The following is a 288,358-nucleotide window of genomic DNA, read 5'->3' as shown; positions in this document are numbered from 1 at the left end:
TCAAATCACGTCAAACTGTATTACAATCTTTCAGTTCACACAGGATCTTCAGTTTCATAGTGCTTGGATCAGTATCCTCTCCTCACAAAAAGAGCAGGAGACCAAATAGACAAACATTTCCTTTTCCTATGATGACATTATTACTTGCAGTCTGGTGTCTCTAATCAAAGGGCAACAATAGCATCTGGGTCAGAGGAACATAATACATACAAACCTTAAAAACAGAGACGTATTTGGTTTAACCCTGGCCAACCCTGGTTCTGGAGAGCTACAGGGTGAGCAAGCGTTTGTAAGTTTATCACTATACGCACCTATCAAAGCACTGTCAGAATTATGCATACAACCAATGCCCTTAGTATTCCATAAGTTATCTTGTAGAAAATACAAAATACAGTCGGCACAAAACGCTGATAACAGTGTACAATTTAATCTACCCTGAATAAAAATATAAACGCAACATGCAACAATTTCAAAGATTTTACAGAGTTACAGTTCGTATAAGGAAATCAGTCAAATTCATTAGGCCCTAATCTATGGATTTCACATGACTGGGAATACGGATATGCATCTGTTGGTCACAGTTAACTTTAAAAAAAAGTTGTCTTGGCCATTGTGGAGAGGTTGGAGTCTGTTTGATTGAGTGTGTGGACAGGTATCTTTTATACATTTACATTTACATTTAAGTCATTTAGCAGACGCTCTTATCCAGAGCGACTTACAAATTGGTGCATTCACCTTATGATATCCAGTGGAACAACCACTTTACAATAGTGCATCTAAATCTTTTAAGGGGGGGGGGGGGGGGGGGTTAGAAGGATTACTTTATCCTATCCTAGGTATTCCTTAAAGAGGTGGGGTTTCAGGTGTCTCCGGAAGGTGGTGATATATTATATTATACAGGTAACGAGTTCAAACAGGTGCAGTTAATACAGGTAATGAGTGGAGAACAGGAGGGCTTCTTAAAGAAAAAACTAACAGGTCTGTGAGAGCCAGAATTCTTACTGGTTGGTAGGTGATCAAATACTTATGTCATGCAAATTAATTACTTAAAAATCATACAATGTGATTTTCTGGATTTTTGTTTTAGCGTCCGTCTCTCACAGTTGAAGTGTACCTATGATAAAAATTACAGACCTCTACATGCTTTTTGTAAGTAGGAAAACCTGCAAAATCGGCAGTGTATCAAATACTTGTTCTCCCCACTGTATATACTAGGCGTGTCAGAGGAAGGCCCTACCGCATGGCAAGCGGTACCAGAGCGCCAAGTCTAGGACCAAAAGGCTCCTTAACAGCTTCTACCCCCAAGCCATAAGACTGCTGAACAATTAAATAAAATGGCCACCTGGACAATTTACATTGACCCCTCCCTTTGTTTTTACACTGCTGCTACTCACTGTTTATTATCTATGCATAGTCACTTTACAAATTACCTCGACTAACCTGTATCCCCGCATATTGACTCGGTACCCCCTGTATATAGCCTCGTTATTGTTATACAATTTTAGTATGTTACTTTTTGATATACACTGCTCAAAAAAATAAAGGGAACACTAAAATAACACATCCTAGATCTGATTGAATGAAATATTCGTATTAAATACTTTTTTCTTTACATAGTTGAATGTGCTGACAACAAAATCACACAAAAATTATCAATGGAAATCAAATTTATCAACCCATGGAGGTCTGGATTTGGAGTCACACTCAAAATTAAAGTGGAAAACCACACTACAGGCTGATTCAACTTTGATGTAATGTCCTTAAAACAAGTCAAAATGAGGCTCAGTAGTGTGTGTGGCCTCCACGTGCCTGTATGACCTCCCTACAACACCTGGGCATGCTCCTGCAACGTGGCGTTGGTGGATGGAGCAAGACATGATGTCCCAGATGTGCTCAATTGGAATCAGGTCTGGGGAACGGGCGGGCCAGTCCATAGCATCAATGCCTTCCTCTTGCAGGAACTGCTGACACACTCCAGCCACATGAGGTCTAGCATTGTCTTGCATTAGGAGGAACCCAGGGCCAACCGCACCAGCATATGGTCTCACAAGGGGTCTGAGGATCTCATCTCGGTACCTAATGGCAGTCAGGCTACCTCTGGCGAGCACATGGAGGGCTGTGCGGCCCCCCAAAGAAATGCCACCCCACACCATGACTGACCCACCACCAAACCGGTCATGCTGGAGGATGTTGCAGGCAGCAGAACGTTCTCCACGGCGTCTCTAGACTCTGTCACGTCTGTCACGTGCTCAGTGTAAACCTGCTTTCATCTGTGAAGAGCACAGGGCGCCAGTGGCAAATTTGCCAATCTTGGTGTTCTCTGGCAAATGCCAAACGTCCTGCACGGTGTTGGGCTGTAAGCACAACCCCCACCTGTGGACGTCGGGCCCTCATACCACCCTCATGGAGTCTGTTAATGACCGTTTGAGCAGACACATGCACATTTGTGGCCTGCTGGATGTCATTTTGCAGGGCTCTGGCAGTGCTCCTCCTTGCACAAAGGCGGAGGTAGCGGTCCTGCTGCTGGGTTGTTGCCCTCCTACGGCCTCCTCCACGTCTCCTGATGTACTGGCCTGTCTCCTGGTAGCGCCTCCATGCTCTGGACACTACGCTGACAGACACAGCAAACCTTCTTGCCACAGCTCACATTGATGTGCCATCCTGGATGAGCTGCACTACCTGAGCCACTTGTGTGGGTTGTAGACTCCGTCTCATGCTACCACTAGAGTGAAAGCACCGCCAGCATTCAAAAGTGACCAAAACATCAGCCAGGAAGCATAAGAACTGAGAAGTGGTTTGTGGTCACCACCTGCAGAACCACTCCTTTATTGGGGGTGTCTTGCTAATTGCCTATAATTTCCACCTGTTGTCTATTCCATTTGCACAACAGCATGTGAAATTTATTGTCAATCAGTGTTGCTTCCTAAGTGGACAGTTTGATTTCACAGAAGTGTGATTGACTTGTAGTTACATTGTGTTGTTTAAGTGTTCCCTTTATTTTTTTGAGCAGTGTATATACACAGTATATATTTTTTTCACCTTAGTTTATTTAGTAAATATTTTCTCAACTCTATTTCTTGAACTGCATGGTTGGTTAAGGGCTTGTAAAGTAAGCATTTCACGGTAAGGTCTGCACCTGTTGTATTCGGTGCATGTGACAAATCAAATTTGATTTGTTCAAGTAGGCTATCCCATCCCCATTTTTAAAGATCGCCCTACGTCCGACTACCAAAGACACGCTCCAGGCCTGCGTATGCACACAGTGCAATGGAACGGGATAAATGATTTACATCATCATGCTTCTGACCTGATCCCATTTAGAAATATTGTTGGTTTAAAAAAAAGATTGCTTTTTAATCAAGTTAAATGAAATAAAAACAAACCTATTAGAAAGATTCTCCAATCCATGGGTTTATGGTGAGAACGTACTGTACATGGCTATTTCTTGAGAAGTGCAAATATTACCTGTAAGATGGTTCCATGACGTTTATAAAACATTACATTTCCGAGCAGTAAAATGGTGAGTGGACATTCCCCCTTTCTCTTTATATTGGATCTTAATCCAGCCCCTGTGAAAAGTTTGTATGTGCGTAAAACCCTCCATAGTCCAAGTTGCCTTTTCTGTATTATACGCCCACAGCTAGAAATGATGGTGCCTGTAACTATATTTAAACATAGCCTATTTAAAACAAGTTGTTTCATTTTTATTAGAATTATATGATATATTTTTTAGGCCTTGATTATTGACTATGTTTGGCATGTCCATGTCCAGACTGCAATTTACAGCAGGCCTAGCCGCTATATCAGTGTGAATGCTATAGCCTATGTTTAATAATGTATTTCTGTATTGAAGCAATGCAGTTAGAACAAATGTGAACTGCAAACATGTTCAACATATTTAGCAAATTTGGGGCAGACTATATATTACTATGCCCTTTCACGCCACTGCCAGCTACTGCACCCATAATTCCCAGTTGTGAAAATAGCAACAATATTTGACACCCCGAATCTCTAACGCTACTGCCAGCGCAATCAATTCAACACTCAAAAAGCTCACTTCAATGAAGTGAGGAGAAAAATGGTCCAATGTAGCAGAACGGATTATTTCCCCGATGTTCCCGACTGAGCTTCTGACTGTCATATTTAATGCCTGATTAGAAATACAGTACCAGTCAAAAGTTTGGACACACCTACTCATTCCAGGGTTTTTCTTAATTTGTTTTACATTGTAGAATAATAGTTAAGACATCAAAACTATGAAATAACACATGGAATTATGTAGTAACCAAAAAAGTGTTAAACAAATACAAATATATTTATATTTGAGATTCTTCAAAGTAGCTACCCTTTGCCTTGATGACAGCTTTGCACACCCTTGGCATTCTCTCAAGCAGCTTCATGAGGTAGTCACCTGGAATGCATTTCAATTAACAGGTGTGCCTTGTTAAAAGTTAATTTGTGGAATGCCTTTCCTTCTTAATGCGTTTGAGCCAATCAGTTGTGTTGTGACAAGGTAAGGGTGGTATATAGAAAATAGCCCTATTTGGTAAAATACCAAGTCCATATTATGGCAAGAACAGCTCAAAAAAGCTAAGAGAAACGACAGTCCATCAGTACTCTCCTTGGACAAATAGCCCTGACACAGCCCGGAGGTGTGTTGGGTTAATGTCCTGTTGAAAAACAAAATGATGGTCTCACTAAGTGCAACCCAGATGGGATGGCGTATCCCTGCAGAATGCTGTGGTAGCCATGCTGGTTAATTAAGAAGACATGAAGGTCAGTCAATCGGGACAATTTCAAGAACCTTTAAAGTTTCTTCAAGTGCAGTCGCAAAAACCATCAAGCGCTATGATGAAACTGGCTCTCTCATAAGGACCGCCACAGGAAAGGAAGACCCAGAGTTAACTCTGCTGTAGAGGATAAGTTCATTAGTTAACTGCACTTCAGATTGCAGCCCAAATAAATGCTTCACAGAGTTCAAGTAACAGACACATCTCAACACCATCTGTTCAGAGGAGACTACGTGAATCAGGCCGTCATGGTTGAATTTCTGCAAAGACACCACTACTAAAGGACACCAATAAGAAGAAGACTTGCTTGGGCCAAGAAACACGAGCAAATGGACATATCGGTGGAAGTCCAAATTTGAGATGTTTGGTTCCAACCGCTGTCTTGTGAGATGCAGAGTAGTTGAATGGATGATCTCCGCATGCGTGGTTCCCACCGTGAAGAATGGAGGTGTGATGGTGCTTTGCTGGTGACACGTCTGTGATTTATTTAGAATTTACGGCATTTTTAACCAGCATGGCTACCACAGCATTCTGCAGGGATACGCCATCCCATCTGGTTTGCGCTTAGTGGGACTATCATTTTGTTTTTCAACAGGACATTGACCCAACACACCTCTAGGCTGTGTCAGGGCTATTTGACCAAGAAGGAGAGTGATGGAGTGCTGCATCATATGACCTGGCCTCCACAATCCCCTGTCCTCAACCCAATTGAGATGGTTTGGGATGAGTTGGACCGTAGAGTGAAGGAAAAGCAGCCAAGACTGTTGGAAAAGCATTCCTGATGAAGCTGGTTGAGAGAATGCCAAGTGTGTGCAAAGCTGTCATTAAGGCAAAGGGTGGCTACTTTGAATAATCTCAAATATATATATTTTGATTTGTTTAACACTTTTTTGGTTACTACATGATTCTATATGTGTTATTTCATAGTTTTGACGTCTTCACTATTATTCTACAATGTAGAAAATAGTCAAATAAAGAAAGACTCTTGACTGGGACTGTATGTTTTATTCATAAGGAAAACCTCCATTGACCCTCCATTCATTCTATGCTTACTTGATAACACGCAAGTGCAGACTGCATGGTATGACTATGGCGGGGAGAAGGAATAATGCCAACAGCTCATGAAGAAATACTGCAGGTTTTATTTATTTGCACAGGGATCTGTGTGGTCTGGTAGGGTTGATTACGTCAAGGGATAATGGTGCTAATGTGCCATCTTGTATTTGCGATATACACTGAAGAAAAATATAAAACGCAACATGAAACAATTTCAAAGATTTTACGGAGTTACAGTTCAAATAAGGAAAGCAGACAATAGGCCTTAATCTACGGATTTCACGACTGGGAATACAGATATGCATCTGTTGGTCTCAGATACCTTAACAAAATAGGTAGGGGCGTTGGATCAGAAAACCAGTCAATACTTGGTGTGCAGCGAGGCACATCTCCTTTGCATAGAGTTGATCAGGCTGTTGCTTGTGGAATGTTGTCCCACTCAATTGTTGTGCCAAGTTACTGGATATTGTCGGGAACTGGAAAACGCTGTCATACACTGATCCAGAGCATCTCAAACGTGCTCAATGGGTGACATATCTATTGAGTATACAGGCCATGGAAGAACTGGGACATTTTCAGCTTCCAGGAATTGTGTACAGATCCTTGCGACATGTGGCCGTGCATGATGTTGAAACATGAGGTGATGGCGGCGGATGAAAGGCACGACAATGGGCCTCAGGGTCTTGTCACGGTATCTCTATGCATTGAAATTGCCATTGATAAAATGCAATTGTGTTCATTATCCGTAGCTTATACCTGCCCATACCATAACCCCACCACCAACATGGGGCACTCTGTTCACAATGTTGACATCAGCAAACCGCTCGCCCACACGCCGCCATCTGCCCGGTACAGTTGAAACCGGGATGCATCCATGAAGAGCACACTTCTCCAGCATGCTAGTGGCCATTGAAGGTGAGCATTTGTCTACTGAAATTGGTTATGACGCCAATCTGCAGTCAGGACAAGACTCTGGTGAGGATGACAAGCACACAGATGAGCTTCCCTGAGACGGTTTATGGTTGTGCAAACCCACAGTTTCATCAGCTGTCCACTGGTTGGTCTCAGATGATCCCGCAGGTGAAGAAGCTGGATGTGGAGGTCCTGGGCTAACGTGGTTACACATGGTCTGCGGTTGTGAGTCCGGTTGGAAGTACTGCCAAATTCTCTAAAACAACATTGGAGGCGGCTTGTGGTAGATAAATTAATATTAAATTATATGGCAACAGCTCTGGTGGACATTCCTGCAGTCAGCATGCCAATTTCACGCTCCCTCAATCTTGAACCATCTGTGGTAACAAAACTGTACATTTTAGAGTGGCCTTTTATTGTCCCTAGCACAAGGTACACCTGTGTAATGATCATGCTGTTTAATCAGCTTCTTGATTTACCACACATATCAGGTAGATGGATCATATTGGCAAAGGAGAAATGCTCACTAAAAGGGATGTAAACAAATGTGTGCACAACATTTGAGAGAAATAAGCTTTTTGTGCATATGGAAAATTTCTGGGATCTTTTATTTCAGCTCATGAAACCAACACTTTACATGTTGCGTTTATATTTTTGTTCTGTATAAAAGGCCTTCATTCACCATCCAGATTAAACAGTAGAGGGATGGCGACCAGGTCCACTTCTGATTGCTGTAATGTTTCTAATGTTCACTGCTATGTACAGCTCCCATGACACATACATCACATCACTTTTTTGTTCATTTGATTTTTAAGTGCAAGTACAGTGGGGTCTGGAATTATTGGATCCCTTGATAAAGATATGAAAAAAAAGACTGTAAAAATGCAAAAATAAATATTATTTTATACTAATACAATTTTTCAGAGAAAGAGATTGTTTAAAATAAATAAAATAAATAAAAAAAGGGTAAAATGTATTGGATCCCGTTTTCAATTCTCCAGCAACCCTCCCCTAGCCAGGATAACGACAAAGCATTTTTCTAAAATGTTTTATGAGATTGGAGAACACATTCGGGGGGCTTAGATTATTCCTCCATACAGAATGCTTCAAACCACAGGTTTTCAATGAGGTCAAAATGTTGATTTTGTGGTCAATTAACCATTTATTTTGGGATTATTTTTAACATGTGCTTGGGATTATTGTTTTGCTGGAAGATTCGCTTGTGGAAAAGTTTCAGCCTTCTGGCAGAGGCAACCAGGTTTTTGGCTAAAATGTACTGGTACTTGTTAAGGTCAACGGCGTATTTAACTTTACCAAGGGCGTCAGGACTAGAGGGGGCAAAATAGCCCCATATCATTTAAAAAACCACCACCATATCTTACAGTAGGAATGAGTTTTTTTCTGCATATGCATTGCTCTTTTGAAAGCCAAACCCAAGGAGCTCTATTTTCATGTCATATGACCATAGCACTGGCTCCAATCCAAGTGCCAATGCCGTTTAGCAAACTCCAGGCGCTGCTATGGTCAGATGACATGAAAACAGAGCTCATTGGCCATGCACATCAATGGTGGGTTTGGCTTTCGAAAGAAAAATGCATAGGCAGAAAATACCTCATTCCTACTGTAAAATATGGTGGTAGATCTTTGATGTTATGGGGCTATTTTGCTTCCACTGGTCCTGGAGCCCTTGTTAAGGTCAATGGCATCATGAACTTTACCAAGCACCAGAACAATTTATACACAATATATTTATATACAATATAGTTCAGCATTTGTATTGTTCATTTTATACAGTCTTCTTTGCTCATCTTTATCAAGGGATCCAATAATTCCGGGCCCCACTGTATATGAACTTCATGTATCACTTCTCCGCATTTCGGAAGTATAATTTTCACATCCTTTTAAAGAACAAAACAAAAACTGCATTGCATCAGTCAGACAGTATCATACATACAACACTTCCTTGAAAAAAACATGATTTTTAATGACAAAATGATGTCTTATGTGCACCAGTAATATATATTTTTCCACCAGTCTAGAAGCAGACCCAGGTGACGAGTGTCTTTGCTCAAAGTTCTGCACCACCCATAGCAGTTCTCTGCCATGTCAGGCGATACAGCGTCACAGTTTGTGGCAGCAAAAAAAGGGTCTGGAGTCCCGTATAAAAAAAGTCTAAACTGAGTGACATTGGGCAGTGTTTCCCATGGCCCACATCAGTATGATAAGGTTTTAGTCAGGGCAATGTCTTCGGTTGTGAGAGGACAACCCCTAGCGTATCCTGTAATGCTTGGACCATACCCATAATATGGCATCGGGTGGATGAGGTTGGTGACAAAGGTGAACACACAATGCAGTGTCTCTCTCACTGGCTTTACTCACACACAGACTGAGCGCAATCCCAAACAGAGAATCCCAAGTCTGAGATGTCCAAAAAAAAATAAAAAAATCATCCACAGTCTTTTAGCTGCCTTCACAGTTCTACTTGTTTGTAGTCTCTTGTAATTCCGTGATTTTGTAAAATGACCAAAGATCCAATACAGCGGGACACGTTCCTATGTCTTCTCTTCGCGCTCCGTTTTGCGCCGCGTAATGTTCCGAGGTTTGATCTTTAGAGACAGCTCCCACAGAGCCTCCTCTGCCAGGTGGTCGCTGAAGTCATTGAAAAAGGAGACGATGTCGTCGTTGTGTTTCAGATCATAATGCCTGGGAGAGAGGGAAAACACCATCTAAACATTGCAAAGGTGGGAAAAGTCCAAGGAAAATATCATAAAATTCCAAAACATTTTTCGGGGGAGAAAGAAAAGTGCATTGAACATAAAGCTGTATGACAGCAACGGACAGATTGGCCACCAGACCTGGGCAGAAAATAGTTATATTTTGTAGTTTATTTGAAAATACCAACTTTTCAAATACTTAAGGTAGTCAAATATAGTTTATATAGAGTTTCAACTAAAAGGCAACTACTTTCTTGGATTTTCAAATAAATATTTGAATATATATATATATATTTATTCGATGGCTGCCAAATATTTGATGAACAACAAAAAACTACAAGTTAGTTGAATTAGTCTAAATATATGATTATAAGCACATTGTTTGAGGGCTCTTAGATATGAATCTTAATATAGCCTATAGCCTAGAATTAAAATAATCTCAACAATAGAGTAGATCACCTTTGCAGCTTCAAAATTACTAACAAATATATTTTCATAGTGAGTGATACATAAGTAGCACTTGTTATCAAGTTATAATACATGTGTAGTAACTTTGTGATTATTACAATAGCAACATTGTTATCACATAGGACTTTGGAAATTGCTTTATAATTGCATAATAACGGAGTGGAATAAGTGGAATAAAGGAACAGTTACTTTTCCTGTGTACAGAAGAAACAAAAACTCAGCTCATTGCTATGCAATTAAAATGCAATTACCAAAGTATCATGTAACATGCTAATAAAATGTTGCTCCAAAAGTAATGACAGTTTTATTACACAGGCACAAGAACAGTTTAAATGTTAAGTGTTACTGAGAACGCGAACTGTAACAAAATATGGTTATTAAGTGTCGAAAGAAAACAAAATATCCCCAAACTGCCTTATTGAATCAACTACAGTCAAGGTAGATGGAACATCCCTTTAAAGATGGTGTGGTGTGTGTGTGTGTTTGAAACAAGAACACTTACCCTCAGATGGACAAAAAGGTTCAAACTTGTTTTTGCTAAGCATCCAACTTGCTGTTTGCAAATGGCTTTTAATTATAAAATGAATTGCTGCTTTCATCCTTTTCAGTGGCATGTTCAAAGAGTCATGCAGTAGTTGAGCGTCACAACTTATTTATACTTATCTGTATAAAATATAATTGGTTTGACTTGATTATGTACACGTTGGGCAATGGACATTCAGAAAATGTATTGTGTAGATTAAATATGACTGTCAGATAAACTGGAATAGTATAGGAGATTGTGTCCTCTATTAATTATATTTCTTTCTTTAGCATGCAGTTCCAGATACAGCCCTGTCATTAGTTGAAAGTAGCCAATCCAACAGTTTCAGAAAAGTAGTCACTTCCTGAGATCTGTATTCAAATAGTTTTGAAAAGTAGTCACTTCCTGAGATCTGTATTCAAATAGTTTTGAAAAGTAGTCACTTCCTGAGATCTGTATTCAAATAGTTTGAAAATGTAGTACTTTTTTGGGATCTTTATTCAAATAGTTGTAGTCACCTCCAAAGTAAATATTTGTTCCCCTGGAAAAATAGTTACTTTCCACAAGGAATAGTTCAAAATAGAGTTCTCCCAGATCTGTTGGCCACTATATACGTACACTTGCTGGAAGCGCCTCATGCTGTCCAGGATATTGAACTGCTGCCAGCGCTTTGAGAAGTTGACCTTCCCGTTGATGAGGTCAGGGTTGCCCAGATGGACAAAGGTTAAGTCCTGGAGGATAAGTCCCCTATGCATCGTGTGGGAAATAAACAAAACAAGAAACAGTCAGTACAATAAAGACGAGAAATATACAGTAAGCAATACATATTGGAGACGTGCAAATACATTTGTATCACTTGTGACAAAGTGCATATACACTTTCCAACCCAGCAGTTTGACTTACAGATATGGTATACATGGGGGCTCCACGTCTGCCAGTGCCGCTCGGTAGGCCCGGAACGACGAGGAACTGTCTATCAACGTGCAGTATTCCTCTAGGCCCTGTAAACAGAACAGAACAGTGACAGCCATGTTAACCTCAAACACAACACATAGACACATAGAGATTTAATCTTAGAGTAAAGTGCTGCGAAGGAAAGATTAACAATAAACCAAGTGTTCCAGAGCAATCTTTGGACATCTATTAGACAACACAGTCCAACTCACCTCTGAGGTTGTTTTCTGCCATTCCAGTCTTCGGATGGGAGCCGAATCCAAGGCAGATAATATTGCCAAATACGAGTTGAAATTATTTAGCTTCCGTAAGTGCTGCAAGACAGTGAAGGGAAACCATCTTAAAATGCACTTGAGAATTTGTTGCTTTTTTAACAAACCCTCCCAATACCACTGTTTTGCACATTCTTAAGTATCCACATTTCAAACAGGTATACCTTCATTATTTTGATGAATTTAAGGAGGAGCTTTTCTCGGTCCTGGGCTTTCTCCTGCAGAATGATTATGGAGCGTACCCTGAGGGAGACACGAAGGAGGAGAGATGCATCAGTTTGTCATCACGTTCTCCAGACCTGGCTGCTTTCCTATCGGAGAGGGCAGTGAAGTGCTGCAGGGACGAAGAGAAGCACTGTGGTGACTAAGTTAAGATTTGGGGCTCAGGCTTACCAGTATGACATGTTGTTAAAGTGCTCTGTGAATTGTGTGAGGTTGGGACTCTTTTCCTCGTTCTGCTCCTTAGCCCAAAGCAACACCTCAGGGATCTGTGTAGAGGGAGACAGAGTCACACGAATAAGGACTTTTTAGAGAGGGGCAGCATATGCAGGAGGAGAAGGACATGCTTGGATGCGTTACCTCAATTTTGTAGAAGAGCTCCGCGTCCAGGAGAGTTAGCTGGTCTGCAATCTCGTGACTGCGGAAATCATGCAGGGTCCCCGGTCTAAAGACAACGGAAAAAGTAAATATGGCCAGAGTTAGAACTAGACACTGTGATACATTGATGTTCAGAAAACAACAAAGAATTCTGTTACTGTTGCAGAGCTGAACATTTCTAAAATGGTAGCTTTCTTTGAAACAATACAAAATGCAAGGTTTGAGCTGTCGCAGTATTCTCCTTCACTAATTGTGGGTGGGCGGGCCTACCTGGCAGCGACACCTCGCGCGGCCAGTGGTTTAAGGGAGTTGGTGTAGCGCAGCAACTTCCTCTGCTCCACCTTGTCCAGGATGTTCTTGCGGAGCACACGGGCCAGGCTCAGCTCACCGTTACACACCAGCCTGAACACCAGGTCCATCAGCTGCTTCAGGATGTCCTCCGTCATCTCCACCAGACTGACACACGCACACACACACACACACACACACACACACACACACACACACACACACACACACACACACACACACACACAGTTCCAAAGCCGATGGAACGGAGGGATATGAGAATGGTGGTGGAGAAAAAAAGACAGGAAAAAGACACGAGGCGTTTAATTGAAAATGAATCATAACCAGTTAAGCCCTCCCCCCTTTCGCAAAAGGAAATGCGAATAAGAATCAGGACATGAAAAATGGTCTTTGCAGAGTGTAGGTTTTTGATAAGACAGTTTTCTAGTCAAATGACAGCCTAGGGAACTCACCACAGCTCGTCCACCACACGGACCAGAACGAAGAAGGTGTTTTTGCTGACTCTCTTCTTGAAGGTGTCTGGGCTGTGACTAAATCTGGTGTATGTGTGGAGGGGTTAAGCGAAACAGTCTCCAATCTTATAGTATTCAGTGTTTACGTCTATCGTAAGGATTTTGCTTCCCATTCCCTATCGTCTCAACCAAGCAGGCGTTGTTGAAGGAAGCTCTCTGTCCACATTAATCAAGGGCAAGCTACCAAAAATCTGTTTCTTCTCTACGTAGATAATGTTATGAATATGAACGCTGTGGTTCAAAACTTGTCAAAGTTGCACATTCATTTATGTGTTCATCCTTGCATAAGGTCAAGCAACACGTTACCGGTCCATCGCTGATCCAGGTGAACCCCCGAAATGAGGAAATATGTTTTAAGCATGTACAGTGGTTCTTAGTTAATATAAGATGCTTTAGCAGCTGTATTTAGCATAACAAGGGCCATCGTTGCGTTTGACTGCTCGCTAAACTAAAGACCGCACAACGTTTGCTCGGTAACATAGCCCTCGAAACATTTGAACAGCTTCTTATCTCGTATTATTTCGGAATTTCTCCAGTCCAGTACATAAGCTGCTTTCTGCAAGCATGTACAACGGAACATGTGTAACAATTGTAACCAAGGTCTAACAACCTCAACTAGGGGAAATGACCCAAAATGCACTATGATTTCAAAACTGTACATTTTATTTATAATATGTAATTAATGTGCAACTTTTACACGTTTTAACCCACACAGTGTTCATATTCATAAAATGATCTACGTAAAGATGTTGAAACTAGGCAGTTTCGTTTCCTGGGTCACAGAATAGTTTTTCTGAAGCCTTTTTTTGGTGGGTGGCCCTTGGACGACATGTGAGATGTGAAGCATGGAAAGGATATCTGTAGTGCAGCTTTTTGATGAGGTCCTCGGGGGTTATAAATGTTCTGTACGTCGTCAGGAAAGCCTCACAGTACAAGACAAGATCTGGAAAAGAAGACCCCACAGGAGATCACTAAATATCCTCTCGTTTGTCAAGAGCTCCCATCTGAGGGAAGGAAAGTCTGGGTCTATTACGGAAAAAAGACGTATTATTGACAGTAACACATTCAACTTCGGTAGGTCACCACAAAATAAACATCAAAACATCAAAAAACCTACTTGGTTTTATATGCAAAACATTGGCATACAAAAGCATGACATACAGTGCAGTTGATTCCAGTAATTATGAGGTATAGAAGTAGGAGGGTGGGGAGAGACCCGCCCTACTGAGTGGACACAGACCACATGTACTAGTCTCCTCTGGGGGATGTGTGTGTCTGTGTGTGTGTGTGTGTGCGTTTGTGCGTTTACGCTACGGAGGTCATACATACCTTTGCGGTCTGTTTCTGTGGCGTGGACTAATAAAATATCCCCCGATCCGGCTCGGACATCTGGACCGTCGTCGCTCTGGTATCACACGGACAGATGAAAAAGTTGTACGGGGAGAGAGGATTAGCCTAAGCGTTGACTTCGTGATGAGTCCCAGTGTAGCCCTACGAGTGACTATCCTGATTAAACCGTACCGACAATATAGAAAAATATGTTTTGAAAAGCCAGACTTGTTAGCCGTGAGAGGGTTATCTATAAGGAGATATGCACTACTAAAGCCGGTCTGACCTTGCCATGCCAACTCTAGCTTTTCGCCGATAATAACATACTTATCATCTACTGTGAGATTGTAACATTGAGTTACAGAGGCATGGGGTAGCAAAGGACAGGCTCTCTGTAAGCAGCTTTGGGGTGGAGGCTTATTTAGTATTATGAGTATCCTTCTTGTAGATTCCTATGAAGTATCTCATAGAAAGAGGCCTTTCCTGTGATTATAAACGGATTGAGCTGCAAGAGCCTCGAGGTAAAATGGACTGACCCGCAATAGTAGAAACTAAGAAGCACATTTACCTTCTGCTTTAGTGTTATCCGGGACATGATCTCCATGTGATCGATGAGGGAAAGTTCATCTGTCTCCTCGCTACTCGGCCCTTCTTCTGAGGACTTTTGCCTTCGGCTGAGAGAGAGAAAAAAGATTATAACAAAAAGGGGGAGGGGGGTGATTTAAGATGCAATATCAAAATCATTATAGGTTCACTTGTCGGAACCCTTCCTATTGTCAATCGAGAGTAGGAACAATGGAGAATGATGAACTAACAGAAGGGACAGTCCGCCATGGCATGGGCACTTACCTGTCATTGCACGTGTCCGTGCACAGTGGGTTCTCTGAGGCAGTGTCCTCCAGTGAGTCATCTATGGCGGATGAGTCCTGACAATGACACACAACGTAGTTAGGACAGGGACAGGTCTCGCACCGAATCCAGCAGCCTGAGTTCATGTTCATTAGGGCACGCAATGGAAAACAATTGGAAATGTTTTGAAGTGGAATACTAAAATGTGAGATTCTCATTGGACATTTTTATCCCTGTTTCAGTACATGTTCTTCTGTTTGGTGCCTAATGAACATGACCCCGAGGTCATGTTAAAAGGTGAAAATGCTTTCTTAGTTAAGGTAGATGTGATCGTATGTTACGCTGTTTAAGCAACTTAGTATTCAGTGAGTTGTTCAGTCAGGTTTGAGTAAAACAGGCAATGGTAGTTCACACACACTTTCATTATCAAATGCTGTTGGCATACATGCATAACTCCAGCCTTACTTCTCTAGTGCAAGTGTAACAGTAAATATACAGCTAAGAGAAATGGTTCGAAATGGTTCACCTTTTATTTTTCTGACAGGGGATTTTAGAAACACTTCAAATATATTTTTTTGTGTACTGTAGGCTTACCCTGGCATGACGTTTTGATAACTGTGTAAATCTCTCTAGGACAAGGTGACTTTTATCAATATATTCACCTGTATTTACCCCCCCAAAATGAAACGCTAAGAGAGATTGACATGGTTATCAGAACGTCACGCCAGGGTAAGCCTACATGAAACACAGCCCTTAAGTGTTTCTTAAATTCCCTGAGAGAAAAATTAATGGTGGAAAAAGAATTGGAACCATTTCCTAGTTTGACTGCTAGGTTTTATGGGTATTATGACACCTCCACTGTGGGGCTCTATATAGTGCCTTCAGAAACCATTCACAGCCTTAGACTTTTTCCAAATTTTGTTGTGTTACAAAGTGGGATTAAAATGGATTTAAATTGCATTTGTTTGTCAATGATCTACACAAAATACTCTGTAATGTCAAAGTGGAAGAAACATTTTTTACAAATGTTAGAATTTATGAAAAATAAAAACACTAATATATCTTTGTTGGATAAGTATTCAACCCCGAGTCAATACGTTGGAATAGCTCCATTCCGTTTCTTTTTATCCTGAAAAACTCCCCAGTCCTTAACAATTACAAGCACACCCATAACATGATGCAGCCACCTCTATGCTTGAAAATATGGAGAGTGGTATTCAGTAATGTGTTGTATTGGATTTGCCCAAAACATAACACTTTGTATTCAGGACAAAAAGTGAATTACTTTGCCACATTTTTGCAGTATTACTTTAGTGTCTTGTTGTAAACTTGTTGAAATATTTTTTATTCTGTACAGGCTTCCTTCTTTTCACTCTGTCAATTAGGTTAATATTGTGGAGTAACTACAATGTTGTTGATCCATCCTCAGTTCTCCTATTACAGACATTAAACTCTAACTGTTTTAAAGTCACAATTGGCCTCATGGTGAAATCCCTGAATGGTTTCCTTCCTCTCTGGCAACTGAGTTAGGAAGGCCTCCTGTATCTTTGGAGTGACGGTCTATTGATACACCATCCAAAGTGTAACTTAACCATGATCAAACAAATATTCAATATATGTTTTTGTTTTGTTTAGTTTTTTTTACCCCTCTAACAATAGGTGCTCTTCTTTGCGAGGAATTGGAAAACCTCCCTGGTCTTTGTGCTTGAATCTGTGTTTGAAATTCACTGCTCGACTGAAGGGCATTACAGATAATTGTGTATGTGGGGTACAGAGATTCAAAATCATGTTAAACACTATTATTGCACAGTGAGTCCATGCAACTTACATTATATATACACAAGTATGTGGACACCCCTCAAATTAGTGGATTCGGATATTTCAGCCACACTCGTTGCTGACAGGAGTTTATTATCCAGCCCACAGCCATGGAATCTCCATAGACAAACAGTTGCAGTAGAATGGCCTTACTGAAAAGCTCACTGATAGGATGCCCCCTTTACAACAATGTTCATTCTGCCTTGCTAGAGCTAGCTGTCCCGGTCAACTGTAAGTGCGGTTATTGTAAAGTGGAAACGTCAACAACAGCTCAGCCGCAAAATGATAGGCCACACAAGCTCACAGAACGGGACCGCTGAGTGCTGAAGCCCGTAGCGGGGTAAAAATCATCTGTCCTCGGTTGCAACACTCACTACCGAGTTCCAAACTGCCTCTGGAAGCAACGTCAGCACAATAACTGCTGTGTGGGAGGTTCAAGAAATGGGTTTCCATGGCCGAGCAGCAGCACACAAGCCTAAAATCACCATGCATAATGTCAAGCGTCGGCTGGAGTGGTGTAAAGCTCGTCGCCAATGGACTCTGTAGCAGTGGAAATGCGTTCTCTGGAGGGATGAATCATGCTTCACCATCTGGCAGTCCAAAGGACGACTCTGGGTTTGGCGGATGCCAGGAGAATGCTACCTGCCCGAATGCATAGTGCCAACTGTAAAGTTTGTTGGAAAAGTTTGATGGTCTGGGGCTGTTCTTCATGGCTCAGGCCCCTTAGTTCTAGTGAAGGGAAATCTTAACGCTACAGCATACAGTGACATTCTAGACAATTCTGTGCTTCCAACTTTGTGGCACCAGTTTGGGGAAGGCCCTTTCCTGTTTCAGCATGATAATTCCCCCGTGCACAGAGGTCCATACATAAATGGTTTGTCGAGATTGGTGTGGAACTTGACTGACCTGCACAAAGTCCTGACCTCAACCCCATCGAACACCTGTGGGATGAATTGGAACGCAGACTGCGAGCCAGGCCTAATCGCCAAACATGAATGCTCTTGTGGCTGAATGGAAGCAAGCCAGGCCCGACCTCATGAATGCTCTTGTGGCTGAATGGAAGCAAGTCCCCACAGCAATGTTCCAACATCTAGTGGAACGCCTTCCCAGAAGAGTGGAGGCTGTTGTAGGGGGACCAACTCCGTATTAATGGCCATGATTTTTGGAATGAGATGTTCAATGAGCAGATGTCCACATACTTTTGGTCATGTTGTGTATTATGAGAACATTTTTACTCCGGAATTTATTTAGTCTTGCCATAACAATAAGGGGTTGAATACTTACTAACTCAAGACATTTCAGCTTTTCTTTTTTTAATGACTTTGTAAACATTTGGAAAAAACATGATTCCACTCTGACATTATGGGGAATTGTGTTTAGGCCAGTGACAAAATCTGAATTTAATCCATTTTGAATTCAGGCTGTAACACAACAAAATGTGGAAAAAGTCGAGGGGTGTGAATCATTTCTGAAGGCACTGTACGTACACCCATCTCCACCCCAAAAGGATATGCACTAAGGGGCCAGTATTTCTTTTTATGTGGGGAGAACTGAGTGAGAATGACTTAAACTGGGCGATTAGTCATTTTATTGGATTATATCATCCCTGATAAAAGGCCTGATGGAAGAAGTGAAGTACAGGGACGAAACACAAAAGCCATTAATGCTTCCAGTTGAAATTAGTTACTACGATCTGGACCTGACCCAACGGTCGGAGACAACCACCGGTGGCTTTAACGGCCAAATGTCAAGTATGTGAACGTGATAAAATGTCTCACTGTGACTTGGAGACAAACCCTCATTCAGACAATGACAGGAGGTGACTTTGGTGTCCTTTGAGGTTATAGTAGGACATGGGGACAGTCCAGTGGCAGGGGGGTTTGGAAAAGGAGGACAACCCATGGTAATGTACAGACAGTCAGCGAAGCAGGGCATGCCAAGCGGTCGAAGAGACGGTGAACCCTGAGAAGTCAGGTCGAGTTCAAAATGGGGTTAGATTGTGAGGTCCGTTGTCAGTCATGGTGCACTGTGTTTGTGAAAGCACCCCTCTCTCTCCGCTCTCTTCTTTTTCTCATGCCGCCTCTCTCTGCTAAGGCTACGCTACTTACTCGGCGGGAGAGCGGCCTGTCTCCTTTGGCTTGGCTGGATGAGTACAGATTGACGTACTCTCCCTCCCCGACTTCCTCATTAGCGCTTTCACTCTACGGAGGAAAAAGGAGGACAGCAAAGAGAATGACAGAAATGCCAGGAAAAAGCAAATGTGAAAAAAAAGAAAAAAAGAAAGTATACTGCGAATGCGAAAGCTGCTCGCAGTAAGCCGGACAAAACAAACAAGTAGCTATATCATCTCAAGTGAAACCACTAAGAACCAATTGTTCCAATCACCACAGCATACATAGGCTACAGCCTGTTTTTTTTTTTTACTTAAGGCTTGGCCTATTTTCAAGGATAAGAACACCACGTTCCTGACATTGAAACAATGTTTAGAACCTACTCCAGATCCGCACCCCCCCCCCCCCCCCCCCCCCCCCCCCCCCCCAAATCGAACGCTTCACAGACAATCCCATTGTCAAACACTTGTCACAACATACAGCTAGGGCTCACCAAAGAGGTTTGACGAGTGTCAGAGAAAGAAGAGTCAGTGGGAAGGCAGACTGCAAGAGAGCCACCAGAGCTGTCCAGTGAGCCGTTGGCCACCAGCACAGGGTCAGGGCTGCCAGTGCCCGGGGCAGCTAGGTCCATGCTCTGCGATTGGTGGACAATGGGAGAGTGGGAAGAGACAGATGAGAGGAGGTATGGAATGGAAGACTGGCAGAGAGGCGCAAAGTCCTGAGAATAGGACCGGAGAATTGTCTTATGCTGAGTGAGCGAGGGCGAGAAAAGAGGGAAAGAGAAAGAGAGATTAAGGTCAAACCTACTCGAGAGATGTAAAAGGTTAAAGAGTAAAAATGTGAAGAAAAAAATAAATAATTGAAGAAAGAAGGCCATCAGAAAACAATATGACTGTAGGCTATATTGTGTATATGACTGGTTAGTCAGTGGCTAGAATTCCTATTCCAACTCAGTCTCTTCAAAATGACATTTTCACAAAATGTGCTTGTTGTAAGTCTGTTGTAATATCTGTTGAATATCCCATGCATATGGGTTTAATTGCAACAAGGATAAACCGTTCTTCAGCAAGAACATTCATCCTCATCATTGCTCCAAAATGACATCATTGGGCAGAAAAGAATAGTGAACATGCATTTTGATAGGCTTGTATACTTTACTAATCACGGATGGGGTTCAGGAGCCAGTTTTAAAAGGAATGATATCGGTTGATTCAGATAACTGTAATACTCATACTGGTCTGAATCATCTTTGATCTGTATGCATTGCATGTGCCACATTTCACAAACGATGGATGAAAAAACACATGTTAAGTGCATCCTTTCTCTCTGACAACGATTGTCATTAGGAGTGTGTAAACATTGAGAGGTCTGGCAGAGAGTGAAGAATGAAAGTTGGTTTGTCAGTGTGTGCGTATTCTTTTGCCTCAGATACTCCCTTATTAGCAGCCGAACACGTTGTGTACAACGGCTAATAAATTAACTCGCTGGATTATTAGTTCTAAAAGCAGGAGCGGAGCAGACCAGGGTTCAACTAGTATTGGTTTTTCTGCACTTGATCCAGGTTGCCTGGCGCAGTGGGACGAGTGGAGTACACCACAACCTGCATAAAACGCCCATCTGGCTCTCCAGGCAGCATAGAGCCAGATCATGTAGAGAGATAGTCCCATCTCTACACTAGACAAGTTCAATGAAACTCCCCCTTTCTTTTTATTTAGCACCGCACTTTAGCCCTGACTTGCCTGGCTAAATAAAGTTCAAACATAGAAAGTTATAGAAAGAAAAATACTATTTGAAGTCAAGTCTGTTGTATAGAGTGAGCAGAGAAGCAGATATAGGGAGACAGACAGGCAGACAGGCCCATTGAGTGTCACTCACCATGGGAATGGTCAGGGAGGCCTGGTGGCTCAGGAAGGAGTTAGAGACGGACATGCTGAGCGCAGACCCCACCTCCTCCACCACCGCAGCCTGCGACTGCTGGAGGTGGCAGGAGAGAGAGGATGAGGACGAGGAAGAGGGAGACGCAGAGTGGGAGGCCTGGAAGAGGGGGGGGGGGGGGGGGGTTGTGGGGGAAGAAAGTAGAGACAGAGAGAGAGAGAGAAAGAGAGAGAGAAAGAAGCAGAGATAAAGTGCAGTGGGAGATGTTAGTTAGCGGAAGAAGACGTAGGTTTACGCAGATAGTTAAGCACACAATAGAAGCAGCAGGAAAGAAGAGGATTGATGGACTAAAATACTGTTACAGCAGACAAAGCGTTAAAGTAGAGTCACACTAGTCCTAAGCGTTCTCTAATATTCTACGGTTACCTCAGTATTACGAATCGCTCTGATGGAGAGTGGGCTTTCCAGAAAGAAAAAAAGGAATGAGATTTGATGAGTGCAATGGAAAATAAGCAACAACAAAAATTGGAAGAGATTGGACAGTAAATCAAATGCAAAATTTGAACACAACGTCATGGCAAAAGGGAAAACGTAGAAACGTTCTCCATCTCATACATGACAATTGCAGTGAGTTAGGGAGGGAATGGACATTTCAGACCCGAGACCACATATAGCCGACAGTGAGCAACACCACATGCTTTACCAGAGAGAGCTAGGCCTGAATGAGATTCATCGACCATACAATTTTCACACTCGGCTGGGTACTCGACAGCAATTTAAAATACTTTAGCTCAGATTCCATATCCTATATATTGTATATAATTTACAAACTAATTACTGTTGCAGTTCAAGCTATGCCTACATACTGTGCAAAGCAGGTGACTGGCCTAAACGTACAGAACTAGCTACTTTCTCAGCTTTGGACCAGTTGTAGGTGGACTTTCTGCTCAGGGAGAAGTCTATTCATTCCGGCAATCAGAAAGTACACCCAGTGGACATGACTTATCAACAGCCAGCCCAGAAACAACTTTTTGATTACATGAAACACAAAACACCCTTTCCTTGCCCTCCCTACATCTATAGCTTCAAATCAATCCTTGTTTTCTTTCCCTGCTCCAGAGAGATTTTTGTGATGTAAATAGTCTTAATCTACACCCAATATGTACTCGGATTCAGTAATCCCGAAGACCAAACAACAGAACGTGTAGAAATGTTTCTCACATTTTGATCTGCTTTAGATACAGTGTGTAAAAAAATATTTGTAAATCGTGGATAAACCTTGAGCACGGATTTCCTCATTTATATCAATTACTTTTTCGAACCATGAATGTCTGGTACGGAGATAATGGCGTTAAATTGAACATGGGAAGTGAACTACTACAGCCCTGCAGAGGTCTCAAACGATCACAACAAGAGCAAAAATGATGAAATCAAAGACAAGCCTTGTGGTGGGATGTAAGATGGGACGTCATGGAGGGTGATGAACTAGTCTGTACAAAAGTCTTATGCCATCCGGTACTTTTTTGTCCTGTGACAGAAATCGTAGCAATTTCAATTCTACCATAGAACTGATTGTAAATCTGATGCTGAAAAAGCATTTAAATGGATTTTTATGTATAGAAGTAGTGTTGGGAGATGTGTTACCACTACCAAGGGCTCTGCAGCATCGCTTGCCATTTGGATGTTCAGGACTTTCAATTCACCCTGCTTTTCTTCCTCCATTATATATGCATGGGATAAAACATTATGGACTCACTCGCCACTCAATCTTACAGACTTGGAACAATATATCATGAGAAAATGAGTTACTTTAAATGTATATGCATTGGGCATAGTAAGCGGTGGATGTGCATGTACAGGGTGGGCTGGTGTACTGTATGCTGTGCTACTGATGGGTGTGAGGCCTCGGTGTGGCTTCAGTGTGTGAGGTGAGCTGTTGGGCTGTAGCTCACCAGCTGCCTCTGTTTGGGTGGCAGTGCCGGGGGTGGGAGGGGCTCGTGAACAGAGTCATTGCTGCTATACGAGTCATTGAAGCTGTAGACTTCCTGGAAGCGTTTGTTGCGTTGCTCGTAGATGCTCTCGCTCTGCGGTGTCTGGTAGAAGAGTGAGGGCTGGGGCTCCGAGTAGTCCTCCACAAACTGCATGTACTTCAGTACTGTGGAAGCGAGATGTGCACACACACACACACACACACACGACAATACGTTAGCAGATGACAATAACAGTGTCCTTCTGAGCATCTCAAACCGTATAACAATGTTTTTTTAATCTACATGTCAAACGTTGGTTTAAAACTGAGAACTTCTCTCTACCCCGTAAATTCTAACATTGGAAAATGAAAGTTGAATGAAGAATATTCATTAAGTGAATTCAATTCAAATCCGCTCCACTTAAAAACAAGAAAAGCATATTTTGGGGTAAATGAGGGCAGTCCCCGACCCCCAAAAAATCTTGGTCGACCGAGAGTCGTCCTGTTCTTTCGACCAATAGATTGGTCAAAATGTTGAAACTTATTTTTCCATACACAGACAAACAAACCCTGTGTTTGAATAAAATAAATAAAATGCATTGAGCTTGTCTGATGCTTTAAGCACACTGTTTAATTAAATAATTAAGACACAAAAAATTACCCAATAAAGACCACGTTGGTCACACTGTGTTAAAAAAAATGACAGCAAGGGCCTGTGTGACTGGCGCATGTTGTCTCACTCACCTGCCTACTGAAAAGGCACCACAGCACAGCAAGTGTTTATTGCACTGTCCATGCTGAAGCTGCAACATCATGTCAGCCATTTAGTTTCTTACTTGTTTCTGACTGGAAAGTTCTGTTACCAAAATCCCTCATTTGTTTAGGAAAAAACTTTCCCTATTCCCTCAACCCTTGCTCTCTTTATGTGTGACCAATAGGGCCTGACATATAGCCTATCATAATCACATCAATAAATTGGTTCTAACAAATTTTGAACACAGTAACACCTGACAGCAAAATGGATGGGGAGGATCTGAAAAAGAAACTTGAAATGGGCGAATGTTTACTGGTTGCTCAGGAGGGAAAGGGAAGTCAAATATGTGGAAGACATTTGACTTAGTTGTGGAAACTACTGAAGATCCAGAAAAAGGAGGGTATAGGAGCGAGAGCTGCGTGCATATTACGTGTGACAAACAGGTGCTGTTAGATTACAATATCATTTTTCTGCCTGTTTGGAACAGTGTAAACACTAATTAAAAGTAATAACAGACTAACAAAAATATTTTTGTAAAGCCTTTATTACAGCAGACAAATCTGTGAAATTGCTTTATCCGACATTTTGCCGTTGCATGCGGCTCGATGCTAACGGAATCAGTAGGCTATTAAACACTCAAACAGGCAACAGAAGCAAGATCTGCCTAATTTCTGTAGATATACAGTGCCTTTCGGAAAGTATACAGCCCTTTACTTTTTCCACATTTTGTTACGTTACAGCCTTATTCTAAAATGGATTAAATACAACAACAAAAAATCCTCAGCAATCTACACACAATACCCCATAATGACAAAGCGAAAACGTTTTTTTTTTTTTTTTTTTTTTTAAAACGTTTGCACATTTATTAAAAATAAAAAAACAGAAAAACCTAATTTACATAAGTATTCAGACCCTCCTGTTCCCATTGATCATCCTTGAGATGATCTACAACTTGATTGGAGTCAACCTGTGGTAAATTCAATTGATTGGACATGATTTGGAAAGGTACACACCTGTCTACTTATTTATATTTTACCTTTGACTAGGCAAGTCTATTTAAGGTCCCACAGTTGACTGTGCATGCCAGAGCAAAAACCAAGCCATGAGGTCGAAGGAATTGTCTGTAGAGCTTCCAGACAGCATTGTGTCGAGGCACATATCTGGGGAAGGGTACCAAAAAATGTCTGCATCATTGAAGGTCAAGAACACAGTGGCATACATCCTTCTTAAATGGAAGAAGTTTGGAACCACAAAGACTTTTCCTAGAGCTGGCGCTTGGCCAAACTGAGCAATCATGGGAGAAGGGCCTTGGTCAGGGAGGTGACCAAGAACCTGATGGTCAGTCTGACAGAGTTCTGGAGTTCCTCTGTGGAGATGGGAGAACCTTCTAGAAGGAAAACCATCTCTGCAGCACTCCATCAATCAGGCCTTTATGGTAGAGTGGCCAGACGGAAGCCACTCCTCAGTAAAAGGCACATGACAGCCCGCTTGGAGACCCAGAGACTCTCAGACCATGAGAAACAATATTCTCTGGTCTGATGAAACCAAGATTGAACTATTTGGCCTGAATGCCAAGCATAACATCTGGAAGAAACCTGGCACCATCCCTACGATGAAGCATGCAGGGACTGGGAGACTAGTCAGGATCGAGGCAAAGATGAACAGAGCAAAGTACAGAGAGATCCTTGGTGAAAACCTGCTCCAGAGTGCTCTCAGACCAGGAGAAACAATATTCTCTGGTCTGAATGAACTCTTTGGCCTGAGTGGAAAGTGTCACTTCTGGAGGTAACCTGGCACCATCCCTACGGTGAAGCATGGTGGTGGTGGCAGCATCATGCTGTGGGGATGTTTTTCAGCGGCAGGGACTAGTCCAGATTGAGGGAAAGATGAACAGAGCAAAGTACAGAGAGATCCTTGGTGAAAACCTGCTCCAGAGCACTCAGGACCTCAGACTGGGGTGAAGGTTCACCTTCCAACAGGACAACAACCCTAAGCACACAGCCAAGACAACGCAGAAGTGGCTTCGGGACAAGTCTCTGAATGTCCTTGAGTGGCCCAGCCAGAGCCCAGACATCTCTGGAGAAACCTGAAAATAGCTGTGCAGCAACACTCCGCATCCAACCTGGCAGAGCTTGAGAGGATGTGCAGAGAAGAATGGGAGACACTCCCCAAATACAGAGGTGCCATACCGAATCGATGCTGTAATCGCTGCAAAAGGTGCCTCAACAAAGTACTGAGTAAAAGCTCTGAATAGTTATGTACATTTTATATTTCAGCTTTTTTGTATAAATTAGCAACAATTTCTAAAAACCTGTTTTTGCTTTGTCATTACGCGGTAATGTCTATAAATCGATGAGGGAAAAAAAACAATCTAATCAATTTTAGAATACGGCTGTAACGTAACAATGTGGAAAAAGTCAAGGGGTCTGAATACTTTCCGAAGGCACTGTATGTGGATGATGTATAAAGCCAGGCACATTTAACAGTTAGGCTATTGATTAAAGACCAAATTAGGTTGGGGTTTCCTCTCTCCTCAATTTTCTTAGACATTTAGGCAAGGGCTGTTTCCTCGTCTCTGCTGCTGCTGCCTCCGCCACGTTGTTCTCAATCCCAATATGCTGGTTAACTTTGCTATTATGCACACAGCAGCATGGGGAAAGGTGGCAATTCTACAGCGCATTTAAGATTACGTTTCAGAACCACAGACAGCGACCGTATCCAACGCGGGAGAAAGCCCATTTGTTATAAAACATTAGATTTATTAGTGTTGCACCATTATTTTGTACATAATATAACCATATACAATTTCAGTATCAGGTCTTAAGAGCGATGGACTGTGCCATCCCCGTGGCTGCCGCAATGGATCAATCCACCGAGAGGCGCGAATCAGACTGGTGTCTTGTGCACCATGACAAAAGTAAAATAAGTTGCAACTGCCCAACTAAAGATATCTTGGTCGACCAACAGCCAATCGACCAGTCGACTAGATGGCGTTAGCCCTGGCAGAAACCCTGACCATTTAGTTATTAGAATAGTGCTCAGCTGTTGGAAATCTAAATGAACAGGGGAGGCACAAGTGCAGCACAATCATGCTGGTCCTGGCTGTAAGCTCTTTATATTGTGGCTCCATATGGGGAACGGGCTGATTATCATAATGGCCACCCCTCAACACCTCCGCTGAGAGGGTCAATCAGCACATGCTCATTTTCTGCACTGCCCGGGAGAGTCCACTCCTCTATTCACCCACACAATCCATCAACAAATGTATTATTCCATGTGAGCTCACAGGGCTGACATCAGTGTTTCCCTCCAGGCCTGTGTGTGTGTGTGTGTGTGTGTGTGTGTGTACACACTGATGACAGAGCCCGAGGGCCAGCCTGCAGCACAAACATGAAGAGCATAGTACTGCCAACTGATCTCTATTCAGCAGCATGTCCAACATGGCTGACCCATTGTGATGGTCTAGCTAGCTAGCAGCAGCATGTCCTGTCCAACATGGCTGACCCATTGTGATGGTCTAGCTAGCTAGCAGCATCATGTCCTGTCCAACATGGCTGACCCATTGTGATGGTCTAGCTAGCTAGCAGCATCATGTCCTGTCCAACATGGCTGACCCATTGTGATGGTCTAGCTAGCTAGCAGCATCATGTCCTGTCCAACATGGCTGACCCATTGTGATGGTCTAGCTAGCTAGCAGCATCATGTCCTGTCCAACATGGCTGACCCATTGTGATGGTCTAGCTAGCAGCATGTCCCGTCCAACATGGCTGACCCATTGTGATGGTCTAGCTAACAGCATGTCCTGTCCAACATGGCTGACCCATTGTGATGGTCTAGCTAGCAGCAGACAGAGGGTTGAGAGCAAGGTGGAACAACCAAATCCTACTGGAACATAAGTATGGCAGACCTGCCAGGGATTACGAGCATGTATCAGACAGACACACCAGGCGAATAAGGTCCCTAGTCTGAACCCAGCCACACCTTATATGATACAGAGAGAGAGAAAATATAAGTTTTGTTTAATACTATGGTTTTATCATTCCATTACAGCAGGAGGCACGCATGTGTATTTCAGACATAACTAAGGGACCTAGTCCGGTGTAATTGGGGCTATACCCTGGGCTTCTGAACTCTGGTATCAGCAGAGTTTGTGTAATACCTGCTATGTCCTCTCTACCTCCCCTTGGCGTCAGATACTCACTGTGGCGGCTCTTCTTCTCGGGGAGTGGGGGTGGACTCTGGGGGACGTCTGCCATCTCGCTGGCACAGAACTCAGACACAAACCCATCGCCGGCGTGGCACAGGGTCATGGGCGAGACGCCAGGCGTGAACAGGGGGAAGGGGGGCACAGGCGGCATGTCCTCCTCCATGAGGTTGTCATACTGGGACGGGTGACGCTCGAAGGAGACACGCCAGGAGGAGCCAGAGTAGGAGCCGTCGGAGAAGCCCGAGCTGACCCCGCTGCGGCGCTTCTTTTCTGGCAGGGCGGGGGGCGGCAATGCGGGAGTCATGCGGGAGTAGAGGGGGGACGTGGAGGAGCCCTGGAGGGACGGCTGGGGGGAGGGGTGGGCAGGGGTGAAGTGGGGTTGAGCCAGTGGTGGGCCGGGGCACGGGGAAGGGGAGGAGGACTCGCTGTGGGACTCGGGCAGGGGGCTGAGGCATCCCCCCACCGGCAGGGGAGGCATCTGTTCCAGGCTGGACAGGTCCTGGTGCAGGAAGTCGTAGTCCGGGTCGTAGTGGTCTGTGGTGTCTGTGGTGGGAGAGAAAAGACAGGGAGGGACAGGTGAGTCACCGGTTAGAGCACTGAAAACAAACCTCACTGTCACTTCGGCATAAAAAGCACTTTTCTCTACAAACCCCACTCTAAACAACAAAAACACAACTAAGACATTGGTGAAAACCAATTTCATTGGAGGGAGAGTTATGATTTCACAAAAGGTTTTGAGGTGCGAGCACCGTGTGTGAAATTGATCCGTGGCACGTGTCAGTTGATCACAATTGAGAAGGCACAACACGGCTTGCTTCTCCTTCGTCTGAGAAAAGTGCCACCGGATGACTTGGCACAACGTTGGTATCCCCAACCCTCACTGCTTGTCCCTGGTTCCACAATGTGACAGCCATGGTTTTACAGCTTAAGACTTTTTGAGGCTGCGCCACCTCTCATCGTCTCTGGACGGCTAAAACTAGGCAAATTCTCAGAGGGCATCCATCATATTGCTTTCCCCTCTGCTATCCTATGTTTTCAGACCAGTGCAGATGAAGGAGAGGAGGCTGCTTAAAGACTATTGAGATGCAACCTCTGTCTTGTCTCTGCTCACATCTCGTGAGCCTCGCTCTGTGCTGCTGGAGGCGGCAGGAACAGGAAGCCCCCTGCCTGCATGTGTCGATTTGGTTCACGCATCCGCAGCAGCTTGTTTCCACTGTTGTAGTGGTCTGTGAGCCACATTAAGACAACCTGTGGTGACCCTGTGGCGACCGAGGTGCACACACACCTTATCAAAAGAGACAGGCCTCTCATGCTGGGCTCATGGTGGCTCCTCTCTAACCATCTGTGAAGTCAGTGCTGAAACATGTACTGTAACTTTTGTGTGTTTGTGTCGTGTGTGTTTGTTGTTTCGTGTGTCCGTGTATGGGTTTCGTGTGTGTGTGTGTGTGTCAGGCTCTCACCCAGAGTCTCACAGCTGGTGTTGCGTGAGCACTGTCCACTGTCCACTGTCCAGGACAGCTGCTCGTCCGACTTGCTCAGCTTGCCCATGCTGTTGCAGGGCGACAGGCGCGGCGACTCCCCTCCGTACGAATGGCTGCCCCCTGAGAAGCGCCGCTGCAACGCGTCCACCTCGTACTCCTGCCGAACAGAGAGCGGGACCAGACCGCTTATTAGCCACGGCGTTTGTCAACACGTTTGTCAGAGCATTTGATGAAAAGACACAATGGCACAAAAGAAGTTAACAGTGCAACAAAGCTACTCTACCTGTTTGTGGAGGCCGGTGCCCATGGGAAGACCGGCGCCACTGGTGGCGTGGCTCATGGGGGCCACCACTGCCACCCGGGTGGGGGAGGGCGCCGACTGGCGCTTCTTTGGAGGGAGAGCTGGAGGACTGGAGGGGGAGGAGAAGGGGGCATCATTTCAATATGAGGCAGTGTGCAACGTTCCCACTGTCCAGTATTCCAAAAGCCAAGCATGCAGCTCTAGCCACAGTACAATGACTGATCCACTTCTTCTGTGTGTATGTACTGCATGTATGGTGAAGGGAGGTGGGGAAAAGACTGCACTGACACTGACCTGGGGTGGGGGGGGGGGGGGGGTTGAGAGATAGGAGGACAATAGCTGACACACTCCGAGAGCCTTCTGTAGTAGCAGCACAATGGAAAAGTGTGTAGTGCATGTGTCACTGCCTGGTTGCTTTTCCCCTTTGCAAACAGATAGCGGTGGGGAGAGCAGCAGCTACTGAACTGTTTCCACACCGCAGTGCACACAGATGGCCCAATGACAAGAGGGCATGTGGAGAATGCAGGCAGGCAGCTGTGGTGGTGAGGAGGTGGAAAAGGAGGAGGATATCCTATCTGCCAGTAAGGCAAGGGTCAATGACAGCCCCCAGGAAAGAGGACAAAAATAAATTATGACACAAAAAAAATAAAAAATAAAATCTGCAGTGTGGCGCTGCGTAAGACACAGAGACTGGTGCAGAGTACCTTCTGCTGGCAAGGTGAAATTCAGAGAATTAGTGTTTGTATGATCGGAGCACCAGGAAAGGCAGAGAGCCTTTTGTATTTTGGGAAAGGGGGATACCTAGTCAGTTGTACAACAAAGCATTCAACTGAAATGTGTCTTCCGCATTTAACCCAACCCCAAATTTATAAGCGTCTGGATGTGCTGCTGTGTGTGGTGGGCTCTAGAATCTAATGTGGTCCATTTCCATCCGTTGTCGTGTCTCTCTGGCTGTGAGCTCACCAGCCTCTGCCGAGCCCAGTTTCTCAGAAAATAAATTTGCCTCAGAGACAGTGCTGCACAAACGGAAGTTTAATCTCTGACACATCTCTTTACTACACCCTTCAAAGACCATAAAGCCTTCTAAAGAATTAAGACTATTTATAGCCCAGTTACCCAGCTACCACTCTTGCCTTCTTGTAAAGACATGAGCGACAAGCATGTTGGCCTGTAATCAAAGCGCATTCAAAGTTATGAGCGGTAAACAGTGCCTTCAGAAAGTATTCACACCCCTTGACTTTTTCCACATTTTGTTGTGTTACAGCCTGAATTTAAAATTGATTACATTGAGATTTTGTGTCACTGATCTACACACAATACCCTATCATGTAAAAGTGGAATTATGTTTTTAGAATTTTTTTACAAATAAAAAATGAAAAGCTGAAATATCTTGAGTCAATAAGTATTCAACCCCTTTGTTATGGTAAGCCTAAATTACTTCAGGATTAAAAATGTGCCTAACAAGTCAACATAATAAGTTGTGTGGACTAACTGTGTGCAATAATAGTGTTTAATATGATTTTTTTTATGACTACACCACATATGTACCCCCCCCCCCACACACAATTATCTGGAAAGTCCCTCAGTCAAACAGTGAATTTCAAAAACAGATTCCAACCACAAAGACCAGGGATGTTTTCAGATGCCTCACAAATTAGGGCACTTAATGGATGATAAAAAAAAGGAAAAAAGAAGCAGACATTAAATATAATTTTGAGCATGGTAAAGTTATTATTTACACTTTCGGATGGTGTATCAATAGACCCAGTCATTACAAAGATACAGGCGTCCTTCCTAATTCAGTTGCTGGAGAGGAAGGAAACCGCTCAGGGATTTCACCATGAGGCCAATGGTGACTTTAAAACAGTTACAAAGTTTAATGGCTGTGACAGGAGAAAACTGAGGATGGATCAACAACATTGTAGTTACTCCACAACACTAACCTAAATGACAGAGTGAAAAGAAGAAAGCCTGTACAGAATAAATATATTCCAAAACATGCAACCTGTTTGCAATAAGGAACTAAAGTAATACTGGACAAGCATTATGTTAATCCAACACATTACTGAATACCACTCTTCATATATTCAAACATGGCGGTGGCTGCATCATGTTATGGGTATGCTTGTCATCGGCAAGAACTAGGGAGTTTTTTAGGATAAAAAGAAAAGGCATAGAGCTAAGCACAGGCTAGGTCCTGAAGGAAAACCTGGTTCAGTCTGCTTTCCAACAGACACTGGGAGACAAATCCCTCTTTCAGCAGGACAATAACCTAAAACACAAGGCCAATAATAACCTGGAGTTACTTATTAAGATGACATTGAATGTTCCCTGACTGGCCTAGTTACAATTAACTTAAATCGGCTTGAACATTTTTATTTAACTAGGCAAGTCAGTTAAGAACAAATTCTTATTTACAATGACGGCCTACCCCGGCCAAATTGTGCGCCGCCCTATGGTACTCCCAATCATGGCCGGATGTGATATAGCCTGGATTGGAACAAGGGACTGTATTGACGCCTCTTGCACTGAGAAGCAGTGCCTTAGACCACTGCTCCACTCGGGAGCCCATTTATGGCAAGACTAGAAAATGGCTGTCTAACAATGATCAACAACCAACTACACAGAGCTTGAAGAATAAAAAAAATAAAAAAATGGGCAAATATTGTACAATCCAAGTTCGCAAACCTCTTAGAGCAGGGCTCTCCAACCCTGTTCCTGTTGGTTTTCACTCCAACCTAATCTAGCACACCTGACTAATAATTAGCTGATTGATAAGCTGAACCAGGTTAGTTACAACTGGGGTGGGAGTGAAAACCTACAGGAAGGTAGCTCTCCAGGAACAGGGTTGGAGACCCCTGTCTTAGAGACGTACCCAAAATAGACTCACAGCTGTAATTGCTGCCTAAAGGGAATCCAACATGACTCCGGGGGTTGAATACTTATCTAAATATATCAGTGTTCTATTTCACATTTTAAAAAGTTAGCATTTTTCTTCATATTTGACGGAGTATTTTGTGTAGATCGTTGACCAAAAATAACAAACCAATTTTAAATCACTTTGTAACACAACAACATTTGGAAAAGGTCAAGGGGTGTGAATACTTCCTGAAGGCACTGAACATTCTTTTGTGATGTTGGCGGAGACTACAAGAGAGCTGTGTGCTCAGCTCTCTGCAGGCCTAACGAGTATACAGATGGGGACTTGAGTCAGTGGCTAAACAGTGAATTGTGACGTGGCTAGAACTCTGCATTTACTTCAGTTCAGACTTGACTCTGACTTGTGCTGTGACATCAAATGTTCTGAGTTATCAATGACTGAACAAAAAAGGTAGTTATTATCACACACTGATCTTAGGAAGGGTTAACCCCCCCCCCCCCAACACAAATTTCCTTGGTGGCAAAGGTCTGGATGAATAGTAATTTATCGGCGTAGTAACGACCCCCACCTCACGACCCGTGTAACCTCATGCTGATGCACCACCCAATTTCAAAATTGCACCTTATGCATTCTATTACAGTAAGTTGTAAGGCCAACGGAGTTCATAAAAATACAAAATAAAGGGCTTTCAACTTACTCGCCCCACCGACCCAGGCGCACCCCACAGTTTGGGATCCACTGAACCACTGTTTGTTAGAGCTATGAAAGGTACACCATCTCTATGAAATGAGCTCTTACTTGTGTTCAGCCATCTTTACGCCAGGGAGAGGGGGTTTCGGAGGGGCCACCTCCTCTGCTTCATCCTCAGTGGGTTCAGTCAAGACTTCCGTAGATTGGGTTGTGGCTGAACTCTTGTCCAGACTCTCCTTCTCTTTGGCAGGTGGCTCTGCAGCGCTGTGGGTATACGAGTTGTATACAGGTGTTGTTTACATTGTGTACAATTTCCTCAGAGTGTAAGACGTGTTCAGTACGGGTTAAAGTGGAGGAGTGTGACTGACATCCTCTGTGGCTCACTCACCTCTCAGTCAGGGCGGCCGGTGGCACTGGTTTGACAGGAGATGTAGGGGAGGGATGCTCCTGTTTCTCGATGGTCAGTTTCACCAGCTCCTGTGGACAATCACCGTGTGCAGTTATTAAATGCGAGCCAACTTCAACATCTCTTCCCCACAGAGTAACAGGTACTCGACTAGCTACTGTTTCCCAAAAAACGTAACATGCATTAATTGTTACAAATCCTTTGTGACGTCGCATATTTCATGTTCGTTTGTTTTTTGGTATGCCAACTTTACCTTAACACCGTCGAGCACTGCCTTGATCACAGTGGTGACGGTAACGATGGTTTCTTTATCTTCCAGGTTGACCCCCTCCAGCATGACTTGGTCGGACCAGCGAATGAGATTGCCCAGACTCTGGTACACACGGTTAAGACAAGATGACACCGCTGAACTGGGAACAAGCAAGAGGAAAGATTAGGCTAACAGACGTACAAAAACTGATTCTGTATTAGGCTTTGAAGGATTCTTACGATTGCAACCCTATAAAACAAATAAATCGTCAACCTTAAATGTCATTTGGCTGGAAACCTCGTCTCATGTCAATTGAAGCGTTGTCTTAAAACACACAATGGGCGAGCTCCAGATATACATCCCCGTGGGCCAGACTCACCTGTGCTGGATCCTTGGTTCCACTTGGACTAAAGGCAGGATGGCCTCCAGGACCTTACTGGCAGACCCTGGTAACATCTCCAGCACCTTCTTGTCCACCACCATCTTGTCAATGATGGTCTTGAAGTAACGCAAGGCACTGACCACGTCTTTCTCATGCTCCTCTAACCGACTCAGACCCTGCAAAAGGAAGCCAACATGAGCGCAATCCTGAACATGATGGTGCATCTTGGTTACGCGATTATTGCATAATGTGAGGCTTTATCACTCTGCCGTCAGTCTCATTCTCTGGTTTCTTGTAGGATATAAATGAACAACTAATTGCACTTATGAGATGGACACAGCAAAAGCTTGAGGCCTATGTAGAGGGAGAAACAGACATTTAACAAACCTTGTTAGCAGGTTTCTCCGCAGTCTTGACGCTATGTTCTAAAGGTGGCTTACTGACTTTCTTTGAGGGTGTCCTTTTGATTTTGGGAGAGTGGAACTTGTCCATAAGCTTCATGGTGAAGGAAGACAAATGGGAGCGTTGGGAGTCTGAGGAGGAGAGGGAAAGCGAGAGGGAGAATTAAGAGAATAGCCTAACTTTCATTATCTACAGAGTGTGAATTGAGAGAACCCTTGTTAGAAATTCACTTTCGGATACATCACACATACGGAAGTTTCATCTAAATGTTACATGATTTCAGACTTAAGCACAACCTCTCACAATGCTCAGATATAAGAAATAAGCCAGTAAAAATGTGTTGTCAGAGTGAGATAATAGAAAACTCATGAACACTAATTAGTCAAAACTGCATTATACGAATGAGAGCATTGTAGATCTGTCTTCATTTCAAAAACCATGTACTGTTCTTCAGCTGTATGAAAATAATGGTTACCCACAAAACCTGAAATTAATTTTAGGCTAAATTGACCGTTTTTCTAAGTCAACTGCATCAAAAGGCCCAAATGAACACCTTTAGCAACTCGTACAGACACAGGCGCTGGGACACACTAGGCAGGTTTCCATTGACCCAGGTTTATTCAACAAAAAGCAATGTTGCAACAACATTGCGACATGGGTAAATGCAAACAGCAACTTCAGGAGAAATGTTATCTGTTCAACAGGGGTGCATTTTTCTTTTGTCGAACTTTCTATATTATGACAAATGATGAACAACGTTTTTTGAATAAATTAGGATCGGCCCAAAAATTGTGAAGGAACGCGGTCATGTGATGTCATCACGTAACTATTAGGGCCAGGACAATACCAGTATCACTGTACCCGTTAGTATCATGGCAAGGAAACAAAACAAAGAGGATTTCACTTTTTTTGGGGAAAACAGCTCTGGAAACAAATATCATGATGGTGTCATCCAGAGTTACATTTATTTTCCAAGCATTAGCACTGAATATTTTACATCCAGCAGGTTTTTAAAAGGACCAAAGTGTTTGGACTGTGTCGTATTTCCATTTTTGCCATTGAAAAAAATACTGCTGTACTGGTATCGTCACAGACTTAGTAAATATAAAGCTCCACATTAATATTTCAAAACCTTTTTGATTTAGCTTATTTTTAGACATTGACAGTAACAATATACTCTTCAAACATGTCACATTCCCAGAATAGGCTCTCTGGTAGTTTTGATAATATTTCCCTTTAAAACCAGACTATTTAAGCAGAAGTAAAATCTTGTTTGACTACAGACTAAATTGAACAGAGGGACTTAAGTTTCAAGTTAATGTCACATGCACAAGTACAGTGAAATGCCTTTCTTGCAAGCTCTAACCAACAATGCAGTAATCAATAACCATGTAATACTAAAAATAACAAGGTAGATCAAAAACACACGAGATATAAAAAGAAGAACACGATAACGTAAGTAAGGAAACTATATTCAGGGTCAGTTCCAGCACCATATTTACAAAGTGCAGGAGGGATACTGGATCGATAGAGGTAGATATGCATAGGGGTAAGGTAACTAGGCATCAGGATATATGATAAACAGAGTAGCAGAAGCACATATGATGATTGTATGTGAGTGTGTGTGTGTATATAGAGTTAGTATAAAATGTATGTGAATATTATGCGTGTGTGAGCAAATGGTGGAGTGAGTGTATGTGTGTTGGAGAATCAGTGTGCATACTGTGTAGGGCCCTGTGAGTATAGACAGAAATATGAATAAAATACGAAGGTCAACTCTGATAGTCCGTGTAGCCATTTAGTTAGCTATTTAGTTAGCTATTTAGCAGTCTTATGGCATGGGGATAGAAGCTGTTCAGGAGCCTGTTGGTGTCAGACTTGATGCAGCGGTAACCGCTTAGCGTGCGGAAGCAGAGAGAACAGTCTATGGCTTGGGTGGCTGGAGTTGAACTATTTTCCGGGCCTTCATTTAACACCGCCTGACATAAAGGTCCTGGATGGCAGGGAGCTCGGCCTCAGTGATGTACTGGGATGTCTGCACCACCCTCTGTAGTGCCATTCGATAAAGGGCGGTGCTATTGCAATACCAAGCAGTGATGCAACCAGTCAAGATGCTCTCAACGGTACAGCTGATGCGCCTTCACGACTGTGTCTGTGTGTGTGGAACATTTTAAGTTCTTAGTGATTTGAATTTCTTGCAAGCTCTAACCCCAACAATGCAGTAATCAATAACAATGTAATACTAAAAATAACAAGGTAGAACAAAAACACACAAGATATAAAAAGAAGAACAAAGCCAAGGAACTTGAAGCTCTCGACCCTCTCCACTGCAGCCCCATCAAAGTGGATTGGGGTATGCTCGCCCCCCCCTCCCCCATTTCCTGTAGTCCAAAATCCGTTCCTTGGTCTTAGTTACATTGAGGTTGTTGTTCCAGCCCCACACTGCCAGGTCACTGACCTCCGCCCTGTAGGCTGTCTCATCGTCACAGGTGATCAGGCCAACCACCATTGTGTCGTCAGCAAACTTGATGATGGTGTTGGGGTCGTGCATGGCCACGCAGTCGTTGGTGAACAGGGAGTACAGGAGGTGACTTAGCACACACCCCTGTGGGGCCCCCATGTTGAGGGTCAGCGTAGCGGAGGTGATGTTGCCTACCCTCACCACCTGGGGTTGGTCCGTCAGGAAGTCCAGGATCCAGTTGCAGAGGGAGGTGTTTAGTCCCAGGGTCCAAAGCTTGGTGATGCGCTTGGAGGGGACAATGGTGTTGAACGCTGAGCTGTAGTCAATGAAACCACATACTCACATAGATATTCCTCTTATCTAGGTAGGTGAGGGCAGTGTGGAGTGCAATTGAGGTGGTGTCATCTATGGTTCTGTTGGGGGGAATGCAAATTGAGGTGTCTGGGATGAGAGTTGCTGTGTGCCATAACCAGCCTCTCAAAGCACTTCATGATTACAGATGTGAGTGCTACAGGGCGGTAGTCATTGGAGCATGAAGCCTTAGAATTATTGGGAACAAGAATGACGGTGGCCATCTTAAACCATGTGGGGATTACAGACTGGGACAAGGAGAGGTTGATTGTCATTGGGTGTGTTGTCTCCGGCTAATTTCATAGACACTTGTCACGTAGCAATATAAAAACTAGGCATATGCATTTTATGATTCCCTTTCCCTGTGCAGTGCTTCCCAATGTGCGGTGGTTTCCACTAAAGCTCTATTAGTTCCACCTCAGTGCAGACCTGAGGGCAGATTGTGTGGAGAGCTGCACACCACACACCGCAACAGTCTGCCCCTGGAGACGCCCGTGGCAACAGCTTGTCTGCTCAACTCAGTCTTGCCTGAGCAGCAGTGGCCTTACATACACCGGAGTACGGACACGTGTCCAATGGTAGCCAGGCATCATGCGCTAAGGACGACACATAGTGAACCTTGCAAATGGACACTGGGACACCAAAACAAATCAATGAAATACATTGGTGTCATGATTTCTGAATCTAGCACTGCATTCAGTGATAAAGAGTATTCATCCTCAGTATTCAGGACACAAGAGTGGGTGTGAATATAGTCCCACTAAAATAACTTTACCAGTGCTGAGTGATTTCAGTTTTTAAAATAACTAATTGACCACATCGGTTCAAGTAGTATATTTGAATTCCATTTAGTTCAGCGGTTTTGCTGTCCGTCAGCATGCTGTTTGTGCCATTTCTCTAGAGAGATCTCTTCTGTGACATGTTGTCCAACTCATAATAGTTAAGTGCAGAAAACGTGATAATTAACTACAATGACCAGAATCCATTGTGCCTACAGCTGCCTGTTCAGCCAGAGCCCGGACTTGAACCCGATCTAACATCTCTGGAGTGACAAAATAAACTGAAAGATTATGCTTTGCAATCATCTATTCATCAAAAATCAACAGAAATGTAATTCCATAGTGCACGAAAAAAAAGCACAGCCCTAGCTTCAATAGCTGATGTTGCCCCCTTTGGCTGAAATAACTTAATGTAGCCTTTCTTGTAACTGTCTATCAGTCTCTTATATCGAGTGGGAGGACTTTCCCCCCCACTCTTATTTACAGTACTGCTTCAACTGTGTCATGTTCGAGGGATTTCTTGCATGTACGGCCCACTTCAATTCCCCCCCACAGCATTGACAGGATTGAGATCTTGGCTTTGACTCTGCCATTCCATAACCCTCCATTTCTTATTTTTGAGCCATTCTGTTGTGGCTTTGCTTGTGTGTTTTGGATCATTGTCCTGCTGCAAGATCCATGTTCTGCTCAGCTTCAGCTTTTTGACAGATGGCCTTACATTCTCCTCAAGAATTCTCTGGTACAATATGGAATTCATGGTTGACTAAATGATGGCAAGTTGGCCAGGCCCTCAGGCAGCAAAGCAGCCCCAAACCATAATGCCACCGCCTCCGTGCTTTACGGTTGGTATGAGGTTCTTCTGTTCAAAGGCAGTGTTTCATTCTTGCCAAAATGGCATCTAGCATTGCGGCCAAACAACTCCACCTTTGACTCATCTTCCCAGAGCACATTGTTCCAGTAGTTTTGGTCTTTAGCCAGGTGTTGTCTGGTAAACGTCAGTCTTCTCTTGATATTCTTTTCTGAGAGCAGAGGCTTCCCGACCTACCATGTAGGCCAAGTTTGTGCAGTCTCTTTCTGACAGTTGACTCATGCACTTCGATATTGATTGTGGTAAGAGAGGCCTGTAGATCCCTTGATGTTACCCTGGGGTTCTTAGAGGCTTCTACGTAGGGTTGCAAAGGGTCAGAAACTTCCGGTAAATTTCCAGAACTTTTCCATGGGAAGTTAAGCCTTGGAATTTGGGGAATTTTGCTTAAATTCAACAATAAAAGTTTCAACCTTTTTTGTGGGATACACATAAGGCAATTCTAGATCTTGTGGCAACTATCCCCAGTTCAATGGAATTGCAACACTCTGCATGCACAGTGCATTCTTCCATCACATGTACAGCTGATTCTCAAGATCTTGCACACTAATGAGATGTTATTGAGCCCACACAACTACACTGTCTGAGCCAAGGACTACATGCTTTCTGGTAAGTTTTGATTACAATACTGGGTGGGGTGAATATATTTTATATGACACATGAATAACTAGTAAATAGCCTATAGTAAGTAGCCTACAGCAAAGTATGTTTAAATAATTTCTAACAATTTCTGCTAGTTAGATTTTGCTACCATGTGGGTTTTAGCTTGCTTGAGCCTGCTAACTGAGGAGTGTTAATTCACCTGTTTCCATACATGTTTCGTTTTAAAACATGTATCTTACAAAGGAGTTGTTTAATCTAACTGCTTAACTAATTATCTGTACATGAGATTGTATTTGGGTTTTGTTTACTCATTGTTTTCTAATCTTTACTGGAAAATGCCACGGGCACTATCTGATGTGTGGAGACATTTCACTGCAGCTAATGTAGAAGGAAAAGCTGTGTACATTTGCAAATTCTGTGCCAAATCATATGTGAAGAATGCAACAAAGATGCAGAATCATCTGGCCAAGTACATAAATTTCCCTCAGCGCTCACAACAAGCAACCTCTGACAAAAGTCCCTACTTCTATTTGAGGTGAAAATGATGAATCAGACACCTTATCGATAGCATCATGGTCTTCCTGGAATCAGAAGTTTTTGACTCAGAGGCACGTAGTCAGAGAAATGCTGATGAATTTCTTGCTCGAGCGGTGTATGCAACTGGTTCACCTCTGATGCTCACAGGCTACGTGTATTGGAAGAGATTTCTGAATGTTCTTTGCCCAGCATACACCCCTCCAACTAGACATGCTTTATCTACTCATTTGCTGGATGCAGAGTTCAACAGAGTTCAAGTGAAGGTCAAGCAAATCAGAGAGAAAGCAGACTATTGCAATCAACTCTGATGGGTGGTCGAATGTTCGTGGGCAAGGAATGATTAACTACATCTCCACCCCTCAACCATTATTCTAAAAGAGCACAGACACAAGGGACAACAGACACATCGGTCTCTACATTACAGATGAGCTGAAGGCAATCAATGACCTTGGACCACAGAAGGTATTTGCATTGGTGACAGACAATGTTGTGAACATGAAGGCTGCTTGGTCTAAAGTGGAGGAGTCCTACCCTCACATCACACCCATTGGCTGTGCTGCTCATGCATTGAATCTGCTTCAAGGACATCATGGCACTGAAAACAATGGTTACACTCTACAAGAGAGCCAAGGAAATGGTCAGGTATGTGAATGGTCATCAAGTTGTAGCAGCAATCAACCTCACCAAGCAAAGTAAGAAGAATAAGAGCACCACATTGAAGCTGCCCAGCAACACCCATTGGGGTGGTGTTGTCATCATGTTTGACAGTCTCCTAGAGGGAAAGGAGTCTCTCCAAGAAATGGCCATATCACAGTCTGCCGATATAGACAGCCCCATCAAGATGATCCTCCTGGATTATATATTTTGGGAGAGTGGTAAGCAGCCTGGAACATATAGCAGTAGCCATTGCACGGATTGAGGGAGACAATGCCATCCTGTCTGATGTTCAGACTCTGCTTGCAGATGTAAGAGAAGAAATCCATACTGCCCTGCCCACTTCATTGTTGCTCCAAGCAGAGGAAACTGCAGTTCTGAAATACATCAAAAAGCGTGAAGACTTCTGCCTGAAGCCCATACATGCCGCAGCGTACATGTTGGACCCCAAGTATGCTGGCAAGAGCATCCTGTCTGGTGCAGAGATCAACAAGGCCTATGGTGTCATCACGACCGTGTCTCGCCACCTTGGCCTGGATGAGGGCAAGGTTCTTGGCAGTCTGGCGAAGTACACTTCCAAGCAAGGGCTTTGGGGTGGAGATGCAATATGGCAACATATCTTAACAGCCACATGGTGGAAGGGACTTAGTGGATCTGAGGCTCTTTCCCCTGTTACCTCCATCATCCTCCAAATCCCACCAACATCAGCCGCCTCAGAGCGCAACTGGTCCTTGTTTGGGAACACACACCAAAGCATGCAACAGGCTGACCAATACAAGGGTTGGAAAATTGGTGGCCATCCGGGCAAATTTGAGGCGTTTTGAGCCTGACAACGAGCCATCCTCAACAAGGTTGGAAAGTGACGGTAAAGACGAGGCCTCAGAGTCTGATGTTCAAGAGGTGGACATTGAGGAGGTCCAGGGAGAAGGCATGGAAGCCTGAGAGGAAGACAACCAAAGCTTTAGTTTCTGGACTATCACTTTACAGATGTATGTTGAAAATGTTTTTGGGAGATGCGATGGATCATTGGGGATTATTCAATATTCCCTTTCTTTTGTTGTTCAGTGAAATCATCCCATGTGGAGAGTCAACTCATTTAATTAAAGTTCAATTCTTAACTAAATTGTTTAAAAATAATAATTTGCAATTATGTCTACTTATGATAAGGTAAAAGGTTTATGTTTCTGTCTCCATATGAAAAATATATATAGTATTAATATGAATGTACATATATTCCCGTTAATTCCCACGGAAAGTTTCCACCTCTGAATATTTTCCTCAAAATGTGCAACCCTACTTCTATGAGCATCTTTCCGTCAGCTCTTGGGCTGAATTTGGTGGGACGACCTGTCCTAGGTAGATTGCCAGTGGTCTGGAATTTTCTGCATTTGTAGATGATCCGTCGAGCAGCGGAACGCTGTGCTTGGAATTGGATTTGTAACCCCTCCCAGACATCAATAATCTTTCTTCTGAGGGCCTCGGATAGGTATTTCAATCTTTGCATGATGTGTTACCACACACCCATATGGTGAAGACCAAACCATACCAAGTTTCTAATCTTTATGGAAGGCTGGACCCTCCCAAGGCACTCTCTAACGATTTCCTAATCATTTGCACCTGTTTTGGTGAACGTGATACTAAGTTTAGGTGATGGTAAAAAGGTAGGGGTGAACAAATGTTTTCTGCATAAGGAAATAGCATTTTTGTTCATTTGAATTGCATAACATTTTCCAATATTTTTTTCTGGTGTTTGATTTGTTAAATTGGGTTACCTTTATCAATGAATGTGCTGGGATTTAGCTCAAATATACATCAAGGGGTCTAAATACCTTCCGAATGCACTGGTGTGTGTGTAAAACTTGTTTCTCTCAAGTGTAGCATAGGTTGTGCACTTTGAAAACAACATGTCCACTCCGACAATGAGAACGGTAAAAGACAGGAATAATATATTAACATTAACAGAAATTACCGAGCAACAAACATTGTAGATTAGAAATGATGGTTATTAACAATAAATGTACTACTGGTGATATATGTAATGGGGAATTGATAGACATTAACGATCAACTGCAAACAATTCACAAAATGAAGTTGTAAAACAATGAATGTGCACAAATTGGCAGCATTCTGGAGAGAGAAGTGCATTGTGCATCTTAGACATACTCCCTTTCTTCTTGGATTGTGCAATACCTACGGCCTCCGCAAAGGATTAGTCTCAGCCTCCGCAATGGATAGTTCACTGAGATGGGCACAAATAAGACAGGTGTCTCGTGTGCCATAAACTCATGTATATATATATATATATATATACACACACTGCTCATAAAAATAAAGGGAACACTAAAATAACACATCCTAGATCTGAATTAAATATTCTTATTAAATACTTTTTTCTTTACATAGTTGAATGTGCTGACAACAAAATCACACAAAAATTATCAATGTAAATCAAATTTATCAACCCATGGAGGTCTGGATTTGGAGTCACACTCAAAATTAAAGTGGAAAACCACACTACAGGCTGATTCAACTTTGATGTAATGTCCTTAAAACAAGTCAAAATGAGGCTCAGTAGTGTGTGTGGCCTCCACGTGCCTGTATGACCTCCCTACAACGCCTGAGCATGCTCCTGATGAGGTAGCGGATGGTCTCCTGAGGGATCTCCTCCCAGACCTGGACTAAAGCATCCGCCAACTCCTGGACAGTCTGTGGTGCAACGTGGCGTTGGTGGATGGAGCAAGACATGATGTCCCAGATGTGCTCAATTGGATTCAGGTCTGGGGAACGGGCGGGCCAGTCCATAGCATCAATGCCTTCCTCTTGCAGGAACTGCTGACACACTCCAGCCACATGAGATCTAGCATTGTCTTGCATTAGGAGGAACCCAGGGCCAACCGCACCAGCATATGGTCTCACAAGGGGTCTGAGGATCTCATCTCGGTACCTAATGGCAGTCAGGCTACCTCTGGCGAGCACATGGAGGGCTGTGCGGCCCCCCAAAGAAATGCCACCCCATGGCGAATTTGCCAATCTTGGTGTTCTCTGGCAAATGCCAAACGTCCTGCACGGTGTTGGGCTGTAAGCACAACCTCCACCTGTGGACGTCGGGCCCTCATACCACCCTCATGGAGTCTGTTTCTGACCGTTTGAGCAGACACATGCACATTTGTGGCCTGCTAGAGGTCATTTTGCAGGGCTCTGGCAGTGCTCCACCTGCTCCTCCTTGCACAAAGGCAGAGGTAGCGGTCCTGCTGCTGGGTTGTTGACCTCCTACGGCCTCCTCCACGTCTCCTGATGTACTGGCCTGTCTCCTGGTAGCTTCTCCATGCTCTGGACACTACGCTGACAGACACGGCAAACCTTCTTGCCACAGCTAGCATTGATGTGCCATCCTGGATGAGCTGCACTACCTGAGCCACTTGTGTGGGTTGTAGACTCCGTCTCATGCTACCACTAGAGTGAAAGCACCGCCAGCATTCAAAAGTGACCAAAACATCAGCCAGGAAGCATAGGAACTGAGAAGTGGTCTGTGGTCACCACCTGCAGAACCACTCCTTTATTGGGGGTGTCTTGCTAATTGCCTATAATTTCCACCTTTTGTCTATTCCATTTGCACAACAGCATGTGAAATTTATTGTCAATCAGTGTTGCTTCCTAAGTGGACAGTTTGATTTCACAGAAGTGTGATTGACTTGTAGTTACATTGTGTTGTTTAAGTGTTCCCTTTATTTTTTTGAGCAGTGTATATACATACACACACACACACACAGTACCAGTCAAAAGTGTGGACATACCTACTCATCCAAGGGTTTATCTTGAACTATTTTCTACATTGTAGAATAGTGAAGACATCAAAACTATGAAATAACACATATGGAATCCTGTAGTAACCAAAAAAGTGCAAAACAAATATTTTTGAAAAATCTAAGTAGCCACCCTTTGCTTGGACAGCTTTGCACACTCTTGGCATTCTCTCAACCAGCTTCACCTGGAATGCTTTTCCAAAAGTCTTGAAGGAGTTCCCACATATGCTGAGCACTTGTTGGCTGCTTTTCCTTCACTCTGCAGTCTAACTCATCCCAAACCATCTCAATTGGGTTGAGATCAGGTAATTGTAGAGGCCAGGTCATCTGATGCAGCAATCCATCACTCTCCTTCTTGGTCAAATAGCCCTTACACAACCTAGAGGTGTGTTGGGTCAATGTCCTGTTGAAAAACAAATGATAGTCCCACTAAGCCCAAACCAGATAGGATGGCGTATCCCTGCAGAATGCTGTGGTAGCCATGCTGGTTAAGTGTGCCTTGAATTCTAAATAAAATCACAGATAGTGTCACCAACAAAGCACCCCCCAAACCATCAGACCTCCACCTCCATGCTTCACGGTGGGAACCACACATGCAGAGGTCATCCATTCACCTACGTCTCAAAAACATGCCGGTTTGAACCAAAAATCACACATTTGGACTGAGACCAAAAGGACAGATTTCCACCGGTCTAATTATCCATTGCTTGTGTTTCTTGGCCCAAGCAAGTCTTCTTCTTATTGGTGTCCTTCAGTAGTGGCTTCTTGGCAGCAATTCAACCATGACGGCCTGATTCACGCAGTCTCTTCTGAACAGTTGATGTTGAGATGTGTCTGTTACTTGAACTCTGTGAAGCATTTAATTGGGCTGCAATCTGAGGTGCAGTTAACTTCTTATGGCTGCAAGCCCTAAGTCGGGATCAATATGACAACAGCCACTTCAAGTGTAGGGCGCGAAATTCAAAATATATTTTTTAGAAATATTTAACTTTCACACATTAACAAGTCCAATACAGCAAATGAAAGGTACACATCTTGTGAATCCAGCCAACATGTCCGATTTTTAAAATGTTTTACAGCGAAAACAGCACGTATATTTATGTTAGCTCACCACCAAATACAAAAAAGGACAGACATTTTTCACAGCACAGGTAGCATGCACAAAGCCAACCTAACTAACCAAGAACCAACCAAACTAACCAACAAACAACTTCATCAGATGACAGTCTTATAACATGTTATTCAATAAATCTATGTTTTGTTTGAAAAATTTGCATATTTCAGGTATAAATCATAGTTTACATTGCAGCTACAATCAGAAATTGCACCGAAAGCAGCCATAATAATTACAGACACCAACGTCAAATACCTAAATACTCATCATAAAACATTTCTGAAAAATACATAGTGTACAGCAAATGAAAGACAGGCATCTTGTGATTCCAGCCAATATTTCCGATTTCTTAAGTGTTTTACAGCGAAAACACAATATAGCGTTATATTAGCTTACCACAATAGCCAGAAACACAAGCCATTCCCCAGAAGCAAAAGTTAGCGATCGTAACAAACCAGCAAAAGATATATAATTTTTGACTAACCTTGATAAGCTTCATAAGATGACAGTCCTATAACATCAGGTTATACATACACTTATGTTTTGTTCGAAAATGTGCATATTTAGAGCTGAAATCAGTGGTTATACATTGTGCTAACGTAGCATCTTTTTCCCACAACGTCCGGATATTTTTCTGACACTTTTTCTGACACACATATTCTGACCAAATGACTATTCATAAACACAACTAAAAAATACATGTTGTATAGGAAATGATAGATACACTAGTTCTTAATGCAATCGCCGTGTTAGAATTCTAAAAATAACTTCATTACGACATCCAGCTTAGGTATAGCGAGAGAGTACCCAAAAGCTGGGCGCAAACGACTAGCACAACATGTTCGACAGATATATGAAATAGCATCATAAAATGGGTCCTACTTTTGCTGATCTTTCATCAGAATGTTGTACAAGGGGTCCTTTGTCGGGAACAATCGTTGTTTGGATTTAGAACGGCCTTTTTCCCTCTCGATTTAGCAAGCACACTTGCCAAGTGGCGCGAATCTCTCCATGTCAACAAACGGAACACGGCAAAACTCCCGAAAAAATTTCAATAATCTGATTAAACTATATTGAAAAAACATACTTTACGATGATATTGTCACGTATCAAATAAAATCAAAGCCGGAGATATTAGTCGTCCATAACGACAGCTTATCAGAAGGCAAATCCAGGTCCCTTGACGCGCTCTCCAGAAAACAGGAAACTGGTGACACGTCATACAAAGAGCATTTATACGAGCCCAGATCAAGTTACACACTCCATTTCTTCTCACTCCTTGTCGACATCTAGTGGAAGACGTATGAAGTGCATCTAAACGAATAAATATCAAGGACTTTAATAGGCAGCCCCTAGAAGAGAGCATCGATTTCAGATTTTCCACTTCCTGTCAGGAAGTTTGCTGCAAAATGAGTTCTGTTTTACTCACAGATATAATTCAAATGGTTTTAGAAACTAGAGAGTGTTTTCTATCCAATAGTACTAATAATATGCATATTGTACGAGCAAGAATTGAGTACGAGGCCGTTTGAAATGGGCACCTTTTATCAGGCTACTCAATACTGCCCCTGCAGCCCAAACAGGTTAACTCTAATGAACTTATCCCCTGCAGCAGAGGTAACTCTGGGTCTTCCTTTCCTGTAGTGGTCCTCATGAGAGGCAGTTTTATCATAGCGCTTGATGGTTTTTGCGACTGCACTTGAAGAAACTTTCAAAGTTCTTAACATTTTCCAGATTGACTGACCTCCATGTCTTCAAGTAATGATGGACTGTCATTTCTCTTTGATTATTTGAGCTGTTCTTGTCATAAAATGGACTTGGTCTTTTAGCAAATAGGGCTATCTTCTATATACACCTCCTACCTTGTAGGACTAATTGGCTCAAACGCATTAAGGAGGAAAGAAATTCCACAAATTAACTTTTAACAAGGCATACCTGTTAATTGAAATGCATTCCGGGTGACTACCTGATAAAGCTGGTTGAGAGAATGCCAAGTGTGCAAAGCTGTAATCAAGGCAAAGGGTGGCTACTTTGAAGAATCTCAAATATAAAAAATATTTTAAACACATTTTTGGTTACTATATGATTCCATATGTGTTATTTCATATGTTGATGTCTACACTATTATTCTACAACGTAGAAAATTGTAAAAATAAAGAAAAACCCTGGAATGAGTAGGTGTCCAAACTTTTCACAGGTACTGTGTGTGCCTAAATATTTAATTTAGGTAATATGAATAAATGATGGTTAGAGCCTAATAAGTGATAGTAATGGGCAGTCACTACAATCAAATGTTTCATTCTGTGTTGTTACCGCATTGAACCTACATAATGTATTCATAACATCTTTGAAAATATTAACCAACCTGAAACCGAACCAACCTCAAAAAGCTCAAATCACTCAGCACTATAGTGTACACTATTATTTCAGTAAAGACTTTCAATAGATTTTTTACATTTTTTAAAGGCTTATACACCTAGCCTAAACACTGACTTGCTCAGTGAATTAAGCGGTGTAGACAGGTTGAAGCAAAACAAAAAAGCCTTCGTTTGGAGCTCGTATCTAGGCTACTGCCAGCATTGGTGACGGCACGGCACACCCAGTGATCAAATAATACAGACAGGCCATTACAAAGAGTTGTAAGAAACACTTCAAATGGACCAAGTCATTAAACGGCAAGCAGGGCACAAAAACAATGGCGAACGTGCATAAAGATGGCACAATTCAGATATGACGTCCTTGTTTTAACACTGTATACACAGTTTTTATACTTTGGCACGCGATATGGTTCAATGTGCCAATAAATCAGTACAATCTACTTTTTAGGTTTTTCACATTTCTGGTGTCTTGAAGCTAAAATTGGGATAGTGTATACTTTGCTAATGACCATACAAGAAAATAGTAAATGGAGAGCAATGTACAATACGGTGAACTTAGCAAAACAAGGAATTAGCACCTCCGCTATTGAGCAGTGCTCAAGTTGAGAAAAACGTATAGTCTACATCGATCATGTGCGACAGAATTAATCCATCTAGGCCTAGACATTGAACAATAAATGAGGCTGTGTGTGTGTGTGTGTGTGTGTGTGTTCTGACTGCTCTCCTTGCCGGAAGCTGGCTGTTGCCGTTGAATAGGATGTTAACAGCTGGCTACTGCTATGAAGGGTCACTTTGCTCTCAGGTCAACATGCACACTATTAAACCAAAAGATAAACTAAATGGCTGAGGCATCGGTCTCCAACATTGTGTTAGGGCTGAACCATTTCCCTTCCTGTAATAGATACATTCAGACAACAGCCTACATAGCCTGTTTTAGAAAGTCAGGGGTCTCCTCACTACTTCCTATTCCATTTCAAAACGAATTGAACTGAAACGCAGTACTACTGGGAGTTAACTCTTTTGACAATAAGGCATGATTGCTATGCATCCATTTGCAACAGCCAGTCCAGCTAGCTTGAGAAGAAAAGTAACATAAGCAAGAGGGTAGTCAACTCGCCTGTTTACTCAGTCTCTGTGTGAGGGTGGAAATCACTTCACCGAGAGGGAGGTTCTCCACAATGGTTGTAAACAAAGGAGAGGCCAGAACAGCCATGACTGAGGCAGTGTTCTCACCATGTTAGTAGGTCTCAGCCCCTCCGCATTTAAATAAACCCCGAAACAACCACAGAAGTAGGTCACACATAAAAACGTATCTGGTCTCTCAACCAAGAGAAACTGCAGAGAACTAGTGGGAGGACTACTGAAGATGAAGGTTCATTTTAGAGATGCAGCCACAACAAAAAGACATAGCCTCTAGAGCTCTCTCCCCGTGGGAGGAACTGTCTGCCTAAAATACACCTACTGCTAGTATTAAGCAACATCACTTCAAGAGAGAGCAATACAATGATATGTAGGGCCTCAGACTGTGTTCAATACTGATCTGTCGGCTCTGGTAAGATTTTGTCTGCAAAACATAAACATACTTAAAGTAACTGAGTGAAAACCTCACATATGCTGTGAACTCACACCCAAATAATGTTGCTGACTTCCTATACTCGTTTTTGTGGCCAAAGCATAAATTGGGTGGGGGAAACACTTTAAAAAAAAACACTTCAGACGTGTATCTCAAAACAGACGGTTTTAAAAATGCTTGTCATTTCCTCATGGAGTATGATATGAGCTGGCCAATCAGCGTTCTACCTCGCATGCATATTTTTAATGACCGGTATACACTCACACCATTCTGTTGTTGGTGTACGCCCAACACCATTACAAAACAGAAAACCTGCTTTTTAACATACTTAATTACCATTTTTTGGAAGGAAAACTATTTAACTCATATTGTAAGTAATTATAGGTCATATTTAATAGAAATCTGGAAACAATGAACCGTTACTTTAAAATAAAACACAGTAAAGTGTAGGGCTGGGCGATATGGCCAAAATATCATTACGATATTTTTAACGGTCTGTCTGTATATTATGTTTATGTTTTTGAATAATAAAAGTTCTAAATTTGCTTTATGAGTAGTGCATGACCCTAGGGTGGCAACACACATTTTAAGTGATTTCAATAAGTCTTTCTCCATTCTGATCGTTTCATACTGTTCAATTAAAACGTCAACCCCCCAAAAAAGAAATACATTTTCATTAATTTCTGCCTTTCCTGCACTCATTTCCACACTGCCACGTAGGGCTGCACAATATGGGCAAAAAAATGTAGGCCTTATTTGAATACAGCGTTTGACATGACAATTAAAGAAATGCCAGGGAGGAGTTATTTTCAAACAAAGTGTTTCCTAGGGGACCCTATAATCTTTGAATAGATTAAATGCTCTCTTAGTTACTTCATGTACCTAACATATTCATGTTTTGCCTATTCCTCTTTGATTTAGAAGATAATGTTGCACAAACAACATGATAATTTAGGCCTATACCATCACTGGTATCTGGCTGTACAGCTAGCTACGTTAGCTCCGACTCAGTACATTTATTAGCTAGCTAGCCAGCTAATTAGCATTAGCGGATAACGAACTAGCGATTAGTATTAATGCGAACACGATTTAAAAGACAAACTAGATGTTCGCAGATGTAAGAAACAAACCAATAGTGTAATTATAGAGCGCTTATGGATTTAAATTAAGCAAAGTGGAAATAGCATTGTTGTCATCAACATTGTTGCATGACCATGCAGACTGAACTCTTATGTCTCGTGGTCAAGCAACAACAAATGCGTTCCTTCAGTGACAGGGGGCAGGGTTAGGTCTGTGTGGAAAGCGGCATGGACAGAGACGAATCAAGTAGTGGAGTAAACTATAAAAATGGACGTTACACACAGTGTATCACACTTAACAAACCAAACATTGAAATACCATTATAGAAGGTAAAAACCCAAACCGGTCCGTGCATCAATACCGGTACATAGTAAAATACTGTATACCGCCCAGCCCTACAGTAAATCTAATTCCCCCCAACTTTGTAGCCTAGCTGATGTGGAATCGCTAGCTAGTTAGCAGTGCACTAGTAGCATCCCTTGTGCAAGTGACACCACTCCCCCTGAGACTTGAAGTAGGCTAGTTGTTCCCCTTGCTCCACAAAGGGATATGGCTTTTGTGGAGTGATAGTTAATGCTGCTTCATGACTGCAAAGTGTTGCTGTGCAGAAGATCACTGGTCCCTGGAAGCTCCTAACGGGCACTGCTAGATAGCCAACACTCATTTTTCCTGAAACACTAGTAGTAGAGCATTTCCATCTAAAAGGACCCGTGAGCATCAAAATGTGAAGTTCATAAGAACATATCAAATTGGAGGGTTAAATGATAGCTAAGAATCTTTATTTTGGGGAAATGAAGGCAGACACATTTCCGCTTCCTACTTCGCAACAAAGCATCCTTCACTCATGCTGCCAAACATAACGTCGTAAAACTGACTATCCTACCTATCCTTGACTTCGGCGATGTCATTTATAAAATAGCCTCCAACACTCTACTCAGCAAATTGGATGCAGTCTATCACAGCGCCATCCGTTTTGTCACCAAAGCCCCATATACTACCCACCACTGCGACCTGTATGCTCTCGTTGGCTGGCCCTCGCTTCATATTTGTCGTCAAACCCACTGGCTCCAGGTCATCTATAAGTCTTTGCTAGGTAAAGCCCCGCCTTATCTCAGCTCACTGGTCACCATAGCAGCACCCATTCGTAGCACGCGCTCCAGCACGTATATTTCACTGGTCACCCCTAAAACCTATTCCTCGTTTGGCCGCCTTTCCTTCTAGTTCTCTGCTGCCAATGACTGGAACAAATTGCAAAAATGCTTTCTATTGTGTTATTGACTGTACGTTTGTTTATTCCATGTGTAACTCTGCGTTGTTGTTTGTGTCGCACTGCTTTGCTTTATCTTGGCCAGGTCGCAGTTGTAAATGAGAACTTGGGTCAGAAGTTTACATACACTCAATTAGTATTTGGTAGCATTGCCTTTAAATTGTTTAACTTGGGTCAAACGTTTCGGGTAGCCTTCCACAAGCTTGGGTAAGTTGGGTGAATTTTGGCCCATTCCTCCTGACAGAGCTGGTGTAACTGAATCAGGTTTGTAGGCCTCCTTGCTCGCACACGCCTTTTCAGTTCTGCCCAAAAATGTTCTATAGGATTGAGGTCAGGACTTTGAGATGGCCACTCCAATAACTTAACTTTGTTGTCCTTAGGCCATTTTGCCACAACTTTGGAAGTATGCTTGGGGTCATTGTCCATTTGAAAGACCCATTTGCGACCAAGCTTTAACTTCCTGACTGATGTCTTGAGATGTTGCTTCAATATATCCACATACTTTTCCATTCCTCATGATGCCATCTATTTTGTGAAGTGCACCAGTCCCTCCTGCAGCAAAGCACCCCCACAACATGGTGCTGCCACCCCCGTGCTTCACTGTTGGGATGGTGTTCTATGGCTTGCAAGCATCCCCCTTATTCCTCCAAACATAACGATGGTCATTATGGCCAAACAGTTCTATTTTTGTTTCATCAGACCAGAGGACATTTCTCCAAAAAGTACCGTCTTTGTCCCCATGTGCAGTTGCAAACCGTAGTCTGGCTTTTTATGGCGGTTTTGTAGCAGTAGCTTCTTCCTTGCTGAGCGGCCTTTCAGGTTATGTCGATATAGAACTTGTTTTACTGTGAATATAGATACTTTTGTACCTGTTTCCTCCAGCATCTTCACACGGTCCTTTGCTGTTGTTCTGGGATTGATTTGCACTTTTTGCACCAAAGCACGTTTACCTCTAGGAGACAGAACGCGTCTCCTTCCTGAACGGTATGATGGCTGCGTGGTCCCATGGTGTTTGCACTTGCATACTACTGTTGGTACAGATGAACGTGGTACCTTCAGGCGTTTGGAAATTGCTCCCAAAGATGAACCAGACCTGTGGAGGGCTACAACTTTTTTTCTGAGGTCTTGGCTGATTTCTTTTGATTTTCCCATGATTTCAAGCAAAGAGGCACTGAGTTTGAAGGTAGGCCAATTGACTCAAATGATGTCAACTAGCCTATCAGAAGCTTCTAAAGCCATGACATAATTTTATGGAATTTCCCAAGCAGTTTAAAGGCGCAGTCAACTTAGTGTATGTAAACTTCTGACCCACTGGAATTGTGATACAGTGAATTATAAGTGAAATAATCTGTCTGTAAACAATTGTTTGAAAAATTACTTGTGTCGTGCACAAAGTAGACGTCCTAACCGACTTGCCAAAACTATAGTTTGTTAACAAGAAATATGTGGAGTGGTTGAAAAACAAATTTTAATGACTCTTCTAAAGCCATGACATCAGTTTCTGGTGTCCGACTTCAACTGTAGGTATTCCTCTTGTCCAGATGGGATAGGGCAGTGCGATGCGATTGCTTCGTCTGTGGATCTATTGGGGCAGTAAGCAAATTAAAGTGGGTCTAGGGTGACAGGTGAGGTGATATGATCCTTGACTAGTCTCTCAAAGCCTTTCATGATGACCGAAATGAGTGCTACGGGGCAATAGTCATTTAGTTCAGTTACCTTCGCTTTCTTTGGATACAGGAACAATGGTGGCCATCTTGATCTGAGGACACGGCTAGGGATGCCATCTGGGCCGGCAGCCTTGCGAGGGTAAACACCCTTAAAAATGTCTTACTCACGTCGGCCACGGATAAGGAGAGCCCACAGTCCTTGGTAGCGGTGCCGCGTCGGTGGCACTGTGTTCTCCTCAAAGCGTGCGAAGGTGTTTAGCTTGTCCGGAAGCAAGGCGGTGCCTGCGACGTGGCTGGTTTTCCCTTCGTAGTCCGTGATTGTCTGTAGACCTTGCCACATACGTTGTGTCTGAGCCGTTGAATTGCGACTACTGTCTCTATACTGACGTTTTGCCTGTTTGATTGCTTATTCCCAGTCACCTTGCCATGGTTAAATGCAGAGGTTCGCACTTTCAGTTTTGCGCGAATGCTGCCATCTATCCACAGTTTCTGGATAGGGTAGGTTTTAAGTCACAGTGGGTACAACATCTGCTATACACTTCCTAATAAACTCAGTCACCGTATCAGTATATTCGTCAATGTTATTCTCGGAAGCTACCCGGAACATATCCCAGTCCGCGTGATCAAAACAATAATGAAGCATGGATTCCGATTGATTAGACCAGCGTTGAATAGTCCTTAGAATGGGTACTTCCTGTTAGAGTTTCTGCCTATAGGAAGGGAGGAGCAAAATGGAGTCATGGTCAGATTTGCCGAAAGGAGGGCGGGAGAGTGCCTTGTAGGCATCCCGGAAGTTGGAGTAGCAGTGGTCGAGTGTTTTAGCAGCGTAAGTACTACAGTGGATGTGTTGATAGAACTTCGGCAGCCTTTTTCTCAAATTTGCTTCGTTAAAATCCCCAGCTACAATAAATACGGCCTCAGGATGTGGTTTCCAGTTTGCATATAGTCCAGTGAAGTTCTTTGAGGGCCATTGTGGTATCGGCTTTGGGGGGGGGGCTATACACGGCAGTGACTATAACCGAAGAGAATTCTCTAGTTAGCTAATACGACCAGCATTTGATTGTGGGGTATTCTAGGTTGGGTGAACAAAAGGACTTGAGTTCCTTTATGTTATCACAATCACACCATGAGTCGTTAATCATGAAACATACACCCTCGCCCTTCTTCTTCCCGGAGAGATATTTATTCTTGTCTGCACAATGAACTGAGAACCCAGATGGCTGGATCGACACAGACAGTATATCCCGAGAGAGCCATGTGTCCGTGAAACAGAGTATGTTACAATCCCTGATGTCTCTGTGGAAAGAAATCCTTGCCCTGTGCTCGTCCACTTTATCATCAAGAGACTGAACATTAGCGAGTAATATACTCGGAAGCCGTGGGTGGTGCACGCTTCCTATGTCAGAAGACCACTCCGAGTACCTCTCCTCCAACGCCGGTGTTTTGGGTCGTCCTCTGAATCAGTTCAGTTGCCCTGGGGGGTTCGAACAAAGGATCCGCTTCGGGAAAGTCATATTCCTGGTTGTAATGCTGGTAGTGCTGGTGAGGTACCACCGCTCTGATACCCAAAAGTTCTTCCCGGCTGTATGTAATTGCACAAAACTATTTCTGGGCTAATAAAAGTAAGAAATAATACATAAAGAAAACAAAATACTGCAAAGTTTCCTAAGAGCTAGAAGCACAGCAGCCCTATCCGTCAGCACCATTGTCACCCACGTTCAGTGTATAATAAATCAGCTGCCAAGTTCTGCTTGAAAGCAGAGGATGATGTCTTGATTCTTTGCGTTTACGTCTTGCTCCAGTATGCTGGGGTGATGTTGGTGTAAATGTGTCAACATATTTGAGGTGTTGGCGGCTGCATAGGCTATTCTCGTTGAGCATGGTGACATGCGGTTAACATTTTGTCCACAACTCTCTGTCCATCGCCGTTGTAATCTACTGGGAAGCCAAAATGTTCCCAAATGATGGAGGATACTCTAATTCTGGTTTATCGACCCCATCACACAGAACTAGTTCCCGGCTGTGCCTCACAAAAGGACGGTTTGAAACCCACCAATTAAGATCTTAATTTTGATTACAATGTGCACTCTAATTGTTTTCACGGAATAGCCTAAAAATAGATTTACTCAAGGGGCGTAGGCATAACCTATAGCCTAGTGTTTTTATTATGTAAATATTTATTTTTTATGTATTCATTCGGGTTCACAGTGCGGACCAAACCGGTACGAATATGTTACACGGTCCTCCCTTCCACGGGAATTCTTTTGTTTAGCTCATAACTGTTTTCTTTGTCTTTCTGTTGTCTGGTTGTCAAACCAAGAGTGTTAAAACAGTCTGAGTGTTGGAGAAGTAAAAGTGCAATATGTGCCATGTAAGAAAGCTAACGTTTAAGTTCCTTGCTCAGAACATATGAAAGCTGGTGGTTCCTTTTAACATGAGTCTTCAATATTCCCAGGTAAGAAGTTTTAGGTTGTAGTTATTATAGGAATTATAGGATTATTTCTCTCTATACGATTTGTATTTCATACACCTTTGACTATTGGATGTTCTTATAGGCACTTTAGTATTGCCAGTGTAACAGTATAGCTTCCGTCCCTCTCCTCGCCCCTACCTGGGCTCGAACCAGGAACACATCGACAACAGCCACCCTCGAAGCAGCGTTACCCATGCAGAGCAAGGGGAACAACTACTCCAAGTCTCAGAGCGAGTGACGTTTGAAACGCTATTAGCGCGCACCCCGCTAACTAGCTAGCCATTTCACATCAGTTACACCAGCCTAATCTCGGGAGGCTTGAAGTCATAAACAGCGCAATGCTTGAAGCATTGCGAAGAGCTGCTGGCAAAAATGCACGAAATTGCTGTTTGAATGAATGCTTACGAGCCTGCTGGTGCCTACCATCGCTCAGTCAGACTGCTCTATCAAATCATAGACTTAATTATAACATAATAACACACAGAAACACGAGCCGTAGGTCATTAATATGGTCGAATCCGGAAACTATCATCTCGAAAACAAAACGTTTATTCTTTCAGTGAAATACGGAACCGTTCCGTATTTTATCTAACGGGTGGCATCCATAAGTCTAAATATTCCTGTTACATTGCACAACCTTCAATGTTACGTCATAATTACGTAAAATTCTGGCAAATTAGTTCGCAATGAGCCAGGCGGCCCTAACTGTTGCATATACCCTGACTCTGCGTGCAATGAACGCAAGAGAAGTGACACAATTTCACCTGGTTAATATTGCCTGCTAATCTGGATTTCTTTTAGCTAAATATGCAGGTTTAAAAAATATATACTTCTGTGTATTGATTTTAAGAAAGGCATTGATGTTTATGGTTAGGTACAGTCGTGCAACGATTGTGCTTTTTTCGCAAATGCGCTTTTGTTAAATCATCCCCCGTTTGGCGAAGTTGGCTGTCTTTGTTAGGAAGAAATAGTCTTCCCACAGTTTGCAATGAGCTAGGCAGCCCAAACTGCTGCATATACCCTGACTGTTGCAAGAGAAGTGACACCATTTTTCCTAGTTAAAAGAAATTCATGTTAGCAGGCAATATTAACTAAATACGCAGGTATAAAAATATATACTTGTGTATTGATTTTAAGAAAAACATCAATGCCTATGGTTAGGTACACGTTGGAGCAACGACAGTCCTTTTTCGCGAATGCCACCGCATCGGATATATGCAGCGCAGGACACGCTAGATAAACTAGTAATATCATCAACCATGTGTAGTTAACTAGTGATTATGATTGATTGATTGATTGTTTTTTATAAGATAAGTTTAATGCTAGCTAGCAACTTACCTTGGCTTCTTACTGCATTCGCGTAACAGGCAGGCTCCTCGTGGAGTGCAATGTAAAGCAGGTGGTTAGAGCGTTGGACTAGTTAACTGTAAGGTTGCAAGATTGAATCCCCGAGCTGACAAGGTAAAAATCTGTCATTCTGCCCCTGAACAAGGCAGTTAACCCACTGTTCCTAGGCCGTCATTGAAAATAAGAATGTGTTCTTAACTGACTTGCCTAGTTAAATAAAGGTGTAAAAAAATACATAAACATTATTTTTTTTTGTGTCCAAAAATACTGATTACCGATTGTTATGAAAACTTGAAATCGGCCCTAATTAAATCGGCCATTACCGATTAATCGGTCGACCTCTACTGACAGGTGTATAAAAATCGAGCACACAGCCACGCAATCTCCATATAAAAACATTGGCAGTAGAATGGCCTTACTGAAGAGCTCAGTGACTTTCAACATGGCACAGCATACAATGACATTCTAGACGATTCTGTGCTTCCAACTTTGTGGCTACAGTTTGGGGAAGACCCTTTCGTACTTCAGCATGACAATGCCCCTGTGCACAAAGCGAGGTTCATAGAGAAATTATTTGTCAAGATTGGTGTGGAACTTGACTGGCCTGCACAGTTCCCTGACCTCAACCCCATTGAACACCTTTGGGATTAATTGGAACGCCGACTGCGAGCCAGGCCTAATCCCCCAACATCAGTGCCCGACCTCACTAATGCTCGTCGCTGAATGGAAGCCTTCCCAGAAGAGTGGAGGGTGTTGTGGCAGCAAACAAGGGACCAACTCCATATTGCCCATGATTTTGGAATTAGATTATTTCTTTCGACGAGCAGGTGTCCACATACTTCTCGTAAGTAGTGTATTTAACTTCTTATGGCTGGGGGCAGTATTGAGTAGCTTGGATGAATGCCCAGAGTAAACTGCCTACTACGCAGGCCCAGAAGCTAAGATATGCATATAATTAGTAGATTTGGATAGAAAACACTCTGAAGTTTCTAAAACTGTTTGAATGATGTCTGTGAGTATAACAGAACTCATATGGCAGGCAAAAACCGGAGAAAAAATCCAACCAGGAAGTGGGAAATCTGAGGTTTGTAGGTTTTCAAATCTTTGCCTACCCAATATAGTGTCTATGGGGTCATATTGCATTTCCTACGGCTTCCACTAGATGTCAACAGTCTTTAGAACCTTGTTTCAGGCTTCTACGGTGAAGGAGGAGAGGAGAGCTGTTTGACTAAGGGGTCTGGCAGAAGGCCATGAGCTCAGTCAGGCGTGTGTCCGTGAGAGGTAGCTGCGTTCCTTTTCATTTCTAAAGACAAAGGAATTGTCCGGTTGGAATATTATTGAAGATTTATGATAAAAACATCCTAAAGATTGATTCTATACATCGTTTGACATGTTTCTACGAACTGTAATGGAACTTGACTTTTCGTCTGGCCTGCGCCTCGTGAATTTGGATTTGTGAACTAAACGTGCGAACAAAAGGAGGTATTTGGACATAAATGACGGACATTATCGAACAAAACAAACATTTATTGTGGAACTGGGATTCCTGGGAGTGCATTCTGATGAAGATCATCAAAGGTAAGGGAATATTTATAATGCTATTTCTGACTTCTGTTGACTCCACAACATGGCGGGTATCTGTATGGCTTGTTTTGGTCTCTGAGCGCTGTACTCAGATTATTGCATGGTGTGCTTTTTCCGTAAAGCTTTTTTGAAATCTGACACAGCAGTTGCATTAAGGATAAGTGTATCTATAATTCCATGCATAACACTTGTATCTTTTATCAATGTTTATTATTATAGAGTTTTCTGTAAATTGATGTGGCTCTCTGCAAAATCACCGGATGTTTTGGAAGCAAAACATTACTGAACATAACGCGCCAATGTAAACTGAGATTTTTGGATATAAATATGAGCTTTATCGAACAAAACATACATGTATTGTGTAACATGAAGTCCTATGAGTGTCATCTGATGAAGATCATCAAAGGTTAGTGATTCATTTTATCTCCATTTCTGATTTTTGTGACTCCTCTCTTTGGCTGGAAAAATGGCTGTGTTTTTCTGTGACTAGGTGCTGACCTAACATAATCGCATGGTATGCTTTCGTCGTAAAGCCTTATTGAATTCGGACACTGTGGTGGGATTAACAACAAGTTTATCTTTAAAATGGTGTATAATACTTGTATGTTTGAGGAATTTTCATTATGAGATTTCTGTTGTTTGAATTTGGCGCCCTGCACTTTCACTGGCTGTTGTCATATCGATCCCGTTAACGGGATTTCAGCCGTAAGAAGTTTACAGAGTTATTGGAAAACGTGGCCACATAAAAATCTGTGGGAGATTTTACAGTAATTCTGTTACCAAAGTATGCATCTGCACAGTTCTTTCACCAACTTAGTTTTTGTACATTTTTCAGCAGAAATTGTTAAAAGTAATCCTTGTGCATAGAGTTGTATGGTTTGTTAAACTTTGAAATCATGGTTTTTGTTTGGTATACATTTTAGAGTGGAAAAAAACTAGCAAAGCGTAATTCCGTTACTGTGAAATTTTCCAGTAGTACACACAGTAGCAAATACAATAGCATCTTGTAGGGTAGCCAGCAGATCCGACCCACTTGCTTACAGCTGCACTGGGGTCGGACAGGCTTCTTGGGTAGATTACGACAACGCGGAGCCAGCGCAATATATGGCTCGGAAAAAACATACATCAATCCAGGGATGAGAAATACGCTGTACTCTGAATTGTCCCATTATCCCAACTGTTACACCGAGAAGATTGAACTCCTGCTAGTTTCAGTAAACAACCTTTTTCATCCTCATGCTAGCTAGCAGTAGCCACAGCAGCCATTATGGAATGTCACGTTGAACAACAAAGAAACTGATTGGCCCATTAATGGCCATTTCTCATCCTGGATACAGGTATGTTTCCCGAACCATATCTCGGGCCGCTTACGGGGGGTGGTCTTAAACAGGAAGCATGTCCGACCCTAGTGGAGCTGTAAGCAAGCGGGTCGGATCTGCTGGCCACTTGTAGGGGAGAAAGGACACTTGCTGCTCCACTTGCTTACACTAGCCTAAACCTTTTCCCATGGCTCATGAGTTACAACCTCCATTGGACAAACACCCAGCTCTTTAAAATCAGACCCCATCTGTAGGCTACTACACCACAGAGTTTGTTTTAATTAGGCTGCAACACCTTTGAAACTCGTATTGGGACAACATCTCTAGAATTCCATGATGCTACTTGCTTGTTTCCACAAAACCACAAATTATAGCATAGTGTGGAATCCGAGCTTCCAATGAGAGTAGTAGCAGAATCTCTTTTGATTGGGAGGCAATGGCTCGACTTGGGCATATTGCTGCATGAAGGCTTCTCAGTCTCACTACTAAACCATTACGGAAAAGATACACCAGGAGCATATTTTCAATCCATTCATAACCAGAGACAGATATTTTAGTGCAAAAACAAACCAGGGAAATAGACTGAGTAGGGCATACTGTAAGTTGGACATACTTAGGGGTGGGACATACAGTGCATTCGGAAAGTATTCAGACCCCTTGACTTTTTCCACATTGTTACGTTAGGCCTTATTCTAAAGTTTTCCCCCATCAATCAACACACAATACCCCATAATGACAAAGCGAAAACAGGTTTTTAGAAATGTTTGCAAAACAGAAATACCTTATTTGCATAAGTATTCAGACCCTTTGCTATGAGAATCGAAATTGAGCTCAGGTGCATCCTGTTTCCATTGATCATCCCTGAGATGTTTCTACAACTTGACTGGATTCCACCGGTGGTAAATTCAATGGATTGGACATGATTTGGAAAGGCACACACATGTCTATATAAGGTCCCACAGTTGACTGTGCAAGTCAAAGCAAAAACCAAGCCATGAGGTCAAAGGAATTGTCTGTAGAGCTCCTAGACAGGATTGTGTCTAGGCACAGCTCTGGGAAAGGGTACAAAAAAATGTCTACAGCATTGAAGGTCCCCAAGAATACAGTGGCCTCCATCATTCTTAAACGGAAGAAGTTTGGAACCACCTAGAGCTGACCACCTGGACAAACTGAGCAATCAGGGGAGAAGAGCCTTGGTCAGGGAGGTGACCAAGAACCTGATGCTTACTCTGCCAGAGCTCCAGAGTTCCTCTGTGGAGATGGGAGAACCTTCCAGATGGACAACCATCTCTGCAGCACTCCACTAATCAGAGTAGCCAGATGGAAGCAGTAAAAGAAGGCACATAACAGTCCGCTTGAAGTTTGCCAAAAGGCACCTAAAGAACTCTGACCATGAGAAACAAGATTCTCTGGTCTGATGAAACCAAGGTTGAACTCTTTGGCCTGAATGCCAAACTTGACGTCTGGAGGAAACCTGGCATCATCCCTACTGTGAAGCATTGTGGTGGCAGCATCATGCAGTGGCGGTGTTTTTCAGCAGCAGGGACTGGGAGACTAGTCAGGATAGAGGAAAAAAATGAACAGAGTAAAGTACAGAGAGATCCTTGATGAAAACATGCTCCAAAGCTGGGGCCAATGTTCGCCTAACAGGACAACAACCCTAAGCACACAGCCAAGACAATGCAGGAGTGACTACGGGACAAGTCTCTGAATGCCCTTGAGTGACCTAGCCAAAGCCCGGACTTGAACACGATCGAACAACTCTGGAAAAACCTGAAAATAGCTGTCCTATCAAACCTGACAGTGCATGAGAGGATCTGCAGAGAAGAATGTGAGAAACTCCCCAAATACAGGTGTGCCAAGCTTATATCATCATACCCAAGAAGACTCAAGGCTGTAATCACTGGCAAAGGTGCTTCAACAAAGTACTGAGTAAAGGGTCTGAATACTTATGTGAATGTGATATTTACATTAAATTTTTATAAAAGTGCAAAAATGTCTGTTTTTTCTTTGTCATTATGGGGTATTGAGTGTAGATTTTCATCAATTTTAGAATAAGGCTATAACGTAACAAATATGGGGAAAAGTCAAGGGGTCTGAATACTTTTCGAATACACTGTACTTGGACAAATCAGGTATGAGTAACAAACATACCAAATTCATTCCAAGGTTGCAAAAAAAGATGGATTGGCTTGACTCCCGTCCATAGCAGTCTCAACTAGCTCTCTAGTGACAACTCACAAAATACATAGCTAGAAAACATACATGGTACAAGTGGCAACAGATGGGGACACTTGACTGAGGAAGAGACTCTCCAGTCAAAGGAGGTTTTCAGTGTTCCGTGATATAGAGAACTAGCCATGACTCACAATAGTTCGAGAACCCAAGCTAAGGGGGAAACTCAAACACAGTGAATTAGACAAAGTACTTGTCATTCTCCTCGAATAGCTAGTGCCTGATTAGTAAAGTCAGTGCAGGTGGTGCATGAGGTACTGTAATATTACCAACCCAGATTAGTACGTTACCATTATTGCCTATAAAAATCATAGGGATGGAAAAAACACTAAGGTTACTGTACTAACGTTAGCCTACTAATTTACAGTACCTAGCTAGACCCCACCACGTATCCTAGAATGAATGACGACAACTGTCACTGTGCATTTTAAAAGTAACGTGGATTAGCAAACTACGTTAGGATGTAGCTAAAGTAGTTAGCTACTTAACGAAAGTTTAGTACTGTTACGGTCAAGACAACATTCTATTCGGGCTACAGCTGACTGTACTATAGTTACCTACAGTAGCTAGTCATATTCTATAACGTTAAATTCGTCACCATCTTTTCAGAAAAAAAGGCAGCTAGCGTTAGCTAGCTAACTTGACTAATATAACCCGAATATAGCTAGCTATATTGCAACATTGTAGCTAGCTATAACACAAGTTATGAAAATCGCTAGCTAACATTAGTTAGCTACCTAAATGTTTTCCATTTCAATAACGTTAGCTAGTTAGCCTAGCATGTAGATAGCAAATCTATCAAATTCTAGCGCACTCTAGCTAGAAATCAAATATTATCTGGCTCGCTAACTAACAACAACAATAACAACTCACTAGGTAGTTAAACACTGATTGAATGTTTAGCAAATATTGACTATGTAGTAGATAGCCAGCTAGCTACTGTTACCGCAACAATGTGGAAGTTTGGTGTTAGAATCGGCCTTTGATCCACAACTAGACCAAACCACACTGGCTGGCCGCATTTCTGGCTACAAGAGGGGGCAGACAAACCCCAGACTAACAGCTAGCTAACGTTAGCTATTTATCTAGCTAGTCCAGTCTAGACGAGCTTACCTTGCTTACTCTCTATTTTTCCCGACATTTCGAAGCAGAGACGGTAACGTTAAACAAATGAAATCCAGGGAGGTATGTTGTCCGTTTACTCTCTTTTAATCTCACATCCTTTAGCCAAAGCACTTTAGCTCGGACCGTTCCGACGCAAATACAACAGCCAGCCAGACCCCGATGATGATGATGATGATGATGGGTAGACTAGCAGCAGACAACTCGGTGCTGTATCACAATCAACACCTCCCTCTTGCGGCTGGAATTAAGAAATGTGGGCGCACGGGACGGAAAGGTGTGCCCTCAGGTGATGGATTTAGCTAGACTAATCAGATTCAAGAGAGAGAGGGAGAGACGTTATTGACTCTCTTTTTTAATTATACATGGTTCAGTATAGGAAATACGAGAGAAAATAAAAATAGTACATATTATGGTTTTAGTGGAGTATGCAGCCCATATTATTCAAAAACAGTAGCTAATTGCAGTGGCATGTATTCATGGATGCCAAGGGATGCCAGGCCTCCCCCAAAAACAAATAAAACATATTTATAAAATAATTTATCTTTGGTCTCTGTGTTTTCAAAAGATTCCTTCAATTTGCATGAGGCTGAATGTATCTCACTGGAAAAAGTATCAAACTGAGCGAAACAGCGCTCCTCTGTTTCTGTATGTGTAGGCCATCTATCTGATGCTGTCTGGTCATAAACAGTATGACATTGTTGCCGCCAATAGCATTGAATGCAAGGGAAGCCAGCGAGCATTTGGCCTCGCTTGAGAAAAAAAGTAGAAAGTAATAGCCAATCAGCATTGAGCTAAAAAGATTCAGCTCAACTGTGTAAAGGAACGCCAGTTTGGATTAGGCTTCACTCCATCACATCGCATCAAGAGCAATATGTCATTGACAGAAACAACTTGAATTGTTGCATCTTGTTGTGTTGTTGTCCTACGGTGGCTAACTAGCTAGCTAAAATGGTCTGTTTCCTAAATTAGCCATGAATGGAGATAGGGATTTGGACTTAGTGTGTGGTTTTACTTATCTCCGTACTGGCCAATGATTATAATGACGATTCTGATCCAACCATACATTCATACTTTGTGCCCCTGGACTGAGAGGATGTAGAAGTCTAATGTTAACTAGCTAACGTTGTCCATGAAATGAAGTTAGGCTTGCGAGCGAGCATTTTAGCCAGGTAGCCTAGGACAACAAAAAATAAAAGTGTGTACTGTATGACAGTCATAGACCATTTAATCAACATAATATATGTCACTTAGCAGATGCTTTTATCCAAAGCAATTTACAGTCATATGGGCATACATTTTACGTATGGGTGGCTCCGGGAATCAGACCTGCTACCCTGGCATTCATTACAAACACCATGCTCTACCAACTGAGCTACACAGGATGGAAGAGAGGAGGATGGCATTGGCATTTCTCTACAAGTAGAGTCAGTCAACATGTTTTTTCTACTTGCACAACACACACACACACACACACACACACACACACACACACACACACACACACACACACACACACACACACACACACACACACACACACACACACACACAAATCAGAACCATGGACAGCCGCATCATATTTAGCTTACGTTGATTGGACTAAATTGTTTTTGGTATCTTTTAGTTGTAACTGTATTAGACTAAGCTAATTTGATGCTGTTGAAATGTTGAAGTTGAAATTGTGTTGGAATATTGGAGGCAGCTCCTGTTTTCTTTGCGACTTGCTGTAACTCTTTAGTAGTCTGAAAATGTCGGAACCATGAACTTGCATGACTGTTGGTCATGTAACTGTTTGTTACATGCAATATGCTTCGTGGACTTCATCAAATTCCTACAGGCCCTACAGAAGAGGTGACTAATAAGTCTAGAAATCATGGTTACACAACTTTGGATTTTGGTATATGAAAAGGTAACACATTCCTAATACATTTTGGTGATCAAATAAAAAATCACAGGGCATATTATTAACAGAAATGGGCTGACCAACTGGCAAGTGTCTTCACTGACATTTTCAACCTCTCCCTGTCTGAGTTTGTAATACCAACATGTTTCAAGCAGACCAACCATAGTCACTGTGCTCAAGGACACGAAGGTAACCTGCCTAAATTACTACCAACCTGTAGCACTCACGTCTGTAGCCAGGAAATGCTTTGAAAGGCTGGTCATGGCTCACATCAACACCATTAGCCCAGAAACCCTAGACCCACTCCAGTTTGCATACCACACCAACAGATCCACAGATCATGCAATCTGTATTGCACTCCACACTGCTCTTTCACACCTGGACAAAAGGAACACCTATGTGAGAATGCTATTCATTGACTACAGCTCAGCGTTCAACACCATAGTGCCCTCAAAGCTCATTACTAAGCTAAGGACCTTGGGACTAAAGACCTCCCTCTGCAACTGGATCCTGGACTTCCTGACGGGCCTCCACCAGGTGATACGGGTAGGTAGCAACACATCTGCCACGCTGATCCTCAACACGGGGGCCCCTCAGGGGTGCGTGCTCAGTCCCCTCCTGTACTCCCCGTTCACTTATGACTGCACGGCCAGGCACGACTCCAACACCATCATTAAGATTGCTGATGACAACAGTGGAAGGCCTGATCACAGACAAAGATGAGACAGCCTATAGGGAGACCTGACCGTGTGGTGCAAGGACAACAACCTCTCCCTCAACGCAATCAAGACAAAGGAGATGATTGTGGACTACAGGAAAAGCAGAACCGAGCATGCCCCCATTCTCATTGATGGGGCTGTAGTGGAGCAGGTTGAGAGCTTCAAGTTCTTTGGCGTCCACATCACCAACAAACTAACATGGTCAAAGCACACCAAGACAGTAGTGAAGAGGGCACAACCGAACATATTCCCCCTCAGGAGACTGAAAAGTTTTGGCAGGGGTCCTCAGATTCTCAAAAGCTTTTACAGCTGCCCCATCTAGAGCATCCTGACCGGTTGCATCACTGCCTGGTATGGCAACTGCTCGGCATCCAACCTCAAAGCACTACAGATGGTAGTGCGTACGGCCCAGTACATCACCGGGGCCAAGCTTCCTGCCATCCAGGAGCTCCATATATCAGGTGGTGTCATAGGAAGGCCCTAAAAATGATCAAAGACTCCAGCCACCCTAGTCATAGACTGTTCTCTCTGCTACCGCACGGCAAGCGGTACCGGAGTGCCAAGTCTAGGTCCAAGAGGCTCCTAAATAGCTTGTACCCCCAAGCCATAAGACTCCTGAACAGCTAATCAAATGGCTACCCAGACTATTTGCATTGCCCCCCCCCTCTACCTACATAACTCTACCAACATGTACATATTACTATCAAGAATCAAGGTAAGACCCAGATGCAGACTGTCGAAGTAACACTGTTTATTGTGGCAACAGGGGCAGGCAAAGACAGGTCAAGGCAAGCAGGGGTCGAAAAGCCAGGGTAAGGCAAAGGTACAGGACGGCAGGTGGACTCAGGGTCAGGGACAGGCAGAGTTCAGTAATCCAGAGGTGGTGCAAAGATACAGGACGGCAGGCAGGCTCAGGGTCAGGCGGGCGGGTACAGGGTCAAGACAGGCAAAGGTCAAAAAACAGGAGGACGAGGAAAGAGAAGCTGGGAAACGATAGGAGCTGACAGGATACAACACTGGTTAGCTTGAACGAACAAGGCGAACTGGCAACAAACAGACAGAGAACACAGGTATAAAAACACAGCGGAATAATAGGGAAGATGGGCGAAACCTGGAGGGGGTGGAGACAAGCACAAGGACAGGTGAAACAGATCAAGCCGTTACCTCAATTACCTCGACACCGGTGCCCCCTGTATATAGCCCAGCTATTGTTATTTACTGCTGCTCTTTAATTATTTGTTCTTCTGATCTCTTCATTTTATTTTTGTTTTACATTTTCATAGATATTTTCTTAAAACTGCATTGCTGGTTAAGGGCTTGTAAGTAAGCATTTCACTGTAGGGTCTATAGCTGTTGTATTCGGCGCATGTGACAAATAAAATTTGTTTTTATTTGATTTAAATAGAAGTCAGCAGGAAATCTGACAGATTGTGCCTTTCAATAAAGTTAATAATTGAAGAGACTTCAGGATGGTTGGGCAGGGATGCACTAGCATGGCTGACGCGACCCAAGTGCCTCACAGCGCAGGGAGAGCTGTGACCACACTGGTCCGGAAAGGAGGCTGTTTTTAATATAATATTCGCTGAGAAATTGTGCGACGCGTTTGATTGGTTTCTCAAATGTTTTTTTTTTTCCTTCGGGGGTTGAGACCTCGCATTGTTTGGATTTGAAAATACGACCATTGTAATGGAAGGGAGTGGCGTTCGGGGGCTGAGTGTGGCTATGTATGTGGGTGTTTGAGTGAGAAAGATACAGATGAGAATCATCTAGTAAAAGCACAGCCTCGTCATTATCAACGCATTGTGCCAACATTAAAGAGCCATTCCAGACTCTGAAGTCAGGAGGCCTTCAAGAGTTAGGTGTTAGCCAGACTAGGGGTGCACTACCTCGGCTCAGGGAAACATACAGTTGAAGTCGGAAGTTTACATACACCTTAGCCAAATACATTTAAACTCAGTTTTTCACATTTCCTGACATTTAATCCCAGTAAAAATTCCCTGTTTCAGGTCAGTTAGGATCACCACTTTATTTTAAGAATGTGAAATGTCAGAATAATAGTAGAGAGAATGATTTATTTCAGCTTTTGTTTCTTTCATCGCATTCCCAGTGGGTCAGAAGTTTACATACACTCAATTAGTATTTGGTAGCATTGCCTTTAAATTGTTTAACTTGGGTCAAACGTTTCGGGTAGCCTTCCACAAGCTTCCCACAATAAGTTGGGTGAATTTTGGCCCATTCCTCCTAACAGAGCTGGTGTAACTGAATCAGGTTTGTAGGCCTCCTTGCTTGCACACGCTTTTCAGTTCTGCCCACACATTTTCTATAGGATTGAGGTCAGGGCTTTGTGATTGCCACTCCAATACCTTGACATTATTGTCCTTAAGCCATTTTGCCACAAATTTAGAAGTATGCTTGGGGTCATTGTCCATTTGGAAGACCCATTTGCGACCAAGCTTTAACTTCCTGACTGATGTCTTGAGATGTTGCTTCAATATATCCACATCATTTTCCATTCCTCATGATGTCATCTATTTTGTGAAGTGCACCAGTCCCTCCTGCAGGAAAGCACCCCACAACATGATGCTGCCACCCCCGTGCTTCACGGTTGGGATGGTGTTCTTCGACTTGCAAGCATCCCCCTTTTTCCTCCAAAAATAACGATGGTCATTATGGCAAACAGTTATATTTTTGTTTCATCAGACCAGAGGACATTTCTCCAAATGGTTCGATCTTTGTCCCCATGTGCAGTTGCAAACCGTAGTCTGGCTTTTTTTATGGCGGTTTTGGAGTAGTGGCTTCTTCCTTGCTGAGCAGCCTTTCAGGTTATTTCCTCTGATTTTCCCATGATGTCAAGCAAAGAGGCACTGAGTTTGAAGGTAGGCCTTGAAATACATCCACAGGTACACCTCCAATTGACTCAAATTATGTCAATTAGTCTATCAGAAGCTTCTAAAGCCATGACATAATTTTCTGGAATTTTCCAAGCTGTTTAAAGGCACAGTCAACTTAGTGTATGTAAACTTCTGACTTCAACTGTATGTACTGTATCTATTATGCCCATTTGAAGTTATCTCCAAAAGCAACTCTACCACAACCTATTAATATTCCTTTTGTTATATCCACTTGGTTTATTGGTGGCCACTAGATGGCCATCTATCTCTATCATCTTTCATCAACTAGTTGCTCAACAAGGTGATTGATTTGATGCTTAGGAGCAGGTGAGTTTTCTTCTGCAACCTAATTAAATGTATGTATCTTTTATTGAACAAGGAAAGTTACTTCAAGATTGACATTCTCTTTAAGTGAACCCTTGTCAAGAAAAGCAGCATATAAATACACAATAACTTTAAAGCCCTTAGATTGTACTCCATTATGTACATCTTAAAATGTGACCAATAATGACTTATTGGTCATTTATCATGCATTGACTTGACAAAATATTTTCTCTTTTAATTATGTGACTCTTACTGTACATTATTGTAGTAAATATACACCCCCCACAGTAGGCTTGAAAGGCTAAGGGTGACACAGCAATTTTAATTGATTGATGAGGACTTTCCTTTTTCAATCATTAATATTACAATAGTTATGAAAACTCTGCTGCTTCTGGTTATGAGTAATCTAGCCTTCCCATTGGTTTATCTTATATTTCTGTTGTAACGATTACAACTATACTGAACAAAAATATAAACGCAACTAGGCCATAATTAGGCCATAATCTATGGATTTCACCAGAATGGGCAGGGGTGTAGCCATGGGTGGGCCTTGGAGGGCATAGGTCCACCCACTGGAGAGCCAGGCACAGCCAATCAGAATGAGTTTTCCCCCACAAAAGGGCTTTATTACAGACATAAATACTTCTCAGAACCACCCTCCCCTCCTCAGACGATCCCACAGGTGAAGAAGCTGGATGTGGAGGTCCTGAGCTGGCATGGTAACACGTGTCTGCGGTTGTGAGGCCGGTTGGACGTACTGCCAATATTCTCTAAAACAACATTGGCCGTGGCTTATGGTAGAGAAAAGACATTCAATTCTCTGGCAACAACTCTGTTGGACATTCCTGCACTCAGCATGCCAATTGCACGCTCCTTCAAAACTTTAGACATCTGTTGCATTGTGTTGTGTGACAAAACTGCACATTTTAGAGTGGCATTTTATTGTCCCCAGCACAAGGTGCTGTAATGATCATGCTGTTTAAACAGCTACTTGATATGTCACACCTGTCCAGTGGATTAATTATCTTGGCAAAAGAGAAATGCTCACTAAAAGGGATGTAAACAAATTTGTGCACAACATTTGAGAGAAAAAAGCTTTTTGTGCGTATGGAACATTTCTGGGTTCTTTTATACCAGCACATGAAACATGGGACCAAAACTTTACATGTTGCGTTTATATTTTTGTTCACTATACATTTTGGTAGATGGTTTGTGAACAGCGTTCCTACATACGGCAGAGAAGGCTTGTTTAAATGTATTGATCTGTTTTAGAGGGAGGTACTGTATCTGCCATAGGGTGTAGTTGCTAATTAGGCCCAACCGCTGGCAATGAGTTACTGGACGGGGTAAAACACAAAACCTAAAGACCCACACATCAAAGTGGGTTTGCCGTGGCTCCATATCCATCTCATCAATAAAAATGTTGACATTTTAGCACACTGGTATCACAATTTGTTTTTGGAGCCCAGGAGGTTGCCTAAGATATCAGTAATTCATTATTCATCTCAATTATTTTGTTTCAGTTGCAGTTTTGTCTGCTGTTCTCCTTTTTTCTTTCCCATATTTTTTATGAAAAGTCCCCTGGTTACCATTAAGTCTATGGGCAATTAGTTAACAGCAAAAGAGCCACACAAAAAGCTACACCCAGCGTTAAGCGAGTGGTCTAATTCATTAACAGTTTCTCTATTAGCTCTGTAAATAATAAACACGATCGTACCCTCTCCATCATCCCCTGTGAACAAATACAGTCAGCATCAGGGACTCAGTATCTGTTGTATGTGTTCAGCTGAAAATCAAATAGTAGTATACTCAGTCTACGCACTTCTCACTGCCTCAGTCTATTTATTATCGAAGACCAAATTTACATTCCTGAGAGAGAGGGGTGGGAGGGAGGGATTGGAGGGGGGGGGGGGGGGGGGGGTTAAAATGTGACATGCAGAACTTTCTGTCCAGAATGACTTTCTCAGTAAACACATTCTGACAGGCCATGTTTAATGTAAACCCAACCCGCTACACCGTTGTGTTTGCAACAACAGTGTCTTTGCGGCTCGACACAAACACAACTTATTTTGTGCTATCTGAAAGTTTGCACACTCATTTCACCCTCAAGACATAATAACAGAAACGCTGTCAGCCATTCCCATATAAATGACATGATGATAAGGTAATGCATCTTCATGTTACCTGTACATTGACACATTACCCGCCAATATCCTCTGTCATACCACATGAATAATCTCAGTTGGATCATTTAGGCTGGGGTTACTTTATTCAAGTTGTTTCAGTAGTACACTCTTAGGGTGTTTTCACATATAGTCCTCTTTAAAATAACTGATCTCAGTCCTCTTTAAAGAGAACTCTGGGGTAAAAAAAAGGCGAAATAACCCAGTTCTCTTTGTTTTCACGCCGCCCTTGCCTTTGAACGAGGACTCAACTCTTTTGCCAGTTTACGTCATCTATTTTTGTGATCCGAGTCCTCCTTGAATTCACATTGCTATGTTTAGAAAAGAAACAAGATCTTTTTACAGCATTCACTCAATGCACTCTGGGTTTTTACAAAGTGCAGGACAAGCCATTCCATCAGAACATGTTATCAGACAGCTAGATACTGTACTTACATTTTGAGCTAGAATAGATTTTGTACCTTATGCTGTGATTCTCACCAAATATGTTGTTTTCTTCTCACACTATTCAAACCCCTCATTCTATGAAACAGCACATGAAGTTCTCTTAGCCAATAGACCACATTATGAAAACAGACAATCTAAATTGAAAACTCCACACATATTTTGGAATTTCTGTGCATCCTTGGCAACCGCTACTCAATATCCAAAAACAGCACAACTTTTTTGCTCCGAACCTGCACATCATCATCTTCTCTCGTTTGTAGCACCAATGTGGAGGGGTTATGGCAGGGGAAACGGTGTTGCAGTAGTCTAGTGTGTGGTGCGGGAATAACGACAAGCGAACCTGGGGAGCTTTGTGTTCATATTGCCCTAAAAAAGGGAACCGGACCGCTGAATTGAAGCGGACTGAACTCAGACCACCTCTTGAGATGGTCTCAGTTTGGTTCGCTTTGGGGGCTCTATTCCGGGGTCTGAGTTCCATTAAGCGAACTGCACTGAGTTAAAAAAAATTGTCTGAAAGGGACCAAGTGTGAAAACACCCTTAGAAAAAAAGGAGCTATCTAGAACCTAAAAGTGTTCTTCAGCTGTCCCAGTAGGAGAACCCTTTGAAGAAACCCTTTTGGGTTCCATGTAGGACCCTTTCCAAAAGGGTTCTATGTGGAACCAAAAAGGGTTATCCCTGGAACCAAAAAGGGTTCTCCTATAGGGAGAGCCAAAGGACCCTTTTGGAACCCTTTTTTCTAAGAGTGTAGTTGTTCAATGGAAAAGTGACATTAGCTGTGCTACTGCAAGAGGTTTGAAAAAGATGCCCACTCTTCCATCCTCGGCAAAGGTCACTTCCAACACACTGCAGTGGGACTATGGCTGTCGAAGTACATAGACAGCTGGGCCAAACCACTCATCCATCACGAGCTGCCACACACCCCAATAACAGGGGAATTAAGAACAAGTCCAGAGATCAATACATTATTTAGGAGGCAGCATGCAGATTAGTGATGAAAATCAATGAGTATCCCCCACCCCATCCCCCCACCCCTCTCTCTCATTTTCTGACTCACTCTCGCTTACCCGTCTCTCTTTCGGCCCCTCTTCCCCTTTTCTCTTTCTCTTCCTCTCTCTCTCATTCTCTAGTTCCCTGTCTCTCGTTCTCTCACCCCCCACACCCCCACACACATACTCACACACTTTCTGTGTGCACATGGTGATTGCTGACACATTTTGCTTAAAAAATTATGTAAAATGTAAAACCACACCCAGGCCTGAGAGCTGCATCGTTCCCATCTATTATCAATACAGGCCTTGACAAGTGTTCCATAAAAGAGAAGAGGAAGGAAGAAGGCATCTCAACCCATGCCCCTGTTAGCGGAGTCACATTGTTATATTCCAGGTGATAGGCCTTGCGATTAAATCAATTCTTCTTGATGGAAATCTCTGGTCTCTGAGTGGATATCCCCTCCACATCTCTGATCTCTGGTCTCTGAGCTACTATCTCCTCCACATCCCTAATCTCTGGTCTCTGAGCGGCTATCCACGCCACATCTCTGATCTCTGGTCTCTGAGCTGCTATCCCCTCCACATCTCTGATCTCTGGTCTCTGAGCTGCTATCCCCTCCACATCTCTGGTCTCTGAGCTGCTATCCCCTCCACATCTCTGATCTCTGGTCTCTGAGCTGCTATCCCCTCCACATCTTCGATCTCTGGTCTCTGAGCTGCTATCCCCTCCACATCTCTGATCTCTGGTCTCTGAGCGGCTATCCCCTCCACATCTCTGATCTCTGGTCTCTGAGCTGCTATCCCCTCCACATCTCTGATCTCTGAGCTGCTATCCCCTCCACATCTCTGATCTCTGGTCTCTGAGCTGCTATCCCCTCCACATCTCTGATCTCTGGTCTCTGAGCTGCTATCCGCTCCACATCTCTGATCTCTGGTCTCTGAGCGGCTATCCCCTCCACATCTCTAATCTCTGGTCTCTGAGTGGATATCCCCTCCACATCTCTAATCTCTGGTCTCTGAGTGGATATCCCCTCCACATCTCTGGTCTCTGAGCTGCTATCCCCTCCACATCTCTGATCTCTGAGTGGATATCCCCTCCACATCTCTGATCTCTGGTCTTTGAGCTGCTATCCCCTCCACATCTCTGATCTCTGGTCTCTGAGCTGCTATCCGCTCCACATCTCTGATCTCTGGTCTCTGAGCGGCTATCCCCTCCACATCTCTAATCTCTGGTCTCTGAGTGGATATCCCCTCCACATCTCTAATCTCTGGTCTCTGAGTGGATATCCCCTCCACATCTCTGGTCTCTGAGCTGCTATCCCCTCCACATCTCTGATCTCTGAGTGGATATCCCCTCCACATCTCTGATCTCTGGTCTTTGAGCTGCTATCCCCTCCACATCTCCGATCTCTGGTCTCTGAGCTACTAGCCCCCCCCCCCCCCTCCCCCGGCCTCCCCTCCCCCCAACACACATGCACACACACACACCTTTTACATTGTGTATTGTATAACAGTGCAGTGAATTTTACAGGGTTTTGATTCTTCAGGTTGCTGGTCCATTCCCGAAACTATTCTTGCCTATTGCCTACCCTCGCTTGATGCTTCAATCTGTATGCACTTTGACTGTGTACCCTTGAGGAAATGCAGTCTATCCTGGAACAAGAAGAACACATCACTCATTACTGTAGTCTGCAGGGAAGGACGTGCAGCGGTAGTCTCTCCGTGACCTTGTCCAAGCAAACAGCAGAGGCCACGGTTCTGAACAGGCTTTTCCCCCCCGAGGTAAAGGAAAAGATAAAAGACAGTGTGCTTAAACAGTGATTAAATAGTGTTCGATAGGCAAAGTGGAGCAGGTCCTGTTAGCGATACAGGAGGAAGATGGAAGCAGTATGACAGGGACATGGGAGTAGCACGTCTGCAATTTAGAGCGAGCCATGTGGAGCTGGAGTGTGGCGTGGTGTTCAAAGGCAGCTCTTTAATTTTTTGGCTCCTGATAAATTGATCATAATGAAGGCCTTTGAGAGAGGCCCCTCAAAGATCCATTATTTATCCATGTCCATATTACAAGCAGAATGTATCCCTACACTAAAAAACATGCCTTACATCACACATTATTTGGATTGTTGCACTGTCATGGTAGAGCAGACTTATTTTAAGAATGAAGAACTTGACGAGACATGATCTGGTGAGTGGTGAGGGATGTCTATAGTACAGCAGTGGCAGCAGGTGATTTAAAAAGTAGTGGAGGATGATGGAGACACTTGTGCAACAAGGGATAAAGGAGCTATTTAGAGGCTGAAAAGCCATGGGTTTATATGCTTGGTCAGTTTTCTCATCAGTAATACAATATAATAATAAGTTAACAAACTAGTTATAATAACATACTTATGAAAGGAGAGATACTACGAGTGTGGGCTACTTGCAGTAACGACCAGCCATACCTGGCTGACAAAGTGTGCACTCAAAGTCATAGAATTATATGAATTGATTCATTTCAAGATGACTGAAAGCTTGTTTCTTATTTTAGCACTTTGATTCTTTTTTAAACCTTTCCTTGACGATAATTAAACTTTTTCCAGTTAAAGGATTATTTACAGAGAAACGCTTGGGAATATTTCACAATAATATTTAGAACGTTGCAAACTACCTTTGGCAGTATATGGCAGTACTGATGTTAAAAATATATTGTATGAGGTATCTTTTTTTTTTAAACAGCTTGAAAGATATTCAAATAGATTTCCCTTCAAAAGGAATTTTTATTCCTACCTCATTGGAATGCATGGTGGAGTGCACTGTATTTTCTCTCTGCGTACATATTTAGTGGGAATATGACAGCTAGCACATTGCTCCCAAACTAATGAGAAAAGCCGGGATAAATATTCACACATGAAAAAAATATGATGAAGCATTTTCCTCCAAATGAATTTAGATGCATATGTTCTTACATAAACTAAAATCAACTGGGTGGTATCAGAAATTAGCAGTGTTGACATTTATTTCATCGCTGTAGTTTAAATGGTTTCATACCCCAAGGTATGAATTGATAATGATCCAAAGTTATAAACTTTTTCTTAATGCTTAATAATGCGCCAACCTTCAGGACATCGACACTTTCATGGTAATCTTGCTCCTCTTTGAACAGAGGTCAATCAATTTATTTTGTGAACAGGCACATTCAGTGGGCTACTTTATGGCACGTTGCTAGTATTCTGGTCATGCAGTATGGGGCCTTCAAACAGCAGAGAAAGCTCAAATCAAACACATTTAGGCATCATTAAAGAACGGCTCCTGGAGTGATCTGCTCATCTCTAATGAAGGTTAGACTTTCATGCAAATGAAAGAAGCTATGCTCCTGTTAGAGGAGCTAGATCAGAAATAAATCGCACCAAGGATACGCCATAAGTTCCCTGCTCTGAGTTCAAATTGCAGAATGCAACAGTGTAAAAGCACATCTTTATAATTGGTTGTCCATCTGTTGTTCAGTAAATAGCCGCCTCTTATAAATGGCTCTGTTTTATAAATATCAAAATTATAGTATTACAATGTTGAATTATAATTTACCACTACATCCAAACAAGTGTGTGATCATGTGATTGTGCTTTATATTAGATTGGTTTCAGAAACTGCAAGCATTCTTAAGAAGACATTGAAATTGTGTCTGTATCACAAAACCAATTGCATATAAAAATTAATACAGCAGGAGAACTTTTGGTTCCGGTGACATGCATTGAAACGCGCGGCTTTCTCGTGGCTTTCTTTGGCAAAATAGCTATGAAACAGACTTCAAATAATCGTCAACATATAACACCACATGAATGTGTGTGACATTCACTGTATTACAAGGAACAACTAGCAGATCTATTTTTCTCCAGCAGCTAGCATAATCTGTCCTTTCACAATTGACCTGTGGGAGGCCTCTCAACAAACAACAGAAAGAGTTGGCCGCTACTACCCAAGAGATTGTTTGTGAGGAAATGACCTTAAAATCCAAAGTATTACTTGAAATGTGCACAGGCTTCATGATGGGGAAAAAAGCATATGGTTCTTGAACACCAAAAGAGATTGTCAGCAGATGTGGTTTTCAAAACAGCAGAGAGTTACTTAAAAAAAAAAATCTAATTGAATATTTAAAGAGGAACTGGGTTGGAGAGGCCTATGCTGCCACCTACTGTACCAACAGCAAATGTGTAGGAATCCTGATAAATAAGAATACACCCTTTTCCCTTATATCCAAGCTGTCACGTTCCTGACCTTATTTCCTTTGTTCAGTCTTGTTTAGTTGGTCAGGACGTGAGCTGGGTGGGCATTCTATGTTATGTGTTTCTATGTTGGGTTTATTGTTTGGCCTAATATGGTTCTCAATCAGAGGCAGGTGTTTGTCATTGTCTCTGATTGGGAACCATATTAAGGTTGACTGTTTTCACTGTTTGTTTGTGGGTGATTGTTGCCGTGTCTGTGTTTGTTCGCCACACGGTACTGTTTTCGTTCGTTTGTTCACGTCGTTTATTGTTTTGTATTTTGTCAAGTGTTTTTTGTCTTCGTTTAAATATTAAAGTATGTATTCAAACCACGCTGCGCTTTGGTCCGATCCTTGCTCCTCCTCAGACGAGGAGGATTACGACGAGCGTTACACAAGCACAAAGACAAAGAAGGCCGTTTTCTAATGTTGAATTGTACCTTACAATTCAGCCAATGACAATTTTGGATTGACCAATGTATATATTTTCAAATACATACAATTTAAGTTTTACATCACAAAATGTCGATTAGAAATATTTTGGACATCATAGCAATCTTGAGGTAGGTAGGCCATACAAAACCTTGCAGAGAGCCCATCCGACTGACACTTAGAAACACTTTAGAAATATACTATTGGAATAAAGACTTAAAAATAACTGATATTGGCAGAAGATGAAGGAAATTCTGGAACATAATTAACAAAATTACAGTAAGTGAAAATGTACGCTTAATCCAGTACAACATTAACAAATTCTACAGCACAATGGCAGTGTCATGTCTTAAGTGTAAAATGAACAATTACTCAACAATCCATGCCTTCTGGGAATGTTATAAGGTCCAAAAGTTATGGGCGGAGTTAGAAAGTTGGCTGTCAAAAAGTATTACAATTTACATTATTTTAATCCATCTATCTGCATATTTCAAGACATGGCATATGTGGGTGCAGTGAGATACCCAATGGGTTGGACCATACTTTTCTCGTCAATCATATTGACAAAAACGTATACTTAAAAACTGGAAATCAACCAACGTCCATCGTTAACACAATGGAAAGGTCAAATGCTTTATTATCTAAAAGTTGCACTGCTCACTTCTAAAGTGGATACCTACTTAACTAAAGTGGAAAGTTTGGAGACTGTGGCGAATGTGACAGAGGGGCGACTCCGTGACCTGGAAACAGTGCGAGCTAAGCTAGAAGGGGAAATCAATCTCCCAAAAAATAAAACATCACTGGAAAATCATTCTCTTAAATTCAATGTGTGGGTCACAGGACCAGAAACTGGTGTTAAAGAGGCAACCCAACTTCCTTCATGAGCAATCTTCTCTATGAACTATTTGGGCAGGAGTAGCTGGGTCCCATGCTGACATATCTAGGCGCAACTATCACGTTTCAGGTAAGACCCAGATGCAGACAGTGTCGAAGTAACAAAAGTTTATTACTAGTACAGGGGCAGGCAAAACGAAAGGGCAAGGGCAGGCAGAGGTCGGAAATCCAGATAGGGTGCAAAAGGTCCAGAACGGCAGGCAGTCTCAGGGTCAGAGCAGGCAGGGTTCAATAATCCAGTGTGGTGTGGCAAGGTAGAGAACGGCACTAGAACAGACAGGAGCAAGGGGGAAAATGCTGGTATGTTTCACGAAACAAAACGAACTGGCAACAGACAAACAGAGAACACAGGTATAAATACACTAGGGATAATGGGTCAGATTGGTGACACCTGGAGGGGGGTGGAGACAAGCACAAGCTTGGAGAACACGGTCGTCCCCTGGGGCTGCTCGAAGGCCAAGGAGATGAGGGGTAGCGGTTAGCTGTTCTTCACCGTGATGTCGTTGAGACCCCAGTAGTCGATGCACAGGTACAGAGTTTTGTCCTTCAACTCAGCAAAGAAGAAACCCTGCACCGGCGGGGGAGGCAGAAGGACGGATGAAACCTGCAGCTAAGGAGTCCTTAATGTAGGTCTTCATAGCCTTGGTATCCGGACCCGACAGAGAGTACAGTCATCCCCGGGGTGGAGTGGTGCCCGGGAGAAGGCCAATCCTGCAGTCATATGGTCGGTGCTGCAGAAGTGAAGTGGCCCGGGCCTTTCTGAACACCTCTCGGAGGTCATGGTACTCCGCAGGAATGGAGGAGAGGTCTGGGGCAACTTCCAAGCCCCCAGGAAGACATCCCCGGGCAGCCCGTGCTGACTTCAGGCAATGGGCATAGCAGAACGGACTCCAGCCCATGATGGCACCAGCAGACCAGTCAATGAAGGGATTGTGCCACTGGAGCCAGGAGAATCCCAATACCACGGGAACCTGAGAAGACTTACTGAGCAGGAATTGGATCATCTCGCTGTGGTTCCCTGACACAGGTAGGTTGATGGGGGTGGTATTGTGGGTGACCTGGCCTATAGAGCGCCCGTCCAGTGCTCTAACATCCATGGGAATGGAGAGGGGCTGAGTGGGGATGTCCAGCTCGGAAGCCAGGGTAGCGTCCATAAAGCTCTCATCAGCCCCAGAGTCAATGAATACCCGGACAGATTTCGACTGGCTCCCTCCCAGAAAAATGGAATGAAAAGGGGTGCGAGTAAGTGGAGAGGATAAGTTCTCCGTATGGCCCATCAGAGTACTCGCTCCTACGGTGAGCCTGGTCTTTTAGTGGACAGGTGTAGACGAAATGACCAGTACTCCCGAAATACAGGCAGCTCTTAGTGTGAAGCCTGTATAGCCGTTCAGCTGGAGACTAGCTCTGCCTAGTTGAATAGGCTTGGGAAGAGGTGAATCGGCAGTCTTCGGAGACTCTCGAGGGAACTCGGGTAGCCTCCGGTTCTCTTGGCATTGGAGCCATTGGGGACTTCCGGGATGCCTCGGAGGCGAGGTGGAATCCTTGGACGTGGGAGTGAAATCGAATCTCCTCTCCTTCCTTCGTTCCCGTAGTCGCCCATCGATCCAAATGGTTAAGGCGATGAGCGAGTCGAGATCCGTTGGTAGTTCCCGGGCTGCAAGCTCGTCCTTTACTTCCTCCAATACTCCGTGCAGGAACATGTCGAACGGGGCTTCCGGGTTACAGGCACTCTCAGCTGCCAATGTGCGGAAATCCATCGCATAGTCTGCAACACTGAGAGAGTCTTGCCGAAGCTGGAGTAACTTCCGGGCAGCCTCTCTCCTGGACAATGGAGTATCGAAAACGTTCTTTACTTCCGCCACAATCTCCTTCAGAATGAAGCATACGGCGGCCGACTGTTGTTCCCATACTTCCGTAGCCCAGGCGAGAGGTCAATAATCCAGTGTGGTGTGGCAAGGTACAGAACAGCAGGCAGGTTCAGGGTCAGGGCCAGGGTAGGCAGAATGGTCAAAACTGGGAAAAACTAGAAAACGAACTAGAACAGACAGGAGCAAGGGAAAAAACTCTAGCAGGTTTCACGAAACAAAGCAAACTGGCAACAGACAAACACAGGTATAAATACACTGAGGATAATGGGGAATATTGGTGACACCTGGAGGGGTGTGGAGACAAGCACAAAGACTGGTGAAACAGATCATGGTGTGACACTGACCCCAATTTGACTGGCTCAATGTTCAGGTATGCTATCCATGCACAATCATGCAGCCTAGCCTATGGCTATGATGCTGCACTCAGCATAAGACAATGATGAGGACACCACCTCATTTGGGTAAAAGGAACACTATTATTATTATTATTATTGGTGAACATTGGACTTATTGTATTGCCTATGGTCCAGGGAATTTAGACAATGATGACACCACGCCACATTTACAGACTGGGATTGCTTCCTTGTGAGGCTACAGCACATTGCATCCTTGTGGGCTAAATATGGCAATATAAATTGGAAGCTATTCCCCTACTATTTTTATAGTATTACTGATTAGGATAGATGGCCAGTCCCTTATGGGCTACCACACAATTTATTTTGGTTCGTTTTTTAAATTTATTTTGATGGCTGCCCCGCTCCATTTACCATACTGAATTTAGGCAGTGGCTCGGGTGGTTGTTGTTCTTGATGATTTTTTCGGGTGCTGTAGGTGTCCTGGAGGGCCGGTAGTTTGCCCCCTGTGATGCCTTGTGCAGACCGCACCACCCTCTGCAGAGCCTTGCGGTTGCGGGTGGTGCAGTTGCCGTACAAGGCTGTGACACAGCCCGACAGGATGCTCTCGATTGTGCATCTGTAAAAACTTGTCAGGGTTTTAGGTGCCAAACCATATTTCCATACACCCATATATATGGTGCTGTTGCGCCTTCTTCACCACACTGTCTGTGTGGGTGGACCATTTCAATTTGTCTGTGATGTGTACGCCGAGGAACTTGAAGCTATCCACCCTCTCCACTGCGGTAACGTTGATGTAGATAGGGGGGTGCTCCCTCTGCTGTTCACTGAAGTCCATGATCAGCTCTTTTGTTTTGTTGACGTTAGGTGAGAGGTTGTTTTCCTGGCACCACACTCCCAGGGCCCTCACCTCCTCCCTGTAGGCTGTCTCGTCATTGTTGGTAATCAGGCCTACTACTGTTGTGTCGTCTGCAAACTTGATGATTGAGTTGGAGGCGTGCGTGGCCACGCAGTCATGAGTGAACATGGAGTACAGGAGGGGGCTGATCACGCATACTTGTGGGGCCCCAGTGTTGAGGATCAGCGAAGTGGAGGTGTTGTTTCCTACCTTCACCACCTGGGGGCGGCCCGTCAGGAAGTCCAGGACCCAGATACACAGGGCGGGGTTCAGACCCAGGGCCTCAAGCTTAATGATGAGCTAGGAGGGTGATATGGTGTTGAATGCTGAGTTATAGTTAATGAACAGCATTCTTACATAGGTATTCCTCTTGTCCAGATGGGATAGGGCAGTGAGCAGTGCAATGGCGATTGCATCGTCTGTGGATCTATTGGGGCGGTAAGCAAATTGAAGTAGGTCTAGGGTGTCAGGTAAGGTAGAGGTGAAATGATCCTTGACTAGTCTCTCAAAGCACTTCATGACAACAGAAGTGAGTGCTACAGGGCGATTTAGTTCATTTAGTTCAGTCACCTTTACTTTCTTGGGTACAGGAACAATGGTGGACATCTTGAAGCATGTGGGGACAACAGACTGGGATAGGGAGAGATTGAATTTGTCCGTAAACACTCCAGCCAGCTGGTCTGCGCATGCTCTGAGGACGCGGCTAGGGATGCTGCCTGGGCCGGCAGCCTTGTGAGGGTTAACATGCTTAAATATCTTACTCACGTCGTCCACAGAGAAGGAGATTCCACTGTCCTTGGTAGTGGGCTGCGTCGGTGGCACTGTGTTATCCTCAAAGCGGACAAAGAAGGTGTTTAGCTTGTCCGGAAGCAAGACGTCGGTGTCTGCGATATGGCTGGTTTTTACTTTGTAGTCCATAAAAACAATGTTGATTGTTTGAGTTTCTGCCTATAGTAAGGGAGGCGCAAAATTGAGTCGTGATCAGATTTACCGAAAGGAGGGCTGGGGAGGGCCTTGTAGGCATCCTGGAAGTTGGAGTAGCATTGGTCGAGTGTTTTAGCAGCGCGAGTTCTACAGTCAATGTGTTGCTAGAACTTCGGTAATGTTTTCCAGTCCAGTGAAGTTCTTTGAGGGCCATCGTGGTATCGGCTTGAGGGGGAATATACACGGCTGTGACTATAATCGAAGAGAATTCTCTTGGGAGGTAATACGGTCAGCATTTGATTGAGGTATTCTAGGTCGGGTGAACAAAAGGACTTGAATTCCTGTATGTTATCACAATCACATCATGAGTAAACATACACTTCCGCCCTTCTTCTTCCCGGAGAGATATTTATTCCTGTTTGCGCAATGAACTGAGAACCCAACTGGCTGAATGGACTCAGACATTATATCCAGAGAGAGCCGTGTTTCCATGAAACAGAGTATGGCCCACCTCTTTGTGTTAATTTTACATACCAATTTTCCTACTATAAAATCCTATTCGATCAATATGATAATTTCTCTATGAATTTCCAACGTTTGTTTTTCTTTTGAGTGTCAGCCCACGGGTAGATGTTATATGAACTGATAATATGAATTGAAATGAATATTGTATCTGTAAACCCCCCAGCAAAAAAAATCTAAACAAATGAATACTGCATATTAATACCGGTAAATAAGGCTTTATGATCAAACTTAATGTGATAATAGGTTGTCACATCTTACTTAATGATGCTGACAGATTTAATAATTTTGATTTGCTTCGAAATTAAACATAGTAATTTCTAGTCATTGTAAAATGTATGTGAGTAAAGATGCTTCTTGACAAATCAACGAAGTACAACGTTTTTGTGAACATCCTCTCTAGTCAGAGAAAGTAACAGTAATACAGCGAAAAAGTAATAGAATTTGATAATGAGCCTCAAATAAACATTGAATGCATTATTCATTAAGAGTAAAGGTTATACATGATCTTGCTCAATGAATACGATTTCATCAAGTTAAATTATTGAATTCCATGAACTCTGTCAGACCTTTTAGTGTCCCATCATATCCATCCCATTAGGATAAGAGGGGGCAGAGTAGGGTAGAGCAGTGTCGCCATGTCCATTGAAACTGTACACATTAGATGTTTGACGTCTCTAGCGTCGGGGATCAAAAGCATCATACACCATATTTTTTTGAAGGGGTAGTGATGGCCAAATTCAACCTTTTGAATATATACGTAAAACAAAGAATATATTCAATATTTTTATTGTACAAGTGGATACATCTGAGGGTTGCTGTGGCCCTCAGTTTTAACAGGCACCATGCCCCTGTGAGGACAAGTCTATGTGCTATGGCTCAGGGACTGCACCTGTGGAGCTCATTCCCAGTCCACCCACCATCTGTGGATGTGATCTGAGGGTTTATATGTGGCAAGTTCAATGTGAGCTGAGCTCCACCTGTCCATGTCTTTGTATAGGAGAACCAGCTGACTCAGCAGATGTTCACTGAATGTGTTTGAAGAGTCCAGCACCCCCTGGCCCTGCGAGACACAGATGGTCTTGGGGATACAGATTAGTCCGTAATGTGGACTGAGTGGCCCTCTCCCCAGCTATGATTTAATCCAACAGGGCCACACGATTTTCATTTAAAGAGAGAAAGGACGCATCAGGTACAGTTGCCTGGCAGCCAGCGGCGGTTATTGCTTGGTTGTTTTTATTTGGGATCTTTCTCTGAGATTAATTCCTCGCCTTCCACTTCCTGCCTGTCAGTTCAGGGATTAAAGCCATTCTTTTTAACAGATCTGTGCTCTCTGGTATCAGGCCGCGGTGTAGAAAACAAGATTGAGTAACACTATTCTTCTGAGTTTTCAAAAAGTACGAATGTATTGCCCTGAAACTATCAATGTGTGTCTGAGAGTAATGCACTTGGCAAACCCAAAAGCCCTGAGAAGAAATGTTTAAAGCCACAGTTTGTAATTTATGCAGCATTTAAAAAATATATAATATATCCCTTGATTTTGCATGTTATTTAGTGTCATGGTAAATTTACCACATGAAAACTGGTCAATGAAACCCGCTTGAAATGAAGAATAATTTGCAAGTATAATGTATCTTGGATTATCTGATATGAATTCAACTGTCTATATTTGATTTGATTTATTAGGATCCTCATCAGCTGACGCCAATGGCGACAGCTAGTCTTACTGAGGTCCGACACATAACGGAACGTACTAAAAGGAGTTATTTTGTTGGAATGGGAACAGAGATATAGGCCCGGCACTAGAGGGTGGGTAACTGGGAGGTTTTGAACCTGGGGCCAGCCTCACAGTTTCTCACGGCACTTCTAGCCTCTTGGGCTACAGCAGGCTGCCAGCTGCAGCATGCATTGATTGGCTTATAAAGCAAAAATGTATTGGCCGGCCCTCATTAGCATCCCGCTAGTGATGACCAATACCTACTGAGCCCCATTACGATCTGACTCCAATGGATTAACATGCACAAAAATTCTGCCAGTGACAGAAAATCAGTTAACACTTGTCAGAGAGCCCAAAATCAATACAATTCACATCATTAACCCCTTATGGACCCCGTAGAAGCACTTTCAAGCTGCAACTCTGTTACAAACATCTATTTTCATATTTGCATTTAATTACACTATCAATCAGTCTTCTGACCTCAGTGACCTTCTGATAATCTACAATCCAGAATTCAAGATGTGTTTACCACCGGGGGCTGTAGCTGCCCTGACGGTGCTGCCTTTAATGCTCTGCCACTCCGGCTATTGATACTGTAGCTGAATTCACTTTAGAGGCTTTGACCAGTCACAAAATGCTTGTTCCCAGAAGGAAGAGAATGGGGGAATAATGTATTGCACATTGATTGTAGTACTTTGTTGATGCTATTCTAGTTTCCTTGTTTGTTTAGTAGGAACTAGAAGGAACAACAAATACACTGAACAAAAATGCAACATGCAACAATTTCAACAATTTTACTGAGCTACAGTTCATAGAAGGAAATCAGTCAATTAAAATAAATAAATTAGGCCCTAATCTATGGATTTCACATGACTGGGCAGGGGCGCAGCCATAGGTGGGCCTGGGAGGGCATAGGCCCACTCACTTGGGAACAAGGCCTACCCACTGGGGAGCGAGGCCCAGCCAATCAAAATATTGTTTTCCCCCAAGGGCTTTATTACAGACAGAAATACTCCTCAGTTTCATCAGGTGTCCGGGTGGCTGGTCTCAGATGACCCTGCAGGTGAAGAAGCCAGATGTGGAGGTGCTGGACTTGCGTGGCTACACATGGTCTGCGCTTGTGAGGATGGTTGGACGTACTGCCAAATTCTTTGAAATGACATTGGAGGTGGCTTATGGTTCATTGACTACAGCTCAGCATTCAACACCAAAGTACCCTCCAAGCTCATCATCAAGCTGGATGCCCTGGGTCTCGACCCCGTCCTGTGCAATTGGGTCCTGGACTTTCCGACGGACCGCCCCCAGGTGGTGAAGGTAGGAAACAATATCTCCACTTTGCTGACCCTCAACACTGGGGCCCCACAAGGGTGCGTGCTCAGCCCCCTCCTGTACTCCCTGTTCACCCACGACTGCATGGCCATGCACGCCTCCAACTCAATCATCAAGTTTGCAAACGACACAACAGTAGTGGGCTTGATTACCAACAACGACGAGACAGCCTACAGGGAGGAGGTGAGGGTACACGGAGTGTGGTGTCAGGAAAACAACCTCTCACTCAACGTCAACAAAACAAAGGAGATGATTGTGGACTTCAGGAAACAGCAGAGGGAGCAGCCCCCTATTCACATCGAAGGGACAGCAGTGGACAAGGTGGAAAGTTTTAATTTCCTCGGCGTACACATCACAGACAAACTGAAATGGTCCACCCACACAGACAGTGTGGTGAATAAGGCTCAACAGCACCTCTTCAATCTCAGGAGGCTGAAGAAATTTGGCTTGCCACCCAAAACCCTGACAAACTTTTACAGATGCACAATGGAGAGCACCCTGTCGGGCTGTATCACAGCCTGGTACGGCAACTGCACCGCCCTCAACCGCAAGGCTCTCCAGAGGATGGTGCGGTCTGCACAACGCATCACTGGGGGAAAACTACCTACCCTCCAGGACACCTACAGCACCCGATGTCACAGCAAGGCCAAAAAGATCATCAAGGACATCAACCACCCGAGCCACTGCCTGTTCACACCGCTACCATCCAGAAGGTGAGGTTAGTACAGCTGCATCAAAGCTGGGACCGAGAGACTGAAAAACAGCTTCTATCTCAATGCCATCAGACTGCTAAACAGCAATCACTAATGGGACTTTAATAATGTTTACATATCCTACATTACTCATATCACATGTACAGTATATACTGTATTCTATGACACCTATTGCACCTTGCCTATGCCGCCTGGCCATCGCTCATCCATATACTTACATGTACAGTGGGGCAAAAAAGTATTTAGTCAGCCACCAATTGTGCAAGTTCTCCCACTTAAAAAGATGAGAGAGGCCTGTAATTTTCATCATAGGTACACTTCAACTATGACAGACAAAATGAGAAAAAAAATCCAGAAAATCACATTGTAGGATTTTTAATGAATTTATTTGCAAATTATGGTGGAAAATAAGTATTTGGTCAATAACAAAAGTTTATCTCAATACTTTGTTATATACCCTTTGTTGGCAATGACAGAGGTCAAATGTTTTCTGTAAGTCTTCACAAGGTTTTCACACACTGTTGCTGGTATTTTGGCCCATTCCTCCATGCAGATCTCCTCTAGAGCAGTGATGTTTTGGGGCTGTTGCTGGGCAACACAGACTTTCAACTCCCTCCAAAGATTTTCTATGGGGTTGAGATCTGGAGACTGGCTAGGCCACTCCAGGACCTTGAAATGCTTCTTACGAAGCCACTCCTTCGTTGCCCGGGCGGTGTGTTTGGGATCATTGTCATGCTGAAAGACCCAGCCACGTTTCATCTTCAATGCCCTTGCTGATGGAAGGAGGTTTTCACTCAAAATCTCACGATACATGGCCTCATTCATTCTTTCCTTTACACGGATCAGTCGTCCTGGTCCCTTTGCAGAAAAACAGCCCCAAAGCATGATGTTTCCACCCCCATGCTTCACAGTAGGTATGGTGTTCTTTGGATGCAACTCAGCATTCTTTGTCCTTCAAACACAACGAGTTGAGTTTTTACCAAAAAGTTATATTTTGGTTTCATCTGACCATATGACATTCTCCCAATCTTCTTCTGGATCATCCAAATGCTCTCTAGCAAACATCAGACGGGCCTGGACATGTACTGGCTTAAGCAGGGGGACACGTCTGGCACTGCAGGATTTGAGTCCCTGGCGGCGTAGTGTGTTACTGATGGTAGGCTTTGTTACTTTGGTCCCAGCTCTCTGCAGGTCATTCACTAGGTCCCCCCGTGTGGTTCTGGGATTTTTGCTCACCGTTCTTGTGATCATTTTGACCCCACGGGGTGAGATCTTGCGTGGAGCCCCAGATCGAGGAAGATTATCAGTGGTCTTGTATGTCTTCCATTTCCTAATAATTGCTCCCACAGTTGATTTCTTCAAACCAAGCTGCTTACCTATTGCAGATTCAGTCTTCCCAGCCTGGTGCAGGTCTACAATTTTGTTTCTGGTGTCCTTTGACAGCTCTTTGGTCTTGGCCATAGTGGAGTTTGGAGTGTGACTGTTTGAGGTTGTGGACAGGTGTCTTTTATACTGATAACAAGTTCAAACAGGTGCCATTAATACAGGTAACGAGTGGAGGACAGAGGAGCCTCTTAAAGAAGAAGTTACAGGTCCGTGAGAGCCAGAAATCTTGCTTGTTTGTAGGTGACCAAATACTTATTTTCCACCATAATTTGCAAATAAATTCATAAAAAATCCTACAATGTGATTTTTTTTACAGGCCTCTCTCATCTTTTTAAGTGGGAGAACTAGCTCAATTGGTGGCTGACTAAATACTTTTTTGCCTCACTGTACATATTCTCATTCACCCGTTTAGATTTGTGTGTATTAGGAAGTTGTTGGGGAATTGCTAGATTACTTGTTAGACATTACCACACTGTCGGAACTAGAAGCACAAGCATTTCGCTACACTCGCATTAACATCTGCTAATCATGTGTATGTGACAAATAACATTTGATTTGGTTTGATGGTAGATAAACAAACATTAAATTATCTGGCAACACCTCTGGTGGATATTCCTGCAGGCAGCATGCCAATTGCACTCTCCCTCAAAACTTGAGACATCTGTGGCATTGTGTTGTGTGACAAAACTGCCCATTTTAGAGTGGTCTTTTATTGTCCCCAGCACAAGGTGCACCTGCGTAAAGTTCATGCTGTTGAATCAGCTTGATATGTGACACCTGTCAGGTGGATGGATTATCTTGACAAAGGAGAAATACTGACAAACAGGGATGTAAATAAATTTATGCACAAAATTTGAGAGAAACGTTTTTTTGTGCATAGAAAATTTCAACTCATGAAGCATTAGACCAACGCTTTACAGTACATGTTGCGTTTATATTTTTGTTCAGTATAGAATTAAATTATCATAATAGGGCCCGAGTTTCATTCCTCCAAATCTGTAAGCCTATGTGTATTTGCCTTCATTTACTGAACTGATGACGACTCGAAGAAAACTCAATTATCAATGAATTACAAGACTGGTGCACACTAAACACTTCTAGGAATAAAGCATTATTCTCTGGAGCAAATTCAATTCTGTTAAATATCACATTAAAGCACTGCCACCAAATAAAGAAACTGACATTAAAATGCTGTAATTCAGCATTATGAAAAGCTCAAGCACTTATTTATAACAGTACATTTGCATAGATATAATAACATTACATCATTGAATGAACAATGCCCTGGAGTTGATATTTCATTGGATGACTATCATGAATATTTTAATATGTGGGGTTCATCAGGGCAGTACATCTCTTAGTGTTTATTGCAAACTTGTTCTGTGATAATGTTGTCTTATCATATCATTGTGCTTTACTTTTTTCACTCTCAGCCCTCCAAGTTAATCATAGGCATAACATTTACACTGTTTTCCAGGGAGTCCTGGGTCCCATAGACTCAATAAAAACATACACATCACGTAAAAGTCAATGTGATTGTAAGGCCTCCACCTGATTGGGTGCTGCAAACTTCTGGGTTAGATTTGATCTCAGTCTGCCTTTCTCCCTAATACTGTGCATCTTGTACTTGACTTTTGTTTCTCTACGGAAGTTTCACCATATGTTATGGAATGGGATACAATTCTACGGTATTTCTGTCCAGGAGCCAGTCGAGCATCTGATTCAGAGAGCTTTCAGGGCTGTTGTGTCACCACCTCTGGTGCTTGGCTATTCCCCGGCCAAAAGCACGATTCCCCCTAAATTGTCATTCAGTAGTATGAAAGCCAACTGAGGGCCAGTGATATGTACTGCTGGCTTATGTTCCTCAATCTGGTGTATCAGGATTTTGAATGCCATACAAATGTGTCGCTGTATCTTTCTATTCAAACATGGTGATACACAATCATTACTGCGGTGTGGTTCGGGCAGGTTCCCGGTTCGAAACGTGACCATTCCGCGACAAGAGAGAGGGAAGGAATCATGTGTGATGATGCGAGCCCGGAGTACTGTTGATAACAAAATGCTAGTTGGGGATCTGGTGGTGATGCTGAGGAACAGATGGGACGTGGATGTAGCCTCCACTGCTGAGGCCGATCCCGGTGTACGCACCTCCTACATACGCCTAGGGCTGTGTGAATGGAGCCCGTCCAAAAAACTCCTGGCACCAAGAGGAACTCATCACCATCTGTCTCCCGGGACAACAACCGACCTCCCTTAAGCAGAACTTCTCCTTCTATCTTCCACCACCCCTCTCTCTCTACTCAGTAATGCAGGCAGAATGGGAGACCACGGGAAAACGCCTCCGCTGTAATTAAGAAATGTCAAGGTGTCTGTTCAATAGGTTTATGACAACCTTTAACATAGACTTAGCCTTTCTTTTATTATGCTGTCAGTTTCCATTTTCATGACGAAGGAGAACTTTATTAAACAAGGAGGGAAAGCGCCTTGTCGGTGTCCACTACTTTTTCTTACTTAATAACACACATTTCAATAGACGTGTATTTGGATGGTGAATCCTTGGATTGTAAGGAGAATTGAGTAGTCTTAACTACCAGTGTGTGGACTGAAATCTGTGCAGGACCCAATCTGTCTAACTTTGCATCAACCCAGAGGCGGCATGGGGCACAGTTAGCTTTGCAGACACCAGTCATACAGCACCGATGCTAGCTACACACCTCACGCCCTGCTCTGGTTCTTCTTTCTGACTCACAGTGGTTCGAGGGTAGGGCAACACCAGCACTTGTTATCAATAATAAGCAGTGTTTGGGAGCAGTAATTAGGTGTTCCGAAGGGAACATGTCTGAGATGGGGGGCCTGGGGGTAACGAGGGGGTCTGGGGGTGGGTGAGATAATGAGGAGGAGAGGAGTAGGAGGCGGGCACAGCAGGGGGGGGGGGGGGGGGGGGGGCATACACACAGGAGGGGGAAAGAGTGGGAAGGGCTAAAACGAGGAAGAAATGCAGTCCAAGTGTCTATCCATTATGACGTTTACAATTCCCTACTGGAATTATTTTGGCTACCATGTCTATGCCCCCATAGGATGACAATGCCCCCATCCACAGGGCACGAGTGGATTGATTAAAGCGATGTAAACCATATGCCATAGCCGTCTCAGTCACCAGATCTCAACCCAATTGAACACTTATGGGAGAGTCTGGAGCGGCGCCTGAGGCAGCGTTTTCCACCACCATCAACAAAACATCAAATGATGGAGTTACTCGTGGAAGAATGGTGTCGCATCCCTCTAATAGAGTTCCAGACACTTTTAGAATCTATTCCAAGGCGCATTGAAGCTCGTGGTGGCCCAACATCCTATTAAGACACTTTATGTTGGTGTTTCCTTTATTTTGGCAGTTACCTGTATATAGTTAGCTTGTTAGTTGTTTTCTACGACTCCTTCTGCATGTTAACTCATAGAATTGCACCTTACCAACTGCTATAGAACACTCTGAAAGGGGAACTCCTTTGGCTACAGGTACCACCATCCATGAAAACACGCACTTCTCCGCGAGGTAAATTTTTTCCACTGTGGCGGGTGGGATGACGAGAGTCTGTTTCCCAAACACTGAGTAGAGTTATATCTATGTTGCCAATCACTTTGTGAAATTCTGATGAATGACGACACAAACTAATCGTACTATTTGGAAACTTGAGTGGAAGTGAAACAGTTCTAATGAAAAGTTTCTGGGAACTGGGGACCTAGGTAAAACATTGGAAATGAATTGTTAGCTTTTAGAGTTCTCTCATTACAAAGAGGGGCAGAAGTCAGAATGGGGGCAGGTAAACATCCTGAATAATTCATTTGTTTGAATACTCAGGTTGGGAGCAGATTGTGACATGGGATTTGCAGAAATAACACACACAAATTCATCATAAGCAAAGAGGTAAGACAAAATAAACAATTATTTCACACAATATTCCTCTGTGCAGTTTAGTGGAATAGAACATAATGCTAAGAAATGATTGGTGTTACCTTCTGTTTTTTAACAGAGTTACCAAAATAGTTACGATTCACTAGAGAAGTATTCTTCTGGTGTTCAATCAGACAAGTCAGATTGCAACACCAGTTAGTGCAAACGATCATAATATACTGTACCATTTTATGTTTCCATGATTCATTATTAGGAGTGAGTCTGTTTTCCAAACATAAAATGACATTCACATGCCCATGTTTTTCAACTGTAGCTACGCAGCGTGCCAGACTCTGGTCTAATGGTAATGTTGGGATTCTATCCCCAGGTCCTCCACTTGCCACTTTCCTCTGTACATCACACCCATCTCTCCATCTAGTTCTGGTCTTTCTTAAAAGGACCAGTGCAATCAACACTATGAGTTTGGAATATAATCATTTCAAATTGTGAAAATGCCATTTTAGTTTAAGAGCTGTTTGAAAACACTGCCTGAAATTTCTGCCTGTTTTGGTGGGATGGAGTTTTGGCCTGCCTGGTGACATCACCAGTATAGAAATAGTGCACATAGAACATATCTACCATTCTTAGACTTTCAATGAGAATGAAAAAAGTGACATATTTCAACTTTAATAGACCAATAAGAAAGAGTTCCAAACTTCTCTGCCAATAACAGCTAGTTTTCCCCTCCCAACTTAGACCTCTCCCAGACAGTCCTATCAAAATTCTTGCTTGAAAAATTGCTATTTGCTAAGAAGCAATTTGTATATATTTTTGGGCCATTTTTATGGAAAACAATTAGAGTAAGGTACTTAATTGTTACCCAAATGGATATTTATCATGATGAATAGCCCCTGGCTCAAAACAGAACTAACATCAACAACATGCATGCCAGTCTTTCCTGGTTGGGTTCACAAGAGATGAACTGCTTCTCTTCTAGTTTTTATGATACACATTACTGTGATGAAAATTCCAGATTGTCTGTATAATCAAATAACATTCAGCTCAGACACCCCATACATACCCCACAAGACATGCCACCAGGGGTCTCTTCACTGTCCCATGTCGAAAAATGAATTCACGGCAATGCAGTTTCATACAAAGTCATGATCGTGTTGAACTCCCTTCCATCTCCAATTACTCAAGCATCAATTCATGGAACAGTGGGGACTGTGAGGGGACACACAAACACATACATTATTTGTTAGTTGTATTGTTTGTATTGTTTTTGTTGTATTATTTGTATATTGTTGTATTTTAAACGTGTGTGACTGTCCTTGTCTATCAGTGTTTTGTTACTGGTCATGTTTTGTGTTTTTTTTGTAAACCCTAGGAAGAGCAGCTGCTGCTTCTACAGAAGCTAATGGGGACCCAAATAAACACAACGTGTAGCAACCACATATTTAGATGTGGAGCACGTTATGAATGGCCAGTAAGGGGTCAAGCCTCGACACATTTACAACTTGTTTATTAATCATTACCCAGCCCTCACACCACCACCAGCTATTGCGCCCATAATTCTGGTTGTGAAAATATCCAAAACATTTTGGACACAACCACAAACCTATAGTGCTACGATTTACCATTGCTTTAGGTTTGTTATAGAGCCTATTGAGTACTAGGCGTACTTGACTGATGTCATTGACAGAATAAAATATTTTACATTCACTAAGTTTGTTACTAAACGTGCCCCTGTGCAGACTACAAGTTGAACGTGTAAGAATGCTAAGATAATTGAGAGAGATAATAAGAACACGTGGGCTACACTGGGCTTGACTGTACACTCGACTAGAGGGAATGAATCAGCGGTGCTTTCTTTAGCCACCGGCCCATTTCTCTTTTCCCCACATCGCCCTCCTCTGCCCATCAATCACACTATTACACTCTGATGAAGGCCCGGTGGCTATTTCACACAGCAAATAAATTGGAGGGAAGGGATGTTTGGAGCTTCTCTGAACGGAGCATGGACTAATTCTTGTGGACGGATGGACAGAACAAGCAGACGGACACACGGTCCTGTCCTGCTGTCCTATGGAGGAGATGGATAACAACAGTACGCTTTTATCACCATTCTTCATATTCTGCTTAATCTGACTAGCTCTTCCAGTGGCTGATTCTACAAAGTAACATAAACAAAATCAATAATTCAGAGCTGGAAAGCCAGAAGGGAACCTGTACAGTAGAGGCACAGCATGATGTCCCTATTGTGCTGGAAAGGTTACTATACAAAAGGCCCATTCCAATTTCATGCTTCATGCTTCATGCAATCTGAACCACTCTTGTAAACTCATATTGTTTTTCTCAAAAGTGTGCAACTAAGTTTTTCGTTAGGAGAGAATCTTGTATGCGGCGTATATCCGTGACTTAAAATACCTTGGTTCAGAATGTCAGTATTGCGTGTAGTCCAAAAAATTGAAACTGCATTTGACTGTATGCTCTTTGACAATGAGCCAAGGATCCTTGACAAAAACTGCTGTTCAGAGTCACAAAGAGTCCCACGAATGATGAAATGCATGGGTAATGTCTATCTGAAAGTTGATGAACAAGACTAGAGATGTTCAAAAGTATTCATATTTGGTTGTGTTAAGAATTGGCAAAACCATTTCCTCCATCCTGCAAAAGCTTAAAATAAGATGACACTATTAAACAAAATGTTGTACTTTATTTAGACAATGGTTATCAAAAAAAAGCACAGATTATTTTGAAAGTGTACAAAAAGTCTGCCGCTTAATTCTACAAAATGAGCAATTCCCTTCACTTGCCTTTTTAACTCCCACCTCACAAAAAAGCCTTTTTCCTCCACATATCCAGCATGGTTCATGAAATATTAAACCCAGCTCCTGTACAGAAGGGATACAACACAATGACAAACAAACTGCACAATACTTGGGCCATAAATGTGTTCACTCTAACTTTGCTGAAAAATAACTTATTTTATTATTATTTGGAGCTTCTGGTTGTGCAGAACCTTTTTATTTAGGTTCTGCACAACCAGGGGGCTGGAGCAGGAGCACTGAACAATTTATTATATGGCAAACATTTGGAGCTGTGAGATTGGGTTAAAGTGTGAGATTGGGTTAAACGTGAGTAGACTCATTAATATGACATCATCCTACACAGTGGGAGGACAACAACACAATTCAAATCAAACCACCGGGACTGCCACTACTGGCTCATCCCTATGTGGCAATGAGGGAGGAAGAGCCAATAGTGGCAGTCTTGGCAGATTTGATTAGATCCCTCTCCCTCCCATTCCAACCCAGTTGGCTTCCTGATGCCCATTCAACCAGGAAGAGGACTATAAGGCAGTGACATACAGTCTATAAACAACAGTGCTGATGCCTACATGCACAGTGTAGGCAGAGGTTGAAGAGCAGGTGAAGTCTTGCCATGTCTTATTAGATGGGGTGTCAGAACAGTTTCCAATGGAACCTTTCCCCGCTGATTCCTCATTGCCTACACGTGTCGTGGAAGGCTTCCAGGGTGCGAAAGTCTCTCCAGGTCGGGGGAAGGCCCTCCTGCAGGAACTTCCCACAACGCTGACACGGGGTCTGGAACAGCTTGATGTAGCTTCTTAGCCAGGTCTGACAAGGAGAAAAAAAAAGGGAAATTCAGGCAGGAAGACAGTGATATATTTCTCAGAAGGATTCACCAATAGACTGATTCTAGTAAAACATAAAATGTATCAAAACTCAATGACGGGCTATTTTGATGAACATATGAGCTGACATGGTGAGAGAGAGAGAGATAGAGAGCGAGGAGGACAGAGACACAGAGCACCAATGTGGGGATTGTGGTCGATCCACCCAGGGGTGTGAGTGGAGTCTCTCCTCATCCTCGGGCCCCCCTCTCTCTCCCAGCCCATCAGTCGGCACCAGCCAGCCACACTGCCAGACCTCCCTCACACAGTCACACACCTGTCAAACCTATTCACTGGCACCATCCATCTGCAGGATTAAAAACCTGCTCCCCGATTCATCACCGGCCAGCGTAATGATCACCACCCTCATTGGGCGGCGTGAGAAAAGACCCATTACAACAATCTCATGTTAGCGCTGCAACGAGAAGACTACGGTTATAGGTAAGTAGAGAGTTATGCATTTGCAAAGCCTATGGAATAGCAACTGCAAAACAGGTGCAAAGAAGCCATATTTGTGTTATTGCTTAGAGGCTACTTAAGGCGGGACTTAGGCCAACTGTTCCTTTAAACAGGATTGATTGCAGACATTGTGCTAATGTCTTTCTAGACAGAGTCAAGTTGTAAACGAGGACAGGCTTGTAATGGAGGCGCCCGGGTGTTGCCCTTGAAGCAGAGCCGTTGATCTGTATGATTGGACCCAGCCACCACACCCCGGCCAGGCCAGAGCAGAATAGGTCTCCAACACCGGAGTGGCTAATTAATCTCCCTCACCTCAGCACTAGGGGCACAGGTCTGCAGAGTGGACAGTCGGGCTATTTAAAAACATCAAGTAGGGGGGGCACAATTACTGCATAACCGGCGGTTATGGATGAAGACTGCCATGAAAATAAAATAACTGTCATTCTTTTCGTGTGGAACAAACAGATGACTGAAGACAGGATAGCCAGGCATTAGTGCGGTTGAGTCTGTTCTGCGGTAACATGGAGTCTTTACAACATGATGAAACTTTGTTTCACCTTGCTGAAACAAGCAAGGTGTTGTAGCAAACCAGTCTTCGGTTGCCTAGCAAAGCCCCCCTCCCTGCAGCAGCACATGCTGTCAGGAGCGGAGCAGAGGAGGAAATGTGTGAATTTTTTATATTTTATTTTATATACAGATGAAGTCGGAAGTTTACATACACCTTAGCCAAATACATTTAAACTCAGTTTTTCACGATTCCTGACATTTAATCCCAGTAAAAATTCCCTGTTTTAGGTCAGTTAGGATCACCAATTTATTTTAAGAATGTGAAATGTCAGAATAATAGTAGAGAGAATGATTTATTTCAGCTTTTATTTCTTTCATCACATTCCCAGTGGGTCAGCAGTTTACATACACTCAATTAGTATTTGGTAGCATCGCCTTCAAATTGTTTAACTTGGGTCAAACGTTTCAGGAAGCCTTCAACAAGCTTCCCACAATAAGTTGGGTGAATTTTGGCCCATTCCTTCTGACAGAGCTGGTGTAATTGAGTCAGGTTTGTAGGCCTTCTTGCTCGCACACACTTTTTCAGTTCTGCCCACACATTTTATATGGGATTGAGGTCAGGGCTTTGTGATGGCCACTCCAATACCTTGACTTTGTTGTCCTTAGACCATTTTGCCACAACTTTGGAAGTATGCTTGGGGTCATTGTCCATTTGGAAGACCCATTTGAGACCAAGCTTTAACTTCCTGACTGATGTCTTGAGATGTTGCTTCAATATATCCACATCATTTTCCATTCCTCATGATGTCATCTATTTTGTGAAGTGCACCAGTCCCTCCTGCAGCAAAGCACCCCCACAACATGATGCTGCCACCCCCGTGCTTCACGGTTGGGATGATGTTCTTCGGCTTGCAAGCCTCCCCCTTTTTCCTCCAAACATAACGATGGTCATTATGGCCAAACAGTTCTATTTTTGTTTCATCAGACCAGAGGACATTTCTCCAAAAAGTACGATCTTTGTCCCCATGTGCAGTTGCAAACCGTAGTCTGTCTTTTTTTATGGTGGTTTTGTAGCAGTGGTTTCTTCCTTGCTGAGCAGCCTTTCAGGTTATGTCGATATAGGACTTGTTTTACTGTGGATATAGATACTTTTGTACCCGTTTCCTCCAGCATCTTCACAAGGTCCTTTGCTGTTGTTCTGGGATTGATTTGCACTTTTTGCACCAAAGTATGTTCATCTCTAGGAGACAGAATGCGTCTCCTTCCTGAGCGGTATGATGGCGGCATGGTTCCATGGTATTTACACTTGCATACTATTGTTTGTACAGATGAATGTGGTACCTTCAGGCGTTTGGAAATTGCTCCCAAGGATGAACCAGACCTGTGGAGGTGTACAAATTTTTTTCTGAGGTCTTGGCAGATTTTTTTTGGATTTTCCCATGATGTCAATGCAAAGAAGCACTGAGTTTGAAGGTAGGCCTTGAAATACATCCACAGGTACACCTCCAATTGACTCACATGAAGTCAATTAGCCTATCAGAAGCTTCTAAAGCCATGACATAATTTTCTGGAATTTCCCAAGCTGTTTAAAGACACTAAGTTGACTGTGCATGTAAACTTCTGACCCACTGGAATTGTGATACAGTGTATTATAAGTGAAAGAATCTGTCTGTAAACAATTGTTGGAAAAATTACTTGCACGAAGTAGATGTCCTAACCGACTTGCCCAAACTATAGTTCATTGACAAGAAATTTGTGGAGTGGTTAAAAAATGAGTTTTAATTGACTCCAACCTAAGTGTATGTAAACTTCCGACTTCAACTGTATATATATATACAAAACTTTTTTCTTCTTTCTATTCTAACAGTTATAATGGTGACCGCGGTCATTTGGCTGACCAATTACTGTCATCCAAAATTCCATGACCGTCACAGCCAACATCAAGACTAATGCATTATCTTGCCCGCACTCCAGGAAGTAAGGAGTAAAAACCTCCGATGGTACCTTACACATCACGCAGTAACAATGACAAGTCTATTGTACAGTATGCTTCCTGAGGTACTTCCTCCATAGGACTGTACATGTGGAGACTGGTTACAAGCTTCAGCGGGACAGGGGAGCTTTGCCTGACAACCACTAATTACAGTGGCTTGCGAAAGTATTCACCCCCCTGGGCATTTTTCCTATTTTGTTGCCTTACAACCTGGAATTAAAATAGATTTTTGGGGGGTTTGTATCATTTGATCTACACAACATGCCTACCACTTTGAACATGCAATTTATTCTGAAACAAACAAGAAATAAGACAAAAAAAACTGAAAACTTGAGCGTGCATAACTATTCACCCCCCAAAGTCAATACTTTGTAGAGCCACATTTTGCAGCAATTACAGCTGCAAGTCTCTTATGTCTCTATAAGCTTGGCACATCTAGCCACTGGGATTTTTGCCCATTCTTCAAGGATGATGTACAGCAATCTTTAAGTCATACCACAGATTCTCAATTGGATTGAGGTCTGAGCTTTGACTAGGCCATTCCAAGACATTTAAATGTTTCCCCTTAAACCACTCGAGTGTTGCTTTAGCAGTTTGCTTCGGGTCATTGTCCTGCTGGAAGGTGAACCTCCGTCCCAGTCTCAAATCTCTGGAAGACTGAAATAGGTTTCCCTCAAGAATTTCCATGTATTTAGCGCCATCCATCATTCCTTCAATTCTGACCAGTTTCCCAGTCCCTGCCGATGAAAAACATTGGATGGTGGTCTCAGGGTGATGAGGTGTTGGGTTTGCGCCAGACATTGCATTTTCCTTGGCCAAAAAGCTCAATTTTAGTCTCATCTGACCAGAGTACCTTCTTCCATATGTTTGGGGAGTCTCCCACATGCCTTTTGGTGAACACCAAACGTGTTTGCTTATTTATTTCTTTAAGCAATGGCTTTTCTCTGGACACTCTTCCGTAAAGCCCAGCTCTGTGGAGTGTACGGCTTAAAATTGTCCTATGGACAGATACTCCAATCTCCGCTGTGGAGCTTTGCAGCTCCTTCAGGGTTATCTTTGGTCTCTTTGTTGCCTCTCTGATTAATGCCCTCCTTGCCTGGTCTGTGAGTTTTTGTGGGCGCCCCTCTCTTGGCAGGTTTGTTGTGGTGCCATATTCTTTCCATTTTATTTATGGGTTTAAATGGTGCTCCGTGGGATGTTCAAAGTTTCGGATATTTTTTTATAACCCAACCCTGATCTGTACTTCTTCACAACTTTGTCCCTGACCTGTTTGGAGAGCTCCTTGGTCTTGATGGTGCAGCTTGCTTGGTGGTGCCCCTAGCTTAGTGGTGTTGCAGACTCTTGGGCCTTTGAGAACAGGTGTATATATACTGAGATCATGTGACAGATCATGTGACACTTAGATTGCACACGTGGACTTTATTTAACTAGTTATGTGACTTCTGAAGGTAATTGGTTGCACCAGATCTTATTTAGGGGCTTCATAGCAAAGGGGGTGAATACATATGAACTCACCACTTTTCCGTTTTTAATTTTTGAGAATTTTTTGAAACAAGTAATTTTTTTCATTTCACTTCACCAATTTGGACTATTTTGTGTATGTCCATTACATGAAATCCAAATAAAAATTAAATTTAACTTACAGGTTGTAACGCAAATCCGAGCAAATAGGAAAACCGCCAAGGGGGATGAATACTTTTGCAAGGCACTGTATCCAGTAATAGCCTGACAGTTTTTAACCCTTCCTCAAAAATTTGTTACAGAGCTTCCAATCAAAAGCAGGTACTGTAACAGTACTGTAGGTGTGATAAGATGCCTAGAGACAGCAATGTGAGTGCAATCCATCGGCTATGTGTATATGGTGAAGATATTGGACCAAAGACAGAGTAGATTATCAAGTAGTGGAGCTCAGTCACAGGGTGGGAGTAAGTTATGTAGAGGGTTTGCTTTGTGAATGTGCTCACCATGAAGGAACGTACCACCACGTCGGGCATCTGGGGGAGTTGGTAGTGCAGCAGAGCAGTGGTGGCGTGATCCGTAACCTTAGAGAAAAACCAGGGCTTGTAAAAACACATTGTCGCTGAATATTTGTAAACATTCCAATTCCCTCTGCTAAGCCTGAGACAATACAATCACATTAAGTCTGCCAGTTCTTTTTCAATTCAATATGATTTTATGAGCAAGTGAGTACTACATAACTTAATCAATAAAAGCAGTCAAGTAAAACATGTTTTCAAGGCCTGAGCAATCATTACTCGACTTTCAACATAACTAATAGAAGTCTGCTAGACCAGCGCAGGGTTATCATTGGAGCAATCCTAATCATAGAATATACTGTATCCATCTCTCCCTCCTACACATTCACTTGGCAGTGACTAGGCATCTTATTATTCTTAATATTTTGATCAAAATCTAATATTCATCCCACATGCAATTATATGCGGCTATTTATTATGTAACTTTGATGAACCAAGTTATTCTGCCATTTTGTTGTTGTTGCTGTGTCCAGTCAATATGTCCATTGCTATTGCATTTTGACCATTTGGAGACACATGTCGAGTGTATGGCTATTACTAGCACATGGCAGGCAGTACAGTACATGCGCAGGGAAAACATATCAAAACCGGGGGAAAAGTTATCCCCAAAGTAGATGTAAGGTATATATATATGACTGGACAGGTAACAAAGAGGCTTCGGTCACAAGTCAGATCTTGCCAGTGCAATGAAAGATGGGAGGGGAAGCTGACAGGTGCGCTCCTCGTTCCTCCCTCCCCATCAGACCGGGTCTGTTTGCATTAGAATGAGATCAAGAAATAAACATACTGTAGTTTACCAATAAAATGGTCTGACGGTGAATTGGACATACTCTGTATTTATATCCTAAAAGAAAGAAATTCTCTTATTACAATACATTTTAATAGAAAGTTAGCAAAAATAGATAAGATCTTGCTACCGTGGAAAGGAAAATACCTGTCTATTTGTGGGAAAATCACCCTGATTAACTCTTTAGTCATATCCCAGTTTACCTATTTGCTTATGACCTTGCATATACCTAGCGACCTGTTTTTTAAATTATATGAGCAAAGAAGATGACCTTTTATTTGAAACGGCAAGCCAGACAAAATTAAACGGGCCTATTTATATCATGAATATGAATTCGGAGGGCAGAAATAATTAAATATTAAACCATTAGACCTCTCACTAAAAGCTTTAGTCATTCAAAAGTTATACTTAAATCCGAACTGGTTCTCTAGAAGATTAGTAAGAATATCTCACCCCATGTTCAAGAATGACCTTTTCCCTTTTATTCAGATTACAACCTCTCACTTTCGGTTATTTGAAAATGAAAGCATCTCTAAAATATTGCTATTTTTAAAACAAGCCATAGAAAACAAGCCGCACGGCAAGCGGTACCGGAGAGCCAAGTCTAGGACCAAAAGGCTCCTCAACAGCTTCTACCCCCAAGCCATAAGACTACTGAACAATTAATTTAATCACCACCGGACAATTTACATTGATCCCCCCTCCCTTTTGTACACTGCTGCTACTCGCTGTTGGTTTGTTACCTATGCATAGTCACTTCACCCCCACCTACATGTACAGATTACCTCAACTAGCCTGTACACTGACTCGGTACCGGTGCACCCCTGTATATTGCCTCGTTATTGTTATTCTTATTGTGTTACTTTTTATTATTACTTTTTATTTTAGTCTACTTGGCAAATATTTATTCTCCTTGAACTGCACTGTTGGTTAAGGGCTTCTAAGTAAGCATTTCACGGTAAAGTCTACACGTGTATTCGGCGCATGTGACAAATACATTTTGATTTGACTTAAAACTGAGTTTTTCAATTTAAATTATTACACAAAATTCTTGCAACCAATAGAATGTTAAATATATGGGGGATACAACCATCCCAGCTCTGCAGATTTTGCTGCAAAGAGACAGAATTATTAGATCATTTGTTTTGGTACTGTTTTAGTACATATGTAGATTGTTTTTGGTCGCAGGTTCAGGAATGGCTTAAGAATTGCAACATTTACCTGGAGCCAACTTTGCAAATAGCACTGCTGGGTGACTTAAGTCACAGTCAATCGATTAATAATTGTCTTAGAATTTTTTTTATCTTTAATTTACAATTGTCACGTTCCTGACCTGTTTTCTCTTGTTTTGTATTTATTTAGTATGGTCAGGGCGTGAGTTGGGTGGGTTGTCTATGTGTTGTTTTCTATGTTGGGGTTTTGTGCGTTCGGCCTGGTATGATTCTCAATCAGAGGCAGCTGTCAATCGTTGTCCCTGATTGAGAATCATACTTAGGCAGCCGGGGTTCACGTGTGTGTTTGTGGGTGTTTATATTTCGTGTCAGTGTTCGTGCCACACGGGACTGTTTTCGGTTTGGTCACGTTTGTTGTTTTTGTATCTTGAAGTGTTCAGTTTTCTTTCATTAAAATATGAACACTTTCCACTCTGCATCTTGGTCCGATCCCTACACCTCCTCTTCAGACGAAGAGGAGGAAATCTGCCGTAACAACAATATGTAGAATCTATGAAAATACTGGATGGTGTTCAGAGACAGATGGGAGGGGTTGAGTGGAGCTGAAGGATGGGACTAAAAACAAACAAACGATAACAATTGTAAAACTATACTGTGTCCGTAAAATGCAAATAGTATGTATAAGCTGGAAGTAGAAGCCTAAGAGTTGTTGTCCATTAGTAAAAATAAAGTAAAAAAGTAAAGAAAAACCCTGGAATGAGTAGGTGTGTCCAAACTTTTGACTGGTACTGATTCTTTAAAGTAGCCACCATTTGCCTTGATGACAGCTCTGCACACTCTTAACATTCTCTCAACCAGCTTCATGAGGTGTGCCTTGTTAAACATTAATTTGTGGAATTTCTTTCCTTCTTAATGCGCTTGAGCCAATCAGTTGTGTATTGACACGGTAGGGGTGGTAAAAAAACAAATCCATATTTTGTCAAGAACAGCTCAAATAAGCAAAAAGAAATGACAGTTCATCATTACTTGAAGACATGAAGGTCAGTCAATGCAGAAAATTTCAAGAACTTTCTTCAAGTGCAGTCGCAAATACCATCAAGCGCTATGATGAAACTGTCTCTCATGAGGACCGCCACAGGAAAGGAATACCCAGAGTTACCTCTGCTGCAGAGGATAAGTTCATTATAGTTACCAGCCCAAATAAATGCTTCACAGAGTTCAAGTAACAGACTCATCTCAACATCAACTGTTCAGAGGAGACTGCGTGAATCAGGCTTTCATGGTCAAATTGCTGCAAAGAAACCACTACTAAAGGACACCAATAAGAAGAAGATACTTGCTTGGGCCAAGAAACACGAGCAATGGACATTAGATCGTGGAAATATGTCCTTTGGTCTGATGAGTCCAAATTTTAGACTTTCGGTTCCAACCGCCGTGTCTTTGTGAGACGCAGAGTAGGTGAACGGATGTTTGCCGCATGTATGGTTCCCACCAAGCAGCATGGAGGAGGTGGTGTGATGTTGTGGGGGTGCTTTGCTGGTGACACTGTCAGTGATTTATTTAGAATTCAAGGCACACTTAACTCACAAGGTTACCACAGCATTCTGCACCGATATGCCATCCCATCTGGTTTGCGCTTAGGGGGACTATCATTTGTTTTTCAACAGGACAATGACGCAACACACCTCCAGCCTGTATAAGGTTTATTTGACTAAGAAAGAGAGTGACGGGAGTGCTGCATCAGATTACTTGGTATCCACAATCACCTGACCTCAACCCAATTGAGATGGTTTGGGATGAGTTGGACCGCAGAGTGAAGGAAAAGCAGCCAACAAGTGCTCAGCATATGTGGGAACTCCTTCAAGACTGTTGGAAAAGTATTCCAGGTGAAGCTGGTTGAGAGAATGCCAAGAGTGTGCAAAGCTGTCATCAAAGTAAAGGGTGGCTACTTTGAAGAATCTAACATTTAAAAAGTAACCAACTTTTTTGGTTACTAAATGTTTCCATATGTGTTATTTCATAGTTTTGATGTCTTCACTATTATTCTACAATGTAGAAAATAGTAAAAAAATAAATTAAAAAAAAGTAGGTGTAGGTGTCCAAACCTTTGAAATATATGGGGGATTGGAAATGATGCAGACAATTACATTGACGGAAGCCACAATCTATCTGTAATAGTAAAGCTGATCGAACGTTAAAAGTAAAAAGAAATAGACATAAACATATAATTGAGAATTCTTTATGAAAGACACATTTGTGTGCTGTTATTCTATTCATGTTGGCTTCATCGCCGTCACTGGTGTGTGTGGCGGTTGGCTGCCCATAGGCTGCCATGCCCCTGCCTGTTGAGATTTTATGAGGGAGGGGAGTGAGGACGACTCATAATCTCTGTATGCTTGCCAGAACTGATTATGATGCAAAGTGGTTTTAGTTTAAAATCAAATCCAACAGGAAACAGAGTATATTTTGGTATGACAGGGCTTGACTAGTGAGAGAGAAGAACACACAGTAACAGGTGGCCCAATGAGAGAGAGACGACTGGACCACAATATGGAGACCTACGTGACTATTCATGAGTTCCTCAGGTTGGCGCCTGCCAAGTGGACATTGCACCTCAGTCTGGGGTGAACACATAAAGATGAGGTCTCACCTTTTGAAATACTTGATAGTTTGACTTCGACCATATATCCAGCTGAGGAGAGAAAAGGAGAAATGATTGCCATTATTCATTTTCAAACCATTACACATTCTTTTATTCAGTTGTATATGATGCAAATCATACCAAGTGCTCCTTTGGTGAGTTCAGAACAATGGGATTGGAGTAAATATGTTGTCCTCGTCATCATCAAGACTGACAACGCCAACAACTTTCTCTTGGTATTCGTGATACCATTCATTAGCATTGCATTCTGGGATTTTGATCATTTGATCAGGTCTATATTTTTTGCTCAAATGATTCCTCTCTTCTTGCCGCCCTACTGTCCTCTGGCTTGCATGGTCCTACAGTAAATGAGGAGAGGTGAGCAGGAGATTGTGTGAAGGTTGTCCAAACACTTTCAAAGGCGTTAACAAATCAAAACGCTCCCCTGAATCTAATATCAAACAGGCCTGGTGTCAGCATTTATTAGAGAAATCGGATTCGATCCCCCTCTGTCCCTCTACCCACTCCCGACACACAGAGACCCTTTGAAGGGGGAAGAATACAGGATCGCAAATTACCCAAGAGATGCCTTAGATAGCCTTTGAAGCCCTCCTTTGATAGTGCAGTTTTCCTTCTCCTTTTTCCTCTCTCTTTCTGTACGCTAAGAGGCTCAGCTTGCGGCTCCTGCTGCTTCTTACAATATGATAATTAGTGGAGAAAATGGCAGAAATGGGGATGGTGGACCCTGAGGGACGGAGCAGACGAGGCAAGACACCCTAAACTAAACCCTGGCTGCTGCTGTTGTGTCCAAGTCATCCTAGGTGGCGCTTTGGGAATGTCTGGACTACAAAACATTTTCCAAGGAGCAGATTATCTCTATAAAGTACCTGGTTAGTTGTGGCAGTATATGTAAGAGCTTGATTGTAAACACACATGCATGAACACACACACAATTGCGTACATCAGACAACACTGTTGTAGTGGGAGGTTCAAAAGTCTCCCATTCATTGGCTTAATTAACAGTGCTAGTTCTCTGTGGCTTTGATGGCCTCCTCATATTCATGTCAGTTCAAAGAGTCCCGGAGTGAGGGCGAAACGCCAACACAGAGCCATATTCAAAATGAACGAGGGACTGACAGACGGGAAATCATAGAGGAAAGCCAATGTCTCCCATCCTTTACAAGCTTTTCATGGGAGAGAGTGATAAAGGAAGCCGTCATCTAAATGATTCAACAGTGCCAACAGAAAACTGACAATGAGGATTGTAGGTCCAGACCCTAGATTGCATACTCTTACGTTAGCAGCTGGAAACTGTCAGCCCTCTAACAAAACTGTTCGACAGGAGGCTATATGAGGTCACTTTGAAAACATAGCCCAGAGAGACCCATTCATGGTACCCAGGAAACTCTCAAGAGGACTGAGCTCTCCTTGGAAGTATTCAGACCCCTTGACTTTTTCCACATTTTGTTACGTTAGCCTTATTCTAAAATGTATTAAATCCCCCCCCCCCCCCCCCCCCCCCTCAATCTACACACAATACCCCATGATGACAAAGCAAAAACTTGTTTGAAGAAATGTTTACTAATTTATAAATAAAACTGAAATATAACATTTACATAAGTATTCAGACCCTTTACTCAGTACTTTGCTGAGGCACCTTTGGCAGCGACTACAGCCTCAAGTCTTCTTGCGTATGACACTACAAGCTTGGCACACCTGTATTTGGGGAGTTTCTCCCATTCTTCTCTGCAGATCCTCTCAAGTTCTGTTAGTTTGGATGGGGAGCGTTGCTGCACAGCTATTTTCAGGTCTCTCCAGAGATGTTTGATCCGGTTCAAGTCCGGGCTCTGGCTGGGCCACTCAAGGACATTCAGAAATTTGTCCCAAAGCCACTCCTGCGTTGTCTTGGCTGTGTGCTTAGGGTCGTTGTCCTGTTGGAAGGTAAAACCTTTGTCCCAGTCCGAGCTCCTGAGCGCTCTGGAGCAGGTTTCATCAAGGATATCTCTTTCTATTTTGCTCCGTTCATCTTTGCCTCGATTCTTACTAGTCTCCCAGTCCCTGCCTCTGAAAAACATCCCCACAGCATGATGCTGCCACCACGCTTCAACGTAGGGATTGTGCCAGGTTTCCTCCCGACGTGACTCTTGGCATTCAGGCCAAAGAGTTTAATCTTGGTTTCATCAGACCAGAGAATCTTGTTTGTCATGGTTTTTAGGTGTATTTTGACAAACTCCAAGCGGACTGTCATGTACCTTTCTTTAACTGAGGAGTGGCTTCCGCCTGGCTACTCTACAATAAAGGCCTGATTGGTAGAGTGCTGCAGAGATGGTTATCCTTCTGGAAGATTCTCCCATCTCCACAGAGGAACTCTAGAGCTCTGTCAGAGTGACCATCGGGTTCTTGGTCACCTCCCTGACCAAGGCCCTTCTTCCCCGATTGCTCAGTTTGGTGGTTCCAAACTTCTTCCATTTAAGAATGATGGAGGTCACTGTGTTCTTGGCGACCTTCAATGCTGCAGACCTTTTTTGGTACCCTTCCGCAGATCTGTGCCTCGACACAATCCTGTCTCGGAGCTATACGGACAATTACTTCGACCTCATGGCTTGGTTTTTTCAATTTCGAGTCTCATAGCAAAGGGTCTGAATACTTGCGCAAATAAGGTATTTTTGTTTTTATTTTTTATAAATTTGCAAAAATGTCTAAAACCTGTTTTTCGCTTTGTTATTATAGGGTATTGTGTGTAGATTGCTGAATAATTGTTTTTACTTAATCCAGGGGTCTGAATACTTTCAGAACGCACTGAATGCCTAGTATGACGCCTCTTATGTCAAGTAAAAAAATAGCGTACTTGTATTTTTGCAATGGAGAGAGGGTTGCACCTCACTATCACATGCAGTACTACTCAATCCAGTTGTTTGGGCAAAAACCTCCCATTTAAAGCAATACCTTGCCATCCTCGGAATACACGTTCTCGTTGAATCCTCTCACGATGGTTCGGTCTATGAACAGGCTTCTCATCACCACAATGGTTTTCAGCACTTTCCCCAACGTTACCTAAAGGAAGAGACAGCAGAGAGGAAAAAACAATGACAAATTCAGCACTATTCAGTCTCTCCTAACCTACCACTATGCCAAAGAAATGTGCTTAGCCTTCTCTCCCCTTCTCTTTCCCCTTGAGACGGTGGTTAACCTACAACCTACAGTGCTCTCCACTGGATGGCCCAATAGGCTTGCTGTACACAACCTTTCCAGTGAATTAACCTCGGAAAAGAGCAGACACCTCTTTGCATCGCGCTTGACAAACAGAATTGCTGAGCTGCAAAGTGTGCCTGTGTTAGACATTGACCTTGATCTTTGAAGGATAAGGAAAGTTTACAGAGGGCTTTGACTTGAGGTCTTTGGGTATCTCTGTATAAGAGCAGCGGGATAAGAATGAGCCAAAGCGGAAATCGGCCTCTTTTGGACTTCCCACTGCAAGTACTGGAGATAGGGGGAGAGAGAGAGGTGGGGGAGGAAAGGGGGAAGAAGGGGAGCATGATAGGAGAAAAGCCCCCTCTTTATTTGTCAAATCTGTTCAAACATCAGCAGCATCCCCAGAACAAAACAGCGGTGCTTATCGCCTGATCTACCCAGCCTGAATTATTAATCCCAGGCAGCGCTCTGGCTCGGTCGGCGAGTGGGCGGGAAACACCGTCCCAGACTGACAAGGAGAGGACAGTGTTTGGGAGGGCTTCAACTCTTTTCATGACTCCACTCAAACATGAGAAAGAGATAGTGACTGAGAAACCCTCTCATTGAAACAAGCCAAATCAGTTGGATACAACGGAAGACTGTATGACATTACATGAACTGAGCAACAACGGCTTAGAGAGACAAGAAGGATGATGTGGCAATGGAGGTTACAGGTTACATTCTCTGTAAATTGTCTTCATTAGGCTCCGCTAAACTGAGAACATTGTGTAGAAATGGTTTTGAAGTCTGAAAACGTATGGTAGGCCTACATGTTAATTATACAGTAATGGGCTAACCAATATATTACTTATTTGGTACAATTTACCAATTGTGTTGAATTCTAGCCTATCCATTTGTTGCCATATAATTTCCTGATAATATCAGACATTGTGGAAAGAGTACCGTAAAATGAAGTGTTACCAAGACATCTGCAATGGCCAAAAGTTGACCAGTTATATGTTTTTCTAGATCTAAATCCTATGGAAGCTGACCAGAGTTTCAGTTCATGGCAGAATAGTAAGAGGTTTGGTATTTGAATTTGTGCGGTGAGGAAAACCCCCAGCATTGTCTAACACTTCAAAAGCATTTGACTTGATGGATTGTTCTACACTTCAAAAGAAGAAACAAAAGGACACTTTTTAAGTCCGGTGACAGAGAATCTAACGATCCTCCATGCATAAATGAATAAATCCATTAATGAGGAAAATATCACCATTGAATAGTATTTGTTTCCCCGCAGAAGACGGCTGGTTAGATGGCCTAAGAGGCTTCTGTAAAAGGCTTGTCATTTCCAGAGCTCTTGTAAGCCTGCTAATTGGAGAGGTGATCGACAAACTCATTTCGAGGAGTGCCTGAACACATCAAGTGCAGTTTAGAGAGGAGAGAAACGTCCTTCTGTTTAGTGTGTTACCACAGACAAGTAAAAGACAGTGACGGTTACAAAACAGTATGAGGCTAACTAAGTAAAATTACCCTTTTACTCATGCAGGAAAAGAGGAAGAAAGTCTTCCTGCATGGCCAGCCAAAGTCGGCTATCTCTTCTAGTCAGGTTAAACTGTCGATCAACCCAGAACCACTACTAAGAGCAGTGCACACAAAGACCTGTCTCTTCAAAATACCTTCAGAGAGATGACACCAAAATACACTTTGAACACTTTGAATAGTGCAGACCTGCACGGCCCTTTTAAATTCAACAGAGGAGTGGGGATTAGACGTGATTAAACATGTCAAGAAAACCCATCCGCACCCAATCATATTTCATTAGGGTGCCTCAGCAACACACATTTCCCCTTCTTTAGCGGTTGGGCTTATTACATTCAGGAGTGTCAGGGAGGCTCAAAGGCTGCCATGTCTCTCCGGCAGCCCGCTCGCTCCCCAGAAAGACAGGTGCTCAAAGGGAGAATCCATTACTGACGACAGGCCTTTTATAGAGGCGGGCCCTAGTTCTCTGCTCAGGCTTGGCCAGGCCCTGAGGCTCATCCACACTGACTGACTAACTAAAGCACACTGGACAGGCTTCCATCTCCCATGCCTGATAAACAGTCACCAATCTCTTCAGCTACAACAAATTCAAATCAATTCTCCTTCATAGTAAACTTTTCAGTAATTTTAGTAGCCTTTTATTGTAGCCTTTTCAGTATTTCTCTATTAGGCCTACTCTGCAAGAAAAATACGGTAATTGACAAAGTTTTGGTCAGATATTTTTGTAACTCACAAGTCAATAAGAAGCTACGAATAATATTTAATTCCATCAACACTTCCATTAATAGGCCCAGAACGGACTGTACGTCAGGAGAAAGGGAGACCAGGGGCATGGGGCAATTGTAAAACTTTGAATTTCTCCAAACAGAAACAAGCTAGAGTGATTCAACTCACTCAATACATGCTCATTTAGGTTCCCCCTGCTTGAAATGTTTTAGCCAAATGTCTCATTATTTTCAAATTTTATGGGCAAAAGTCATTTTTTTCCACCAGCTGTATATTTTTTATACTGTCCTGACCATTAATGTCCAATAATTCTAATTAGCATAATTGTATCACTAAAGAATTTACACTCCTTGACTTTTCTCACATTTTTTTGTTACTGCCTGATTTCAAAATGGATAAAAATTAGATTTTTGGTCACTGGTTTACACACACACACACAACACCCCATAATGTCAAAGTGGAATTATGTTTTTCGAAATATTTACAAATTAATAAAAAATGAAGATCTGTAATGTCTTGAGTCAATAAGTATTCAACCCCTTTGTTATAGCAAACCTAAATAAATTCAGGAGAGCAAATTTGCTTAACAAGACAAATTAAGTTGCATGGACTCACTCCGTGTGCAATAATAGTGTTTAACATGATGTTTAGCCAACATACAGTGCCTTCAGAAAGTATTCACACCCCTGGACTTTTTCCACATTTTGTAGTGTTAAAGTGGGATTAAAATTGATTTAATTGTCATTTTTTTGTCAATGATTTTAACAAAATACTCTGTCAAAGTGTAAGAAAAATTCCAACATTTGTAAAAAAAAATATATATAACACTATTGATTAGATAAGTATTCCAACCCCAAGTCAATACTTTGTAGAAGCACCTTTGGCAGCAATTACAGCTGTGAGTCTTTCTGGGTAAGTCGCTAAGAGCTTTCCACACCTGGGTTCTGCAACATTAGCCTATTATTATTTTCAAAATTCTTCTTTGTAGTGACTGGGTCTATTGATACACCATCCAAAGCGTAGTTAATAACTTCACCATGCTCCAAGGGACATTCAATGTTAGCTTTGCTTCATTTTTTAAATCTACCAATAGGTGCCCTTTTTTTGCCAGGCATTGGAAAACCTCCCTGGTCTTTCTGGCTGAATCTGTGTTTGAAATTCACTGCTCGACTGGGGGACCTTACAAATAATTGTATGTGTGGGGTACAGAGATTAAGTAGTCATTCAAAAATTATGTTTAAAACTTCTTATGGCTGCAATCCCGTTAACGGGATCGATATGACAACAGCCAGTGAAAGTGCAGGGCGGCAAATTCAAACAACAGAAATCTCATAATTAAAATTCCTCAAACATACATGTATCTCATACCATTTTAAAGGTAATCTTGTTGTTAATCCCACCAAAGTGTCCGATTTCAAATAGGCTTTTCAGCGAAAGCACCACAAACGATTATGTTAGGTCACCACCAACTCAAAGAAAAATTCTGCCATTTTTCCAGCCAAAGACAGGAGTCACAAAATGCACAAATAGAGATAAAATGAATCACTAATCTTTGATGATCTTCCTCAGATGACACTCATAGGACTTCATATTACACAATACATATATGTCTTGTTCATATTTATATCCAAAAACCTCTGTTTACATTGGCGCCATGTTCAGAAATGACTCCAAAATATCCAGAGAAATTGCAGAGAGCCACATCAAATAACAGAAATACTCATCATAAACTTTGATGAAAGATACATGTTTTACATAGAATTAAAGATAAACTTGTTCTTAATGCAACCGCTGTGTCAGATTTCAAAAAGCTTTACGGCAAAACACAATATTCAATAATCTGAAAACAGCGTTCAGCCACAAAAGCAAGCCATACAGTTACCCGCCCAAATTGTGCAGTCAACAAAACTCATAAAAATAATTATAAATCTTCACTTACCTTTGCTGATCTTTGTCGGAATGCACTCCCAGGACTCCCACAAGAAATGTTTTTTTTTCGGTAATGTCCATCATTTATGTCCAAATAGCTATTTTTGTCACGTGTTTGGTATACAAATCCAACGTCAGGGAAGCGCGTTCACTAAAACCTGACGAACTGTTGACATCTAGTGGAAGCCGTAGGAAGTGAAAACTCATCCATATCTCGCTGTAATTTCAATGGGAGCTTGGTTGAAAATCTACCAGCCTCAGAATTTCCACTTCCTGTTTGGATTTTTTCTCAGGTTTTTGCCCGCCATATGAGTTCTGTTATACTCACAGACATAATTCAAACTGTTTTAGAAACTTGAGTGTTTTCTATCCAATACTACTAATAATATGCATATATTAGCAACTATGACTGAGGAGCAGGCCGTTTACTCTGGGCACCTCTGTGCACCTTTCATCCAAGCTACTCAATACTGCCCCTGCAGCCATAACAAGTTAAACACTATTACTGCACACAGAGTGAGTCCATGCAACTTATGTGACTTGTTAAGTACATTTTTACTCCTGAATTTATTTAGGCTTGCCATAACAAAAGGATTAAATACTTTGACTCAACATTTAAATGTTTAATTCATGATGTAAACATTTGTAAAAACATAATTCCACTTTACATTGTTTCTGGGCTAGTGACAAAAATTCGCAATTGAATCCATTTTAAATTTAGACTGACACAACAAAATGTGGAAAAAGTCAAGGGGTGTGAATACTTTCTGAAGGCACTGTATGTCTATGAAGTTAAACTCACTTAACTTTAAAAAACGTTAAATTAAACATTTGAGTTTATTTGGTTTATTTTTCAGGTGTTACATTTGACCACAGCTACTGTTACAACTAAAATCAATATTATGATCCAACGGTCATATGTACAGAACTAAAAAACTAAAAATGGTACAAATGGTCAGGAGACAGATATAAGTTCCTTACATCAAAAAATGACTGGCCTAGATCAAGTGGCGTCTGAGCAATAGCGTAAAAGACAAAAAAAAATACAATTGTCCCCAGTCTCCCGTACACACTGATGTGGTGCAGCTAAAACAAAAATAGTTCCTGTTTTCCAGTTTATGAGTGAATCAAATTTCTAATCCTAAACAGATAAAATGTCTTAAATCGACTTGATTGTAACGGTACTGTAAATGGTTCTGAAAACAACTGAATTCACCAGGGTTTTCTTTTCCAAGGTGGATTGACATCAACTACAGTGCATTTGGAAAGTATTCAGACCCCTCGACTTTTTTTACAGCCTTATTCTAAAATTGTTTAAATAGTTTTTTCCTCCTCATCAATCTACACACAATACCCCATAATGAAAAAGCAAAAACAGGTAAAGAAATGTTTGCAAATTAATAAAAAATGAATGTAACTGAAATATCACATTTACATAAGTATTCAGACCCTTTCCTCAGTAGTTTCTTTAAGGACCTTTGCAGCGATTACAGCCTCGAATCTTCTTGGGATGCGACAAGCTTGGCACACTTGTATTTGGGAAGAAGCGCCCATTCTACTCCCAAGATCCTCTCAAGCTCAGGTCTCTTCAGAGATGTTCGATCGGGTTCAAGTCCGGGCTCTGGCTGGGTCATTCAGAGACTTGTTCTGCTGTTGGAAGGTTAACCTTCGCCCCAGTCGGAGGTCCTGAGTGCTCTGGAGCAGGTTTACTCCGTTCATCTTTCCCTCGATTCTGACTAGTCTCACAGTCCCTGCCACTGAAATACATCCACACAGCATGATGCTGCCACCACCATGCTTTTCACCATAGGGATAGTTTCCTCCAGATGTGACGCTTGGCATTCAGGCCAAAGAGTTCAATCTTGGTTTCATCAGACCAGAGAATCTTGTTTTTCTCATGGTCTGAGAGTCCTTTAGGTGCCTTTTGGCAAACTCAAAGCGGGCTGTCATGTGCCTTTTACTGAGGAGTGGCTTCCATCTGGCCACTCTCTCATAAAGCCCTGATTGGTGGAGTGCTGCAGAGATGGTTGTCATTCTGGAAAGTTCTACCATCTCCACAGAGGAACTCTGGAGCTCTGTAAGATTGTGCCATCGGGTTCACCTCCCTGACTAAGGCCCTTCTCCCCTGACTGCTCAGCTTGGCAGCCAGTTCTAGGCAGAGTCTTGGTGGTTCCAATCTTCTTCCATTTAAGAATGATGGAGGCCACTGTGTTCTTTGGGACCTTCAATCCTGCAGACATTTTTTGGTACCCTTCCCCAGAACTGTGCCTCGACACAATCCTGTCTTGGAGCTCTACGGACAATTCCTTCAACCTCATGGCCTGGTTTTTTTCTCTGACACGCACTGTCAACTGTGGAACCTTATATAGACAGGTGTGTGCCTTTCCATGTCCAATCAATTGAATTTATCACAGGTGGACTCCAATCAAGTTGTAGAAACATCTCAAGGATGATCCAAGATGGCGTAGCAGTCGGACGTGTGTTTTGTCTTGTCCCGTCATGTCCCGTGTAAATATAATTTTCCTTGTATATATTTCGTATATATTTTAACCTCACTTTCCATCACTTTCCATCTACGGACTGAATATACTCTCCTGCAACCCGCCTCACCGAATGTGGTACGGATCTGCTATTTTTATACTTTAGAACCGGAAACCCCATCAGAATATAGCCAGCTAAATAGCTACTAGCTAGTAGTCAGTTAGCCACTGCTAGCGGTCTTCACTGTTAACCCGGACAACAGCCAGCCTCAGCTCGGTCAATACCTGCCAGTCAGCACAGCGCGATATCAACCCAGAGCATATCGGACTGATTTTTCTCTACCACATCTCCGGATTCCTACCGCAAGCTCTGAACCTTTACACCGGATCATCACAGCTAGCTAGCTGCAATCCGAGTGGCTACTCCTGGCTAACGTTTCTGTCCCAAGGCAAGCACCAGTTAGCCTTGAGCTAGCCTCGAGCTAGGCCCATCTCCCGGCTAGCCGAATAGGTCCACCAGCTGATTATTGGGCTACAATACCTCTTTTGCCATTTGGCCTGGACCCTTTACTTGAATCTATTCTTCCACGCCCACTGTGTTCCAAACACACTAGACGACCAGTTCTTATAGCCTTTAGCCGTACCGTTATCCTACTCCTCGTCTGTTCCTCTGGTGATGTAGAGCTTAACCCAGGCCCTGCAGACCCCAGCACCACTCCCATTTCCTAGACGCTCTCATTTGTTGACTTCTGTAACCGTAAAAGCCTTGGTTTCATGCATGTAAACATCAGAAGCCTCCTCCCTAAGTTTGTTTTATTCACTGCTTTAGCACACTCCACCAACCCTGATGTCCTAGCCGTGTCTGAATCCTGTCTTTGGAAGGCCATCAAAAATCCTGAAATTTCCATACCCAACGACAACATTTTCAGACAAGATAGAAGTGCCAAAGGGGGCAGAGTTGCAATCTACTGCAGAGATAGCCTGCAGAGTTCTGTCATACTATCCAGGTCTGTGCCCAAACAATTCGAGCTTCTACTTTAAAAAATCCACCTTACCAAAAACAAGTCTCTCACTGTTGCCGCTTGTTATAGAGCCCCCAGCTGTGCCCTGGACACCACATGTGAATTGATTTTCCCCCCATCTATCTTCAGAGTTCGTACTGTTAGGTGACCTAAACTGGGATATTCTTAAAACCCCGGCCATCCTACAATCTAAGCTAGATGCCCTCAATCTCACACAAATGATCAAGGAACCTATGAGGTACAACCCTACATCTGTAACCACCACTCTCTTAGATATCATCCTGACCAACTTGCCATTTAAATAAACCTCTGCTGTCTTCAACCAGGATCTCGGCGATCACTGCCTCATTCCCTGCGTCCGTAATGGGTCCGCAGTCAAACGACCACCCCTCATCCCTGTCAATTGATCCCTAAAACACTTTGGCGAGCATGCCTTTCTAATCGACCTGGCCCGGGTATCCTGGAAGGATATTGACCTCATCCTGTCAGTAGAGGATGCCTGGTTGCTCTTTAAAAGTTCTTTCCTCACCATCTTAAATAAGCATGCCCCTTTCAAAAAATGTTGAACTAAGAACAGAAAAAGCCCTTGGTTTACCCCAGACTTGACTGCTCTTGACCAGCACAAAAACATCCTGTGGTGTTCTGCATTAGCATCGAATAGCCCCCGCGATATGCAACTTTTCAGGGAAGTCAGGAACCAATATACACAGTCAGTTTGAAAAAGCTAACCGTAGCTTTCCTAACAGAAACGTGCATCCTGCAGCACTAACTCCAAAAAGTTTTGGGACACTCTAAAGTCCATGAAGAACAAGAGCACCTCCTCCCAGCTGCCCACTGCACTGAGGCTAGGAAACACTGTCACCACCAATAGATCTATGATAATTTTTCTACGGCTGGCCATGCTTTCCACCTGGTTACCCCTACCCTGGCCAACAGCTCTGCACCCCCTGCAGCAGCAACTTGCCAAAGCCCCCTCCCCCCCGCTTCTCCTTCACCCAAATCCAGATAGCTGATGTTCTGAAAGAGCTGCAAAATCTGGATCCCTACACATCAGCTGGGCTAGACAATCTGGAACCTCTCTAAAATTATCTGCCGAAAATGTTGCAACCCCTATTACTAGCCTTTTCAACCTCTCTTTCGTATCGTCTGAGATCCCCAAAGATTGGAAAGCTGCCACGGTCATCCCGCTCTTCAAAGGGGGAGACACTCTAGACCAGGGGTGTCAAAGTCAAATGGACGGAGGGCCAAATAAAAAATTTAGCTACAAGCCGAGGGCCGGACTGTTCGAATGTTCATTGAAAAATTTTTAAATGACGCATATAGTCTAGTGAACCTAATTGAACCTACTGAAAACCTAACAAATATATTCCAATATGATCAGATAAATAAAGCAATATTTTCTTATGGCTCTGTCAGTAATCTTTAATTTTCAACAGACACAAAAGACAAATTTCCTTTATATAAAAATCCCCATAACATGAACATTAAATGAAAGAAACCGGTATTCAAGGCACCATCAGTAGCCTATATTTTCTATTTTAGCAAAAGTGGGCTAAATTTACTTCAAAGAAAAAAACAATAATAGCAATTTTCTATCATCCACTCAACTGAAATATTTTTAAAATATAATTGGATTGAAATACAATAAAATAAAGTGCAAAAATCTATTAATCAAAAACAACACTTTGTTTAAGGAGAAGTAACATGCAGTGAAAACAAATAGTGTGCACCTTCCGTTTTGCCATTTTTGATGGGTATCTGAAAGTTAATTTTACTGTGATGCTGACGACTGCTGTGCCAATAAATATTGAAATGAAGCAGCCTACTGCTCGGTGCGTCACCGTTGCATTGTGGGAAATGTAGTATTGGTGCGTGTAAAAGATCTGCGGGCTGCCGGCTTGCTGCGGTCTGCGGGCCGGTTCTAATAATAAATCAAGATCATCCCAGGGGCCGTAAAAAACCTTCTCGCGGGCCGGATGTGGCCCGCGGGCCTTGACTCTGACATATGTGCTCTAGACCCAAACTGTTATAGACCTATATCCATCCTGCCCTGCCTTTCTAAAATCTTCGAAAGCCAAGTTAACAAACAGATCACCGACCATTTCGAATCACACCGTACCTTCTCCGCTATGCAATCTGGTTTCTGAGCTGGTCACGGGTGCACCTCAGCCACGCTCAAGGTCCTAAACGATATCATAACTGCCATTGATAAAAGACAGTACTGTACAACCGTCTTCATCGAACTGGCCAAGGCTTTCGACTCTGTCAATCACCGCATTCTTTTCGGCAAACTCAATAGCCTTGGTTTCTCAAATGACTGCCTCGCCTAGTTCACCAACTGCTTCTCAGAGTTCAGTGTGTCAAATCGGAGGGCCTGTTGTCTGGACCTCAGGCAGTCTCTATGGGGGTGCCACAGGGTTCAATTCTAAGGCCGACTCTTTTCTCTGAATATATCAATGATGTCGCTCTTGCTGCTGGTGATTCTCTGATCCACCTCTATGCAGACGACACCATTCTGTATACTTCTGGCCCTTCTTTGGACACTGTGCTAACTAACCTCCAGACGAGCTTCAATGCCATACAACACTCCTTCCGTGGTCTCCAACTGCTTCTAAATGCTAGTAAAACTAAATGCATGCTCTTCAACCGATCGCTGCCTGCACCCGCCCGCCTGACTAGCATCACTACTCTGGACGGTTCCGACCTAGAATATGTGGACAACTACAAATACCTAGGTGTCTGATTAGACTGTAAACTCTCCTTCCAGACTCACATTAAGCATCTCCAATTTAAAATGAAATCTAGAATCGGCTTCCTATTTCGCAACAAAGCCTCCTTCACTCATGCTGCCAAACATACTCTCGTAAAACTGACTATCCTACCAATCCTTGACTTTGGCGATGTCATTTATAAAATAGCCTCCAACACTCTACTCAGTAAACTGGATGTAGTCTATCACAGTGCCATCCGTTTTGTCACCAAAGCCCCATATACTACCCACCACTGAGACCTGTATGCTCTCGTTGGCTGGCCCTCGCTACATATTCGTCGCCAAACCTACTGGCTCCAGGTCATCTATAAGTCTTTGCTAGGTAAAGCCCCGCCTTATCTCAGCTCACTGTTCACCATAGCAACACCCACCAGTAGCACGCGCTCCAGCAGGTATATTTCACTGGTCATCCCCAAAGCCAACACTTCCTTAGGCCGCCTTTCCTTACAGTTCTCTGCTGCCAATGACTGGAACGAATTGCAAAAATCACTGAAGCTGGAGACTTATAACTCCCTCTCTAACTTTAAGCATCAGCTGTCAGAACAGCTTACTGATCACTGTACCTGTACACAGCCAATCTGTAAATAGCACACCCAACTACCTCATCCCCATATTATTACTTACCCTCTTGCTCTTTTGCACCCCAGTATCTCTACATGCACATCATCATCTGCACATCTATCACTCCAGTGTTAATGCTAAATTGTAATTATTTCGCCTCTATGGCCTATTTATTGCCTTACCTCCCTAATCTTCTACATTTGCACACACTGTACATAGATTTTTCTATTGAATTATTGACTGTACGTTTGTTTATCTGTAACTCTGTGTTGTTGTTTTTGTCGCACTGCTTTGCTTTATCTTGGCCAGGTCGCAGTTGTAAATGAGAACTTGTTCTCAACTGGCCTACCTGGTTAAATAAAGGTGAAGAAAATAATCAATGGAAACAGGATGCACCTGAGCTCAATTTCGAGTCTCATAGCAAAGGGTCTGAATACTTACTTAGGCGCTAAAATACAGACCATCTGCTTCAGGCTCTGTCTACCCAGTGAAATGGGACAGAAGAAAGCTGTGCGCTCACACAGACGCACAGGTACATGTACGCTTATACTAGGAATTGATCTACAGGTCTCATTCCTGAACAACTGTTGACAGATTATGTCTGACATATTCACAACCACAATGGTCAGCATAATCGTAGAGTCTAAGACTTCTCTCTACACTCAGGTCTTCTCCACTGCATCTTTTATGAAGGTTTCAAACTTGTTTGAAATGACTACAAATGAGACTGACTACCTAGTTGGCTGTACTTTATACATTTCCGAAGTGCTTTCCTGGTGCCCAGACTAAAAGTATGGCCCTGGCAGGGCTCCAGTAGCCAGTGGGTAGAGCAGAGCTCCACCTAGGGCGCCGATGAGCAGGCCTAGTGTGGTTAATTAGGAAAAGTGAAAGTGCATTTCTGTCCATGGCTGCAGCATAGGCTCACAGATGGTGGTACGTTTTATTTAGCAAGAGAGTGGGCAGCCGAGCGCATATAGTAGAGAGCAGAGCACACAACAAATTGGAGACGCGATTAAAAAGTGAAAGTTACCAAGCAAAAAGTGGATGTGACTGACGTCCTCTATTGTCCTGTTAGATAAAAAGAGTGCCGACACGCTGAGATGGAGAAAAAAAAGAGAGCGTCAGAGAAAGAGGACAGTCTGCCCTGCAATAAAAGGCTCTGCAGTTTCCACGTGCTACCTCCGCAGCACACGTCACAGACACGGAGAGGCTCATAATTCAAGATCCCAAACTATAGCCCACTGATATGTCACCTCAAGGAATAAGGTTTATGAAGTTGTGTGGCTGTGGGCAACAAATGGTAGGGAAAAAAACACCAATTCCCCTTCCTCTTGACAGTTAATCATTTGTTCTGAAGAAAAACTCCATGAAACCCAACAATGCCACTGTGTGACACTAGGGGGAGGGAATTGTTGAAGGTGAATCAGTTCCTTCTTTGAACTGGTGAAATAAGTGTGAGAGGGATCACTTGGACTTATGATGGAAACCCCTCCACTATTTTAGATCTTCTTTTCATTCAGTAGGAATTTAAAAAAATTAAAAATCACCAAAACAGGACTTATTTGCCCATCTGGCTGCCAAGTTCAGACCACTCCAGTGAGATGTATTGGTAAAAGAGTATAGTGACGAATTCAGATACACTACATGACCAAAAGTATGTGGACACCTGCTCTTAGAACATCTCGTTCCAAAATCATGGGCATTAATATGGAGTTGGTCACCCCCTTTGCTGCTATAACAGACTCCACTCTTCTGGGAAGGCTTTCCACTAGATGTTGGAAAATGGGCCTAGCCCGAACCATGAAAAACACCCCCAGATCAATATTACTCCCCCACCAAACATTACAGTTGGCACTATGCATTGGGGTTGGTAGCGGTCTCCTGGCATCCGCCAAAGTCAGATTTGTCCGTCGAACTGCCAGATGGTGAAGCTTGATTCATCACTAAAGAGAATGCATTTCCACTGCTCCAGAGTCCAATGGCGGCGAGCTTTACGCAACTCCAGCCGACGCTTGGCATTGCGCATGGTGATCTTAGGCTTGTGTGCGACTGCTCGGCCATGAAAACCCATTTCATGAAGATCCCGACGAACAGTTATTGTGCTGACTTTGCTTCCAGAGGCAGTTTGGAACTCGGTAGTGAGTGTTGCAACCGAGGACAAGGAGGGGGGTGTGTGCGACGGGAAATGTGCGACGGAAAGGGGGGTGAAAACACTACGTCGGGTACAGCAGCAAAGCAAATTGGTGCTGTGAAGTCTAGCGACAAATCAAGGCAACACTACTCCCTGGCCTGACCTCAGCGCCTGGAGGTTCTCTCCTCCTCAGCATTAAGCTAGTCAGAGGATATTCTGTCAATATTCCACACATGGAGCAGTGCCAACCCGCCCCGCTCCCCTTACATACCGCCCCTGGCCTGGGTGTTCCGTTCCGCTGCAGCGACCCTGAGGTGGGAAACAAAGTTTTTAATTTGGATCGATATCCCAACAAGGTCAATTAATGAGCCCCATGTACAGCTCCTCTCAAAGGTGTCAAAAGAAGCAACAAACAACTCTGAGCTTCAACAACGACTACCAAGATGCAGTGAAACGTTTTTGTTTTTTACGTGCTCATCTTTTAGATTTCAGTATTGTCTCAGATGGATCATCAGTGATATGATCTGACAGACAACATTGCTCTATTTGACAAAATACAAGAAATAAGAAGAGGTTATGGATGGGATTTAGGTCAAATCTAATGAATAGCCTATACGGTTGCCTGAATGGTGAACATAGATGATCTGTACATTTAACTCATGCATACAGAAATTCTGGAGGCTTACGCTGCAGGGAAAAGAGAGTGAGAGAAGAGTGAGATCGGGATGGTTGGGGTGTGGCTGATGAAGGCGTCACCCAAAGCGCTAATAGCCTCAAGCATCAGCCTCAATTAACACTGCATCCCTCTCGCTACTGACACACTTCACAAACAGCCGTTAACACACAGCTGGGCAGAGAACGTGTGAGTGAGTGACGTAAGAGAGAGAGCGCGAATAACAAAACACACGCATGGCCAGGAAGACACACTTCAGTAGAATCCATTCAGTTGTACAACTGACTAAGTATCCCCCCTTTCCCTTTCATTTTCAACTTCAGGTTATCAGAAGAGATCCTCTACGCCAGAGGATAAGAACCCCCCCCCAGTTTTCTGAGCAAAAAAACGAAACGTTTTTTATTTATTTATTGGGACAAACTAAAAACACCAGCAAATCAGTTCCAAATGATTTTAATTTTAGAAATCTGTTCCAACGTATTACCACTCAGTCTACAAATGATTTAGAATTATGTTCCGGCCCCCTGACCATGCGCTCAAGAAAAATCAGCCCGCGGCTAAAACCATTTGATCATCTCTGCTCTACGCTATTGATATCCCTCCGCAGAACATACTTTCTTCAGCTGTCGCATTTCACAACAATGCATGGCATCCCTCTCCCAGGATCATATTATATGGAGAAAAACAGAGGCAGATGTAGAGCTTCACTTTATTCCTTCAAGGACAAGCACCCCTACCCCTACAGGCAAGCCCTTAAGTTGTGTTCATCATCTTCTGTTACAGTAGAAAACATTCTGTGCTTTTGGAAAGCTAACCTCCTATTCAGAACAATCTGATACTGATGTGCATTGTATTCTGACTGAGGGGCGACGCATACATTATCGAGGCGAGCGCATTTCTAATTCCAACCAACAATAACCCACTGAGAGAATGGACAAGTTATGACTGCTTTAACAGTGGCCAAACACACACTTTTGGTGATTGTTACAACACTAACAGTCCATTAACAAATGCATCTGCAAGAAACCGACTTTCGGGTTGCTTGTACTTAACTGACAATGCACACGGTAAGTGTTGATGTTCTTTGGAGATCTGCAGTGCCAGTGACGGTGAGGTAATGAGGCCTAGGTGTACTATGGAGGCCAGGACTGGAAGTAGAGCTGGGAGCTGCCAGCCTGCCAACTGGGCCATCTGTGAGCCAGTGCCCCGTGGGTGTGAACCAGTGAACGCCCACTGTTGGGGATGGAGTATGTCTAATCTTCCTGTCTCTCTCCGCTGCCAGCCTCTCTCTTTCTTACTCTCCCTCTCCACCCCTCTCTCTTTATCCTCTCATTTCTGTTTTGCATGCCCAATGGATTAGAGTTGGACACAGTAGTGGCGCATGAAGTGCTCTTAGCGTCATTTTAGCTGAGAGGCAGGCTTAAGTGGAAGGTCAAAGTGCATGCTGAGTGCTGACAACCTGGCGGTCATGATGAAAATGGCAAGACTGACCAGTGACCAGTCAGTAGGGGCACCGACCTGGAGAGACTAGTGTTGTCACAATACCAACATTTTACTAACGATACGATACCAGTCCAAGCATCATGATACCAAGTAGTATCGCAATACCGCAGGGGAAAATGTTCAGTGGCGTAGCATCTTGTTCGTCCTGTTCCCGGGATGCTTTTTGTCATTTTCTAAACGTTATGCGTTTGTTCTACCAAAAAACGACTTGAAATGTTATGCATTGACTGATCTTCATGTCTTAAAGTAATGATGGACTGTTGTTTCTCTTTGCTTATTTGAGCTGTTCTTGCCATAATATGTGACCCGATTCAGCAAACTAGGCATATGTCGCAAGTCACGACCTCAGCTGTTTGACCGTGAAACATTAGTTTTTTATCAAAATGTGTTTTTTGGCAGAAATGCCTTCTCGAACATGTGAACTTTCATGTGCCTTAATATCGAACTTGTGTGCCATCTGTAAATACGAATAAAATTGTTAAATTATGAGCCTAGTTGGTTTAGCCACAGAAAAAGTGAGCAACCGTCCCGCTAGCCATGATTGGCTAAGATAATGAGTGGGCTGGACATGCCGAGAGATGAGTTTGGATTGGTCTGCCATATAGCACGCTTCTGTCTATTGGAGCTGGTCAGTATATCTAGGTAATCATGTCAAACGCGGCTTTAAAAAAAAATTATTGAGTAGTAAAACTGCATAAACCTAATGTCAAGTTAAAGTGTACTGTTAGCTGGCTGGCTCGCTAGCTAACGTTATATGTATGCTCTCCACTTTCTGGAGGGCCGAGTTTTGAAATCAGTGGAATTCGAGTATGATAGCTAAGGAGACGGAGAAAACACCAGTCTGGATTACATCGTCAAACTAAGGGCAACCATGTATGGCATCAGACAAGAGACGCGTCCAACAATGATGTATACCGATAAGATAGTCTAGCTAGCTACATTTTCAGATATTACACGTTTCAAATTTTGACAGAAAGTGGTTTCATTTCAAGTGTACTGTTAGCTAGCTAACGTTAGCTGGCTGGGTTGCTAGCTAACGTTATGTGTATGATCTTGTGTATGATCTTATTCTTCGTATCTCAGACACATTTGCTTGACTAGTTATAGCCATAGAACCTGGTTGGTTAGCTACCTGCAGATTTTAGCAGGGTAGTAACGTCATGAGTTGTGATTATGGTCCATTGTTTAGCTAGCTACATGTCTTAACAAAAGACTCCACTCTAATTTTGACAAAGTATTTCCATTTCAAGTTAGTTTACTATTACGCTAGCGTCCTAACATTACGTCATGCGTTGGAATTCATTGTTTACATAGCTAGATATCTAGCTACATTTCTTAACAAAAGACTCTCATCTTAGTGTGCCAGAGAGCAGAATAACTGATTAATTTTTGAACGCTCAACACCCTTTTGAATATGTCCGGTGTCAGTAAAAGTCGGCAACAAAGCGTAATTCAATTCTTGCCAGCAGCACAGTTGCAGTCACCAACGCTCTTGATAACATAACAGCCTAACCAGCTCTGCTAGGGCGAGTAATGTTCAGTGAGCTTTTCTCTCTCTCTTAGACGTCTGGAAGTAGCTGGCTAGTTAGTACAGAATGCTCGGATCAACCCTTAAAGAGATGGGTGGGGCTAAGGCTTAAAAGGGTGTGGACAATGCTGAATGGGTGTAGACAAAGAAGGGCACTCCAATAGTAGTACCAAAACATTGAAAGATGGTTTTCTCAAAAGTGATTTTACAAGTTGATCAACTTTCAAAGCAAAATTACTTTCCCATTGTTTCCTCAAATACAGTGTATGATATACCATCTTGTAGCTCGGAGTCTCTACTTTTATCCAATGTAAAAAACACAATTTCAAATGTTGCTACAGAAGACCGAGTCCAGGCGGTGAGTCACATACAGTTGAAGTCGGAAGTTTACATACACCTTAACCAAATACATTTAAACTCAGTTTTTCACAATTCTTGACATTTAATCCTAGTAAAAATTCCCTGTCTTAAGTCAGTTAGGATCACCACTTTATTTTAAGAATGTGAAATGTCAGAATAATAGTAGAGCGAATGATTTATTTCAGCTTTTATTTCTTTCATCACATTCCCAGTGGGTCAGAAGTTTACATACACTCAATTAGTATTTGGTAGCATTGCCTTTAAATTGTTTAACTTGGGTCAAACGTTTCGGGTAGCCTTCCACAAGCTTCCCACAATAAGTTGGGTGAATTTTGGCCCATTCCTCCTAACAGAGCTGTAACTGAGTCAGGATGTAGGCCTCCTTGCTCGCACACGCTTTTTCAGTTCTGTCCACAAATGTTCTATAGGATTGAGGTCAGGGCTTGGTGATGGCCACTCCTTTACCTTGACTTTGTTATCCTTAAGCCATTTTTCTACAACTTTGGAAGTATGCTTGGGGTCATTGTCCATTTGGAAGACCTATTTGCGACCAGCTTTAACTTCCTGACTGATGTCTTGAGATGTTACTTCAATATATCCACATAATTTTATGAAGTGCACCGGTCCCTCCTGCAGCAAAGCACCCCCATAACATGATGCTGCCACCCCCGTGCTTCACGGTCGGGATGGTGTTCTTTGGCTTGCAAGCCTCCCTCTTTTTCCTCCAAACATAACGATGGTCATTATGGCCAAACAGTTCTCTTTTTGTTTCATCAGACCAGAGGACATTTCTCCAAAAAGTACGATCTTTGCCCCCATGTGCAGTTGCAAACCGTAGTCTGTCTTTTTTTACGGCGGTTTTGGAGCAGTGGTTTCTTCCTTGCTGAGCGGCCTTTCAGGTTATGTCGATATAGGACTCATTTTACTGTGGATATAGATACTTTTGTACCTGTTTCCTCCAGCATCTTCACAAGGTCCTTTGCTGTTGTTCTGGGATTGATTTGCACTTTTCGCACCAAAGTACGTTTATCTCCAGGAGACAGAACGTGTCTCCTTCCTGAGCGGTATGACGGCTGCGTGGTGTTTATACTTGCATTCTATTGTTTGTTCAGATAAACGTGGTACCTTCAGGCGTTTGGAATTTGCTCCCAAGGATGAACCAGACTTGTGGAGGTCTACAGTTTTTTTTCTGATGTCTTGGCTGATTTCTTTTAATTTTCCCATGCAAAGAGGCACTGAGTTTGAAGGTAGGCCTTCAAATACATCCACAGGTACACCTCCAATTGACTCAAATTATGTCAATTAGCCTATCAGAAGCTTCCATGACATCATTTTCTGGAATTTTCCAAGCTGTTTAAAGGCACAGTCAACTTGGTGCATGTAAACTTCTGACCCACTGGAATTGTGAAACAGTGAATTATAAATGAAATAATCTGTCTGTAACCAGTTGTTGGAAAAATGACTTGTCATGCACAAAGTAGATGTCCTAACCGACTTGCCAAAAACTATAGTTTGTTAACAAGAAATGTGTGGAGTGGTTGAAAAACTAGTTCTAATGACTCCAACCTAAGTGTTTGTAAACTTCCGACTTCAACTGTATGTACTTGGTTTTACCAAATAGGGCTATCTTCTGTATACCACTCCTGCTTTGTCATAACACAACTGATTGGCTCAAACGCATTAAGGAAAGAAATTCCACAAATTATCTTAAGGCACACATGTTAATTGAAATGCAATCCAGGTGACTACCTCTTGATTCTCCAAGTGCAGTCACAAAAACCATTAAGCACTATGATTAAGCTGGTTCTCATGAGGATCGCCACAGGAATGGAAGACCCAGAGTTAGAGATACCAGAGTTACCTCTGCTGCAGAGAATAAGTTCATTAGAGCTACCAGCCTCAGAGCAATGGACATTAGACCGGTGGAAATCTGTCATTTTGTTTCCAACCGCCATGTCTTTGTAAGACGTAGAGTAGGCGAACGGATAATCTCCGCATGTGTGGTTCCCACCGTGAAGCATGGAGGAGGAGGCGTGATGGTGCTTTGCTGGTGACACTGTCGGTGATTTATTTAGAATTCAAGGCACACTTAACCAGCATGGGTACCACAGCATTCTGCAGTGACACACCATCACATCTGGTTTGCGCTTAGTGAGACTATCATTTATTTTTCAACAGGACAATGACATAAAACACACCTTAAGGCTGTGTAAGGGCTATTTGACCAAGAAGGAGAGTGATGAGTGCTGCATCAGATGACCTGGCCTCCACAATCACCCGACCTCAACCCAATTGAGATGGTTTGGTAGGAGTTGGACCGCAAAGTGAAGGAAAAGCAACCAACAAGTGCTCAGCATATGTGGGAACTTCTTCAAGACTGTTGGAAAAGCATTCTAGGTGAAGCTGGTTGAGAGAATGCCAAGAGTGTGCAAAGTTGTCAAGGCAAAGGGTGGCTACTTTGAAGAATCGCAAAAATCAAATATATTTTGATTTGTAAAACACTTTTTTGGTTACTACATGATTCCATGTCTGTTATTTAATGGTTTTGATGTCTTTACTATTATTCTACAATGTAAATCTACAGGGAGAGCTCGAAAATTCAAGCCCCTTGGCTGCTGCCATAGAGTTACATTTGAAGTGCCCATCCAAGGCGACTCAAAGTCATTGGCCACAGATAAAATGATATCAAATCACGTTATATCTACCATAGCTTTGATTGGACTGATCATGTGAACATCACACTTTCAAAATCTTAGCTAGTAAGCTAGACAAGCAGTCATCGTCATGAATCACGTCGACAATCTACTGGCAAATCCTTTTCAATCCTTGTCATATGAAGATAAATTATAGATATAACGTATCTTTGTTAACTACAAGTTGGAAATCGCAAATCCAACAAAGAGTGGTTTGGAAGGAATCAGTGGCTAACTGCAAGTGTTGCAAAGCAACCACTAGCCTGCTTTTCAGCATGACTTCTGCCGCGTTCAAAACAAATGGAAACTCAGAACTGGGAAATCTCAGACTTCACTGAGTTAAAGAGAGCTGGGAACTCGGGGAAAAATGACGTCCGACTGGGAAAATACGTTTTCAATGGTCATCCAACTCGGAATTCCAAGTCGGGAACTCGGGTCTCCTTCTAGAGCTCTGACTTGAAGATCACCGAGTCATGATTCGACAATGTTTTGTGCCAGGCCAGTGTACCAGGCCAGCTAGTTAACATGAGCCTACTATCTAGCTACATATGGAACTTCCATCATCTCAGGCCAGAGGCACAATGTATGAATTTATGGTTGAATCATAATCACCGTTAAAATCATTGGCCAGTACAGAGAATTAAGTAAAACCACAAATCCAAATCCCTATCTCCATCCATGGGTAATTTAGGAAAGAAACAATTTTAGCTAGCTAGCCAGCCACCGGAGGAAAAAGACACAACTAGATGCAACAATTCAAGTTCTGTGAATTACGTTTTCCTTTTTATGTGATTGGTGTGAAGCCAAATCCATACTGGCTGGTAGGTGTACTAGCTGGTTTGATAGGGCAGGTTGTGGGATGAAATATTCTCCAGTTACAGTCCTCGATAGGAAACTAAGAAGACAGAGAGATAAGTCAGGACTGTCTAATTGTAATATAATGAAGCCTGTTTCTTTGTGATGTCTCTTCTTAGACATAGAGCGCTGTGAAAGCCTGCATGCTTATGAAGAGGTCCCAGTGAATGTCCCAAGAGACTACTGGCATATCCTTGTACAGTACACTCTGAAAATATTCAGACCCCTTGACTTTTCCCACTTTGTTACTTTACACTTTTATACTAAAATGGATTTCCCCTCATCAGTCTACACACAATATCACATAATGACAAAGCAAAAACCGGTATAAAAAAAAAGAAGGAAATATCACATTTACATAAGTATTCAGACCCTTTGCTCGGTACTTTGTTAAAGCACCTTTGGCAGCGATTACAGCCTCAAGTCTTCTTGGGTATGACGCTATAAGCTTGGCACACCTGTACTTGGGGAGTTTCTCTCATTCTTCTCTGCAGATCCTCTCAAGCTCTGTCAGGTTGGATGGGGAGCGTTGCTGCACAGCTATTTTCAGGTCTCTCCAGAGATGTTTGATCTGGTTCAAGTCTGGGCTCTGGCTGAGCCACTCAAGGACATTCAGAGACTTGTCCCAAAGCCACTCCTGTGTTGTCTTGGTTGTGTGCTTAGGGTCATTGTCCTGTTTGAAGGTGAACCTTCACCCCAGTCTGAGGTCCTGAGCGGCACTCTGGAGCAGGTTTTCATCAAGGATCTCTCTGTACTCTGCTCTGTTCATCTTTCCCTCGATCCTGACTAGTCTCCCAGTCCCTGATTGGTGGAGTGTTGCAGAGATGGTTGTCCTTCTGGAAGGTTCTCCCATCTCCATAGAGAAACTCTGAAGCTCTGCCAGAGTGACCATCGGGTTCTTGGTCACCTCCCTGACCAAGACCCTTCTCCCCCGATTGCGGAGTTTGGTTGGGTGGCCAGCTCTAGGGAGTATTGGTGGTTCCAAACTTCTTCCATTTAAGAATGATGGAGGCCACTGTTCTTGGCGACCTTCAATGCTGCAGAAATGTTTTGGTAGCCTTCCCCAGAACTCTGCCTCGACACAATCCTGTCTCGGAGCTATACGGACAATTCCTTCGACCTCATGGCTTGGTTTTTGCTCTGACATGCACTGTCAACTGTGGGACCTTATATAGACAGGTGTGTGCCATTCCAAATCATGTCCAATCAATTGAATTTACCACAGCTGGACTCCAATCAAGTTGTAGAAACATCTCAAAGATGACCAATGGAAACAGGATGCAGCTGAGCTCAATTTTGAGTCTCATAGCAAAGGGTCTGAATACTTATGTAAACAAGCTATTTCAAGCCAGATTTTGTACATGATTTTTCTGACATGAAATTGTTTAGTGCAAATCCAACTGTTGTATTCTAGGTACAGTACATGAAAATATGGAGCTGACAATTTGTAGGCTAATTAAAAATGTCAAAAACAAAATAAATGGGGTGTTGGGAGCCACATTAATCAGAAGGTCAATGGCATGGAGGAGGATTGAAGAGATTTTGGTGTCGACGTTGATTTGTACAACAATGTTTGCAAGTCAATTTCCTTTACCCAATGTACCCATTCATTGCATTTTACATGCAGGCCTGTGTATTTTGCAGGAAGGGAACTATAATCGTCAATGTCATGACACAAGTATAATGAAAGCGCTATAATATATGATAATCATAATGTCCAGTTGCTAGCATATGACATGGGAAATTCATGCTTAGTGTATCATTTACAATGATATAATGCGTGTTACTGGTGATTTCTATCCTTTGGTGGACAAATTTCACAATTTAATTTAGTCAACACATTCACAAATGGTGGCTTTGAAGTTTAGGTTGATTGATGTTCATAGCAAGCTAGCAGCAACCATTGTTGTGCAAATCTCTCTTCACCCACCATCAACACCAACATTCGCTGCAATCTTTCTCCAGGCCAATGACCTTATGATTTTGTCTCTGTATTCTAGCAAAGCGACATTATATAGAATTGGAAAACCAGACACGGTGATGATTGGCAAACCACCATCTTTATTGGTTGTGCTTGCCCGGAACTAATGACAGGTGGAACTATGTTTCAGGAACAGAAGATTTTCAAGCAAACATCTGCTCCACCTGATTCCTTAACGGCAGTGGTGGCCGTGTGCAATTTGCATAAAGTAGAGCAGAGCTGACTTTGCGCACTGCTCCAATGTATCAAATGGACCTGTAACCAAAGAAGACTTAAGGGTCTGCATCCCCGCTCACCATCATCGCTAAATTATATTTTAAAAACTGATGGAAGAATAGACACACAGGAAGAGCGGACGAAGACAAGCAGGTGAGTGATAGCTGGAAGGGGATGTGGCTGACTGAACACAGCTGCCATACGTGAGATGTCCGTGACTTTTGTAGTGGACATTTCTCGCTTCGCGTTTAATAAGAATAGTTGTTGTTTAAAAAAAATGTAGCTGAATTTATAAACAAAATTGACTATAAAACATTTTTATAACAGGCGCCAGTTGGTTTCTTTAGACTGGTAGGTCCGAAAAATCTGGTAATATCATATGAAACGGTACTACAGTATTCTAAAACGTTGGTATCGTAATGATCATGACGTTTTGGTACCGTGATATTACTGTGGTACCAGTATACCGTGCAACACTAGGAGACACACACCTGTCAGTAATATGTGGACATGATTTTGAACATAATCATCACGGTAGGGCATTTTCTGTGGTAAGAGACAGTAAAGAAGAGCAGCTGTATAGTTCTGTGGTATGTTTCTGTAGAGCAGAGCTCCACCACACATCCCAGGGAACCATGTTAATAATTACAGGTAGTATTAATATTTAACACGACAAGTCCTCTTTGAATCCTTAAGCACTTTGTTGAAATAAAACTTGGAGCAAAGCAGAGCTGAGTGAGAACCTAGTGTTGGTCAGACGATTGAAGAGGTTTCTCTATATTCTACCTCCTGCATGAACAGCAGTCGTACAGTAAGTACCCTTTCATCTGCACTGTACATGACAATCATTGGTCAAGGAACTTGACCCAGTTCCTCTTTCATGGTTTTCTTGTCAAAGAATGTACACACAATAATAGTGCATTAATCCATTCATTCTTTTGGCATTCATGGTCAGCAACCTGCACTTGGCCAGGGCACCCTCCATCCTGAAATCCGATGGAGGAAAAACTGTGTGCATAGCTTGCATTTCAGTGCTCTTTTGTGGATATCGTTGACACCATGCAAATATCATCTTGGTCAGCTTGTTTATATATTTATATTGGGAGGTGCCCTCCAAATTTCAATAATTGGTCAGATGTTGAAAGTGAGCGAAGCAGAACGTCTTGAACCAGAGACGTATTGGATGCCCGGTGGTGAGGAAGAATCTTACCAGAAGTACTGCCGATGTCCCATTAGGTCGGAAGAGTTCAATCGCCATGTCTGGGAACATCCGGCCGATCCTCGATATCACGTCGTCCACATACCTGGAGGAGGAGAAAGTCAATTTTTGCCTTTTGGAAATTAACAACAAACAGGTTTCAAACTACATCAATCCACAGACCTAGAAAAGCAAAATGTCCTGCTGTGTTATTGACGTGTAGAGTCTAAATGTTTTAGGTCACGTATCTTTTCTTAACAAATATTTTAGAGGATTTACACTTGAAATTATTCAACATCTGAAGCACAGTTGAATCAATGTTTTCCTGATGTTAATCAATGGTTTCAAAGAAACAAATTCCCAATTGATTACATTAGTCTGATAATACTAATGACCCATAATCAGCCACTCATCCATCCCTAATCAAACAAACACGACGCATGCACTCACACACACTTCTAACTCTGTACATAATAGTAGCCTTACTCACCAGGCTACTCTGTCATCTTGTAGGATACTTGCTCCTTTAGAAGGCACCCCCCAACTTCTTTCCCTCCAAGCCAGTATTTGAGTACACTACAGCAGCAGCAGCTCTCACATCAATGCCACAGATAGACCGACAGTCATGGCTAAGAGAGACAGACAGCTTTAACACTGTTCTCAGTCTGGTTGACCCCCAAACCTCCCAAACATCAATCCACTTGCACCCTTAAACCTTCGCCAGGGGGACCCTGTTAACTGTCAGCGCTGCTAGGGATCACTTTTAACCTGGACTGCGAGGCCACAAGTGCTTGCATGCTAATCGAAATATAATGAGAATCTTGTTAGCCATGAGCCATCGACAGACCTACGGATGTCATTCAAAATAGACATGAAAAGAAAATCTCATATTAAGAATGACTTTAAAAGTCATACAGAAGTCAAGAGACCCACAATCATGTAATTACCATTTTTGACCAACAAGTACAGAAGTTCACTGGTGTGTTCTCGCACACCATAGCCACATGCACATCAAACTTTAGGTCTACATTCTGACTATGTGCACTGGGATGAACATAGGCAGTAGAGTTGTTAAATGGAGATTCAGAACTCTCAATTGCCGGCACTGTAGGGTGCCAGACTGCCAGCCAGTTACAAGACAAGACTTGTTCTTACATTTAGCTGCTTAATAATTCATCTTGAGAGTGAAACTCGTTTAACAACAACACAAAACAACACATTTTCACTGATTCAAATCAGTATAGTAAATTCAAATCTCCCTAGGCGTTGGAGAACCTACTTGGCATTCTGGGCTAGGAGTTTCAAGTTCCAACCAAACCAGGATATTTAAGCCTGGCCAAAAAAACTCCCTGGTACATGTATGGTTCAACATTGACAACTTCAGTGTAACTACCCTGTACAGAAACAACTACCTCCATGTCTTAACCTTAGAAGAACAACACTTGGATGTATGGCTGCATCCAGTCTCCATGTAAAAGTTCACTTCCCTAAGGCAAACCCTGCAGCATGGGGATACTCGTTCTTGTTATGAAGCTGCTCCTTAAATACAAAATGAGGATGGGGTTGAGAGTGTCAAATACAGATATCTTTTTGTTCTAATACTTGTCATCCTTTTTCTTCTTTTTAATCTCACTGAACACTAGAGTACACATAGAAGGGCACTGGTCTGCATTGCGTTTTCTCTTTGAGCCTGTAAGTATGTAGGCAAAATGAGGATATGGCATAGGGGAGGTGGATGGATGTTTATTGAGAGACTACGGGTGGTATTTTCCATCCATATCATATCTCAAAACTTTTCTTTTAAACTATTTTGGAGATCATTATTTATGTGTATTGGGAAACTGTGAGCTCTGCCATGGCTGTAGTGCACACAACAAATGTGGCCCTGATGAGAGACAATAGTCTAAAGATGGCAGCATGGTTGTATTCGGTGGACTCAAGCTTAAAACATAAATGGCGTAAAAGGTGTTCGGTCGCTGTGGACTGCACAGCCAAAATTCTGTCAAATTCTCTTGTGGGAAGAGCACCCTCCTGCTCTGATTGGCTCAAGTTTGGGAGCCATCATCGACAGCCGACGAAAATTCGAAATGTTGAATTTTATTCAACATTTAGAACTCGCCACCATGTCCCCAATTGTGCGGAACACACTGCAGTGGCGGCAGGTGATTGTGGGACATCATCATGTAGCCAGTGTTGAATCTTTGCAGCAGTCATAACCGGTAAAATACATTTTGTGTGTGTGGAACGAACAACCGACTGAAAACAGGACGGCGTGCGGTTGAGTCTGTTTCGGTCATAACATGGACTCTTAACGTGCTGAAACTTTGTTGTTCCTTGCTGAAACAAGTAAACAAACACGTCTTTGGTTGCCTAGGCACAATAGAGCAGTAGCACACATAGAAATAGAATGAATAGAACGGACTTTGAAGTTGGAACCATAGAAATCCTATTAAATTACTAGAGAGGCTATGTCACAAATCCTCAAAGTTCCAGAATGGTCCCAGTCGCTATTAGATAGAATGTCGCGGCCTTGCCCGCATGTGGGGGAAAACAACCTGCGGTTACCCCATTGGCTCACAGCAAAAAAAATTACCTTTTTCAAACACAATTTTCTTGTTTTCTGCTTGTTTTAGTCAAAACTACATTTAAGAAAAGTACATGTCTAAAGATTACTTTTCAACTAGGGCTGTGCCGACATGGCCATACTTGTACTCGTATCCGTAAATTGACAGTTGATAGTTTTGTCCGAGTACTGGGCACACACCCCTATTTTAAACATTGTCTGCTCCCGAGCGATCTCACAACTTAGAAAAATGTAATATTGAAGGGCTTCACTCATGCCCCTTTTCATGACGGTGCTAGCAGCCACGTGAGTGAGTGCTAGCTAGATAGCCAAGACCAACAACACAAACAAACGGACTTTACAGCTACAAGTAATGAGCGGAGTTTCAAACAGCCTAAACTAAACAAGTTAAATGTCTTACTTGTGATGAAATGTTTTCCACACATATAGCTACTTGTACCTCCTTGGACACAGTGTCCCACAGTTCCCACGTCAAATAGCCTGGAGCCAAATAGCTCTTCTTGCAGGCTCGATTTCCATATGTGGGAGCATTGTGAACCGTAGTTTGGGATTTTGGAACTGGTTAAATGTACATCAGGGATGGGCAACTGGCGATTCTAATGACTAATTGGGTTCATGTCCATTCTAATTCCTAACTCCATGGTTGGAACCTCTAACCCTGCCAATTTGACTGGTACACTCATGATTATACTCGCAATGGCTCCCTGGTATTGTGATGCAATCATTTCCATGGTAATGTAGAATGACGGGTCGCCCCCAGGTGGTGAGGGTAGGTAGCAACACATCTGCCACACTGATCCTCAACACTTGAGCTCCCCAGGGGTGAGTGCTCAGTCCCCTCCTGTACTCCCTGTTCACCCACGACTGCATGGCCAGGCACGAGACCAACACCATCATTAAGTTTGCAGACGACACAACAGTGGTAGGCCTGATCACCGACAACAATGAGACAGCCTATAGGGAGGAGGTCAGAGACCTGGCCGGGTGGTGCCAGAATAACAACCTATCCCTCAACGTAACCAAGACTAAGGAGAAGATTGTGGACTACAGGAAAAAAAGCACCGAGCACGTCCCCATTCTCATCGACGGGGCTGTAGTGGAGCAGGTTGAGAGCTTCAAATCCCTTGGTGTCCACATCAACAACAAACTAGAATGGTCCAAACACACCAAGACAGTCGTGAAGAGGGCACGACAAAGCCTATTCCCCCTCAGGAAACTAAAAAGATTTGGCATGGGTCCTGAGATCCTCAAAAGGTTCTACAGCTGCAACATCGAGAGCATCCTGACCGGTTGCATCACTGCCTGGTACGGCAATTGCTCGGCCTCTGACCGCAAGGCACTTCAGAGGGTAGTGCGTACGGCCCAATACATCACCGGGGCAAAGCTGCCTGCCATCCAGGACCTCTACACCAGGCGGTGTCAGAGGAAGGCCCTAAAAATTGTCAAAGACCCCAGCCACCCCAGTCATAGACTGTTCTCTCTACTACCGCATGGCAAGCGGTACCGGAGTGCCAAGTCTAGGACAAAAAGGCTTCTCAACAGTTTTTACCCCCAAGCCATAAGACTTCTGAACAGGTAACCAATGGTTACCCGGACTATTTACATTGTGTGCCTCCCCCCAACCCGTCTTTTACGCTGCTGCTACTCTCTGTTGAGCTTATATGCATAGTCACTTTAACCATACATCTATGTACATACTACCTCAATTGGCCCGACCAACCAGTGCTCCCACACATTGGCTAACTGGGCTATCTGCATTGTGTCCCACCTCCCGCCAACCCCTCCTTTTACACTACTGCTACTCTCTGTTCATCATATATGCACTTTAACCATATCTACATGTACATACTACCTCAATAAGCCTGACTAACCAGTGTCTGTATATAGCCTTGCTACTCTTATTTTCCACTGTTGTTTTATTTCTTTACTTACCTACACACACACACACACACACACACACACACACACACACACACACACACACACACACACACACTATTGGTTAGAGCCTGTAAGTAAGCATTTCACTGTAAGGTCTACACCTGTTGTATTCGGCGCACGTGACAAATAAACTTTGATTTGATTTGATAATTCAAATGATGTTAACTGATGTGGCTCATGCAATGGAATGTATTTTTTATAATGTCATTTGAGCTGAATCAACAAATCACAACACATATTTTTGCACATACACTATATATACAAAAGTATGTGGACACCCTTTCAAATGAGTGGATTTGGCTATTTCAGCCACACCCGTTGTTGACAGGTGTATAAAATCGAGCACACTGCCATGCAATCTCCATAGACAAACATTTACAGTAGAATGACCTTACTGAAGAGCTCAGTGACTTTCAACATGCCACCTTTCCAACAAGCCAGTTCGTCAGATTTCTGCCCTGCTAGAGCTGCCCCGGTCAACTGTAAGTGCTGTAATTGTGAAGTGGAAAAGTCTAGGAGCAACAACGGCTCAGCCATGAAGTGGTAAGCCACACAAGCTGACAGAACGGGTCCGTTGTCTTTTACTTCCTGCTTTGCTCCTATGGGTACACCTCGCAATGGCCGCCAGTCTACCCATTATGCCATCATTGACTTGAATGGGGATGCCTGTTCTAATAATTATATTTCAATTCCAGCACATGCAGTCAGGGTCAAGATATTGAACTTAAGAAGCAGAGAGTCACTGGCCACATCATCATGATGATGTGTTTTGCATCATATGAGAACTTGACTGGTGACATGCAAAACATGCTGGAACTGTATCAACAGTGGACTAATTACAAAAATAGCAAAAGATGGTTTTTAAAATAGCAAAAGTGAGTGAAATGTCCCTTTAAAGGATTAGCCTTTAGAATATCTACAAGTAATTTGTGCTTCTTTCTATTAACCTTGTAATTTAAATGCAAAGTTAATGAACACTCTAAGGAAATATAGACACAAAAGGAAAGTTATGTTACATAGTTTAAGAATCCACTGTGAAGAGTGTCTTGAATGTGAATGCTCCAGATTACCATTAGGAGCCGCTGAGCAGGTGAAAACCCTCAAAAAAGTATTTGAAAAGTGATCTGCGAGTACCAAGACAAATCGGATCTAGCGCAGTTTCATGACGGCGAATTCTAACTAAGAGAGATGACAAACAACAACTGACAGACTGGTATCAGCTTGCCAGAGTGTTTGGGGATGGAGCCTAACATTTCTCTTACACCTGCAAACGTTGCAGTTGATTATGAGGAGTGGTCAGATATTCCCTTGCTTGTGACTGCATGGCTCACTGAGATGAATACTGATAAATCAGAGCGGTCTGACTTGCTGTTCAGTCTAATCAGGGATAACTGATGACTGAAATTTCATCCTCCTCAACTCTACTGTGTCGCAATGCAGCACCGGAAACAGGATGCCCAGAGCCAAACCAGCGTCTGCATGCCAATGATTAGGCCTAAGTTCACTAATTCAAACATGTGTGAATTGTTATAGTATAATCTGCAGGACAAATATATCCAAATATCACCTGAATTAAAAAAGAAGTGGACGGTGTCTGACCAAGTCCGTTATGGAGAATGGGAAAAACCAAAGCTGCGAGGACCCAAGTTTAATCGAGAAGACAAACACATTTGGTAGGCCTGGCAGGGTAACTGTTTAATAGAGCAACAAATGATTATGCACGAAGAAAGTGATGAAAATAAAATAACCGTCATTAACATTTAAAATAAATAAACTATTATTATTATTACCCCTTTTTCTCCCCAATTGGTAGCTACAGTCTTGTCCCATCGCTGCAACTTCCATACGGACTCGGGAGAGGCGAAGGTCGAGAGCCGTGCGTCCTCCGAAACACAACCCAGCCAAGCCGCACTGCTTCTTGACACAATGACTGCTTAACCCGGAAGCCAGCAGCACCAATGTGTCGGAGGAAACACAGTACACCTGGCGACTGTGTCAGCATGCATGTGCCCGGCCCGCCACAGGAGTCGCTAGAGCGCGGTGGGACAAGAACATCCCGGCCGGCCAAACCCTCCCCTAATCCGGATGACGCTGGACCAAATGTGCACTCCCCCATGGGTCACCCGGTTGCGGCCGGCTACGACAGAGCCTGGATTTGAACCAGGATCTCTAGTGGCACAGCTAGCACTGCGTTGCAGTGCCTTAGACTACTGAGCCACTCGGGAGGCCAAAAAGAAAACTTTTTAAAACAACTTCGACAAGCTTTACCCAAAAGTAGCAAAAAGTAAGCCTGGTTTACATTTAACAGCCAATATAATGAAAGACGAGAGGAGGAAAACTAGACAGTTTTAGAATGTTGTGTTGTGGAACGAATAGCTGACTGAAGATGGGATGGCCCGGCATTAAAAAAGATGACAAGTGCAGTTGAGTCATTTTCCACAATAAAATTGATTCTTTACAACGTGATGAAACGTTCCCCATTCAACCCAACGTTTGCAGCAGAACATGCAGTTAGAAGCGGAGAAGAAGAGACAATGGGGGGCTTTTCCCCCCTTTCTATTCAAAACTATTATAATGGTGACCGTGGTCATACGCCTGACAAATAACCGGAAATTCCATGACGGTCACAGCCCTACCATTTGGAAGTTATCACCCCAGTTACAACGGGATGTTACATTCAGAGACCAATGTGAAAAATGGCTACTACATGTGTTTGGGAAATGTTCCACCTCGTATGTTAATACAGTGTTAATATGCGAGTGGGGCCTGTGAGTTTGTGTGATGCTTGTGACAGGGCCAGACCTAAGAGAGAAGTGCAGCGGGGATGGCTCCTAATCAGACCGCCAATTCCCCGACGGCATCGACGGCCCCCCCCCTTCTGTGGCTGTAATGCCCCCTAAAAAAGCAGTGCCTTGCGGCCAAAGTGGCCATTGTGCCCTTGGGCTGAATATAATAATTAGAATTCACTTCTCCCAGTTGCCATTCGGTGTGCTCCGAAGCAGCTCTCACTCACACGGCTCTCTCAGATAGAGTATTGAAATTCTTATTAGCCAATGCCAGTCACGTGATTGTGTCGTTCTCACAGGCATCGCAGCTCCAAAGTACAAGTGAAGACCGGACACATCGGGGATGCAACATCGGGGATGCAACAGCGCGCGTCCTTCTTATTGAATTCCCCAGGCACACACTGAACTGTCCAACTTTTCCTCAGCCAACAAGATGAGTAACAAACAGTCAAATCACTAGCCTATGCCAATCTACTATCTCCCATAGTACAACAGTTGACCTATTCTATTGGTCAGCTTGTCGTTCTGTGTGAGAAATAAATATTCCTAACAGACTCTGGGACATTCGTGGGCCGATAGATCCCAAATTCATACAATCACTGCACATATATATTTTTTAAAAGCAATGACGCTGATGCAACAAAATCAGGACGTTTAGCTTAAAATGCTGATAAACTATTATTTATTCACATTATAAGCGCAGCAATGCGCACACGGCAGTAGGCTATACACGCAAATGTTCCAAAATGCAATTAGCGAGAATACATCATCGTTTGTAAAAGCGCACTGTCAATGCGAGCGGTTTCATGGGACATAGAGGAAAATCATCTTTAGAAATGTAGAAAGAGGGAAGATCTAAATATGCAACAACTAGCATGGGTTGTTAATATGACTAAGATTGTGTCTTTGGCTGCTGGACAACGAAAGAAAGTTGATTTGAAAACTAATACAACATGAGAGAAATACTTTTTCAATGGCATATGAGAAAGTGATTATAAAATAACTCTCTCAACATTCCTATGGTTGGGAATTTGGCTAGGCTACTTTGAAACAAGGTAAGACATGCCTCAAAATAAAAAACATCCAGGTTTTAAACAATTACGTTTATGGTTAAATGGTTTAAAAATGATGACTGCCTCTGCTCAAATTGCAATGTGGGTGATGTTGCGGTGCGCAACAAGCACAGGCCTCTCTTATCGGAACGAACAGTGCCTCAAGTATGTTGACACAATCAAGCATTTAGGCGTTACTATTAAATATACTACATTATATTTATCAAACATGACTGGCGTTTAGCCTATATACACTATATGTAATTAAAAGTCTCATTAAACTTTGGCTATATTTTCTGGTGCCCCTCATGTCAGCATCGGTGTGGACATGAGATGCTGTAGCCAATACGCATAGTCTATCACCTACACCTTGACATGTAGGCAAATTATTCATGTACATTTACATACACATACGTTTTAAAATACATTTAATTGGTTATTTTGGTTTAACGGCCTTGGTGCCCTAGCAGATGGCCTTGGCTCTCTGGCAGATTGGGGACCTCTTGAAGGCCAAATGGCCTTGCCCCTAAAATCACAAATTCCAGGCTTGCTTCTAATAGATCTGCTTAGCCTCTCTGTTGATGGGAATGGGCAGGCCCAAGCTGACAACGCCACTTTGAATCGATGCTCCAAGGACAAAGGCCTGTGTCCCCGGAGTGACGAACTGATCATCGTTGGCCAACAGACGACACGCCCAGCATGAGTCACTCAAAAGTGACCTTGCACCGCGCAAAGTTTCCTGGTGACTTTCCAGAAGCACAGGCAATATCACCATATTATTATAGTGGTACCCTCCCAAAACAAGAAGGAATTTTATATTAGTTAGTCGGATTAGCTATGAAACTTAGTGGTTAGTTCCACTTTAATCATCAATTTGTCTTTGCTTTTAACAATAGAGAGAGCACAATTGCTCTAATTTAGTCACTGCATCTCTGGATAAACAGAGCAGCAGCTCAAAGAGATGCATGATTAACCTAAATGTGTTAACCACTTAGGACAGTAATAATCCAGATATGGGGGCTAGCTGTCTAAGGGAGGTTGGTTTATCCATGACAGGAGTCAGTCACAACGTGCCAGTTTAGCTGATTACATTCGGCATGGCTCCATTTAGAGCACAGGGGTCGTCAACCTTTTCTTGCCCAGGTTGAAGCTGGTTGAGAGAATGCCAAGAGTGTGCAAAGCTGTCATCGAGGCAAATGGTGGCTACTTTGAAGGATCTAAAAATCTATTTTGGTTTGTTTAACACTTTTTTGGTCACTACATGATTCCATATGTGTTATTTCATAGTTGTGATGTCTTCACTGTTTTTCGACAATGTAGAAAATAGTAAAAATAAAGAAAAACCCTTGAATGAGTAGGTGTGTCCAAACTTTTCACTGGTACTGTATGTCCAAGTCAAGAAAGCTTAACAGCAGCACTTGCCGCACTGGTAGCATAGTCACGGGTGCTTTTTCAAAGCCTATGTCAGATACTCCAGTGAGTGTAAGTGGCTCCAATGAGTGTAATTAGTGTGATATTAGGAGTTGAGAAATAAAATTGACATCATTAGAAAGATATTCTCCTCTTTCCTACTGTAGGTATGCAATTCCCCCAAAATGTATTCGGTTATTGCTAGCGATATTCCTAATTGATAGTGTTCTGACCATTAACTGTTTCGGCAAATTCAGACTAATAGAATATTGGCACTTCACTTAAGATTCGCAGAGCTACGCATCCCATGGCTTAGGCGGTCCCCCCACAAAACACATGACCAACCAGACATTGATTGATTGATTGATTGATTGATTGATTGATTGGAGACAGCTTGTGTCAATTAAAGAACATTTCCTAAATACCTGAAAAAACACAGTGCCTCAAAAAGTGTCCCATAACTCCAGGCCCTTTTCATACTGTATGCATCTGTTAAAAAAAACGTTGATACCAAAGCCACATCCCCATCAATTTCTTAGCATGAGGCCTGCTAGTTAGCAGTCCGATGTCTTCTATTATCTGTTAATCTCTTCAGCATCCAGTCTTAGATCATGACTCCTGCATAACAAGCCCTTCCTGTGTCTAGTGTCGGACTAATAGGCTATCAGATTGTATAACCTGGTATCTCCATACCTATAACAAGATCGTTTTCAAGGCTGACAAAGCAGATTCGACTTGAACAATCAAATATGCCAATCTCTAATGGCCTGCCATTGATCTACTCTCCAACAGAAATGTGTCTACTCAGGACTTGACTACTTGGTAGCTAAAGTATCTGCATAAACCCAATATCATATCATCTATATTTATTCACGACCACAACATTTATTTGTTATACCATCATTACACTGTGCACTTTCTGGGGCATTTCTGTACATATAGAAGAACGCAGGGCGAAAACAGCTGGCGATGCAGGAGGGTGGATGCAAAAAAACTTAAAAGCCACCTCGCATGAAGGTTGTGCTGCATAATTCATGCGCTGGGTGCTCCTTTTAGAAACGGCAAATTCATCAGGACAATGACGTTTGACAGAGGAGCCGCTGGTTGGCTTCACCTTGCTCCGCTCTTCACCTCGCTCTCTTCCTGTGCTGTACGGAGCCATTAGAGTTCCCCAAAGCCCAGAGTCACCCCTCCTGCACAACGCAGGAAACCGACCAGTGAGAAGCTGCTCCGGGAAGATTTACAGTGACAGCCGTGCCTTCACTGTTCCCCACTATTGATATTTCCTTTTACATCCAGAGTGCAGACACTTTACTGAGCGACGCCGGCCCTACCTCCCATGCCAAAAACTTCTAAAATGCCAGATGGGAAATATGGAGGAAAATGTCACCCAAACCCAGTGAATCTGACATTTTGTGAGGATCTTTCTTTGTTGACAAGTGGCGTGAGGGTGAACAGAAGAGTGCACCAGGTGCCTTTTCCACACATTCTACAAACCTCATCTACCCGAAGGACTTTAAATTATATAAAAGTCGCACAATAACTTGCACTGTAACAACATTATGAAAAGAGTAGCCCATGTCTTTCAAAAGGCACACTGACAAACATTTCTGAAAAAAAGTGGGACATTTCAAAGACCAGGGTACAATGCCACACTGATCAAGGACTATCCATAAGAGCCCAACACACAATGTATTTCAGATTTTGTAGCAGCTATGCCAGCTGGGGACCACACTCTTCTCTTTCCTACACCCACTCTTTCATATTTCATTGGGGATGTCATCCCTCAATCCATCCATCCAGACTTTCTGCATGCCCTTCCCCCACTCTCCTATCGAAGCAAGAGGTCTACGGCCCAAGACAACAAAATAAGACAATGCACCGCTTTATTCCCATTATGTGATCCCTCGGGACTACGACGACAATAAACTGAGGAAAAACAATTGGAGTGAGATCATTCATCTTTCAGTCACTGCTTTCCCAACTATCAGGGAAATGCGCGAGCAGGAAGAAGAGGAGCTGTACTCACTGTGGTGGCAGAACCAGGGTACTGGGCTGGACTTTGGGTCTTCTCTTGGCTGATGCCCCCATTTGGTTAGCTGAGCGCTTGAGTGACTGCTGGTTGAGAAGACTGGACGCCAAGCCAGCATGGTATTGTAACTAAATGGGGAGAGAAAAGAACAGAATATATATATTTTTTAAACATGCCATGTGTTAGTACAGTAACTAGGCCTAAAAGGAAACATTAGGCATTAGTGAAGACAGTATCTCATTGGCTGGAATCAAGCCCACAACTCTGTGGTGTTGCAAGCCCCATGCTCTGGCTCACAGAGCCAATTGAAACCACGCGGTAGGCTGTGCGTCTACCGTGTGCAGCCTATTAGTGGTGAGAAGGACAGGCCATTTCAGACGACACTATCGCTACCACAGGGTGGAGATCATCCTGCGCAGCCAGGCAGCTCTAAACCACATCACATCAAACATACATGGAGAATAGCCAACAGCTGACCTAGTCTGGGTCTGTTTTCGCCACTAAACCTTGAGACACTTAAAACACAGCTCCAAGGCCAACTATGTGACAGTAATGTGACAGGCGTCAGACGAAAGTTAATGAAGGTAGAAATCTGACCTTGAGTTAACTGACACGTGACAACTTGAAAGCTGCCCTACCAGTAACACCATGTATTATAATTTGTCCTCTGTTCTAGCCTCGGGCAGCCCACACAAAATCGTACAATTCACACGAAAACATTACTGGCAACAGAGTAGAGAAAAATAAGAAAAAATAAAAAAGTCATCATCAAGTTTAATTGAGACATCGTAGCCGACTGTTTCCCCAAAGCTAAATCTCAAGCCTAACAACACTCTGCTCACTTAAAAGGAGAAATATTTGGTTTTGTAGCCCAACTATATCCTCCGCTCCTGCCCACTCTACCTCCCCCTCTCCTCCTGTCGTTAGTTTGGGAGCGATGCATGGCAAGTAAAGCAGCTCTCACTTTGATGTGGAAGCGGCAGAAGCCTGTCGGCAGCTCTGCTCCCCGTCTGATGAAACGTCGTGAAAGAGACAGAAGCTATGCAGAAGACACAGGTGTTTCAATCAGTGTCAGTCATACAGCCCAATGACTGGTATCAAATGTGACAGAAAATCCTAAAGGGACCAGAAATCCCTCTATTTGATATTCAAAATATAAAAACTCAAAAAGTAGATGTAACATCTGGATTTATAAAACTGGCGATATACAAGCCTGATAAACACATTACTAATTTGGTAAGAATTTAGTATAATGTGTTACCATAATGTTATAAGCATCTATAATAATATTTTATTAGTCAACGTATAAAAAGTTTGAAAATAGCAGATTTGATAAAGCCATGCTTATGACAAATTTTAACGTATCCTGCATCATTATGCAGTATACTGGTATTGCCATAGTGTTACCACAAAAGGAGAGTAAGAAACCAAATCAACAACTAGAGGACAACCTAGGACCATTCCCTAGGCTCTCCCCAGACTGCAGTGCAAACCGGTGGCAGGTCTCATCTGGACTAATTCCGCCAGCCATCCGGTACTTCACTTCTTTGGGGATTCTTCATAGCGCTCATTCACAGACAGAGCACTTAAATTGGGGCTCACATAATCCCGCAGCTCATTAATTGCTATTAAAATATTCCTCCTCTTGAAATAATTAGTCAAGATATGCGGCTACAGAGCGCCGTTCACTAGGCGAGAGGCAGACTACACAGCGCTCCCCTAGCTACATTTGGCTGACCAAAGCAGCTGTGCTAACAGGGATTTATTTTAATTGACCAAGCCTACTCTTCATGGCTAATGAGGCTAGTTTGTAAGACCTGGATCGTGAAGCAGCCCAGTGCTGCTGGACTGGTGCCCAGGGAAGCCCAACCTGAATGCTAAACACACTGGATAGAAATAAATAAACAAAACAACAAAACTGCAGAGAAGATAGTGTTGCTTTAGGCCATATGTCCGATGTAGCTGAGTGCTTCCCCTTCGTGCATTTAGCAGCACAAACCTACTCATTCAAGGGTTTTTCTTTATTTTTACTATTTTCTACATTATAGAATAATAGTGAAGACATCAAAACTATGAAATAATACACATGGAATCATGTAGTAACCAAAAAAGTGTTAAAACAAATCAAAATATATTTGAGATTCTTCAAAGTAGCCACTCTTTGCCTTGATAACAGTTTTGCACACTCTTGGCATTCAACAAAATCAAATCAAAGTTTATTTGTCACGTGCGCCGAATACAACAGGTATAGACCTTACAGTGAAATGCTTACTTACAGGCTCTAACCAATGGTGCGGGAGAAAAAATAAGGTATGTGTGTGTGTGTGTGTAGGTAAGTAAAGAAATAAAACAACAGTAAAAAGACATTTGAAAAAAGAGTAGTAAGGCTATATACAGACACCTGTTAGTCAGGCTTATGGAGGTAGAATGTACATGTAGGTATCGTTAAAGTGACTATGCATATATGATGAACAGAGTAGCAGACACGTAAAATGAGGGGTTGCCGGGTGGTAGGACACAATGCAGATAGCCCGGTTAGCCAATGTGCGGGAGCACTGGTTGGTCGGGCCAATTTAGGTAGTATGTACATGAATGTATAGTTAAAGTGACTATGCATATAAGATAAACAGAGAGTAGCAGCAGTGTAAAAGAGGGGTTGGGGGGGCACACAATGCAAATAGTCCGGGTAACCATTTGGTTACCTGTTCAGGAGTCTCATGACTTGGGGGTAAAAACTGTTGAGAAGCCTTTTTGTCCTAGACTTGGCACTCCGGTACCGCTTGCCATGCGGTAGTAGAGAGAACAGTCTATGACTGGGGTGGCTGGGGTCTTTGACAATTTTTAGGACCTTCCTCTGACACCGCCTGTTGTAGAGGTCCTGGATGGCAGGCAGCTTAGCCCCAGTGATGTACTGGGCCGTACGCACTACCCTCTGAAGTGCCTTGCGGTCGGAGGCCGAGCAATTGCCGTACCAGGCAGTGATGCAACCGGTCAGGATGCTCTCAATGTTGCAGCTGTAGAACCTTTTGAGGATCTCAGGACCCATGCCAAATCTTTTTAGTTTCATGAGGGGGAATAGGCTTTGTTGTGCCCTCTTCACAACTGTCTTGGTGTGTTTGGAACAATCTAGTTTGTTGTTGATGTGGACACCAAGGAATTTGAAGCTCTTAACCTGCTCCACTACAGCCCCGTCGATGAGAATGGGGACGTGCTCTGTGCTCCTTTTCCTGTAGTCCACAATTTTCTCCTTAGTCTTGGTTACGTTGAGGGATAGGTTGTTATTCTGGCACTACCCGGCCAGGTCTCTGACCTCCTCCCTATAGGCTGTCTCGTCGTTGTCGGTGATCAGGCCTACCACTGTTGTGTCGTCAGAAAACTTAATGATGGTGTTGGAGTCGTGCCTGGCCATGCAGTCGTGGGTGAACAGGGAGTACAGGAGGGGACTGAGCACGCACCCCTGGGGAGCTCCAGTGTTGAGGATCAGCGTGGCAGATGTGTTGCTACCTACCCTCACCACCTGGGGGTGGCCTGTCAGGAAGTCCAGGATCCAGTTGCATAGGGAGGTGTTTAGTCCCAGGATCCTTAGCTTGGTGATGAGCTTTGAGGGTACTATGGTGTTGAACGCTGAGCTGTAGTCAATGAACAGCATTCTCACATAGGTTTTCCATTTCTCCAGGTGGGAAAGGGCAGTGTGGAGTGCAATAGAGATTGCATCATCTGTGGATCTGTTTGGGCGGTATGCAAATTGGAGTGGGTCTAGGGTTTCTGGGATAATGGTGTTTATGTGAGCCATTACCAGCCTTTCAAAGCACTCCATGGCTACGGACGTGAGTGCTACGGGTCTGTAGTCATTTAAGCAGGTTGCCTTTGTGTTCTTGGGAACAGGGACTATGGTGGTCTGCTTGAAGCATGTTGGTATTACAGACTCAATCAGGGACATGTTGAAAATGTCAGTGAAGACACCTGCCAGTTGGTCAGCACATGCCCGGAGCACACGTCCTGGTAATCCGTCTGGCCCTGCAGCCTTGTGTATGTTGACCTGTTTAAAGGTCTTACTCACGTCGGCTACGGAGAGCGTGATCCCACAGTCGTCCGGAACAGCTGATGCTCTCATGCATGCCTCACTGTTGCTTGCCTCGAAGCGAGCATAGAAGTGATTTAGCTCGTCTGGTAGGCTTGTGTCACTGAGCAGCTCGCGGCTGTGCTTCCCTTTGTAGTATGTAATAGTTTGCAAGCCCTGCCACATCCGACGAGCGTCAGAGCCGGTGTAGTATGATTAAATCTTAGCCCTGTATTGACGCTTTTCCTGTTTGATGGTTCGTCGCAGGGCATAGCGGGATTTCTTCCGGGTTAGAGCCCCGCTCCTTGAAAGCGGCAGCTCTACCCTTTAGCTCAGTGCGAATGTTGCCTGTAATCCATGGCTTCTGGTTGGGGTATGTACGTACAGCCACTGTGGGGACGACGTCCTTAATGCACTTATTGATAAAGCCAGTGACTGATGTGGTGTATTCCTCAATGTCATCGGAAGAATCCCGGAACATGTTCCAGTCTGTGATAGCAAAGCAGTCCTGTAGTTTAGCATCTGCTTCATCTGACCATTTTTTTATAGACCGAGACACTGGTGCTTAATGCTTAAATTTTTGCTTGTAAGCAGGAATCAGGAGGATAGAGTTGTGGTCGGATTTACCAAATGGAGGGTGAGGGAGAGCTTTGTACGCGTCTCTGTGTGTGGAGTACAGGTGATCTAGAATTTTCCAGCTTCACCTGGAATGATTTTCCATCAGTCTTGAAGGAGTTCCCACATATGCTGAGCACGTGTTGGCAGCATTTCCTTCACTCTGCGGTCCAACTCACCCCAAACCATCTCAACTGGGTTGAGGTCGGGCGACTGGAGGCCAGGTCATCTGATGCAGCATGCCATCACTCTCCTTCTTGGTCAAATAGCCCTTTCACAGCCTGGAGTTGTGTTGGGTCACTGCCCTATTGGAAAACAAATGATAGTGGGACTAAGTGCAAACCAGATTGGATGGCGTATTGCTGCAGAATGCTGTGTTAACCAACATGGCTAAGTGTGCCTTGAATTCTAAATAAATCACAGACAGTGTCACCAGCAAAGCAACCCCACACCAACTCCTCCATGCTTCATGGTGGGAACCACACATGCAGAGATTATCCGCTCACATACTCTGCGCCACACAAAGGCACGGCCGTTGGAACCAAAAATCTCAAATTTGGACTCATCAGACCAAAGGACAGATTCCCACCAGTCTAATGTCCATTGCTTATGTTTCTTGGCCCAAGCAGGTCTCTTCCTCTGATTGGTGTCCTTTAGTAGTGGTTTCTTTGCAGGAATTCGACCATGAATGCCTGATTCGTGAAGTCTCCTCTAAACAGTTGATGTTGAGATGTGTCTGTTACTTGAACTCTATGAAGCATTTATTTGGGCTGGAATTTCTGAGGCTGGAAACTCTAATGAACTTATCTTCTGCAGCAGAGGTAACTCTGGATTTTCCTTTCCTGTGGCGGTCGTCATGAGAGCCAGTTTCATGATAGTGCTTGATGGTATTTGTGACTGCACTTGAAGAAATGTCAAAGTTTTTGAAATTTTCCGGATTGACTGACCATCATGTCTTAAAGTAATGATGGACTGTCGTTTCTCATTACTTATTTATTCTATTCTGGCTCTAACCAGAATAGAAAGAGGAGTGGGAGGCCCCGGTGCACAACTGAGCAAGAGGACAAGTACATTAGAGTGTCTAGTTTGAGAAACAGACGCCTCGCAAGTCCTCAACTGGCAGCTTCATTAAATAGTACCCGCAAAACACCAGTCTCAACGTCAACAGTGAAGAGGCGACTCCGGGAAGCTGGCTTTCTAGGCAGAGTTCCTCTGTCCAATGTCTGTGTTTGTTTGCCCATCTTCATCTTTTATTTTTATTGGCCATTCTGAGATATGGCTTTTTCTTTGCAACTCTGCCTAGAAGGCTAGCATCCCGGAGCCGCCTCTTCACTGATGACATTGAGACTGGTGTTGTAGTTCATAAGGAATTCAGTTAATTGAAATACGTTAATTAGGCCCTAATCTATGGATTTCACATCACTGGGAATACAGACATGCATTTGTTGGTCACAGATACCTCAGAAAGAAAGGTAGGGGCGTGGATCAGAAAACCAGTCAGTACCTGGTGGGACCACCATTTGCCTCATGCAGCGCAACATTTCCTCTGTACAGAGTTTATCAGGCTGTTGATTGTGGCCTGTGGAATGTTGTTCCACTCCTCCTCAATGGCTGCGCAAAGTTTATGGACATTGGCGGGAACTGGAACACGCTGTCGTACACATCGATCGAGAACATCCCAAACATGCTCAATGGGTGATGTATCTGGTGAGTATGTAGGCCATGGAAGAATTGGGACATTTGCAGCTTCCAGGAATTGTTTACAGATCCTTGTGACATGAGGCCGTGCATTATCATGCTGAAACATGAAGTGATGAATGGCATGACAATGGGCCCCAGGATCTCGTCACGGTATCTCTGTGCATTCAAATTGCAATTGTGTTTATTGTCCGTAGCTTATGCCTGCCCATACAATAACCCCACCACTGGGCAATCTGTTCACAACGTTGACATCAGCAAGCCGCTCGCCCACACAATGCCATACACACTGTCTGCCATCTGCCTGGTACAGTTGAAACTGGGATTCATTCGTGAAGAGCACACTTCTCCAGCGTGCCGTTGGCCATCGAAAATGAGCATTTGCCCACCGACGTCGGATTACAACGCCGAACTGTAGTCAGGTCAAGACCCTGGTGAGGACAACGAGCACACAGATGGTTTCCGACAGTTTGTGCAGACCCACAGTTTCATCAGCTGTCTGGGTGGCGCAGGTGAAGAAGCCGGATGTGGAAGTCCTGGGTTGGTGTGGTTGCATGTGGTCGGGTGCCCGGTTGGACGTACCGCCAAATTCTTGTGCACCTGTGTAATGATCATGCTGTTTAATCAGCTTCTTGATATGCCACACCTGTCAAGTCGATGGATTATCTTGGCAAAGGAGAAATGCTCACTAACAGGGATGTAAACAAATTTGTGTACAACATTTCAACAAAATACGCTTTTTGTGCGTACGGAAAATTTCTGAGACCTTTTATTTCACCTGATGAAAAATGGGACCAATACTTGACATGTTGCATCTATATTTTAAAACTGTAAAATGCTTTAAAACTGTAACATGTTCCATCTGCCCCATAGCTAAATGTGTAGAATTGCAGGAAATTACTTTTAAACCAGCAAACGTTTGTCTCTGCGGCCAAGAGGGCCTCTAGAAACTACCCAAACCCCCCTCGGCAGCAACATACTGTAAGGCCTACGCAATATTCAATACTACTGGCTCTGATCCCACTTCACAATATTGTTTGGGAATTCTTTCACAGAGGCACAGAAGATAATACTGAATAAAACTGTGAGCATCTTCAAAAGGGGGCAAAAAAACATGAATTTTTCTAACTGTTTGACAGCCTCTCTTCCCTTTTTTCAGTGAAGTTACATAACAATCCCAAAAGGCTCACGTGGAAGAGAGTGGGAACAGCAGGGGGCGTGTGAACACAACCTGGCATTATCCCCATTCAGCTCTTACACAAGCTATAGTCTCCTGCTTCCCATTCCATTCAATAAGAGACAGCTGTTTCCTTGCCTGCCCAGGTCCCCTACCTCCACAACTCCCCCTAACTCCTCCCCACCCAGCATAATGGGACTGGACAGCCAAAGATTTTTAACTATAGGACTAGAGGGAGCATCAAAGTAAGTCTGGGGAAACACTTTCATTCACATTTTAGATTGGAACAAATGTTGATCATGTCAAAACACAAAAAAGAGGGAATTACAGAGGAGCTAGGGCTGCGCGATATGGACAAAATAACATTTATTTTTTATTTTTGGAGGTATGGCGGTATTTTATGTTTCGGAATAATATAAGTTCTTAATGTTTTATGAGTAGCACGTGACCCTAGGATGGCAACAAATTAATTCTCAGTGGATTTAAATGGGAATTCTCCCTTCTGATTGCTTTGCACTCAACCAAAATAGGACACAACTGACAGTGAGGTAGTCCATTTTGAAGAACTTTTATTTTATTTAGCACTGTATCAAAATACCTTTATAGACGGTATTGTAAAAATCCACCATAAAATACAAATATATCTCCCAGCTCTAAGAGGGTTAATTCTGAAGACTGATTATTTATGTTGATTGTAAAACAGATGTTACATGCAGCTAATCTGAAAATAGTTGACTTGAGTTAAACTTTTGACTGACAGAAGCAGACAATGATAAATAGCTCATCCAATTTCATACATCTTCATGCGTCTCTGTGCAGTCGTAGCCTAGATGCCAGAGTAAAGGCCTGATGAAAAACCTCCACCTCTACAATGAGGTCTTCTCACTGTAGTGGTTTATACAACTTATTATTGCTTCTGGATTTTGCCATTCACTTCTTCATCACAGGACAGTGACGGAACAAGCAGAAGTACGATGATACAGTATGAATACAGTCAGATAAATCAAGCAGGCTTTGTGTCTTTCATAAGGCTGACATTGGAAATGTCCTTGGTTGGTAGCTTCCAAGAGGCAGCGACAAGGGAGCAGTGAAGGAAGAGGAAATGCAGAAGACAACATGCACCGAGAAAGAGTTGTAGACAGGCAGTTGTACTGCTGTCATAGGTTTAATTCATCTAGAAATATCAGCCACAGAGTTTCAGGTTGAAGGCTTTTTTCTGGGGCGTATTTCTCATAAATCAGGGTCATCTGAAACGCAAATAAGATCGGTCATATTCCTCCCAGGAAACTCATTTGGGTTTAAACAAGTTTCTACTGGCTGTGATTGAACAAGGAGACGCAGCGGTGTGACAGTGCAGCCGTGTTTTAATAAGAGCCTAACTGCCAATGACCGCTGCCAGAATGGCTGTGAACACATTTTCCTTTTCTTTTTTTTTTAAATCATCAAAATGTTTTACTAATAAAAACTGAAATGGAGATTCGTACTTACAGCATAGAGGAATTTTAACAAAGGCAGCAATTGGTTCTCAGAAACAACAGGGCCGTGCAAATTGGTGAGGCAACAGGCATCGGCAAATGCAATTGACAAAGTGTGCTTTGAAAGATTTAAATATTCTTGCTAAAAGAAGATCGACTGAAAATCATCATGTCCACGAGTTCAACGCAACGTGTAGGCTAGTTGTAGGAGTGAAACACATTGAAAATAATAATAAATCCAAGATGAAAAGGTCCTTCTGAAAACATCAGACATGAGCAGTTACAGATGAATGTGTGGTATTCAGAAAACAAATATTAGGAATCTGTTATCAAAGGTCCCCTGCCGTCCTAAACTTTTTTAATAAGGAATTAGCAGGCGAAAGCAAACACAGGCGACTTGTTCTCTAAGCTTTATAGTCCCTTGTCTGAGAACTAATAAGGGATACAAGCCAGCAAAGTTTGAACATCAAACATCTTTTCTCTGAGCAGCATATTTTCAAAAGGTCGCTGCTTTTTAAAAGTTGATTCTCCCTCCCCCCTCGCAGTCCAGATCTTTCAAACTGACCAGCCTATTAGTTGGGCCTTTTGCAGCAATCTGCAGACATGTGCTCCATCATTACCGGCAGGGCAGAGCCGTGGTATGTGGAGGAGAGCATTCTGCTCTCTGATCCTAACATGGGTAAGGGGCTGAGCCCCGCCATTCGTCTGACTTGACAGCCTTGTTCAACAGATGATTAAGACTTACAACCTGCTGATGGAATATTGGGATTGTGCAGAGAACAAAACAATCAGACTAGTTCACAGAGAAAGATACTGGCATTAGTAATGACATTAGGAGAGAAATATGCTATTACACAAGGTGTTTTACCACCAGCAAGTGAGGTTGTTAAAAAAAGGCACACTATTACTGCATTCTAGCATTGCATTCTAATGCATAAAACAATATGTTGCATTGAATTTCAATCCAGCAGTACATAAAAGCAAGATGTGAACCTTTTCACTAATTTAATTAAATGCAAGTGAATGGAGAAGTCTAGAGAGGGATTTTTTGAGATCGATAACATCAATGTGTAATTTGCTATCGGACCAATTTAGAGAAAGGTAGGACTAAGAGGTCAGACACCCCGAGAAATATGTCTGCCAGTAGGTACTTAGCACTGTAGGAGGCCATTCCTTCTCTTGCTACTACAAAAGATGTACCTGCTGCGTACCGACCTGGTACAGATGAACCTTTCTACTTGTAGAATCACAATGCTTGGCAATGGCCAACAACTTTACTTGTTGGCCATTGGCCTTTACGTCCACATGGGGGACCTGAAAGGAGTGACGAGAAAAAGGGAAAAAAAGAGGGCACTTTTTCCCTTTTAATCTCAATTGTTCTAACTAAAACAATAATGGGGTGGCAAGTGCAGCACAATGCACACAACACTAAATGCATTTACAAGCTATTTATCTAGCAAGATGAAGAAATAATGTAATTCACTCTCAATTATCCCATACTGCCAAAGCCAGTGCTCTTGCTAGCTAACGTTTGCATCACCATTTGCCAGTAGCACAACATGGCTAACTAGCTCCTCCATTGACTATCGGCAGCTAGCAGGCAGCTGCTTCATAACAAAATGAATCCATTGTGATGTAATTATAATGTTGCTAGCTACGCTAGTTATCACATAGGCTGTATCATATCCGGCCATGATTGGGAGTCCCATAGGGAGGCACACAATTGGCCCAGCGTCGTCCGGGTTTGGCAGGGGTAGGCCGTTGTTGTAAATAATAATTTTTTCTTAACTGACTTGCCTAGTTTTTAAAAAAAGGTTTTAAAAAATGTTTTTATCTACTTGTGGCCATCTGGCTAGTATTAACAAGGGCTTACCACATTCTAGCTAGCTAGCTAGCAGCAACATTAGCACAGCAAACTAGCTAGTTAGCAAACATTAGCCATCTACAGCAGGCACAAGCTAAACAAGCTACTGCTACCTTCTGGTCTGGAGTATTGTGACTGTTGGATCAGTGGTGGATCTGTGCTATGTGAACAACAAAAGGTTAACTGCCGACACTCTGTGCAGAGGTGCTAAGTACCTCTCAGCAGTCAGTATCCTTGGTGTGTCTGAGCCCTAATTGTGGCTCCTTAATCTCTGAACTCATTAGCTGTATGGGTTTTTTCTTTTTAAGTGGGGAACGTAGGACTGCCGCTGGCAATGTGACCTTGTGGAGGCAAACAGAGCTGGGAGGGTTGAGGGGAAATGTAGCACTCCAGTCTGCAGGATACAGCTTAGCACTATACATTAGTAGCCTAGCCACATTATGGAGTTCAGCTATTTCAAACTCAGGATGAACAATAATAGTCATTTCACTCCTTCAACGACAACCGGTTGAGATACTCTTGGGTAACAGTTTATTTTGTGCACAAATGAACGCGTACGAATAGCGCAACAGATATTAAAAATGTAAAGAAGTGTGATTGGGGTAAGGTTGGGCGAAATTACGACAGCATTGTCTTTCGACGATGATTGACAGCCATCGTTGATGGCGACGACTTCGTCGATGGTGACGACATCGTAATGTGACACACGATGGTTTAGCACAGTGGGCTTCAACCTTTTCTAGCATGAGAGCATATATTTTTTTAATTAAACGTGTTGCGAGCTACACATTTTTTTCTAGCTTTCAAATAGGAACATTCTTCTCTTTTCCACTGCAAAACTTCCCTATGTCCTCAGTATACAAGAGAAAGTAGTGCATTACGTCAATATTTAGACTCTGTAAATCACCACATTCTTATCGGCAGACTCAACAGCCTTGGTTTCTCAAATGACTGCCTCGCCTGGTTCACCAACTACTTCTCAGATAGAGTTCAGTGTGTCAAATCGGAGGGCCTGTTGTTCGGACCTCTGGCAGTCTCTATGGGGGTGCCACAGGGTTCATTTCTTGGGCCGACTCTTCTCTGTATACATCAATGATGTCGCTCTTGCTGCTGGTGATTCTCTGATCCACCTCTACGCAGAAGACACCATGCTGTATACTTCTGGCCATTCTTTGGACACTGTGTTATTAACTAACCTCCAGACGAGCTTCAATGCCATACAACTCTCCTTCCGTGGCCTCCAACTGCTCTTAAATGTAAGTAAAACTAAATGCATGCTCTTCAACCAATCGCTGCCCGGACCTGCCTGACCGTCCAGCATCACAACTCTGGACGGTTCTGACTTAGAATATGTGGACAATTACAAATACCTAGGTGTCTGGTTAGACTGTAAACTCTCCTTCCAGACTCACATTAAGCATCTCCAATCCAAAATTAAATCTAGAATCGGCTTCTTATCTCGCAACAAAGCATCCTTCACTCATGCTGCCAAACATACCCTTGTAAAACTGACTATCCTACAGACTTCAGCGATATCGTTTATAAAACAGCCTCCAACACTCTACTCAGCAAATTGGATGCAGTCTATCACAGCGACATCCGTTTTGTCACCAAAGCCCCATATACTACCCACCACTGCGACCTGTATGCTCTCGTTGGCTGGGCCTCGCTTCATATTCGTCGCCAAACCCACTGGCTCCAGGTCATCTATAAGTCTTTGCGAGGTAAAGCCCCGCCTTACCTCAGTTCACTGGTCACCATAGTAGCACCCACCCGCAGCACGTGCTCCAGCAGGTGTATTTCACTGGTCACCATTAGAGGTCGACCGATTATGATTTTTGAACGCCGATACCGATTATTGGAGGACCAAAAAAAGCCGATACCAATTAATCGGACGATTTTTTATTTATTTATTTGTAATAATGACAATTACAACAATACTGAATGAACACTTATTTTAACTTAATATAATACATCAATAAAATCTATTTAGTCTCAAATAAATAATGAAACATGTTCAATTTGGTTTAAATAATGCAAAAACACAGTGTTGGAGAAGGAAGTAAAAGTGCAATACGTGACATGTAAAAAAGCTAACTTTTAAGATCCTTGCTCAGAACATGAGAACATATGAAAGCTGGTGGTTCAATATTCCCAGTTCTTCAATATTCCCAGTTAAGAAGCCTACCACCGCTCAGTCAGACTGCTCTATCAAATATCAAATCATAGACTTAATTATAATAAAATAAACACAGAAATACGAGCCTTTGGTCATTAATATGGTCAAATCCGGAAACTATCGTTTTGAAAACAAAACGTTTATTCTTTCAGTGAAATACGGAACCATTCGGGTGGCATCCCTAAGTCTAAATATTGCTGTTATATTGCACAATCTTCAATGTTATGTCATAATTATGTAAAATTTTGTCAAATTAATTACGGTCTTTGTTAGGAAGAACGAGCCAGGCGGCCCAAACTGTTGCATATACCCTGACTCTGCTTGCACTATACGCAAGAGAAGTGACACAATTTCCCCTAGTTAAAATAAATTAATGTTAGCAGGCAATATTAACTAAATATGCTGGTTTTAAAAAATATACATAGTGTACAGATTTTAAGAAAGGCACTGATGTTTATGGTTAGGTACATTCGTGCAACGATTGTGCTTTTTTCGCGAATGCGCTTTTGTTAAATCATCCCACGTTTGGCGAAGTTGAAGTAGGCTGTGATTCGATGATAAATTAACAGGCACCGCATTGATTATATGCAACGCAGAACAAGCTAGTTAGCCTAGTAATATCCTCAACCATGTGTAGTTAACTAGTGATCATGTGAAGATTGATAAGATAGGTTTTATGCTAGCTAGCGTCTTACCATGGCTCCTTGCAGCCACACGGTCCTTTTGACGCTGTACTCGCATAACAGGTGGTCAGCCTGCCACGCAGTTTCCTCGTGGATTACAATGTAATCGGCCATAATCGGCGTCCAAAAAGGCCGATTACCGCTTGCTATGAAAACTTGAAAATCGGCCGATTAATCGGTCCACCTCTAATTATGATCCAGTTCTGAAGATGTTAGACTGTTTATGTCCAGCCCATGATGTAGACCTATAACCTAGCTCACTACGGAAAGACAGCCAGTTCCTCATCAGACAGTCATTGCCCCATCATGTGCAGACACAGACACACCACATAAACCTGTTCAGCCCTTCTACCACAAAGGAATATTAGAAAATATTTGCCATTGCCTGCACAGGCTTTCAACCATGTCTTTCATCATGACTCATCCAGTTGCGTTCGATTCTGCGCTATAGCCAAACTGTCGTTTAGCGTTTAGAGTTTTTATTTTATTGTATTTTTATATATAAAATAATTTTGGGGGTGGCTTATAGGGGAAATAGCATCGTATATCACAATGTTTTATATGTACATAACCATAGTCTTAAGTTTGTTTTCTGTCAATTTTGTCTGTAAATTGGGCTAAGCAATTGGCTCATTAAAATATGAAAATGACACAATCCTCTCAAGATAAAAAAGTCTATAAAAACGTTGCAAACCATCTGAGCTCTACATAATCAGTCTTCCTAAAGCTGTTGTACATAATCACTGGGAATTTAATTGTTGGCACTGATGACAGTTGGTTAACAAAAACCAAACAAACATATCAAGAAGTATGGAAAAAAAACAAGCCTCTATCGAGGAAATTCTGAAAAGGACAACAGATAGCTGGAGACCAAATGTTTTGCCATCTGTCTTTGTCTGATTAATACTGGATGCATAACCATGGGGGTGGACAGATGTTATCAGTGAGATTTTTATCCCATTGGATTCTGATGAAGTGAATTAAGAGTTATCCATTAGGAAATTCCCCCTCTGCCCGAAAGTTACATTTTCCTCAATATTCTCTAGCTGCAGAATAGACAACTCAACTTGAATGCAAACTATGAGATTTGTGACCTAATCATCTTTTCTAGTTGATACTTTCCTGTATATTTTCCACTTTGGCAATGCTGACGGTATATCGTTTTCCACATAGGGTCTTTACAGGGATAACCCTAATCTCTCGTGACAGACCTTTCATAAAAATGTTAACATTAGTCAGCAACCCTTTCTGAATCTGAGAGGGGAAAAGTCTCTGGTGAAGAAGAGCACAGTGTCACTGATTATTTTGACAAAGGTTGATTTACCCTGGTGCATGTCAAATTTCCCCAAAAATGATGTGCCACTGATTCTGACAAATCAAGGTAGTGCTTGAAGTGGAGGGAGGCGGGAATATTAACCAGAATGGTGTCGTGGTTCTGTAGTGGGGAGTGGCTGAATCTGCTGTTGCCGCTAGTTCAGCAGGCAATTATGATTTAGCAGTCAATACTGATGTAGTTAACAAACCAATATACTTTTCCCCCCTGGCATGTAGCCTATGGTCCTGGACACTAAAAAGTCTTAGTCACAAGCATTTTGGATTTTTGTATGTATTTTTTATGATGCATCAGTGTAGGAGAGTGAGCATTTTCACACAGAGACACACTGAGGTCAGAGAAGTTGGCTAATATACAATTCACCTTGCTTAAGCCAAAAAAATAACTTGACAAGGCAAAAAGGCTACCAAGTGAGTTACATGGTCACCTTTCATTAGAGCAATTTCAAAATATATATATATATATATATATATATATATATATATATTTTTTTTTTACTTCTGCTAAACTAAACATAGGCCGCAGGACGAAGTGGACCTTGAGCTTTCTCAAACAGAACACATCTAAGGTTGGGCTATGGTGGTGAGTGACAACTAGGAGCCGTGGGCTGAACATGTTTCCCTTAAATGAAATGTTTACTCATCCTTGCATATATCCTTTCTCGAAATATCAAAACCAAGCTATATCATTTTATGAGACTTACAATCCATGTTTTTGAATATCCTGGAAAGCAATTCATGTAAAAAGGAAAAAAAAACTGAGAAGAATGGCAATTTCAGAAGCATCATGTACCCTTGTTTATGCCTTTGGTTTACCACTAGCTTGGGTATAGACTACCATTGGTGCACACATTGCAACTGTGCAAACTTCTGTACTGTGTAGGGTGCAAACTGATTATAAAGTGGCTCGAATATCTGTATTTGTCTCATGGACTTGGTCTGAGCTTCCAGAACCTCTATTTGCGGAACTGGTAATACTTTCATCGATTGTGTTTACATTAACATAGAGACTGCAGGAAAGGGTCAGCGCTGCAGTCTTGGGCCAAGTGCACAGAGAGCGTCGATACTCCTGCACCAGAGCCCCGGCCCTTCTCTGGACACCCTCTGTAGGTGTGGGGGAGACAGAGCTAATCCCCCTCTAACTCTGCTTCACCCCAGGGCTGTGGCCTGGGAGTGTGGGAAAACACAACAAGACTGGAGAGAGGGGGAGGTGGGGAAAAGAGAGAGAGAAAGACACCTCCCTCCCTTCATCAACCACTGTGCATCTCTCGCTCTTTTACACACAACATCTTACTTTATGGACCAAAAGAAACATACGAGTCCTGAATTAAAATGCAACACGAGCACTCACTCGTGGCTTTAAAGTGGCAATCCGAAGATGAAACAATAACAAAGCGTTCTCCCTGCCATTGTTTCTTCAAAACGCTGAGGGATGGGGCTGGAGAAGTGTAACCACTCAAATTCATTGACAGAACGGTGGATGCAAGGATTGACCATTAGGGATGTAATAATTCACAGATAAACATTTTAAAATCGGGGACCGATGCCTAAGATAGACGTGTATCGGTGCACAGACCCCAAACCAATCCAAATGTAGCGTGCATTGGTCTGAAAATCAATGCAAATGTTACGAATCGACAGTTCACTAACATGTTTTGCTCATATTACATTGTTTCTAGCTTCCGAAAATACATAATATTTTGTGACAATCGATGCGTCCTCTCCTTCAGCATCGATCTGCATGTAACGGTGTCGACAGTCATTGATCTTCATGTCATTTTGCGTGCCGAAAAACCCCAGGCAATCTTAGTAGCCTAGTCAAACCGCGCGCTGTGCCCAGCTTCGCGTGCTGACTAACACGATGTAGGTGGCCCGTTCTTGATGTTGCACATCTGCATGGCACCTTCAGCATTCAAATACTAAAATGGCTTACGTGATATTAGGCTTTATTAGTTGAGTGACAACCTATGTCATTTGCTGTCTATGCACTGTTGAGAGAGACTACTCATCTGGCTTATACCTGCTGAACAGGGTTAACAATAGATTTGATTTTGATTGTTCAGGTTCACCATCAGCAATAGTTTTGGTAGTTTTGCTTTTAACAATCTGTGTATACGGTCATTTTTAGATATGGGTCTTTCTATAAACTAGGGTACCAGTGAGGATTTCCTACACTGGACAACTTGCTACATCTGTTGATAAATCATTGATAATAAATCAGCCAATTTGTATCATGTAATCGCATTAAGATATAACGGAGGCACATAGCTATATTCAACAAAATTCAAAAATGTATTTAAAACCTGTTTAACCCTTGGTTGGGGTCTTAATGGATTTGTCCAAAATCGTGACATAAAACATTACTTTTTCCATTTATGGCAGTGTAAGTTGTCATTATATCATATATTAAGCATTAATCAGTTAAATAAGACATTGACCTTGAATCCTGTAAGAATCCTGGCTCTAGCTGTCGGACAGTTTTTTGTATAGAGATTAGGGCTGTCCCCGACTAAAGAAATCTTTGTCGACCGAAAGTAAGCTTTTCCTTTGACTAATCCATTGGTCGAAATGTTTAAACGTGTATTTTTCCCTATATAGATGCACCCTATGTGTTTTAATAAAATCAACTACAGTATATATATATATATACACACACTGAACTTGTCTGATGTTTTGAGCACGCTCTTTGATTAAATAATTAAACCACACAAATGACTCAAGTTGGAGCCAGAGATCATGAAGAAAAAAAAAAAGAAAAATGTTTCCAACCCTCCTCCGTCCGCTGTTACTGGCCTTAGCAGATTCTGCGGTTACGCTACCGAAGTTGCTGGTAATAGGCTACACCAAGAGTCGGCAACCTTTTCCATTTGGAGTGCTAATTTAGCTTACCATTTCTACTGATCTGCGTGCCGGTTATGATTTTCAAATGCACATTTTTGTGGAACAGTTTCATTTAAATGTATAATAGTCTTTGTATCTCAAAATCATTGTCATGTGGTTCTAAATCTAAATGATACAAGTCAATGTATGTAAAGTCTGTTATTTGCATGGCAAAGAGGTACTTTGCAATTCATTTGATCACTCTTCAAAACATTCTGGAGTATATGCAAATTGCCATCATACAAACTGAGGCAGCAGACTTTGTGAAAATGTATATTTGTTTCATTCTCAAAACTTTTGGCCACGTATGTATGTATGTATGTATGTATGTATGTATGTATGTACAGTTGAAGTCTGAAGTTTACATACACCTTAGCCAAATACATTTAAACTCAGTTTTTCAAAATGTCTGACATTTATTCAGAGTAAAAATTCCCTGTCTTGGGTCAGTTAGGATCACCACTTTATTTTAAGAATGTGAAATGTCAGAATAATAGCAGAGAGAATGATTCATTTCAGCTTTTATTTCTTCCATCACATTCCCAGTGGGTCAGAAGTTTACATACACTCAATTTGATAGCATTGCCTTTAAATTGTTTAACTTGGGTCAAACGTTTCAGATAGCCTTCCATCAGCTTGCCACAATAAATTGGGTGAATTTTGGCCCATTCCTCCTTACAGAGCTGGTGTAATTGAGTCAGGTTTGTCGGCCTCCTTGCTCGCACACGCTTTTTCAGTTGTGCCAACACATTATCTATAGGATTGAGGTCAGGGCTCTGTGATGGCCACTCCAATACCTTGACTTTGTTGTCCTTAAGCCGCTTTGCCACAACTTTGGAAGTATGCTTGGGGTCATTGTCCATTTGGAAGACCCATTTCCGACCAAGCTTTAACTTCCTGACTGATGTCTTGAGATGTTGCTTCAATATATCCACAATTTTCCTGCCTCATGATACCATCTATTTTGTGAAGTGCACCAGTCCCTCCTGCAGCAAAGCACACCCACAACATGATGCTGCCACCCCCGTGCTTCACGGTTGGGATGGTGTTCTTCGGCTTGCAAGCCTCCCCCTTTTTCCTCCAAACATAACGATGGTCATTATGGCCAAACAGTTCTATTTTTGTTTCATCAGACCAGAGGACATTTCCAAAAAGTACGATCTTTGTCCCCATGTGCAGTTGCAAACCGTCTGGCTTTTTTTATGGCAGTTTGAAGCCGTGGCTTCTTCCTTGCTGAGCGGCCTTTCAGGTTATGTCGATATAGGACTCGTTTTACTATGGATATAGATACTTTTGTACCTGTTTCCTCCAGCATCTTCACAAGGTCCTTTGCTGTTGTTCTGGGATTGATTTGCAATTTTCGTAACAAAGTAAGTTCATCTCTAGGAGACAGAACACGTCTCCTTCCTGAGCGGTATGACGGCTGTGTGGTCCCATGGTGTTTATACTTGCGTACTATTGTTTGTACAGATGAACGTGGTACCTTCAGGCGTTCGGAAATTGTTCCCAAGGATGAACCAGACTTGTGGAGGTCTACAATTATTTTTCTGATGTCTTGGCTGATTTCTTTTGATTTTCCCATGCAAAGAGGCACTGAGTTTGAAGGTAGGCCTTGAAATACATCCACAGGTACACCTCTAATTGACTCAAATGATGTCAATTAGCCTATCAGAAGCTTCTAAAGCCATGACATCGTTTTCTGGAATTTTCCAAGCTGTTTAAAGGCACAGTCAACTTAGTGTATGTAAACTTTTGACCCACTGGAATTGTGATACAGTTAATTGTAAGTTAAATAATCTGTCTGTAAACAATTGTTGGAAAAATTACTTGTGTCATGCACACAGTAGATGTCCTAACCGACTTGCCAAAACTATAGTTTGTTAACAAGAAATTTGAGGAGTGGTTGAAAAACGAGTTTTAATTACTCCAACCTAAGTGTTCGTAAACTTCAGATTTCAACTATATATATATATATATATATATATATATATATATTTATTAATTGACTATGTCATAGCTAATTTGTAAACAATAAATATTAAATAGATTACTAGCTCAAACACAATCTGCAAAAATAACAAGTTAATTTGTGGCTGATGCTGATTTCAGAACCAAGTGGGGGGGAGAAAAAAAACAGGCTACATTGCTGCTCCCCCCAATAATCTGATAGTGGAGGTGGGGTGGTAGATGCCTAGTATCCTTTATGGCTCAGCCTAGGTGCCTACATAGTACATACACCATAGACATACATCATTTTCACACACACACACGCAAACAGAGATATCCAGTTCAGAGGCCCTGCTCATGAGCTCAATCAGCAGTAGATTTTAATTTAGAACATAAAATGAATCTGTTTATGCAACATATGTTAGTGCATTGAATCGTATTGAATATAACCTAATCACATCAATTTGTTCTCTAATCAAACCGAAAAACACAGAATCGTTCCTGTATCATATCGGAGCCCATGTATCTAGAAATGAATCGAATCATGTTGAAAGGGTAGGTGCACTTTCCTACTGACCATCCATGTTATCAAAAACTCAGCAAAAAAAGAAACGTCCTCTCACTGTCAACTGCATTTATTTTCAGCAAGCTTAACATGTGTAAATATTTGTATGAACATAAGATTCAACAACTGAGACATAAACTGAACAAGTTCCACAGACATGTGACTAACTAAAATGGAATAATGTGTCCCTGAACAAAGGGGGGGGTTCAAAATCAAAAGCAACAGTCAGTATCTGGTGTGGCCACCAGCTGCATTAAGTACTGCAGTGCATCTCCTCCTCATGGACTGCACCAGATTTGCCAGTTCTTGCTGTGAGATGTTACCCCACTCTTCCACCAAGGCACCTGCAAGTTCCCGGACATTTCTGGGGGGAATGGCCCTTGCCCTCACCCTCCGATCCAACAGGTCCCAGATGTGCTCAATGGGATTGAGATCCAGGCTCTTCGCTGGCCATGGCAGAACACTGACATTCCTGTCTTGCAGGAAATCACACACAGAACGAGCAGTATGGCTGGTGGCATTGTTATGCTGGAGGGTCATGTCAGGATGAGCCTGCAGGAAGGGTATCACATGAAGGAGGAGGATGTCTTCCCTGTAACGCACAGTGTTGAGATTGCCTACAATGACAACAAGCTCAGTCCAATGATGCTGTGACACACCGGACGGTGTGACGGACCCTCCACCTCCAAATCAACCCCGCTCCAGAGTACAGGCCTCGGTGTAATGCTCATTCCTTCGACGATAAGCGCGAATCCGACCATCAACCCTGGTGAGACAAAACTGCGACTCGTCAGTGATGAGCACTTTTTGCCAGTCCTGTCTGGTCCAGCGTTGGTGGGTTTGTGCCCATAGACAACGTTGTTGCTGGTGATGTCTGGTGAGGACCTGCCTTACAACAGGCCTACAAGCCCTCAGTCCAGCCTCTCTCAGCCTATTGCGGACAGTCTGAGCACTGATGAGGGATTGTGCGTTCCTGGTGTAACTCGGGCAGTTGTTGTTGCCATTGATGTTCGGATGTACCGATCCTGTGCAGGTGTTGTTACACGTGGTCTGCCACTGCGAGGACGATCAGCTGTCCGCCCTGTCTCCCTGTAGCGTTGTCTTAGGCGTCTCACAGTACGGACATTGCAATTTATTGCCCTGGGCACATCTGCAGTCCTTATGTCTCCTTCCAGCAAGCCTAAGGCACGTTCACGCAGATGAGCAGGGACCCTGGGCATCTTTTTTTGGTGTTTTTCAGAGTCAGTAGAAAGGCCTCTTTAGTGTCCAAAGTTTTCAGAACTGTGACCTTAATTGCCTACTGTCTGTAAGCTGTTAGTGTCTTAACTTCTCTAGGATAGGGGGCAGCATTTTCACGTTTGGATGAAAAGCATACCCAAATTCAACTGCCAGCTACTCATCCCCAGAAGATAAGATATGCATATTAATAGTAGATTTGGATAGAAAACACTCTGAAGTTTCTAAAACTGTTTGAATCATGTCTGAGTATAACAGAACTTATTTAGCAGGCGAAACCCCGAGGACAAAACAATTCCGATTTTTTTCTTTTTGAGGTCACTCTCTTTTCATTGGGAATCCAGATTTCTAATTGAGCTTCTTGCAGTTCCTACCGCTTCCACTGGATGTCAACAGTCTTTAGAAATTGGTTGAGGTTTTTTCCTTTGTGTAATGAAGAAGTACGGCCATCCAGAACGAGGGTAATTTGAAGTGTACTGTTAGATAGAGGCGCGTGACCAGAAAGCTAGCTACAGTTTGTTTTAATCCTGTATTGAACACAGATCATCCCGTCTTCAATTTTATCGATTATTTACGTAAAAAAATACAGGTAACTTGAGATATTTTGTAGTCACGTTGCACAAGTTGGAACCAGTGTTTTTCTGGATCAAACGCGCCAAATAAATGAAAATTTTGGATATATATCGACGGAATTAATCGAACAAAAGGACCATTTGTGATGTTTATGGGACATATTGGAGTGCCAACAACAGAAGCTCGTCAAAGGTAAGGCATGAATTATATTTTTATTTCTGCCTTTTGTGTCGCGCCTGCAGGGTTGAAATATGCTTCTCTCTCTTTGTTTACTATGGTGCTATCCTCAGATAATAGCATAATTTGCTTTCGCCGAAAAGCCTATTTGAAATCTGACATGTTGGCTGGATTCACAACAAGTGTAGCTTTAATTTTTCATGAAAGTTAGATTTTTATAGTAATTTATTTGAATTTGGCGCTCTGCATTTTTACTGGCTTTTGGCCAAGTGGGACGTTAGCATCCCACATATCCCAGAGAAGTTAATGAACATGCAACTATGGAACAGTCGTTAATTATGGTTCATTGAACAAGCAAGGGAAACAGTGTTTAAACCCTTCACAATTAAGATCTGTGAAGTTATTTAAATTTTTACGAATTATCTTTGAAAGGCAGGGTCGTTTCTTTTTTTGCTGAGTTTATAAGTCAAAAAATTTACACAGCAAGTGCTGATTGCCCCTTTAAAGCTGCAATATGTAAGATTTTGGGCGATCTGACCAAATTCATATAGAATGTCACTCTGAAAACAAGTCTAAGAAGCGGTAGATCTGTTCTATGTGCACCATTTCTATGCTTCCTGTTCTTAAGCTTAGTTTTTGCTGTTTTGTACACCAGCTTCAGAGAGCTGAACATACAATATTTTGGGTTATTGAAAATATATTTCACAGCGGTTTAGATGGTACAATGATTATTTTGTTTTGTTTGTTTGTTTTGTCACATAAACTTAACTTAGGCCTACTATTAGAATTTTACCACACAGGAAATGGCAGAGCTATTTCTGCATATTGCACCTTTACCAAAGCAAAAAAACAAACAACATTTCAGTAGCCTAAACGCAGACCCAGTAGCATGACACAATCTAGAAAGAGTATTCAAAAAGCACTGAAGTGCTACACAGAAAGTCAAATCCAAAGGAAAACACTAATAACTGACTGCATCTAAATCCAAAAAGAAGTTCAACAACATTCGGAGTTCCACATGCACTGGTAACAAAGGGAAAGTACTGGTGAAATGAGACAAACTCCCATAAGAAGTGAAACTTCAGAGTGGATTTGGGTGGGTGCCCTGCCCTCTTCCCATGACTGTGAGGGATCAAGTTGGCGAGCAAGTCAGATGTAGACAGGGGAAAAGACAGCAGAGGTATACAGCCATAGCCGACTGATCAATAGCCGGAAAACTGCTATTGATCCACTGCTTTTATCCTCCCTTTGGCAAAGACAGCAACACACTGTAAGGGAGACAGTATTGTGCCTTTTTGATTCATTTAGCAGACATTAACTGTTGATCAAGATCGGGTTGTCACGGAACTAAAGAGGCAACAGTTCATTGAATGTGAGTTCAAAGGCTGTTTAACAAACAATAGGACTAGCTAGCTACAATTCTTCAGTATTTTCACAGATGACGACAACGGTTCTTGATAATATTAACAATGATACTTTCTGGAATGGCATAAGCTACATTAAGCAAAACTTCATATTAGTGATCGTTCACTGCAGCACTGTAATTGCACTCATAGCCATATGCACTAAAATGTCTCAAATGAAAAAATTCTATATTGACACTGCGTTACAAAATTCTAAAATGGATTAAAAAAATAAAAAATCCCCTCAATCTGCACACACCTTCACCCAAATCCAGATAGCTGATGTTCTGAAAGAGCTGCAAAATCTGGACCCCTACAAATCAGCCGGGCTAGACAATCTGGACCCTCTCTTTCTAAAATTATCTGCCGAAATTGTTGCAACCCCTATTACTAGCCTGTTCAACCTCTTTCGTATCGTCTGAGATCCCCAAAGATTGGAAAGCTGCAGCGGTCATTCCCCTCTTCAAAGGGGGAGACACTCTAGACCCAAACTGCTACAGACCTATATCTATCCTACCCTGCTTTTCTAAGGTCTTCAAAAGCCAAGTTAACAAACAGATCACCGACCATTTCGAATCCCAACGTACCTTCTCCACTATGCAATCAGGTTTCTGAGCTGGTCATGGGTGCACCTCAGCCACGCTCAAGGTCCTAAACGATATCATAACTGCCATCGATAAAAGACAGTACTGTGCAACCGTCTTCATCGACCTGGCCAAGGCTTTCGACTCTGTCAATCACTACATTCTTATCGGCAGACTCAACAGCCTTGGTTTCTCAAATGACTGCCTTGCCTGGTTCACCAACTACTTCTCTGATAGAGTTCAGTGTGTCAAATCGGAGTGCCTGTTGTCCGGACCTCTGGCAGTCTCTATGGGGGTGCCACAGGGTTCAATTCTCGGGCCGACTCTCTTCTCTGTATACATCAATGATGTCCCTCTTGCTGCTGGTGATTCTCTGATCCACCTCTACGCAGACGACACCATTCTGTATACTTCTGGCCCTTCTTTGGACACTGTGCTAACTAACCTCCAGACGAGCTTCAATGCCATACAACTCTCCTTCCGTGGCCTCCAACTGCTCTTAAATGCAAGTAAAACTAAATGCATGCTCTTCAACCGATCGCTGCACGTACCTGCCCGCCCATCCAGCATCACTACTCTGGACGGTTCTGACTTAGAATATGTGGACAACTACAAATACCTAGGTGTCTGGTTAGACTGTACACTCCCCTTCCAGACCCACATTAAGCATCTCCAATCCAAAATGAAATCTAGAATTGGCTTTCTATTTCGCAACAAACCCTCCTTCACTCATGCTGCCAAACATACCCTCATAAAACTGACTATCCTAACGATCCTCGACGATGTCATTTACAAAACAGCCTCTAACACTCTACTCAAATTGGATGCAGTCTATCACAGTGCCATCCGTTTTGTCACCAAAGCCCCATATAATACCCACCACTGACCTGTACGCTCTCGTTGGCTGGCCCTCACTTCATACTCGTCGCCAAACCCCACTAGCTCCAGGTCATCTACAAGTCTTTGCTAGGTAAAGCCCCGCCTGCTCATCTGTAAATAGCCCATCCAACTACCTCAGCCCCATACTGTATTTATTTATTTATTTTGCTCCTTTGCACCCCAGTATCTCTACTTGCACATTCATCTTCTGCACATCTATCACTCCAGTGTTTAATTGCTATATCGCAATTACCTCGCCACTATGGCCTATTTATTGCCTTACCTCCCTTATCTTACCTCATTTGCACACACTGTATATAGGTTTTTTCTATTGTGCATTCGGCTGAGCGTACCACCCTCTGTAGTGCCTTGCGGTCGGCGGCGGCGGAGTTGCCGTACCAGGCTGCGCTCAATGGTGCTCCTGTAGAACACTGTGAGGGCCCTCTTAGAAAATAGTACTATGACTACGGGACATACATTTTAAAGTAACAAATCTGAGTCTCAGCATCACTCCGTTATGATGGAATTTCCAATATCCTATATGGTGACCTTACAAACAATGGAAGGCGTGGTGTCACAGCTTGATACATACAGTAAAGGCTAATGTATGTTACCATATACCGTGCATCTGCATTTTATTTCAAATCAATCTTTACCTTACCTGTTATTTAAGACTTCCAGCATACGCTTTAAAAACTGAATCATTTCCATCAGAGCATTGTATTTAGAGAGTTGCGACAATGGGGTGGTCAGAGATGCTGCACTGGGGGCATATTGTTCACGTAACTAATGCAGGCTGTCATTGTAGGATTTTAGCTGATACACTGGAAGCGTATCCCGGAGGAAACAGAAGCTAAACTTTATCATGTGTTTACCATGCGTCAATTTGGATCAAACAAATAATGTTAACGATGGGAGTGGCTTCACATTGAAATCCAAGGAAATTGTCCACAAGATTCCAATCTTTGACACATGAAACTGCATTGCAGAAAATCCACTATGCCCTAGAATTGAATTCTGGCCTTATCGTATTTTTTCCCTTGTAGCCCAGTAGAAAAGATTGGCCTACCTTGTTAGACCACTTGTATGCCTGAAGGAGCTGACTGTACAGCGGGGTCTTGTCCTGAACTGGGTCCAGACTCAACAGGCCACTGTTGTGAAGGGGATGACTCTCTGAAGGTCTGCCAACCAGGGTACTGAGGCGTTCCAATTCACTACATGAGTACATAGAATAGCAGCTGTTAGAATAGGCTTGTATTTCCCTTCAACACAAGCATGGGCAATTCTGATTTGGGTGGGGGCCACAAAAAATCTGAACTCATTGTGGAGGGGGCCGCAGTGGATCGCAGGTCTGGGTACCCACATCCATACCCACACATGCAGTCAGAGCCTAGCATTTTGCAACCCCCCCCCCATTTTTATTTTTTACAGCTAATTTCCCGCTATTCTACACATTTTGCCATTAGGTGTAGAGAAGTGTTTGCAGTTTTTAATATATGTGATTGAGAGCAACTACCCTGTTCGGTATTTCGACCATGATTACTACAAATTTAGATATCCGGACGTTAGACTTACTAACCAATCTCAGAAATGTGGGCTAATTGCTGGACTATGATGCACGGGGGGGGGGGGGGGGGGGAGCTGCCATCCCTGCTTTAAAACATCTGATTTGTTTCTTATTTTGTATTTATCCTTGAACCAGAAAGGTCACATTGCAGATTTCTCTCTTTTACAAGTGAGCCCTGGCCAAGAAAGCAGCATATAGTAAACACAACATAAAACATAACAATGAATGGAAGTTAGCAGCGCAAAGCCCATAACAGAGCTTAAAAGAGCAGGTTTAAAAACACATGTGCAATTTGTGGTCAGCAGGCCTATAATCTGTCATTTAACATCAAATTGGATTAAAATAATCTAGTTTCCAAGATGTATTCCAAGACGATGGGGCAGCTGCCCTGAAATGGCCTTATAGTACATGTTTGTCTATAAGGATGGCCATCCTGCTAACTGATATAAGGTACAGTGATGTTTAAGAGGTCTTGTGTTTGTTACAAATCTAACTACAGCATGGTAGTGTTTCTAGTGTGTGCAGGTAAAACCATGGGGCATTCATGTAAAGAATATCATCATAGTCCAGCAAAGGCTGCAACAATTGTCTTTTCTAGCTTGAAATAAAACTTTTCCTAAAGAAAAAGCCCAGATTAAGTTGAAGCTTTTTAATGAGCTGTTGAATGTGGGGTTTAAAATACCGAGCTTCATCAAGGTGAAATCCCAAGTACTTGTATGAGGACACCACCTCTATTGGCTTGTTTGAGTGAGTATCTGAGGCAGAGTAGGGGGTTGCTTTGAGCGGAAAAAGGGTTGTTGGACAACAAACGCTTCCTACAATTTGAGAAATGCCTTAACTAGTGCGAGATCAGTACTATAGATAGTGTATATGCAGATGACACTGAGTATACAAAACATTAGGAACATCTGCTCTTTCCATGACATAGACTGACCAGGTGAAAGCTATGATCCCTTATTGATGTCACTTGTTAAATCCACTTCAAATCAGTGTAGATGAAGTGAAGGAGACAGGTTAAAGAAGGATTTTTAAGTCTTTAGAAAATTAAGACATGAACTGTGTATATGTGCCATTCAGAGGGTGAATGAGCAAGACAAAAGTTAAGTGCCTTTGAACAGGGTATGGTAGGTGCCAGGCACACCGGTTTGAGTGTGTCAAGAACTGAAACACTCCTGTGTTTTTCACGCCAAAAGTTTCCCGTGTGTATCAAGAATGGTCCACCATGCAAAGGGCATCCAGGCAACTTGACACAACTGTGGGAAGCATTAGCGTCAACATGGGCCAGCATCCCTGTGGTTTGACATTTGTAGATTCCCTACCCCGACGAATTGAGGCTGTTCTGATGGCAAAAGGGATTGCAACTCAATATTAGGAAGGTGTTCCTAATGCTTTGTACATTCAGTGTAGATGTACCTTCTCATCAGCTATTTTTTCACACCAGTCATAAATAATGAACAATAATGGCCCAAGAATGGAACCCTGCGGCACTCAAGTATTTAAAGAAAGCTTGTCAGAAGTCATGCCATTAACCTGTACACATTGTGATCTAACACCAAGAAAATCATTAAACCAACAAAAAGATTTACTTGAAAGGCCTATGTTTGACAAGCTCTGCATCAATATCTCAGTCTACGGTGTCAAACGCCTTAGACAAATCAATGAACAAAGCAACACAATGCTGTTTAGAATCAAGTGCTTCCAGTATTAGTAACTTTCATGGTCGCCGTAGTAGTGCTATGCTCCTTTCTAAATCCAGACTGAAACTTGTTCAGGACATTATTGGTGTATAAAAACTCCTTCAGCTACTCACTAACAAGTCAGGGCTCCGGACTGCAACCATTTAGTCACAATTTGTGACCCTTTGACTTGTCTGTGCGAGTAAAAAAAAACGTAATTGGTCGCATCAGTGCGAGCTGAACATTCATTACATGGTCACCTCACTCAAAAGTTTCAAAACATCACATTTTTGGGCGCTAAAACCATGATTTGGTCAAACAGGAAAGTGCATTACCCTCATGATTCCTGTAATGAAAGTGTCTGCCCTGACCCTGGGCCTGCTGATGTGATGAGCAAGCCACGCTCTCTCTTTGTCTCCTCAGATGTGCAGTGAGGGATAGAGAAAAAGGCTTCTGATTGTATAACATTTGCGGGAAATACACATCTTTGGAAGCAACTGATGTTGTTCTCAGCTTTCTGCGGGTATAATTTGTATTTGTCATCTCTAAATATATTTGATATGGCTTTAAGATATGGAGCGAGCGAAATGTGCAATTGTGGATCAGCCATTGCGAGTGCATAGGGTAGCAGTCTACAAGTGCAACGTTTTTTTAGGACATGACATTTACTGTTAGATTACGACTAGCATTGGGTATTACATTTTGTGTTAGTGATGTAGCTAATGTGTTCTGAGTTTCACTTCCTCATGTGGTGAAATAGCCCAAAAATGTATTAGCATATGATAATAGTGCACATAAAGATGTAGGCAAATTCATATTTACTGAACAACAAAATTCAGAAGATTCTGGAGCCCTATTTTAACAGCAAAATATAACAACCTATTGTCAAACCACAACTCACGATAATCACTGGACTTTCTTGCACATCAAAATACAGTGCATTCAGAAAGTATTCAGACCCCCTGACTTCTTCCACATTTCTTATGTTACAGCCTTATTCTAAAAATGATTACATTGTCATTTATAGGGTGTTAAATGTAGATTGATGAGGATATTTTGTTGTTGTTGCAAAAACAGGTTTGTGTACATTTTGGCAAATGTATACAAATTTAAAAAATGAAATCTCACATTTACACAAGTATTCAGACCCTTTACTCAGTACTCTGTTGAAGCACCTTGGCATCCATAACAGCCTCAAGTCTTCTTGGGTATGACGCTATAAGCTTGGCATACCTGTATTTGGGAAGTTTCTCCCATTCTTCTCTGCAAATCCTCTCAAACTCTGTCAGGTTGGATGGGGAGCGTCGCTGCACAGCTATTTTCAGGTCTCTCCAAAGATGTTCAAACGGGTTCAAGTCCGGGCTCTGGACCACTCAAGTACATTCAGAGACTTGTCCTGACGCCACTCCTGCGTTGTCGTGGCTATGTGCTTAGGGTCGTTGTCCTGTTGGAAGTTGAACCTTCGCGGCAGCCTGAGGTCCTGAGGTAACCGGAGCAGGTTTTCATCAAGGACCTCTCTGTACTTTGCTCCGTTCATCTTTCCCTCGATCCTGACTAGTTTCCGAATCCCTGCCGCTGAAAAACATCCCCATAGCATGATGCTGCCACCACCATGCTTCACCATAGGGATGGTGCCAGGTTTCCTCCAGATGTAACGCTTGGCATTCAGGCCAAAGAGCTCAAGCTTTGTTTCATCAGACCAGAGAAACTTGTTTCTCATGGTCTGAGAGTCTTTATGGGTCCTTCTGGCAAACTCCAAGTGGGCTGCCATGTGCCTTTTACTGAGGAGTGGCTTCCGTCTGGCCACTCTACCATAAAGGCATGATTGGTGGAGTGCTGCAGAGATGGTTGTCCTTCTGGAAGGTTCTCCCATCTACACAGAGAAACACTGGAGCTCTGTCAGAGTGACCATCGGGTTCTTGGTCACCTCCCTGACCAAGGCGCTTCTCCCCTGCCTGCACAGTTTGGCCGGGCGGCCAGCTCTAGGAATAGTCTTGGTGGTTCCAAATGTCTTCCATTTAAGAATGATGGTGGCTACTGTGTTCTTGGGGACCTTCAATGCTGCAGACCTTTTTTGGTACCCTTCCCCAGATCTGTGCCTCAACACAATCCTGTCTCTGAGCTCTACGGACAATTCCTTCGACCTCATGCCTTGGTTTTCTCTGACATGCACTGTCAACTGTGGGACCTTATATAGACAGGTGTGTGCCTTTCCAAATCATGTTCAATCAATTGAATTTACCACAGGTGGACACCAATCATATTGTAGAAACATTTCAAGGATGATCAATGGAAACAGGAAGCACCTGAGCTCAATTTCGAGTCTCATAGCAAAGGGTCTGAATACCTACGTAAATAAGGTATCTGTTTTAAATGTTTAATATATATGCAAAAAATTTGATAAAACTGTTTTGGCTGTGTCATTCTGCGGTATTGTGTGTAAATTGATGAGAATTTTAGAATAAGGCTGTAACGTAACAAAATGTGGAAAAAGTCAAGGGGCCTGAATACTTTCCGAATGCACTGTGTCTTAAATCATGCATTCCTGCTTAGACATGTTAGATTAAACATATTTATTGAATAGCCTACCATCTCAGCAGTATGTTACACAGTCTAAAACACTGTGAATTACTTTATAAAAGGTGATTCATATTTTTTTCTATTATGTGATGCCGTGGAAACAAATTGATGCGACCAAACCATGGGCTGTTGACACCAACTGAAGTGTTTCAAGGACTTTGGCAAGAACAGAAAGTTTGGAAAGGGGACAGTAGATTAGACTAGAAGGATCACCATCCTTTCACACTGGGATCTTAAATCATCTAAGAACTTCTAGACTATCCAGAGAAAATCGTGCACATGGCAAATGCATAATATTTTCAATGAAGAGTCCGTTTCTGCCTTTCTTATGTAATAAATTATCCTGTATCAGCTACCAGGTTTATGTAACGTCGTTTTAGAGGCGCATGGGTATGCATCTTTGTTAAGATTTGTGTATGACTAAAGGAATATTAACTGACAATGTCAAATACTTTACTGAGTGAGTTACAGTTCATTAAAGGAAATCAGGCAATTGAAATCAATTCAATCTATATATTTCACACAATACAGACATGCATTTGCTGGTCACAGATAGCTCTAAAAGTAAGGTAGGGGCGTGGATCAGAAAACCAGTCAGTACCTGGTGGGACCACCATTTACCTCAAGCAGCGCGACGTCTCCTTTGCACAGAGTTGATCAGGCTGTTGATTGTGGCCTGTGGAATGTTGTCTCACTCCTCAATGGCTGTGCGAAGTTGCTGGATATTGGCGGGAACTGGATCACGCTGTCGTACACGTCGATCGAGAGCATCCCAAGCATGCTCAATGGGTGACGTGTCTGAGTATGCAAGCCATGGAAGAACTGGGACATTTTCAGCTTTCAAGAATTGTGTACAGATCCTGGGGCAGTGAGGTGATGGCGATGGCGATGATGAGGTGAGGTGATGGCGGCGAATGAATTTCACGACAATGGGCCTCAGGACCTCGTCACGGTGCATTTAAATTGCCATCGATAAAATGCTATTTTGTTTGTTGTCCATAGCTTATGCCTGCCCATACTATAACCGCACCACCACCATGGGGGTCTCTGTTCACAACGTTGACATACGCAAACTGCTCGCCCACACGATGCCATACACGCTGTCTGTCATCTGCCGGGCACAGTTGAAATCGGGATTCATCCGTGAAGAGCACACTTCTCCAGCATGCCAATGGCAATCGAAGGTGAGCATTTGCCCACTGAAGTCAGTTACGATGCAAACTGTAGTCAGGTCAAGACCATGGTGAGGATGACGAGCATGCAGATGCGCTTCCCTGAGACGGTTTCTGACAGAATGCGCATAAATTCTTTAGTTATACAAACCCACAGTTTCATCAGCTGTCCAGGTGGCTGGTCTCAGATGATCCCGAAGGTGAAGAAGCAGGATGTGGAGGTCCTGGGCTACTGTGGTTGCACGTGGTCTGCGGTTGTGAGGCCAGTTGGATGTACTGCCAAATTCTCTAAAATTACGTTGGAGGCGGATTATGGTAGAGAAATTAATTCTCTGACAACAGCAGTGTTGGATAGTTAGTATGCCAATTGCACGCTCCCTCAAAACTTGAGATATCTGTGGCATTGTGTTGTATGACAAAACTGCACATTTTAGAGTGGCCTTTTATTGTCCCCAGAACATGATGCGCCTGTGTAGGGTTACAAAGGGTTAGAAACTTCCGGAGATTTTCCATGGGAAGTTAAGCCCTGGAATTTTTGTTTATCCACCCGCCTCTTGAGGATTGACCACACGTTCTCAATGGGATTAAGGTCTGGGGAGTTTCCTGGCCATGGACCCAAAATATTGATGTTTTGTTCCCCGAGCCACTTAGTTATCACTTTTTCCTTATGGCACGTTGCTCCATCATGCTGGAAAAGGCATTGTTCGTCACCAAACTGTTCCTGGATGGTTGGGAGAAGTTGCTCTCGGAGGATGTGTTGGTACCATTCTTTATTCATTGCTGTGTTCTTAGGCATAATTGTGAGTGAGCCCACTCCCTTGGCTGAGAAGCAACCCCACACATGAATGGTCTCAGGATGCTTTACTGTTGGCATGACACAGGACTGATGGTAGCGCTCACCTTGTCTTCTCCGGACAAGCTTTTTACCGGATGCCCCAAACAATCGGAAAGGGGATTCATCAGAGAAAATGACTTTACCCCAGTCCTCAGCAGTCCAATCCCTGTACCTGTTGCAGAATATCAGTCTGTCCCTGATGTTTTTCCTGGAGAGAAGTGGCTTCTTTGCTGCCCTTCTTGACACCAGGCCATCCTCCAAAAGTCTTCGCCTCACTGTGCGTGCAGATGCACTCACACCTGCCTGCTGCCATTCCTGAGCAAGCTCTGTACTGGTGGTGCCCCGATCCCGCAGCTGAATCAACTTTAGGAGACGGTCCTGGCGCTTGCTGGACTTTCTTGGGCGCCCTGAAGCATTCTTCACAACAATTGAACCGCTCTCCTTGAAGTTCTTGATGATCCGATAAATGGTTGATTTAGGTGCAATCTTACTGGCAGCAATATCCTTGCCTGTGAAGTCCTTTTTGTGCAAAGCAATGATGACGGCACCTGTTTCCTTGCAGGTAACCATGGTTGACAGAGGAAGAACAATGATTCCAAGCACCACCCTCCTTTTGAAGCTTCCAGTCTGTTATTCGAACTCAAATCAGCATGACAGAGTGATCTCCAGCCTTGTCCTCATCAACACTCACACCTGTCTTAACGAGAGAATCACTGACATGATGTCAGCTGGTACTTTTGTGGCAGGGCTGAAATGTAGTGGAAAAGGTTTTTGGGGATTCAGTTCATTTGCATGGCAAAGAGGGACTTTGCAATTAATTGCAATTCATCTGATCACTCTTCATAACATTCTGGAGTATATGCAAATTGCCATCATACAAACTGAGGGAGCAGACTTTGTGAAAATTAATATTTGTGTCATTCTCAAAACTTTTGCCCATGACTGTACAGCTGATTCTCAAGATCTTGCACACTAATGAGATGCTATTGAGCCCACACTACTACACTGTCTGAGCCAAGGACTACATGCTTTCTGGTAAGTTTTGATTACAATACTGGGTGGGGTGAATATATTTTATATGACATACATTACTTTTTGTTAACTAGTAAATAGCCTATAGTAAGTAGCCTACAGCAAAGTGTGTTTAAATCCTTTCTAACAATTTCTGCTAGTTAGTTTTTGCTACTATGTGGGTTTTACCTTGCTTGAACCTGCTAACTCAGGAGAGTTAATTCACCTGTTTCCATACATTGCATTTTAAAACATTTATCTTACAAAGGAGTTGTTTAATCTAACTGCTTAACTATTTATCTGTACATGAGATTGTATTTGGGTTTTGTTCACTAATGTTTTTCTAATCTTTACTGGAAAATGACAAGGGCACTATCTGGATGTGTGATGACATTTCACTGCAGCTAATGTAGAAGGAAAAGCTGTGTACATTTGCAAATACTGTGCCAAATCACATGTGAAGAATGCAAACAAGATGCAGAATCATCTGGCCAAGTGCATAAAGTTCCCTCAGAACAAGCAACCTCTGACAAAAATCCCTCTACTCCTATTCGAGGTGAAAATTATGAATCACACACCTTATCGATAGCAACAGCTCATGGTCCTCTTGGAATCAGAAGTTTTTGACTGAATAGAGGAACATAGTCAGAGAAATGCTGATGAATGTTTTGCTCGAGCTCTGTATGCAACTGGTTCACCTCTGATGCATACAGACAATGTGTATTGAACTGAAGGCAGTCATCATTTATCTTGGACCACAGAAGGTATTTGCACTGGTGACAGACAATGCTGCAAACATGAAGGCTGCTTGGTCTAAAGTGGAGGAGTCCTACCCTCACATCACACCCATTGGCTGTGCTGCTCATGCATTGAATCTGCTCCTCAAGGACATCATGGCACTGAAAACAATGGATACACTCTACAAGAGAGCCAAGGAAATGGTTAGGTATGTGAAGGGTTGTAGCAGCAATCTACCTGAGAAGAATAAGAGCACCACATTGAAGCTGCCCAGCAACACCCATTGGGGTGGTGTTGTCATCATGTTTGAAAGTCTCCTAGAGGGAAAAGAGTCTCTCCAAGAAATGGCCATATCACAGTCTGCCGATATAGACAGCCCCATCAAGAGGATCCTCCTGGATGATGTATTTTGGGAGAGAGTGGTAAGCAGCCTGAAACTCCTGAAACCTATAGCAGTAGCCATTGCACGGATTGCGGGAGACAGTGCCATCCTGTCTGATGTTCAGACTCTGCTTGCAGATGTAAGACAAGAAATCCGTACTGCCCTGCCCACTTCACTGTTGCTCCAAGCAGAGGAAACTGCAGTTCTGAAATACATCAAAAAGCGTGAAGACTTCTGCCTGAAGCCCATACACGCCGCAGCGTACATGTTGGACCCCAAATATGCTGGCAAGAGCATCCTGTCTGGTGCAGAGATCAACAAGGCCTATGGTGTCATCACGACCATGTCTCGCCACCTTGGCCTGGATGAGGGCAAAGTTCTTGGCAGTCCGGCGAAATACACTTCCAAGCAAAGGCTTTGGGATGGAGATGCAATATGGCAGTCGTAGCAACATATCTCATCAGCCACCTGGTGGAAGGGACTTAGTGGATCTGAGGCTCTTTCCCCTGTTGCCTCCATCATCCTCCAAATCCCACCAACATCAGACGCCTCAGAGCGCAACTAGTCCTTGTTTGGGAAACCACACAACAGGCTGACCAATACAAGGGTTGAAAAATTGGTGGCCATCCGGGCAAATTTTAGGCTTTTTGAGCCTGACAACAAGCCATCCTCAACAAGGTTGGAAAGTGACGGTAAAGATGAGGCCTCAGAGTCTGATGTTCAAGAGGTGGACATTGAGGAGGTCCAGGGAGAAGACATGGGAGCCTGAGAGGAAAACAACTAAAGCTTTAGTTTGTAGACTCATTTTACAGATGTTGAAAACGTTTTTTGGAGATGCGATGGATCATTGGGGATCAATCAATATTCCCTTTCTTTTGTTGTCCAGTGAAATCATCCCATGTGAAGAGTCAACTCATTTAATTAAAGTTAAATTCTTAACTTCTTTGGGCTGCAGGGGCAGTATTGAGTAGCTCTGATTAAGGGTGCCCATTTCAAACGGCCTCGTACTCAATTCTTGCTCGTACAATATGCATATTATTGTTATTATTGGATAGAAAACACTCTCTAGTTTCTATAGCCGTTGGAATTTTGTCTCTGAGTGAAACACAGCTCCTTCTACAGCACTTTTCCTGACAGGGAGTCAGATTTCAGAAATCTTGGCCCCTGATCTGGGGTCGGTTTTAAGGTCCCTGTAAATGCTATGAGGATACAAACACTGCTTACGTCTTCCCCTGGATGTCAGTACGTGGTGACGCTTTGAATGGAGTCGATTGTGCAATCATGGCCTGTATAAAACAAGAAATACCGGAAGTACCGTTCTTTTCCTGCTGCGCCTGACGCACGATGTACGTTGGACCTGCTCTCTTTCCAAGCTTGGGTTTAGCCAGTAATATTTCGCCGGTCATGTTTTTACTCGTTAGAGGTGTTAAAAACATCATACGGTAGTTAATTTAAACCGTTTTATAGCAATTTATATCCGTTTAGTGCGATTTTGAGGCAGTTCTATGTGATGCTCTTTGAAGCTTTGGGCACGTTTCGGGGTCCCGGTCGAACGTTAGTGGGCATTTCGACGGACAGAGGACATCTTTCGACCAAAAGAAGATTAGACCCAAGAAAGGATACATTGCCCAAGATTCTGATGGAAGATCACCTCACAGTAAGAAATATTTAATATGATAAATCGTTGTTCTGTCGAAAAATTTTAAACGCATATTCCGCCATTTTGTTTGGTATAGCTTCGCTTGGCGAACCCTGTATTGCACAGTAAGGATAATTTTAGAAATGTAATTCAGCGATTGCATTAAGAACTAATTTGTCTTTCGATTCCTGTCAACCCTGTATTTTTTAGTCAAGTATATGATTAGCTATTGATTAAACTAGATCACTCTGAAAGATGGCGACCGACATTTTCAGGCTTGTTTTGCTACTATTTTCATTGTATAACCACGTTTTTTTATGGCTAAATATGCACATTTTCAAACAAACTCTATATGTATGTTGTAATATGATGTTACAGGAGTGTCATCGGAAGAATTCTGAGAAGGTTAGTGAAAAAATTAATATATTTTGGCGATGATAACGATATCGCTCTCTTTGGCTTGAATTCATGCTGGGGTAACGTTTGCATATGTGGTATGCTAATATAACGATTTATTGTGTTTTCGCTGTAAAACACTTAGAACATCTGAAATATTGTCTGAATTCACAAGATCTGTGTCTTTCCATTGCTGTGAGCTGTATATTTTTATGAAATGTTTTATGATGAGTAAATTGGTAAAACACGTTGCTCTCTGTAGTAATTCTAGTCGAGTTGTGATGGTGGGTGCAATTGTAAACTATGATTTCTACCTGAAATATGCACATTTTTCTAACAAAACCTATCCTATACAATAAATATGTTATCAGACTGTCATCTGATGAGGTTTTTTCTTGGTTAGTGGCTATCAATATCTTTATTTGGCCGAATTGGTGATAGCTAGTGGTGGAGAGAAAAAATGGTGGACAAAGAAAAATGGTGTATTTTGCTAACGTGGTTAGCTAATAGATTTACATATTGTGTCTTCCCTGTAAAACATTTTAAAAAACAGAAATGATGGGTTTATTCACAAGATCTGTATCTTTCATCTGGTGTCTTGGACTTGTGATTTAATGATATTTAGATGCTACTATTTAATTGTGACGCTATGCTAGCGATGCTAATCAGTGTGGGGGGGGTGGGGGGATGTTGTCATAGGTGTACCGATATCGGGCTTGCAGCCATAACAGGTTAACTATGGAAGGCTTTAATCATCTGCAATTATGTCTACTCATTAAAAGGTAAAAGTTTTATGTTTCTGTCCCCATATGATATGGTAAATATAGCCAATGCAAAAAAACATCTACATGTAAATAGTATTAATATTACATTTGCATATATTTCTGTTAATTCCCATATATTCCTGTTAATTCCCACCTCCAAAATGTGGAACCCTACACCTGTTTAAGGATCATGCTCTTTAATCAGCTTCTTGATACAGTGCCTCGCAAAAGTATTCATCCCCCTTGGCGTTTTTCCTATTTTATTGCATTAAAACCTGTAATTTAAATGGATATTTATTTGAATTTCATGTAATGGACACACACAAAATAGTCCAAATTGGTGAAGTGAAATTTAAAAAATAAAATGTAAACAAAAATTACAAAAAAAATTGAAGTGGTGCATGCATACGTATTCACCCCCTTTGCTATGAAGCCCCTAAATAAGATCTGGTGCAACCAATTACCTTCAGAAGTCACATAATTAGATAAATAACATCCACCTGTGTGCAATCTAAGTGTCACATGATCTCAGTATATATACAGCTGTTCTGAAAGGCCCCAAAGTCTGCAACCACTAAGCTAGTGGCACCATGAAGACCAAGGAGCTCTCAAAACAGGTCAGCGACAAAGTTGTGGAGAAGTACAGATAAGGGTTGGGTAATAAAACAATATCAAAATTTGAACATCCCACAGAGTACCATTGAATCCATTTTTTTTCTTTATTGAAAGAATATGGCACCAAAACAAACCTGCCAAGAGAGGGCCACCCACCAAAACTCATGGACCAGACAAGAAGGGCATTTAATCAGATGCAACAAAGAGACCAAAGATAACCCTGAAGGAGCTGCAAAGCTCCACAGCGGAGATTGGAGTATCTGTCCATAGAACCAATTTAAGCCGTACACTCCACAGAGCTGGGCTTTACGGAAGACTGGCCAGGAAAAAGCCATTGCTTAAAGAAAAAAATAAGCAAACTGTGTGTTCGCCAAAAGGCATGTGGGAGACTCCCCAGACATATGGAAGAAGTTACTCTGGTCAGATGAGACAAAGAGCTTTTTGGACATCAAGGAAAACTATCTGATACACACCCAACACCTCATCACCCTGAGAACACCATCCACACAGTGACGCATGGTGGTGGCAGCATCATGCTGTGGGGATGTTTTTCCATCGGCAGGGACTGGGAAACTGGTAAGGGATGATGGCGCTAAATACAGGGAAATTCTTGAGGGAAACCTGTTTCAGTCTTCCAGAGATTTGAGACTGAAACAGAGGTTTAACTTCCAGCAGGACAATGACCCTAGGCATACTGCTAAAGCAACACTCGAGGTTTAAGGGGAAACATTTAAATGGCCTAGTCAAAGCCCAGACCTCAATCCAATTGAGAATCTGTGGTATGACTTAAAGATTGCTGTACATCAGCGGAAACAATCAAACTTGAAGGAGCTGGAGCAGTTTTGCCTTGATGAATGGGCAAAAATCCCAGTGGCTAGATGTGCCGAGCTTATAGAGACATACCCCAAGAGACTTGCAGCTGTAATTGCTGCAAAATGTGGCTCTACAAAGTATTGACTTTGGAGGGTGAATAGTTATGCACGCTCAACTTCTGTTTTTTGTCTTCTCTTGTTTGTTCCACAAAAAATATTTTGCATTTACAAAGTCGTAAGCATGTTGTGTAACTCAAATGATACAACCCCCCCAAAAAATCTGTTTTAATTCCAGGTTGTAAGGTAACAAAATAGGAAAAATGCCAAGGGGGTGAATACTTAAGCAAGCTGTATGCCACACCTGTCAGGTGGATGGATTATCTTGAGAAATGCAAAATAACAGGGATGTAAACAAATTTGGATGCACAATTTGAGGGAAATAAGATTTTTGTGCATATGGAACATTTCTGGGATATTTTATTTCAGCTCATGAAACATGGGACCAACATGTACATGTTGCGTTTATATTTTTGTTCAGTGTAGAAAAAAAACTTTTGCAGCATTGAGGCACATTAGACCATTCCTTCTGGGAGTTTAACTTTGCTTCCACGTCAAAGTAATGTGAACTTAGCTAGCTACACGTTTCACAATGTGTAGGCCTAGACTTTAAAATGCATTCGAAATAGGTGCCTACAAGAATGTCAGTACTTTTTTTTTTTTTAACTAGCTAGCTAGCTAACGTTAGTTGCTATGATAAATTTCACTTGCGCGCGCACACTATTTAGCAATGGTCTGTAAAACTAGGCTAACGTTGCGCACACACACCATTTACACTTCAGCCAAGTCATGGATACTAGCTAGTTGGAAATTAACTCTTTAGGCGTGAGGATTGAATGTTATCCAACTATCTAGCACGCTAACTTGTGTGTTACAGCAAAGATTTACCTAGTTAACATTAGCACTTAACGTTACAGCTACTCACTTCAAGTCGCGATTCACAGACTGCAGGTTATCTTGAAACTCGGTAATAAAAACCTTTTCGCGTCCTTCGAGGGTTTCTTTGTTTTTCATCCCATCTTTCAGAGAGTCAAAAACCCTTGTTACACTTGAACGAAGTGCTTGAATAGCACTTATTGCTTGAGAAAATGCTTCTAAATTCACACCAACGTTCATTGCGTCCGCCATTTTCTTCGCACGCTGAGATGAACGTCGCATAAACACCGTCATCGAGATGCAGTGCGTAGCAAGGGAAATGTAGTTCACGCTTTCCGTACCTGCTGTCTTCTCATTTGCTAACTGCCAGTATACATTTTCCCATTCAACTACTTCTTAAATCATTTTTAACTACCCTTTATATTGCTGTCTACAAAAGTTGTGCAGTGTCTGTCTGTCTGACAATAATTTGGCCTCAGATGACCTGTAGAAATGTGTAGGCTATTTACACCCATTGGTCTGTGGCCACGCATCAGGACCATGGACAGCTCAATTTAGTGTTCTTCCATGGGAAGCCCCCTTAGGCTTTGATGCTGTTACTTCAATTACACCCATCCAAAAGTTGCAAATTAAGGGTTTTGGCTGCTTTTTTAAAATGTGTTTTTACTATCCAGCTGAATTGGGTATTAAGTAGGCTAATGCAATTGTCAACAATGTACATGTAAATAGCATAAGTTATAGTTTGCTAAAAATATATAGCCAATTTTATAGGCAATATATGTTTTGCTCAGAACTTGGGTGGCCAAATAAAATCAACCAGGGGCCAAATTTGGCACACGGCTCCCTGTTGGGGATTGGTTGATTTTATTTGGCCACCCAAGTGATCTGAGATATATATATCCTATAAATTGGCTATTTTTTATATGTATAAATTTCACTGTAAAATCACCAGGAAATCAGCTCAAATGGATTTTAACTTAGGATATCCGTTCCCAATTATTCCCACGCATCAATAGAGGCATATGCTATCGTATCCCAATGTAATCCAGGTTTGAAATGATTCTGTTTTTGTCAAATACTATATCTGTTTGGTGTTCTTGCAGTCAATTTGCAGTGTACAAATGTATTTATACCTATATTCTGGCCGCTGACCATCCGCTCAAGAGAGAACGTTACAAAATTGAGGACGCCTGCACTGTGTTGAAGATGCATACGCTATGCTTTTAAGAGCCATATAGGAACTTCAAGTTGTTTAACTGTTAAACAGTTTTGTGTTAGCCTATTGCTTAGCGAAAACTAGAGCTCCTTATGTCTGCCTTGAGTGATTTTTGAGCTGCTCCTTTAAGCAGGACGGGTAGCCTGATCGGCTCATGGGGTGGTTATATTTCTGACCGGTAAAAGTTGCGTACCTGCTTCACACACACACGCGTAGTTTGCAAATCAGATACTGATAGCTAAATAAGGAAACGAAAAGAGAGCTGGAGAACAATGGCAGGAGGGAATTTATGAAATAAGCGAGTGTGTTTATGCATAGGGGAAAGTGAGGTCGAGAGAGAGAGAGAGAGAGCGAGCTTTTTCCTTCTGCCCTTGAGCGCCTAGGACACAACCGAAATCGCAAAAAGTAACGGAACATTAATTGAGGCAGTACCACTTCTGAAAAAGTATTGAAATATAATATATTTCGAACAAGAAGTCAACTATTGTGCGTACGGGATGTATAGGATACCATCCTAACGCACTGCTTTCCTCAAAAGTATAAAAACAGAAGGGAAACAAACAGAAGGGGAGAGCATCTCATCTAATCCTCTTACAGAAGAGAATACGGTAACGTTAAGCTTTATTTCAACGACGAACCAATGCTGAGGCTTTAGAATGCTGATAACACTTTTGCAAAGGATCCACCCATGACAGAATGATCATATTTTCCCGGACCAATTTGGTAAGTGTTCGAGTTCCTCCGTGAACATAGAGGATAGTAACTGTTGTAACCGTGCACCTTCAAAATTGAAAATTGTATAGGACTAATGCTTATAATCTTGCAACCAGTGACTTGCCACAGTTATTTCTTATCAACCATTATAGCCTACATTTGAAAGCAGCATTAGGCTACACACTTCAGAGAATTTCAGAGGTTTGGAAAGAGCATCAACGTCGAGAACATCAGTTGTCCACATTATAGGACAAGTCCAAACATGATCCAAGTTGATCAAATTACTTATTTTTATTTGCCAATTGTAGACTACAGCCTAGGTCTGTCACCATCTGCCTGTGAGAAGTTATCGACAGTTATGTTACCTCTGATGGCAATAGTTGGCAAAGCCAAGAGCGCAACAGACATCCGTCTGTGGGGACTAGGGTATATCTTTTTTTACTTGCAGTTTTGTTTGGAAATTCATTAATTAGGGTAGTCTTGTGAATATAGAATTGGTTGTGAAAACAAACGTGAAAGGTTACAATATTATTTTTAAGCTACGGTATAGCCTACCGATATTAATTAACAGATGTCAAATGGGTTCAAGTTCCTCTAATGAAAGATATGTTTAACCTAATTGCTAGTTGTAGAAACGAAATAAAATAGTCTGTATAGTAGCAGTAGCCTATTAGATATAGTTTTAGATTGCCTTTTTTGTCTGGAAATGTGAGTGGCAATTTCCCCCCAAAAGTTAAATGTTTAATAAATTTTTGTATTTTCTCCTTCTCAATATAGCCAACGATGGAGCATGTAAATACTTCCTTTGACTGACATGAAAACACAACAAAATCTTATCTAGCGAGCTTCTGAGTGGACAGCGGGAATATTCTCAATGGTCTACTCATGGACATATCGACTGCTTTTAGCATGGCTTGCCTGGAGTACCAAAGGGTGTCGATCTGAGAAAGATTAGCATTGTATACATTTCTAATACAACAAGTTATTGTAACTATAATTTAAAGTAACACTTTAATTTACTTGTTTTTAAAATAAGATAAATACTTCAAAACAGAAGTACGTGTAACTTATTTAGGCAGGTATACAAAACCAGGAGAGTTGTAAGGCTGTATCCTGCAAGCGGCAGGTGTCTCTCCCAACATGAAAACCAACCGGATTCCAAGCTGATCCTCTCCCTGTGTGGACCGACGGTGGCACCACTTCCCTCTTCCCTCCGGACTCTTGGTCTTGGACCATGGGTGTGGTCTCTACGAGTGCCATGCTCTCACAGGTGCTTTTTCTTTTGCACTTTGTTACTCTGACACTTGGCCAGTATGACATATGTAAGTCGCTGTTTAGTACGGACGATGGACCAACATGGGAGTTTTATGCGTGCCAGCCAAAACCAATGGCTATGAAGGAGTTCATGCAAATTAGGGTGGATCCTCCTGGCATCACTTGCGGCAACCCCCCGGAAAGGTTCTGTACCCTGGTAAGTTTGAATTCAGTTGGTGTAACGCCAGCACTAGTTTTATACTTAGATGATTTTTATAGGCCTACACTTTGAAGTTTTGTCTATCAAAAAGAGTGATGAAAAACTGACATGGAAGGTTTTCTAGAAATATTAGATATCGTTAGGGTATCTGATCCTAGATATGAGATGAGAAACTTTGATCTCGAACAAGATGACAGGAATAAAAGGTCTCAGGACATAAGAGTTGAAACCTACTTTCAGTAGGCTTCTTGTTACTATAGTGAAAATGCAAACAAGACTTCAAAATACTATTACATTTATTTTGGAATCACTGCCTCAATAGATACACTACCATGGCCAAGAGTTGGTCCCTTTGCTGCTGCAACAGCCTCCACCAACATTGCTGCGGGGAGTTGCTTCCATTCAGCTACAAGAGCCCCCCCCCCCCCCTCAACGCAATAGCTTTAGCTGGTGGTAATTTGTGGAATAGACATCAGCTGGAATGCGGTTTTATCCAATCAGCATCCAGGATTAGACCCAACCGTTGTATAAACCAATAGAATAGATTAGAACAGAATAGTGCTATAGAATAACTTAATAATAAAATAAACATACTATTTATATTTTCTATAAATATTAAATATGACTAAATGAAAAAATATAGCAGCAGCAATATTCAATAAAACAAATATGTTTTGCTTTGACCTGCTGTTTTCAGAATGAAACACACTAAGTCTACACTACAGTATATCAGGTTATTTAACCAAGTAAATTTTGTCTGTCTCAAACAATATCATTAGATTAGGTTTGTTATTGTGTTTGTGCCTCCCTACAGGGACTCACACCTTGACTGATATCCTTTATTTATAACACTGTTTAACACTAGCAATATGAGTGATGCAACACCATTAGCTCATATGAATAGTAACTTTAAGGTTATAAATGTACATTTATATGTAGTATTTTGTATCCTCTAAAGCTGTAAGCTTGTGTGTGTATGTATATATACTGTATATATATGGTATGCTCCTGTTTTTTGGGGAGAGTGCTGACATGGGTGAGATTAATTTCTATAAGAGAGGCTGACAATGTTGCTGTGGGAATCTAGCTGAGGGCTTGATTGTAAAATAAGCAAATGTATGATTTGTCCAGCTGGGTCGTACTTTTGGAACCCATGAAGAGAGGACGATCAAACCATGATCACAAAGCATACCATGTACAATTGTATAGTGTGTAATCTGAAACTCCTGGTTATCAATTGTTATATAGCCTTAGACTTGTCAATCACTCACTCTGATTTGAGCATCTGTCTTTGTGGTAAGAGACAAGTCACTTCTAACATCCTAAATATCACCAATGGTAATTATGATCATCGCATTGCAACTAAACATGCCGCAATATGTAGCATCCACCTGTGTAGTGGTAATCGCAGCTTTTTTTGTGCCAGATTACTAACCACACATTGGATGTGGTAGTGGAGAGGTTAGCCTGGATTTTGCCAAATTGAAGCTGGGGATAATTAGAGAGAGCTATGATGGCATGAGCCAGGTTGGGACTTTAGCCAGGATATGGGTATCATCCTATCTCTTGCTTTGAGTGATAAGGGATATTTGGAGACCACAGGATGTCCGGACAGACAGTCAGGGTTTAAGTCTCGTCCAATGAAAGGCACCCTTTGCAGGGTAGAGTCCTCATCACTTCCCCCCAGGGGAATTTGTTCACCTTACACCCCTCAACTGGCTCTCCAACATCAATTCCAGCAGCAACTTGATTTTGCCATGCATTCTCACATCCAAGCCCTGACCAGGTCCAACCCTGCTTAGCTTTAGACGGAAGCCAGGGATGCAGCAGGATGGTGTGGCTGTTGGCATACTGGTAAGCCTACTACTTCAAGAAATGCTGATCAGCCACAATAGGATTCTTAATGACCATTGACCATTTTAACGTGAAAGACTTGTTGGCCTCTCTTTGGCCCCAAAGTAGTCTAGTCATGAACATTTTATGAAATGTAAAGTGGCCTCCTGTTGACTGTGCTGTTGAAGAATGAAGACTCCGTGTCGACGTGCTTCTATGGCAAGAAGCTCTTTGGTAAATTATCGTTCCTCCAGTGATCTGACCATTCATCTTATGGAAAGGTAAATGTGCCATGAGTGGCCCATTACCAAAGGGCTACCCAATACAGCTAGACACAGTCACATATTTAGACTTGCCATGACTCTTACAGTGCAATATTATACAGTGTGTGGCCTATTTTACATCAATTACATGCTTTGTACTTTAGATATTGAAGGAGTGCACTCAATTGACAACGTTTTTCATGCTTTCCTTTCGGAAAGCAACATCATTGATTAGAATAAGCCATCCCCAGATTGAGTATGCTGGCTTTCGTTGGAAAGCTTTCCGGCTCATGAATGATTTAGAGCACATTTCAGCCACTAGGCCCACAGGAGATGCCGTTGCATTTTTAGTCAGTGCTTTGCCCCCCCCCTCCCCCCTCCCCGCCATGCATGATGTTAGCTGGTGCTGGGAGGGGAGTGCACTCTGTATGTAGCATCGCTTAATGAGCAGAGGAGGGAAGGAGGGAGGGAGCTAAGCAAAACAACAAATCTCGACCCACTACTGATGTAATTATACACACATTGAAAGACGAAGAGAGGAGCCAGACAGTGTCCATAACTGAAGTGAGGCATCACTGAGCTCAAATGATTAATTACAAGTACTCTTTTCAACAGTAATGGTCGCAACATATTAGATATAATCCTGCCCCACATTGCATTTGCTAATTTTAAAATGCACAAACAGCCGGAACTAAAAATAGCAGTGCAGGTTACAGCACAGCAGTGGAGTGGAGTGCGCTATAGTAAGGACTTCAAGTTGGTACACTATTTGCAGTAGGTTAAAATAAATGTTTAGCTTAGATCATATGTCACCATATTTATCCTACCGGTGTAGAGTTAATGTATTGTCACTAACGTGCAGCTTTGGTCAGTTTTGTCCTGTGTCATTAATTTTACATGAGTCCTGGTAGCTTCAGCCCCCGTCCTGTGCTCCCAAAGGGTAGCGATTTCATCCTGTTTTCGCTATGCCCACATGCAATAATCTCCATTCTCCTGTTTTCATGCCACTGCAGGTCTTGGAGGATTCTTCAAAATAAGGTGTGCGTATGGTAATCCTCTGTCATCCTTTCAGGGAATTACAATATTTTTCAAAAAAGGTTTTTGATTACATTCTAATTTATGCTGATCTGAACAGCTTTTTTTTATAGTGCTATGAACATAATACAGTTTGAAATGGTGTGTGTGTGCCCGCACAGATTTAAAACAGTAGGCAGTGGCCCATGCTGGGACAGGTGAGGGTCTTGTGCGGCCTGTTTTGTCTCTGGTATAATTAGGCTGCTGTTTTCCAGATGTTGTATCAGGAGCTTCCTTCACATTCATTTTAGTCAAGCGAGGAAACGCATCTCACCAGTTGAGGGAATAGCAGCTCTAAACACTAGCTTCCCATACAGTACATGGCTTAATGCTCCCCATCTACACCAATGCAGTTGGGCATTTTTGTGGACTAAGGCACCGTCCAAATCTCTGGGCTCAACTGCCTTTCTAGTTTCATCATCCTGGTCCTTTCGTCTCGACTCGTCTCCTCTTACATGACCTCTCCTCTCCATTTCCGCAACACACACTTTCTGTCTCTTCCTCATCCTTCCCATCTATTTCGGTCAGTGCAGGTCCACAGATGTCCTTCTGATTGGACTTAACAATGTCAACTGGACTCTGACTCAGTGAATAAACTGGCCAGGTCATCTTCAGGAGAGAGGTCAGTGATCCCCAGCCACTCACAGTCAGGGTGTCTGAACCTCATCGATGGAGCTGCTTAGCTTCCTAATGCCATCAAACCACAGCTTAAAGGGGAGATCAGTGGAGGGCTTCCACTCTAGCAGAGAGGAAAAACCCTCTGTTGTCATTGAGGATAGAATGTTGGATTGTCTCAAAAACACACAAGAAACCGATTGGTCAGTGAAAGGGGATCAAAGTTCGGGGTTCTCCTCCAGTGTGTGTGCGAGAGCGAGAGAGATCCATTCTGAATTCCCTGCGGCTGTCACTGAGAAGTGGGCAAACAGTCTGCTTAGCACTGGGTTGCTCTTTAACTGTGACAGGAATCCAGTGTAGATAATTGCTGGAGCGGTTTAGTGGTGAAAGCCACCTGGTGTAGCAGTTGGACTGGATTTGTGTGCTCTGCAGAAGGAGGCAAGGATTGTGGGCTAAAGGTAGAAGAAGCTGAAACTCTGGCTTGGGCACCTGTTGTGTGGCTCTCATAACACCATTGACATAAAGGGGAAAGAATGTACAGTACATTACCAAAAGTATGTGGACACCTGTTCGTGGAACATCTCATTCCAAAATCATGGGCATTAATATGGAGTTGGTCCCCCCTTTGCTGCCATAACAGCTTCACTCTTCTGGGAAGGCTTTCCACTAGATGTTAGAACATTGCTGCGGGGACTTGCTTCCATTCAGCCATGAGCATTAGTGAGGTCGGGCACTGATGTTGGGCAATTAGGCCTGGCTCGCAGTTGGCGTTCCAATTCATCCCAAAGGTGTTTGATGGGGTTGAGGTCAGGGCTCTGTGCAGGCCAGTCAAGTTCTTCCACACTGATCTCGACAAACCATTTCTGTATGGACCTTGCTTTGTGCATGGGGGCATTGCTATGCTGAAACAAGAAAGGGTCTTCCCCTAACTGTTGCCACAAACTTGAAAGCACACAATCGTCTAGAATGTCATTGTAATGCTGCAGTGTTAAGATTTCCCTCCACTGAAACTAAGGGGCCTAGCCTGAACCATGAAAAACAGCCCCAGACCATTATTCCTCCTCCACCAAACTTTACAGTTGGCACTATGCATTGAGGCAGGTAGCATTCTCCTGGCATCAGCCATAACCAGAGTCCAATGGTGGCGAACTTTACACCACTCCAGCCAGTGCTTGGCTGCTCAGCCATGGAAACTCATTTCATGAAGCTCCCAACGAACAATTATTGTGCTAACGTTGCTTCCAGAGGCACTTTGGAACTCAGTGAATTTTGCAACCGCAGAAAATATGATTTTTACTCGCTACGCGCTTCAGCACTCGGCGGTCCCATTCTGTGCGCTTGTGTGGCCTACCACTTCACAGCTGAGCCGTTGTTACTCCTAAACGTTTCCACTTTACAATAACATCACTTATAGTTGACCGGGGCAGCTCTAGCAGGGGAGAAATTTGACGAAATTACTTGTTGGAAAGGTCGCATCCTATTAAGGTGCCACGTTGAAAGTCACTGAGCTCTTTTAGTAAGGCCATTCTACTGCCAATAGCCTGCCTGGAGTGCCATTTTTGAATTTTCTATTGGTTAAATTGAAACGGGCAAGTTCAATCAAGCAGATACACTATTTGAGAACATTTCAAATAGTGTATCTGAACCCAGGTCTGGAAACCGTGTGGGTGAGGATGACTGTTGATGACAAGACGTGCAACAGTTTGCACTCAGGCCGACTAATGTGACACTGGGATTTAGAGGTCAGGGATGACCACATGGTAGGCAACCCCCCCCATGTTAATCCATTCTGTGTGTAATCCATGTGTGTCAGTAGAGCAGTGTTACAGTTTAAGGGTGAAGTGAAACACCTACGACACTGTTGAAGCTATATAATGTCGGACTTTTAGGTATGCAACGCATTACAGTAGTCTCGCTGATCTCTTTTGGAGTGATGATGTCATTTGATTCAATGCAACACTGTAATTTACTATGTGCATTAAATTAGTGTCATTATAACCAGATTATGTGCAATTATTACCCTGTATGTAGAAATTCCCAGATGGCTATTCACCAAACAGAGCTCACAAACTGTTTAATGGGGACATATGGTGAGCATGTTAACCTGTTGGGACAAGCACACAGACATGGTCTCAGGGGGACCTGAGGTTGACCAGATTGTTTTGGAAAATCTGTTGTTTCCCGGTTGTTTCATGTTGCTTGGGTGTATTTTTTTGGGTGGGGCTAGTAGCCAATATAAGATAATGAGAATGTAACTTTTTTTGTATTTTATCTGACTTATTTCTCATTAGCATAGACATGCAAAGAACCAAGAAATACTATTAGAAACATCAGTTGTGTAGCCTACTTTGAGTATGTGGGAACCTTTAGGGAGTCATTCTTATAAGTCATATATTCTATGCTGAATATTAACAAAGAACTCACTCAGTGTGGATTTAGAATGTTAACAAGTGATGAGCTAGTAAATGTTTTCTATTTTCAAATGGGGAAGGGAGACGAACAGTGTTTTCCAACATTGACCAGTTTTCTTTCCCCCCTCTCCCTCTTTCAGGAGAACCCCTACCTGTGTAGTGACGAGTGTGATGCCTCCAACCCGGACCTGGCTCACCCTCCCCAGCTGATGCAGGATCGTGAGCGCAGCGGCCTCATCACCTACTGGCAGACGGTGACATGGAGCCGCTACCCGGAGCCCCTGCTGGCCAACATCTCCCTGGCCTGGAACAAGAGCCTGGAGTTGACCGACGACATTCAGGTCACCTTCGAGTATGGCCGCCCAACCATGATGGTGCTGGACAAGTCCCTAGACAAAGGGCGCACCTGGCAGCCCTACCAGTTCTACGCCGACGACTGCATGGAAGCCTTCGGCATGCCCGCTAAGCGGGTGCAGGACCTGTCGGCCACCAATGTGACGCGGGTCATCTGCACAGAGCAGTACTCTCGCTGGGTGGGCTCCAAGAACGAGAAGGTGCTACGCTTCGAGGTGATAGCACGCTTCACTATCTTCACGGGGCCCAAGCTGCTCAACATGGACAGTCTGTACACACGCATGGAGAGTATGAAGGGCCTGAGGGACTTCTTCACTTTCACCAACCTGAGACTGAGGCTGCTGAGGCCGGCCCTGGGGGGAACCTACGTCCAGAAAGACAACCTCCTCAAATACTTCTATGCCATTTCCAACATAGAGGTACCAGCCAGGTAAATACACACACCTACCTCTCTTTGCCTTATTGGACAATATCTCTTACAAAGATATTTGAGTCACAGTCTATTTTGTGATCAATTGAGAAAATGCACAGTCCTAATGGTATACTGTACAGTATCTTACTCTGTACACCAGAGGAGGCTGGTGGGACGAGCTATAGGAGGACAGGCTCATTGTAATGGTTGGAATGGAATTAATGGAATAGTATCAAACACATGACTCCATTCCAGTCATCACAATGAGTTCGTCCTCCTATAGCTCCTCCCACCAGCCTCCTCTGCTCTATATTAGTGGGAAAAGAGTGCCCAATATCTTAGCTTCTGATAAGGAGCTGTGTAGGAAGTTGTCTGAAACAAAAATTGGTTTGATTCTGTTAAAGAAACGGTCACTCTCTTCCTGCTGACAGTCAATTCTATAGCAATCCAATCTTAGTGCTTAATTCAGTAACCTTTGCAAATATAAATATTGATAAATTAGTGAATTAGTCTCTCCTGGCAACATTGCATTGCCCAAACCTCCAGTAATATGAGCCGTCAATCAATAGTTATTCCTGTATGTCAAATAGCAAATTGTTTTTAAAGGGAGTTGGGGATAGGGTTTAGAGGAGTTGAGTGGTCAAATGGACACATGGAGATAAGGTAAAGAGCCCATGACTGATGTTCACTGGTTTATAATGATCAGGGAATAGAGGAGATATGTTAAGCTAATACCTACCGTAAAATTGTTGTTGGATATTTTATCCATCCCTCAGTATTGGGAAGCACTTGCAGTGTCTGAATGACTGGGATGGGATGGCCTCCCTGATGGCCCATGTGTGTGTGTGTGTGTCTCAATAAATGGACTGCAAACACCAAGAGAAATGGCCTAGGGCTCTGTAATGACATCAGGCCCATCAGCACAGGGACAGAACTGCCGCCGTTGCCTCCTCCACCACCTCCCCTGCTCCTCCTCCCATTCCTCCTCTGCCTCCCCTCCTTCTCCTCCCCTCCCCCCTCCACAGCTCATTTCCCCTCGATATGAGGAGCGCAGATAATCAACCGGTGATTAAACCTAATCGGGTAGAGCAACAAAAGCCAAGGCCCCCGAATTGAGTAAGATGCAATGCTACTTGTGAGAGGCAAGCTAAATTGTTTTATAATTTCCTATTTTGATTCAATCTGATTTGAGCCTTGTTTCAGGGATTTTGTTCTGAACTCTTCTGATAATGCTTGGACATTTAGATAATGCTTGTTCACAAAGGCTGCCGTGGTAATTGATTTTTCCACTGGATAGCACTCTATTTATAGCCCTATACGGAAGGAATATAGAAAATTCTGAATCATTCGATGCGAAAGATGTATCATTAGTCAGAGCAACAAACATCCTCATCAGGTTCCTTTGGCTATTGCAAAGATTCTCTGATGTAGTCCGTTCTAAGTGGTAGTTTGAAGTGGCCCCAAGGAGGAAGGACCGTAGCTTGCATGTCCCTTCGCTTGCACAAACTTCTTTGAGAAACACTGGACGAGAGCAAACCAGATGTATCTGTTTGTCCCATTCTGTCCTTGCACCGTTTTTAAAAGGATAGAACAAAAAACAAAATAAGGAAACCATCCTCAGACCTTCACTCTGGTCACTCTTAGCGTACATGGGATCTTTATTTTCCTATAGGATGAAATGAATCTGTCAGCTCAAGAAACAAGTACACCACATGCGCTCAAGCCTGATGCGGCAGCATCTAAATAATCACCAGCTGGGTTGGATTAAGTTGAGTAGAAGTAGAACATTACAAGTAATAATGGTGTGAAGCCTGTCTGTGTCCAGAAGGCATTTGAAAACCCTCGGTTTGTATTATACAAACACATGTCGAAATGAATAATATTGTTACAATCAGGAAACAATTAAATAAGGGGTGAAAATAGGGTTCTGTCACTGATAGGTGGATTAGGGTGAGAGTGACCCTGGTGCTCATTCTCTTGTTTGGGGATGGAGCTGTGTCAGATGTGACGGATGGCTCCAGTTGTTGGGTATAATATATTGGCATAGCCATTATCCCTCTGACCTCCTCGCCCACCTTCCTCTACTACACAATGATAGGAGACATGTCAAGCTGTCAGGAGAGACCACAGTGTCAGACAGACAGAGGCCCCACTAATGCTGTATTCATTTGCCTGTGGTCCTGGCTCAGCACCCATCACAGTGTGGAAAAGGACCTTGACATAAACAACTGTTTATCACATTGAACCATTTTCCACTAAAGTTTAAGTTTCACTCACCTGTCTCAAGTTAGGGTTCCAGGGGTCAACTTTTTGCTGTTCAAATTCTTCAGAAACCATTGGGAAAATCCTTCCACGCAATCTCAGTCTAACTGAGTGGAACAGGTGATTTCCTTTGGCTGGGACTATGGAGACACATGGTCAACCTGATCTATACAAGTGTGGAGGAATACTTCTGCGTTAACATGATTTATTTTTCCACAACAAGGATCCTGTGGGCAGAGCTGACAGTGGCATTTTGGCCTCTCTCCCTTTAACCTCATTCCTATCTGTTTCCTGCCACCACCTCTCTCATTGGAAAACAGCTCCATGTAAAAAAAAAAAAAAAGTCCAAATTGAATTAAAAAAATGTCAATACAGAAAGATAAGCTCTTACAGAGTGAATGGATTAGTGGGAGAGACAAATAGGACGGGCAGAAAAAGCGCAATATTTTCCTCCCGATCCTCCGACATAGAACCACCCACCTTTACACTTGCACCACCCCATCCCACAATGCCTGTTAATTAATAATGCAGTAATATACAAAACACAGACATGACTTTGTTAAATGTGTTCGCCAGTCTTGGAAGAGAGTTGTCCAGCCTAACATTCAGATCCACACACAGTCCAGTCGCCATTGTGTCCAGACAGTTGTCAAACGTTGTCCTCTAAGGCCCGTGTACAGTATGGAACTCTGAGTGGCTTCACTCCATTGCTGGTGTTGCTGCACTGTGCTGTGACTGTGGAGGGATTTGAGTTGTAAAGGAGACTGGGTGGATCAGAGAATCCCAGAGAGTGGGTAAAAAGGACACGTGTATCCGGAACTGACTCAACTCACGGCACACTCTGAATAGATCTCTGGAAAGCAAAGAAGGGCAAATTAGATTTAAGATGATGCAATTTCAGTATAATCTCCGCACGGCTCTATTGTCTTGGGTAAAGTAAGATTAGGGATGAAGTTTGTGCACTGCTGCAACTGTATAGACACATACAGTAGTTTCTGTCATTTTTTTGCTTTGGTCTGCAATTGCTTGCGTATGATGCATGCTTTGGCCTAGTTTTGGAACAGCTTGTGCTTCTAGAGTGGAGTCATGTGCTGTAGAACAGTAGTATGAGGAAACGCGTTATGAATGTAAGGGTTGCAGGGTGGGGGTAAAGGGCCACTTAAACAACTCATGAGAGTCTCGTGAGTATGCTTCTAAGCCCTTAAACCATCACCATCAGAGCTGTCCGTCAAATATCCAGCTATGGGCCTTGGCTATGGTGAGGGTAAGGTAACATGACCAGTGGCACTTTGTCTGGAGGAAATGGATGTCTGCCCTTTTCTGGTCTTTCTCAAAGTCCTTCGGCAGTTAATGAGTGGATGAGTTCAGGGTTGGGAAGGTTACTTTCTAAATGTAAACCATTACAGTTACTAGTTACCTGTCCAAAATTGCAATAAGTAACATAATTATGGATTACCCAAACTCAGTAAAGTAATCTAATCTTACTTTTAGATTACTTTCCCCTTAAGAGGCATTAGAAGAAGACAATGTATATTACCATTTGAACGACATCTATTGCAGGATAAATCAATGTTAGAGTTTACATAACTGGCCATAAATGGATGTTGCATTTTACTTTATGGGTTATGTACATAGCTGCAGGAAGTACAGTAATTTGGGGGTGGGGATGCTGCGATTTATTTTTTATTTTATTTTTTGTTGATTGAGGGTGGAAGGTGGGGGGATGCAGGACAAAAAATATTGCTCGCACTGAAGACGTCTATATCAGTCCGCTAATACAAGACTAGTAAAGGCTTTTGTGTTTTACTTTTTTTTTTTACTAAATATATTTTAGTATTTACCAGCATTTGTAACTTCTGTCTGATAATTATCTGTACAGGACAGCTCATCTAATAATACTTGTGGAATATAAAATGCTTGCTTGATATATGTTTTCCGTGGGAATCGAACCCACAACCCTAGCATTGCAAGAGCCATGCTCGGCCAACTGAGCCACATTATCAGATCACATCATCACAAACCACTTGATGTCTCAATGTACTCAATTACTGTATTGTGCGTTGTTTTTCTTCATGGTGATGCAAAGTCTACAGGTACAAACCTTGATGACAATACACTAATGTACATTTACGTTAAGTAGTTTCTAAGGATGGTAAATTTAATACTGCACAAAAAGTGCTTGTTTACCATGTTATTTGATCCAAAAATAATAATAATTTGATGTGGATGCTTTGTGTCTTTTCCCATAACTTTGCACCTTTTTGATGTAAGTGTTTGAAGACAGGGTTTTGTTCTTTCTGGATTCCATTAGAATGACAATCACAGAGAAAGGGACAGGGCAACAACTCTTATAATTCCAACTATTGAATCCTGCAAGATACTGTTCTTAATTATACAACTACCATGTGGAGATGCTGAAAAATGTTTTTGCCCACGCTACGTATATCTATATCGGTCCTCAAATAGTAGTAAAGGACTAGTGCACTATTTTTGTGAAAAATATTTTCAACAAATAATAATATATATTTGTATTAATATGTGACCGACCGCCTCGATTCGGTATTATGTAGCAACATTTGAAATTGTGTTTTTATCATTGGATAAAAGTAGAGACTCAGAGCTAGAAAATGGTATATCACACACTGCAGTTGAGGAACAATGGGAAAGTAATTCTGCTTTGAAAGATGATAAACGTGTAAACCCCACTTTTGAGAAAACGGGCCTTGAATGTTTTAGTACACCTACTGGAAAGCTCTTTGTCTACTCCTATCTCTTTAAGCATTCACATGTGAGGCCATGTGGTAAACACACGCTATATCAAATAAAATCTAGGTTTATTTGTCACATGCACAGGATACAGAAGGTGTAAATGGTACAGTGAAGTGGTTACATTATTAGATGACGCTTACGTGACGCTTACGTGTCTTAATCGATGGGTCATGTGAAGGAAATGCTATAACCACCCCCCAGCCACATCTAGCTTAGTGGATGGGTCACTATTGTCCGGCCGAAGTGGAGTCTTTTGTTTAGACATGTAGCTAGCTAGTTAAACAATGAACTGGAACAATCCCAACTCACACTACTACTAATACAAACATTGTCATAGCTGTAGTATGAATCTGCAGGTAGCTAAAGCGAACAAACTATGTTCAATGTTAGCTAGCTAACATTAGGCTATAACTAGCAATGCAAATGGATTTCTGATTAGAATAATATTACTACACAGATCATACATGTAACGTTATCGAGCCAGAAAGCTAGCATTTTCTAGCTAACTAACAGTACGCTTTAACTTGAAATAAAAATGAACAACTTTCTGACAAAATTAGAAACGTATCTCAAAATGTAGCTAGACTCTTACTCGTATACATGGATGAAAGGACTGTCAACACATACTGAACAGCTCACGTTATAGAAGCATGCTACATGGCAGACCAATCCAAACTCATTTCCCGGCATGCCCAGCCCATTCATTATCTCAGCCAATCATGGCTAGCAGGAAGGTTCCTGCCTTTTTCGGTGGCTAAACCAACTAGGCTCGTAATTTAACAATTCTACACCTATTTATGGATAGAATACAAGTTTGTTATTAAGACATATGAAAGTTCACATGTTCCAGAAGGCATTTCTGCCAAAAAATGCATGTTGATAAAAAATACATGTTTACGTTCAAATGTAAAGTAGTGTTTACGTAGTAGTGTAGTGTTTACATGTTTACGTTCAAATGTCCTGTAAAGTAGTGACGTGCGACATACACCTATGTCCTGAAACGAGACATATTTTTTTAATTCAAATTTTTCAAGGGGTGCTGCAGCACCCTCAGCACATTTACTTCCCGCGGCTATAGTTGTATAGGCTTCTAACCCATTTATTTCCACTTCAATACAGATACAATCCTTAGGTTATATACGTATATAAAAATAAAGTCTGTCAAAGTCTGTCCCCTTGATCTACAAAAATAGGACTTGGACATAGAGATTAGTCTCAATGTTTCCCTGAACATAATCCAAAAATGATGGAATGGCATGCTTTGAGCACTACCGAAAAGTGCTATTTGCATGAAGTGAAACGTGAATGCCATATGCTGTATTTGCTATTGGTTTATTGTTTACGTTTTTGTTGGTGACACCATAGAATTAGAATACTTCATTCATTTAATTGGATCTCTATGGGTGACACTTTGATATCTCGATAATTTACAGTTCTTGAAGTCTGTCAAAGGTGAATGAGTTTAAGCATATGTCCGTTAGGCTTTTTGGATATATATATTTTTTTATCAGCATGAATTAGATTGAGCAATAAAATCCCCAGTAGTGGTGCATGGGTAAAATCACTGGGGAAGCCAAGCCAGAAAAAAAGCCATATTGCCATATTAATTGCGTTGTTTGCTCTATAACCTGTTAGTTCATATGCCTTGCAATTGTGATATATAGGCCTAAGGCCAAGACAATAAGAAGACACAGTGGCAGAAGAAATTCAACCACACCTTTGTTTCCTCACAAAACCACGGAGCAACCTCTGTCCGGTGAAGTCCACAAAGCATTTTACATGTAACAAACGGGTACATGACCTACAGCATCGTCAAGCAAGTTTTTGTCTAAAATGACATACCCAAATCTAACTGCCTGTAGCTCAGGACCCAAAGCAAGGATATGCATATTCTTGACACCATTTGAAAGGAAACACTTAGAAGTTTGTGTAAATGTTAAATTAATGTAGGAGAATATAACACATTACATTTGTGTAGATTACATTTGAAATCAACCAAAGCTTGTATCCCTGAGGCCTATATGTATTGTCTATTTTAGTTGAACCTTGGGTTGAATTAAAACAATAGCGGTTGATGACTTTGCAAATGCTATATAGGCCAAATATTGATGATACATGACTTATAAAGTATGGTTACATTTAATTTGCTCTCTTAAACGTACCCTTTGGAATGAGTTCGATAGCAACAGTGAATATTGTTAGCTAATAATAATTTCTCAATAATCATTCTCGCGATAGCATATTGGTAGTAGTCAGTGACAAATATGAAAACTAAGCAAGGCTGGGCTTGGTTAAAAATCTGGATGGGAGACCAAAGGGTAGCTGTTGATAGGCCAATTCTCCAGTAGTAGGTGCTACCCAGCCTATTGTTTTGGTAGTGGATAAAACGTTGAAGATCTGACGTTGTTTCAAAGGGAAAAATTCAACCTATTATATACAAGGTTTGTCTATGTTGAAAATTGGTTACCATGATGACATAATCCTGTGGTTGAAGTTTCGCCCTCAAAACAACAGTTTACATGATAACATTTTTCAAATCCAATGTACAGTATTGTCCACGTAGACTCCACGTCACAATACGTTGACAAAATCCGTGACAATACGAAACAATGTTGATTCAACCAGTGTGTGCCAAGTGGGATCCCCTGCCAAATTATACCTGTATGTTGAAGGTGTCTTTTGAAAAGAGGGAAATGAACAATGCGTCTTGAGGAAACTGCAAGGCATTACTTAGTTAGTACACATACAGTATGTTTGTGTGAGGGATACTGTCGATAGAGCCGAAACCTGGCTGGCATGATGACACCTGTGCACTGCACACACAAACACACACACACACATACACACACACACACACACATATATACATGTACATATATACACACACACATACACACACACACGTGTGTGTGTGTATATATACATGTACATATATACACACACACACGCACGTGTGTGTGTGTATATATACAGTGGGGCAAAAAAGTATTTAGTCAGCCACCAATTGTGCAAGTTCTCCCACTTAAAAAGATGAGAGAGGCCTGTAATTTTCATCATAGGTACACTTCAACTATGACAGACAAAATGAGAAAAAAAATACAGAAAATCACATTGTAGGATTTTTAATGAATTTATTTGCAAATTATGGTGGAAAATAAGTATTTGGTCAATAACAAAAGTTTATCTCAATACTTTGTTATATACCCTTTGTTGGCAATGACAGAGGTCAAACGTTTTCTGTAAGTCTTCACAAGGTTTTCACACACTGTTGCTGGTATTTTGGCCCATTCCTCCATGCAGATCTCCTCTAGAGCAGTGATGTTTTGGGGCTGTTGCTGGGCAACACGGACTTTCAACTCCCTCCAAAGATTTTCTATGGGGTTGAGATCTGGAGACTGGCTAGGCCACTCCAGGACCTTGAAATGCCTCATCTTTTTAAGTGGGAGAACTTGCACAATTGGTGGCTGACTAAATACTTTTTTGCCCCACTGTATATACTAACACAGTTGCACGGAGTGTAGTAACAGTTTGTGGAATTATGTTGACTCAGCACTTGATATTGCCTGTGAACTTTGTTGCTGGTCTTGCTCAGTATTATTTTCTTCATCAAGGCACATGTTCTTCTCATTGATCTTTTCCTTAGTATTCTCAACAATTTGTCTTCAGAAATGGACCATTCTAGACAATGTAGCTATGTGAAATGCATTATGTGCATGTGTTATTATTTCTATGCATAACTTTAATTTTAAATCATTTTAAGGAGTGACTGTCTGGTCCCACTGAATGTACAGTATATCAGCATAGTAGATACTGTATGTTCACAAATGCATCTATTTTTTTCTCTCTCTAAAGCCTAGTTTTCCACCAGTTCTTTTCTCGCTGTGTTCCCCTGTAGGGGAGTAGCCTATTGTATGACTGATGATGCTCTGTCCAGGCTTAGGAGGATAACAGAGTTAACCCGTCCATACTTTCTGCGCTGTTGGTCTCAACTTTGCTTTGGGTTGCAGATGAATTATGAAAATAGAAAAACGCTGCTCGCGGTCTGGTACTCCAACACTTACAGGACAACCCTAATGCGGCTAATGAAATTAACATTTCAGGGGGCTGGAATATGAGTAACTATTGCTGTCATCTCAGGAAGTAAGCTCTGTATGAGTGGAGAACAGCACCCTCCCTCCCTCCTTCCTTCCCACCCTCGCTCTCAACCTCCCTCCCTCCCTCGTTCCCTCTCCCTCCCCTGCTCTGCAGTGTTGTCTATTTCTGTAGGATCCTCATTACCCAATGAGATGAAACAGCCCTTTTAAACTGTACGCTTCTAGTGTGTCAATTTATTAGAAAAATTGTGATCATTTGACTAGCTTTGCATTGTCACTCAGCAGGTTAGTGCTAATTTTAGGTCTTTTATCGTTATAGTTTACCGTCAAACTCTATCCTCCAGGTAGCTTAAGTAAGAGGCAACGCTAAGGGAGGATATCAGGATAAGCACCGTTTTTATTTGTAGGGGGAAATATTTATACATACACTTACAAGGGCCAAATTGAGGGAGTGAAACATAATTTGAAGTGAAGAGCGGTTTGTTATCCCAATGATGCCAGTATCTTCAAAGGTTACTGGGCGGGCAATTTGTCTCTGAGGAAGGAGCTGGGATATCTGGGTTTTATGCAGCAACGTTTGCGAGGATGGGATATTTGAAAGGCTGCTGAGTGTGGGATCCTCCTTGTATGCTAACAGCACCTCAGGCGTAAATATTGTGGCAGCCTGCATGGATCCCATGCCTCCAGTGTCCCAAACAAAAATGGGGTGTCCTTGCCAGGCAAACAGAATATTTCAGCAGCACGATGTCCCTCATCAAATTTTCATCTGCCCATTTCAATGATGAGGCAGACTAATTTTGGTGCAGCTCCATCACAGCAGGAGAACTGTGGTCAGCCAACCTGTCCATCCATCCTTTAATGAACAAGAGCATATGGTTCATTATCATTACTATCACCCTTAATGCCAGGATGTACTGTATAGCTTAAAGCAGTGATAGGCCACATACGTGACCCGGTAAGGCCATCAGCTTCTATCTCAAGGCCATCAGACTGTTAAATAGCCATCACTAGCCGGCTACCATCCGGTTACTCAACCCTGCACCTTAGAGGCTGCTGCCCTATATACATAGACATGGAATCGCTGGCCACTTTAATAATGGAACACTAGTCACTTTAATAATGTTTACATACTGCTTTACTCATCTCATATGTATATACTGTTTTCTATTCTACTCTATTTTAGTCAATGCCACTCCGACATTGCTCGTCCTAATATTTCTCTATTTCTTAATTCCATTCTTTTACTTTTATATTTGTGTGTATTGTTGTGAATTGTTAGATACTACTGCACTGTTAGATACTACTGCACTGTTTGAGCTAGGAACACAAGCATTTCGGCTACACCCTCAATAACATCTGCTGAATATGTGTATGTGACCAATAAAATGTGGTTTGACTTGATGTGTCTGACTCGGGCATACAGATGTTTTGGGTGTGCTTGTGTCACATAGGCGGCAGGTAGCCTAGTGGTTAAGAGTGTTGAGCTCGTAATTGAAAGGTTGCTGGTTCGAATCTGAGCCAACTAGATGAAAAAACTGTTTGCTTAAGCAAGGTACTTAACCCTAATTGCGCCTGTATGTCGCTCTGGATAAGAGTGTTTTCTAAATTACTTAAATGTAAAACGCAGAGGGGGTTCAGACACTGTGTCAAATTAGAATGATAATAATTCCATTGTCACATTACTCTTCATTTAGTGTAGATAGAAATAGTACAGATTCACATTGTGTTTTTATGGGAGTAGTGAAATGGATTCAGTCCCTAACGGTCCCTGCTGTGGACAGTTGCGCTGCAGGTGCTTTTACAACATTCTGGTCATAATTGGCAGAACCCCACAGAGCCTCAACCCATGGAGCCCACAAATTAATTATGCAAGGAGCCTTTTATTTTCCCAGTGTCCTTTAACTATTTTGATGTGCTCAGAGAAATTTAAAGCCAACTCCCTTTCTACAGCTCCACTTTGTCTACACTTCTCACTTACACTAATGTGTCTATATCTCTGCCTATCTGCATATCCCTTCGGGGAAAAGGAGCTGCGCTTTGCATTTGACTTCCACCCTTGTTCGTTGGGAGTGCAGGAGAAGGCGTTTTTTTTTTCTCAGCATCCTGTGTAAATAATTTACAGGAGCTGTCCATGCCAAAGCTTTCAAGGTCATTTGAAATTGGTATTTAAAGAGCCAGCCGCGTGAAGGGCTGCTGCTCCCCTCATGGGGTAGTGCTCCCCGGGACGTTCTGGTGCCCACCAACCCTTAAACTGCAAAATCCTCCAGGAGGGGGCAAAGGTGGAAAATGTTGAGAAAAGGTCTCCCGTAGCTGTCTCCGAGTTGGTTGGGGATCCACTGCTCTCGCGGGTATTGGAGGGAAACAGCAGGGTTTTATTTTCTCCTCGTATCATAAGTTCCTCAGAGCACAGTGAAAGAGAAAAGAGAGAAATGGCAAAAAGCATGTGAAGCAATGAACTCTGTGACTGCATCTGCTGTCAAGGGGCTAGCAGCATTCTAGAGCTGCAGTACCTCAGATCCCCTATGGGAATGTATAGTAGATATAGGGAAAGGGAAGGGGCTGTTAGTGAGGTGAAATGGTACCTCCATTGGAGAGCTGTTGTGTGAACCCTGAGCAGCTTATCATTAGCGGAGGTCAGAAATCATCTGGTCCCAGTCATGGATCAGGACCAAGCAGAAAAGGATGTTTGAAGCCAATTATACATGTTTGGCTCTTCAAAGCCTATGGAGACAACCTGTACACCTGCAAACCAATATCAGGAGCCATACAATGTTGCTCCTAGACTACCAATACAGGCCTACAGAATGAAGTCATGTTATTTTTTGACCCTCTCAGATTCATTGATCATCCCAATAGTCAGGTGAAGCCCACTCTATAACTGCATCATGGTGGTTATGAGCCTAGTTGTCCCAGCTGAGTAGTAGGTCAGAAACAGTAATTGTTTTCTTGGTTGAAAAATCCTTTCTCTCCAAAGAAGAAGTGAGTCTTAACAGCTGTAATAATGACAGATGTGGCCCCCTCTGTGCAGGAGGGTACCTCGCAGGGCACCATTTGTCCCTGTCTCCTCTCCATCCATTCTTATTTGGGACTAAGCTAGTCATCATGAGTCACTGGCAGTGAGCGCCCGGCAAATTAAAATAAATAGTGTGGGATTCTCACGAGAGAAGTTGAGGAAATAAATAAAGCTCCCATTAACGGCAGCTCCCAGCTGTAAGTGAGCAGAGCATGCCACTCTACACCAGCCTTTTATCTGTCTATCCACATTTGTTTAGCGCTTGCTGTTATTTACTCACCTAAATGCTGCATTTCTCATCTCCAGCAGATGCAAGCTTTTTTTGTTTATCGTCTTGAAAGGGGGGCTGGTGGCTCTGGCTCGCCAACGCTAATAAACATTCAGCTATTTATAGGCTGTGATTATGTCATTCTATTTCGGCGGATTAAAAAACAGTACTGTTCAAGTCTTCCTGTGTTTCCAATTGCAACTGACTTAATACGTAACGTCTCCTCCAGTCAACCTGTCCTGTGCGTGGTAATCGTAGTGTGGCCGATCCATATGTAGAATGTACGGTACTGTTCCTTCTTCCACTCCAGATGGCCGGATGGGGGTTTGATGCTGGCCCAATAGCAGGGCTTGGCTGGCCTGTAACATGAGCTCATGAGCCCAGACAGTGGGGGGGTTTGCCCTGCAGCAACCGGATATAGCTGCCCTGGTTCTGGAAAGGAAGGAGGGCATTTTCCTCAGAGAACACACTAGTGAGGCTCCATACACACTCATAAGGGGGGGCGGAAATTGACAACAGTGCAATTTCCGCACACTGATTTTGATTGTGAAAATCTAACATGGTCTCAGTAATGAATGACTCACTATGGATAGATGGTCTATGAGTGTGTGTGTGGGGGTGCGTGTGTGTGTGTCTGTGACACCCACTGCGTGAAGGCAGGATACTTCCTGAATGTAGAGCGCAGTGTGAACAGAGCCATTAATATACAGTATATTCTCTTTTCCGCAGCCACCCCCATGCTTCAGTGACTTATAGGCTTTGAAGGCCTTAAAGGAAAAGAGGAAAATAGTGTTTTTTTTTAGTCAAAGATAGAGCCGCCTTGTCCATACTGTCCTTTACAGTATAACAAATGATTCCTTGGCTCGCTCCCCTTTTTTAATCAAGGGGCTTTACTGTCCACTTTGCACTTTTTGTGAGGCATCAATAATTTAGAATATTCACTGTGATGCATACCAATCTGCCTACTAGTGTGTGTGCGCATTGCATAGTGTTTCACAGCCCATAACTAAGCACATTTAGAATATGCCAGCAGGCATTTATTCTGCCATCAGACAAGACAGGTTTCTTTTGTTTAGAGTGCCCTTTCTCCGGGAAACGCTACAGTCAGGGATCGGGCTTGGGTAGGGTCTGTGTCATTCAATATGCAACAGTGGCTTTCTTACAGAAATAGGGGACCTGCCAGTGGATGCAAATATCTTGTACATTTAACATGTTCGACGTTCATGCATTATTTGTAAGCATAAATGGTGGAGGAGGATGGAAAATGTTCCTGTGAACGCCGGAAATAGCTCGGGAAGGACTCCTGTATTCGGTTCAGACATCTGTGGGTAGCTTCAACATTAAATGTTTCGAGCTGTCTTTGCGAAATAGTTGGCAAGGAAGTTCTATGAGCACGTTAAAGGTCCAATGCAGCCATTTTTTATCTCATTATCAAATAATTTCTGCTTAACAATGCTAGCACAGATTGGGATGTGTTCCGTGATTCATCTGATGGCATTGAGGAGTTAGTCACCAGCTTCATTAACCTTTACCGAACCTCAACCCCGTATCCGGGATCACCCCCCACCCCCCACACACTGATTAGCATAGCTAGCATAGCTTCACAAGTAGATAGTAGCATCTAAATATCATTAAATCACAAGTCCAAGACACCAGATGAAAGATACAGATCTTGTGAATAAAGCCACCATTTCAGATTTTTAAAATGTTTTACAGGGAAGACAAAATATGTAAATCTATTAGCTAAACACGTTAGCAAAATACACCACTATTCTAACTCCATCAGTTTCTTACTCCTTCAGGTGCTATCACCAATTCGGCTCAACTAAGATATTGATAGCCAATAACCTATAAAAAAAACCATCAGATGACAGTCTGATAACATATTCATGGTATAGGATAGTTTTTGTTAGAAAAAAGTGCATATTTCAGGTAGAAATCACAGTTTACAATTGCACCGACCATCACAAATCGACTAGAATTACTAGATAGAGCAACGTGTATGACCAATTTACTCATCATAAAACATTTCATAAAAATAGACAAAGCATAGCAATGGAAAGACCCAGTTCTTGTGATTTCAGACCATATTTCAGATTTTCTAAGCGTTTTTCAGCGAAAACACAATAAATCGATAAGTTAGCATACTACATGTGCAAACGTTACCAGAGCATCGATTCCAGCCAAAGAGCGCTATAACGTAATCACCGCCAAAAGATATTAATTTTTTCACTAACCTTCTCAGAATTCTTCCGATGACACTCCTGTAACATCATTTTACAACATACATATACAGTTTGTTCGAAAAGGTGCATATTTAGCCATACAAAACCGTGGTTACACAATAAAAATACTAGGAAATCAAGCCTCAATATGTCTGACGTCATCTATCAGAGTGATCTAGTTTAATTGAAAGCTAATCATATACTTGACTAAAAAATACAGGGTTGACAGGAATCGAAAGACAAATTAGTTCTTAATGCAACCGCTGATTTACATTTGTAAAATTATCCTTACTTTTCAATACAGGGTTCGCCAAGTGAAGCTATACCAAACAAAATGGCGAAATATGCGTTTAAAATATTTCGACAGAACAACAATTTATCATATTAAATATTGCTTACTTTGAGCTGTTCTTCCATCATATTCTTGGGCAATGTATCCTTTCTATGTTATAAACGTCTTTTGGTCGATAGATGTCCTCTGTCCTTCGAAATATCCACTAACGATCGAACGGGACCCCAAAACGTGTCCAAAGTTTCAGAGTGCACAACAAAGAAATTCCTCAAAATCGCACTAAACGGATATAAATTGCTATAAAACGGTTTAAATTAACTACCTTATGATGTTTCTAAGTCCTATATCGAATTAAATTACAGACGGATACATTTCAAGTTGATAACCGAGCCTGTGAAAATGGCGTCCGGAGGTCCCTTCCTGCGTAAGGGCGAGCGTCGAAAGGGGGGCTACTCTCACTCCTTGGTCTTTTATAACCTCTGAGAGCTACGGAGAAGGCCCATTCCACTTCTCATTGGTTACTGACATCCAGGGGAAGGCGGGTGCAGTTCGTGTCGTTCCATAGGATAGACAGAGACCTTAAAAACTGATCTGAAACCAGAGCTTCGCTCTCAGACCTTTCACTGTCTGTCATGGATTTCGCTGTAGAAAGAGTTCTGGGTCACCCACAGACAATTTCAACGTTGTATGAAACTAGAAGGTGTTTTCTATCCAATATAATTAATAATATGCATATTGTACGAGCAAGAATTGAGTACTAGGCAGTTTAATTTGGAGACGACAAAATGCTAATTCGGAACAGCACCCCCTGTAGTCGCAAGAAGTTTTAATAGGTGCATCAACGACATTGTCCGAACTGTGACCGTACGTACATATCCCAACCAGAAGTCATGGATTACAGGCAACATCCGCACTGAGCTAAGGCTAGAGCTGCCAATTTCAAGGAGCGGGACACTAATCCGGACGTTTATTTAAGAAATTGCGCTACGCCCTCCGACGAACCATCAAACAGGCAAAGTGTCAATACATGTCTAAGACCGAATCCTACTATACTGGCTCTGACGCTCGTCCAATGAGGTAGGGCCTGCAAACTATCACAGATGGGAAAGGGAAACCCAGCCACGAGCTGCCCAGTGAAGCACCAGCTGTTCCGGATGACTGTGTAATCATGCTCTCCGTAGCCGATGTGAGTAAGACCTTTTAAACAGGTTAACATTCACAAGGCCGCAGGGCTAGATGGATTACCAGGACGTGTACTCAGAGCATGCACTGACCAGCTGGCAAGTGTCTTCACTGACATGTTCAACCTCTCCCTGACCCAGTCTGTAAAACCTACATGTTTCAAGCAGACCACCATAGTCCTTGTGCCCTAGAACGCCAAGGTAACCTGTCTAAATGACTACCGCCCCGTATCACTCACATCTGTAGCCATGAAGTGCTTTGAAAGGCTGGTCATGGCTCACATAAACACCATCATCCCAGACACACTAAACTCACTCCAATTCGCATACCACCTCAATAGATCGACAGATGACGTAATGTCTATTGCACTCCACACTGCCCTTTCCCAACTGGACAAAAAGAACACCTACGCGAGAATGCTGTTCATTGACTACAGCTCAGCGTTCAACACCATAGTGCCCTCAAAGCTCATCACACCACTAAGGAGACTGAACACCGCCCTCTGCAACTGGATCCTGGACTTCCTGACGGGCCACTCCCAGGTGGTGAGGGTAGGCAACAACACATTCACCACGCTAACCCTCAACACGAGGTGCGTGCTGAGTCCCCTCCTGTACTCCCTTTACACCCACGACTGCGTGGCCGCATACGGCTCCAACAACATTAAGTTTGCAGACAACACGACGGTGGTAGGCCTGATCACCAACAACGATGAGACAGCCTATAGGAATGAGATCAGACACCTGGCAGTGTGGTGCCAGGAAAACAACCTCTCCCTCAACGTCAGCAAGACAAAGGAGCTGATCGTGGACAACAGGAAACGGAGGGCCGAGCACACCCCCATTCAACAAGACAGGGCTGTAGTTGAGAGGGTTGAGAGCTTCAAGTTCCTCGGTGTCCACATCACTAAGGACCTATTATGGTCCAAACACACCAACACAGTCATGAAGAGGGTACGACAATGCCTCTTCCCCCTCAGGAGGCTGAAAAGATTTGGTATGGGCCCTCAAATCCTCAAAAAGTTCTATAGTTGCACCATTGAGAGAATTTTGACTGGCTGCATCACCGCTTGGTATGGCAACTACAGAAGGTACTGTATACGGCCCAATACATCACTGGGGCCGAGCTCCCTGCCATCCAGGACCTCTATACCAGGCTGTATCAGAGGAAGGCCCTAAAAACTGTTTAAAACTCCCCTCACCCAAGTCATAGACTGCTCTCTCTGCTACCGCACGGCAAGCGGCACTGGAGCGCCATGTCTGGGACCAAAAGACTCCTGAACAGCTTCTACCCCCAAGCCATAAAACTGCTGAACAGTTAATGTAATGGTTACCTGGGCAAAAGGTTCATTTAAAAAACAATTTAAACACTATCCTGCACTGGCTCTATGCACACTTACTGGACTCTACCCACACACTCACACATACTACACTGTCACTCTAACACACACATACACATACTGTACACACACGCACACACACTACATATGCTCACACACACACACACACACACACACACACACACACACACACACACACACACACACACACACATATATTGACGCCACACACACACTCAAATCAGACACACTTTCACACCCTTCACATATGCTGCTGCTACTATGTTTATTATCTATCCTGATTGCCTAGTCAATTTTTACCCCTGCCTAAGGTACATGTACATACAGTGCATTCGGAAAGTATTCAGACCCCTTCACCTTTTCCACATTTTGTTACATAACAGCCTTATTCTAAAATGGATTAACATTTTTTTCTCATCAATGTACACACAATAACCCATAATGACAAAACAAAAAAAACATTTTTAGAAATGTTTGCAAATGTATTAAAAATAAAAACAGAAATGCTTTATTTACATAAGTATTCAGACCCTTTGCTATGAGACTCGAAATTGAGCTCAGGTGCATCCTGTTCCCATTGATCATCCTTGAGATGTTTCTACAACTTGATTGAAGCCTTCCTGTGGTAAATTCAATTGATTGGACATGATTTGGAAAGGCACTCACCTGTCTTCATAAGATCCCACAGTTGACAGTGTATGTCAGAGCAAAAAACAAGCCATGAGGTCGAAGGAATTGTCCGTAGAGCTCCAAGACCGGATTGTGTCAAAGCACAGATTTGGGGAAGGGTATTAAAAAGGTCGGCAGCATTGAAGGTCCCCAATAACTAAATGTCCATCATTCTTAATTGGAAGGAGTTTGTAACCACCAAGACTCTTCCTAGAGCTGGACAACCATCTCTGCAGCACTCCACCATTCAGGCCTTTATGGTAGAGTGGCCAGATGGAAGCCACTCCTCAGTAAAAGGCACATGACAGCCCGCTTGGGTTATGCCAAAAGCACCTAAAGGACCATGAGAAACAAGATTCTGTGGTCTGATGAAACCAAGATTTTGGCCTGAATGCCAAGCGTCATGTCTGGAGGAAACCAGGCACCGCTCATCACCTGGCCAATACCATCCCTATGGTGAAGCATGGTGGTGGCAGCATTATGTTGTGGGGATGTTTTTTAGCGGGAGGGACTGGGAGAATAGTCAGGATCGGGGAAAGATTAACGCAGCAAAGTACAGAGAGATCCTTGATAAAAAGCTACTCCAGAGCGCTCAGGACCTCAGATTGGGGAGAAGGTTCACCTTTCAACAGGACAACAACCCTAAGCACATAGCCAAGTCTCTGAATTTCCTTGAGTGGCCCAGCCAGAGCCCAGACTTGAACCCAATCCAACATCTCTGGAGAGACCTGAAAATAGCTGTGCAGCAACATCCATCCTGACAGAGCTTGAGAGGATCTGCAGAGAACAATGGGAGAAACTCCCCAAATACAGGTGTGCCAAGCTTGTAGCGTCATACCCAAGAAGACTCAAGGCTGTAATCACTGCCAAAGGTGCTTCAAAAAAGTACTGAGTAAAGGGTCTGAATACTTATTAAAAATTTCATTTTTTTTACTTATTTTTTTTTCTTCTAAAAACGTGTTTGCTTTGTCATTATGTGGTACTGTCTGTAGATTGAGGAACCTTTTTAAAAATATATTTATTTTAGAATAAGGCTGTAACGTAACAAAATGTGAAAAAAGTGAAGGGGTCCTCACTGTATTACCTCAACTACCGTACCCCTGCACATTAACCCGGTACTCCTTGTGTATAGTCTTGTTATTTTATTGCGTTACTATTTCCTTTTTTTTATTGAGCAATTCTTTCTGACTTTTTAACTCTGGGAAAGGGCTCCTAAGTAAGCATTTCACAGTAAAGTCTACACCTGTTGTAGTCGGTGCAAAATTTGATTTGATGAAGTACCTTACTGTGATTGTTTTCAATTAAAAGGGTCACAAAGGAAATCTCGTTCTTGACTGCACTGGACCTTTAAGGAGTGAATAAAATTATCTTTGTGCAAAGAGGTTTGGTGGGAGATGATTGCTAACTGCCCAAAGAGTACTGTAATTGATTAATAGTTGGGCTAAAGTGGAGGATCCAGTGATAAGCTGGAGTGCCGTGGGTTTTCCCAGAAGGCACTGAGACGAAGTGGGCCACTGATTAATTTGTCATGAAGAGGTGCTTGATGGGAGTTCTGTCTCCAGGAGCACTGGGATGAAAAAGCCCCGTGATTGTCGCCAAGTTTTTAATTATGGCTTAAAGGTCTTGAGAGGGTGGAAGAAACGCCAACTGTTTCCAAGGGGGCTTTTGAAAACAGACTTAATTAAAGTCAATGGGATTGGAATGAAACCGGGCTCTGTCTGTCAATTATCCTCCTCAGTGTGTTGGGTAGGAAATGAGAGCCACATCCTCATATTATCCCCTTTGTATCTATCTTTACCAGGATGAGCATATACCTAACCTTTTTAAAGTCAATATTGAAGTCAGTGTGATGAGATATTCACTGATTAAAACACACCTGAGAAAGTGATAGCCTACTGTACATCGTTATGGCATCAGAGTGTCACTATTTGGATAATTCCCCTTTGATTCAATTGAGTTTTCCCTCATAATTGAGAGGAGAGGCGAGAAGAAGAGGAGAGGAGACATCCTTTTGGAGATGTGGAGGTCCATTCTATGAATATTTCATGCAAATGGAGGGTGGGTGGCTCACCAGAGTGGAACACAGGGTATTGGAAGTCACTCCCTCATTTGATTAGGGAGATTGTTATTCAAATGTCACTATTTCCATACTAACCTGCCTGCCACCTCTCTCGCCACCTCAATTCTACCCCCTTGAAAAAATAATTTAGATGTACATGGCCAGGTAATTTCTCGAGATCGGGAAGTGTTGGTTGATCTGGGAGTTTACATTTTCTTATCTATTTATTTGATTCTGTTTCCCTGAAAGATTTGTCTCTTGCCATTCTAAAACATGTAAATATGTACTGCAGATTTGTGAATCACGATCTTCAACGTTTTATCGCTTGTGCTCATACTCAGCTTCAACAATGTAATTTAAATCTTACTCTTTCATTTTACTACTGTATTTAAGACCCCTATTTATCCAGGTAAGCAATTGATCAAATAATATCTTGATCGATAACTACCTGCTCATTTCTACTGTACAATAGGGGGCATAAGCATTGATTGGCTTGTCTACAATAATGTCAATCCCCACAAGGTACATGATCATGCATGATTAGCATAGCAGTTGTTCAAATTCAAGCGAGGCATAACAGGGACATGTTGTAGGGACATGTTGTGGACTGACATTGATTATACCTCTCTCCCCCACCTGACTTGCCATAGGTGTAAGTGTAACCTCCATGCTAGCCAGTGCACCTTTCGGGAGGGCAGTCTGCAGTGTGACTGTGAACACAATACGACGGGCCAAGACTGCACTCGCTGTGAGAGGGGCTTCAAAGCCAAGTCATGGAAACCTGGATCGTACCTACCTACCCCCAACGGATCCCCCAATACCTGTACGTAACCTACAATATAGCTACTAGGGATTAACATGGGTAACCGGCATCCCGGGGCTGTCCCGTGAACACTCTTCACATTTCCTGAAAAAATTCAATGACAAGACCCGGGAAATTACATCTTCCCCCAAAACCGGCACTAATGCGCAGGATCAGATTAGTAAAAACATTTATAGCACATTATCCAAACAGGTTGTCGCATGGAAGCCTTTAGCCTAGCATATTTACTTCACACGAAGTCGCCATAAATTCAAAGCGCACGCACAATTGACACTGCCGGACTGCACACGCGACCCGAATGCAGTTAATAAACCCTACATGAAACCCATACAGTAGGTTTAGTCTATAAAAAAATGTGTGCCTTTATTATTATTATTATTATTGTGAATATTCTGACAGTCACAAATGGGCCTATGCACAATTCACTACATAGGCATCTCTGCCACTGACATTACGTTTGTTAACAATGCAGAGAGGCACGAGGGAAAATTCTATCTTCTCTTGTCCTAGAGCCCAGTCCCAATCCCACTGAAAACCAAAATCCCGACTCCTGTTGGGCATGAAAATGCACTGGGAATCTAAGATAGTTACTCTATCATTAGGAAATATCAGTGTAATTTGCCCTGAAATCTTTACATAGTGGCAGAGCCAAGCCGACAAGGTGGCGCGGGTGCCTTAAATTGCCACTTGTGATTTTTTTTTTGTTGCGGTATTTCGAGTGATAGATATGAATTATTCCCGGTATTGAAACTTGGTAGATTTTCGGGGAACTATTCATCCCTAATAGCTACTGTATAGACTTCCAACAGGATACCATCCATACCATACTGCATCTATACCAGGCACATACTAGATGGATTAAGTAATGGTTGAAGAAGAATTTGGGTCATCTGCTCTACACAGCCACAGAGAGGAGCAGCTGAAGCTGTCACATTTCAAAGGAGAGATGTCAGTTAGTTTGAGGAATCCTACAGATGTCTACATATGCAGAAGCACCCTATGCTATACTCGCACACTACAGAGGGAATGGGGGGCCTGCTGCTTCCAACGGCAGATGTGGCGGCTGATGTACTTGTATATTATTTAAGCATTGAAAACCTCCAGCTCTCTTTTTTTTCAGATGTATTCATAAAAATACTGTAATTCTCAAAAATAAATGAGTAAACCTCAAGTTCTCCTCTCTCTCTTTCAGGTGATGCTGCTGGGACTCTTGGCAGTAAGTAAAGTCCTAATCAAACGGGGTAGAGCTTGTTATCACTTATCTTTTTAGTTCTCTGTTCATATGCTATCATTCTTTCGTCTTACTTATAGCACACTATCTTATATAATGTGTCCCTCCCCTCTGATGTTGTGGTGGGCCCCTCATTCTAATCACAATGATCCCACTCACAAATTACATTTTTCCACAGTTTTATATCCCTTACTGCTGGTCTATAACTCAAAAGGGGGGAGGGGATTTAAAGTGTGTAGATGAGGGCTATTCCAAGGACATGATGTGAGAGGGACTGTGAGTGTATATACTAGAGTCTCTCATAGGGATTCTTTGCAGACCTATAGGAGATACTGTACTGCTACAGCTGTGGTGAAGTAACCATATTGTTTTGGGAGATGGCCAAAGGATGATTTCATGGTATATCCACGATCAGCATTTTCCCATGTTAGTGCATCTGATATCATTTTACTGTTTTTCTCTACCTTCTTGGTGTGGTGCCCTCTCAGCACCCACAACAGTCCAGACCCTGCCAACAACCACACCTGCGTTGGCGACTACAACCAAGCCACCCACAGACCAACTGCCCACAATTACCACTATTATGGCAGGTGGGAAACCAACTACGGTTGTAGTTTCTGACGGCCAGGCAGAGTGCCTGTCTAAAAGGAACACAGGCTGTGTCTGAAATGGCAGCTTATTCCCTATATTCAGTATATTGCCTATATAGTGCACTACTACAGAGCCCTATGGGCCCTGGTCAAAAGTAGTGCACTACATGGAATAAAGTGCAATCGGACGCAGCCATAGTCTGAGGGCTCATCAACCACCTGCTTCCTATTGACTTTTAAACCAGAGTACACTTACTAAAGCAGCACATACAGTAGAATGTGTCCCTGGTGCATTCCTGATGACCAGGAAATGTGTTGTCCTACACAGCTGAAAGGGAAGGCAAGGCTATAATGTTGATGAAGCACAAAGGCAATGGAAGAGAGGAGTTGATGAATCTTCGTCTCGGTTATCTTGGTCATTTAGTTTGTAGTAAAGTGGCTGGTTGAGTGTGTGTGTTGTATACTATAGCTCACATCATTTTTACCAACCGCCCTACAGTTTGTGATGTATTGCATGTTAGAGAGAATATAACATATCTGCATTTGTGTTGTGTTATCAGATAAGTAGCAATATTGTTTTTTGTAGTAAACAGTTACTTCGTGTGTGTGTGTGTGTGTCTGTGAGAGAGACTTTTTGTCAACTAGGTTGTACTTTCACTAGATATCCTTCACTTATTATACTTCCATGGAATCTCCCATAATGTCAGGCTGGACAGTCTCTCATGGCCCAGTGATTTCTGACCTGTGTGTGTGTGTGTGTGTGTGTGTGTGTGTGTGTGTGTGGATCAGCAGAGTGGACCCCCTCATGTCTCTCTCTACTGCTGTGACGTGACACACTCCCATAGGCTCTGAGTGTGTGTTCCCTGTTTGTAGGGACTTCAAAACCTCCAAAGTAACAAATGTCATTTTCAAATGCAAATAAAGTGCCCTCAGAAAGTATCACACCCCTTGAAATAAAATAAAATGTTTTTTTTTTTTAAAAGATCAGCCCTCCAGGTCGAGAAAAGGCTGCCTTGGTACTTTGGGCAGCCATTTTGACAAACAAGCAGGTGAGAATGAGTGAGAATAGTCTAAAGAACAAGCATGCTGAATAAATATGGAACCTTTTATTTATTTTTACTGCAAAGCACCTTAAGTGGATGCTGCCTAGAAGCCGCTATCATCAATGTTGAGCACATTCATAACTATGTACTCAGTAGATGACTGTTTTCAAATGTTTTCACATTCTGTTGTGTTACAGCCTGAAATTGAAATGGATTAAATTTAGATTTTGGTTCACTGGTCTACACACAATACTCCATAATGTCAAAGTGGAATTATGTTTTTAGATTTTTTTAAACAAATTAATTAAAAATTAAAATCTGAAATGTCTTGAGTCAATAAATATTCAACCATTTTGTTATGACAAGCCAAAATAAGTTCAGGAGTAAAAATTTGCTTAACAAATATTAGTGTTTAACATGATTTTTGCATGAGTACCTCATCTCTTATTTTTCTATTTTGTTGTAAATTTGACTTATGATTTTTTTTTTTAAACAACTAAATATACACATGCGAACGACAACATACAGATGCACAGAAACATCCACAACATCACACCTGCCCAGACCCACCTGCTCACACCCCCATCTCCAGCGCCCACTTCACTCTCCACCACATGGCCTCAAACTGCACCATTTTGTTTCTCTCTGTTGCCCACACACTTTCAACATTTAGATAATAAAGCATTTGACCTTTCCATTGTGTTAACAATGGAGGATTGGTTGATTATATTGTTTATAAGTAACATGATTGGCGAGAAAAGTTTCATCCAACCCATCGGGTATCTCACTGCCCTCTCGTATGCCATGTCTTTAAATATGTAGACAGATGGATTAAAAAGTACATTTACATTGCAATACTTCTCACAGACAACTTTCTAACTCCGCCCATGACTTTTGGACTTTATAGAATTACCAGAAGGCATGGATTGTTGAGTCATTGTTAGTTTTACACTTAAGACATGACTCTGCCGTTGTGCTGTAGAATTTGTGAATTGTGTCTCATGTAATAAATTCCATACATTAGTTTACAGTGCTTTCGGAAAGCATTCAGACCCCTTGACCTTTTCCACATTTTGTTACATTTTGCCTTATACTAAAATTGATTAAATATATATTTTTTCCTCAATAATCTACACACAATACCCCATAATGACGCAGCAAAAACATGTTTTTAGAAATGTTTGCAAATTTATTTTAAAACAAGTCAACTGAAATATTACATTTACATAAGTATTCAGACCCTTTACTCAGTACTTTGTTGAAGCACCTTTCGCAGCGATTACAGACTCGAGCCTTCTTGGGTATGACGCTACAAGCTTGGCACACCTGTTTTGGGGGATTTTCTCCCATTCTTCTCTGCAGATCCTCTCAAGCTCTGTCAGGTTGGATGGGGAGTGTCACTGCACAGCTATTTTCAGGTCTCTCCAGAGATATTAGATCGGGTTCAAGTCCGGGCTCTGTCTGGGCCACTCAAGGACATTCAGAGACTTGTCCCAAAGCCACTCCTGCGTTGTCTTGGCTGTGTGCTTAGGGTCGTTGTCCTGTTGAAAGGTGAACCTTCACCCCAGTCTGAGGTCCTGAGCACTCTGGAGCAAGTTTTCATCAAGGATCTCTCTGTACATTGCTCCGTTCATCTTTCCCCTCGATCCTGACTTGTCTCCCAGTCGCTGATGCTGTAAAACATCCCAACAGCATGATGCTGCCACAACCATGCTTCACCGTAGGGATGGTGCCAGGTTTCCTCCAGACGTGATGCTTGGCATTCAGGCCAAAGAGTTGTTTTTTTGGTTTCATCCAGTTGAGGCTCCTCAGACGAGGAAGGGGAGGACCATCCTCCTCTGTGAATTTCATAAAACATGTAATTGTAAAAGATTTTAAAATGTATCCTTTTTAGATAAAACTATACTAAATATATTCACATCACCAAAAACCTGATTAAAACACTCTATTTTGCAAAGGTCTACAGTAGCCTCAAAATCACTCGGGAGGATAGCACCGTGGTGTAGCCGGAGGACAGCTAGCTTCCGTTCTCCTCTGGGTACATTGACTTCAATACAAAACCTAGGAGGCTCATGGTTCCCACCCGCACAAATAGACTTACACAGTAATAATTATGTCCTCCAGTCTATCAGAGCTCTTGCAGCATGAACTGACATGTTGTCCACCCAATCAAAGGATCAGATAATGAATCTACGTAGTACTGAAAGCATAAGTTACAGCTAGAAAGCACTGCAGTGTATAGAATGTGGTGAGTAGTTAACTCAAAGAGAAAGACAATAGTTTAACAGTTTTTAACAAATTAATTTCTTCCAAAATGAGGGCGAAGCAAGAGAGAAATATAAAGAGATTATCATTTCTTTTCAGTTTCACTTAACTAGCAAATGCAGCTAGCTAGTTTAGCCTACTGAAACACCCTGCTCAAACAGAGGGATGCTATGTTAGCTAGCTGGCTATGACTTTTCAACACAACACTGGGTCAAGGTAAGCTTTTGGTATCACAAATTTATTGCCACCGGGGCACACCGGTGTAACTGCTTACTGACTGTACACAGTAACGTTACTGCTTGATTGTAGCGGGTTTACTAACGCGTCAGTTTTATTAGCTATATTGACTATGACGTTACTTTTGCTAATATGATGACAACGATGTAGGCTGTTTGGCTTGGAAAGTTTTTTTTGTCTGGTCATATACAGCTGATGTGTTGTGCATTGAAGTCCACAAGCGAAGGGAAGCGGTGAGAGGAGGAGAGTGCATGGATGCGAGAAGGAATACAACATGGCTGCTATGAAAGTGAACTATGTTTACAAGTCATCAGGGGTGTATTCATTCCGCCAATTCTGTTGATTTTTTTTCTTTTTTTCTTCTTAAACGGAACAAAACCGGGATAAACATACTTGACCACCACTGGTTTCATCAGACCAGAGAATCTTGTTTCTCATGGTCTGAGAGTCCTTTGGAACTCCAAGCGGGCTGTCATGTGCCTTATACTGAGGAGTGGCTTCCGTCTGGCCACTCTGCCATAAAGGCCTGATTGGTGGAGTGCTGCAGAGATGGTTGTGCTTCAGAAAGGTTCTCCCATCTCCACAGAGTAACTCTAGAGCTCTGTCAGAGTGCCCAACATGTTCTTGGTCACGTCCCTGACCAAGGTGCTTCTCCCCCGATTGCTCAGTTTGGCCGGGCGGCCAGCTCTATGAAGAGTCTTGGTGGTTCCTTACTTCTTCCATCTAAGAATGATGGAGGCCACTGTGTTCTTTGGGACCTTCAATGCTGCATAAATGTTTTGGTACCCTTTCCCAGATCTGTGCCTCGACACAATCCTGTTTCGGAGCTCTACGGACAATTCCTTCGACCTCATGGCTTAGATTTTGCTCTGACATACACTTTCAACTGTGGGTCCTTATATAGACCGGTGTGTGCCTTTCCAAATCATGTCCAATCAACTGAATTTATGACAGGTGGACTCCAATCAAGTTGTAGAAACATTTCAAGGATGATCAATGGAAACAAGATGAACCTGAATTTCATAGCAATAGGTCTGAATACTTTTTATTTACATTTTATTTTACCTTTTATTTAACTAGGCAAGTCAATTAAGAACAAATTCTTATTTTCAACGACAGCCTAGGAACAGTGGGTTAACTGCCTTGTTCAGGGGCAGAATGACAGATTTGTACCTTGTCAGCTCGGGGATTCGATCTTGCAACCTTTCGGTTACTAGTCCAACGCTTTTTAATCTGTAAAAATGTCCAGAAACATGTTTTCACTTCGTCATTATGGGGTATTGTTTGTAGCTTGATAAGGAAAATGTTTAATTTCATCGATTTTAGAGGAATCTGGATAAAGTCAATGGATCTGAATACTTTCCGAATGCACATAACTCTAACTGTTTAAGGCACCATTGGCGTCATGGTGAAATCTCTGAGCGATTTCCTTCCTCTCCAGCAAATTAGTTAGGACGGACGCCTGTATCTTTGTAGTAACTGGGTGTATTGATACACCATCCAAAGTGTGATTCAATAACTTCACCATGCTCAAAAGGATATTCAATCTCTGCTTTTTTTTATTTTTACCCATCTACCAATAGGTTCCAAGCATTGGAAAACCTCCCTGATCTTTGTGGTTGAATCACTGCTTGAAATTCACTGTTTGACTGAGGGACTTTACAGATAATTGTATGTGTGGGGGATTAGGTAGTCATGGAACGTAAAGGTTTAATCAAGACATTTCGATTTGAAACCTTTTGGACATCAGAGCAATGTTGAGGGAATCCTATTTGAATCAGACAAGGATGTTCATATGATAGGTAAGATATACAAAACGTAAATTTTTGTCAACTGTATTTTTGCTAGTTATGTTTCAACATTCCCACCATCTTGTGCCAATATCAGTTCTTTTTAAGTCTTGGTTCCAGTAGTTTATATGTTTTTCTAAGAGATTGCCAGTTGGATAGGCTCTCTGCAAGGTTTTGTATATCTTACCTATCATATGAATAAAAACATGTTTTCACTTTGTCATTATAGGGCATTGTGTGTAGATGGGTGAGAATATCTTTTTTTTTTAAATCCATTTTGAATTCCGGTTGTAACACAACAAAATGTGGAATAAGTCGAGGGGTATGAATAATTTCTGAATGTATTTAAAATTCCAATTTTGTTTTGTTTAGGTCTCTGACAAAGAGAGAAATTCTAAGCATCTCATATCCACCAAATGCATCAAGCAAGCTGTGTTTGAGCTCAGTTTTAGTATGGACTAAGGGCTGGATTCAATCCGTATCACCAAAATATCGCGGAAGGTCTGTTTTTATAGCTCGATTGAAATTTAAAGGCAATGTTTCCGCGTTCGAGGACACTGCATTCATGGTGTGTCTGCTCAATCGGAAATTACCTTTACATTTTAATGCGGTTCTTCCTTGATACTTGCACGTTATGGATTGAATCCAGCCCTTAGTTTGTAGAGTGCACTTAAATCTAAGGTCCATCCCCACAGAAACAGCTTAGGACAGGGTTCTGTGAAGTCAGCTACTCTACATAGCGAAAGTGATACACTGTTGTCCACATTGGAGCACTACAGGGTCGGTTGTCCATTTCACTGAGATGGGTCTTTATAACGCCAAGGGCTCAGTTACTGTTTTAGTCGGAGATTACCTGGCCTATGCTTAAAATGTTCATGATAGCTTGAACTATTCTAAGCTCATAGGATGAAATGTGTAATTTTTTTAAATTTCATCATTGGAAACCTATAGACGTGTCACTAGCCATTTGTCCTGATGAATTATGGAATACTCTCAATATCACTATGTAAGAGGAAAGGTCATGGTTCTTTATGAGCGCCTTCTTCTGATACCTTTCTCTGCGGTGTCACAAGTATCAGAGGGAGATTTGAAAACAGTCATCTACTGAGTACATAGTTATGAATGTGCTCAACATTGATGATAGCGGCTTCTAGGCAGCATCCACTTAAGGTGCTTTGCAGTAAAAATAAATAAAAGGTTCCATATTTATTCAGCATGCTTGTTCTTTAGACTATTCTCACTCATTCTCACCTGCTTGTTTGTCAAAATGGCTGCCCAAAGTACCAAGGCAGCCTTTTCTCGACCTGGAGGGCTGATCTTTTAAAAAAAAAAAAAAACATTTTATTTTATTTTACCAGGCAGGTCAATTTAACAACAAATTCTGGAAAAGTTCAGACTTAGATTATAATGATTATGAACAGGCAATGATTATTACCTGCCAATGTCCACCCCAAGGCTTCTCTTGGGTTGCATACACATGTGCGCACACACACACACACACACACACACACACACACACACACACACACACACACACACACACACCAGTGTAACTCCACCATCAAGAGGCTGAGAGTGCTCTCTGATCTAGATGAACAAGCTGTCTCTCAGGGAGCAGATCTTCTCTGGGAAACCTTCTCTAAATTGGTTGGCCATTGTGGCAGATGGTAAAGGGGGGGGAGAGGGGAGGGGTTAGGGGAAAGCTGTACATGTCCCAACCTCTGTAACTTCGTGTTACCCCACAGCTGCAGTACATTGTGACATGCCTCAGTGCCCACCTCTGATCCACATACGTACATGTGGGTCCAATGTAGCCCAGATAGCTTACCCAAGGTAAATCCACCTCCAGCACTCATAAGGTTTCAACATGGCTACTACCGCACCCTAACAAAGCCATGCTGTTCCTTCGGGCACAAAACATTCAGATATGTAAATACAGATCATAAGAAAGCGGAACCTGACCAACTTCAATTCCCCACATTGATGCCACAAAGATATGCCTCAGCAAGTGTCCCAAAGTACATGCATAAGCATTTCCTTAATGATATGAGGTTGTGTGTGTGTGTGTGTGGTACCCAGCGTGTAAAAACCTGTCCCGGCTGATAATTGGGTCTCTTTTTATGTAAAGATTGATTTGGGAGTTTGTCCCTTTGGCCATGCGCTAATGATCAACCACTGGGGAGGGCTACAGCCTTAATAAAACATCAGCATGCCAGACAGCAGGAAAGCTCCCACTGTTCCAAGTGCGCCCCACTGAATCCCAATGCACCCATCTGCAGGAGGAGGCCGAGTCGCTCACTACAGGGAGACTCTGCACTTAACGCTACACCTGAAGCACGTTGCCGCATAATATTAGTACGATTTAAATATTGGGCATACGGGAGAATGAAAACATGATTTGGTTATTTGGCAAGGGCAAAGACACCTGTATTGTGTGTGTGTGTGTGTCGGCGTGTTTACTAGAGTACTTGCTTGTGTGTTTATTAGTGCGCGCATGTTTTTCTGTGTGCCTGTATTTCTGTCCCTCAGCCAATGTACCTTTTTTTAGTTACGCTTAGCATTCATTGTTAGAATACTTCAAAACATCAGACCCTAACGAGATACTGTATGACCCCGATGTATCTTCTGTGCCAAACAGACATCACTACCTTCACTGACATAGTGACAGCTGTGGTGGGTCCCACATCCAGCACAAAGCTCAGTGACTCCCTAACTGACACACCAGGTTGGAAACTAGTGAGATGAACACTAGGCATTAGGCATTTGATAGTAGGTAACGTAGTAGTAGCTAGTGGTATGTGTAAAGTCTGATCACCTCAAACTGTATATCAATGCAAACTCCTTTTATTCGTCTAGGTACTTTTAGTACCCACACTTAGATTAGTCTCAGTGGTTTTGTAGAATATAATTTGTAGAAAAGGCTGTATATACAGCATGTTTGTCTATGATGCTAGACAACATCTGGAGAGCATTGGTGTGTAAATGCAATAAACCTCTCAATTACCTAAATTACCTCATTGCTGGCTCAGTAAATGCTTTCCAATTGCTCCCTCAAGTGCTGCTTCTGGCAACAGATCAAACGTCTGTGCCAGCCACTATACCAGCCACTCTTCCAGCCAGTATGTCAGACACTGTGCCAGTCTCTGCCAGTCCCGACCAGACAGACAGTCCATCCTTAACCACAGTGAACTTGCCACCAATGGAGGTAAATCCCCCCACAACCACAGTGAGAGCGCAGCCGAAAGGTAAGTACCCTGAAACACCAGAGGAATCACTGACCTCTGACCTCTCACCCTTACACTACATGAGCTTTAACACCTCAAATAATACTTTTTTCTCCAAATGTCTTTTGCTATTGTTCAGGGGATCTAAACGTGTGAATATTGGTTAGACTATTCCATCCACTTTGGACATATCGATGGTCACATGGATTTTCTGTGACTTAATCATTTAGTACATTTTACAAACGTTTGGGACTATAAGAATAGCAAAGCAAACCTGGGTTATGATACCATATAACATCATAACTGACTGCCACTTTTACATTGATGTAGTAATAGAAATGTTGATCGTTGTGCTTCATCCTTGTCAACTAATGAGAGCAATACAAGACGGGACACAAATGGTGAACTGAGCACAGTGGCGTAGTAGTGTTTGTGATCTTACTCCTACTGAAACACTTCGTCCGTCTCACAATCTGTGTCTGTAACCCATCTGTTTTAAACCGTCTTGCCTGTAAGCAAAACTGAGACCAGGGGGTTAACAGCAGATTAAACTGTGGTTTAATGGGAACAGTCAAGTGACGCACTGGGTCCTTGAAACAGACGTGTAAGAGAGACAGGCAGGAGAAACAAGACATCTTCATTGTTTGGCAGAGGAAACCCAAAAGAAGCCTGTAGACTGTCATATTTACCCCCATGAACCTCTCCCAGTGTGAATCAGGACTGCCAGAGGCCATAGAGTGCCTTATTCTCCCCAGAGGTTGCACTGGGGTAAAGAGATTAAACATGATTACTGGGCTAAAGTAGTCCTGAAGGCAAGGTATGGTGTAAGGGCCATGATACTGACCTCTTAACATCTCCATGTGCTAGGCTTCTTACACTTTAGGATTCCCTGTCGGGTGCCAGCTACTAGCTTAGTAGTGTCCCTCAGTGCCAGGGGGAGTATTAAAGCAGAGCCTTGCTGTTGTATTCACTGTACAAATGCTACATTTGTAACCCCCACCTATAAAGAGACAGTGAATAGGGGTGTTTGGAGAGTATGGAATGCATACTTTGAGAGAACCAATGATAGAAAGTTAAGTCATGATATCATTCCATGCTGTGTTTTGGTCTATTGACAGAGACATTTGGCAAAATACAGAATGTGAGAAGTTGGCCAAGTGTTTTCTACTCTCTTGTTTGGAAGATAAAATACCCAGCAGGCTCACTATCCCTCAGGCTCTGGCAGCATGTTGAGTTCATCCCAGGGCTTTCCAGAACACAGATTAAACTGCCTATTTTGATTCCCTCAGGAATGTTTGATAGGAAAAGGAATGCAACAGAACATTTCATATCACCTGCAATAGAATGGCACCAAAGTGCTTTGTGGCATTTGACTTTTGAATCAAACGGTCATTCTGTTTGTTGCTCTCTTACCACCTTCCTCCTGCCTAGCAAGGGTCTGATGACATCCACTGTTCACAAGGAAAGTGCTGCCACTGGACACAATCAGCAGCCAGGAGCGATAAATCATTAAAAACGCTATCATTGTGTAGCATCATCTTTTTCTGGAGCACAGCATCGAGGCAGCAATACTGTGCTGGGGGCCAAAGCTCAAGCCTTTTCTGATCTATTTCTGAATACCAATTGAATGAAAAGCTGCTAAATATTTCACAAGCCGGGAAAAGACAGGTCGTGGTAAGGGAGAGCAAACCAGGCAAGTTACGGAGCCTGTGGAGATAGATACAGTAGATAGATACATGAAACCATAACAGGATGGAGGCACGGAGCCGTGTCCTTGAGGAGTAGCCACAGGGCAGATGCAGGGGAAGTGATGATATCTGGGCATGGGGTATCCCATTTCTACTGATACTGACAGAAATAGGGAAAAGTTGAATGCTGTAGATATCACAAGACGATGCCAGCGAGCCAACATCAAAATATTATAAATATAACGGTGCAGTGGTTAGTATGCCATCTTAACAACTGATTGGTGTGATTTTTTTTCTGTACACAATTGCAGTTACTCAATCATCTGATGCAGCTGATGCCACATCTGACTCAGTCACACCATCATCTGATGCAACCACTCCAACATCAGTTGGATTTACTCTCACACCTGACAGCACAACGACAACTTCTTACACAGTGACTTCTAACACAAGTACCACAGCATCTGACACAAGTACCACAGCATCTGACACAAGTACCACAGCATCTGACACAAGTACCACAGCATCTGACACAAGTACCACAGCATCTGACACAGCATCTGACACAAGTACCACAGCATCTGACACAAGTACCACAGCATCTGACACAAGTACCACAGCATCTGACACAAGTACCACAGCATCTGACACAAGTACCACAGCATCTGACACAGCATCTGACACAAGTACCACAGCATCTGACTTAAGTACCACAGCATCTGACTTAAGTACCACTACATCTGACACAAGTACCACAGCATCTGACACAAGTACTACTACATCTGACACAAGTACTACTACATCTGACACAAGTACTACATTTGACACAAGTTCAACAACTGTGAGAAGTACTACAATATTTGACACAATTACTACACTATTTGACATTAGTTTTACACCTTCTGTCACTAGTACTAACACATTTGACACAAGTACCACAACATTTGACACAACTACCGCAGTATCAGACACAAGTATCGCAACATTTTACACAAGTACTACATTTCTAACAAGTACTACAACATCTTACACAAATATTTATTTTGACACAAGTTCTACAACAACTGACACAAGTACTGTATCTGACACAAGTACTACAATATTTGACACAATGACTTCAACATCTGATATATTTACCACAACTTATGGCACTATTACTTCAGCATCTGATGTATTCACTTCAACATCTGGTGTGCCCTTTCTGGCATCGGACACAGTTACTCCAGCATCTGATGTAGTAACACCACCAACAGATGGATTTACCTCACCCCCTGATGATACATTTATTCCAGCATCTGAGGGAGATACACCCGCCTCTGACGTGGCTACTTCAGTATCTGATGGACTGACCTCACGACCCGATGAAGCTCCTTCAACACCTCAAGCAGTTCCTCCACCTCCCGACACGGTTTCCTCAGCACCTGATCCTCTTTCCCGTACACCGGGTGGAGACACCACCCAAGCTCCAGACAAATCTACTCCAGCACCTGACACAGATACCTCAACATCTGATGCTGCTACCCTGGCACCTGTTGTAGCTACTACAGCTCCAGACTCATCTTCAGCAGCTCCTGATCCTGCTACCCCATCTCCTGACACAGGTGATCCAGCTCCTGAGGCTGTTGATCCAGCTCCTGATGCAGGACCATCTCCTGATTCAGTTGATCCAGCTCCTGATGTAGGACCAGTTCCTGATTCAGTTGATCCAGCTCCTGATGTAGGACCAGCGCTTGATTCAGTTGATTCATTTCGTGATGCTGTTGATCCAGCTCCTGATGCAGGACCATCTCCTGATGCTGTTGATCCAGCTCCTGATGTTGGACCAGTTCCTGATTCAGTTGATCCAGCTCCTGAAGTAGGACCAGCTCTTGATTCAGTTGATTCATTTCCTAATTCAGTTGATCCAACTCCTGATGATGCTGTTAATCCAGCCCCTGATGCAGGACCAGCTCCTGATTCAAATTATCCAGCTCTTGATTCAGTTGATTCAGCTCCTGATTCAGGACCAGCTCCTGATGCTGCCGCTCCAATGCCTAATGCTGGGGTCAGTGAGAAAGTGGAAAATAAAGAAGAAAATGTTAAAGAGGAAAAAGGTACACCGTGATATAGCAACAATACCCTCTTATTTTTTCATTTACAAGTGTATGAATATTCCATCAGTAAACTATGGTAAAACTGCAAATATTGAAGGAACCATCCCACTGGGCACAGACGTAATTTCAACGTCTAGTTTTGATTTTAAATTTGGTTGAGTCAAATAATGTGAAATCAACAACACATTTCGCCATGTCATTGGATTAGATTCAAAGTTGGGTGAAAAAAAGAAAATTCCCCCACGTTGATGATGAGTTTTTGGAAAACCAATTAGTTTTCCATATTGATTCAACAACATGACATAGAATATTTTTGCTAAAATTATGTGGAGCCAACGCTGAATTAACCAATTTTTGCCCAGTGGTATATTTAGAATGAACAATGTTATCCTCTAATGTACAGTTGTGTATGCAGTCTATATGCTGCTAATAGGCAGTTGTGTCAGTAAGGTTTTATGACCTTTACACAAGCTGTTGCCTTATTGTCTCAACCATTTGACAAAGCCATTATCTAAAGGTTCATTCAACATGAATAAAGAATGAGTAAAAAGTTTGAAGTTGCTTTTTTTCCCTGATCTCTCAATCTCTCCGGTGTACACAGTTACCCCCATAACTGAAGCCAAAGGGGAAAGCAAAGAGGAAGAGAAAGAGAAAAAAAAAGATTTTGAAACGAAAGACAATGAGAAAAAAGGTATATTGCTTAACAGTAGTCTAGTAGTATTTGTACTGTATGTTGTGTGTACTACAAAATATAGTTGTCAGATTAAAAAATAGTTTTAGTATAATCCAACAAATCAACTCTGTTAATGAAGCAGATGGGGATCTGTGAAACTCACTCCTCAGCCTGAAGTGTCTCCACTTGCAGCTAGCTTTTTGGTGGCGCAACTGGGTAGACACTTCAGAAGGGGTGTCATGTGTGTTTGCGAGGCAGAGGTCCTGGGTTCAAGCCTTGATATGAGCTGAATCAGGAGCAAGCGCTAGTCGTTAACATCCTTTACAATGGTGCCAATTGACTCAGATCTGCAGTTGCGCTAAACTCAACGCTAGGGTCCCTGTGGAGGGAATTTGGGGGGTGTGAAGGTAGCAGATGGGGTTCTGTGAAACTCCACTCGCGCTGCCGAACAGCTAGCTGGGTAAGACGCTTCAGGAGGGCGGCCATGTTTGTTTGCGAGGCAGAGGTCCCGGGTTCAAACCTGAGTCAGGAGGGAGCGGGACTCGCTAAGCCAAGCAGCGTGACATCCTTTACATTAGCATTAGCATGTCAATTTGTAGCGGCGTCGGTAACCATTCATGTTGAATTCCCTGAACCAACTCAATGGGGTTGAAGTTGGAGTGTTAGTCACCTGGTTGCTATAGGAAAACATCCCCACTGGGTGTCAGAGTACAAACAGATAATTGATGGACAAAATAGGAGCGGAAAAGCATTGAGCCATTTTTGGATGAGCCCATGTCCCAGTAGGATACCTGATCCATGGTTTCATGAGGCTATTGACTCAAAGCACCAGGCTGCTGACAAGCATTAGGAGTAGTCTGTGTGTTTGTCAAACCTAGAGCAGCTAAAGTATTTTTGTTGTTGACAAGGATCATGTGGTACAGAATATGCCACATAGTATTGTGTGGGTGATCCTGTCACCACTCAAGACTCCACTCATCAGCTGTAGCTGAACCAGTATTGCAAGCTAAACATCTTTGCTATGGACTATGATTCCTATCACTTCAGGGTTGTGTTGATTTGGCACTAAACGGGAGAAAACGGACTGAAGCTCATTTCGTTTTATGTTTAAATTTTAAAACTAAAATAATTGTTACGTTCCCTAATAAACACAACCCAGGTAGACATTTTATTGCTGGTGAGATGGATTGTCTGATTGGGACTGACATGTTGTTCTTGTAGAGGAGTGAATATCTACACTTTGTGAATGCCTAAACGTTGTGGTAATACACAATACTGTGTGTTAATGTGTAGATTTCAGTGGTTTATGGAATGTATGAGGTCTTTCTCTGTGAATCATGCAAGATGTCTGAGCAGTTGGCACCCTATTGTGTTTCAGGATTGCTTTGGCATCAATTGTATATTTTAATAGCCATGATATTTCAGACACTGTGTAGTAGAGGCTTGTACACATTGGCATGTTAGTATTATCTATAACACAGTTAAATAGATGCTTTATTTCCCAAGCGGTTGTAAAACTGTTGATTCCCGGTGGGTCCAAATACAGCCAGTCTAAGGTTGCATACGTCCAGTTTCAAGGTAAGAAATGATTTACCACACTGAAGCTTTGAATCTGTTTGGACTAGAGAACTGTGGAAAAATGACCAAAGTTTGTCCAGTCTTTTTCCTTCATTCATTTGTCTTTTGTTTTTTCCATGCATTTCTATGTTGCACATTTGGGTTTTGTTTGCTTCATAAGGTAAGCAACTTATTTCCCCGCCATTTATAGCATTACTGTCGTTACCTTTTTGTTGTGAACTTGTAAGGAAATCTCAGAACCTATGGTGTCTGTGTCGCAACTGATTTTATAGTGTCATTTGTGTGGATGACTGTGTTAACTGTGGATTCATTTGTGAGATAATGACCATTCTTTCAACAATCTGTAGGGTAATAGGCCCATTCATATTTGATAAGCTGTTTTTGCCCCCTGTCCCACTGCTCTACTCTGTGGTACAGCAGGTCTTCATATTGCACCAGCAACATCTTTTTAAAATAGCGTGTCAATAATGAATCCCCTCTAAACAAAGGGATGTAACACGGTGCCTGATAAAATAACTTAACTATCAGCTAAATTGTCTTGTACATTAGCATTAAAAACTATTTTATTCAGATTCTTGTAGTATGATGGAACAAACTCCTAAAGCATTATAAGCTCCATTTTGACATCCATATACTGTATATATATATATATACAATTATATTTTAATTAGGTGTAAATCAATGAATCAATTGAAAAAATATATCATGCAAACTAAATTGACACTTTGGTGTATTTGCTCTACAATTATTCATTTTTTTATCCCTTGGTAAATCAATGTGCAGTATTCAGAGGCCTGGTTGTTAGCTGGTTGAATAAGGGAGATTTGGGCTTATTGAGGTCAAGTGATTTCCCATGGGGCCACAAAGTCAGGAACTGGTTTCTGAACTCAGCATACTTCAGGTCTATGGAGCTTGCTATGTCATGCCTATTTGGCTTTTGTATGATGAGTGAAACAGTTTTGGGGTATATCTAAACCTCTGAGTGCTACCTCTGAGTTTGAATAGGACTCCATTCCTCCTCTTCCTCATCCTCCAACACCTTGTACTAACCCTACTCTGCTCTTTCCCCCTGTCAGACTGCGAGTGCTATGGCCACTCGAACCGCTGCAGTTATATTGACTTTATCAACATCGTGACTTGTGTCAGCTGTAAACACAACACTAGGGGGCAGAACTGTCAGCACTGTCGACTGGGATTCTTCCGGAATGTCTCTGCCGAGCTGGACGATGAGAACGTTTGTATAGGTCAGTTAGGAGCTCTCCTCACTGTCTCACCACGCAAACTCCACCCTAAACGCACTCACTATAAACAGCTATGAAGAGTTTAACCCGTTTGCACATCACTGACATGTCCACACATACAGCATTTTACCACTGACTTTCTTCATGTACATTTACACAATGATATGAACCGTGGAAAATGTTGATGAAGATGTTGATAAAGGCATAACAAGACAGCTTATCATTTTGTATTGCCTTCAATTTCTACTAATTACCTGCAAATCTCTGTGATGCGTCTCCTGTATGACCCGTCGTAGCTCAACAGGATTAAAGCATGATCCTTTGACCATACTAACAGCTAAAGAGAATCGTAGAAGCTAGCTGATCATGTATTTAGAAATGGTTTAAAAACATAAACATTCATACTATAGCAGCCTTTATAAAATGCTAAGGAATTACAATAACACATGCAGGATCTAAATGAATCAGTCTACAACATTTGTAAAGCAGCACATGTAACAATTTACATGAAGGTACCCTTTCTAAAGAGGTCAAGTGTAAGGGTACATTTACAGATCTTTTGCCATATATATTAGAATTGTGTTGGTTCCCATGCATCCTATTCCACTCCCCACTTATCATTGGGTAAGGTGAAAATAACTGTACACCTAAAGAATACAGCCAGTGCCAAAAATTGTATTTAACAATCAACAATTTTAAACAACATGTAACATTCGGGTGCATTTATAAACTATTTATTTGGACAGCAAGAAAATTACAATTTCAACCAATGAGTTTTAATGGTTTATTACAGATTTTTATATACATTTATAATAAATAGTCTTAACTTTTTTAAACCCATTATTATGTTTACCTTAAAGTAATATCAGAGCCATTCATCAGTGTAGTAACATTTTACTACACAAATACCACTACACATACTATAGGCCCATTCATATTTGATAAGCTGTTTTTGCCTCCTGTCCCACTGCTCTACTCTGTGGTACAGCAGGTCTTCATATTGCCCCAGCAACATCTTTTTAAAATAGCGTGTCAATAATGAATCCCCTCTAAACAAAGGGATGTAACACGGTGCCTGATAAGATATCATAAGGTGTATGCACCAATTTGTAAGTCGCTCTGGATAAGAGCGTCTGCTAAATGACTTAAATGTAAATGTAATGTACCACAGCGCAGTACTGAGCAGGAATGACACAATGGCATACTGACACCTACTGGAGGCTCACTCACACACAACTCACACACAACTGGGTCGTGTTCATTTGGACATGCAACAGACAATGTTTTGCAACAGAAACAAAAATCAACATTTCTTACTTGGAAAGTTATTCTGTTTGGTGCCAAATGAACACGACCCTGTCATACCGGTTTGGGCAAAGCTGATATTTTTCTCAATAATTAAACAATGACGTCAGCTGAACTCTTAAAACACACACACATTTTATCCAAATAAGTTTGTCACAGAATTCAGTGCCAGTGTTATAAGATACAGCTGTGAAGTGGGCCTAAAGTCTTCAGGCAGAAAACAAGACATGTACTAGAGAACATGGCTGGAAGCAGGTATTACAGAGAAATAGTAAAGCAATGCCTCAGGCTGTCATAGTTTCCTCAGGGTGAGAGAGACGCCGTAGGGAACCAGTCAAAACCGACAACGCCTACATTGTTCCTTCAGGTAAAGAGATTAAATGTTCATAGAATCGTCAGCATCAAATGGATAGCTTACCATTGACCTGTTTATGTTTATGTAGGTACATGTGACCAGGCCTAGTGAAACTGCTGTTTCAGCTCGATTGATGAGTACTGATCTTAGATATATTGTATTTCTACCCTCACTAAAGCAGCAATGTGTTGTTAATCCCTTTGTGCAGAGTGTAATTGTAATCAGCTGGGATCCTTCCATGCTCGATGCAACGACACAGGGTTCTGCCAGTGTAGAGATGGCTCCATTGGGCCGAAGTGTGAGGACTGCCTGCCTGGATACAGCTGGAGACAAGGTTGCTCCCGTAAGTAGGGGTGTGCGTGGGTGTGTGAAGGTAAAGTTAAGACCAGTAGCCTAAAGTTGAGCAGTCTGCCAATTGAATGGTAATCGATGCACAGTGAGCTCTATGAGTCCTTTCAAGGTCATGTAACAATCTGGCAAGCTTTACTGTATAATCAGTCATTCAACAGAAAATGTCAACCGTACAGGTAAGGTCAAAACAGGTGTCTTGTTATAGTACTCGTTGCCAAAACCAGTTAACTTTTCTCAGGGTGTCCTGTAGTGATTCTAGGCTTGAGGCATTCAGTGGTCACACTGATCCTATCCACTTTGTTTCCTCCCTCCTTCTCCATCTCCTCCCTGTCTCATCTCGTAGCCAACGTCTGCGATGATGAGTTCCTGCTGTGCCAGAATGGAGGCACCTGCTTCCAGAACCAGAAGTGTCTGTGTCTGCCAGAGTACAAGGGGGTGCTGTGTGAGCAGCTGCTCTGCGAGGGAGAGAGGGGCTGTAGCGGTGCCTCTGCCTCCTACGTCAGCCTGGCCGCCATGCTGAGCTGCCTTCTAGCCAACGCCCTGCTTAGAATAGTCACTGCTTGCTGAGCCACAACCAGGACAGCTGGAGCACACCTGGCTGTAGTATTGGGACCCTCCACCCGCGGCGCTAACCTCAGTCTCACGGTGCTGTTGCATTCTGAAACATTGTTTGGGGGCGCCAAGCCTCTCGTCGCCTCGCCACGAGGAAACAAAGAGAGAGTTCCTCTCTGGCTCTCACTCTGAAAGCCAGTGCTGAAAGAACGTATACCAAAAAAACAAAATCACTATCTAAGAAAAGTTTAAAGAGTGAAGGGTATTCTTTATGAAACAGTTTTTTTCTTCTTGTCGTACATCTAAGTTTGTTCTCACTGAAATACTGCACTTAGCCAACTTGTTTTCTGACCCGAGATGGTTGTAATCACTGCTGAGGCCTACTAATGCCAAGTTTCTCTTACTCTCAAATTCACGTTTCCTTACTTTGCTGCATAGCCTATTTGTTTCCTGGCAACCATCATTGAACTGAAAAGAGTGGGGAAATATGAGTAAAACATGTTTTAATCAGAGTTGATGTTTCAGTGGCTTGTGTTGGAGAATCAATTGTTGCATGGAAATCATGAAGCAAAGAGAGGGAGTATGACCTATCCAAATTGAACAAATCTATGTATATTTCAAAGGAAATATATGACTATTGTATATTAACATTGTTTGAATATTTTTGGTAGAAATTGTTATTTTTGTTCTAAGTAAACGTTATCATTCTAAAGAAAATGACCCATGATGAGCTTTTTATTACCGTAAACCTTTCTGAGAACGTGACTGTTAGAAGATTAGGATGATGTTCCTGATTCCATTGGATAAAGACAGTTGAAGGAATAAAGTGTGAAGGTTTGAAAGTTCAATAATTTGACTCCAGGGTTTTATCGCGACACACACTCTTGTTCTCTCTAACACGTGAATATATATTTCCGGAAGAACACTATTTTCACTAATCCCTTATCAAACGTCTATAACAAAACATGTACAGTGCAAAAGCTGCATTGATATCTTAGTTGATCGTTTTAGCTCACATAACATGAAACCGTGGCATTGATAGTACATTCTTATGATTTTATACGTATCCTTATACTGTCCATCACAAGCCTGGTACGTAAGTGAAATCAGATCTGGATATTCGTCATGAAATTCTGTTTTTGAAACTACATATGGAATGTGAAAGCCCATATCCAAAATGAACATCATCCCAGCTCTGGATTTTAGCAGCCAATGATATTAGAGGACAGAGCTGTAGAGCACAATATAGGATTGATACACTACAAATCATCAACGGAAGAAGAGCCCCGCAGTTGGAATTATTTTGTGCTCGTGATTTTCTAAAACCCCATTTTGGTTCTATAAAATGTGTATGATAGAGAGGCTACTAATTCAAATGTAAATGTTTGCTCATTAACAGAAACATGACACGTTAGGTCACAGTTGTGTAAAGTACTTAAGTAAAAATTCTTTAAACTGCTACTTAAATAGTTTTTTGGGGGGATATATGTAATTTACTTTACTATGACAACTTTTACTGTTACTTCACTACATTCCTAAAGAAAATAACGTACTTTTCCCTGACAGCCAAAAGTACTCTTTACATTTTGAATGCTTAGCAGAAAAGGAAAATGGCCCAATTCACACACTTATCAAGATAACATCCATGGTCATCCCTACTGCCTCTGATCTGGCAAACTCCTTAAACACAAATGCTTCATTTGTAAATTATATCTGAGTGTTGGAGTGTGCCCTTGGCTATCCGTATTTCTGTTTTAATTGTGTCATCTGTTATGCTTAATATAAGGAATTTTAAATGATTTATACTTTTACTTTTGATACTTAAGTATATTTAAAACCAAATACTTTAAGACTTTTACTTAATTAGTATTTTACTGGGTGACTTTCACTTTTACTTGAGCCATTTTCTATTAAGGTATCTTTACTTTTATTCAAGTATGACAATCGGGTACTTTTTCCACCACTGTTAGGTCTTGCCGATTAGCCATCAGGACTCCAGCTACATTAGTCTTGGGTAAGTGAGCACACTGATCTTGCACTTGAAGAAATAGTGGTCTACTGATACTGAATTATTAGTCTTGAGGGACAACGTTCATTTTAAATTGAATTAAGGATGTTTGTTTGGTCGACTTTTAGGTATGGCTGTTAATATTCAGCATGAATACAGAATTTTGAATTAGTAACACTAACTTCACTATGTGGGTATGTGGCCAACTCTAAAACAGAGACTGCATCCTCCGCAGGTACAATACTACTCTCTCTTATAGCCCAGCAGCATCACTCATCTGAAATCTCTTCAACTACTACAGGGTAAGGGGGCACTCATAGGGGACATGCTATTACACCTGAGTGTGGAGGTCCCTTCTCAACTTTCTCTTCCACTAAATGATATGCTTAACATTCAAGCACTATGGCCATCATTGACATTTTTCAGTCAGGGATCAATCGGTCATTGGGCAAGGAAACAAAATTGATGTCCAAGAAACCTGGAGACAAATACAAGTAGAGGTCACGTCTCCTGATGGCTGAGTCATTAGTGGACTCTTATTTTCTGTAATACAACACCTCATTTCCATTATTGGAATGAAATCAACCATTTTCTTTTTAGACAGGTCTCAACAAAGCCCACAATGATGAATTCCCTCTGTTTGCAAACATAAAATGATGAATTCCCTAGAAAAAGAAAAGCAATATGCTAAATGTAAAAGATAGTGTTTTCCATAATGATGAATCTCTGTATCTGACTTCCTTATACACTGCAGGAGAGCAGATCCTCTGACAGTGATGCTGGGGTTGGCACCTTCAATCCAGACATTAATGACCACCCCTAAACCTCACTATAGCAACTACGGTTTTCACTGTTGGAAAGTAAAGAGATTGATGAATTCAAAAACAAATTATAATACCTGCTTTTCGTATTGAAACTTCACGTTTTGAACACCTCTGATTGGCAGATACATTCGCTTCCTTGATACATTTTTGGCAACAGCAGAGCAGAAGTATTTGGTTGGGCTCAGAGTCCACTATTATATCTTCACTGACCAACCCCAGGAGGTTCCACCCTTTGGAAGGTCCCTTACCGTCGTCCTGGTACCCAGGTTTAAGTCTCTCTCTAGAGGATGGAGAGTGTGCAAAGCTGTCATCAAGGCAAAAGGTGGCTACTTTAAAGAATCTAAAATATATTTTGATTTGTTTAACACTTTTTTGGTTACTACATGATTCCATATGTGTTATTTCATAGTTTTGATGTCTTCACTATTATTCTACAATGTAGAAAGCAGTTAAAATAAAGAAAAACCCTTGAATGAGTAGGTGTGTCCAAACTTTTGACTGGTACTGTATATATTTTCCGGACTCTGACATTACTCATTCTGCTATTTCTTAATTTCTTATTTTTTGTTTTGTTTGAGGGGGGGGGGGGGGGGGTTGTGTGTATTGTTTTTGTATTGTTAGGAGCTAGAAACATAAGCATTTCTCTGAACCTGCGATAACTTCTGCAAAATATGTGTACGAGACCCATACAATTTGATTTGAGTTCATTTTGATTTGCTCTTACTCCCAATATAATCATTTTTTGGTTCAAAGGCACAAAAGGTGACAGGCAGAAATGTGGCTGAATTAATTAATTATAGAATGTCTACATGTACCTTTGCATTTTGTTCCACTAAATGTGTTTGTCACATTTTGTTGGTACAGTCAGAGCCATAAAAGTGTAGCTCGGGACTGTACCAGAGCCTACCAATACATGATTGGAGCATACTAGATTCTGTATTGTACTTTTGAGATGTAGCGTCTGTAATGATTATATCCATGCGTCCATTGACCATTCCTGTCACACCCTGATCTGTTTCACCTGTCCTTGTGATTGTCTCCACTCCCTCCAGGTGGCGCTTATTTTCCCCGGTGTATTTATCCCTGTGTTTCCTGTCTCTCTGTGCCAGTTCATCTTGTATGTTTAGTCAAGTCAACCAGCATGTTTTCCCCTGTACTCCTTTTCTATTCTCTTTTTGCTAGTCTTCCCGGTTTTGACCACTGCCTGACTCTGGACTACTTTCCCGCCTGCCTGATCATCCTGCCTGCCCAGTCTTTGAATCTGCCTGCCCTTCGGTACTTATTGGACTATTTTGCCTGTACACGACCATTCTCTTGCCTACCCCTTTTTGGATTAATAAACATTGTAAGACTCCAACCATCTGCCTCATGTGTCTGCACCTGGGTCTCGCCTTGTGCCTTGATAATTCCATAACAGCAATTGAAGAAGATTGAAGAATAAACGAGAATGTGTAATTTAGTGATATGAAATTAACTTTTTATGTAGCTGCTTTTTGGAATAGTGGTTAAGACCTGGTAATAGTTTGTCCTAATTATTCCGGTGCATAAAATGTATCATTTTATCTGTTCTAAATGGTTTCTCACTGGGCACGGACGTCAATAAAACATCTATTCCACGTTGGCTCAATGTAATTTAATTTAAATGTGGAAACAACGTTCATTCAACCAGTGTGTGCCCAGTTAATTATCTCCAGCTTGTTCTTGACTGTGGGAGCAGGTATCGGTGTTGCTTGTAACATCAAACTGTTACCACGGTTACCTTGTGATGGAAAATGTTATTGTTTGTTGTTTTCTAATAACCAATGTCTGTGTTCTATTTATGTGCTTTTCTTAACTATTTTTGTCTTCATGCAAATTACTGATTGAACGAATCTTCACTATCAGTATTTGCAATTTAGCGGTACGCCCAGACCCTTGTTTTGAGAACGATATCTCAGTTTCACTGTCTCAGCTTAGAGAGAAGATGCCTCGTGAGGTATTGGTCTATCACATGCATGACCCAGTTTTGGTCGTTCACATGAATGAAGCAAAAATGAATGATGAATTAATTATGAATGATGAATAAGTTAAATCATGCAAATAACTTGTCTGTATATAAGAGAACTAACAGGACTGCCCCGGGAGAGCTCCTGATTGACATGTGTACTTGGTGCATTGAGTTGGTTGGAACCTCTCCAGCACGCTGATAATAAACAATGATTCATTTAAGATTGACTTCGAGTGTCAATGTGTAGAATTCCAGCGACAATTTGGCGTCACGAACAACGATGACTGATTTGGCATGCGGAGCTTTCCAGTGGGGGTCTGCAAGGAAAACAGGTGGCGCATTTTATGTATCGTGAGGGAAATTCCCGTCTGACCAAAAGAGGACAAGACCCGCCCAGACCAGACCCTTACTGTGAGCTGCCGAGGAGGAGACACATCATCTGCGAACAATTGAGGGACATGTCTTCTGATTTCGGTAAGTCAATTTAAATAAATGTATATAAAAAATTTAAAAACATATAAAACCAATTAAACTAGACATAAATATGTAGAAGTCTCTGGTTAACTTTCCCAGAAGTCACAATGTCTTTCGCGGTTGTAGGTGGTTAGAATGGATACTTCAGAGTACCATTCAGAAATGTTCTTATGGAATAGGTGCTTCGGCGGTTGTCGGTGTTCTCGTTCTAGGTTTACGTAATTTCTAGCTGCAGACTAGTAATTCGTGTCGTCTAGAATTTGCTCCTTCTGTAGTGAATTGATAGTCTCAGAGTTGAACCATTTCTAGCCATGTAGCCAAAACTACAGCTGTATGGTCTCCGTGGCCTGTAGAATTGTAGCCATTCCAACGTGGGGACTCCATCCCGGCGTTCTCTGACTCAATGTATATTTTGTAGGATGGTGTTTTATACCGTGTGGAAGAAGGGGGGTTCTATGACACCTAATGTGATGTCTGGGCTCACAGGGGTGTGGCCACTGACTAGTTAATGTTTATTTGAAAATCCATACTCTCATTTAGAAGGTTAACATCACATTGCATATTTTCACAAATAGTTTCACGTTTAATCACATATGTTACACAATATTTAGATGTAAACCTGACAGCTGGGAAATGTACACTTTAAGAGATACAGTTATGTGTGTTTCCTGTCCTTCATGAGGTCACCAAATGAAACACACGCATCATAACTGTCCCTTAAGTGTCCACGAATCATTCCCACATTCTCAAAAGTGGAAATATTGTTTAATTCTCCCATTTTGGGGATTAGGAGTTTGGCCAAGTCTCTCTTTGTTCTCTCTCCCTCAATACTGCATGTCAGTTTCTACCAGGTATTTATGACCTGTCATAAAGTCATAAAACTTGTGGTGCAATGTGGTGCAAAATATGCAATGTGATGTAAGAGGGGGGGGGGGGGGGGGCACGATATACACCCCCAACGGGCCACGTCATGACAATGGATTGAAATTATTACTATTAAAATGGACATTTGGATAATAAGATAACAAGAGATTGAAATTTGGTTAATAAGATATTGAAATTTAGCTATAACGTACTGAGGGAATGAGAGCTTTCAGGGGACTAGCTCCAGTGTGAATGTGAGCTGAGTTATGCAGTTCTGTGTGAGAGAGTTTTTCCATCTATAACGTTATCTAGGGGTTCCGTCCATCATAGTCTGGGACTACTAGAGTGTATTGGAAGTAGTGGCATGAACCGTTGAAGATACATATGGTGCATAGGATGTGACGATAAAACCGTCTCTGTGGTCTGAGAACCGCTGATAATAGCACAAGGTGTCATTGTAGGCATTTAGAATTGTTGAAGATGCACATGGAGTCGTGTGGATGTGAATACCTAAGTCTAGTCACATAGGGAAAATAATGAATAACCCTACAAGTTCTGTTTGAGCTGAGTTTTCCCATCTATATAATGTTATCTTGGGGTTCTGTATTGAGATATGAAAGAATGGAGTATTATTCCTGAATATGCTGTTAAATAGAACACTAGAGTGAATGTTTAAACCCCTGCATGAATATAACACTGGTGTAGAGGAATTTGTAATGTAAAACAAATGTATAATGGGTTACTAGAGTTAAAGTAACATAATACTGAGTATAATGGGTTACTAGAGATCTGAGGAAGTAACGGGGAAAAAATATAATAATATACAACTTGCACACCCACACGTAGACGTACGTAAGTGGTGTAAAAAGTGTTCCGATATCCCAAATTATGACGTTCAAAACCAATTGTTGTGTGGCAAAATGGAAACTGCATCGGTTTCCCTGTCTATGCTGTCTAAAGTGCCAGACTTAATATGGACAGAGCATTCCATCTACAGGGGACTTATAGACAGTGCCAGCCCAGTTAATACATATTGATCCCTCCAAGGCATTACATGTTCATCTTAAAATAATAGATATTTAATACGTGTAAAGCAGAAAGTGAATATCCAACAGAAATTTGAAATAAATACACTACCGGTCAAAGGTTTTAGAACACCTACTCATTAAAGGGTTTTTCTTTATTTTCACTATTTTCTACATTTGTTAAATAACAGTGAATGCATCAAAACTATGAAATAAAACATTTGGAATCATTTGTTAAACAAATCAAAACATATTTTATATTTGAGATTCTTCAAATAGCCACCCTTTGCCTTGATGACAGCTTTGCACACTCTTGGCATTCTCTCAACCAGCTTCATGGGGCATTCATAGTTTTGATGTCTTCACTATTACTCTACAATGTAGAAAATAGTCTAAATAAATAAAAACCCTTGAATGAGTAGGTGTTCTAAAACTTTTGACCGGTAGTGTATATAGTAACATTGTTAGGGTAGACTAAAATTAAAACAACTTTCTCCATATTGGAAGGCATTATCATAATTGTTTTGTTTTTAAACTTTGCAATAGGGGGAAGTTCAGAACATTGATTGAGAAGTTCTTCCTATTGGGAAGAAGGGAGTCCTAATTGAGGGAAACAGATATGGAGACTAGTGAAAGTAATAAAGGGAATGGTAATATTAGTGGCTTTCAGATAGGAATTTAATAATGCAATATCTTAGTAATTAAAAAAAGTAAATGTTTCAATTCAAGGTCACATGACGAACAGAGGGATTGTGCATTGGGATTGATATGAAATGAGGCTGCCATCTGGTGTTTGGGTCAGTGATAAGCTTCCTGTGGAACAATAGATAGCCGCAGTTTGAACTCAAACAGACTGTGGGGAAATTTGGAACAGAGGTATGAATTGAATTAGACATTTATTTATTACAATTTATTATAAAATTCTATAGCTTGGGTAGCACCAGTGATTTAAGTAAGAAGGTAATGTAATCTAAAACAATAATCTGGTTCCATTACGTGGAACTGTGTCTAGAATGAAGTAAATCCAAGTAAACATTTTAGTACTGGATATTGAGCTGATAAGCCAGCAAGGTCCTGGCAGATTTGTTAAACAACAGGTTTTATATTTTGACTAGTTTATGACCCAGGGACAGTTTGTACTGAACTGTATGTCAATGCAACAGCTCAAAAGGACAGTTATTACAAGAGAGGGGCTCTGGGATTGTTTAATTTAGAAGGTGCCTATTCAGCTTGACGGGTAAGGCCTGGCCATTTTGTTTGTTTTTAACCTACGATTTTTACCACACACAACCCACCTGTTATGAATATGTATTAGTGGTGTTCATACTCTGCTTGATTTATGTGTGAGGTCTTGTTATTTTGGTTTTAGTCAGTTTTTCATAGGTTAGAAAGGATACACCTTAAAGGACACACAAATTACATTTTCTTAAGTTTCTATTGTCAGAGCTTGGGTTGCACACATGTAAATTCTCTTCATACGAAATGTACTGAAAAACCCAATGTAAACCTGATACACAAAATGTTTGAAATATCTTTAAATAATGTCTGATATACAGGGGAACACACACTCAATTAATAGGGCTGAATGACCTCTGACCTCTGCCCTGACTTTCTGGTGAGATCTGATCACCCTCACCAGCATGACTGGAGACATTGGGTGACATTTAAATGTAATATGGAAACAACAATAATTAGGAAGAAGTTTCTAATTTATCAACAGTCCTATGTGTGATTCGGAACACGAGAAGGAGAGAGAGAGCTGCCCCTGAATGAGGGACACCTGTCTATTTTACCACCACCTTATGAGATACAATTAACTTAAGATTGAGTCATCAAGGGTTGTAATTCAAATTTAATTTGTTATTTTGATTTAACAGGCAGTGTTGTTTTTTTGGGATGCGTGAATCACAATGTGAGTCATGTGTCCAGAGGGGGAACTACCAGTCCCCTAGGGCCCTTTGGTAAATATGCACATTTATGTTCTTCACATGCCTGTCTGTAAAAGGAAAAAATATATGTTAGTAATGGTTGACAGTTACTCCAAATGGACAGAAGTTTTCCCCACATCAAGTGATATATGAAGAAGTTTACTTCTGTTGTTGTGTTGTTTGTTTGTTTTTGTCTTGCTTCAATACAAATCTCACCAGATTGGGTCTGCAGGATGGTCGGGATTCCCTGACCCTGTAACTCTGCGGTGGGATCGTCAAGATGATAGGGGAGTATAAGCCAATTTGGGGGAAAAAAAATGTGTTTCAACTGTGTGTTGTTATTCTCTTTGACATTTGTCTTAGAAATCTGTATTAAGAATATTGGTATTAGTAATAATTTCTAATACTGTACAGTAAATCATTTGTCTGGATTTCCTGAATCAGAAATGCTCTAAACTAAACTGTTGTTCTGGTCTGCCCTTTCTCAAGGTTATGGTGAAGGTGACCACAGATGGTATCTAGATGCATGGAAGGGATAATTTGACCAAGAACAGTGTGAACCTCAACCTCCCCTAACCGGCTGAAATAATGGCGTTCACTGTGGTCCTTCACCACTTCTTTCGTGAGACCTGAGTCCGAGCCAGCAACCTGTACACAGCATCCAGTCGAAACTACCAACTGCCTCTCAGGAGTGCGACATGAGTCCACGTGGAGTGAGCATGGAGAGAGATACCATCCAAACTTCTCTCATGCTGCTGGTGTACTGGTAGGAAAATGGGCAAGACATAATGGACTGTACAGGGTGAAATTAGGTGAAATACATTATCAAGGACCATCCACTTTGAACATGTGCCATTGGGAGGACGAACTGAAACACTATCGGATGAAGAAACACCAGAAGGATGATTGATTTAGGCTTATCCCCCCCAAAAATATTTTGAGTATCAAGTTGATTGTGGAGGTCTGCACACTGCGAAATGTATAGTAATTTAGACTAAGAATGCATTGAGATTCATAGTAATTTAGACTAAGAATGCATTGAGATACCAATCTGTCATGATGAGAAAAGTACATGCTAGAAATATAAGATTAATACACTGTATGTCAATGTAAATGTACATTCTGCCAGTATCAGTGTGTGCTAAGTTGAGGGTCTTAAATTAAAGTGATAGATCCAATGTGAAGCACTAAGGACCGTCACTCTAAATTTGGGTTGGATAATTTATCAAAAGTTCTAATTATTAGTAACATAAGGTATTGCTATGAGACTCAAAATGGAGTTCAGGTGCATCTTGTTTCCGTTGATCATCCTTGAGATGTTTCTAAAACTTGATTAGAATCCTCCTGTGGTAAATTCAATTGATTGGACATGATTTGGAAAGGCACACACCTGTCTATATAAGGTCCCACAGCTGACAGTGTATGTCAGAGCAAAATCCAAACCATGAGGTTGAAGGAATTGTCTGTAGAGCTCCGAAACAGGATTGCGTCAGATCTGGGGAAGGGTACCAAAACATTTATGCAGCATTGAAGGTCCCCAACACAGTGGCCTCATTCTTAAATGGAAGAAGTTTGGAACCACCAAGATTCTTCCTAAAGCAGACTGCCCGGACAAACTGCGCAATTGGAGGAGAAGGGCCTTGGTCAGGGAGGTGACCAATGACCGAAAGGTCACTGACAGAGCTCCAGAGTTCCTCTGTGGGGATGGGAGAACCTTCCAGAAGGACAACCTTCCAGAAGGACAACCATCTTTGCTGCATTCCACCAATCAGGCCTTTATGGTGACCAGACGGACGCCACTCCTCAGTAAAAGGAGTTTGCCAAAAGGCACCCAAAGGACTCTCAGACCATGAGAAACAAGGTTCTCTGGTCTGATGAAACCAAGATTGAACTCTTTGGCATGAATGCCAAGCGTCATGTCTGGAGGAAACCTGGCACCATCCCTACGGTGACACATGGTGGTGGCAGCATCATGCTGTGGGGATGTTTTTCAGCGGCAGGGACTGGGAGACTAGTCAGGATCGAGGGAAAGATGAATGGAACAATGTACAGAGAGATCCTTGATGAAAACCTGCTCCAGAGCGCTTAGGACCTCAGGCTGGGGTGAAGGTTCACCTTCCAACAGGACAACGACCCTAAGCACACAGTCAAGACAATACAGGAGGGGCTTCAGGACAAGTGTCTGAATGTCCTTGAGTGGCCCAACCAGACCCGGGACTTGAACTCAATCGAACATCTCTGGAGAGACCTGAAAATATCTGTGCAGCTATGCTCCCCATCCAACCTGACAGAGCTTGAGAGGATCTGCAGAAAAGGTGTGCCAAGCTTGTAGTGTCATACCTAAGAAGACTCGAGGCTGTAATCTCTGCCATATGTGCTTCAACAAAGTACTGAGTAAATGGTCTAAATACTATTGTACATGTGATATTTCAGTTTTTTTATTTTATAAATTATAACACTGATCTTCTCTTAGCAACAAGTGATGAGGTTATCGCTGAAATCCTTGTCCTGAATGTTAAGACTCATTCATATTTTAGACATTTAAAAGGAGAGTAGGAGCGTTATCAAAGTTGTTCACTGAGTTACCATGGAGTCTGTGATGTGTACCTCACTTGGATGATGTATTGGTCAACAGCCAACCTTCCAGATAAGGATCAGAGGGGAATCTGTAGTCTACTCTGTATGGACAATAACAGCCACTAAGATGAGCATGTCTCTTTCAGTGTTGGGATATGTGTATTATTTCTAGGGCCATCCCAGTGGAAAATAACTGGTTGAAAATACAGAATTTGTTTAAATGACGTCATGTCAACCAAGTTTGCCTGCTGCTTGTTAAGTGCATACTAATGATTGAATTACTGTGCTTGCTTTGTGATACCACTGGCTGGCGATATTTCAAAAATATTCAATTAATCAATGACAGCATTTGAGATTGTGAGAATAAATACCACATATGAGAACACTACATGGTTAAAATAACGAAATAAATCTTTAATAAGTCTAGTTGAATTTGTACATAAATTACATACACTTTAGTTGACCTATTCTTGTTACCATTTACACAAATCAAATTATTATTTTAACATTCATACAAAAGTTATGAGTTTGCAGTGACAACATGGCAAAAATATCGTTCAGTATTATATAGAGCAAGGAAAAGAGAATAGTTTTGGTAAGTCACTCTTCTTGCAAAATGGTTGAAAAACCTCCCTAAAAGAACTGAGAGACCATGAAGATGCACAATATTGTGAATTGATCTGTGGTTTCTGGTGCAGTATATACTATTTCCTTTCAATAAAATAACATCATAGCGGGATAGATGCACCTTTGGCTTTGAAAGAGAAAATCAATTGAAACCCTCTAAAGACATTTTCTCTTGACAGAGCAGGTTGGGTGTAGTAAGACCACTTGAGGGAATTAGGAGCACATTTCTACCAGAAAGCATACTTTTCTTTATACCTCCATCTTCAAAACAATCCATCACGAGGGCATTTTATTAAATCAAAAACAATATAGAAATTCAATAAATAAGGAACTGATATAAACAAACATAATTTAGAGCATACCATACATACAATTTTACAACACTTTAAAAATTTGAAGAACAGAACATACTTTAAAAATGATCAGTCTGTTTAAGCTGAACGTTTCCAGACCAGACACAGTGATTCATGTTTGACGTGCCTCTAACTTCATGAAAGCAGACCGCTAGTGTTTTCACAGGAGAATTTGCAGAAGTCAGAATTGAGAAATCAAGCCATTTGTTGAGACCACCTTTGATGGTTGCTAAAATTAGCTACCTGCAACTTAAATAAGACTACACAAAAAGCCTTTGAGTCCACTCCATTTGTATAGCTTTAGGGTTCGATTAAACCTGAATCACAATAGTTCAGAGCGATAGCACAATTGAAATGTAAAGGTCATTTCCGATTGAGCCGACATTTGCATTCTTTACCAAGAATGCAGACTCCGTGAACGCTGGAACATTTCCTTTAAAAATGTAAATTGCGCTATAGCGCTGAACATCCACGATACAGATTGAATCGAGCCCTTAATCAACACAAAAGGGAATTGAAACTATCAATGAATCTGGTTTATACCTCAGTTACAGCCTAAAACCCCATATGGATGTTTTGTTCTTTACTTTGGATAGAAGGTATTCTAAATTAAAGAGTGTTTCTGTTGGTTGAAAGTGCATATTGTAGGGTCCTTAGCTAAGTTCCAGAAGTGCAAGGGTAGAGGGGTGGCCAGGTATTTGAGTTCAGTCCTATTCTATTCAGCACTGACAAACTGCAAACAATATAGGACTGGCCCACACACAACCATTTAAATACACAGTAAACTATGTTTATCAATATCATTCATTTAACAGCATCAATAAATTGTGAATTTTTAACAAAGAATACCTACGTATGAAAAGGGAATAATGTCTCAAAGCATGTGTGAACTGTCTACTGAAGTAGAGCCAAAATTAGTCAGAACCTCTTAAATTGTAATATTAGAACAGCCGAGTTTAATACAAGGAACACTTACTGTACAGATACTATTCCAAACAATCAATAAAAATACTGTGAACATTTCATATACATCTCTGAGGCATTTAAACCTCTAAATAGACGAATATTTAAGCACATACAAAGTATGCAAAACATTAAATAGTTGAGCTCTTTCCTTAATATTATCAATTTAAAACAAAGCTAGCATGTTGTGCTACTGTAGTCCTGATATGATACATGCAAAAAATTCATTTGAGGTAAGAAAAGAAGGGAATACCTAAAATATACAGGTAGAATACAGAAACACTTGCTATTGGGATGTGTTTTCAGCAAAGCTCTGTTTTTCAAAGCTGGTCAACAGAGGAGGCTTTCACTGATCGAGAGTTGTTCACTTGGCAACACATACTGTATGTACGCTATTGAAGTTTGAAACAAAAAACAGTAGGTTAGAAAACAGCCATTGAGTAAAATCGAAGATTGATGCTACAATGTACTATATATACACACTTGTGTTGTACTATACTGTTGCCAGAAGAAACGGGCTGAGCATGTTAGTACTGTATACTGTAGGTCAGAGGGACATGTAGGGTACAAGTGCGCTCTAAAAAGGTGTAGGATCCATAAAGGAGCGTCCTCTTTTAGCAACCTGTGCTATTTCAACGCGGTGACTGAAAATTATACGGGTACATGAGAAATCTGAAACATTCTGAAGCTTACAATGGTTCAAATCACTTCAAAAACAGGCTCTTTCCAAGATAACAGTGCAACCTATTCCCATCTTATTTGTTACAATGTTGTTTAATGTACTGGGATAGAGAGTCTGGGACGTCATGCAGCCAGGTGTTGTAGACATTATAACTTTATCTTAAGTCAATCTGATGAATTCCTTTATATTGTTCAGCAACAGCTTCATAGTCAGTCTACTCCTTATGTCATCATGACCTCATCCATTGAAAATAATGGATTTGTTCAGTATGAACACGTTTCTCCAGAGAGTGACTGGGTGTGGGCCATATTCTCGTCTCTCCCCTAGCCCAAGTGTTATTGAGTTGGGCGAGGCCCTCTCCCCATCCCTAGCAGTTGCTGCTGTTCCTGAACTCTCCGTTCTCAGTGATCTGGAGTTTGCTGGGGTTGGTGGGGGAGATGCCGTTACGGGTCTGCATGCTGTAGCGCTCCTTCAGCTGGGTCAGAGCGCTCATCAGGCGGGCGTTGGCCGAGTCCAGAGAGGCGATGCGTTTCTCCTGCAGAGTGAGGAGGAAGGGGGATGGAGGAAGAAGGACCGAGGGACGAAGAGGAGGGTTAGTATTGTTACACATCCTCACACAATCCAATGAGTCCTTCATCATATTGCTGATAAACTGTAGCACCTCAGGAGACCAACAGGACCTCATCGAAACAAGTAGCCACTATTGTGAACTGAAAGGGACTGTTTCTCAAGAACAGAGACATATTGTCCACATACAGTCCATAGTGTACTTGTCACAGTAATTCCAGTGACTGGTTTGTTTGCAGGGAGCTAGACTTTCATTTTCAATCTGAGGTCGTTGACATTTTCTTAACACCAGAGGGCGCCGTCCACTTCAAGACCTTAGACTGACAGAGTAAAGCTGTGAATACAGTATTTCAGTAAATACAGTATATTCCCAGTTGCGGAACTGTAATTGCTGATACAGCCAACACATCTCTCGTGTACACTAAGCGCTCACCTGGGCTTCAATGATCTTCTGTTTTGAGTCCACTATCGATTGCATATCCGAATGATCTTTCTTCAGTTCCTCCTCAACAGACATCAGCCTGAAACAGTAACAAAGATATGTTTGTACTGGTGGCTGGTGAAAGCTGGAGTTGTTGACTGATTGGTCTTTTATTATAGTGATGTTAAAAATATGACATTTAACTTTGACGCATAGCACTGACAAAACAACAAATAAGACATTAAAAATAGCTTGTACAAAACGTACACAAAACCAGGACTAAATTACATAGTTCATAGTGTGTTAGTGTAGGCAGAGAACAGTGGAGGCTGGTGAAGGGAGGACGGCTCATTGCAGTGGCTGGAAACATTCCATTTATTCCATTACAGCTAGAGCTGGCACAATTACTGTATAACCGTGAAACCGATGGTTATGGATGAATACCGTCCCAAAAATAATTTGATTAAAAAAGTCTGGTCAATTACCGCCATCAGACTGTTTAATAGTCACCACTAGCCGGCCAGTACCCTGGACTTTAGTCACTGTTACTAGCCGGCCAGTCCCCTGAACTTTAGTTACTGTTACTAGCCGGCCAGTACCCTGGACTTTAGTCACTGTTACTAGCCGGCCAGTACCCTGGACTTTAGTCACTGTTATTAGCCGGCCAGTACCCTGAACTTTAGTCACTGTTACTAGCCGGCCAGTACCCTGAACTTTAGTCACTGTTACTAGCCGGCCAGTACCCTGAACTTTAGTCACTGTTACTATCCGGCCAGTACCCTGAACTTTAGTCACTGTTACTAGCCGGCCAGTACCCTGAACTTTAGTCACTGTTACTAGCCGGCCAGTACCCTGAACTTTAGTCACTGTTACTATCCGGCCAGTACCCTGAACTTTAGTCACTGTTACTAGCCGGCTACCACCTGGTACTCAACCCGGCACCTTAGAGACTACTGTCCTTCGTACATAGTCATTGAACACTGGTCACTTGAATAATGTTTGCATACTGTACTGTTTTACCCACTTCATATGTATATACTGTATTCTAGTCACGGCTCATCCTATATAACTACTGCTGTACACACCTTTTCTATTCATATACTGTCCACACTGTCCACACCATCATATACATATATATTTATATTCCGGACACTGACATTGCATGTTGTAATATTTCTATATTTCTTAATTCCTTTCTTGATTTTTTGGGGGATTTGCGTATATTGTTTTGTACTGTTAGGTACTACTGCACTGTTGGAGCTAGGAACATAAGCATTTCGCTACACCCCAATCAAAATCAGCAAAATATGTGGAAGCAACCAATACAATTTAATTCAAAAGTCCATTACCGTCACCCTAATTACAGCCAATACAACAAGCCAATAAACCTGTCCTACGATTTGAAGTGACACCAGCCTCCAGTGGTAGAGGACTCCTCACCTGGTGATGATGCTCTTCATCTGGAGCTCCTTGTCGTCCTGCTGCCGGCGCAGACGCTCCTCCGTGTCCTCCAGGCGTGCCTGGTACTCCAGCAGCATCGTCTGGGTCTGCTCGTCCTGGCCCTTCAGGTGACACTCATACTCCTCCAGCTTCTTGGCTGACAGACGCAGCTTGTCCTGCAGGATGGCGATCTCCTGCTGGTACTGGACACAGGACAGAGTCGGACGTGGCGAGTCAGTGACAGTACACACACTCGTGCACGTACGTGCATGCCCAAACGCACGCGAACACACCTGTCATTTTCAAAGCTGCGCCCATTCAGTGGGCTTTAACCCAGTTTGTGGTTCTGTTCGGTATGCTCCTGTTTTTCTTGTAATATAATATATAATGATATAATATAAACTGGGTGGTTCGACCCCTGAATGCTGATTGGCTGACAGCAGTGGTATATCAGAACGTACACCATGGATATAGCACCTCATTTCTTTTTACTGCTCTAATTTCATTGGTAACCACTTTATAATAGCAATAAGGCACCTCGGGGGTGTGTGCTATATGGCCAATATACCACACGGCAAAGGGCTGTGTCCAGGCACTCTGCGTTGCATTATGCCTAAGAACAGCCCTTAGCCGTGGTATATTGGCCATATACTATACCACACCTCCTCGGAACTTATTGCTTAAATATATGCCAGAATATAATAAGATGCCATTTAGCAGACGCTTTTATCCAAAGCGACTTAAAGTCATGCGTGCATACATTTCTTTTAATGTATGGGTGGTCCTGGGAATCGAACCCATTATCCTGGCATTGCAAGCGCCATACCCTACCTACTGAGCTACAGAGGGCCACTGTACTCAACTGCTGACAGAAGAGTGGTATTACCATCCACCCTTGTCTGTGGACTAACAAGTGTAATGTACAGTGTGTGCTAATGAAAGTCTGTGGATGACAATTCAGGTTCACAATCAAGTCACACTAAAAGCATTGTATTTGGGACAAATCATTCACTAAACCCTAAACTTCAACTAAATCTTTTAATAAATAATGTGGAAATTGAGCAAGTTGAGGTGACTAAACTGCTTGGAATAACCCTGGATTGTAAACTGTCATGGACAAAACATATTGATATAACAGTAGCTAGGATGGGCAGAAGTCTGTCCATAATAAAGCGCTGCTCTGCATTCTTAACAGCACTATCAACAAGGCAGGTCCTACAGGCTATAGTTTTGTCGCACCTGAACTACTGTTAAGCCGTGTGGTCAGGTGCCACAAAGAGGGACTTAGGAAAATTGCTATTGGCTCAGCACAGGGCAACACGGCTGGCCTTTGGATGTACACAGGGAGCTAACATTAATAATATGCATGTCAATCTCTCGTGGCTCAAAGTGGAGGAGAGATTGACTTCATCACTATTTGTATTTGTGAGAGGTATTGACATGTTGAATGCACCGAGCTGTCAGTCTGAACTACTGGCACACAGCTCGGAGACCCATGCATACCCCACAAGACATGCCACCAAAGGTCTTTTCACAGTCCCCAAGTCCAGAACAGACTATGGGAGGCGCACAGTACTACGTAGAGCCATGACTACATGAAACTCTATTCCACATCAAGTAACTCATGCCAGCAGTAAAATTAGATTAAAAAAAAAAAAAAAAAAGACAAAAATACACCTTACGGAACAGCGGGGACCGGGAAGCAACACAAACATAGACACATGCACACAAACACACGATAACATACACACATGTACACATATATTTTGTGTTATTGATATGTGGCAGTAGAGGGCACAGACTTAATATGTTGTGAAATCTGTTATGAATGTATTGTAATGTATTTAAAATGTATAACTGCCTTAATTTTGCTGCCTTGGCAGCAGCTAATGGGGATCCATAATAAACACAAACACAGCTCCTAGTCATGCTGTGAAAAGCCGACTGGGTTCAAATGCAGGATCCTGCAAAGGTTTTGGGTACATTTCTGCTGTCTCTAGGACATTTTGCAAGCAAGTGAATCCAAAACAAATATAAAAGAATACATCCCACAGCAGTAAACAAGCTGCACGATCAACCTCTTAAGTCAAATGGGATTTCAAATGTAGGGATTTTACTACAACTTTGAATGACATTCACGACACTGCCCTTGCTTAAGGTACTTGGCCACATAAAGACCGTACAGTACACTGAACTTGGTCTAAAACCAGAATGACGCCCCATTTTTCAAATATTCTACTTTAACATTTAGTACTACATTCTGTCTTTTTTAATACAAACCTATTAGAGTACAACTAGCGATTTTATAAAGGGGATTTATTGGTAGTAATTGACCAACATAATAAACAGCGGTTTGATTCGTACGTATCACCACTATCGCTTTAAAAGGACAGTGATTGGTTCTCCCTTTGGCAGACCTAACATCTTTGAAATAATCACTAAAACACCTCTTGAAAAGAAAAGTTGAAAACCATCTCGGAGTTGAAAACTATTCATTTGTGTGTGATGAAAATGTGTCAAGTGTCTTTGGCTTATAAGTGTGCGTGAGTGCAATATGTTGCTGGTGTATAATTCATTGGAGTAGCTAGGAGAATTGGCAGAGGGAGGGCACACTCTTGCCTTGTCACCACTGTGTCTTTTGAGATATGGCCTCTCTTGAGCTGCAGTACGAGCAGTTCAGCCTAACCCCATCTGTCTGCCTACATTTAAACAACGTCAGAATAGAGGCTAATTGAACTCGTATACAAAACTATAAATACACTACCAGTATATATCATGGGGCATATCTCCGCACACACAGAATCATTTTTCATACTACTTAAGCAGCATTTACCCTTCAATATTCACATGAATTCAAATCATGGACATGCCTTTGCTTTTGGCTCCTCAACACATTCACTTCCTTGTTGGCAATCAATAACAACCCTAGAATCACGTATTAATTGCTCACGTTAATCTTTTAGGACTTTCTGCTTCTCCTCTGAAGTAATAAAGATGATGTCTGTAAGTAGCTGTGCTGAACAATATTGTGATGTGGTGCTGTAGCAGATGCGAGGTTTTTACAAGAGGCTAGACGTTAGTTACCTTTTCAGTTTGAGTGAGCTCCTCTTTGTTTCGAAGGTCTTCCCTGTGCTTGGTATCTGGGTCAACTCCCTCATGGTCTAAATACTGCACATTCATATTCAACAGCCAGGCAGCAGTGCGGTCCAGAGCATTGGGGTTCACAGGGGAGGGGGCCTGGTGGGACGAACACGCACACACATCACGCACACACAAAGCCTTCTGGTAAGTAATGGAAAAGAAGCGCAGCAGGGTAAATGAATGCTGCACGATTACGATCACAAGCTACAATGAGAGGCCAGTGTCTACAGAGGAGTAGAGGAGAGGCCAGTGTCTACAGAGGAGTAGAGGAGAGCCAGTGTCTTCAGCTAGGAGGGTTTAGAGGAACAACTGAAGCAAGTGGGAAGGCACAGGGGGTGATTATTTTGCATTGCCCATCTGGAATTGTCTGTGACAAGATCATTACAGAATGATGAGAGCCCCCCCCCCCCCCCCTGGTTCATTCTCGTATAAATCCCCTTCTACTCTGATTGAGACCTGGAGACGGCCACACACACCCACGGAGATCGAGCCCAAAATAGAGTAGGACATTTGTTTTGTTTTAATCGTAAATATTACCAACGGGGAGGGGGGGGGGGGTGCAGTTGAGTTTAGATGGCAAATTCTTGATCATTTTATAAGGAGGACTTATTCATACCACGTACAAAAATTATTTAGTTGAGCGGAACAGGCATTTAATAACCACTTCGGTGTCCACAGTCACACAATTAATTCTGCTTGTCTAGTCTGTTAGCAGGCTCCAGCGCTGAGGCCTGTAGGGTAATGCCTGTGGCTCACTGCCCTGGGTGATTTGCTATTGGCTCAGCAAGGCTGAGTGTTATGATAGCTTATTGAGGCCAGTTGGGCTCTCCATACATACCCTCTCCACCCACCACTGTGACTGTGAGCTGGATACGTCCACTGAGGTCATATCCTGCCTGGCTCATCCCTCTAGGCCACAGATGAAGTTTGGCTGTGTGTATTATTCTGTAGTTCTGCCATTGGTTATTCCTCATCAAAATCTTAATATCTCTCTAGCCAGAGTTTGGATTTATACTCGTTCTGCAGGTAGGATGTACTCGTGCTGCAGGTAGGAAATAAGATTCTGATGAGGAATAACTCTCCATAACCAAAGGATGAAGTCCAGAATAATACACACAGCCAAGCCCATTAGCTTTGCTAGCCTAACTTCAGTACATGCAATCCAAACTCTGGCTCGATAGATATTAAGTAGTTAGTCAACCAAGAGCTTATCTCTAATAAAAGTCAGCAGACACAGTGGCTGTCCAGGATAACAGTGAGACCACACACAGCCCCCCCCCTCACACACACATAGACGTGACATGCTCTACTCACTTTGTGCAGGGTGTGCTGCTTGGTCTCAGGACTGTCCCCTTTGGATGAGGACGACTGCTGTCTCAACCGGGTGCCGCCACTAGGCCCCCAGTCGGGAGATGATGACATCATGCTGCCGCTGGAGGGCCGCGGCCCAGGGTAGGCCGTCTGGAGCATGTTTGGCGGCGTCCTGCCCCTGGTGACGGGCGGAGGGGGCTGGTCTATCCTGCGCTGGGGACCGGAGCTGTTCTGCCGTGGGGGTTCCATGAGGGACAGCTGGCGGCGGGTCGTGAACTCCCCTGAGCGCCGCGCAAACTCCTCACTGCTGCTGCCTCCCCCGCTCCCGACTGCAACCCCTTGGGTGAGGAATACCCCCTGGTGCTTGGGGGCATCCTCTGTGTTGTTGCCCTGAGAGCTGTGAGAGCTGTGGCCCTCGGAGCCTGAATCGGCCAGGGGGCCCCGCGGGGACATGCTCATGGTCATGCCCGTGGCCATCTGGTAAACGGGGTTCTGGAATGAAAGCGGGGCCAGGAGCTGGGAGGGCCTCCCTGGACCTAGGGTGCTGCTCTCTGTGCTAGGGTTGGTGGGGGTCTGAACCATTCTCCTGAGGGTGGGTCCGGGGCCGGGGCCGGGGATAATGCCCTGAGGGGTGCGGGCGGCCCAGCCCCCTGGCCCAGGGGCGACGGGGGACTGGCATTCATTGAGGAGCATGTCGCTGGGGGAGGCAGGGCGGGGGCCAGGGGTACTCTCCAGGCTGCGGCTATCTTGCAGGTCCACCATTGATAGACTCTTGCTGCCATTGGGGAGCTGCACCTCAGCCTCGTTGGCCTCCGAGTAACTGGAGCTTCTGGCTGGAGACTGCTGGATGCCAGAGTTCCGCGTCACAAAGAATAGGTCCTTGTTCTCTGGGGTTGGCGACGGTAGCCTCGTAAAATCAACCAACCTGCACCAAGACAACATTGAAAAATTAGATACATTTTGTTTTGACCGGAGACACTGTAAAGATAATGTCCGTGTGGTTCCCAAAGAACTGTTAAAAAAAATTGCAGAATTGCAAAATCAACATCTATTAAAATAAATATTGAAAAGCTGTAATCCCCAGATCTCTGCAGGTTGTGTGTCATACGAAGCACAAATACCCAGAAAGCTCGCTGTCCATGACCATCTTGTGGAGAGGCAGGCCGGTGGAGAGGCTGCAGCCTGCCAGGGGGAGGGGAAGGGGGGGGGAGCCCATACGCTCCGTGGGGGTAGACACCTGGACCCCAGACGGGTTGGTCAGTGCTGAGTTCACGTCCCGCAGGATACGTGCCAGTGGACCAAGCTTAGAGGCTGTGCTCTGCAGGGACACAAAATAATAACATCAAGTATAGTTCTTTACAATTTCTCCCATGAACTTCCTATGAATTCATTATTTAGTAACATCTCTTTTCACATATAACATCTACATGGTGACAATAGACTGCTATCCTAGCAAAATGTGCATCTTTATGTCAAGCTCTGCTCGCGGAAAGTAGAGAGTATCGTGAGTTTGCCATTAGAGAGTAAATCAAAGTTGGGCGGTGTAATCCTGGTACCTGGTCCAGCTGAGAGACTGCCTCGGCCAGCAGGGAGTGCAGGGTGGAGAGCTCGCGGCCCAGGTCGATGTAACCCTCGAACCCTGCCGTGTTGGAGATGGTCTCTGGGTTGGAGATCTCCAGCAGGAAGCGCTGCATGTTTGTCCACTCGTGCTCCAGGAAGTGGTTCATAAAGGACATGTACTCCTCCTTGTTACCAAACCTGGACAGACAAAGAAACAAAAACCAAAACCAAAATGATGCTATTTTCATCAGATAAACACATATACACGTATATTTTCATGGATGCGCACACGTACGCACGCACACACACACACACTCGTTCACACGCAATCGTAAACACACACACCCGCACTTACTTGGTGAAGTTCGCGAGGTTCTGTGTGACCTTGGCGATGAGCGTGAGGGTTCGCGCGGTGCGGTCGTCTGGGTACTCCTGCATCAGGTTGAAAAGCGACGGGGACATGACGGCCGGACACAGGAAGCGCAGGAACAGGGAGGCGCTGATCAGACGCTCGCTGATGTCCGGCCGGCCCCGACTGCTGCACTCCTGCCTCCACGAGGCAAACACCTCCTTCAGCTCCCGCGGAAAAACACTGGTAGAGAAGGAAATGTTACCGCTAAATAAAAGACCTTCCTTCCATGAATGCAGTACCACCATGTTGTTTTTGACTTGACCTCTTGCACAATTCACGCTTTCATTATTGATTCGATAATTGTGAAAGCTCTGAAAGCTAAACACTTGATAGTATGAGGTATGAGGGCTAATGCTAGCTACTTGCATTGGCTGGGGGGTGGGTTGTATTTACCGGTAGGAGTCGATGATCTTGCAGAAGGCCAGCTCACAGCACATCTTCAGGTTGCTCTGGTGCTCAGGGAGGTCTCCTGAGGAACACTTGCCCGGGTCCACCTCACAGTTCTCGTCTGATTCGTACAGGGCCTTGATGAACTCGCCTAGAAGAGGGAGGGAGCACAGCACACAGGCCTGGGGTCAGCACTATGTCTAGGACTACAATCTAAAGTACATATAGGCTTACAGTTATGGAGTGGCTTTAATGGAAAAATAAATTAAATTCAGATTCAATTTCTTTTGGCACTAAAATCCCTCCATATAGAGTACAGTTCTGCTAGTTGGAACACACTAATGCCATGCACACTGATAGAAAACCCACGTATTGTACTAAAAAAACTGCTGCTGCTATTTGTTATGACTGTTCATGGACCACTGGATCATTATAATGTGGTGAGTTAAATATCCTGTGACCCGTGACAAAACGTGCAAAAAATATATATTTGTACATGGCCATAGACATCAGATCAGAGATTTAAATCACAGGTTTCTTACTTCTCGCCGGCCCGCAAATAGATTGAGGAATAATTTTCTCTGCAGAAGTGATTGTCTTTCACCAACGTCTTAAGTTGTGTTGATAGACGACTAAAGAAAGAGCCCAGAGTTCTCCGACAGGCTTCTTCTGTTCCTTTTTCATACATTCATACTTTCAAATCGGGCCAGTCAACCTTCAAGGACATGCCGCCTTTCTGAATCATTCAACACGGCTTCAAACAAAGTCACTTTACAGAAAAACGATGAATTATTGATCTGAATAGAATTGAAGATCTACTGTGAAGATCTACTGTGTGTGGAGAGATACTAGCCTGGACGTATGATACTTAATGTACAACCCATAGGCCTATTCCACGTGTTCATGGCTCCTTCGCTCTCTACTAAAAGCATTTCTCGCTCTACTGTAATGGCAGCACTCGCTCGTTTAGGGTGTGTGGGTTACTTACCTAGTGCGTCCTGCAGGTACTTCTGCCCCACCAGTTTAAGGTACTCCTCGATGGCTTTGGTGGCCAGCGTGTTCTCCCTGAAGATCAGGTGTTCGTTCTCCCCACAGCGATCCACTTCTGACATCATCAGGTCAGTCAGGAAGTCCTGAAAGAAAAATGGAACAGTGAGGCAGTGTTCCAATACTTTGAAAATCCTTCCTTCCCTGTGATCTCACCCCAATGAATAGATGATAGCAATGGATCCACCACATAGCTTTCACAAATCCTATAATGTCATCATAACAATTTCTCCCAAGGAAGGGAGGAAGACAGTATGCATTTGGAAAAGCATTGGAACAGGGAACCGGTGTCGCCTCGTCCCATGTTCATCTCCAAGAACTTGCAGACACAACATTGACAACACGATGAGCAGTCAAAGGCTGATCAGCGCCGTATCATGGAACTAGGCAACCAGCACCACTGCTTTACCAAGGTGTGTTATGATCAAATCAAATTGTATTTCTTATATGTGCCGAATACAATGAAATGCTTACATAACCAACAATGCAGTTAAGTATTTACTAAAATAAACTGAAGTAAAAAAAAAAAAAAAATATTATAAGAAAAATAACAAATGTGGTAGTGATCTCTGTCGACAACTCCTGTGAAGAGACTTACTGTAGATTGGCTCATTTGCTTGCAATACACGCTATCAACGTGATCTGAAATTCAGCACGTGTATAGTCTCTAAATAAATAACAGTGTACTACTATTGCTGCACAGCCCAGGCCTGATGGTGAGCCTGATATATACTGAAAGCAGTGGGTTTGGAGAGAGAGTCAGTCGCAGGCAGCTCAAACAAAAGTGATGACTCACTCTTACTCTCTTATCGATTCTGGTCTAATGGATCAAGTGGTTCATCCCCCCCCCCCCCCCCCCACACACAGTCACTCTCAGGCTGCGTCTTTCTTAGCCAGTCACACTCGCTCTCCATGAGCTCCTGTTATCTGCTCCAGCTCCGTCTGACTGCAGTTACTTCTATGGGAGGCCTGTGGGGGTAGGCTAGCGCTAGGCGATGCATGCTAATGAGGTGTCAAAGGGAACGTGCTATCGTCAAAGTCTGCACCAGAGAGAGGTAGACATTTCAGCTACTGTATATGCACAGTATGTAGCTACTGTCTCAGCCAAATGTAGGCTAGATACCCGAATGCTCCTTGTCAACATAGCTGCTGTCCCCCTGGCTCACACAAGCCGTGAAGCCCGTGCCAGATCATTCAACCATTACGCTCTCTGGAGGATGCAGAGGATTATGAATGTATGAAGTGCTGTATATCCTGTGCAGGGCAGGCTGCATGGCAGGACAGTAGTCAGAGCATTACCTGCTTGTGTGTTGAATGAGGATTTAAGGGCTTAATACAGCACCCCTCTTAACCCTCATCACTGATGATGACGCTCATCCGTGGTTGATGTGGATGAGCAGCAAGCCCAATTCGGCGCTGGCTCGACTGACAGACAGACAGTCACAGCATATCAGCCACACACACACACACACACACACACACACACACACTATGCTATACCCGTCTCACACTACTGTGATGAGCCATGCCGACATGTGAAAAGGGTTTTGCTGTCCCTACTTCTACAGTACCCTCAGGCAGAACTGGAGAACGGCTAGGGAAGTCTTAACATGCACTGACTGCACAAACTAACACACTTTACACACTAACAGACTATACGAGGTGGGTTTGTAAATAGATCACATTGAGCAATATTGAGACATATTTTAGATCGATGAGAAGTTAAGCTAATTGACGGCACCCAAATTGTAAATTTTAACTCATAGGATTCATATGATATTCAATATAGTTCCCAACTTCTTTCTACCAATGAGTGAGACATGAGGAATCCCCCAAAGCCACCCACGACCCACCACACCAAATCCCACCAAAGCAACCAGTATACAGTATCAGTTCACTATGTCTAACAAGTAGTATGGAGTTGCGGCTTGGATTATTGCTTCTTCATACTATGTAATGTATTCCCAGTGAATTTGGTTGTGTTTTTTCCCCCTGTTCAGAGAAATTAGCAATTGACGTATGGTGAATGATGTTACAGGCTTTGGTTTTTCTATGTATATTTTGAGGTTGGACGTTAGCACATTAGCATGTGGGATGCACCGATTGGTGTCAACTCGTTAGTCAGTATGTGTTACACCTATGCTGGATTGTCATCTTGTTAGTGGGAAGGTGTTTCACCTGTGCTGGCCCAGGTGATATTTAAGAATGGCTGGCCCATGGCTGGCCCAAATACTCCTTTATCTTATCTTCCCTGTTTTCATTTTGCTCCCCTTTATGGTTTCCTTCCTGTCTTTTATTTTGGTGAGGGTTTAAATTTTGTTTGCCTGGTCTTGACCAAATTTAGTGGGCACTCATGGAGGGTGTCTTTTATGTTCCAATTGCTGTTGCTAGTCAACTTTCAGTGGACATACACATGAGGGTCTGTAAAGAACTCCTCCTAAAACCCAACCTGTTTAGCGACAATTTGAGCTACAATATTTGGTTTTCTTGCTGGGGAACGTATCAAAATAAAGTTGCAGGAATGCTAATCTTATCTGTTTCTAACTACAGAAAGGATTTCAGACCCAATCTGAGAAGGTAGGTGTCAATCCTCTTTCTTGTGCTTTTTTAGGTGGAACAACCCTTTTTTAAATTGAAATTGAGCCACAGTCATTTCAATAAAATTAAAGAGATCCATTTGGTGAGAAAACGCCTCTGGACTAGGAGAAACCTCATTGAAAGTGTAGATTCATGGACCTCTATCTATCCATCTATTGGATTAGGGCAGGCTAAACAGTGAAATGAAATGAGAGGGAGGGGGTGTGAGCCACTACGGGGCAGTGGATAAATGCAAAATGAGGCAAAGTCCCAATTGTTTCTCAGAGCAGAAAGTAGGCTAACATTAGAGAAAGGTTGTTTAAAATGAAGCTCCATCGCCCTGTTGCTGTTTTTACTAATACAAGCTGCTGTAGGGTATGGACATTCTCACAGTGTTGTTACATAAGCAGGAGCAATGTTTGAGGGTCAAAGTCTAAAAAGAGGTTTCTATGCTGAAACAGCTATCCTCAATGACAACCGATGACCTTGTGCACCAGAACACACACACACTAGCGTTAGCGTTCTGTCTCACTGCGTGGTTTTACTGCAGGAGCTGTGGGGTGGATGGAGCGAAGCAGGAATTAATGAGGACGACAAAGCTAATTATCACAGGGGGCTGACACCGCTTTCCTCCCTGGGAATGGTGAGCGAGAAGACAGCACAGTGGCCGTGTACCAGGTCACAACCACATTCATATGAGATACAGCATTGATTGCTACTAGATCACGTTCATGTGGCTCCTGCAGTGGTGGAAAAAAATACCCAATTGTCATACTTGAGTAGAAGTAAAGATACCGTAACAGAAAATGACTAAAAGTGAAAGTCACCCAGTTAAACACTACTTGAGTAAGTCTAAAAGTATTTGATTTTAAATATACTTACGTATCAAAAGTACAAGTATAAATAACTTCAAATATCTTATATTAGGCAAACCAGAAGGCACGATTTTCTAGTTAATTTTTGATTTTGGATAGTCAGGGGCACACTCCAACACTCAGACATAATTTACAAATGAAGCATTTGTGTTTAGTGAGTCTGCCAAATCAGAGGCAGTAGGGATGAGCAGGGATGTTCTCTTGATAAGTATGTGAATTGCACCATTTTCCTGTCCTGTTAAGCATTCCAAATCTCACTAGTACTTTTAGGTGTAAGGGAAAATGTATGGAGTAAAAAGTACATTATTTTCTTTAGGAATGTAATGAAGTAAAAGTAAAAGTAGTCAAAAATATTAAGTACAGATACCCCAAATAACTACTTAAGTAGTACTTTAAATATTTGTACTTAAGTACTTTACACCACTGCTGAGAAGAGAAACACTTCTCCAGGCGTGGTGAGATTTGATGGTCTGCACAGTGATAAAGATGGAATGTGGATAAAGACTGAATTTCAACATGATGACCTCTCTCTCTCTCTTTATAGTAAGGGAGATTTTGTTGTGTGGAGTTCGGACAGATTTCTCAACTCAATACAGTAGATCAATGTTACTGTTTCAAAAACATCAAAACAATCCCTCAATGGGATGTATTGATTCTCTGAATAAGAGTAGGACATTTTACCACATAGCCTAATGTATGGCAAGTGGTCAAAAAAAGGGACTGAATTGAAATGGTCTATGCGATTGTTTCAAATGCAACATTGTGAGGTATTAGCAACAGGTATGCTTTTTCAGCCATGTCAGTCAGTGTACGCAAGTCCTCTCTCAGCTAGTCCTCATTAGAAAGTACTAATACAATATCTTGTCCTCAGTCCCCCAATCACACACTCTAAGCAGGGGTAGTTTCAGTTCTTTTTCCACAGCATGTGAAGGCTGGGTCACATTCATTAGAGAACACAATGGAAAACGTTCTAAAGCGTTTTGCAACGGAAAACTAAAAAACTAAAATAGTCCGTTCATGTTTGTTTGTTTTCTTCCATTTGACTCATGAACACGACCCTGCTCCCAACCCAAACAGGAAGCATTCACATTCCTCCAGGCTACTGCTTACGGTGAGCATGGGGAAGGAGGACTCCCAAAGACTAGGCTAAGTTACAAAGCCCCTGGTGAAAAACGAGGCTCACTGGACCTTTAACTTCTTATGGCTGGGGGCGCAATTTTCACGTTCGGAAGAACGTGAAAGAGCGTGCCCAGAGTAAACTGGGTTCGCGCCCAGGCTCTGTCGCAGCCGGCCGCAACCGGGAGGTCCGTGGGGCGACGCACAATTGGCATAGCGTCGTCCGGGTTAGGGAGGGTTTGGCCGGTAGGGATATCCTTGTCTCAGTATGTAAAATGTAATGAAATGTAAAAAATGTAATAAAATGTATGCACTCTACTGTAAGTCGCTCTGGATAAGAGCGTCTGCTAAATGACTAAAATGTCAAATGTAAATGTAAAATGTAACTGCCTGCTACTCAGGCCCAGAAGCTAAGATATGCATATTATTAGTAGATTTGGATAGAAAATACTCTGAAGTTTCTAAAACTGTTTGAATGATGTCTGTGAGTATAACAGAACTCATATGGCAGGCGAAAACCTGAGAAAAATCCAACCAGGAAGTGGGAAATCTGAGGTTTGTAGATTTTCAAGTCTTTGCCTATCCAATATACAGTGTAAATGGGGTCAAATTGCACGTCCTAATGCTTCCACTAGATGTCAACAGTCTTTAGAACCTTGTTTCAGGCTTCTACTACGAAGGGGGAGTGAATAAGAGCTGTTTGAACCAGGGATCTGGCAGAATGCCATTAGTTTGGTCACACGCGCGGCCGTGAGCACGAGCTCTGTTCCTTTTCATTTCTAAAGACAAAGGAATTGTCCGGTTGAAACATTATTGAAGATTTATGATAAAAACATCCTAAAGATTGATTCTGTACATCGTTTGACATGTTTCTACGAACTGTAATATTACTTTTTTGACTTTTCGTCTGGACCTAGTGCCTGAGCCTTGTGCATTTGGATTACTGGACTAAACGTGCGAACAAAAATGAGGTATTTGGACATAAATGATGGACTTTATCGAACGAAACTAACATTTATTGTGGAACTGGGATTCCTGGGAGTGCATTCCGATGAGGATCATCAAAGGTAAGTGAATATTTATAATGCTATTTCTGACTTTTGTTGACTCCACATGGCGGGTATTTGTTTGGTAGCTGAGCGCTGTACTCAGATTTTCGCATGGTGTGCTTTTGCCGTAAAGCGTTTTTGAAATCTGACACAGTGGGTGCATTAAGGAGAAGTGTATCTTTAATTCTATGTAAAACACTTGTATCTTTCATCAACGTTTATGATGAGTATTCCTGTAAATTGATGTGGCTCTCTGCAAAATCACCGGATGATTTGGAGGCAAAACATTACTGAACATAACGCGCCAATGTAAACTGCGATTTTTGGATATAAATATGAACTTTATCGAACAAAACATACATGTATTGTGTAACATGAAGTCCTATGAGTGCCATCTGATGAAGATTATCAAAGGTTAGTGATTCATTTTATCTCTATTTCTGCTTTTTGTGACTCCTCTCTTTGGCTGGAAAATGGCTGTGTTTTTCTGTGGCTAGGCGCTGACCTAACATAATCGCATGATATGCTTTCGTCGTAAAGCCTTTTTGAAATCGGACACTGTGGTGGGATTAACAACAAGTTTATCTTTAAAATGGTGTATAATACTTGTATGTTTGAGGAATTTTTATTATGAGATTTCTGTTGTTTGAATTTGGCGCCCTGCACTTTCACTGGCTGTTATCAAATCGATCCCGTTAACAGGATTTCAGCCGTAAGAAGTTAAACCCCTTTACCTTATACAGCTACTATGTGCAATATGCAGCTGAGATTATGTTGATTGTTGCTTATTTGAGACAACGGTATTACTGATTGTGAGTAATCAAAGTTTTCACAGCTGTAATGATTACAATACGATTTATTGCGAATATCAATTTGATGTTTATTGTTGACATTTGGCAATGTGACTATTTTGGACTATCATTTGAAAATGCGTAGAACACAGCCTCTGGAGAGTAGGGTGCCTTACCTTAGCCTTGCCGGTGCTCTGTAGAATGTGCACCAGGGCACTGGCCATCTCCTCCTTGTTCTTCACACTGAGGCCAGGCTCCATGATGGAGCACAGCAGCATGTAGTTATTGGTAATGTATTCCGCAAACTCCTTATATGACTCCATAGGCAGGATGCTCATGCTCTGGTACCGCGACTTGAGCCGAATCATAGGTCCGGGAGTTTTCCCTTTGTTCGGGTTGGGCGTGCTCACAGAGTACCACTTCTCCACGAACTGGCGTCCCGTGACGGCGCCGGTGGGAATGTTGACCAGGCCCACATAGCTGTTCTTGTCCTTCTTTTTCTTTTTATCAGTCTCCCTGTACAGGTGGACGGTCACACTTTTGATGGCAGGTAAGTTGTTGAACTCAAAGTGCTCTCCCCAGAACACATTGTCTGTTTTGAGTTTGCAGGTAGTCCGTGCGTAAAGCGTGTCGTCCAGACACAACTCACAGAAGTACCTTTTCTTGGCTGGAAGGTCCTTGGCCTCAATAATCCACATTTTCAGCAGGTTCTCCACACGCCGACTGTTGTCCTGTGAAAAACATCAAACATGTGCAACTTCAAACAACAACATTTTCATGGGTGCTCTGACATGTGTTCTACTGTATTGCTCTTTCCTTCCACAGAGGGCCCACTATTTGTATAGGGTTTACCTTGTTTGGATTTACAGCTCTCCTTAAGTTCTCCATCCATTTGTCCCTCTCGGCGGATGACCGACATGAAAAGCATTTTGTTCCAGTGGAAGTGGTTACCTGTGAAGTATGGCAGACAATTAAGCCCTTCCCTTTTTGAAAAAGACCCATATGAAAGGAGGGTTGGGTATCACACACACACACGCTTCAGCTGGGCTGCAGGGTCTGTGCACAGTGCACACTGATACAATGCATACTAAACACTGAGCCTGGACAGCCATTGAAATCCTCTTGCACTTGTCCACGAGAGAAACGCTTGTCCACTCGGTCACAGAGCCATGGTCTGTCCAGCTGGCAGCGTGCTTTAGCATAATAGGCAGTAAATCCTTGTGAATTGGGCCCTCTCGGAGCTCACCTCTCTGAGCAAATCCAGAGAGCAGGAGCATGGAGATGCCAACAGATGGGCCAGACAGACACACATGCCACTACCAGGCAGGAAGAGGGGAAGGGAGACCCTCCTGGCAGTGGGGACGCTCCCTAGCAGATGCCCAGCCACACACTCACACTACCCAAAGGCACTGGCTGCTTGACAGATATTGAGGGACCCGCCCACCTTTTATTACGCAGGTTTTCAGACTAAGGTAATGGCGACAAAATACAGAGATTAGACACAATGCATTATATATGGTGCTTCAGGATCCTAAAAGACGCTAATAAAAAGAGTCCGCAGTTAGCGAGCCTCGAGCTGTGGCGGCGCAGTTGGGAGGGCTCACCTCGAAGCAGTAGTCCTGGCCCAGGATGCTGCTGTGCACCGGTTTGATCAACACCTCGTCCTCCATGCTGAGATCCAAAGCTTCTACTGCACTGCTGGGGCTGAACAACGACTCATGAGACCGTGATTCCTTCAGCCTCGGCATTAGATGGGATCTGGGGGAGAAGAGGAAGAGACGCGGTCAGTCATTCACACAAATACAATATCTCAACATAGGCAACAATCAGCTATGTCCCACACCAAGGGAAGAGGGCGGGGGAAGGCATGTGTTCTAAAAACAGACTAGTGTTGTGGGTACACCCTGTCGGATGCCACTGGCTTTGGCCATACGGGGTTGGCATGACTGAGATCTCCATTATTTCCCAGCAGGTAGCTCTCCCGCTTGGATGGGCTTTTGATTGTTTGTTTGGCAGGTGGGGACGGTGCTCCAATAATGCTTTATAGGGCCTTTGGCAAACAGCAGAGCACAGCTGCAGAGGCAAGGTGGCGGCAATCTGACTCGTCACTAGGCAGGGAAGACTACCATCATGGCCATTAGAGGTCAACAGCAATAACAAAGTTCAAGTGATATCAATCGATATCATTAAAGTGAAAGAAGACAAGAAACTCGTACTATCCACAGTAACATATGATAGCTGATACAGATATTCGTGCAACCAAGTAACTGTAAGGATTCATTTTAGTGTTATTGGTTCAATATTTTAGTTGTATGTGAAAAACATGGCATTTGTAAAAGAAGTATCACAACTTTCAATCCTCAACTCGATTTATTGACCGAAAAAGACAAGAATACAATTTTAAGGGGAATGGAAACAGTAGGCTTTAGAATGCCAGCTATCTGTAACTCGCCATATTGGCATTGTTGCATCACTGGCAAGTTGTCACAGATAATATTAGACAGAAGATATGTTTGCTCCTACAGTGTATGCTCTTCTTTCTGTTGTTCCATAAGTGGTGTTGGTTAACTCCTGCACATTACAATTCATTTCTAGGAGGGTAAGCAGGGCAATTAAGCACCTGCTGAGCAGCAAAAAGGAGAGATATGCACTTACTCATCGCTCCCCTGGCTCTTCATTGGCTGCATGAATTAAACATGGCTGTACTTCCTGCCTCAGGGATGAGTCGGGAAAAGTCCTCGGGTGGGGAGTGAATCGTCACATTCTCTAGCTCAGCTCATTAGTATGGTGGCGGGGACACAGTGAGGAGCTGTGAGAAATACAGAGAGATACCTGGCAGATCCTCGAGGTCCAACTAAATTAAACCTTCCTCTCTGAGAAGCTAGATCTCTGGGGGAAAACTTTTTGCATGTGGGTAACATTTTAAAATAGAGTATTTGGGAAGCTCTGGGTAGCTCTTTGTTCTTGGTGACTGTTTAACAAAATGTGACAGTGTAAAATTGTGTACAATAAGCCTTAATGAAACAAATTGTACTACAGTAATGTACTACAATAATGTTATAATGGCCTTTAAATGAAAATAGGTCTGGTTCCATAATATTAGGGCAGAGTCTCCTAAATCCAGTCTTCGAGTACGTCCAACAGTACACATTTTTGTTGTACCCCCAGCCTCTACTTGTCAATTAATCATCAAGCCCTCAATGAGTTGAATCAGGTGAGGTTGTCCTGGGCCACAACAAAAATGTGTGCTGTTGTTGGGGGTACTTGAAGACTGGAGTTGGGAACCACTGATATAGGGGATCAATGACGTAAAATAAATCCTCATATTTCCAGTCAATGACAAACAAGTGTCATGATCACTAGACCAAACTCCAAGGCAGTAGGCTAGCTCTGTAACTCATGCTGCAGTCTGTTAATGCACTGTGCTGACAACTTTGCTTCTTTTTAATTCACTTCCTGAGAGATGAGCATCTGATCACAAACAGCCGAAAACAGCCAATTAAATGAGGTCAGACTATCGTTTGTCTCGGAGACGGTGGTCTCTGAATCGAAATTAACATAAAACAAACACTTCTAACTCTTACAGCACAGAATGAAAATAAATATATACGTACAGTAGCCTACTGGCAGAGTTAGATATATTTACGAATAGAATACTGTATTCTAGTATTTCATGAGGTTATACGTATTGCTATTTGCACTGCAGACAGGTCCGATTGCCATAAAAATAAAAAAAATCTTTCAAAAATTATATCCAAATCCACACTGATATTGTTAAATGTTCAGAAACCCTTAAATGTTTTTTCTGAAAAGAAAAACAAACAATTGTAAGTAATTGTGGACAACATTCAAAGGATTAAAGGAAAACTCCACCCAAAAATGATATTTTTGTATTTGTTTAATTAGTCCATTGCTGATATAGTCCCGAAATGTTTTGTATATCAGCAATGAAGTTTAAGGTATACAGAATAACTTTCAAAATACAGAAATACAGCCGGCTGAATTTCTGTATTTTGAGAGTTATACAATACCAGTCAAAAGTTTGGACACCTGCTCATTCGTTTTTCTTTATTTTTTAAAACTATTTTCTACATTGTAGAATAATAGTGAAGACATCAAAACTATTTTAAAAAAAAAAACACATATGGAATCATGTAGTAACCAAATAAGTGCTCCTCTGTCCAGTGTCTGTTCTTTTGCCCATCTTTAATCTTTTCGTTTTATTGGCCAGTCTGAGATATGGCTTTTTCTTTGTAACTCCGCCTAGATGGCCAGCATCCCAGAGTTGCCTCTTCACTGTTGACGTTTAGACTGGTGTTTTGCGGGTACTATTTAATGAAGCTGCCAGTTGAGGACTTGTGAGGCGTCTGTATCTCAAAATAGACACTAATGTACTTGTTCTCTTGCTCAGTTGTGCACCGGGGCCTCCCACTCCTCTTTCTATTCTGGTTAGAGACAGTTTGCGCTGTTCTGTGAAGGGAGTAGTACACAGCGTTGTATGAGATCTTCAGTTTCTTGCCAATTTCTCACATGAAATAGCCTTCATTTCTCAGAACAAGAATAGACTGACGAGTTTCAGAAGAAAGTGCATTGTTTCTGGCCATTTTGAGCGTGTAATCAAACCCACAAATGCTGATGCTCCAGATACTCAACTAGTCTAAAGAAGGCCAGTTTTATTGCTTCTTTAATCAAGACAACAGTTTTCAGCTGTGCTAACATAATTGCAAAGGGTTTTCTAATGATCAATTAGCCTTTTAAAATGATAAACTTGGATTAGCTAACACAACGTGCCATTGGAACACAGGAGTGATGGTTGCTGATAATGGGCCTCTATACGCCTACAGTATGTAGATATTCCATTTAAAATAATCAGATACAGTTTCCAGCTACAATAGTCTTTACAACATTAATTATGACTACACTGAATTTCTGATCAATTTGATGTTATTTTAATGGACAAAGTAATGTGCTTTCAAAAACAAGGACATTTCTAAGTGACCCCAAACTTTTGACCGGTTATATATATATATATATATATATATATATATCACACACACACACATACAGTTGAAGTCGGAAGTTAACATACACTTAGGTTGGAGTCCTTAAAAATCGTTTTTTCAACCACTCCTCACATTTCTTGTCAACAAACTAGAGTTGTGGCAAGTCGGTTAGGACATCTACTTTGTGCATGACACAAGTCATTTTTCCAACAATTGCTGACAGATTACGTCACTTATAATTGACTATCACAATTCCAGTGGGTCAGAAGTTTACATACACTAAGTTGACGGTGCCTTTAATAAACAGCTTGGAAAAATAATGTCATGGCTTTAGAAGCTTCTGATAGTCTAATTGACATCATTTGAGTAAATTGGAGGTGTACCTGTGGATGTATTTCAAGGCCTACCAAACTCAGTCCCTCTTTGCTTGACATCATGGGAAAATCAAAAGAAATCAGCCAAGACCTCAGAAAAAAATGTGTAGTCCTTCACAAGTCTGGTTCATCTTTGGGAGCAATTTCCAAATGCCTGAAGGTACCACATTCATCTGTACAAACAATACTACGCAAGTATAAACACCATGGGACCACACAGCTGTCATACCACTCAGGAAGGAGACGCGTTCTGTCTCCTAGAGATGAACGTACTTTGGTGCGAAAAGTGCAAATCAATCCCAGAACAACAGCAAAGGACCTTGTGAAGATGCTGGAGGAAACAGATACAAAAGTATCTATATCCACAGTAAAACAAGTCTTATATCGACATATCCAGAAAGGCCGCTCAGCAAGGAAGAAGCCACTGCTCCAAAACCGCCATAAAAAAGCCAGACTACGGTTTGCAACTGCACATGGGGACAAAGATCATACCTTTTGGGGAAATGTCCTCTGGTCTGATGAAACAAATAGAACTGTTTGGCCATAATGACCATCGTTATGTTAGGAAGAAAAAGGGGGAGGCTTGCAAGCCGAAGAACACCATCCCAACCGTGAAGCACAGGGGTGGCAGAATCATGTTGTGGGGGTGCTTTACTGCAGGAGGGACTGGTGCACTTCACAAAATAGATGGCATGATGAGGCAGGAAAATGATGTGGATATATTGAAGCAACATCTCAAGACATCAGTCAAGAAGTTAAAGCTTGGTTGCAAATTGGTCTTCCAAATGGACAATGACCCCAAGAATACTTCCAAAGTTGTGGCAAAATGGTTTAAGGACAATAAAGTCAAGGTATTGGAGCGGGTATCACAAAGCCCTCACCTCAATCCCATAGAAACTGTGTGGACAGAACTGAAAAAGCATGTGCGAGCAAGGAGGCCTACAAATCTGACTCAGTTACACCAGCTCTGTCTGGAGGAATGGGCCAAAATTCACCCAACTTATTGTGGGAAGCTTGTGGAAGGCTACCCAAAACGTTTGACCCAAGTTAAACAATTTAAAGGCAATGCTACCAAATACTAATTGAGTGTATGTACACTTCTGACCCACTGGGAATGTGATGAAAGAAATAAAAGCTGAAATAAATCACTCTCTATTATTTTGACATTTCACATTCTTAAAATACTAAAATAAAGGGGGGATCCTAACTGACCTACGACAGGGAATTTTTACTAGGATTAAATGTCAGGAATTGTGAAAAACTGAGTTTAAATGTAGTTTAAATGTATTTGGCTAAGGTGTATGTAAACTTCCGACTTCAACTGACACCTACTCATTCAAGGGTTTTTCTTAATTTTTACTATTTTCAATGTTGTAGAATAATAGTGAAGACATCAAAACTATGAAATAACACATATGGAATCATGTAGTAACCAAAAAAGTGTTAAAATATTTATTTTATATTTGAGATTCTTCAAATAGCCACCCTTTGCCTTGACAATTTTGCACACTCTTGGCACTCTCAACCAGCTTCATGAGGTAGTCACCTGGAATGCATTTCAATTAACAGGTGTGCCTTCTTAAAAGTTAATTTGTGGAATTTCTTTCCTTCTTAATGTGTTTCAGCCAATCAGTTGAGTTGTGACAAGGTGGGGGGGGGCAAAACAGAAGATGGTCTTTTACCAAATAAGGCTAAGTCCATATTATGGCAAGAACAGCTCAAATAAGCAAAGAGAAACGACAGTCCATCATTACTTTAAGACATGGTCAGTCAATCCGGAAAATGTCAAGAAAGTTTGAAAGTTTCTTCGAGTGTAGTCGCAAAAACCATCAAGCGCTATGATGAAACTGGCTCTCATAATGACCGCCATGGGAATGGAAGACCCAGAGTTACCTCTACCACATAGAATAGGTTCATTAGAGTTACCAGCCTCTGAAATTGCAGCCCAAATAAATGCTTCAGAGTTCAAGTAACAGACACATCAACTGCTTGGAGATTGTGTGAATTGGGCCTTCATGGTCAAATTTCTGCAACGAAATCACATCTAAAGGACACCAATAAGAAGAGAATTGCTTGGACCAAGAAACACGAGCAATGGATATTAGACCGGTGGAAATTTGTCCATTGGTTTGTTGTCCATATTTGCGATTTTTGGTTCCAACCGCCGTGTCTGTGAGACGCAGTGTGGGTGAACGGATGATCTCCGCATGTGTGGTTCCCACCGTAAAGCATGGAGGAGGAGGTGTTATGGTGTGGGTGTGCTTTGCTGGTGATACTGATTTATTTAGAATTCAAGGTACACTTAACCAGCGTGGCTTCCACAGCATTCTGCAGCGATACGCCATCCCATCTGGTTTGCGCTTAGTGGGACTATCATTTGGTTTTCAACAGTACAATGACCCAACACACCTCCAGGCTGTGTAAGGGCTATTTTAGCAAGAAGGGGAGTGATGGAGTGCTGCATCAGATGACCTGGCCTCCACAATCCCCCAACATCAACCCAATTGAGATGGCTTGGGATGTGTCGAATGTGAAGGGAAAGCAGTCAACAAGTACTCAGCATGTGGGAACTCATTCAAGACTGTTGTAAAATCATTCCAAGTAAAGCTGCTTGAGAGAATGCCAAGAGTGTACAAAGCTGTCATTAAGGCAAAGGGTGGCTATTTGAAGAATCTAAAATACAAAATATTTTGATTTGTTTAACACTTTTTTGGTTACTACATGATTCCATATGTGTTATTACAATAGTTTTGATGTCTTCACTATTACTCTACAATGTAGAAAATAGTAAAAATAAAGAAAAACCCTTGAATGAGTAGGTGTTCTTAAAGTTGACTGGTACTGTACATAATGTTGTGAACAAACAAACTTAGATTCTATACATTTCCATATTTTGTTAATAATATAAGCCAGATAGGCCTATATATTTTATAAAAAAAATAAAATAAAAAATGTTTTTTTAATAATTGTATTTGTCACATACACGTGTTTAGCAGATGGTTTTGCAGGTGTAGCGAATTGCTTGTGTTTCTAGCTCCAACAGTGCAGTAATATCTAACAAGTAATATTTAACAATACACACAATCTAAAGTAAAGGACTGGAATTAAGAATATATAAATATTTGGAAGAGCAATGTCTAAGCGGCATAGACTAACATACAGTAGAATAGGATAGAATACAGAATATACATACTATGAGATGTGTAAATGCAAAATATGCAAACATTATTCATGGACCACTAGTCACTTTAATAAAATGGTCAGTGATTTCAAGTCTATGTATATAGGGCAGCAGCCTCTAATGTGCTAGTCATGAATTCAAACTACCACATTAAATGCACAGCCAAGCAATTTATGCAGTTGATTTGCTTGTCGTCATCTCTTCTACCATGTCCTCCACCATCTGTTGTGCAGTTCCAGTCGGTTAAAGTTAAAACATCAAAAGGCAATACAGGTGTAAAAGAAAAAATGTAACAGATGTTGTGCCCAATCATTATTCATCGCTGTAGCCATCTACACGTTTTTACCTCAGATATCAGATCACTTAGTGGCCTTTTGATATGGGACTGTAAATACTGGCTACTTCCAAAATGCCTCAAACACTCCCTACTAACAGGAAACATGGACCCCAAAGGACCTCTGTTCTGAAAAGCAAACACCCGAGCAAGGAAGTCACACAAAACAACAGGCAGAAAGCATGTTTTAGTGTAGGAAAAAGGGAACATGGAGGCCGATTCTTAGAATCCAGATTGCACCAAAAAACAGTACGCTAACAATCATACATCAATAACGGCAAAGTCAGAACACAAAAAACGAAAACAGGTTAAACATCATCACCAGGGTTTCAAAAGATGCATATACAATGTCTCTAGGGCAATCAAAAATGGATGTGGGGCTATCACTGTGTCCAATCTAGTTGGGAGACAAATCAATCAAATCAGAGAATCTTTGTGAGCTATCGTGAGCGAGACTGAACATTTTCTAAGCTCCTGTGTATTGAAAGGAAAACATTCGCCAAAAGCCTGTATTATTTTATACAACGAGCTTAAACTAATCCTGTTGAGGGTACAAAGATCAAAATCGGTAAATAGATACATTTCAAAACATCTGCATGCATGTCTCTCAACCGGTTGGCTACATACTCACCTATTTGGATAATGTCATGAGTATTAGGAGTCCAACTATTTTACGATACCAACTACACACAATGTGTCAGAATGCGCCTCGAAAAACAGAAACGGTTCCATTAGATTCGTTTTTATAGCTGAAAGACTTGAGATTACGCAATCTCTGCACTATCGGCATGGATGACCATTGCATTAAACTTGCAAGCCTCTTTCTCAAAGCAGCTTACCGCGGTAATACTCTGGCAAAATAAGTACATTTTGAAAGAACAGGGTGAAAGTGGGCAAAGGTAACCCGCTGTATAACCTACAGTCGCATAACTGCACGGTGCACATAATACTATTTGCTACATAACAATTATTGGGTGTCAAGCACAAGAATCGTTCATCGGAGCATGCTAAATTGATTACTCAAATGTATGCTCCATATTCAAAATATTACCAGTTTAAGTGTTGCATTTTAATAAATAAATACACACTAAACTGAAGTCTAGCAAACAGCAAGCTGTTCAAAGTGCTGCGACTGGGAAGATACTGTATCACACAGGCCTAGAAACGTGATGACATGTTTGCGCCTCCTTTTGACAACTGTTCCACTGCTAAGAAGATGTCTGATTGCCTCCAAAATGAGCTGTGACAGGAGTTTGGATTTAATGAGCACCAACACGTTAGTCCAGACTCCAGACCCAGAATCCCTCCATCAAAAGGCCTCTCTGTCTAGTGTGTGTGTTTCTGAGACAGGCACGGAAACGTTGGCATGAATATCACAATGCCTTTTTTTCCCTCTACAAGGCAGTAAAAAAATAAATACAAATGCGATGACACAAACCATTAAAGCCCTTCATTTCTCACCTTTTCTCCAACCTCACTTTGAGTATTGCAGTCAGAGAAGCTCTGCAGAACTGAGGGAAAAAAACATCTCCAACTCTCTATGATCACACGTGTGCACACTCATGCTAAGTGCTGGACACACACACACACACACACACACACACACACACACACACACACACACACACACACACACACACACACACACACACACACACACACACACACACACACACACACACACACACACACACACACACACACACACCACACACACACAGCAGGGTAGAGCTGGTTGCCACTCCTGTAGTGAATATTTCAGAAGCTTTTAGAACAGTAACATATCGGGTGGCTGCCTTTCAGAACACAGATGAAAAGTGATTTTGAGACCCACCTAGTGTCTTTCAACATACCACATGCCAACAGTCTTGTCATGTGTGAACACTGTTTGGAGCCATAGGACATTAGAAACTAAATGGTAATCTGGGAGAGATGTTAAGCGCCGGGTGGAGGGTCGAGGACATTCTTGAGATGTCATTATAGAGTGAACTACAGTGTTGTGCATCTATTCTGGCACAAAGGAACACTATGCTGCCTGGCTAAACACAAATGAATGTGTCTACTAGGAGCAAATATTGACTGCGACAAGCCATCTTTCAACATTTTCATTCTATGAAATAAAAACCAGAACAATCAGGACGACAGCTAGACTGCTGCCTTGCATCCAAACACAAGAAACACCCTCAAAGTCTATAGACAAATAATAAGACGCCAAGCCCACAAAACCTATATAGAAATTCTGAGACATTTGCGTAGAATGCACTGTGTCAAGCGTTCCTAACACACTGAGATGGAGACAGTGCAGTCCATCAGATGGATGATTGAGTCTGAGGCGGAATACTCACCAGACATTCCGTCAGAATCCCCGGGAACAATTTGAGCAAGGAGGAGAAAGAGGAAGAGGTGGTGGATGAGGAGGAAGCCGTCTCAGTGCTCCATTTTCTTCTGTGTGGTGAGAGCGGAGGAAAGCATGGTGGGGCTCATTCAGCCTGCACAGCGTGCTGCTGCTAGCCTATTGCTCTCCTTCCCTCCCTCCCAGTCTGTCTGTCTCCTCTGGACTCTTTATTCTAGCCCCGCCGAGAGAGCCACAGCCTGCCCTACTTCCTCCCCCGCTCTTCTCCTTTAAGTGGGCCACTGCTCCCTCTCTCTCCCTCTATCTGGCTGGCGGAGGACTGCTTGTGCCCACCGTCTTGTGCTCCCTCTCTCTATCCCCCTCACCCTCTCTTTCGTCTGTCTGTCTGCCTCCGTGTGTGTGCGCGCGCAGCGGAAGCAGGCTGTTTGGTGTGCTGTAACTCTGCCCCCTCCTGCTGCAGTGTGTGTGCGCGTGTGAGTGTGGTCTTTTGTCCTGGTGTCTTTGTGACGGACTGGCCTGCTCCCTACACAGAGATCTGTCTCTGGGGATTAGCAGTCACTCACTGCAGATCACACAACTCTCTCTCTTTCTCGTTCCTCTTTTCATAGAAGCAGCAGCAGGGACAGACCAAAGGTTAGTGGTGCTGCACAATGTACTTAGGGGGTGCAGTACAAGGTGAGGCCATATGGTATGCTGTTTGGTCAATCGGATCATTTGAAGCTGTACTCTGTTCAGAAGAATTCAGCAGCCTTGTTTAGAGTGCAGCACTCACTACAGTTCAGAGCTCTAGAACAAGGGTAAAGCATAAGTGGTCCTTATCTTCCCTATAGTGTCAGAAGAGTTCCATCCATTAAAACAGCCACCTCTGAGAATCAAAGACTTTCACTCATGCACAACTTATTGGAGGCACACACACACAACGCTACAATAAATAATATACACACTTGATAAGTGTCAGGTTTTTTGTGTTTCTATGACAACACTGCGTCAGGGAAAATGGTATCTTTGCTTCCTGGCAACTGACACTGTTCACGGGTAAGTGGGCAATTTTCAGACAATTTATTTTTCTACACTTCACAAGATGTTTTTTTTTCTCTCCTTTCACACAAATGATTGTGTCTCTGGAGTCTGACATGGAAGTGAGTGCAGGTTGAGCCACACGACCATGACACATAAATTACGTCACCCACAGAATTTTGGTACCTTGAGGGCATTCTGCGCATCTCCCCGTTATTGCATGAGAAGTTAACAATTATCATCTTCGGCATAAAACCGTTGAGTACTCCAGAGGAGGATAATAAAGGTTGCTAAGCAGTACTGTATTAAAGGTGGCGTAATGGAAAAACAAAGACCTCTTAGTAAAGAATAGGAGAGATGGTCGAAATCACAGCCCAAAACTTGGACTGTGTCCTACAAAGTGATTTATCTCCTGCTTAACGGCCCTTTAACAATTAGGGTACCCAATTACAGGCCAGGAACCCACACAGGACAAATAAGTACGTGTGTGTGCGTGTGAAACAATGAACCGCAGCGGTCAAGGATTGGGTTAAGCTCTCACTTAAAACAAAATAAATCCGAAGTAACAAGATAGGGGCTTTGTGCTGATCAGTGGGATTCACTGCCGTAAACGTTATAGCTTACCACTTCCATTGCCTGATCAGATCACTGCTCAGTCAGAACAATGCCCTCTGGTAATAATGTACCAGCATATACTGTAAACCTTCCGCATCAACAAGATCTCCACCACAACACTGTCCTGACCTGCACCCATGATGATGTCACTTCCAGTTGCGCTGCCATTTCTGGGTTAGTGCGTCGACAAAAATCCGTCTTGCAGCAGACAGAATCTTGTTTTCTGTAGCCATTAGTATCTGATTCTCAACAAACGTGTGCTAAAATGTCAGACACAAAACTGATGGGAATCCCGGTACAGCACCACCAGCGTAATAGACAATGCTGTCCTCCTGGCATGGTGTTTACAGGCTCTCGTAGGCTCCGAATCTCGACAGGACTAGAGCAGGGCTGGATTAGCATGCAGTCTGTCGGTGAGAAGATCTCCGAGTCATTTCCCATGTCAGGCAGTGTTGAGAAGACAGGAGGACAGAACTCCTGCTCCTGTCAGGAGTTATCGTATGGGCCTGCATTATTAAGTTGCTTGGCTCCAAGCCGATTAAGCAAGAGAGCACAGTCACGATGCCAGGAACATTTGGCTGAAAGTCTCGACAAAAGGGTCTGTTCTGACACAAGGACCAATGTGTAATGTCTTCTACAAACCAGCAGTTTGTTACAAGTGCGGTCACTATCGAAAACAATGCATTTGCTGTGTAAAATTAACCTCTATAAGTGAAAATGTGGAATTTGACCTGCTGTTTGCCAACAGACTGCCCCCTGCTGGGTGGCCTTTAAATTTTTTTTGAACGAAGGCTCTTGCATGTCTTATCAATCTCTCTAAAAAAACAAAACACCCTATATAAAGGCTAAGCTACATATGGTATTGACATAATAGGTTTCTTCAATGACTTGTGTGCATCTGTTCCAAGCTGATAATGTGAAATGTCATTACTTTTGAAATAGAGACAAGTTAAAAAATGCTGCATTGTTTTGTGTGGGTTAAACATGTAAATTGTTAGCTGATGATTGCCTGATACGCCTAATCTTAGGAAGCACACGCTGACACTGCATGGTTGAGACAAGGATGTTTTATAACAGATGCACCACACTGAGTGAAAGGGCATGCGCGGAGACATTTCGCAGTTGTTTATTCTCATGGATTAGGCCTAGGCTAAGTCAAACAGGGCCAAGAAATGTGGCACTGTTCAGAGGTTTGTGGTCCAAGCCAAATTCATGAACGACAGAGGCAATAAGACAATGGAAATACGGCACTGAAGCATAACTTACGATTACAGGCTACTAAGCTACTAAAATAGACTAATTTATGAAATAGGCTTTATCTGAATAAATCAATTACATCTGAACATAAAAATGGAAAGGAGATTTGACATCACTATTGCAATTAGACAACAATACAATAGAGACCTAGTCCCTAATGGTAGTGTATGGATCCAGTCATGAGGCATGTTATTAGTTATATTATTCGGTAACCAATAGATAGATCTCATTTTTGGAAATGACCCTTGAAAAGCGAGAAATCGTAGATTTAGCCTATAATAATAGGCTATCCTACAAGATTAGGAATTCCCTCACCTTCCAGAAGGCATGAAATGCCAGCAAGTCATCCAATTAAGCATGAATCTAAGAGACACAAAAAGGCTGCAGACTGCGAGGCCAAATCCTCTTCCGGTAATTATTATGAGCCACATCCATATCGCTAATCCCTGACTGCCTGGGCTATGCCAGTAAATACCTGAGTGACTTTGAAACAGTCAGGATGCATCTGAGAACATACATTACATTATTGATTCATCTATTCAGTGCATTTCCTGGGTAAAGTTACTACTTATTTGATTACTAAATCAGTGGGCTATAATGTTTATGGTGTAGAATGCATGGCCAGTCAGTCAGAGCAGATGGCTCAGGAATGGAAGGAGCAGGTCCTCTTATGTCAGGAGAGAGAAGCGGGTAACAGAGAGCATGCTCAAAGAGACTGGGGGAGGAGAGGAGGAGAGGGAGCCTATTCAGCCCAAATCAGAGGAAGGCACACAGACTGGATGGGCTGGTTGGTTAGGATTTGATGAGGCTAATCCCCAATAGGTGCCAGGAACCATCGTCTGTCTACACATCACACACATGCCCAACTCTATCTCAATGTACAAATCGCATCCACTCTCCTTAGGCTCTTACACTTAATCCACTACGTCGGGCCCTTCACTGCACGCACATACTCCCATCACGTCCATATCTCAGCACATAGCAGCACATGCCCTTTCCTAGTACTCGCAGCTTTGGTCCAGAACCCAGAGGACCTACCCACTGAGCAATCACTGGCTCAACAAGGCCAATAGAAATATAGTATACAGTATCAGCTGGAATGCATGCCTGTGTAACCATATTTAATACAAATACATATTGTTATCAGGCTCTGAATCTGAGACAGCAGCTTGCCATCAAAACATTTCCTCTTGGTCTCTCGAGTGGCGCAGCGGTCTTGAGGCGTCACTACAGATCCGGGTTTGATCCCAGGCTCACAGCCGGCCGTGACTGAGAGACCCATGAGGTGGCGCGCAATTGGCCCAGCGTCGTCTAGGTTAGGGGAGGATTTGGGCAGCTGGGATTTCATTGTCCCATCGCGCTCTAATGACTCCTTGTGACGGGCCGGGTGCCTGCAAGCTGACTTCAGTCACCAGCTGGACGATGTTTCCTCTGACACATTGGTGCGGCTGGCTTCTGGGTTAAGCGGGCAGTGTGTCAAGAAGCAGTGCGGCTTGGCAGGGTCGTGTTTCGGAGGATGCATAGCTCCGACCTTCGCCTCTCCCGAGTCCGTAGTTGAGTTGCAGCGATGTGGGAGAAGACTAACTACCAATTGCAGAGAAAAAGGGCCAATTTTTTTAATATATTTTTTTATTAATAATAATAATTTCCTATTTCTCTCCCTTAAAGCCCAAACAAAGACACAAGGACTCATGCATCTGAGAAGCCTTCATATCTCCTGGTATTACTGTGTGTTCTGTTCTCATGCCTGGCATTCACTCGGTTACAGAGCTGTGTGCGACTGTGATTAAGTAAGCCACTGCCTGTACAGTACTGCCCTGAGCTGGGGTAAAAATATGACCTGGAAACCTTTTCTATGGCTAACCAGGCGATGGAAGTGAGACCACTGAAACAGTACAGCCCTGGGTGGGTGCCTCTTCCTCAGTTCACTGTTCTGGGCATCTATCCGAAGAAAGGCCAAGGCGACCCGGGTCAGCAGAACAAATGTCTCAAAGACAAAGGAGGTCCAAACACATGGCATTATGTCACAACACAGTGTGCAGCTATGGAATATGGAGAAAGTCCACTATATTAGCGGATCATACAGGCTTGATAATGAGATGGCTGATAATGGCTTGATAATGAGAGGGCACATGTTCAGAAACTGTAAAGAACCTTACCTATCACATCTAGAAACAGTCAACTTATTAATCATAACCTCGTCATTACCTCCTTGGATCTGCAAAAACCCAAGCCTTACATATGATTCAGTACATCACAAATTGGCTTAATTATTTATTTACTAGCTAACTAAATGGTAACACAGGATAAACATACACACTTAATACATAAAAAAACAGGTCCCTAGCAGACTGGCAACAATATGGCTGCTTGTTACAAATTACATGGAGAGGGCAAGAGAGGGACAGAGACACAAACTTGGTACATTTAAAAATTACTCTCACTTATTAGTACTCCTATACTTTGCACACGAACCGCCACCCGCTTGGAGTAAGAAATCATGAATGTATTTACGTGAAAATGCCTTGGTTCGCCGTGTATCTCTCTCGGAACCGGGCCGCCTTGTAAAGGGGGTTGTGCCTTTTAGCGGCACGCTTGTAAGGCTCTGATTTGTCCCAAAATGGTTCCACAAGTCTTCTACTGTTGTCCTTTTCTGTAGTTGTCCGGTATCCGGTGACTTGTCGTGTAGTCCTGAACAGAACTACAGAGTTTATTCTCCTTCCATTCGCTCTGGAAGATGCCTCTTTGAAGCTAGCCAGCCGTGTTGACAGTTCCTAGTGGGGTGATGAGAGTAGAGTACTACGGTGGTTTGAGCAGAGTAGTAGAATGGTCCCACTTCAATTCGCTTTTCTAGATACTTTACTTAGGACAGCTAATCAGCCGTACCAGTGATTGTCTGGGAGGTGACTTTATCGTCTCTACCTCGTGTTGAGATTCAGAGTTCAAGCCACTTTAAACGTGATCTGCAGCTCTACGTCTCTCTGGTCCGATATGTTAATTCTTAACCCATCATTTCATACAGTTTGTTAGAAAGGGCGGTTCCGTCAGGCTGACACACTCTCTGACCTCACTCAGGGGCATAACTTGTACGCCCCTGAGGACAACCATGGCATCCGTGACAGAGGGAGAAGCGTCCATCCATGTAAGATAGTCTAGCTAGCTACATTTTCAGATATTATACGTTTTTAATTTGGTCAGAAAGTCGTTCAAGTTAAAGCGTACTGTAGCTAGCTGGCTTGCTAGCTAACGTTAAGTGTATGATCTGTGTAGTAATATTATTCATATCTCAGAGCCATTTGTATTGCTAGTTAACTTAACAATATGTAACTGTATCGATTTCCCCCCCATCACTAACATTCAACCTCTATATTTGAGGGAAGTCCATGTAATTATAGAAACACAAACACTCACTCAGTGGGTTGTGTAAACTCATTGAGAGGAGTGGACCTGCCATAGACTGGTGATGAAGGCACCCCCTCGGTCTGCTCTTCTACACTACTAGAGCCAGGAGCTAGGATGCCAGTTCCAAACACACCCACACAAACACACCCTCAAAAGTAACACCCACAATTCAAGCATCTATGGTCCGCTGCATCATAGCCTAGTGGTTCGGTTGCTGGATCGAATCCCCGACCTGACAAGGTAAAAATCTGTCATTCTGCCCCTGAGCAAGGCAGTTAACCCACTGTTCCCCGGGCACCGAAGACGTGGATGTTGATTAAGGCAGCCCCCCGCACCTCTCTGATTCAGAGGGGTTGGGTTAAATGCGGAAGACACATTTCAGTTGAAGGCATTCAGATGTACAACTGACTAAGTATCCCCCTTTCCCTTTCTCCAGTAGAGCGTACACATTACACACTGGGCTCCTGAGTGGCGCAGCGTTCTATGGCACTGCATCTTAGTGCTAGAGGTGTCACAACCGGATGTGATTGGGAGTCCCATAGGGTGACGCACAATTGGCCCAGCGTCGTTAGGGCTTGGCCAGGGTAGGCCGTCATTGTAAATAAGAATTTGTTCTTAACGGACTTGCCTAAAAAACAAAAACAAACATGGCCACTCTAGTGGCTGTGTAGATAATACATCAGGCTCCCCTGCCTTGTGGATGCCATGAGGACGATTTCCTCTTCGTCCAGCCCCGGGATAATGGGCAGGTGTAATGGTGGATGAAATCTCCTGACAGCACAGCACAGCTCAGCCAATCCCTCTCCCACCTCAACAAGAGCCTGTACTGTGTGTGTAGGTTAAGAACCATATACATCCCTGCATGACTCTAAGTCACTCTGGATAAGAGCGTCTGCTAAATGAATAAAATGTAAAATGATTCACAGCAACAGTATAGAACAGTCAGCAACCACGATACTGTCTGAAGAGTGTCATTCTACCACCAAGTGAGGTGCCACAGCCCCACAGTATGAGGATCGGAAAGAAGGACCGAAGTTTTTATTTTATACTTTATTTATACAGGTATGTCAATTAAGAACAAATTATTATTATAATTATTTACAATGACAACCTATCAAACATAAAAATAAACAACAATTACACTATACGTGCAGTATCGATATACACACTTACACAATACCTGGAAAACAAACACAAAACACGAAAAGTAAAACACAATCATATGAAAAAAAACACATTCTTCAGTAAAAACGCCATCTAACATCCGCTTGAATTGCCCTAGATCAGTCCCGTACCACTTCAAACATTCAACCTCCAGCTGCGTACCTACCCCCTCTAGCACCAGGGTCAGCACACTTTCCAATGTTGTTTTTTGCCATCATTGTAAGCCTGCCACACGCACACTATACGATACATTTAATAAACATAAGAATGAGTGTGAGTTTGTCACAACCCGACTCGTGGGAAGTGACAAAGAGCTCTTATAGGACCAGGGCACAAATAATATTTATATATATTTATATTTATATTTATCCATCTTACATAAAAAAACATATTTTTAATTGAAAATTGTGAATAACTCACCACAGGTTAATGAGAAGGGTGAGCTTGAAAGGATGTACCTAACTACAATGTTGGGTTGTATTGGAGAGAGTCTCAGTCTTAAATCATTTCCCACACACAGCCTGTGCCTGTGTTTAGTTTTTATGCTAGTGAGGGCCGAGAATCCACTCTCACACAGGTACGTGGTTGCAAAGGGCATCAGTGTCTTAATAGCGCGATTTGCCAAGGCAGGATACTCTGAGCGCAGCCCAACCCAGAAATCTGGGAGTAGCTTCTGATTAAATTAAATTTTCACAGAACCACTTGTTGCAATTTCAATGAGGCTCTTTGTTCAGATATCAGTAAGTAGACTGGAGGCAGGGCATGAAAAGGATAACGAATCCAGTTGTTTGTGTCATCCGTTTCGGGAACGTACCTGTGTAATTGCACACCCAACTCGCTCAGGTGCTTCGGTATATCACATTTGACATTGTTCGTAAGCTTGAGTTCATTTGCACACAAAAAAATCATACAATGATGGAAAGACCTTGTTTCTGTATGATATGTTGGATTAAGGAATAAAGACAGACACCAATGTTAAGTTCAATAGCCTTGTTAAAGCATTGTACAAATCCCTACGCCTGGAGTCTGGGGAACAGTCCAACTAGTCGATTACCTATCAACTAGACTCCGTAACATCATCCTTTTCAATAGAAAGTGCAAACATAACGGCATAACATTAAGTTCTTAACAGTCAAGTCATAACAATTGAAAAGCATGACATTTTCTTTTTACTTCAGCTGTCATCTTCCTTTTTTAAATTTTTTAAATATTTTTTTAAATTAACAGACAACAAGTTAAGTCTCTTGCTTACAGAGTAAGCCTGTCCGGTGGCTTGCACAGCCGACCCACCCGTGAGTAAGTATTGGCTCTGACAGGGGTAGGATTAGGGCCACGAGCTGGAGAGTTTGGTGGGGTAGAAGCTTCACCTTCAGTTGGCTCATGTCTCAATTCTGCACCCCTTACCCTTAGGCCTGGACTGTGATCCAGCTCATCTAGGTGAGTGTATGGCATGTTCTGGTTTGTCTGCTCTGCTACGCGCAGATCCACCCGATTGCGACGATAGAGGGAGCCACCAACATCCACC

The 288,358-nt window shown here is 42.5% G+C and overlaps 4 protein-coding genes across 4 annotated transcripts; 1 reads left to right on the top strand and 3 right to left on the bottom strand.

The window, feature by feature from the left end:
• Window positions 1-6,949: 6,949 nt before the first annotated feature.
• LOC120063060 (rap guanine nucleotide exchange factor 1-like) lies at window positions 6,950-64,186 on the bottom strand. The gene is made up of 23 exons (XM_039013187.1): window positions 64,016-64,186; window positions 34,798-34,943; window positions 34,408-34,586; window positions 34,032-34,188; window positions 33,761-33,849; window positions 33,481-33,636; window positions 29,784-29,910; window positions 29,480-29,657; window positions 28,014-28,562; window positions 23,042-23,244; window positions 15,286-15,362; window positions 15,005-15,110; window positions 14,437-14,512; window positions 13,966-14,050; window positions 13,048-13,140; window positions 12,557-12,742; window positions 12,269-12,353; window positions 12,083-12,177; window positions 11,854-11,932; window positions 11,630-11,731; window positions 11,367-11,464; window positions 11,082-11,210; window positions 6,950-9,461 (listed from the first exon to the last, which is right to left on the bottom strand). The coding sequence occupies exons 1-23, from the start codon at window positions 64,041-64,043 to the stop codon at window positions 9,311-9,313; spliced, it is 3,174 nt and encodes a 1,057-aa protein (XP_038869115.1). The 5' UTR covers window positions 64,044-64,186; the 3' UTR covers window positions 6,950-9,310.
• A 31,159-nt stretch (window positions 64,187-95,345) lies between these two features.
• Window positions 95,346-185,782, bottom strand: LOC120063059 (mediator of RNA polymerase II transcription subunit 27-like). The gene is made up of 8 exons (XM_039013186.1): window positions 185,579-185,782; window positions 171,479-171,623; window positions 145,080-145,210; window positions 133,290-133,383; window positions 108,885-108,992; window positions 105,948-105,989; window positions 101,267-101,344; window positions 95,346-96,287 (listed from the first exon to the last, which is right to left on the bottom strand). The coding sequence occupies exons 1-8, from the start codon at window positions 185,779-185,781 to the stop codon at window positions 96,153-96,155; spliced, it is 936 nt and encodes a 311-aa protein (XP_038869114.1). The 5' UTR covers window position 185,782; the 3' UTR covers window positions 95,346-96,152.
• A 2,911-nt stretch (window positions 185,783-188,693) lies between these two features.
• On the top strand, window positions 188,694-237,142 carry LOC120063530 (netrin-G2-like). Its single transcript, XM_039013896.1, has 7 exons — window positions 188,694-188,930; window positions 195,270-195,913; window positions 216,739-216,911; window positions 218,104-218,127; window positions 234,400-234,567; window positions 236,433-236,567; window positions 236,919-237,142. Exons 1-7 carry the CDS (start codon window positions 188,694-188,696, stop codon window positions 237,140-237,142), a joined length of 1,605 nt encoding a protein of 534 aa, XP_038869824.1.
• Window positions 237,143-249,289: 12,147 nt separating this feature from the next.
• Window positions 249,290-269,890, bottom strand: LOC120063058 (disabled homolog 2-interacting protein-like). The gene is made up of 13 exons (XM_039013185.1): window positions 269,738-269,890; window positions 268,986-269,084; window positions 268,310-268,864; window positions 261,667-261,811; window positions 260,685-260,829; window positions 260,235-260,471; window positions 259,876-260,077; window positions 259,441-259,637; window positions 258,323-259,244; window positions 256,952-257,104; window positions 253,868-254,070; window positions 252,440-252,527; window positions 249,290-251,974 (listed from the first exon to the last, which is right to left on the bottom strand). The coding sequence occupies exons 1-13, from the start codon at window positions 269,879-269,881 to the stop codon at window positions 251,807-251,809; spliced, it is 3,258 nt and encodes a 1,085-aa protein (XP_038869113.1). The 5' UTR covers window positions 269,882-269,890; the 3' UTR covers window positions 249,290-251,806.
• Window positions 269,891-288,358: the final 18,468 nt, after the last annotated feature.

This window comes from Salvelinus namaycush, chromosome 18 (assembly GCF_016432855.1).
Source record: "Salvelinus namaycush isolate Seneca chromosome 18, SaNama_1.0, whole genome shotgun sequence".
In the NCBI taxonomy this organism is placed as follows: domain Eukaryota; kingdom Metazoa; phylum Chordata; class Actinopteri; order Salmoniformes; family Salmonidae; genus Salvelinus; species Salvelinus namaycush.
This window is presented reverse-complemented; position numbering and strand designations above follow the sequence as displayed.

Bases quoted from the DNA above. Each gene is read 5' to 3' on its own strand.
- LOC120063060 (XM_039013187.1), bottom strand. From the start codon at position 64,043: ATGTCGGGAAAAATAGAGAGTAAGCAAG. The intron at 34,587-34,797 runs GTTTGTTAAATG...TTCCTTTTGCAG, and splicing joins CGGAGAAACCTGCTAACAAG to GGTCTGAGTCGGTTAGAGGA. The intron at 33,637-33,760 runs GTGAGTGAGCCA...GTATACCCACAG, and splicing joins CCGGCCGCCCTGACTGAGAG to CGCTGCAGAGCCACCTGCCA.
- LOC120063059 (XM_039013186.1), bottom strand. From the start codon at position 185,781: ATGGCGGACGCAATGAACGTTGGTGTGAATTTAGAAGCATTTTCTCAA. The intron at 105,990-108,884 runs GTATTGCTTTAA...TTCTCTCCTCAG, and splicing joins TGTATTCCGAGGATGGCAAG to CTGGATATATGGTCGAAGTC. The intron at 101,345-105,947 runs GTGAGACCTCAT...TTTTTCTCTAAG, and splicing joins ACTATCAAGTATTTCAAAAG to GTTACGGATCACGCCACCAC.
- LOC120063530 (XM_039013896.1), top strand. From the start codon at position 188,694: ATGGGTGTGGTCTCTACGAGTGCCATGCTCTCACAGGTGCTTTTTCTT. The intron at 218,128-234,399 runs GTAAGTAAAGTC...TCCCCCTGTCAG, and splicing joins TGCTGCTGGGACTCTTGGCA to ACTGCGAGTGCTATGGCCAC. The intron at 234,568-236,432 runs GTCAGTTAGGAG...CCCTTTGTGCAG, and splicing joins CGATGAGAACGTTTGTATAG to AGTGTAATTGTAATCAGCTG.
- LOC120063058 (XM_039013185.1), bottom strand. From the start codon at position 269,881: ATGCCGAGGCTGAAGGAATCACGGTCTCATGAGTCGTTGTTCAGCCCC. The intron at 260,078-260,234 runs GTAAGTGCGGGT...TTGTCTGTCCAG, and splicing joins AACCTCGCGAACTTCACCAA to GTTTGGTAACAAGGAGGAGT. The intron at 251,975-252,439 runs GTGAGCGCTTAG...CTCACTCTGCAG, and splicing joins AGAAGATCATTGAAGCCCAG to GAGAAACGCATCGCCTCTCT.